This window comes from Maylandia zebra, linkage group LG5 (assembly GCF_041146795.1).
Source record: "Maylandia zebra isolate NMK-2024a linkage group LG5, Mzebra_GT3a, whole genome shotgun sequence".
In the NCBI taxonomy this organism is placed as follows: Eukaryota; Metazoa; Chordata; class Actinopteri; order Cichliformes; family Cichlidae; genus Maylandia; species Maylandia zebra.
In genome coordinates, this window is record NC_135171.1 from 21,726,387 (window position 1) to 22,012,804 (window position 286,418).

Consider the following 286,418-nt stretch of genomic DNA (forward strand, 5'->3'; position numbering starts at 1 on the left):
TTTGCATAAAATTTCTAAGCATGGCATGAAAGGTCATCACAAACATTTGGTTTGCACTTATTTGTCTTGGAAGCTTGAGCAAGATCCTGAATGCATCATTATATGCCACCTGAAGCTTTTTACTGTAAGTGCATGTGCTGTATGTAGTGGAGCACATCGGGCTCTAAAAGGAGCTATTGTGGATGCCAGCTTCACATGTTTGTGCATGCAGTGTCGCTGCACGTCGTCATCATCTACAGAAAGAGATCGTTACTGATGATGCGACACGGATATCTAAGAGAGGAACCGTGGTACTGCGTGAGGTGTGTGGTAGGTGTGACAGATGAGTTCGAGGTGGGGTTGGACATACATCAGGGATCTATTCTGAGCCCCTTCTTGTTTGCAGCGGTGATGGACAGGTTGGCAGATGAGGTCAGGCAGGAGTCTCCGTGGACTATGATTTTTACTGATGACATTGTGATATGTAGTGAGAGTAGAGAGCAGGTGGATGAGAGCCTGGGGAGGTGGAGGTATGAATTTGCAAGATAAGAGAAATGAAGGTCAGCAGAAGCAAGACAGAATACGAGTGTGAATGAGAGAGAGACAGGTAGAAAAGGTGAAGATGTAAGGAGCAGAGGTAGTGAAGGTGGCAATGGCAAGAACCCAGGAGATGGAGCTGGAGGTAGCAGAGAAGAAGCACATAAATATAGTTTAGTTTTTGTCTGTTATATTTTTTAAACAACCCCCTTCAGATTGTATATGCACAAATCGCTGTCGTGTTTATTTTTAGAACCCAGCTGACTGTCTGTGGTTGATTTATATTCTTGAAGCCCATCTGAACAAATTTGGGCTAAAATCTTTGACAGTACTGAATCCAGAGAAATTGGCATATGCTTTTCTATTTTACCAGTTTTGTATTTGACTATAGGCACATGTAGAATAGTTAACATGGAGTAAGGTAGGAGGATGTGCACTAAAAATCCACCAAAGGAAGTAAAACTGAGATTGTTCTGCTGGCAAACTTGAGATATTCCTTCAGGTGCACATGCTTTGCTAGTTGCCAGTTTCTCAACAGCACAGCACACTTTATCTGGCCTTATACTACCCTCATTGTAAAAACATCATCATCATCATCATCATCATCATCAAACACATCACTTGCATATGAACTGATATCACAATTTGGAAAGGCATCCATACATGCATAGATACAGATCTATAGATACATATTATCATAGAGCTGTAATCAGTTCAAAACCAGCTGTAAATGTTACATAATGGCCCAGGAAGCTAAAATAATCAAAGAATTTCAGAAGCATTTATCAAGAGGAGACATCTGTCATACCAGAGGACCGCTGTTTGTTGTTCTCTCAAGACTTCAATCATCTGAGAAAGTTTTTACAAAACAAGTTTGTAGAGTGTCCCCTCTTCTACACATGCAAACACATACTTGGGCCACCTGCCCATCCTTCAAAGACCCTGCATTGCAGACAGTGCTCTGCACGACAGAGAAATGTCCATTGCATTATTCCTCTCTGCAGGAGGAATTCCCTGAAGGACAGTCTGTTTTTTTTCCAGGAGGGAGCTGAAACACTGAGGCCCAAACAGGGAACAGGGTCCGTGTGCAAGACTGACGGCAGCAAACATTAGCAGAGGGGGGGATCAAAAATGTGCCTTTCAAATTACCAATACATGATACCAATAAAATTTAACAAATATTTTTTGCTCTTTCCAAATATTTTTTCTTTTAATATTATGATTTAAAAAGAGATGCAGTTAGAAATTCTGATGTCACACAGACTTTGCTCCAAACCGTTCATATGGTCAAGTAATTTCTTAACTTATTACACACAATCCAGCTGCATGTTTGAGAGAATCATTTTAATGACCAAAAGCCTGTGGCACAGCCAGTGAAAATGATAGGCTCAGAAGGATGTTTGTTGGGGTGAGTCCCAGAAAATCTTCTGCTGGGATGATCTTTGTGTGATTGAATACCTCATTTCATTAACTTGTTAAACTCCTCAATCGATTGTATCTGCACAACATATTCATCCATTAGCAATCATCAACACAATGCAGTCATAATATTTGTACAAAATGAATATAACAGATAAAAGCTAAAAGAAGAAGAAGTTACTTTTTCTTAGTTAATAACACTCAGACTCAATATAATATTGTGACGACCCACTGCACCCTGCCTTCCTTTTGGCTCGTGTGTGTCTTGTTTGCAGGCATTGGAGAGGCGGGGTTCCCGTCTACAATCAGTGACACTGGCAGCACCTGGGCCAGCGTGTCAGGACTCTATATAAAAAGCCTTTAGGGCATAGTTTAGGTTGGCTCTGAGACACCAGGTTGGACTCTGGCTGCGTTAGGTTTGGTTTTTTGCTTTTGACACTATTACACGCATCATCTTCCACTCATCCATTCCTTCACACACCACTGTTTGATTTTGACAGTAGGGTTTCTTTTCTGTTTTATTTGTTTTAAAATAATAAAGCAGCTTGGAACACATTCCTAACCATGTCTGGGGTTTTCTTTGTCATGACCGTATGGCCCGGTTCGTGACAATATCTAAAGAGAGGTTATCAAATCCATTTTGGGGGAAAAATCCAAAACATTCCCAAGGAAACAAATAATATGAAATAACACATTTTATGAATGCTGCCAAATAAATGTATTAGCTTATTCTAAGCTATTGTGTGGATTAGTGGATTCCTCAGATATTGAATTCAGTTGTGCTTTGTTTGGACAGCTGGACTGGACACTTGAACAACTTGCCTGCATGAGACGAGCGTGTTAGCAGTGTGGGTTCTTCTGTTTGAAAGTCATTTGTTCTGAGTGTAGTCTTAGATGTCTTTCCTTTTAGATCCCTGAGGAAAGGAACAAAAACACTTCTGCCGTAGACAAACATGACAATGTACAGCATGTCCTGGGGACCTGTGTGGCTTTCCCAACAACCCACCTGACAACATGGCACACAAAGCTTTCCTGTTTAAACTGACAACTCTGTTTTTTCACAGCATTGTTTATTACACACACACGCACACATATAAACAGCAAAGTCTAATGCACCGAATTAAATGGTCAAAATGAGTGCCATGCTTTGTTCTCTCGCCAAATCCCACTGACTGACCAGTTCACTATAGCTCTGTTTGCAGTTCTCAATAGTTTTTTGCAACTCAGTCAACAAATGGTAAACATATTTATTATTAATATTTAATATTATAAATGATTTTTGCTACTTCCAAAAGCAGGTCATAAGCATTCAGTTCTTCCACACTGCAACAAACAGAGACCTAGGCTTGAATTATGGACTGTCATTTTTGTAAACTAAATAAAAACATCCATTTTCTAGCCAGGGGGTGAAGCCTGACCCATCTGTCAATGTGCAGAAAGTGGAGTACACCCTGGACCAATCTGCTGAAGGGCAAAAACAAGGAGGCAACTATTCATCCCCATGATCAATTCGGAGTCTCAAACTAATCTAACCCCGTGCATTTCTTTAGACATTGGGAGGAAGCCGAAGAACCCAGAGAAACCCCACAGAGACACAGGGAGAACAAACCCCACACAGAAAGGCCCAAGACTGGACCCCACCCAGCCCAGGGCCTTCTTCCTGTGAGGTGACAGTCCTAACCAGTATGCCACCCTTGGATTAATAACATATCAGACAAACTTCAAAGAACTGGGCATATTCATAATAAAGCTTACTAATACAAAGATTTGACCTTACTGATGCAGAAAACTCTAAGAAATGTTTAATTTCCACTTACAGACTAAATCCCACAGGTACATAAAGTGAATAACTATTAATAATTTGGAGGATGACTTCTAGGTGGCTTGAAACTGGCAGAAATGGGAGAAAATGGCAGAAACACAGAGGTTGGAGAAATGTTTTCCTAATGCTGAAAAACTGTGAGTTAATCAAGTTATAGATTATATCAGGGGTGTCAAACATAGAGAAGAGGCGCCTCTTCTCTATGTTTGACACCTATCCAATGTGCATGGTTTGGAAACTTCAGAGAAAGCTGCAGTTGTGATCTTCATTTATTTTATTTATTTACTTTTTATTCCTTGAAGGCTTGCAAAGTTCATTCATGGACATTCATGCTGGTTTAATTAGTGAAATTAGATTTATTTCCCCTCATAAATATGAACGAATAGCTGAATTATATAAGAATAAATATGTATAGCTGATTGAAGGATGGTTTCCAATTTATTCAACAGAGAAGCTCATTAATACAAATAGTTTTCCTAATAAGGCGATATTTGTCTTAATAGAGATTAAATTCAATGATTAACTCTATTAATTTTACTTTTCTGGCATTTTTTTTATCCACCAGTAAAGCTTTACACAACATCAGGTCACTCCTAGAGAAGGTCTTTGCTCAGGCTGCACTCGTAAGCTTAGACTGGTTGCCAGAAATGTTTAGCCTGCATTAATACGTCTCTTGGGGTGTTTGTGAATGGACAAGTTGTTGATTCAGTGTAGTATTTTTTGCAAGCTGAGGTTTCACTGTGATAAGATCTCAATCACTTCTCAATGCAAGCCCCTGTGCTCCAGACACTACAGCCTCAGGGGACGACTGCTACACTCAGCAATTGAACAAATATTGACACCCTTACTACACATGCACATAACTTTTGCTCGTGGTGCAACATGCAGTCAACACTGGAGCATCTGTCAGCTAGAGCAAACACTGTAAACCACTAAAACGACGATAGCATCTGTGGGGACTTGGAACACAATCGGTTCAATTCTTGTTTGCTGACAACAAACAAACTGCCTCAAAGCATTCTGAAAGCATTCCCCGCTTACAACAAATTATAATATGACAATTTAGGCAAAATAAACAAGCTTCGTTCTGCAAAATAATTTAAAAAAATATCTCACGCGAGCGCTCCAAAGTTTAGGCTATATCTGTTTGTTTGCAGTCTAACAGCCACAGTTTTTAAGATATCATGTTCAAATTTTGTGTGATGGTAGATAACAATAAGAGCTTGAGCTGATTTCACTGTGGTGAACATCGGGTCACAGTCAAGGTCACACAGAATGTCAAAGTCAGTAAAAACTTCTGTTACTCACAATTTTTTATGGGCCGCCTTCAAACTTCATAACAATATACTAGGCCGTAGGGGGGCATGAGTACCTAGGCTGGCTAACCATTGTTCGTGTGTGTGTGTGTGTGTATTAACACATAACTTGTGTTCGTGGTCCAGTTAAACCCAAATCAGATTATAGAGTCACATTATGAGGACGTGACTTCTTCATCATGGGACCTAAAACCTCAAATGTAAATCTTTATATTTTACTATTAAATGTTAAATCTAGGTTTAAAGGAAGGCTCTGGGGCTTCGGTTACAGCTAAGGTTAGAACTATTTTTTATTTTACTATAAAGAATATTGCAGCACAGTTTAGGTTTACAAGATTACCAGAAGATTTCTAGAACAAAGTCCTCTGGACAGATCTGGACATAATTAATGCACAGTTCCATATCTGATCAAAATCAAGCACAAACACCTCATAGCAACTGTCAGCACGGTGATGGAGGCGGGGGGTGATTTGGGCTTTTTTTGTAGCCACTGGACATGGGCATGTCTCTGTCCCTAAGTCAATACAAACCTCTCTGTATTTTAGGGTCAGATGTGAGGCAATCTGTCTGACAGCTAAAGCTTGGCTGAAAGTGGGTCATTCAACAGAACAATGAGCCCAAGTACAGACGAAACTCTACAGCAGATTGACTGAAAAAGGAAAGAATCAAGGTGTTGTAATGGAATAGTCAAAAAATAGTCAAAGTTCAAACCTCAAGCCGACTGAAATGTTGGTACAGGGTCTTAAGAGAGCTGTGCATGAGCAAATGCCCACAAATCTTACATTTCAAGGAAAGAGGGCCGAACCCCAGATTCTTCCACAACGATGTAAGCCTGAGATAGGGCCTGATACAGTCATAGTAATAATTAATAAACATAATTTTAATAAACACGAGCACAAAAGAGAAGAAGACATCCCTCAATGAGTTGAAACATTAACTTGTAATTTATTCCTGCATACACAATTTTTGTCATCCGTATTGTGTCACTTTGAAAAATATTCAGGAGGCGCCCCTGCACGAGCTTAAAATTATTTATGTCGCTTGGGAGATGAGATATGCCAGCCTTATCCTCACAATTTTATTGAGCACAAATGTGGCGACTGACTGTGTTATGCAAAACAGCTTAGTCAACTGACACAGATTCTGGTAAGCTGAGCCAAAGACATGCTCAAAACTGAGTAGGCATTCACAAGTGTCCCTGTGAGACGGTGAGCACGGTTTGCTCTGCGCTGCAGTATTAATCAGCAGGGAGATCAGTGCTGTCATTCTGCTACTACAGGGTCACTTAATCTGCACTTTTTGGCTGTCAGTCAAGAGGAAACCTGGGAAGATTTGGCATCTTTCCTTTTTGTGCCACATGGTATGACACATGGAATCATCATTGTAGGGATCGTGGAAGAGGATTTAAATTTTGCCTCTAGCTGCACCATTGTGACCGCTGCATTACGAACCAACACCATCTTAATCCTCCTCTCCCATCCCACCCCGTGAACAGCAGTATGCTGAGGACAACCTCCATGTTACTGCTGAGGCAGACGTTGCTATAAACAGATATATAACTACAATTACTGCATTTTACACCAATTTCAAGTTTTCTTTTTCTGGTTGTTTAATTTATGAATGAATGAAGGAGTTGGCTCTAAAACTGATGCTGACCCCTAGTGATGGGAATGAAAGGGAAGCTTTGTGCAACAGAGCCATCTGCACAGCACATGTAAAACAGCAGTATGGTCTTCCTGTGGATTTTGATGTGGTGAATCCAAATGGTAAATGGCCTGTATTTGTATAGCGCTTTTACTAGTCCCGCCTAGGGACCCCAAAGTGCTTTACACACCCAGTCATCCACCCATTCACACACACATTCACACACTGGTGGAGGCAGCTACAGTTGTAGCCACAGCTGCCCTGGGGCACACTGACAGAAGCGAGGCTGCCATATCGCGCCATCGGCCCTTCTGGCCAACACCAGTAGGCGGTAGGTGAAGTGTCTTGCCCAAGGACACAACGACAGAGACTGTCCGAGCCGGGGCTCGAACCGGCAACCTTCCGATCACAAGGCGAACTCCCAACTCCAAATACACATAGATGATTAGTTACTGTTTCCATGATTTTTGATATCACATCTAGGTATATTATTTTAGTAGTAGAGTTTTAATCAATTAATAATAATATGGAAGCTCGTTTTTTTCCCAACGTTTTATGGTCATGTTTGTGCCCTAAAGAGCATGCTTTACTTTACGTTACAGCTTTCCTGCTGCTATAAAGGTCAAATCAAGAATTAAAGATGGACAGACGTTAAGTCAGTCTGGAAATGACATTTACAAATTGAGGAACAGTTTCTGAATGAACACTTCCACTTTTGACTCATTGACTTTTGATCTTAGAACAGATTTGCCGGTATCATGAAAACGAGACACAACCCTTTTAAATTTTAGCATCTCATAAAGTCTCTACTACTTAATCTAATTCTGAAGCACTTTGGCTGTGGACAAAAGCTGATAAGCCACTGCTTGATGATACCCAGAGAAAATCCCAGCGTAGGAATTCAAGACATGAAACACTTTTTATCATTACAGAAGAAACACAAAGTAGCACACATCCGTTGTGGTGGAAGAGCAGCCTGTCTTTAGGAAAAAAAAATTTCTTCCTGTAAATATTAGACATTTACTGAGCCAAACGCACGTAGCAAAGCATCCTGTGAAGTATTTTAAAAAGACTGGCAAGAAGAGCAAGAGCAGGTGAAACCTGCCAGCCATAAGCCCCTCCAGGAAAGAGGATATTAAGGAAGCCAAAGAGAGTCTGGCAGAAATAATTGGCAAACTGTCCAGTGGTGGTTCAGAGAAATTCACCAGAGCCAGGGATCTGTTTAATACATGTATGCTCATTTCTTTCTCCAAGCTGACACGTTTATGGTCTCTTCTCATATGTTTATAGGAACGCAGATTGATGGTTCTTTATAGAAATGTTGAGGGGTTTTTTTAGGACGGTGTTACCCTGTGAATCACAGAGAGGATTGTAGAAATAAAAGATGAACTTTGCACAACAGGAAGATCACCATTTGTCTTGTATATACTTTGACAGCTCAATAAAGCCCCAATGCATCCAACTCCTACATAAATTCTTGAGCATGCAGGGATTTACAACACACAGTTAAAAATAAAAGTGCAGTAGCTGATGTTAAAGTGGTAAAATTAACTCCAAATCGACTAAGAGTCTGTGTCTAGCATTTAGACCTGAGCATAGTAATTGTCAAATCAATGTGGGACTAATAGGTGAGAGGAGCTGACTACACCACTGCAGATGCAAACATGACAAGAATAACCCTCATTGATCAGGAGAAAAAAGAAAAATCACACAAGAGCTTGTGCAGGTTTATTTAATCACACTGACTCTTAGAGGTTCTCACAAAACAAAGCTTCAGAGGTTCTACATCATTTTTATGTACAAACAATATACAAAATGTACATGTAAAGTGCACTGAAAACAAACAAATCTAGCTTTAAAAAGCTAAATTTTTCCTAAATGAACAAGACAAACTCCAGTTAAAAGTTTGTACAGGTGGAAAAATCTCCTGTATGTTATGTGTTCAAATCCTTTGTCCACATGATAAAGATTTCAGAGCACAGCACAATCACCTTCCTCCACAGTTCACTCCATCTCTGTGAAGCGTGCAAACATGGCTTTACGCACAGCATCCTTGTAGGTGTCAGATGGTGAGAGTTCATATGAGCTTCCTTTAATGCCCAGACCGGTGCCTTTGGTCCTCAATGAAGCCTGTTAGGAAAAGCAAAGACGATTATAAGAGATGACATATTAGACACAGGTGCCCCTCAGGCAGCAGTGCTAATTGCTATGTGGGCAGAAATTAGCACGTTGGCGCGCAGATTCCATCTGTTAAGAGGATCTGGCCAGCAGACAAGGGGTAGTTTGGAAGACAAAAAAAAGTCTGCTCACCGAGATGGGAACGGTGATGCCTTGTTGGTGACGTCCCAGACCTTTGCCTTCCTGCCAGCCCATCGCTTGCAACATCTTGCTCCCGATATTATCACTTGTTAAACCGTCTTTAGTGGGCTGCTCAAAGTTTCTGATGATGGTGAATTACAGGTGTTAAAAAGGTCCAATTCACATAAAAATAATGAGAAAAAGGAGAAGATATTACTAAAAGTTTTCATAGACTGTTTGCTGTGAGATTAAACTCCTCCCACTTACACTGTTGGGCTTGGTGCTTTGTAAAATTTCTTTTTAGGTGCAGGAGGTTCAGGAATACCATACTTCTCCCTTCTTTCTGCAGCTCTATCTCTGTATTTCAGCTGTTAAAAATCACAAGAAAACTTATGTTCTCATTCAAATTTCTTTCTTTTTATTTTTAAATAACAGAGACAGAAAGATGACATTGTAATGCAAAATACCTCAGCCTCCTTCCTCTCCAGCTCTTCCAGCTCCATTTCTGAAAGCTTAGCTCTTCTTTCAATTTCCAAGTTTTTCTAAAAGAATTAAAAGTAATTTCATGGGCGAAACGCGAGAACAAAATAATCACTGGCACGAATAAATGCAACCTCCATTTCCTGTGAGGTACAGCATGTGAGCTCCATTTTGCTTTGAACAGATGGCGCAGCCCAGAATATTCATAGCTGCTTGCACATTAAACACCCGCTGTTTGCCATCCTCACCTTGTGTAGGTCAGAGAGCTGCTGGTGACGCAGCAGAGCGTCTTTGGTGGGGAACTGCCGCCGACACAGCAGACACACCATCCTCTTCCAGTCGGTCATTTTCCCCTCCTCATCGGCTGCTCGGTCTGAGCCGTTGTCATCTGGGTCGCTATCCCCATTGTAGGCAGCGACCAAATCACTCTAACATGAAAACAGACAAAAGGAAAAGTGTTAAAGGATTTATTTTTACTAATAAACAGGAGAAATAGCTGCAAAGTTACAACAAACCTTAGACGAAATCTCATCCTCAAGCTTGATTTGTTCAGTCATGAGGGACGGCATCTCAAAGCTTCCGATCTGCTGAAAGGAACCAAATGAAGCCCACGAGTAAAGACCCACAACATATATAATCTCATGATTAAAAGATATTCAGTGACTCGTGACGATAGAAGGAAAATGTACTTTCTAAATATAATATTCCAAATCAGTGTGCTTCTCCAGTTAGAACCTACCCGTACACCACTGCACTGATCCAAAGCACATCATATTTATTCTTAATAGTTACTGTTACACTACCTTCTTCTCGAAGAGGAAGAAACCTGCATCTGCAGCAGCAGACTCTTTTCTGTCTTCATCCTTAAAAGATCCTAACCCTTGGGCAGTACTCTTAATGCTTTCTTTTTGCTTATTTAAGCTTTTTGCCCAACGCTCCATGTCCTTTGCAATCTGCAATTTAATAATGCCAAAAACATTATTTCAAAGACGACCTAACAGCTATTAACAGGATCAACATCTTGAGAGCAGCACTTACCTGTTGTGCGGACTTGTTTTTGGGCTTTTCTTTCTTCTCTTTGGCCTCTTTACCGCCTGTGCTTAAAGAGGTGGCTGCAGAGCTCGCTGTGGACGCTTGTTCTGTGTTTGTGCCGGATTCACTCAGTGCAGGGATGTACGCCTGCTTCTCGTTGTCCCAGTAAAGGTACTGCTGAGTCTCTGAGTTGTAGTAGTACTATTGATGACAAGCAGAAGACAAAAAAATGTGAACAGTGTATTTAAAATAAATACATATGCTGCATGGCATGGGTTCTGCACATGCAATAAGATCAAGTGCACATACTTGGCTGCCAGGATCATAGTACAGGCCAGTCTGTGGATCGTAATAGTAACCTGAAGACTCATCGTATTGGTACATGGAGGTGTCAGGAACAGCTACAAAAACAAAACAAAAACATTGAAATAGAGGCAGATATGAAGCAAAACCTTTTTTCTATCTTCAGTTTTATCATCATCATCTCTATCACTCACACACAGAGGAGTATTTCTGCAGCCAACTCCTCTCACCTGTTGTGTTAGCAGTCGATCCGGCACAGATCGTTGCTGCAACAGTGGAAGATGCTGGTGTTGTGAGTGATGTGGTGCAAACACTAGCAGCCTGTTGGGCTGCAACAGCTAGTGGATGTGTCTGAGAGGTAGGAGAGGGGGGAAAAAAACCCTGATGAACATTTGGATTCAACACAGACAGAAATCACATTTGAGTAGCATTTTTTCACCCCAAAGACGCCACATTAATACACTTCCTACCTGAACAGCAGGCTGACTGATTATGATGGGGTGGTAGACCTGAGCTGCCTGGGATAGGACCACAGCTGTAGATGCAGGGATCACAGACGCCATTCCTGGAGCCGCTGGGGAGAGTGATGATGAAGTCAAGAATCTCAACCTCGGAATAAAACCACCCCAAATTTTTGCGAGTGATTCCTTGTTTACCTCCAAGCAATCCATCTCCAACGACAGGAACCAGTCCTTCAGGCTGCTGTGGCCACATGTTTGCATAACTCTCTGGAAAAGCGATCTGATCTGAAGTTGCACCTGAGCTTTGCTGCAACTGAAAAGACAAAACAGATATGTGACGTCAGACACAAAATAAAGCAACCCAAAGTAGAGCAACTGTATCAGCATAATGCAAATAAATTAGTTAAGTCAATAAATCCTTTCCTGGATTTTGATGTTAGGCTCCACTAATCAAGTATTGTTTTAATTGACAATAAGATATAAGAGTCCATGTAATTTTAATCAGTTCTTAATATCGACAATATCACTGTAGCTTTTTGGTCCATTTCTTTAAATCCCTCAAGCCATAGAAGCTCACATTTTCTACTTAGACATGGTACAGTCTATGGTACCTGACTGGATGACCACTGAGCAGCAGCAATGGCTGTGCTGGCAACAGAGAGAGCGCTGGCTCTGATCCCCTCAGGCGGCACTGAGTCTCTGGGAAAAGAATTATGTGTAAATTAAATATAAGCTAATGCAGAATGAAAATAAGACCCCGATTTGTATTTTATTATATTCTAGGATCTCAAAAGGTATGTACAGTATATGATGAATATATGACGAATATAAAACAGGCTGTCTAAATATATGTTATGTATGTGCGGAATTACACACTTTCTAGCACTTTTGGCAAAATCCACGCCGACAGTTTTCCCATCCAGTTTCAGAGGTGGCTGAAGGCTCTGGAGAATGGTGAGCAGCTGAGAAGCCTCCTGTAGAAAGACATAGAGCCACACTGTCTCGACACCTCCGCTAGAAACACACCAACGTACACTATAAAGTCATACTGACTGCTGAAAAATAAAGCTACGCACCAGCGGGGATGAGAGCTGGACAAAGGCGAAGCCTCGGTTCTGTCCCGTTTGCTTGTCTTTGATGAGGCGGACGTTGTTGGTGGACAGGTTGGCGTGTGGTGCCAGTAAGTTCAAAATTCCATCAACAGTAGAGAGAGAGGCAATGTTCCTCAAAATGATCGCTGTGAACAAAAAGAAAAGTCATCAATGTCTCTATGGGAACGTGCAATTTTTCAGTAGACCAAAAGGAAAATCAAGAATATATATATTAAAAATGCTCTTAAAAGGCATCAAAATTCACATAAAAACTACACGCAGACATTATTTCATTTATGAAATGTGACATAACTTTGTTTACTGCCTTATTGCTTCTGTATTTATTTGCCACAGTATTAATTTAGTTATTTTAATGTCTTCCCCATTCTTTAATATCTAATTATATTTCTACATATTTATTACTTGATAGTATTACTTTCAGAAAGGTCAGCTAAGCGCTTCAGTTTTTCAGTAATCTCCCAACTAAAAGCAGGCGTTTGCTCCTGACACTGATCAGCAAAAAGCTGACCTCATGACATCACACTCATTCACATGAAAAAGCAGAAGTTGCCCCAAAAAAGTGGAACTTAATTACTATTAATTTAAAAAGAAATACAGAGAATACATAAAACATGATTATTAAATAAAATCTAATAACATAAAGATGATTACATTTATACCAAATACATTTTTTGTTTTGCACTCTTTCTGTCATCGATGAAAAACAAACACTTACTGTCTCCACTGTATTCTCCTGGCTGTTGGCACTCGACATTTAAACCATTTACACCAGTAGAGTCACCTACAAAGAGCAATGCCAAAAAACATCAGGCAGGATATATAATGAACTGCTCGTTCTCACAGAGAGACAAAAAACTCATCTTAAGGGGGAAAACTCACCAACTTTTGACGCGCCACACCTGAAACACTTCAGCCTCTTCCGAAAATTGTACAGACCACACTGCAACAACCGTCGATTGTGTATTTTTGTTACAATAAGCAAAAAGAAAAAAAGAGTAATATTGTGGGATAAGTTCAAAGATAACACTCACAGCATTGCAAAGCCAGTTTTCAAACTTCTGTTTCCTGTTGCTGTAATGCACTGCGATGGTTTTCCCCTGGATCACCAACTTGTTCTGTGAAATAAAATAAAGACAAACAAACAACAGTTACACCAAAATACGACACGTCTGAGCCAAAGAGGCAAGTGCTGAGATCCCAGTGCTACCCCACCCAATGAGTGAGAGCAGAGGGAACAGGAAAGAGTGGCTAGGTTTTAACTTGTTGCTTAGATGGGGGTGTCTCAAGGACAAAAAAAAGGAGCAGAGACGGGAAGAGAAGTTCAGAGAATGAGGGATTGAGTGTTTGGGACCGGAGTGCTGCCAGCCCGTCCACATCTCACTCCAGTCTTCGGATAATAAATGGAGATGAGAAACTATCAAAGTGACAGAGCTGGAGCAGAATGTGCAAAAAACCCCGGGGCAGTCGGTACTAAACAAGTCCACTTGCTAACAGGAAGCAAACTCTCCCTCTTTTGTAAGCTTTAAGAGAATAAACTTAAAATTTGTAAGAGAATAAACCAAACAAATGTGCATTTTTACAGTGGTGTTCACAGAAAACAAAAATTCAATAATGCTGCTATGAAGCATCACCAGATGTGTGATATCTGAAATACTACATCTCAGATATCACAGATCTATGATCAAGATTTTTTGGCTAAATACAAACAAATTGGGCTTTTTGTAAAGTGCCATCATTACTGTACTGGTTAATTTGGGTTCTAATCTCCAAGAATATTTCTAGACTTGGTGATTGTTGAAGCAACCTGATTGGTCTCCATCCATCGGGTAGAATCTTGCAAGTGATAAAACTCCACGAAGGCGAAACCTCGGCTTATACCTAGAGACAGCATTCAAATATAGACGGGAGGCGTGTTAGTCAAAATGCTTTGGTGCAAAATTCAAAGTTACAATGGGCTTGCACGGCGGCGGGGATGTTTACAACATCATGATGGTAGAATTTACATACCCTTAACTTCTTACCTGTCCATGTCATTAAATCAGAATTTCTATGACACAAAGAACCCTACGACAATATTTAATTTTCTTTTTCCAGGGGTTGTAATAAAATAGGAAAGATGGGTTTAAAGATCAAGCGCGGAAAGGAACGAGGAACGTTCCTCTGAAGAGTATCGCTCACCTGTCCTTTTCTTCATCAAACGTATGTCCACAGGCTGTGGTCCCTGTAGCTGCTCCAGAGCTGTACGCATCTGCAAAACAGAAGCAGACGTGAGACTCATCAGAACACAGATCTTCTTCCTACTTACTGTTTCCTTACTTAAAACCATCTTTCTGGAAACTGGTTGTGAACCATGAGGTACATGTTCCCAATTTAGAATAACCAGTTAACCTAAGCCCAATAACTGTATGTCTTTGGACTGTGGGAGTAAAAAGTACCTGAAGTACCCATAAAGAACCCACGCAGACTCATCATGAAAATGAATATCATGGTAATTTTGGGCTTTTAAATATTTTTTGGACTCTCCTTTTTCCAGGGTCCCAACCAATATAATTTAAATAAATTTTAGCAATTCTGCCAAGAAAATCGGTCAAAAATTCAGTTGGAATTATAACAGAAGCTTGTTGATGGCTTTCAGAAGTGTCTGGTGGAAGTGACATCTAGTGAAAATCTAAAAGAAATTCAAACTTGTGCACCAAAGTCGTGTATAAAGTTATTCAAAATGTGTGCTTTACAATCATTCCACCCTGAATGTTATCGGCTCAGCCCAGCATATCCTATCACAATCCAACATCATACAGACTTTTTACTAATGAGCAGGTAGTTTACAGACTTACTAATGTCTGCGTTGGGAATGTGTGTTCTCACTTTCGCCTGTGTCAAGTGATGCCTGGTAAAGTTTAGGGCAGTTTTTAATCTATTATTTGACACATTGTTGACATATTTGACACATTGTTGTACTTACCAACAAGACACTATTTTTTTTTCCTTTTCCCAGTGTATATTAATTATGACAGATGTCAATCCCCCTCTCCAAAATGCTCAGATTAACACCTGGATAATTCCATATAGGGAAGGGAAAGATGGCAAGGTGCACAGTTGTACACACACACACACACACAAAGGTCGTGAAGTGTTGCTGATTTCTGTGCCAAAGTTTTACACCCATCCTGTGACAGTTTACAGCTTTGAACTTCTTGCAAGAGATTCCTTACAACTCGTGAAAAAGTTATATGATATACAGTTTGGTGTGTTTTTTCCTTTAAAAAGCATGAATGCCACTGAATGGTGAACTGTGAGCTTACATCATCTTCTGTGACGTGGACAGGGAGCCCCCTCAGCATAATCGTTTTGCTCTCCTCCTCCTGCTCCATTTTGTAGTCCTGCTCTGGATATTCACCATCATATTCATCATCAGATCTGCTGCTGCTGCGTCGTTTTCGGCTCCTCTGTAAGAGAAAAAAATATATATTAATGTGATGTTTAACTTCAAAGACAACAAATTCAGTATCACTCTGATCAAGACGTACTTCAAGCCGCAAAGGAATTCTTCTCCACTTACCTCTGGGCTGTCTTGGTCCCTGCGTTCATCACAGTAGTCTTTGTACCTATCGTGGACCCAGCGTCGATCATAATCCTTTTCCACATCTCTGCTTCGTTTTCCATAGCACTCTGGATCGTGTTTGCGCATATCAGAACCATATCTTCCAGTACGTTCACTACGACTAATCCTGCAAAAGCACCAGAGACTTAAATATATGAGCACATGTTCAACGTGTTCCTGACCATCACAAGGATTATGTGGACTTCACCTTCTATCAGTTCCCATGGTTTAGTACAGCACAAGCGTTTGTGGACAATTCTGTGGAAAGATTTGGGGGGGAAAAAAATTATTAGTACTAACTGTTACTAACCATTTCAATCAATGTTTCGTGCAATGGTGTTCTTTACCTCTAACAGATCATGGTTCAGTGAGGATATATTACTAGTTTTTCCATTTAAAAAAGGAATATTAAAACTTTTTGTAATGTACATATAACCTACATAAAAATAATATCGTTTTTCATGACTATGATTTTCTTTTCCAATTAATTATACATTTTGATTTTTATCCCATAGAGTGTAATAACAGTTGTCAGCTTGTCTCTCTCATTTATCAAATCACATTCTGGTGAAAATATGAAGTCTCCAGAGACACTGTGGACCAAATATATGTCACTGCGTTACACAGACTGTGGATGGAGTTTGCTCACGGGAACAGAAACGTTTGCCGTCAAAAGATATAACACAACCCTCATTCTCGCACTTTACATATGCGGTCAATAGGCTAGATAGTTTGTGTGTGTCTGTTTGACATAAAATATGTCTCACAATTGCAAAGAAACACATAGTATTTGATACGTCTAACCACTTTAACGTTCACTTGTAACATAATAAAACAAACGTGTAATATGTTCATTACACGTATTACAGCTAAGCAGAAGTAGTTTCATACTTAAAAAATATATTAGTAATTATTCCACTGTAAAATGGGTCAACTGACCAGCAACATAAGAGGATTAAGTAACTGGCGTTACGTAACATGAGTTGAGCTACGCTAAAGATGAAAGGCAGCCAGAGATGTCACAGGCCTGATCTTACTCATAACTGCAGAAACACAAAGCACATAATATGGAGATTAACTGAGGACATTAATTGTGTAATTATATAAAACAGGCTGATTTTGTACTTTGCTTACAGGCGCTAACACAGCAAGGTCACTTTAGGGCTCGCTGTATGCTTGATTGATACGTCTCATGGATGCTGTAGCAAAACGTAAGCTTTATATAAATAAATAACCGGAAGCAGATATAAAATGCAGTTTTTGTCAGTTTTACATACCGTTTTAATAAATCACCCCCCTACACACGATGACAGCTTGATACTCAAAACCTTTCTAGAAGCTTTTCCACTTGTTCCGGTCTGTAGCGACAAGAGTCTTCTTCGTTTTGACTTCACCTTTTAAGAGCATTAAAAAGCATTTAAGTGAGCATTACCGCCACCTACTGGTTATGATCCTTTACAACAAGGTGTCCCCTAATGCGGTGCATTAAAACAGTAAAATCGGTTTCTTTTTTTGTTTGTTTGGGTTTTTTGTTTTTTGCATATTTTGCATACTTACATGTTTCAGATCAGCAAAAAACAAACAAACAAAAAAAGAATCTGACAAACCAGAGTAAATACAAAATACAGTTTTTAATTGATGATTTCATTTAATGACAATGCAGAAAAAAACAGACATTCTCCTTCCGGATTTTCTGGTAGAATTCATGGCTTCATAAATTACACCAAGTTGGCCTGAAGCAGCAAAGCAGCCCCTGACCAACAAACTACCACCACAAAGTTTGACTGCTGGTACGATGTCCGATGTCCTTTTTATAAAATGCTCTATGATAGGATGTAACATGACTTAAACCTTCTTTTGTCTCATCAGTCTACAAAATATTTCCCTAGAAGTCTGGGGAATCATCAAAATGGATTTGGAAAATGTGAGGTGAGCCTTTGTGTTCTTTTTGGTCAGCAGTGGTTTTCTTCTTGGAACTCTCCTGTGGATGTCGTTTTTATGCAGTCCCTCTATTATTGTTTAATTATGAACACTAACTTTACACTGAACTTACTATTTATCATTAGGCCAGGTAGACTTGGGTAACCCCTTTGCTTAAATTAACAAAACCCTAGTTTAAAGACTGAATTTTGTAATTACTCTGGTTTTATTTTTGTCTACTATTAACATTTCTTTGATGATCTGACACATTTCAATGTGACAAATATGAAAAAAGGAAAGAAAAAGATGAATTGAGGGATTGTACAGTGCTGTGAAACAGTATTTGCACTATTGCAAGTTGTCATTGAAGACACGAAAAACATGAAACAGGAAAATCCGAAAGACATATGTTAAGCCTTAAATAATGTAATAATGTAATATAGTAAATAAAAAGGTTAACCATAACCTTTCGGATGTGGTGAAGGATGACATGCAGAGGGTTGGTGTGACAAAGAAGAAAAAGCAAAATGCAATGCGTACATCCCCGCGAGGTGGCGCTGCAGTCCCAGTGATTGCGACGCGGATGAGCTGCAGAAGCAGAAAATCTTCCTCATTCCCAGAGCCAACGCAGAGCAGTGGTCACAGTAGTGGATGCGAACCGTTAGAAATTATATAAGTTATTTAACTACCTCACACGGTGCATGGGGTGTGTCTGTCGCCGCTGGGGAACACACTAGGAGCGGCGGTTGCTGTGCTGAGACCACTGGCCAGCTCTCATCTACAGTGACCCATACATCCAGAAGCAGGTAGCCACCCGGCTAATGTTAACATTAGCACTCCGCTAGCGTCAGCTTTCTTAATCCACATAGCAGTTTTATTAAATAAAGATGTTGACGCTTTCAACATATAGTTACCACACAGCGAAGATGAACTCAAATGGTGTCGTTTAACTGGATTTTCTTAGCTCAGTGTCAGTCGCTAATGTCACGGGCGCTGGCTAGCTAACCGGAGGACCTGACAGCCCATCCCTCTAGCGTCAGTCTCAGCCCGACTTCAGCTTCTCTTTTATTTATTACAAACAAAAGCATGCTGGTGTCTTCGGTTAAGCAGCTAGACTTGTTTTCTGTTTGCCGTTCTTATTTTTGCTTTGTTGTTGTTGTTATTATTTATTTAATTATTTATTTTTCCTGTCAGGTAACCAGACAGAATGGCTGAGCCGGAGCTTCTGCTGGACTCCAATATTAGACTTTGGGTGGTGTTGCCCATTGTCTTCATCACTTTTCTGGTTGGGGTTATACGGCATTATGTATCTATTCTCCTTCAAAGTGACAAAAAGCTGACATTAGAACAAGTTTCTGACAGGTGCGTCATACATCATATCTAATTATAAACCGAATCACAAGGAGGAAAATCAATGCTGAGCTCATATGTGTGACTTTTTCTTCAAATCCAGCCAGGTACTTATTCGGAGCAGAATTCTCAGAGAAAATGGAAAATACATTCCCAAACAGGTAGGCTGCCTAAAGTGAGTTGCAAAGTTGAGTGAGAACTCCAATGTATTTGTTTACTTGTATGTGCTTTGACTATATCAGTGATTATTTCTGTGTGTTTTAGTCCTTTTTGATGAGGAAGTTCTACTTCAATAACCAAGAAGACGGATTCTTCAAGAAGACCAAGAGAAAGGTTGTCCCACCCTCTCCAATGACAGGTGAGACTTTTTTCTTTTCTTTCTTTCTTTTCTTTTTTTTTTTTTTTTTTAAATAAAGAGCAAGCTGTGAAATTGTAACAACTTCTAATTTCTAAAAGAAAAAGTGGTTGTTTAGTATGTGGCTGAAAGACATGGGACACGAGCAGTGTTTTCACAAATCTTTTTAATAACAGATTCTCAGAATTTCCACTTAAAGCTACGGCTGAGTCCTGGTAAAATAATTCATAAAGAGTCTTGGCTGATTACACAACTCCTTAGGTGGAAAGTGAGTTAGGAAGAAGGTTAAGAGTTTCTGAGGCAGAGGAGGAGAAAGTGCTGGAGCAAACCAGAACAGCACAATACAAATTTTTCTCTTGCCTATTATTATTATTATTATTATTATCATTACTATTATTATTATTATTATTATTACTACAGTCCCAATCAAAAGTTTAAGACCACTTGATAGCAGCCTGTTTCAGTTAAGCATTGTTTTCAGTTTTGCATGCTCAAAAAAATGTTTAGTCTCACTCCCATTTCTTGCATGTTGAAGCTCTACTTGGAACCTTGCTAAGATCCAACCATACAAAATGTTTTTTTTGTTTTTGTTTTTTTTGCCTTACACGTGGTCTTAACCCTTGTGTGGTGTTCATATTTTTGTTACTCAGCCAATGTTCATGGGTCTGGTGGACCCGCTAGAGTTTTGGCTTTCCAAATTAACACTATCAAACAATTTTATGTTAAATTACTCAACAGATGTTTACTTCATCCCAATTACAAGCCATATGAACAGCAAACATGGTTAATTTTTTTCCCTTTACCTTTGTTAGATCACATTTATGAATTAATGTGCTTCTCGTTTTTTGGTTTTTTTTTATAAAATGTTATAAAAAAATAAATCAGTTATAATCAAGTGGAGTGAGTGGAAAGACACAACACATTTACACGTGAAGCAATATGTTTCACAACTAAATGGGATCAGCTGCTCATCAATGGTGACATTAGGCCCAGGGTAAAAAACAGGGGGAGGTGGTGCACACACTTATCCCACACTGTCCTGATGGCAGCTAGCTTGTCTCTCTGCCGTCGAGCTGGTCTGTCGTCTCGGTTATCAAAACGGATAATCCTGGAAATTTTGTGGAAGTTTTTTAGAGACATTGATGCACGGAAAGGTTCTTGCCAGTTTCTGCATCCCACAGGGATTCTGTGGATTCCCCTTTGGACCTGAAAACTCCTGCAAGGATGAGAACCCCAAAGTAGGCCTTTGGGGTTCTTAGATGAATTTGGTCTATCTCCTTCCACCTCTCTCCAAAAACACACCATCCTTCTAGATTACTGCAATCCAGAATAATTTTCTGGATGGAATCTGGGATGAAAAGCTCAAATGAAGACTTGATGTCCTGCACATGAGTAACTGTCAGCCGTGTTGGCCCTGGCTTATCACAGTAACAGCTCTGCAGGGTGGCTCATTTCTTGGGCAAGAAGACCATTCAATTTCACCAGTTATTGACATCCATATTTCTTCACTTGCTGTCTGGTGGGCTTGTTCTGGTCCTGGAGCTGGCTGCAGATGGGGTACTCGTCTTCGTTTTGTTACTAAATGGTGCTCAACCTCATCCTCTTCTTCAAAGTCACTGTCAGACTCTGAATTTTCAGAAATGTGTAATATTCTGAAACCTCTTTGTCAACATCATCATCCGAAGCCCCTCTCTCTTCCAAAATCAGTTGGATGGCCCTCGCAGCAGATAATCTTTTGCCATCTTGATCAGTTGTGATAAAGAACCACACTGGCAAAGTCTTATTTATAGTATTATGCCCCTAATTTGCAGGAGGGACAGGGGATGAGAAAATAAAATTTGGATCCCTCAAGAAAGAGGGTAAAATGTGCGGGAATGTAAGAGCAAACGGTGTTGATAGTTGAATTTTCAACAATGTTGCAACTTTGTGCGTGAGCAGGAGGGGAAGAAAACACTATCAGCAGCACCAGAAAGGAGGAAGACAGAGTATGGGAACATAGGACCTACACTTTCAACACTTTTATTAGACCTGGGTCCAGTGGACCCGATCACCTTGTATGTAATGTAAATGTGTGGCGGGAGGTACAGTATGAGGTCATTGAAAATTAGTTCGGATTTATGTTCTTCACAGAAAATAAGCCAAAGCCAATGAATTTCAGGTTGAAAAAAATAATTCATTGTTTAATTTTTCTTTTGAAAAAAACTGAAAACGGGTCTCACAGACCCGAACACCATACAAGGGTTAAATTTTTTGATCGGGACTGTATTGTTGTTGTTATTATTATTTATTTATTTATTTTTATTATTTTTATTATTAGTATTAGCATCAGAGATGGGCAGTTTAGCTTAATTGTCCATCCCTGCTTTCAAGGTTCAAACATGACATCGGGGGGGGGGGGGCAGTAAAAGCATACTGAATGTACAAAGCTGTCATACCAATATTTAAAGTGTGTTGATTGATTCATAACATCAGATGATGTGGCTGCAAAGAGCATTACTACTTGTCTTGTAATGTAATGCAGTTATGGTAACATATTATCAGTGATTACATAACCGCAGAGCTCATTGGTGTGTTTTTGTGTGTCATCCAGTACTGAAAGAACACAACAAAGAGGAAGGAGAAGTATGAATGAAAATGTTGACCTAATGAAACGCTGCGGGTTAGATCCTGCACATTTGTGGTTGATCTCTTTAGAAGTAGCTCAAATCTCTAATCTAGTTCAATAATGCCATCGTTTTTAGGTGTGATCAATACAAAGATATGGAAAATGCAACAATGCAGTGGTGATGACTCAATTCTATGCAGCCTTCATCAGCGGGATGATCACACAAATAGCAAGAGGGTCAACTGAATGTCCTCACTGAAATAACATTTTTTAGACCCTTTTTAATCAGGCCCTGTGAGAGTTTTACTAAGTCATAGAGCTGGGCGATAGAACGATAACGATATGTATCGCGATATAACTTTTACTCGATAGAGAAATTAAGCTATCGCGATAGACCTCGCCGCTCTTGTTCTCTTAAAAAAAAAAAAAAAAAAAAAAGGTCAGCCGATCCAAATTCAGTAGCGCAGAGCCGAACCAATCACAGCCGCAGCGTCACGTCGCGTGACTTGTTACGTACAGCACAAGTGCCAAGCCGCACGTGTGTTTGTTTGGGAAGCAGCCAGCGGGTAATGGAGCCAGCGCGTAATGGAGGAAATGAGTGTGCCGACTAGAAAAATCAACCGAGCGTGACCGAAGAGAAAACAGATAATGGTTCCAATGCCGGAGAGATTGTCGAACGGAAGAGCCATAGAAGTTCCGTAGTGTGAAGGTATTTCGGCTATTTCAAGTCTGACAAAAAACAGAGTAGCGTGCACTGTAAATTGTGCCGAAAGCAAGTCTGGAAATACAATAAACTGGTGCATGCGTCACACTGTGCGCCACGTTATTGTTTCGGTGAAATGAATTTCTACAATACTGTTAATTCTACTCTCTGCAGTGTTTAAATGCTTACATATACACACAGTTACTGTCCCTCCACACTTACGACTCGGTTCTGCTTCTATGCCCCAGCTTTGTTTACTTTTTCCCACCGAGGCTTCTAGACTTCTGATTGGCCAACATTTCTGCACGGTTAGGAATCTAGCGCCACCTGCTGCTTTGGCATGTTCATAGCAGCGTTTTCCTTCATTTCTGCCTTTATGTGTGGACGGGATTATTTTTCAAAACGAAAACGGAAAATCTCAGTTTTCAAAAATACCCGTGTACGTGTGGACGTAGCCTCAGTCTCTGACTGGAAGCGCTAATTCGTCATTCGGCTTTTGTCAGACTAAAGTAACTGTTAAAACTGTTTGAAAAGCTCAGCTATACAACAAGGAGAGATTGAGAATTTCCTTTTAGTTCTCAGTTTATTTGATATTGACAAAGGTTAGTCAGTTTTGTCTGTTCTTCTGTAAAACAAACTAAGATTTATTTTTAGAATTAATATTTTGTTTCTAAGTGGAATTGACAATTTAGTCTGTTTCATTTGTTCTATTTTGAAACTTAAACGCTTTAGCGGCTGCCTTTTGTGTAGTTTGCAATATTTGCCTTTATTTATCTGAAAAAGTCTCATGTTCCTTAAGTACATCTACCCTGTTGAACTTATTATGGGAAATAAATATTTAAAAACAAGCTGCTGATTATTTCACATTTTACTTGTGAGCAACGGCACATTTAAATCTTACAAATATAGTTATTTGGCTTATATCGTGATAGATATCGCCTGAAATGAAAAAAACATATCATGATATGAAAAAATCTCATATCGCCCAGCTCTACTAAGTCACTATTAAACTGGGAGACAGTACTAACATTTTTTCTCGGCCAAGTGGAGAGGTCTCAGAAGATTCTCGGCTCAGGTGCATAGTTAAAAAGTCAAATAAAATTTTATTGTTATTGAGATAAATGTAAAATGTAAACCCCCAAAAAGTCTTTTTTCAGATGGCTGAAATGTGACCATGCAAAGTGTTGTCTCATAGTGTTAAACCAATCTGCATGAAAAACAAAGCACAGCCTAGAGCAGGACTCTTCAGCAGACTGACTGGGGATTCATGCAAACCCCTCTGAAACCCTACAGCACAACTTAAAATGCACTTCCCTGGAACTGTAACTACACAACACATCCACACAGCCCACAACTATTATGCTTGGCTCGTTCTGCACCGTCGATTCCTCCTGTACATTAACTTTTTCCACTGCATATTTTTTGAATTTAACAGTGAGGCAATAACAATCATCATCTAATTATAAAGAGAAGTTACCAGTATAATAGCATCAGTATAAGGACTCCCACATGTCAGCAAATTCCTGGAGGGGGAGAGTGCTGAAACTATCAGGATTGATATGGGGGAAATGTACAAAGAAGTGGAAAGACTAGAGGGACAAATAGGTTTGGCTCAGGGAAAAACTAAAACCTGGTTACCAGAAAGCATTTTCTTTTTTTCTGTTGACTTGGGACTAGGGATGGGTATCGTTTAGGTTTTATCCGATACCGGTGCCAAACCGGTACTTTTGAAACGGTGCCGGTGCTTAAACCGGTGCTTAAAGAATGGAGAACACAAAACTGGTCCAAAAACCTCTTATGTTTAGCTGTTTTTTTTTTGTAAAAAGATAACAATGTTAGCCTTTTCTGCAGCTATAGGGCATATATGGCATCACTCTTGGCTGGAAGCAGTGCTTAATCAATGGAAAAAACACAAACTTTGTCCAAAAACCTCTCATGTTTAACTGTTTTCCACTTTTTCTTTGGTCATTTTAGCCTTTTTGGCAGGGTGAAGGGAGTATCTGCCATCAAACAAGAAGACAGCCGCATGTAGCTATGATGATGTTTGCTAGTTCACCTTACGTGCATTAATGTAATAACGTGGTTAGCCTACTCAACATAAATTACACATGAACAACATTAAGCTACTCACGCAGAGAAGAACGGCTGCTGCTGCATCATCATCCTCATCATTTCTGCTACACTGGCAGGGCTAGGGGCCAGGACTCTCCTCTTCGGGTTTTTGGGGGATGTTGCTAACTCCGGGTCCGATAACAGGCAACCCACCCGCAGTAGATGTGCCCGGTGTGAGGTCTCGCAGCAAGCTATCAAATACAGCGCATTTCTTGGCTTTTAAAAAAACCCGCTATGCGTCGCCAGGTGTTTCATCGGATTTGAGGTGTTACCTCCTTTGACAGTCTCACAGTATCAGCTTAAAGCACTTGTTGCAGGCTGCTGAGTTTTCATATTTCGCTGTGAAGTACAGCCAGACTTTTGACCGCTTTGCCTTGGTCATTTTTAATCTGTAGCTCTGCTCTAAAAGAATGTACGTACCTGGCCCCGCCTACTATCCTCGGAAACGTAAAATGATTGGCTAGAATCTAAAATGTATCACAGCTCAGGAAAAAAAAAGCACCGAAATGTGCGCTGCTTTTCGGTCTGGTTACTACCGTTTATGTCAGAACCGGTGCCATCAAGGCGCCAGATACCGGTACCCATCCCTACTTGGGACTGCATGTAAAACACCAGGACACGACCACACTGTAGTTAACACATAACCACACACAAGGATAAATGTCTGCAACTTACGTAGGTGACGTCATAGACTCTACAAAGGTTCCCCACAGAAGTCTACATCAGCCTTAGTTCTAGAGTACATGGTACCAGCATACATACTGCAGGTTGGCCAACCAGCAACTTAACACCTTGACACCTGTCTCTACATCAAGAGTGAAGCTGGATCTCCTACCAATGTGCAAAAAGTATTTATTAATATCTTTTCAGTTTTCTGGCGTTTAAAGTTTTTTCTTTACCCATAAAATGTTCACAGATCCGAGCATGCTGACAGATATGATGAAGGGCAACGTAACCAACGTGCTTCCCATGATCCTCATCGGTGGCTGGATCAACTGGACTTTTTCAGGATTTGTAACAAGTAATTTATCTCCCTGACCCACACAAAAGCAAGTTTGCCTTTGTCAAGATATCATTTAAATAGAAATTACATGCCGATGTTCTGCTTGTGCTTCCTTCGCACAGCTAAGGTTCCCTTCCCTCTCACGCTGCGCTTTAAGCCCATGCTGCAACAAGGAATAGAGTTGCTCTCATTGGATGCTTCTTGGTAATAAAGCAAGATACTTGGACTCATACTGCACCACTGATTATTTATTGATATGAAAATGCTTAAGCTAGTGTGTGATGACATTGTGATTTGTTTGCGCGTGTGTATTATGCAGGGTGAGCTCAGCATCCTGGTATTTCCTGAATGTGTTTGGACTTCGAAGCATGTACTCTTTAATCCTAGGCCAAGATAACGGTAAGTGGAGTCTTTCACAAAGTTGAAATTGGTTTAAATGTTAAAACGGATAATTAGATTACATCATGTGACTTTAGTGAAAATGCCCACATACTGATTGTGTTTGCTTTGTGACTGAATGCCCACAGGCGCAGACCAGTCGAGGATCATGCAGGAGCAGATGAGCGGTGCTGCCATGGCCATGCCTGCAGATACAAATAAAGCTTTCAAAGTATTTATGTCTATAATTAGTTGAATTAACTACAGAGGGGTTGGGGTTGGTGGCATGGGGCTTTGGGAATTTCATGTGCTGTTTGTTTTTGATTTTTAGGCTGAGTGGGAGGCACTGGAACTGACTGACCATCAGTGGGCGCTTGAGAATGTAGAGGATGATCTGATGAGCCGGGAGTTGGACTTTGATGGCATGTTCAGCAAGGAGCTGCCAAGCGGAATCTTCTGAAGGCCTAATCACTTCCTTGTTGGAGAATCCAATTTGAAATTTGATTATTTCAGGGATTTGTTTTGGGGTTTTGTTTTTTGTTTTTTTTATCTGAAACCACAAAACTGGGACAAATCCCTTCATATGCAAAGTTTACATCGTGTAATTTGTTGTAGTGGTCTTTTCACTTGTATCTACCTTCCATTCCTGTCCTTAAATGAACTGAAATGAACACAAATACACTGGTTCTACTGCTGCCTCATGCATAATAGGGAGCCCTGCTTTGTTATTTCAAAGAAAGGGCTGTTCTAGAGAAATTACATGATGGGGTTTTTTTTGTTTTTTTTTTAATGCGTTCTTGTTGGCTTGAAACTGAATGCAATCATAATGCCATTAAGTAATAGAATCTGAACTGCCTAGTGCTTCTTTTTCCTAATGTCGTGCACAGCTAGATTAGCTGTCTTCATTTTGTATGTGTCATTTAAAAACAAAATAGTACATAAAACAGTTTTACAGGTCAAAATGATCTATATTTAATAATGCTTTAACCATCCATCATTGCTCATATTTTAGATTGCAGATAGAAGCAGGTCCAGAACAGGTTAGGTTTGTTTGTTTTGTGGCAGGGGAAATGTTGAGTTTTGTCATCGAGATATTGTTTTTGAAGTATGTAGACTGTTTATTTTGTAATTAACTCCCTTGTGTTTTGTACAGTATAAAGTCTGTTTTGATTCAAAATAGTTGTATTTGTTTTCCATGTACACTAACACTTTTCAAATATGAAGAAATAGATGTTTTTGTTTTGTGCTGGGTTTTTTTCTTTTTTGTTTCTTTGAATAATAGCGTTCAGTGTAAGGGAAGAAAAAGCACTACAGCTGAATATTCAAATAATACACATGGCACATTCATCCTCAGTAAAGGATTTGAATAGATACCGTGGACATTAACGTTACTCTTTTGTTGTCAGTTTTCCACAATACAGTGTCTGCTTCATTTACCTGGGTTAGGATGATTAGTAGTAAGTTGAATTTTTTTTAAATGGACAAAATGTCACTCAAAAGTAAGTTGTTGTCTTTTAATTATACTGCAATCTTGTTTTAACAGCCTGTCAGTCATGTTTACATTGCATAAAGAAATGCAGGCAAGTGAACAAATGAATTGAGGAACATGAAGGATGATCATGCTTGAACACAGGTGTAAAATGTAACGTAAGCATCCAATTATGCTCTGTGGAAAACAAAGGGGTCCGAAGTGTGCCAAGGAAATATTCCCTACACCATCAACACCAGCCTGAACTGTTGATATAAGGCAGGATGGATGTAGTCAAAATGGCACAAAAGAAGAAAAAGTGACTTGAAAGAGGCTTCAGTCACAAAGCCTGCTCAACTGGGCAGTGTCGCAGTAAGAACTGTGACCAAAGTGAAATCTGGATTTCGATCTATAGAAAAGACAAGCGATTAGAGCTGTGAAAAGGCTACATTCATGACCATGTCCCTTAGGGAAAAAAGTGCAGTGTCTATGAATGGAGTCATTTGATCTCATCACCATGAGCCTTCTGCTTGACCATTTTTGATTGCATGGTACAAAGACTGGGTATATAATGGTGGCTATGAAATATTAACTTCATATATAAAATACATTTCAAGATGTACTTTTCTCAAAAAAGAAAATCATCCATTGACCCTCTTCCAATGTTTTTTTCCACAATTTGAAATCTAAAGCAATGTTTGAACATGAATATCTCAAATACTACACAATAAATGGACTAGTTCTTATATAGCGCTTTTCTCCCCTATGTGAGGACCTAAAATGCTTTGTTCTTCACAAGCAGAGACTTATAATTGTGTCATTGTCTTCACAAATCCTTCTTTTTTCACAATTCCTTACACCTTGAGAAGATTCCACATTTCAGATGAACTGATCCCCACAGCACAATACTCCTACCACTGTGTTACATGGTGGAGATGGTGTTCTTTGGGTTGTACGCCTCTTACTTCTTCAAACACAAGCAGCATTTCTATGAGCCATGAGCACAGAGCTCTAGCTTTGTCTCATCTGACTAAAGGATACACTTCCAGTATACAGAGTCTTTCTCCAAGTTTTCTTTAGCATACTTCAGTCTAGCCTAAAGGTGTCATTCCTGCATAAGTGGAGTTTTTCTTGGTCTGCAACCTCGCAGTCCATTCCTGTGCAGGGTTCTAGTGATTGTCTTCTTTGAGACTATCATTTCTGACTTGGCTCAGTCATTGAGTAATGTCTTGGCAGTTGTTCTTTAGACACATCTCTCACTTGATTTCTTTCCACAGTGTCTGAAATCTTTTGCTTCCTATCTCTGCCAGTACAAGCTCTCACATTTCGCAAGATACATACCTTCATATGCCAGGCTTGTTCTGTACTGTGTGGCACTCTTTGAATTTCTTGACAGAAATCTAAATTGATTAATTTTGCTTTTGGTATAATGCTTTCTCTGGTGACAGCTCAAATCTTTGCTAAGGGTTTTAATACTATGTGTAAACTGAAAGACAGTCCTCAGTTTTGACCTGATTTTGCAAGCTTTGAGCATTACAAAGTTAAAACCCGTCATTGCACAACAACGGTTTGTGCTGTGGGTCAATGAAAAGACCAGTTTTTCGGGGGGGGGGGTAATAATACTGACCCTGGTAATCATCCTTTTTTCTGAAATTATTTATGCTTTCTAAAGAGCAATATTATGTTTGCAAATGCTATGTTGTAAACCCCTTGCTATATTAAAAAAAAACACTTGGACAAATGTTGACAAAAACTTTTAAATCATAGCGAGGATAATAATTTTGTCCTCGTCAGTAATAATAGCTCATTGTTACACAAAACATTTGCATTCGGTCCCCGTTAAAATTTACAGTCTTCGCTTTATCTAACTGCCTGGAGGATAACGAGCTCTAAAAACCTATCATGTAAGTGAAAGTTATCATCAGGTTAGCGAACACAGAGTTGAAGCACAGAATTGTAAGATCATTTTTATGGGAAACTCGCTGTCAGTCAGTTGGCATTTGAATGTCCCGTAACTTACCGGTTTAGTAGTGTTAGTGACTGAACGCTGGAGTGCAATAGCAGCTCTCCGCGGCTATGCACCACCCGTAGAGGAAGAATGAGGCAAATGAAGCCCGTCCCAGTGCGTGTGTTTCAGCGCGTTCACGTTACCGGCACACAGGCTGCATGATGGCCGAGGGAGGCGGACCCGAGTCGGGTAACGCAGCGGACTCCGACTCGGAGCCGGTAGCTGCACAAATACCGACTCCTTCAACCGAAAGTCAAAAACAGACTATTGGGTCTCTTTTGAAAACGTCTCTGAGAAAGGGTGACGAATGGTAAGCTAGCGGCCACCAATACTTGGGTCTTTAGCTATCATTAGCCGATAAACAGGAAGTGTTAGCATGCTAAGCTAGCAAGCTAATGACAGCAATGCTTGTAAGCTTGAACTCGATAGCTGCTGTGCTAATGATAGTTTGGCAGGCTAGCACGCTTGCTGCTAGTCAGCCCGACATTTGAATTTCTCTATTAGTACTAATGCCTGTATTAACAGATATTATCCTTGACGCACACAAGCAACCCAGCTGCCAAGTGACTCATTTGCACGTTAATTAGTGCCTGTTTTGTGATGAGTTGAGCGGCGTTAGCAGTCGTGGTAGCTAGTGGACTGTCAGAATAGCTAAGGCCCTGGATTCAGATTGTAGTTTCTTTTTCCAGTGAAACAGTCTCGTTGTCAGTTGCGGGATGATGATGAGGAAATGGGCCCGCTGACAGAATTAATGTGAGAAGTAGTTACCTGCTTGTCATGACATACCGGTTAAACCGTGTGACGTTCCCCTTACCGGCAAGCCAACTGTGTTAGCTAACATAGTTTCAGACTATTAACACTGCTCAGGCCTGGGCATACTGCAGCCGGTGTACTAAAGAGGCTTCACCTCAGCCAGTAAACACAACACCACAGACATGTGAGATGGGCAAGCGTGCCCGTTAATCTCATTTGTTAATAGAAGTGGGTGCCAAACGACCAGGTCACGTTCATTCTTGCAGCCACTAGCTGCAAAGCTAACCTGTTTTTCTGGAGTTATTTAAATGACTCGGCCCTTCCATTTATGGTATTGTTAAAATTGAACTACTGTCCTTTGGTATTCATTTCCAGGAGCCTTAAACACTGTCAGGCATAGCTTGGCAAAACTAATCTCGGGATAAGATCATGCAACTGTTTGTTTGACACTTTGAAGCCCGTTAATTTTACAGTGTTGACACGAAAGAGCCATAGTCCAGCTTTTTGAATTAGCATTTGAATGCGTGTTGCAGTGTGGATACAAGTTTATTAACCAAAGGAGATTCTTTAGATGAGATTAAGTCAAACTAGCTTGCAGTTACTATAAATGCCAAGGCAGTTTGGTATTGCATAATCTTCTGGGAAAGTGTAGGGCTGTGTGCCCTTTTATACCATACCTTTTAGAATCTCTTGACCCTTTTTTATGCTGGGGGAAGAAATCCATTACGAGATATAAATGTTAAAGCTTTTAAGGGGAAAAGAGGATCTTCCAACGAGTGATATGTTTTTCTTTAACTGTGACTGATCAATTTGTTTTAGGTATCTAATAGACAGTCGGTGGTTCAAACAGTGGAAGAAGTATGTGGGGTTTGACAGCTGGGATATGTACAATGTTGGAGAACGAAGCCTCTATCCAGGACCAATTGATAACTCTGGCCTGTTCTCAGGTAAAATTGTCATTTTAAAAAGAATCCCCTAATGGACTGCTGTTGATTTTGCTTGAACAATATAAGTTCCACACAGAAATAAAAAAACAAAACATTTAGTTCTTTAGCTTATACTTATGTGTGTTGTTTTTTTTGTTTTTTTTTTCCCTTTTTCTCCTTAAAGACCATGAGACTCAAGCCCTGAAAGAGCACCTTATAGATGAGCTTGATTATGTCCTAGTACCTACTGAGGCATGGAATAAGCTAGTGAGCTGGTACGGCTGCCTTGAGGGCCAGAGACCTATCGTCAGGAAGGTAAGGCTGTTAAAGATATTCTTAATTTTAGCCCTGTACCAGAGTGCGTGGACTGGGCTTCCAAATGTCTCTTTTCTTCTCTAGGTCGTTGAACATGGCATGTTTGTCAAGCACTGTAAAGTGGAGGTCTATTTGCTGGAGCTGAACTTGTGTGAGAATGACAATATGGACAATGTTGTTACACGTCATTTCAGTAAAGCTGATACTATAGGTGAGCATCCACATGTGTAATTTATACGTTGGTGTTTGCTGAATAAAACTATTTGACTCTTCATTCTTATTTATCAAACTTTTCTCATTTTTAGACACTATAGAGAAGGAGATGAGAACACTGTTCAATATCCCATCAGAGGAAGAGACCAGGCTCTGGAACAAATACATGAGCAATACGTACGAGCAGCTGAACAAGCCAGACAGCACCGTACAGGATGCTGGTCTTTTCCAGGGACAGGTAGTGCTATTCAAATAAGACTGAGATTATTGTTTGACTACAGCTCAATAATAAACTTGTGTGTTATATTCACAATTAAGGTTAGAGAAGATGAAGGCATTAATTCAATTCTTTTTTTTTTATAACAGCGGCCACTGAATTCCAGATCAGTCATAGCAGCTTTCAAGTTAGAAGAAAAATACAATGTATTAGAATAAAGAAACATTAGTTAGTCACAAAAGTGCAGGTCATAAACCTAACTATGGCTAATGTAGTTTTGGTGGCATATGGCATATGTGTAGCATTAAACTCAAGCCTGAGATGTGTAAAGTCATGCATGAAATTCAGGTGTGCCAACCTAGCTTTCATGTCGAATATTTTCCCAGGTGCTTGTGATTGAGCGCAAAAATGAGGATGGTACGTGGCCCAGACAAGCTTCACATCCCAAGTAAGCTTTTTTTTTTTTTTTTTTTTTTTTTTTTTTTTTTTTTTTTTTTTTTTACTTCTTCTTCTCCTCTCCAGTCACGCAGGCATGTTTGTTTACATATTTAAGAATGTGCTTTTCTGAAACACGATTTCATTCTTTCTTACTAGATCAAGTACAACCCCATCCAGGAATTTCACTACCTCTCCAAAACTCTCCTCAAACGCATCCCCAACAGTAACCAATGGAGACAGCAACTGCAGCCCTGGATACACGCTGAACAACAGCACCTCATCCAGCAACAGGCAAGGCACCTTTTCTGATCTACTTTTTCTCCCCTCTCTTTTGTTGTTTATTGAAACTTTACCTCTCATGGATAAATACTGGCAAAGCTTGTAAGGCATAGGAGTGATATTTCTTTTCACTGTTTACACACAGCTTGTCACTTAATTTTAAAAAGAGGGGAAAAACAACTTTCCAATATCCAATCTAAGTTTTCAACAAGTGGAGTTTTCAAAGATATTTCAAGGAAATGTGACGACATCTTCCAACTTGTTAAAATTCTTACAAATCATTATATCACATTGTGTTCCCACAGACCACTCTGTAGTTTGTAAGACAAACAAAAATTCTTGACAGGCTGCAAAACTAGGAGTGTGATGTTTTACTTTGTCTGTAATGCCATTAGTCTTTATCTTATCCTTTTAACATCTCAGTTTTTTAATTAAATTTGTATTTATTTGTTTTAGCTCCTTGATGTCACCCAGAATAAAGCACAAAATATATTCACACCAAATTTCAGTAGTTTGCAACTGCATATGTTGTGTCGGTATAATCAGCTGCATGCATTTGCTCTTTATGTAGTCTGCTGCTTTAATGAAATTTGCAGAAATATGTAGACAGTAAATGAGAAAATATTAGTTTTTGTTACATTGAGAGAGTGATTAAAGATCTAAAGATGCCCGTTGTCTATTGTCTGACCATATTTAAGTTAAAAAAAAAATGTAGATTGCATGCATGCTTTAGTGTACTAGTATGCTGAATAATAAAGAGCACGTAGTTTATAGGCTTATTTGTAGGACAACTGGGATTTTATATGCACCTAGCTTACTTGATTACCATGTGTTAACAGCTGTATCCTGAATACAATACTACAGACAAACTATCACATCCTTTCTGCCAACAGATATGGGGGCTACAATTCATACAGCTCCTACAATTACAGGGAGTCACAATCGCAGCCTGGCTTATGTGGGCTCAGTAATTTGGGAAATACGTGCTTCATGAACTCTGCCCTTCAGGTAAAAAAAACAACAAGCATTTGCAGCTTCCGCTTAGTGGAAGTGAGCTTTAATATTTCTGTGCACATAATCCTTTTTCGTGTCTTTTCTTTTTTTGGTTCCTGTTCCCTCAGTGCCTGAGCAATGCATCTCCACTCACAGAGTACTTCCTCACTGACCAGTATGAGGCAGAGATAAACAGAGAGAATCCTCTGGGAATGAGGGGGGAGATAGCTGAGGCCTATGCAGATCTAGTAAAACAAATGTGGCTCAGCCGCAGCAGTTATGTGGCCCCACGTACCTTCAAAGTAAGTTGTGTCAAATAGCTTGAACTGAAGTCGGTGTATACCGACTGAATACATTCAGGCAAACTCATCGAGGCCTATGAAGGTAATAATAATCATCCTTTGATTGTCAGACCCAGGTCGGACGCTTTGCCCCCCAGTTTTCAGGCTATCAGCAGCAGGACTCTCAGGAGCTGTTGGCCTTCCTTCTTGACGGGCTCCATGAAGATCTGAATAGGGTCAAGAAGAAGCCTTACTTGGCCCTAAGGGATGCAGAGGGCCGTCCAGATGAGGTATAGTACAGATGTAGATATCGTGTTGTTTTGTCTCTAAAGAGTAAAAGTCTGTCTGATTCTCTCATGGTGGTGCCGAAATATCAACCTTTACAGAACCTTTAAATTTGAAACAGAATGACTGCCAGTCTGCTTTATACTGACAGCTAGACATGAAATAGTTTTTCTGTATAGTAACAAGAAAGCAATATCATCGTTGAATTGATGGTTTTAAAATGCCATCTAATGGAGGTCTTCTTCCTTTTCTCCACTGCTTGGTGAACTACAGATTGTTGCCAAGGAAGCCTGGACAAACCACCGTTTGCGCAATGACTCTATTATAGTTGATATTTTCCATGGCCTCTTCAAATCCACCTTGGTATGCCCAGAGTGCTCCAAGGTATCTGTTACCTTTGACCCATTTTGCTACCTCACATTGCCTCTGCCCTTGAAGAAGGACCGTACCATGGAAGTTTTCCTGGTGCGATCAGACCCTCAGTCAAGACCCACACAGGTGAGTTGGCATTAACCTTCACTCGCTGCTCCAGACCTAAATCCACAGTCAAACTGATAAGTATCTACGATTTGGAGATTTAAAAAAAAATTTGATAGTTGATATGTCTAAGATATATTTCTATATCTCTTTAAAATAGCAGCATAGTCACTGAGAACATCATATGTTGTTTTCTTTGTCTTGCAGTATCGGGTGGTGGTCCCCAAACTGGGTACTATAACAGACCTGTGCAGCGCCTTGTCCAAACTCTGTGGAATCTCTCCAGAAAATGTTAGAATCTTATTCTTTTACATCACGAGTTTTGTCTAATTTATGATGCTCACATGTTTGTTTTTCTTACTCTTGGGAAACAGTTTATAGTTTGTTCTAAATTTGCCTCCTTTATCTTTGTAGATGGTGGTGGCAGATGTTTACAATCACAGATTCCATAAACTTTATAGACGGGATGATGGTCTCAACCAAATCATGGAAAAGGATGACATCTTTGTGTAAGTTTGTGTTATTGACCTGGTGATGATCTGAGAACTCACTCACTGTGGTTGTACAATGTGAGTGTAAGACGTGTTTCCTTTTTTGTGTCAACGCTCTCTGCAGGTATGAGGTACAGGAGGAGAACAGTGAAAGGATGAGCCTGCCTGTTTATTTCAGGGAGCGCCACTCAAAGCATGCTGGAAGCTCCACAAGCACCATGCTGTTTGGCCAGCCTTTACTTATCACCGTGCCCAGACATAACCTCATAGCAGACGTTCTTTATGATAAGATCCTAGAGAGGATTGGGTAAGAACCTACTATATTGGTAAAAAGAAATTCAGCTATATTATGGTGTAGTAGCAGTGTGCATACAGTACATCTGGCATGAAGAAGTTTAATGGAAAGGGAGCAGAACATGCACACCCTGAATTCTTTCCAGAATTGGTTAACCATGTTAACTCGTATTCCTTGTTGTGTGTTGCAGACGCTATGTAAAACGCTCCCAGAGCCCTTCTACTGAAAGCAGGGCGTCAGCCTCAGCCACCATATCCAGCTGCAGTCAGGCCCCTGAATGTTCTACATCTTCTAGTCTCAATGCCAGCCTGGGTGGCTGTGGCAGTCCCTTATCAGATGGGGCCTCCTGCAGCGCCAGCTCCAGCAATGGCAGCAACCACTCAGGGACCTGCAATGAAACGAATGGGTTGTATGATGGTACGAAGCCGACATCAACTACTCATATCCAGCTGAGGAGTCGTCATCAAGGAGCACTCAAAAAGCATTGCAACAAGAATAATTAGATGTGGTTTATGTCACTGTTTAGGTGAAGAGGAGGCCATGGACCACCAAGTGAGTCCAGAGCCAGAAAATGGCCAATCTGAAGAGGAGGAGGAGGCCTCTGACTTACAAAATGGGTCCAAAGGAGACACGACCAAGCTCTTTACATTCAGCATAGTCAACTCTTACGGAACGGCCAACATTAGCCCGCTGCCTTGTGATGGAAATGTCCTCAAACTTAATCGTCAGTGTACATCTTTAAACTTCAATTGCATGGAAAGTTTCCTTTTTTCAGGCCACTTTACGATAACACAGCTTCTTCCACGTTCTCTCCTCTGCAGCACATTCCACAGTGGCCATCGACTGGGACACAGAGTCGAAGAAACTCTACTATGATGAACCAGAAGCAGAGGTCAGTTGATATTCGTCACACAGTTCTGTGACACAGCGCTCATACACTTTGTTTATATTTGTGTAAATATTGTGCTTAGGCTTATGAGAAGCATGAGAGCATGCTGCAGCCCCAAAAAAAGAAAACCACTGTGGCTCTAAGGGAATGCATCGAGCTCTTTACAACAATGGAAACACTGGGAGAGCATGACCCATGGTGAGGACCCTTCAGCATAACTTACTCTTAAATGTTTACACACATTATATTTTATCTAAACTGAATATGTTCTTGTAGGTATTGTCCAACATGCAAGAAACACCAACAGGCCACAAAGAAGTTTGACTTATGGTCACTTCCTCGGATTCTGGTGGTTCATCTAAAGCGTTTCTCATACAACCGATGCTGGAGGGACAAGCTGGACACAGTGGTGGACTTTCCCATCAGGTATGTACTGTCGTGGCAGAATCCTCAGTTGGTCTTTTCACCATTTGGGACTTTGATATTTTACTCAGTTTTCCCTCTTTCCTTTTATTGGCTGTGTCCAGTAGCATTAGCAAATACAGATGCAAAAAAATCCTCCTGCCTTTTATATACTCAGTCACATGCTTTTTACAAATTAACTTTTTAATATTGTACCTTTTGGTAGGAGAAATAAAAAAAACTAAAATTCTCTTTGTCAGCATACTGTTGTCAAGATCAGTATCACACATTTTTGACTTCAGTACTTACAAATAGAACTTCTTGAAAAACTAAATAAGGACATGATTCTCAGTTTATTTTTAGTGTGATTTGTTTATAGATAAGAGAGCAATGGGCTAAACAATGATTTAGTTTTCCACATAGCAGCTACCCATGTAGTGAAGGTAGAAAATAATACTTCTTTACAGAACCTTCTTTGTAAAGATGGTTCCTTCCTTAGTCATGTCAGCTAAATTTCAATTTGCATTGTCAATCAAGATGACAACTCTTAACATCATTAAACCATGACTGATGTTACAGCGTTGATTGAGAGGCCTCTTGTAATATAAATGGAAAAACTGTGTGTTTTAAAAAGATTTGTCTTAAGTTAAAGTTAAAGGAAGTGTATGAAAAATGATTACAACCATTAATGCAGTTTCATGTAAAATAGTGAAAATTTAAAAATAAGGAACTGGAAAACACTGTAGTATTGGTATAGCTTTGACTCTAGAGGGAGCTGTAGTTTGAAATTCACAGAATAACCAACCAGAGCTCTGAATGAGGAAACACTTATTCAACTTACAAGAAGTGGATTATTATCTTATAAACTGGCATGACCCCAAATAGAACATTTAGACCTACTTTCTGCTCTTATCTTTTACGGTTGTGTGGATTTTTGTAATTTGTTTGCCCAGGTTGTTCATTAATCGAGGGCTTTGCAGTTTTGTTTTTTCCTCCACATGGCAACTTTGGGCTAGACACCCAAGGTTGCTCCAGAAACCTGCTGCTGTGGGTGTGTGACTGAGGAACAATGGAGTTTGTTACATGACTAAGATGTTAGGTGACAAATGCATAAGATTTCCCAACGCTGGTTAATTTGTTAACTTTTTCCCCACTCCCTCATTAGAGAGACACAAATGTTCTATTGTGTTATAAAAGGGAAGTTGCCTCACAGTTAAGCTAACGGCTACATTTCAATCTTAGAACACCGTTGAGGAACTTGATCCAACGGAAACCACAGAGCAGATTGTGTTGCTGAAATCCTTATTTTAAAACAAAAGTCTGACTCACACTTAGTAAGGATGGCTTAAACAGTGCAGTACATGTAGGGTTTCACCATCTGATGGTATTTTCTCTGCCAGGGATCTCAACATGTCTGAGTTTGTGTGTGACCCTAAGGCCGGCCCCTACGTCTACGACCTTATTGCTGTGTCAAACCACTATGGAGGAATGGGAGGGGGTCACTGTAAGTCAGCATTTAATTTATACAATGAAATTTCCCCTATGTAGTCTTTGATGCCAACTGCTGGTCGCAGTTTTTTTTAGCCTTTAAACATGAACACAGTATATGACAGTATGTGTCAGCAGATGGGGTGCTCAGAAAGTCACTCTGTCTCCAAGGACGCTGCATTTGGTTAAAATGTAATAAGGCGTAGAGCCTCGTACATCATTGTTTTCATTGTGCACTCACACTCAGTTTATTTTTCTTTGATATGCCATCTTTTGTCATAGTGAAGCAGTGTAATCAGACTTTTATGTCTTCCTGAACAAAATTCCTGAAAAGTCATGCGTTAACCTTACACCGTCTCTGTGTAACAGACACGGCTTATGGCAAGAATAAAGTGGATGGAAAGTGGTATTACTTTGATGACAGCAGCGTCTCATCTGCCACAGAGGATCAGATAGTGGTGAGTTTTCAGTGTTGTGTACTGGTGATCACTGGGTGTTTGTTTTCTTTAGTCTTTCAAGTGAAAGAATGAGTACTGACACTTGCTGGTGTGTTGACTTTGGTGTCAAGTATTCCTCTTCTAGTAATGTAATCTTACCCGTGTTGTGCCATTACAGACTAAAGCCGCCTACGTGCTGTTCTATCAGCGCATAGACGAAGAAAGCCCCTCTAAACCTCAACCTTCGGCGTCATTGGGAGGAGCCCCGGAGCCAGCCGATGACCACATGGACACAAATTAGGAAGCCCAGATGAAAAGGGACACACACTGAAGTGCATATGGCAAATAGAGACACTCGGACGCACACACAAAGCTACTTTAGTGGCAGAGGATTCCACAGACATAAAATTATTAATCCTACCTTCCCTGTATTTTGATTTGTCTCATATGTTGTCAGCTACAGCCATCAGCCTTGACATAAGAGTGAACTGTGAGACTTTCCTCCCTGCAGCGGGTGGTCTGCTGATTTCTTAAAGTAGTTTGCTAGTCTGGATTGAAGAGGAATATAAGTGAATATAGAAACTTAAGGTTAGAAGTGCCCTCAAATATATAGATAAACAAATGTTTCTGTTGCCCACAAGACCAGGCAGAAATATTTAAAACAAAAAGCCAAATGCATTTGTTTCAACCAAAGCGATCCAAGGTATTTATGATAAAATGAACAAACTGATGTGTTTCCAGGATGCTGGCTTTGTGCCTAGATTTATCTCACATATTCTTGCTGTGCTAAGGTAAATTTTAGCAGTGTGATGTGCACACATGACAGTACATGGCACCTTCTTTGTTGAAAGAATCCTGTTACCTTATGCCACCTGTTTAAAGTGAAACTATTTCTGAGGGGATCCTTCGGCTTCAGACTACCGGTAGCAGTGGATCTGTGCCGCATCTAGACCACAGAGAGGGTGTCTCATTTCAAGGTCCCTAACATCTAGATCTTGACATGAGTTGTGGCAGAAGCTGTTTTGGGGGGTTTGTTTTTTTTTGTTTTGGCCTTGCTCTAGTTCAGCCATGAGTTGTTTTTTTTGTTTTGTTTTTTTTTCTCCCCCGAATATGTTTTGATGCACAGCACGGGCTCTGCTCTCGGGGCCCTAAACTCATGAGAGGAGTCTTACCCTGCTCACAATTTGTATTTTCTTTTTTTTCTTTTTTGTAATCATAATGAAAAAAGCGGCCTTTCAATTCCTGCAACCTGTTTAAAAAGGAGGCACTTTGAATTCTCCGTGAAAATCTACCTGCTTCTGGTGTATCTAGAAATCATGGAAGTGTATGGTTAGGCCTTTAGCATTAAAGGGTTTGGTCTGTCATATGCGTCCACATAATTTTAATGTGTCTTTTAAGCTGCCTGACCGGACCCTTAGTTCACTTGCGATAGCTTGTCCTAATTAGTCTTGTACAATAATGCAGCTCTGTATTGAAATGGCTATGATATTTGATATCTTCTAAGCACACTGAGTGAAGCGAAATAAACTAGAATAAAAGTGGTGCTTTATTCATGAAACTTGAACTTTGCTCCTTATCACAAGGAAAAATGTGTTAGATGTCAGATGGGGGTGGAGGAAAGCAGTCATTTAACAGCATTCTCACTGAATGCAGGCACTTTGAGCCGGTTTTCCTTCCAGTGATACTAATACAGCAGTTGGCTCTTAAGTAAAGTTGAAAGTGATTCTTTTATTTTATATTATTGAAGGCCAGACATACACAACAATCCCCTGGAGCACATTTGTAAGTGGTGACTGGATGTTTTGAATGTGATCAAGTAAAAACTAGAATACATTTACTTGTGACAGTTAACACTTAATATAATGTAATCCCACAAGGCTTGTTCTGGGGCATAAATCTGCACCTGGTTTTATAATGGCACGCTAACATACAGGGCCTTTGGGTGTCCTCCCTGCTGGTTGGTCCTGGCATCATCATGTTGTTCAAACTACCTAAACAATCATTCATGCCTAAAACTAGAAAAGCTTTATATCTGTAATCTAGATATGTAACTGAAAACACAGTTCAGCAGCAGAAAATCTTGTCTTCTTATCCACCCAAAATTATGTCAGCAGTTCAAACTCGATCTGTACATAATCAACACTATTTTAAATAGGTGTAAAAATGATTGTTCTCATATTTATCTTGTTGCCGATATCTGCAGTTTTGTTTTTAACTGAAAAATATTTGAATTCAAATTACAATAAAGACTGGAAGCCTCAACAAGCTCACTTGTTTGGACATGCACTGCAATATAACACAGATTGCCTCTGGTTTCAGGTGATGCGATACTTAAATGTACTTTGATACAAAGCGTAATAAAGCTCAAGTCCTCAATGAGGTGCTTTGTTTAGAATAATTGCATGCAATATAACCCTCACGCTGAAGCTGTAAGTACTGCTGTCTGTGTTAAGATAATTACCTCTGGTTGCAGGTGATGCAACCTAAATTGCCTGCCAGTAATGCTGACTGTTTGCAAAAGGAACTCTGATGTACAATTACATGTAAGCACAGGAAACACACCTGTAATCAGGTGTACTGTAGCTATATACAAAGCCAACACTTGCCTGTGGATGAATAATCTACCACTCATAACCTTTCCCCAGCCCTCCTTTACAGAAAATGTCTGAGTATTTTTAGATATGCTAATAAGATTAAGCTGACAAAATAGTCCCTCAAATATGACCTTTAAACAAGAAAATATATATAAATATATATAATTAGGAGTCAGAGAAATGTTTGCAAAAAATATATTTATTGATCCCCTTTAAACTTGACACCACAGCTGTGCTTTACATGCACCCAGCGCAGCTTTGAAGAGATAAAACAGTCCTGCCTTTTACATTTCATCAGATATCCTCCTCACAGTTTGGTTTCAGAGGATTTCTTCATTTAGTAAAAAAAAAAGAAAGCAGGAGACAGCTACTGCGTACAGGAGAGCACAGGTGGTGAGTTTAGGTGGCATCTATTGAAGCTGTAAGCGCAGTGGTGTTTCTCTCGTTATGAAGGCTACACACACACATAGTGCTAAGCTGCAGGCTGCTTCAGCATTTAGGACGAGGTTTTAATTCGTCTGGCTGAGGAGCTTCTTGATGTCTCCCTCGATGTCGATGGTGAGGAACCTCCGGCTGTAACGCTTGAACGGCACACCGTCCGGCCCGATGAGGAACTTCTCGAAGTTCCAGGACACGTCGTTCCTGCACACCGGGCTCCAGATGATCAGCTTGGGGTCGGTCATCAGAGACGTTGCGTCGTCGCTGGGTGTTGGAAGCTTGTCCTTCAGGAACGCAAACAGGAGGTGGGCGTCCTTCCCGTTCACGTCCATCTTCTCAAAGAGCTGAAACTTGGGCTCGAAGCCATTTCCAGGACGGACATACTTCAGCGACAGGAGGATCTCTTCATTCTTGCAGTTCTCCTGCACACAGTTACACTCTTGGCTCATTCTTATCGGGAAGAACCAGAAAATACAAACTTCCCTGTTCCCTACAGCAAGTATTCAATATTATTTGAATCCCACCAATAACTATGTATCAATAAGTAACTAGTAACAATAACCTGTGTAGTCCTTCAGCGCCTTATAAAATATTAACCATTTTAAAGTATATTTCATATTGCGTAAAAACTCTTTGTTGTAAGACGAAAATCTCACACACAGCCACAACTTCCTCCTTGCTAAAAGTCACCAATGCTTTGCGCATTCAGCTAATATAATAACAGCACTAATAACCTATGGATTTAGACGTGTCTCTTGTACTTACAAGCTGACTAATATTATACTAAAGCCCGATCTAAAACTTGCCAGTAAACTTGGGAACTATACAAGATTAAACCTTTAAATAAGGGGTGGAAATAACTTCCTCTAATTTGATTAAATACAAATAAGTCAGCCATTTCCGGGAAAATAGGATAAATTAACGGTGAAAGCAGGAAATTTAGAGTAACGATACTTACAGAATGATTATTTCTAGACTGACGGGATAGAAAGGCCTTAGCCATGTGCTTCAAAGCGCAGATAGACGGGATAAATTTCTCACCTGATGGCCGAACTGGTTGCAGGGTACTCCCAAGATCACAAGCCCCTTGCTGGCGTACCGCTCGTGGAGCTCGTTCATCTGGGTGTAATCCCTGACGGTCGTACCTCAGAGAGAAGCGACATTCTCAATGAGGACGACTTTGCCCTTTAGGGACGAGAAATTAAACGTCTCCCCGGTCAACAGTTTGGCCGTGAGGTCGTAAAAACTTGTAGCCATTGTTTTCTTTTCTTTTCTTCCTCCTTTCTTCAGGTAGAGCAGATGCCTTCTTCACTACCAACACAGTGCGCTCTTCTGTTTCTTTGGACCAGCTTTATATGGTCAAAGAGCTTGTATTGCCTGCCAAGATAGTTCACTCCCTGAAATTAGTGGGCTGGTATACCACGCAGGGCGATAACCTGCTCCAAACACCCCTGAGAACCTGTGAATTGATATGTGTACATGTGAATTGATATGCACATGTACACTGTCTGTATTGATTGCACATTTGTGTCCTGCCTCTTTTCCACTGCCCCAATTTGGCTGCAGGTGCAAAGCCAGGCCTACCTTGGTGCTTCTTCAGAACTAGCCCACATTTTCTAAATTTTCTGTGGAAACAAAATCAGCTATTTGAGCTGCATCTGCATGTCATCAGTTGAGAGCAAAAAAGTAAAAAATAAAGAAAGTATACAATAAGTACAGTTAAAGCTGAATATACATGCAAATACTTTGTAGGCGGACTGTCAAAATACACACTAATGTATTGTCATGAAAATATTGTGGGGTTCCATACAGGCTCATGTATAAATATGATTATTTATTTTTAATAAAAATTTACTTATAAAAACGATATTTATTAATATATTTTTTATGTAAATAAGTAATGTATTAACTTAATAAATTTAAATATTAGCGGGACAATGTTGTCGGCAAACTAAGAGAGACGAAGAAGAAAGCAAGGGGCACTGCAATAGCTTGATCCAGTGTACTCTTTGATGGAGTTGCTCGTCCCGTAAAGCCGGTTCAGTTATTATGTATCCAGTCCCAAACGCTTAAGTATGATCACCTCATACACACCGGCTGAGTGTTTGAAAATGAAAATATTGCACATTACTGACGGACTGCAGTAAAATACAGCACACAGATCAGTAAACAGAGTGACCTATAACGGTGCAGTTATGGCTGAGCTTTTCTAGCAGCCAATAGGATGCGCGAGTGTGACGACACTGATGACGCGGAGCTGTTTGGCGCGGAAGTTTGTTTTGTAACTTCGGTGTCTGGTCGTCCGTGGCTTCGTCTGCTCAGTAAAAGTATGTCTACCATTTTTCATAAAAACATTTCTGTCAACCTTACCAGAACATTTCATATCGACATGATGTTAAAGCACGTTTGTGTTAAAGTTATTGAAATGTGTCGTTTATTATAGCGACAGTGGTTACCGTCCCCTCTTTTTTTTAACTCCCCTGTGTGTGTCTGGTAGCCTAATATAGCTATTAACAGCCTTCTGTCCTTCATATTTCATCAGATGATGCGCAAAAAGCGACGCTCCTCCGTGGATAAAGGAGAGGGAGCTCCTGCAGCACCTAGTAAGTTTAAAACGTGTATGTGTATAAGGCATGTTTCTCCATGTATTCCCAAAAAATTCATCAGTCTTGGGAGCTAAGTAGCACCTATGTTGACACAGTTTCCCGCGAGAGAAGCTGTATAGCTGTTTTCTGTGATATTGTTTTTTAAGGTTTATATCTGCTTTCAGAAGTGAAGAAGAGTCGCAGCGCTGGTCGCCAGTCTAAGGAAGCTGCCCCAGAGGAGACCAGTCAGTGTGTGTTTGTTGACTTTGTCAGAGTGGCCGGTGTCACATTGAGACAGGGCGGCATGCCTAACGAGATAGGTAAACGCACTCAATTCAGTTTTGAAACAAAGCAGGGCTGTAAATGAAATGAGATGCTCACCTACATCTGGTCTTATCCCTCTCCAGGTGTTGACCAAGTAGTGTTTCAGAGACAAATACAGCAGCAAATTCAGAAGAGCCCCAGGTATCCTGGTGTGAGTATAAACCGTACAACAACCCTACAGTAAACACAAAAATACAACAAAAAACACATTTTGCCCTAAGTTCCTACTTTTCATCTCTTAGATCATTCAAGAATTCATCACAGCACTGGAGTCATATATGGAGAACACTGACAGGTTTAGGAACTGCCTTCTTCCATGCATCCCACAGTCGTCTAATCGAGACTCCAGGTAAACATCCCATAAACAACCAATGAATTATAAGGCTACTTTTGACAGCTCCATAAATTATGGAGGACACAGCTAGAAGTTGGACTAAGCTAATAAAACTGATATGTTTTCATGTGTGCTGCAGTTCTGTCAGTTCATTCCAGGAAAGCCTGCTGCGGATGTTGTTGGGGATTGAAATGTTACAGGTGAGATTTTCTGTGATCACCTCTAAATGAAAACTGCATTTTCACAAGCACAGTCAAAATGAAAAGCAGTATGTATTAGTACAAATACACTACCACAAATCCCCAATCACCTGTCCTTTTTTTTAATAGACTTCCATCATTAACACCTTGCTTGAGAAGCTCCCTGAGCATATGTTAGATAGGTCAGTATTTCCTGACATTTTGATGTACTACACAATTTTTTGGTTTAAAATTTGGAATACTTTTAATATGTCTTTAAAAAAAATCTAACTGTCTTCTCTACTCCATAGTACCAGCAATGGAGGAGTTAGTATCCCACGCATTATTATTAACCAACTCAAATGGCTAGACAGAGTTGTGGACACTAAGGTAATCATTTGTTTGATGACAGGTTTTGTTGCTTTTGTAATTGAAGGTGTGTCTGGCCTGTTGAGTTTGTCCTATAATCACATGTTTCTTCTTTTGTGCTTATTTATCTTCCTGCAGGATTTGGCGTCGAAGCTCATGGAGTTGGTGTCAGTAGCTCCGGCGGAGGTTCAGTGTGACATCATCACCAGTTTGCCAGAGATACTGGAAGACTCCCAGCACAATGATATAGCCAGGGAGCTCAAGTATGTACACTAAATCTCTAACACACATGTGCTGTGGTCAATCTGTGTTTTAAGGTTGCTGCTAATACCCCTCCTCTCTGCAGCTCTTTACTCCAGGAGAAGACTCAGTTGACCGTTCCCATCCTGGATGCCCTTTCTAGTCTTAACCTCGCATCTTCATTGCTGACAGAGGTAGTGTGGACATGCACATATAAACACACATGTGCACTGGTAGAAATGCGTTCTTACTTGTCGCTTCTCTGGCTTTTCAGGTCCGTGGAGCTGTTATGGCCACGCTGGCTGCTGTGCAGCTAGAGGACCTCCCCGTAGTGGTCAAGTTCATCCTGCACTCTGTGTCGGCCTCTGATGCATACGAGGTCAGAGTGGTCAAGCAATACAAAAAAATCCCCATACACACCATAATTTTACTAAATGAATGGATATGAGAAGTGGTTCCTTGTTTTTAGGTTGTCTGTAATCTTCGAAAAAAGCTGGAGCTTGAGCAATGCGTCCTTCCGCCTGTGCTGCAAGTCTCTCAGAGTCGTATGAATAGCAAAGCACCAGGCGGGTAAGATAACAATTAATTTATAGCCCAGTATCAAAACATGTGACACACCTGAAGTTTTGAAGTAATAAATGTGGTTTGTTGGTGATGTGATCCAGTTTTTGATGTTTTTGATGCAGGTCTGCCTCCGCGGCAGCAGCTGGCAGCAGCCAGGACAGCATCTCGTTGATACTGGACTGCATCAAGTCTGCAGTGCGATTCCAGAAAACCATTTCTGAGGCTTGGATCAAGGTATGAAATGAACTAATGTTCTTATGGCCCCTCACTTAACTGACTGAGTCAATTGCTTGTGTCAGTGACTTAAATGTACTTTCCCCCCTCTCTCTCTCTTTCTCTCTGTTTTTTTTTAATAGGCCATAGAGTCTGTGGATGAGGTGGAGGGGCATAAGGTAAGTTCAGCATATTCCCAAAGAATGCTAACTGACGGCTTGGTCCCATTCTTAGGTCTATACACTGGTTCTCAAACAGAAGGGGGCCATGGGTCACCAGGTGAAAAATTCATGGCTGTATACATAAGAAGAAGTTGAATTAATGTAATTTATGCAGTTAAGCTGCTGATTTTGTATTTAGTGACAGATTTAAAACATTCTGGGGTGACGAGTGTGATTTTAGCTTCTGTATCATCAGAGTTTGAGAACCACGGGCATCCAAAAGTCTCCACTATTAGAAAGCTATTGGATAGTTACTTTTAACATTTCAAGCACATTTCTTCATAACATCTGGATAATTTTACAGAAATTAATTTCTCTTGCTTATCATAGTGACTTGTTTGAGTCCACCACCATGTGTACATGCACCTACTAGACCATGTTGTTACTCATCTTTACTGATGTCAACTGTCACAGTTGGATTATGGGAAACATTTTGAAGGAGGACATTTAGGAAGCCTGTTTATACACCACATTAAGGTTTTTAGGCATCTCTTTGTAATATTTCTGCTTTGCCATGTTAGGTCATGGATCTCCTGGTGCTGCTCATTCTTCACTCCACCAATGCCAACCAGAGCCGACGGGGGGCAGAAAGAGTGCTGAAGGTCAAAGTGAGAAACGGACTGATCCAAGAGGCTCTGTTACAGAGAACCTTCAGGGACTACGCTCAGGTGGGTCAGCCTGTAGAAATAGAAGCTTAAATATAAGAACAGTGCAGCTTTTTTTAAATTTTTAATACTTCATTGTATTTATTATTGTTCTTCTTTTAGGTCATGCGAGGGTACTTCCCCTCCACCCTTGCTTTAGCTCAGAGTTTGGTACGCTCACCCGACCCCTGCGTGGTGCCTTTCGGAGGAAACATGTACCTACATGCCTTCACTGCGTTTGACTCTTACTGCCATCAGGTGAGTTTGAGAATAATTTGAATCATGCGTAAATGTTTCTAAATACAGATTCTTCTGAGTAATTCAACCCCGTGGTATTTTAATAGGAGGTGGTGGGCTCTCTCGTGACCCACGTGTGCAGTGGTGTGGGTGGAGAGGTGGACGTGGCTCTGGAGCTGCTCTGTGGTCTGGTTAACGAGAAACCCTCGGAAATGGCCATGTATGCTGTTTTTGTCAAGGTGACGAGGCGATCGAAACATTGTCGCTGCAAATCAAATATACAAAGCAAGCAGCGTGCGGATGATGGCTTTTCTTACCCAGCAGCGGTGTTTTTAAAATGTTTTTGGTTCTGATTGTAACCAGTCATGATATTTGACATAGGGAATCTTGGACTACATGGACAACCTCACTCCGCAGCAGATTCGAAGACTTTTCCACCTTCTGAGCAAACTGGCCTTTGGACAGAAGCAAGGATCTCACATTCAGGTGCAAAATCACGCATTCGGGGGATCCAGATATTGGACAGCCCAGCCTTGGACACTTTTTCTGCTTTTTTTTATTTTTTACTGTCCCTCATCTACTGACCTGTGTTCTTCTGTTTTATTCCAAACAGGATGATATGCACATAGTGATCCGCAAACAGCTCTCCAGCACTGTGCCCAAGTACAAGCGCATTGGCATCATTGGTGCTGTGATGATTGTAGGCAGCATGGGGGCTTTCAGGTAAAAACTTGTTTGGCAAACATTAGATAAGCATCTTGTTTACTCTGTGATTTAATTTTTCGGTGTCATCAGCAGACTCTGTCCCTAACCTCTTTTGTCTGTTCCAGGTCCAAAGCGAAGGAATCGCAGAGCAGGTCGCTGTCCCAGGAGACAATCAGACAGGTACGTATTAGCCATTAAAACAAGTGGTGCTAATGATTTTTTTTATTGATTACTCTTTAAAATCTCATTATTCTTTTATCTTTGCCACATCTTTGCCTGTTTTATTTAAGATAACAGTGTTTGATCAGCTAGTATTTAAATATATGGTGTATCTACATTGTAAAAACTTCAGAACCTTTCAAACTTTGGACCCTTTCATTTTGGTTGAACCAGTATTTTTTTTTCCTTTGAAGTCTGTCACAGATCTCCAGTTATGTTTGTTTTTCCCGCTGCAGGTGACGGCTCTGTTGGAGCTGGTGAAGTCGAGCAGTGAAAGCTCACCTGAGGCTGCAGCTCTTTATTATGATGAACTGGCCAACCTGATTTTGAGCTCTACTCTGGACCCACAGGTCCAGGTATGTTTTAGAAACTCACAAAAACGTCTCTCTTATTCTGCAATATGTAGAATATCTCGCTCTTGCTGCTTAAGAGGCTTTCTCAAATGCAGTTTGTCATGTTGTACTGAAGGCAAACTGGAGGCTACATTTACTGTCTCATCATGAGGTCCAAAGTAGCATTATGTGAAGCTATAGGTGTTAGCTGGTCAACATTCTAGCGTTAGTGCAGCGGTCCCCAACCTTTTTTGCGCCACGGACCGGTTTATGCCCGACAATATTTTCATGGACCGGCCTTTAAGGTGTCGCGGATAAATACAACAAAATAAAACTAGTACCGGTACCGAAAAAAAGAAAATTTATTCATAACACACGTGAAAAGACCAAGGAAAACCGAGTAAACGATAAAAACGATAACAAAATAACGCTGAAAACCGATTAAAAACCCTGAAAACTATACATTTCACACCTGAGCCTCAACTCTCGTGGCCCGGTACCAAACGACTCACGGACCGGTACCGGTCCGAGGCCCGGGGGTTGGGGACCGCTGCGTTAGTGGATATGATTACAAAGATGTCTTTGCTCAGACATAACTTTTAATTATTTTCTTTCTTTGTGGTAGTTTCTATTTCTTTTTAAAACTGTTTTTATACATTAATAACTGTACGCATTAAACTTTAAAGTAAAAACTGATTGTACTGTACTTTGTAAGATGAAACCTTCCTGTTATTTTCTTTTTTCTTCTAGGACATGATTGGAAAAAGTGTCCTTCAAGACTTTGAGGATGACTTTGTAGTGGACCTGGGCCCGGAAATATCAGGGTCAGTGATGATGACGTAGTAACTGTTTTCAGCATACTGAGTTATATTTTTATATAATTGGTATCACTGAGCCGCCCTGTTTTTTGTCTTTTTGTTTTTTTTCAGGTCCTTTCCCTTTCCGGCCCGTGCAATGTACAAATTGTATGAAGATGAGGAGCAGGGAGGCATTGCTATCAACCTGATGCCTCTACTGGCCAAAGACATCCAAAACAAAGGAGATTTGCAAAATCAAGTCAATAAGGCACATAAGTGAGTCGTCCCCATGATAAGAGAATGCTAAATCAATAATCTGTTTTGCTCATTGTATTTACTGTATTTGATATTTCCTGTTTGTTGTATTTGTGGGAGCAGGCGAGTGTCTTCTCTGTGTTTGTCCCCATTTTTCCGTCTCCTGAGGTTGTGTGTGGAGAAGCGGCATCAGGGAGACTTGGAGGAAATTGACGGCCTTCTGGGTGAGGAAGAAGGAGTGACGAATACTTTTTGGAAACCGGTGTGGTACTGTGGCTATAAAGCAGTTTATGCTTATGTGTTTATGTGCTTCATTACAGGGTGCCCTCTGATCCTAACAGACATGGACGTAGTAGAGAAAGTTGAGAGCTTGTCAAAAGCTGAGAGGGAGTTCCTCTGTACTTTGCTCTTTCACACCATCAATTGGTTCAGAGAGGTAACTGCATGTTAATGTCAGTTTACTTATTTGGAAAAGACAAGATGTGTGACTGAAGCCCCAGCCACACAGCAACACTTTTCCCCTAGTGGCTGGTCTCTAGGCCTGCGTGACTGTCGCCTAAAGCTGTGTGTGTTTTTCCACAGGTGGTAAATGCATTCTGTACACAAAAAGACACAGATATGAAGATGAGAGTACTGACTCGCCTGCAGAACATCACTTATTTTCAGACACTGTTGGAGAGAGCTCTGGCAGGTGTGTTTTTGATCCAACAATAAAAGGACTTAGAACCCCTCTTTTCTGCCCTGCAGTGTCAGTTTTACTAACAATTTACTTTATTTTGACTTTCAGGAACACCTGGCTATGTGCCACCTATTGCTAATTTTGATGGAGACAGTACAGATGGGATTGTACCTAATTCCACTGTTCCTGTGAATAAGATAAAGAAAGGTGAGTCCACCTGTAACAGGATATTTTAGCCTACGTTGTTTATATGCTTCTGTTATGTGTATGTTAGTTATACATAATAACATTGACCTCGTTATGCTATTTAGATGGCACAGGAAAGAAAAGGAAGGCCTCTGGTAAGAATTCTTCAGAAAGCAGCTCACAGGCTGAAGAGGCGACAGAAGCAGATGAAACTCAGCAGGTAAACATCTCACAAAGTCGACCCTCTCATGTGTTTGTTTAAAGCAAAACAAACTAAAACATGAACTTGCTTGTGATCAAGGAGCAGCCAGAAAAGGAGAAGGTAAAGGAGATCCGGCCAGGTGTCAGCCTGGCGTCCTACAGACCGTTTTTTAGGGAGCTCGACATGGAGGTGCTTAGCGTTCTGCAGTGTGGGCTGCTGTCACGCTCGCTGCTGGACTCTGAGCTCCACACAAAGGTAAATAAGCGTTTTTGGAAACGTGTGCTGCTTAAATGTATTTTACAACTATACCGTATGCACCATTTGAATCAAGCTAATGTTTTTGCATTGCTAAGGTGCGAGAGGAGGTTCTGCTGGGCCCTGCTGAGCTCGTCTTCCTCCTGGAGGATATGCTTCGCAAATTAGAGTTTAGTCTAACAGCTGCCCCGGCCAAAAGAGCTCCATTCCTCAAGGTGTGGAAAAAAGCATAGCAACAGTAGTAACGAGCATTATGGAGCAATGTTAGAGAAAACAAATACTCTGTCACAATAAACACTGCTCATTTTAGGTTAACATTTCATATATTGTAGCAGGAATTCTAGTCACAGATGGAGCAATTTATTTAGACCAAATTAATTTAAGCCTGTTTGTCCTCGAAACTCAATAGTTTCATACAGTATAAATTTAATAATTTAACTGTAATTATTGAACTATGTTCCTGTGTAGGGAAGAACTGATAAGAGTGTGGGCTTCTCCCACCTCCAGCAAAGGAGCTCTAAGGATATTGCCTCTTGTTGTGTCCAACTTATGCCTGCTCTCTGCTCACACCTGGAGAACTGCCACAACCACTTCCAGGTATCGAATCATTAAATGTCTTGACTTCAGATGGGAAATCACGTTTTTAAGAAATTCTCACACATGCTTTCGCTCTTTCACAGATTATGCTATCTGAAAACAACGGCGTTGTTGATGGACCTGCAACAGATGTGGAGGAATACCAGTTAATGTCTTCAGCCTATCAGCTGCTCCTGCAGGTCCTGAACACTACCTTCAGCTGGTAAGGAGAAACAGCAGCACTGATGTTTACCTCAGAAGACATCTAGAGCAGTGTGCCTTGAGAAGTGTTTGCCTCAGTCTGACTGGTGTTGGGTTTTATGTGATATATATGTGCATCTCTCAGGTCTGGGTTTAGTCAACCAGCACAGAAGAGCTTACTGAAGAAGGCTCTGGGATTTTTTGCTGGACGACTCAAAGAGGGAGGTGCTGAGCTGACTCTGGAGCAGCTTGTGAAGTGAGTGGTTAAGTTTTAAGACTCTGCTAGAGGACACTTCTCTAAATAGTTTGATTTGTTTTTTTCATCTCTCACTAAGAAGTCTTATTTCTGCGGTAGATTGTTACATGCACATGCTTACATGTTACACGCTTACATGTAAAAAAGAAAAAAAGATTTGATGTCCAGGGACCAAGCTATTGTTGACAGAATGCTCCCCACGAAACTCTTTCTCTCTCTTCTTCTTCCTCTGTTTTTATTTTAGACATTTCTGATATTTGTGTTTCATAACATAATAAATGCATTTGTTTTCTCTGTTTTGTTTTTTAGACACAGTTTTGAATATCTGCTCAACTTCCGCAGCACAGTGCCAAATCTCAGCATAGCTCTGTGTCTCTCTCAGCTTCTCTCCACTGTGTCAGAGAAAGGAGGAAATCCTGCCGCTTACAGAGAGCAGACTGGTTGGGCTAATACGATGCCTCATTTTAATTCACTTGAATTATTTTCAAAGAGTGTGTGAGGACCTGATTTATTTATTTTTCTTGGTTTAGCGTCCCTTGCACGGCGTTTCTTGAACCAGGACTGGGTGACGGCCAGTGGCGAGAAGGAGCGAGGCACCAAATTCAATGAAGCACTTCACACTCTCCTGTGGTACGTCTGCATTTTTTGTGGCCCTCTAGTGCAAATGTAAACTCAAATGAAAGCAGCTAAAAGTCTTGAGTATACACTGACTGGTCACTTTATTAGGTACACCGTGCTAGTACTGGGTTAGACGTCATTCAAGCACAGATTCACCAAGGTTGCTGGAAACATTCCTCAGAGATTTTGGTCTATATTGACACAATATATCACACAGCTCCTGCAGATTTGTTGGCTACAATCTCCTGTTCCATCACATCCCAGAGATACACTTTTGGATGGGATCTGGTGATTGTGGAAGCCAGGTCATGTTAAAGAAACCACTTTGACTGGTCATTTACTTCATGTCTTCCCCCTGATCTTTCTTCCAGCTTTCTTGTTTTCTCTCCACTGTAAAACCCCAAAAATATATTTTAAGAAAAGAAACCACATTCATGTTGTTCCAGCTTTGATTGCTTACAGTATGGGAAGGGCTCGGATAGACTGTGGTGTTTAAAGATGCTCATTTGGTACTAAGGGACCCCCCAAAAATGTCTCCCACTCCATAACAACACAACCATAACCCTGAAACATTGACGCAAAACAGGATGGATCCATGCGTTCATGTTGTTTACACCAGATTCTGACTCTGCTATCCAAATGTTGCAGTAAAAATCTTGAAACATCAGATGAGGGAACATTCTTCCAATCTTCTGTTTCCTAATTTTGCTGATCCTGTGCAAATTGCTGATCTGCCTCATACCTTGATTGTAACAAGTGGTTATTTGATTTATTGTTGACTTCCTTCAAACTCATAGAGAGCTTGCTGTTCTCTGTTGACTGGTGACATCTAGAAAGTTGTTTCGACCATGTCTGCAAGCCTAAACGCGTTTAGTTGCCATGCTTTGGGCTGATTGGATATTTGCACTAACCAGCAGTTGAGCCGGTGTACCTAACAAAGCAGCCGGTGAGTGCATATAAATATATCACCAGTAGGCGATAAAAAATTAAGTACATCACACATCAGTGTCAAATTTAGTCTAAGGTAATTCAGAAATCAGAATCACGATCTTTTTATCTTGCAATATCTTTTTCTTCGGCTGCCTCTGTAGCATCTATCTGGAACATGTTGATGATATTCTAAAGGCAGTGGAGGAAATAGCTGCTCAAGGAATCCCAGAGCTCATCAATGCATCAAAAGATGAGAGCTCTGCTTCCTGGCCCACTCTCAGCAGGTAGGTCTCTACCATGAGCTCTTGATTCTCAGTCATACTGGAGTCAACTCTGGTGATTGTACTGTTGGTTAAGCTGTTAGATTAAGATCTGAGTCTTTGGTTTTCTCTCTTTCATCAGGCAGACATTCCTGGTGTTCTACAAAGTCTTGATGGCAGAGCTTGAGAAAGCTGTTCGCAAGATTCCTGCTAGCAAAATGAGTGACAACACTGAGGTCAGCCACTAGGTGTCACACTGTCCAGCATGTTCTCCTTTATGTAAATCACAGTAGTCAGACCCATAAACTCAGAAAGTCATGTATGCCTTTCTTCTAGGCTCAGAGTGAGAAACTGCTGACATGGAATCTGGCTGTCAGGGACTTTCACATCCTGGTCAACCTGGTTAAGGTATAACATATAAACTGACTGACTGCTGACCTTTAGCTAAGTATATGGTCACGGTTAGGGGTGGGTTTTTATAATCGATTCATCGATTAAAATCGATTCTGGCTTGGATAACGTAAAATCGATTCATTAAAATCCTGAATCGATTTTTTAATATAAATTTATTTTGTCCGAAATGCCAGAATCTCTGGTGACATCTCACAAAATTTCAAGAACCACCAAACAGTAAATGAGAGCAGGTACAGGGATTCTGCACATAGACTTAAACACACAGCGCGACCCGCGGATCAGAATCAGTTAGATGTCGCCTTTCTCACAGTCGGGGCTGAAAGCCGACAGCTCGCTGATCCGGGTCCGCGCTTTGTTTTCACGCCCTTTATGCGCTGATTCTAAAGCTGTTAGTTTGATCTCTCTCCAAACAATATTGACCGAACCAGCAGCTAAAGAAGATCCAAACGCTTCACATAAACATCGTCATGAATTCACTCTTTTACTGTTTTGCTTCCATTGCGATGCGCAGCTCTCTCTCTCTCTCTCCCTCTCTCCCTCCCCCTCTCTCCCTCCCACCCTCTCTCTCTCTCTCGAACAGTTTCGCTTTCTTCATTATTCGCTTGCTTGTTATGCACAAGTCTACTGTTGTTTACAGCGCTGTCGGCCGCTGTTTTTTTCCCTTTTACATTCTTCCAAAAAGAAAACCTCATTTCTGCTGTTCAATACTGAACAAATTTAAACTTTTTAATATTATTCAAAATGCAAAATGCTTAGCCGTGTGTCTAATAAAACCGCTGTAACGTCAGAGGTAATGTTCATTAATTAATGGTTTTCTTTCGTTTTTGATGTACTGCAGAATATTTTTATAAAATCCCAGGCCAGGAAAATCACCTTCATGTTTTTCTGTGTTTTATCTTCAGCTACTTTGACACAAAGGCATCTGCTGTGATGCTCACACCTTGGATAAAGTCTTGCGAGTGTCAGCTTCCTTTTTATAGATACAAAAATATGTAAATGTTCTGATCTGAATTATACTTCTGACTGTCAAAATTTCCCAGATTTAAATCGAATCGAATTAAATCGAATCGTGGATCGAATCGATTTGGGACCTTGTGAATCGGAATTGAATCGATTCTAGAAATCAGTGACGATACCCAGCCCTAGTCACGGTACTGTTGGAAAAGTGATTAGAATGAATGATATTTAAAAAGGGAGTTAATATCCATTCCATGTCACGTGTGTGTTTTTGTCCTTGCAGGTTTTTGATTCTCGGCCCGTTCTCAACGTGTGCTTAAAGGTGAGTGGGTTCTGCATGCTGACTATGATCTCACCTTCACTAACTGTTCAACGTTTTCCTTAACTGGTTTGAATCTTGTATTTGATAGTATGGCCGCCTTTTCCTGGAGTCTTTCCTGAAGTTGGGAATGCCGCTATTGGACTACAGTTTCAAAAGGCACAAGGTAGTTATGAAGCCACTTCACAGCTGTCGGTGTACTTTTATGTCAGATCTCCCACCCCCGTCACATGCACACTACACAGTGTCATGTTTACTAAAACTCTCAATGGTTCTGTAGGAGAGTATACCCTAACCATGATTTTATATACTGGCAAAATAATAAAAACACCATCAGCGTAGTAATCTAATTAACTTTACCCCACCGTCAGCTTGAGGATTGCATACAATGAACCTGAGCGGCTCTGCTGGCTAGCTATATGATAAGACCATTTTAAGCCAAGGATCTTTCCCTATGTTATTTTCTGCAAAGAAAAGTTTATATATCAGCACATATTGGAAAATATTTGTCCATGAACCTGTAATAGACATGGCGATGCTTGTATCTTTCAAGGAGGACGTCCAGAGTTTGCTGAAGACCTTCCAGCTCAGCACTCGGCAGCTTCATCACATGTGTGGACATTCTAAGGTAATTTGATTATTTCTGTTAAATTCAAGAAAGAACCGAGTCTGTGTAGTGTTCACCTTTATCCTCGGGATTTCTTTAACTGATTATAATACATTGGTGCTCAGATGCATCAGGATACCAGCTTGACCAACCACGTGCCAGCCTTGAAGAAGAGCCTCGAGCTGTTTTTATACAGAGTGAAGGCCATGCTGACGCTCAACAACTGTCAGGAGGCCTTTTGGATGGGTAATCTGAAGAATCGCAACCTGAAGGTAAAATATTATTTAACATTATTGTTTTAATTCCTAATACATTTTAAATCATTAACTTAAAAGAATATGATTTACCCTGCAGGGGGAAGAGATTCTTTCTCAGAGGTCACAAGAAGAAGATGATGATGATGATGATGATGATGATGATGATGATGATGAGGAGGAGGAGCAGCAGCCAGAGCGTTCACCACCTCCACAGGAGCAGTCAGAAGATGAGGTAATTGTAATTTCTTGTAAAAGATAAAACATGAATTGGGCCGACACTCCAAAGGCTTTTTGCAGTTTAGACGTTTGTTGCCTATACACTCACACCCTTTGTTAGGTACACCAGTTTCACGGGCTCAGTTAAATTGAACAATGGAAGATTGGAAAAACATTGCTGATGAGTCTTGATTTCAAATGCAACATTTAGATGGTAGGGTCTCTCTTTGGTGTCGACAAAATGAAAAGTATGGATCCATTTTGCCTTATATTAGCAGTTCAGGCTGCTCGTGGTGTTTTAAGCATCTTAGTACCAACTGAACGTTGTTTAAAAATCACAGCCTGCTTGACTATTACTGCTGACCATCATCATAAAGAGATGGACATGGTCAACAGCAATACTCGAGCAGGATAATGTGCCAAATCACAAAACTGATTTCCTGAACCATAATAATGAAGTCACTGCACCCAAATAGTCTCCACAGACACCAAATCTCAGTTCAATAGAGCACCTTTAAAAGAGAAATAGATTTTTGTATCATGGATGTGCAGCCAACAAATCTGCAGCAGCTGTGTGATGCTGTCATGCCAATATGGACCACAATCTCTGAGAAATGTGCAGCACCTTGAGTTCAATGTATTAGTAAGGTGTACCTAATAAAGTGGGCAGTGGTGTATATATATTACAATTTGTTGTTTGTTTTTGAATAGTTATTAAACAAAAAAAAAAGTTTTTGGCATCTGAAAACTGGTTAAAATAAAATACAAAATAAGCCCCTCCCCCCTCCAATGCACTATACTTACTTTTAGAAGTATTAACTGGTCGGTTCAACAGCTTCAACAGACAGTTGAAGCTGTAGAGCAGTGGGGCCGATAAGATAACTGTCATTCTCTAGCAGGCTAAAAATTAGTGGCTGAGACAGTCAAAGGAGCTTGCAAAGAAAAGCGTCTGGACTTCTTTAAGTTGCTTGAAGACGTTTCACCTCTCATCCGAGAAGCTTCTTCAGTTCTAAGGTCAAATGGTGGTCAAATGGTTAGAACTGAAGAAGCTTCTCGGATGAGAGGTGAAACGTCTTCAAGCAACTTAAAGAAGTCCAGACGCTTTTCTTTGCAAGCTCCTTTGACTACGATGACCTGGATGACTGAGAACCTTCACAGACAGTGGCTGAGACAGTTAACAGGGAAGCGGTGTACTGTATAACTATGTAACTCTTTCTTACATATAGTCACTGTATTTATTCTCTACCATTAATGCTGTTTCATGCATGCGTGTTCACAAATAGTCATGTTTACCATGTGTGTGCTGTTATTGTGTGCAGGACCAGGAGAGTGACTCTGAGGGAATTAAAAAGGTTAACAGGGTGGAGAATGTGGACCAGGAGGATACTTCAGATGACTCTGAGTAATACGTCTTTACTGACATAATAATAAATGTTTGAATCTTCCTATTTTCATTTTGTTTCTATTTACAGGTGAACACATCTCATTACTGTTAATCCTATTAAATAAGTTATCACACTAGGGCACAGTGTTAAAAAAGTGTTACATTTGAAAGTGGTGGATGAATATGTCATTCATATGTTATATTTTAAAATGCTTACCAATTTAACGATTCCGATAAAATACCTTGTTTATCAGCTTTGAAACTGTAAAAAAAATAAAAAATAAAAATGATTTTGATTGTTTCATTTAATTTTCAAGACCTCTCTTTTCCAGATCTTGTATAAAATGGTATGTCCTGTCATTAGTTTAATATCACCATAATAATGTAGTGTTTTGACACGCTCTGTCATTTGAGGCAATGTTAGAGAACTTGCGTTTTTTTCTTTGTATTGTAAGCCTGGGAAAATCACATCACAGTGCTCAGGCTCAACAAATCCTGTAATGAGGGACAGCACTGATTAGTGTAAGCTCTAAAGGAAAGGAAACAATATATATTTGATACTTTAAGGTCCTGGAGACTCATTTATGAGCATTTAATAACAGCGCTTGATGGTTAAAATTCTACATTAGAGTAAAAAACAACAACTCTTAAATAGTGCCATTCCTTATGTACTATGGATCTCTAGCTATGAACAGTGAATCATAGTTTTTGCTTTTGCTGATATAAAAGCACAGGATTTCACATTAAAGTTGTATTACATGATAATTAAAGAAATATGACGTGACAGCTTTGGGGAAAGTTTCACCTCACAAAGAACAGATGCTGCTTTGAATGAATGTATAAGAGTTTTCTGCTCCTGAAACTTAAAGTATTGGATTTTCTTTTTTGCAGGGTTATTATAGAGTTTTTATTGATAATACATTATGGCTTGAATGCTGTTAAAATACCTGAGGAGGAGAGAAATCCTCTACAGGTCCAATGCACAATTTATTATTTAACACATCACCAAGGAAATTGAAATAGTGCCTTTGTGCTAGTTTTATTGTGTCTATTCCGTGTAGTTTAAAACTAACATTTTTATTTCAGTAGATAGTAGCACACATTTCTATGTAGCAGCCTTTATTTCAGCAATGTTGATCATATATCGTAATGCACTATATCACAAAATTTCCATCAGCAGCACTTGAAAACAGCATGAGACAGGTACACAAAATATGTTTGCTGAAATATAATCAGCATTTCTCTGCTTATAATCATGAATCTAGTAAATTAATAAAATTAGGAACAAAAAGAGTTAGCAAACAGGATGTGATGTGAACAGTACGTGATAAATTAGATGCTTTCCAAAATGCAGCTGACTGAAATGGAACAATACACCAAAACTGGCTGCAGCACATTGATCTGCCAAACAATGATAACTTGTCACACTTCATACTCATGATCTAAGTGGTTTAGAGCTGATAGCACTGAGGAGATTAAACATGGTTTGTGTCTCTGGTCCCAGGAACTAAATAAGCATTGAGGACCTCTAATCTGATGGTGAGTGTACACATCATCTTGTGTTGTTTCTGGTAGTTTTCTGTGAAAAGCAGGAAAATAGTGCATCTGTTTTTTTTTTGTTTTTGTTTTCTGCCACGCCGCTCCTGTCCCAAATAGTACTCCAGACTTGTTCTGGTATGCCTGCGCATACTGTAATGATAATATCCACCAAATTCTGCTTACATGTATTTTTTATATGAGTATTTTTGAATTTACACCGTTACCTGAACGTTGTCACACTATAAAGCAGTAATGTTTGATTTCAGTTTTTTATTTATCAATTTATTTATTTATTTTTAGACTTGTTCATATTAATGGAAAGGGGGTGCTATTGAAAATAATGAGTATTTCTTTGCGTCCAAGCCGGATTTTCGAAGCTCAGTAGGAGTAATATTCATTTAGTATTACGTGTTATACGGTTATTTGCTATTTTACCGACGTAATTTACAAAAAACCAACAAGTCCTTTAAATAAAACATAAACGCCTCCCCCCGAGGTGAATAAGCTTGGTCTGACCGGGAAGCGTGTACCTTTGTTTGGGGAAATAACTAGCTTTCCGCTGTGCTTGGACTTTGTGTAGCTATTTCGGCTTAAAAAACAACAACAATTCAGCACTGACTTTTGAATAGTCCCGATTCTTGTGCCGTGTTATTTGAGCCATTAGGACGACAGCGTCGGTGCGAGAGTGACCCGAAGGAGGACGTTTAGCACCAGATTTTGCAGTGTCTGCAGCTATTGTACCGCCTTGAGAGACCATGTCCGATTTGTTTCTGCTGCTGCTGATAATTGTCCTTCTGCTGTGTTTGGTTGTGACGGTGGGGAGCTTACTGCTGTACGCGGGGGTCCTGTCAGACATTGTCATTAAGACTGGACCGCCGCCAATTAGAAATGTCACCATTGCTTATAAGTTTAAAGAGGGACCATACAAGGACTGCGGTGCAGCCTACACTGAGAGCTGCAGCATTGGGCCAAAGCTGAACGCCATCGGTGTCTTCTACGATGACCCCAAGCAGGTGAGACCGTGAGACGTAGCACCTGTTACCGTAATGTTTAACTACACAGCACTGAAGGTGTATTTACATTTGACCCCGTGACATAACATCGAAATCCAATGTACTCTGTTAGCAGATAAGATATTGCAGCCAGTAAGATATACTGACCTGCAGAGTGTCCTAAAGGTCACTCAAAGGCTCACAATGTATATTGAAAACTTAGACTGTTGCATCATTTAACATTGAGCTGTGATTGTCTGTGTAGTGGACTTAACAATACCCCTGAAAAAAAAAAAGTAAAATATGACCATGGCTTCAATAAGTGCTGGTTATTTTCTTGATAAATTGTCTTTTTATAATGTGTTAGTAAGTAAAACATTTCGCACGCAAAACAAAGCAGCACAGATCAGATATATAGCATCCATGCAGTATAAGAGACTCCTCTAAGGCTGACTAAAACCTGTGTTACAAAACTTTCCAGTAAGAAAGTCTTCTAAGTTTAATTTTATCACACAAAAAACTCCTTCCTTTAATGAACAAATATACATGTTAGCATTTGATAAAGATTGCCTTTATATTTAAAAGTATTGTCAGTATGTGTAGCATTATTGTATTGTCTCTAAAATCACCTCACAATTTCCCAGCAGCTACAGTTACATCTTTAATTGAATTCTTTTCTCCATGCAGTATCCTGTCATTGGAAAGTGCTTATGTTGGCATTTTTTGCTTTAAATGTAAATGCATTTGTATTTAAATATAAATACATGTATTTTACTAAAGCTACGAAACATCGGCTAAGTTGTTAAGTGGCCACTGATCCCTTTTGGATAATAAAAAAATCTTTTTGCTCTAAATACTGTTTATTCATATTTTTTCATGGCACTGAACTGCGTGAGCAGATTTATTTCAGTGTCATTTACTGTGTGTAGCTCAGTGGCTTTTATATACAAGCTGTCTTTTAAAGTAACTGAGCTTGAATGATGAAACCAGTCGGCTATTCATTGCCACGTTGCACTGTTGATATTGTTTCCCCACTCATCTGTGGCTCCAAGGCACTTTGGCATTTGCCTGTTTCTGACTCAGAAATGGTAACCAGACTCCTGACTATAAGGGCAAACACAGCCTCTTCACATGTGTCTAGGAAAAGCTGACAGATGTCTGAAAATGTAGCGGGTTCTGCTGTAGCCTAAATGAATTATATTACAGTCACAATCCAGATAAAAGAAGCAATGAATATCCTTTTGTCAGATGGATCCAGATCCAAATTTTGCATAACCGGGTCATTCCTCAGCTGAGAACTGCGGTTATTTCCTGCTTTCATTCTACATACTGCTGGGCATCACGAGTTGTGTTTTTAGTCAACAAAAAGAGTCTGTTCAATAGCTGATGGGAGTGTTCATTGAGTTCCCAGCTGGTATGGGAGCAGCACAAACACTGTGCAGTTTGATGAAATTTCACAGTTGCAAGTTATTTTCTATATATAGCTTAGTCGTTGACTTAAAAAAAAACCTAACACTTAGGCTCTGTTTGCTTATATTGCATCAGTCCTTCTGACACAGGGTAAGGAAGGTGAGTGTACATTGTTGGACGAGCTGACCTAGCTGACAAACAGTGTGGCAAAATAGAGGCATTTGACACAACTTCAGTCTATGTGGTGGTCAAGGAGCAGTGTCATGTGTGTAAGAGTTTCAGAATTTCTATATGGCCAGATCACAATTCGGTTCCCTTTATAGAATAAAGAATGTGACACAACAGCATAACTGTCTGTATTTCTGCTTACACCCACTGTTTTCTCTGTCTTTTTTTAACTGAAGTCTTTTAGTAGAAGCTCTGACTGTGAGTCATGCCAGTGGAAAGTTCTGGGTAAAGACTAATTGAAGAGCTTTTAAAACTTTTTTGCTGGTGCTGGAGTTTGTGGAGAGTCTGGCTCATAGGGTGTCTACAGAACACACAGATTACTATATAGATCGCATGACTCTTGCAACTGGAAAAAAGCAGTGTGATGAGGAATTAGGCTTTACTGGGGTAAAGTAAGTAGGCAAGTATTTGAACTTAACTGACAGGTTTGAGGTTCTTAGTGCAAATTTTCAATCCCTTTTTGACCTGACTCTTTGTCAACCCACGGCTCTTCACTGTTTTCAAAGTGACATGACATTCTGATTACTCCCCACCATCCGCAGGAGTAAACATAAATTGCAAAAGTGCCACATGGCTTAACTTTTGCTGAAAATTTTACTTAACACTAATGTTAAAAAAAAGTTTTTCAAACAGGACTCTAAATTGTAATGCAGTAAATCTGCGTGAAGAGATACAGTTTTTATGTGATCAGATTTGTTTTACTGCTTTTTTATTGCATGAGTTTTATTAGCTGTTACAGCTAGCTGTTTAGACTTTACTTAAGGAAACTATTTACGCCTGCAGTCATGTGAAAAGAAAATGTTCACAGGACTCTGCAGTCACCCTTAATTCTTCCTAAGGAATTAAGATGGTAAATTAGCAGCCAGGTGATGCTCATTAAAAGCAATGGATTAACTGATCATCAGGAAGTGCGAGCACCTCCAAAAAAAGCAGGACTTTTGACAGTTTGCCGCTGTGGAGTCTTCAGGTGTGTGTTAGCACCGTGCCAAAGAGGAAAAACATGAGCAATGACCTTAGAGAAGCAGTTGTTGCTGTCCATCAACCTGGAAACAATTAAAAGGCTATTTCCAAATAATTTGAAGTCCATCATTTTACATTGAGAAATATTATTCACTAGTGGAGAACATTCAACTCTTCACAGGAGTTGACACCAGTGTCAGACCATGCAATGCTCACAGAAATTCTAAAAACAAATCCAAGAGCTACAGGCTTCAGTGAGCATGTTAAATATTAAAGATCATGACAACACAATTAGAAAAAGACTGAACAAGTATGGCCTGTTCGGGAGGGGGAAAAGACTCTTCTCTTTAAAAAGAGCATGTCAGCGCAGTTTAAGTTCAGAACAAATCACACGACTTCTTAATGTCCTTTGGAAAGACCAGAGTGGAGATGTTTGGCCATGTTTGGGGAAAACCAAAAATAGCATATAAGCTCAAATAAACTTTTAAGAATGCTTTACCAAAGTATTCTTAAAAGTGTCAAATGTGAGAACACTGGTCCAGCAGCTTGGCCAAAACTGAGTTGTGTAGCAGGACAATGATCCTGAGCACAGCAGAATACTGAAAATAAAAGAATCAAGGTCCTGCAATGACCAGATCAAAGTTCAGATGCTCCAGATTTAAGACTCACAAACCTCAATTAACTAAAGAAGAATTAACTTGATTAGCTTTAACGAATATTGAGCTAAAATTCCTCCACAACAATGTGAGTGACTGGTAAAGTCATACAGAAAACGATTACTTTAAATTATTGCTGCTAAAAGTGGTTCTACAAGCTACAGGACTTATTTTTTGACAGGGCTGCACTTCCTGTGCAAACTTTCTCTTTCACTTGACTACAACTCTTATTTTCCTTTTGATAGCATGGCCTTACATTATAAGTTATAATAAGTTGGCTTTAAAACAAATGTGCTTGAACACATTCTCATTATGAGTATGCTATACCTAAATTACTAGTAATATAAAGTCAAAAAACATACTGTGCAAAAGGAACAGTATGTTAAGTTTACTTATTTTTATATTTAATACAGATTATTATTTGTTTAACTAGCTTGAAATTTTTTTTTGTTGTAATTTGTGTGTGTCGTGTACTGCATAGCTGCCATAACAGTGCTTTAATGAATATTTCAATAGTAATGTTGAGCGTGAAAACAGGCTGGAAGTCATCAGTGGCTAATGTCTTGGGTTTAGCTTTTGCTAACAGCAAGCCACCACGAGCTTAAGACACACAGACCTTAAAAGCCACCGCACGCATTCGCAAGAATGAAACTATGTACTTATCTGTGTGAAACTGTCAAGGCTCTAAGGGGTTTTCCTGACTCAGAATGGATCTTTGGGCGTTAAGCATAACTGGCCCGCATTCAGAGAAGGCAGTGAATCTGTTACCTTATTCAAAATATGCTGTTTCATAGTTTCGTGTTATATCAGGCCATTAGATTAAAAAATGTCTATCATGCTTGAGTTAATTAAAATCACATTTAATATAACTTGTTAAATGATTAAAGTGCTGGTAAGTAAACTTCACTTCCCCCATCCGCCACCATCAAAAAGAACAATACATAAAGCTCAATGCACTAATTAATATTAAGTCATTTTGGGGTTTTACAGTAGAGGTAGTCCAAAGTGTTGGACTACCTTTGACAATGGCATAAGTCAAAATTGCATACTGCAGAACAAGTAAAAGGCAAGTCATTATTTTAAGGAAAAATGAATACCTGAATTTCTTTATTCAGCAAAGCTGTTTAATATACATTTAAATTGTGCAATAAATGTATGTTTACATGTAAAAAACAGGAGAAGACCACATCTGGAATATGATAATAAAGAGGATAGTCTGGAGCACAGCTGAGATGCAGAATCTTATAATGTTATGCAGTTACCTGACACTCCTTAGTTAAATCAGTAAGAAGGTATTTTAAACTATGCAGTATTTACTTTGATTGTTATCTCCTATCTACTATGTACTGAACGTGCTAAGCTGCACACTGACGGACTCTAGATGGCACTATTAGCGTTGAAATTGAGTTTGTGTGGGAGGAAGGTGCTTCCTCAAAACCACAATTGATCTTTATACTCAATTTATTATAATGGCATAAGTAGTGTGACTCAGCCCAGCCTCTTAGTATTCATTCAGTCAAAATGAGTTTCATCAAATTAAAATAAAATTGGATTTCATACCTGCTTGAGTGGCTGGTCACCATGACACATTACTCCAGTGGTTTTCACTCCTGGCTCTCTATTCCAGGGCATGGCTGGTTTTTCGATGATTCTTCTGCATTCACCTTGCATTCAGATTGAAATACGGTGGCTGTTTAATGACGATGATGAAAGCTAGAAGGGGTCTGTGCCCTGAAAATGTGGATTCAAAACTGACTACGTAAAATAGAGGGCTTCTGTTATAGCAGTGGAATATATTCAGTTGTATATGTGGCAAGTCAGAAGGCTCTTTGACTGTATATTAAAGACATCTCTGTTGCTTATTTATGTCTATACAGTTGTTTGCTTGGTCTTATAATTACCTTAACTTATTATTGCAACAAACCTGAAGGATTGAACCTCAAATTTCAAAATAATCGTTTGGCTCTCAGGTGTCAGTCAGCTGCACAGTGACCCTACACGGCTTGACAATCGAAGGCAGAGAGCTCCCTCGGGATCTCCTGTAATAGAGCTTTGACATAAGCTCCATGACGCGATCCCAGATTGGATAAGTACAGACTAAATCACTGGATTTTGTAGTTGTAGCCCTTTCTTGTGTTGTAGCATGAAAGCGAGTAAAGAATCTACAAGCAGGCTGCCTGTCTGCAAGAAATCTCCAGAGCAGAATTCATTAACAAGAGTGGGCAGCAGTGAGTGCTCCGAGGCCAACGTGTCATGAAGGATAAAGCAGTAAACTACCGGAGGTACTTACAGTTACCAGAAGTAGTTTACTGAGGGACAACTGCGTGCAATTTCACTCCTTCAGTCAAATTAGTGTACAGTACAAATTTACGTCTCACTTTAAATATAATGGCATCTGACTATATGTAAAGGAGCTACATAGCAAATGCAACTGTCTGTGACACTCATAGCATGTTGTGTAAGCATTGAATCTCAAGTAGAGCTGCTATTTGGTTCATCCTCTGATCTGTTGAATTCCCACTTTGTTTTAGCTCTCCGAAGCAAACCAACTCATGGCTCCCCATGACAAGGAGGAGAAAATGAAATGTCATGTGTAGACATATATGGGAGTGGCAGTGAGAGGTGTGGAAGTGCCTTGGAAGAGGGGTATAAATTGGTAGTCTGACTCACCTTGAGAGCATTGCATTGCTCCAATTCATCAATCGGAATTTCAGATCAGAGCGCCGAGCATCGCTTCACTCCCAGTCAGATTTATTAGCATTTTAGTGCTGCTTGTCTGTCTGTCAACAGCAACAACATGAAAGAGGGGCTTCTGGCAAGGGGTTGCCGCTTTTAAAGGTGGATATGAAACGAGAAATAAATACACTCATACCCTGGAGTCTGGTCCCACAGGTCTTCAAGCCAATATTATGCAAGGATATGGACATGCCAACTCTCCCTGTAGTAAAACACCCCATTAATTTTTATGGACTGAGAAAGACACTGAAAATCGAGAACGGGAGCAATCCAGATGGAATCGGTTTAATGGAGAACCGCTTGTGCCCCCCCCCAAATTCGGCTGTCTTCACAAACTGCTTTACTCTTTTTTTTACTCTATAAACTGACATGTTCAGATTAGTCAGTGAAACAAGAGGGTGAAAAATGTCTTTGAATCTTCTGCACCATCCATCTCGTCGTTTCACGCATCTGCTTTTTTTAGGCCGGGATACACAGGATATTGGATTACAGAGCTGAATATTTATTAGACAAGACATGGAGAATGTCTGGAGATGGTGGAGGAATACAGTTGAACATTTTTTAGAGAAAGAGCTAAGCATGTTTGGGGATGAGGGGGTGGATTCATTCATATTTCCTATTAGGGAAGATTAATTCTGTTACATCTCGCTTGATGAGTGCCACGCAGTGTCCAGCTGGCCTTGGAGTGGTAAACCAGCTCCACAACTGTGTGAGGGAAAACTGTGTCCTGCCTCCAGCAGGGTGCTTATCCTCACCAGTAATTATACATGCCAGTGCTCCCAGGATGCCATGTGTAATTACAAACCAAGTCTGAGCACAGCCTAAAGGGACAGAGCTGCACTCGGTGAAAGCAAGAGAGACAAAAAAATGGATTTCCTTTGGCTCCTGACTTAAAGGGCCACTGGGGCCCACACAACATCACATCACTGGATGTATAATCTGATTTGGATGCTTTAGGGCTCACTTAAATTTGAGGACATTTTTATATTTTGAGCTTTCAGTTCAAAAAGTGATTTTGATCCAATATTAAAGTCTAATGCTAAATCACTCAGTTTTCTCAATGATGGTTGATTTTTGCTTTGTGCCTAAATTGTAAAATGAATGGCACAGTTCTTTGTTTTTTTTTTTAGTTGGATACATGTGCTTCCTTTACTTTTGCGATAATTAAGCTGCAAACAGCCCATCACAGCATACCTGTGGTCCCGGTGCTGTGCAGCCTTGCAAGTTTCAATTTCCTTCCTGGTGACTTTGTCTTTGCCGTCTCATCTGCCTGTGGGGGGCGAATGGCTTCCACTCAGCTGAGACAGGTTATTGCTCTGCCACACTGAGGTGAAAGACAGCTCTTGTTGAGAAATTGCTTATCCTGTAGTCTCCTGTTCTTGTTTCTCCCCATGTGTCAAGTTCTTTGCTTGGTCTTTGAAGTGCCCTAAACAACCATCTGGCTCAGTGTTCCAGATATATGGGAAGAAAATGATCCCGTGAACCACTGAGCGGAAAGAGAGAGCTCCCCAGCAAAACCCGCCATACATTTATCCGATCCAGTTGAACCGTAGATGAAATATGATTGTGGTTGTTATCCGCTTTACACAGACTTGGGGTTTTCTTTATGAATGCTGCATTTCCTCCTTGTCATACTTCACTGGGGACACTGATCTGAAGATGGCATAGTGCTTTAAAGAGGGTCTAAATTTGCAGATTTGTTGGCTGCAGTGCAATGAAAGGACCTTGTACTATCACAGCCTCTTTAACTCCAGTCTGTCACGATGGCAAAGCCCAGTTTGCCAACAAGAGCATGAAGGGCAAACATGTCGCATTTGGCTCTAAGTCTTATCATTTTTCAGCACTAATTTCAGTGACACTACTTAGTTTTGTGCTGTAGCAAACTTGACATGAAATAAGAATGATGTATTTATTTATTTAAATCATTGTTTCACAGCTCATAGCTGTGCTGCTATGTTGCCTTTACAGGGTTTACATGGTTTATTTAAAAACCGAGCAATATTAGTCACTCCTTCCCTCCTAGTTTACATTTTAGATTTACTTTTTGGTGAGTGGAAGTTTTCCAGTTTTGTCTTGACTGTGGTGATAATCCTGGATTAAGCAGAGCATGGCATGCTTATTGTGATCCTTTGTTTTATGCTGCGGCAAGGTAGAGAGTTGTCTCCTTGGTGTGTTTGTCCCCAGTCCTCCCTAACCTGCTGACACTTCAGAAATGACCAGTTACAAAGCGCCCCACACTGGAAACAGTGCATACAAAGCACTGAAGGCCAGGAGGCTAGAGATACGGGGCTAAGAGCAAGCAAGATGAAGAAAGTAAATCCTCATTACGTGTCTGCTAATAAAAAATTACCTCTCTCAGCTGCGCTTTTGTATTGTTGGAGAGCACTCATCCATCAAAAAAGAACCCTTGTAGCCTCAAGCAAAGAATTGCTTTTGAAATTACTTTGTCTCTCAACTGGTCCTTAGAGAGCTGGCTTATATGTACAAAACAACTGGCAAATTAAAGGAAAAACCTGAAACTTGACCTCTACCTCGAAGTGATCCAATAGCTCTTTTACCCCTTAGAGGACATTTTCTCATTGGGAGAGTTTAGCCACACTCATCCCCTTAGCAAGAAAATCAGTGAAAATCAATAAAAAGTAGTTATGGCTGATAATGCTAATGTTATGCTGAAAGATCTATATCTATCTATAAGCCTGTATCTATAGCTGCACACACATAAAACACACACATTTACAAGCCACTTTTAAGGAAATTGGGTTTCTACAGCTCGGTACCGAAATATAATATATCTGTGTTCAGTTTCCAAGGTAAAAGCACCACAGTCTTGCCATTATCTATCGCTTTGCTTTTTACTCCCGCCAATCAAAAAGCCACAGTCGGCGTTTCCTCTGCTACCTGTGAGAAATGGTCTTTCAAAATCACAGCTTTGGCAGTGTGGACAGAGGTGAAGAATTTCTGCCTTTCGGACATTTGAACAACTGTGGCGGAGAAGCCAGTACAAGTCAAGTACATGGAGTGTTGTTACTCTCCCTCTCCTAATTGCCTGTAGTTTCTGGGGTGTGTTATCTGAAGGGAAGCAGAGATGAGATGCAGTCAGAGCTGCTGTTTGTTCCTGTTGCTGTGTGGGATGTGAATGATAGCTAGAGCCCTGAATGATATCATTAGTGAACTACTGGTTTGGCTACCACTCTAGTCTATCAGTGCAGAGAGCATGAGAGATGGCGAGATATAAGACGCTGAAGAAAGGCCGTACGTGGGAGGGGTGTTGTTATCCCTTCTGTGTTTGAATGGCTATTGTTTTGTCTTATCATAAACCACCAGTGTTGACAGGGAGTAGCTTTGTACAGAAGCCATGCTGACAGTCCATACATTTGATGCATCCATGTAGGACAGAGGGCGATGCAGGCCAATCCCTGCACATAAATCCATTTGGATAGAGGGGAGAGGCTAAAGAAGAAATCATGTTACTAATGCTGTTTTATTCATCTAAATTTAAATTTAATATATTTTTTAAGCTATAATTAATGTTTTACTTATCTGAAGAGTTTAATTTACTGCACCACATAAAATTGGAAAAAAAAGGTTGTTTGCACTTTTCATTATCTCACCTTGTTGGTGTTATTTTTGTAGTTTATGTGCATGTCTGTTTCTTTTTTGCTTACATTTGGCATCTTCATAAATCGTTTGTGGCGGTGGACAAGAGTACTTCTGCACACGGACAATCTTATGTGCACTTCCATGTGCCTATGAAAAGCAGTTTTTTTGTATCGTGTTTATGGTGCAAAGATTTACTGAATGATTTTAAAAACTAAGTGAAGATAAGGTTCTTGGAAAATCACCCAACGGTTAGAATCACCTTATATTTCAAGACAAACTGACAACAGTTAAAAGGATTTTTACTAAAAGCCACGAAGAGAAATTCACATGGTCACACTTGATAGATACGCTAAGAATTCCACCTGCTGTCTGCAGTTACTAAAGGGAGAGCATGGTTCCTAGCGTCAGTGTTTTTGCTTTAGTACCAGTAATAGTTAGTAACTAGTAATTACATTCCTTTATATGTTACTAGGCTTTTAAATAGAGATGTGTACATGGTTACATTGTTGCGACAATTCACTGTGACACTGCTAACGCAGCCATTGTGACTCCCTGTGTTTGCAGTGACTCATTGCTTCGTTGTAAATAGATCTAGTGTATCTCACGCTGCCATGTATGAATAATTCCCTGTCAAAAGCAGGTGATCTATGTTCTCTGAATCACCACTGAACATGGTGTCATGTGACAGTTAAGATTATCTGCTCATCCCAAACAGACACTGTCAGTCATTATTATTACCCACATGGTACATGCATGCGAGCGGCACCCATGGTTGAGGGGTCTGTGTGTTGAAATATATTTATCTCACCCAACCACAAATAATAATGGATACTTTATTGATCCCCATGGGGAAATTACTTGTTTTTCTCTGCATTTGACCCATTCACTCAGTGAAGCAGTGGGCAGCCCACTAAGCAGGCGCCCGGGGAGCAGTGTGTAGGGACGGTACCTTGCTCAGGGGTACCTCAGGGTAGCCGTTAAGTGGATTCGAACCGCCGACCTTCTGATCATGGGGCGACCATTTTACCTACTGAGCTATCCCTGCCCAACAAATGCTGAAATACAACACAAAAGCTGCTGCATGAACAAAGTAAGACAGCAGCGATGGCACAGTGTAGTAGCAGTGTGGTCAAAAAATAGCTCCGAATGTGAGAAGTGAAATGGAAAAGAAGAGGACGTTGTGGTGTTGAGTCGTGATAATTATGCAAGGATGCCAGGGACATGAAGATGAGCGTCTTCCATCTGTGCCCCCTCGGTGCCAGCCCTCCACAGACATCCACTGTCACAGAGCAGAAACCAGCAGCAGGTCTTAAACACTACACTGTTTTTTGCATGTTTTAACCCATTTGACAGGAGTCACTTAAACTTACTTGTGAAACTTGAACTTACTTGCAAATCCTGCTTTTCTCATCAGCTTTCTGGATTTCACTGTGTTATGAAAATCTCATGGCAGCAATTTAAAATGCCCTTGAATCGGGTAATTTCCCACAGTGAATATTCTATTTTGTATCCAGTTGTTTTGACATAACATTATTTATGTGTCTCTGCAAGTTCTTTTTATACTGTACAGGAATTAATGGGAACCATTAGAATTGCACTCATTCTAAAGAGCCTGTTTGTTGTTCTGCATAAAATTTCCTGCAGTAAGGCAGCATCATCATTATTGGCAGTTTCCTCATGTCTAGGAATTTTAATCTAAGCTACAACTTATTTTACACACGGCTGAAAACTTAGACTCGGGCATCTAAAATACAGTGACAACGCTCATCAAGAAAGGGCAGTTAATATAAAATGTACTGGGGACAAAAACCCAAACTGGTATGGCCCTTTAACCACAGCTCCCACTCTCCTTCTGCAGCAGACAGACTGCAAACAAGCGGATGTGAGTGGGAGATCCGTTGTCAGATCCTTTTCTGACTGACAGCTCACTCAGTGTTTGTTCCTGTGCTTATCTCACATCTGCATGCAGACATGTGGGCACATTAAGAGACATAATGTTGGCAGAAAGGCCTTTAAGTGAGGGAGATCATACCATCCTGTCAGTTTGTGTCTGCTCTCCTCAAATGTCATAAGACAAGACAGACAGTCTCTGCCAGTTCTAGGGGTGATGTTCTGTAGCTGAACCTAGAAATATTACAATATTACTCATCAAATTGATTGTATAATACCTCCAGAATTCAGAGGAAGTAAATTAACTGTGTGGAGAGCCCTGTTATTAATAAATGCTTTTCATGTAAGACAAAACATCCTATTTAGTTATCACTTGAAATGTTTCAAATCATTTTTGCATAAAAATAAGATATTTTGCCCACGGTACGGGCATCGTTTTTAGCACATATACAATTTGGACTACCGTGTATGTGATCTGGCTTTTGGATATCTGGGGTAAGATGTTCACCAGAGCTGGCAGCCCTCTGTCCAGAGACACTTCGGGCTATATGAAGGTGCAACGTCTCAACATGTTTCAGTCAAATGGCTTCTATTTTTACTTGCACACGTGTGTAGTTTTGTGTTGATGCAGCATTAATCCCAACATACAGATTGCATCCTCCAACTCGCTCCCTTTCACTGTACTGAGCCTCTTCATATGCTTTAAAGCACTGCTTGTAATAATCGTAATATATCATAAAATATTGACCTTTTGTTTTTTACTCTGCAAAGAAAAAGTTGTCTATGTGAGCGTGGCTGATTAATAACAACCCTGTGATCAGTTATTTTTTGTCTTTCGTCCAGCTGAAACCTCACGACTTCTTACTCCTTCTACATTAAAGGGCTTGAAATGGGGTTGAACATGCATCATATGCTGTATATTCACTTTTTCTCTCTCTCTGCGCGCTCAGAGGCCACCAGAGAAGTGCCGCTACGTGGTGGGCAGCATCCTGTGTGAGGGTGAAGAGAAGCCAGATGAAGATCTGCAGAAGCTGTATGAGAAGTTTGGCTTCAAGGTGTTTTCTATGCCAGATGTGAGCCATGCTGTGACCACCAGCTTTCCTTGCACCACCCCTCTGTCCCACGTGCTCGGGCCTTACAGAGTGTACCCCAGAATTGCTTCCTACATTGAGGTACATACTCTTTTAAACTTTTTAAACAGTAGTATTGGGTCGAGCTCGCTACTATATTTAGCTACTATATTTAGCTAGCATTCTTAGTGAGCCTTGTTTTCTCATTGGATCTAAACAGTGTGAATATGTTTACAGGTCGTTTATATTCATTCATGCACTCTTCCACATATAGTGTATATCATCATATGAACAAGAGAAGCAGGAGTTTTCTTCCATTTTTCTCTTGTGGTTTTGTCTCTCATTCTTTTCTGCTTGCTGCTTGTAAAAAGTTCCCAGCCTATGTGTCGTTTAATTCATCACATGAGCAGATGAGGTCTTCAAATCATATTTAGACTAGATGAAATAGTAGAAAATGAAGGTGCATATGAGTCCTCCAAGCCCGTATGCTTGGCTCCATTTCCTCAGGACAGGCCTCAAAAAGCTATTGACATTTGCTTATGACATTTACACACATGGTTTCATTTAGGTGCGTCCCGTTGCATGAATAATGCTCCTCGTGTAATTTTGTGTGTAGGGGGACTCGCATGCATGTGCCTGCTTCCGTGTCTGATCATCTGTTTATTTAATATCTGTCTTTTCACAGGAGTTGAAAACACCCCATTATTTTTTAGACAGAAAATGCATTATTATATTTGAAAAAAAAAAAAAGCTCGATCTTTGTGACATTTAGTGTTTCAGAGTGGAACAAACCACCTTTCTCAAATTCGTGACAATGTGTGACAGAAAACTAGTTCACAAAAAAGCTGATTTAGTGTAAGAGGCCTCACATTTGAGTGCAGAAATTCAGTGGTTTGGCTCTAATTCTGTGAACCTTTTATGCTTTATCTGTAAACTGCAGTTTTTCAATTGACAACACAAAGCCATTAAATGATCAGCATGTAGAAGTAAATGGTACCATTATGCCATCACAGTAGTGCCTTACTGCATTTAGTCCTTCATCTGTTATTGTGTTCAGGAAAATGGGTGCAAGGACTGTCCACTGGCTATATCAGCTCAGCCACCACATCAAAGCTGTCGTGTAGGCACAGCTATTTCTCACTTTTTATATTGTTCTCTGTCATCCTGGCCTTCTCTTTAATGCTTCAATTATTGGTACTGAAATAATTGGATTTCTTTTTTCTTAGCTGTCCACTATATCAGGTGGAATGTGAAAATTTGCCTGTATACAATGTCTACATCAATTTGTAGTTTTGTCTTGCCATTTAACTCCTCTGATGCATGCAGTATAGTCTCCTGCTCTTTCTTTTTACCTGCTCTGTCACAGCACAGCTGAACTAAGTGTTAGGGGTTGCAAGAGTAATGACAGAAAAATGAGGGGGGGAGTTAAAAATGACACAAAATATATATTTTAATATGTCATATTTTCCAAGTATGTAGTTTGAAGCTGCCTCTGGTTGGGATAACTAGGACCAACTTTAGCCATTATACTAATACACAGTCTAACCTTATGATCTTTGAAGTATGTGGCGCTCTATGAGCTGTAACACCCGATTTTTAGAGGCAGGACAAACTGTAATATGTGCACTGACACAGAATAAATGGTCTAAAGTCAAAGCCACTGCATCCCTAAATGTTAAGATCTAGTAGTAGTTATATAATCATAGCTAGTGTCAGTGTGCGTTTCTTGTGAGCTTGCAGCTGTGTCTTTTATGCTGGGATCCGTTTTCACTCACACACTTGTGTGTGTGTGTGTGTGTGCGAGACAGAAATGCTTAGTCCGTCAGTTGACCTGAGTGCTGCGACAGGTTGTTGCACTCAGGGTTTAGGAGCTTCCTCTGTGGGCTAATAACACCCACTGACAAGAGCACTATGCATACTAGCTGCAGCACGGCTCATGAATAATGGAATATGGTTTAGTGTGGCTTGGTCTAAGGGGAAGGTATGTGAATGTATTAGAAATGTATACATACATGTATGATTAATGGAGTAGATGTGTAGTTTGAGGGAGTTTGAAAGGAGCGTAAGACTTGTGTGACAGTTTTGCACAAACCGTACATATTCTTTCTACTAAATTTTTGTGCTAGTCTGTGTATAAATGATTAAAAGAACTTTTCTCCAACTGCATCTAAACACAAGCCTGGAGAGAATGGCTAAACAGAAAGTGGGCCATGAAATCCTCACATGTGTATAATAATAATTATATACTCTTTTTCTTAAATTACTCAAAGCAGCGACACTGTTGGGATTGTGGAGCAGAGACGGGTGACGTACAATCAGTTTCTGAGAGTGTTTGGAGAGCGTGAGAGTGTTTTCTCAGGGATTTTAGTAAACCTACTGGCTTCTTGTAATGCTTCTGCTATCTGTGAGCAGGTTAAGTGCCTAACTGCCCTTTTGGACCTCAGCACTTTCTTTGTGTGTCCAGCCATGGGGCAGACTGAAACAATAACTCAGGCTGGGAATTTGGCTCCATTCCACTTAGGCTGTGTGTTATTTAGGGCTGTCACCACAACAGATTGGCTCTATCTGGTTAAAAGAATTCACTTTAATCGTGTTAGTGGATGTGTAGTGTAGATTATTAAAAAGAACAGTGCTGTTGATGTGCTTTGTCTCACTCTCAAAATAAGGCGTGTAACCATAATAATACAAAAGCTGTACAAGAACTGGGCAATGAGACAATTGGGAGGATTATTCATTCTCCTTCTCTTTCTCTCACCTCCACTCTTAACTTGACCATCTATTGTGCTATTGCTGCAGAAGAAAAGAGCGAGAACATACAGCCTATAGGAAAACACGAGAGAGCTACAGCTGATGTGTGGACTCTGAGAGGTCAGGCAGATCATTCCTGCTTTTGTAATATTGCTGCTCACATTCACGGCAGGATAAAACAACCCTTAGGCCACCGTGAAATTTCCCTGGTGCTCCTGACTGCGAGTCAGCCACTTGTCTTTTATCCACAAAGCATAACAGTATTTAAACTATAATATCTTCAGCATGTGTTGGTTTGACTATTAAAAGCAAATTAAAATGTCAGTGAATTTGTCATATTAGATTAATGCCTGAGGTCTTGGCCATTTATGTTTAATATCACTTCAAATGAAAGCAATGATTGAACAGGTAAGACAGCAGGACTGGTATCTTCTCTGAGTTGTAAAAATGCCAGTGTTGAAAGAAAAGGAAAAATTAGAGGACAAAGGAGTAGCTGTCACGCTACATTAAAGGACTGAGCAAGCCCAGGACCTACAGAATCAAAGCAAACAATCAGTGTGCTGTTATTTTGGTGTTCGCCCCAGAAAAAAAAACGGCAATAGTCCCCGTGAGCAGAAGCAAGATGAGATGCTGATAGCCCCCGTCCATTTACCAATCCATTTATCTGAATCAAGCTTAAACATCATAAAAGCATCTTTCCCCTCATTTCCCTCTATACTGTGTCATAGGATGATGTTGTATGCCCTGCAGGTGCCTCAACAATTAAAAGAATTATATTTATAAACCTCCTGAAATATCCTGCATTTGTATCATCCGAGGTTTGTGACTGTATACGAATGCAGTCTATCGTAACCCATAAGAACCCACGTTTTTATGGGTGTCGCCGTCCTTTTACAGATTGAAGAAAGTTTCTGTTTCAGCAATTATATAGTTTTCTTGACAGTGAAAGTGTGTCTGGGCTTTTATGGGTTAATTTTGCTTCATAGGTTACTTAGATCATATTTAAAGATAAGATATGTTTTATATAGAGAAGAGGGGAAATCGTAAACAGTGCAGACTAACAAATCATTGCCCACAAAAATACTGTAAGCGGAACTGGGAAAGCTTAAATCTTTATCAGCATTAAAGCTCAATTTCCTTGGTTTTCACAGTAGTGCCTGGAAGGAAAGTCTAAGCAATTTAGCACTGTCACAAAGATAAATAACTGGAATATTGTTTTGAGCTCAGCCTGAATTAGAATTGTGCATCAAAGCCCACAGCCCACAGTTTGAGGAGTATGGGTCTGTTGCGATGACAGGTCGGCAACAGTTGAAGCTAATAACTTGAGTGGCCAGCTTTGTGTGTCACGGGGGCACGAGCTGTCCAGAAGCAGCTGTGAAGACGTGCTAAGTGCGATCTAATATGAAGCCTGCTCCCATTTCTTCATTTTCTGTATGACTTCAGATACTCACTCTGCAGTGGACGGTGGAAGTCCACACAATGCAGAACTGACCAGGAATGTTTAAAAGAAGAAGCCGATTGCAAGTTCAGACAATCTAATATGATCTTAAAAAAAGATAAACGCTTTGTAGCTTGATGGATCAGAAAACTGCAGTCTGCAAACTTCTAACTGGACAGTGGTCAGTAGCGGATATTTGATTCAGGACTTCCTGTTCCACATCCCAGTTATTGTTTATGAATGCAAACACATTTTAAAACCTTTTAAAATGTCTGTGAAGGTTCTCAGTCATCCAGGTCATCGTAGTCAAAGGAGCTTGCAAAGAAAAGCGTCTGGACTTCTTTAAGTTGCTTGAAGACGTTTCACCTCTCATCCGAGAAGCTTCTTCAGTTCTGAGGTCAAATGGTGGAGAGTCCCAGATATAAACCTAGTGGGAGTGACCCCCCACAGAGGGACAAAAGGACCCCCTGATGATCCTCTAATCGCCTGAGCCAAGGTGTGAAACTGGGTGTGGGTCTCAATCAGCCAGGGTTTCGGGTGAGTTCATTGTGAAACCTGGCCCCACCTTATCATGCGAATTCCTGAGATCAGATGGCCCAGGATGTGAGTGGGCGTTAAGGCGTCTGGGGAGGGAACTCAAAACTGGATTATAGATGGCAGAGAGTTGGTGTCATAAACCACCGCCTCTGTTCAAAGATGGTCGCTCACAGTGGACATATATGGCTTCTTTCACTCCTCTTTCCTAGTGGGGGGTCACTCCCACTAGGTTTAAATCTGGGACTCACCACCATTTGACCTTAGAACTGAAGAAGCTTCTCGGATGCGAGGTGAAACGTCTTCAAGCAACTTAAAGAAGTCCAGACGCTTTTCTTTGCAAGCTCCTTTGAAAACCTAAATGAACTAATTAACCTAAATTTAAGAAACCTAAATTAAACGTATATTAGGAGAAATCCTCATCCTTCATTATTTGTCATGAAAGTAAAAAAAAAAAATACTGAATATTCCCGCCCTGATCAATTTTAAAGTACACCAAGTCCATCACTGATGTCATTAGTTTAAAATTGTAAAAGTAAAATAAAAATATTTGCAATGTAAAGTATTTATCCCTTTTTTAAAAAATCTTTTCTTCCTTAAAAATAACATGTAAACTACAGGCAATATGTAAATCTTCTCAAAGGAGATGAGCTGCTTCTCTATATCATGATACTCAGATTGTTGTTCACAAAACATCTGATAATGTCACCCAAGGTTCTGCAGTGTTGTCTTCTTAAGTATGAATACTTGATCTATGAATAATGAAATGAGTTGCAGCCCAGACTGTCTTCCACTGCACTGATGCCGAAGTGTTGCTGTTAATCGCTGGTAAAATCCTCACTGTTTTCACCTTTTTAAGTTAGTGACACCCTTCATGCTCCGCCACCGCACAGTGTTGATTCCTCACCTTCATTCTGCTCATGGTTTATTCACCAGCCACTCTTCCTCATCCTCTTTGATCTTATTATTTGCTGAATTAAATATAGAAATTTTGTTTTGGTTGTCCACAACATCTATATTTCATGCAATGGCTTGATTAGAGGTTATCCAGAGGAACTGTGCTGATTTCAGGTGTATCCACAGAGTAAACAACTGAAGTGCCCTTCGCTCTGGTTAGATGGTTCTGTGGTTGAATATAAATGTGTCTGTTCAGTCACAGCCAGCCATTGTTTTTGCAACCACTTTATGCTTTAGAAGTATGCTTTTGCTTTGAGGTTTTTCTGTCATCAAAGTCAGAATTGTTTTGGCTTCTAGAAAACTCAGAGATATCTGTTCTTAACATATCTTTCTTGTCTGTTTGTCTGTAGTCAGTGTTTGTGCCTTGTACCAGCCATGTACCCCTCGCGTGCAGCTGAAAAACTACATGCTGTCTGTCAGGCAGCATGATGGTGAATGGGAATTGAACACAGAGAATGAGTGGCTGTTGCTTCTACATTACTGTTTTGCCTCATGTTGTTGTTGTTGTGTGTGAGTTATTTTCTACAAAGTCAGGTAGAGGAATCCTCCCACTTACTGCCCCCATCCCAGCTTGTCTGAATATCAAGCTTTGTAGTAGAGCCTTTTTTTCTCCCGGTACTTGGATGAGAAAGCTGTGTTCAGGTACATGTTTAAGGGCTGAATTGTTATGCAGATACCTACTCGTTTTTGCTTTGTTCTACAGTATATTGTATACAGCCCAGACCCCCTGGGAATGTAGGCACTATAGCTTTTCAAAGGTGCTTTGGTTGTTTGCATATAAGGATATCTGATTAGTGCTGTTTTGTTTTTTTTTGCTTTGCCCAACACTCCCCATTTGTGTCACTGTGTAAAGTATGTGATATGCAGTGAGTGCAATATACTAATATGCTTTCCTTGGTTTGTGTGTGATCGATCTGTCTGTCTGTCTGTCTGTCTGTATCTATATACAGAGTATTTGCCATAAGAAAAGAAAGGAACTGCGCATACTGCATGAAAATTAAGCGAGCAGAGAAATACTATATTAGGAGTTTGGCAATTTGAAATTACTTTTCCTACATACCCAAGTGAGGTAAATGTACAGATGTCTTATGAAAGTAAGTACCTTTACCCACTTTATGAATTTATCTGGGATCAAAAAACAGCTCTTCAGCATATGGCGATTTAAAACTGCAGGCCAGGAAATAAAAACAAAACAAAACAACCAAAAACATACCAGAGTTTGATCCACTGAGAGAAACCCTTATTAGAAAGACTATAGTTTTTTTTCCCTCTTATATTACAGTGTACAAGGGTGTAAGGTGTAAGTGGGACCTACAACCACAGTTTGACATTAAACCTTTCACTGGAATTTGTCCTTTAAATATCCCACATTGTATTTTTTTTCTTTGGGCTTATTCCTACAGTGATTATTAACTCAGGAGTCTGTATTGTTTACAAATCAGGTTGATTAGTTTAATTATTTTAAATAGCGCTAATATGTGTCTCTGTGTAAAGATGATTTACCTAATTAAAGATATATGTGTTAGTTTGAGTTAGGAAAATGGGTGTGGCAGTATTGGTGGGGCATGACCATCTAGAGTCACTCCCTATGACAGATTTATACTTTTATTTATAATTATCCATCCATCCATTCGCTGGGAAAGGCGCTGGAGCCTTTCCCAGCTTTCTTAGGGCGAGAGGCAGGGTAGACCCTGGACAGGTCCCAGTCTGTCGCAGAGCTAATACATACACAGAAACAACCATTCACACTCACACCTATGGGCAATTTAGTGTTTCCAGTTAACCTAACCCCACTAACTGCATGTCTTTGGACGGTGGGAGGAAGCTGGAGTACCCGGAGTGAACCCACACAAACATGGGGAGAACATGCAAACTCCACACTGAAAGCCCATGGTGCATGGTGGCATAGTGGCTTTATATTTTTTAAAAACACACAAATGCAGTTGTTGCAATCGATTAGCAATATTTTGTTTCTGCACTATCACCAGACATCACAAGCCTTAACACAGTTTTAAAGTGAACCTCTCTTTGCTCTTTTTGTTTGGCACTGAGAACTTTGCACCAGCCCAAAGGGAAATAGAGGCGGGGAGAAGGCGTGGCAGCATCGCCCCTACTTTGATCCTCTTCAGCCCCTTTACATCTTTAATGCCTCGGAGGCTCAAGGCGTAGACTCCCTTAACTGCTCTCTGTCCAACGATTTCTGCGTGGGATGGTGCAGAAAAACAGGGGTTGTGGCAGCGATGCCATCAAAGTGCAGAAAGCAAGAGTGAGAGTCAATAAGTAATGTGTGAGTTTGCGAGCACGCATTTGTCTCAGTGACTGATTGCTGGGGAGCTTGGTGAAAATCTTGTTGGCGGAGGAATATGCCTGTCTGCTTTTCCTGTGAATGTGTCTGTGTGCTTTAAGATGCAGGTCGTGGTGAGAGCAAGATAAAGCTCCTTCATTATTAAGGCTTTCATTCCTCAGCAGTTCTCTGCATTACATTTTATTGGCTAACACCAGGTTCTCGATTCTTGAGGGCTCTCAGAAATAATAACCTTGGAAGAACAGAAAGCATCGAGCCAAGAGGTGGAGGCCTGACCTGCAAGGCTACATATTATATGTTTACAATTAATATGGCTGTTATTCCTTCAGTCCGCCATTTGACAGTCTGCAGAGGGAACACTTGGCTGTAGATGCACAAAGCTATATTTAGACTCCAATGACGCCGATGGCAGTTTCATCAGCCCCCCCCCCCCCCCCCCCCCCCCCCCCCCCCCTTCTTTCCTACAAAGTCTGGGCATGATGCTCTGAAGCCCAGTGTACACACTGGGCTCTGCCTAAAATTTCATATAATGCCTGCTTTCTTGTTTGCTCTGCCGAGCTTTCAGAGAATAACAGCACTTCTGTAATTCACTTATTTTCTGTTTTTCACACAGAGCCGTGCACTTGTTTACATCTACGGTAAATCACAGCTAATGCTTAACCTATTTACGCCTAAGCAAAATTGTTGCATTTTTCTAAGGTTTGTGCAATTAAGCCTCACTAGGCTGAATGTCAACTTCTAGGCATCTGATTATCAAAGTGTGATTGGGAATGGGAATGTACTTTTTTGTACTAATTTGCCGTGTAGGTCATATTTGCTCATTTGTATCAGAAGGCTTTAAAAATGTAACTCATCCTTGTTACCGCTCACTTGGAAGGGGAGAAAAAATTACACACACACACACACACACACACACACACACACACACACACACACACACACACACACACACACACAAAATTGAGGAACGACAGAAAAGGTCTTCATGTTTCAGGACACAGACATGTATAAATAACATAACATACAATACCATACTATACTTTATTTATAAAGCACTTCATAGCTGACACAAAATGGTATTTATTGTAACTAAATAATAAAAATACATAAGACATAAATAAAACCAATTTAAAAAGTCAAATAACTAAAAGAAAAACTAAAAGGAAAATTAAGTCTCTTTGGTTGAAAGCCAAAGAATAAATGGGTTTTAAGACGTGTTTTAAAAGTGGACAGTGAAGGGGCCTCTCTAATGTGCAAGGGCACAAAGTTATTCCATTATTTAAGAGCAACAATAGAGAAGGCTTGGCCCCTCTGAGCTTCCTCCTGGATCTCGGTGCTTCCAGAAGAGACTGACAAGGTGAGGAGGGGCGAAGAAGCTCAGAACTACACAAAATTACAGGTATTGCAATTAAAAGACAATATGACATTGGTATGCTGGCTATAACCTCATGCTTTAAAACGCTATGTCTCCATCTACTCGATCTCAGTAAAATCATTTCCTTTACGTCTGTTATCTGTCTGCACATTTTGAGAAAACGTTGTAAACATTTAAGCATTTCCAGGGTTTAATCATCCTGGTACGTGAGGAACCTATTCTTAGCGACAGCCCAGTGATGCAGTAAGTAAAGGTGATAAGAGGCAGAAGTGTTTGTGGTGCACTTATCGATTCCTTCTTCCCCTCGGCTCTTGGATACTCTTCGTTCTGCAGCATCTGCAGGACATCACGCACCATGCTGCCAATTAGGCTTTTTCCTTGTAAGTGTACTCGGGTAGTTTGTACATTTATCTGTCTTCTCCACTAATCACAGGTTTGCTGTTTGGGTGAGAGGTAAGTTGGCCACACATTTTTTTTTTTTTTTAACCTACTACATTTCACCTGAGTCGATATATGCATTATTGTTGTCACTAAGTAATGACAGGGTTTTTTTTCCTTTATACAAAAACTTCAGATTTAGTCATTTTCAGTCTGGGACGACGGCTTGTTCTCTCATTAGCCTTTTAATAAAGGTCTCTTTGAATGTGTGAGCCTGCCCTCTTTCATCTGCTTTGAGAATGGCAGCCTGGATGTGAGACTGAGGCAGCGGGAGAGTTTACTTTAGATAGAAGGTTTGTGCAGCCACACAGTGTCCGGTCATTTCCCACAATGAGCCACGATCCCTGTTTGGAAGCACTGTTTCCTTCCTCACATTCACATTCGCACACAAAATCTTATTAGTGTGTGTCAAGTAACTTGTTCGTCAGATAGCCCAGTGAGGTTTATTGACTCGGTTTCAGCTTATTACATCTCGCCAAGTCGGCGAGGACACCTTGGCCTTTAAACAGAAGTTCATGGCCTTTAGGAAACAATTCTCTGCTGGAACTTTTGGCTCACTCAGAATCTGTCATTTTGTAAAGAACATTTAAACACTGACACACATTTTCATACCAGGATGTTTGAAAAATACACAGACACATGATTTCTGTGTATTTTTTGTGTTTGCACTGTTAATTTGATTTCAGTCAGAAATACTTGTTAATAATAACTTGAAGAGTTTTACTTGGTTTGCTTGGTTTGGGCTGCTAAACAGTTTATATAGCTTTCATTCACAAAGCAGCTAGTATGTTTGCAGTTTTCTTATACTTCAGCAGTGACCCGCTAATTTCTTCAGTTTAGCAGTAAGACTTTATTTTTGCTCGGTTGAATGTGGGCCGAAGAGGTGCACTTTACACCTCTGCATCTGAGCCTGAGTTGGACCACTTTTCTTGTCTTGTACTCATATTTACACCAATATTCATGCAAGTTTGTTCACTTAATTAAGTCCAGTGCACTTTGTACAATTAAGAGCATGCCATTTCTTTTAGCCAAATTTTGAATAGAGCATGCAAATCTAGTCAGTGTCAACAATGTGGGCGGTCAGTTGGTTGATATATTTTAAGAAGACATCTTGTTCCTGCAAATTCAGGCTGTAACATAATACAGTAATCTCTGTTTGCTGTTAAAGTGAGCAGATACTCATTTGTTTTCATAAGAAGCCACTTTATTCAAAAAACAAAACAAAACACAAACACTTGTTTGAGTGATGACAGTATCTGTGTTTGTGTGTGTGTGTGTGTGTGTGTTGTTTTATCCCTGCTTTATCACTTGTGCCTGGTTAACAGAGCAGCGTTTTGTAAATACTCCAATGCCATCTCTGAATAATGTACTCAGCCTATGTAGTTTTGTTATTAAGTAGAGAATGAAATATGCCTCACTGTATTTTAATTAGGCCTCACTCACTGAAACCAAAGCAAAGGTCTCTATTTTTGCCAAGAACTGATTTTCAAATCTTAATCTTCATGTCATATGTAGCTCTGACCTTCAGTGGACCACATGAATGCAATCTGCTATATTAGTGGTGACTGTCCCTCAGTGAAAAGGCCACACTGCCTTACCACTGGGGGTGAGCAAATATTAAACAGATCCCAGATAACTTAGAAAGACCCCTATGGTTGGCACATACGGCTGTTAATCCACAACCCTCTGGCTGTTGTGACACAGGAGAGGAGCAGGAGCAGAAGTGTCAAAAGAGATCAGCTGTTGACATTTCCTAAAATATATTTTGAGTTCTTTTTTTCCCCCTGTCACTTGATTTTTGTAGCTGCTGCTATGCTGCAGAATTATTTCTTTCTGTGTTTGTGCGTTTGTTTTCTACTGGATGCGCAATAAGATACTAGAATTATGTAAAGAAGCTGCACAGACATGCGATGGCCTTTGGGCATTTCCGTACCAACAGCAGGGGAAAGAAATAATATTATGAGGGGAGACGGGACATGCTCTGTTTATGCTGAAAAAGTGGTAATATTCTGGTTACGCTATGCTAGACGCTGTGTAAATGCAACACTGATAGTGTGGTTCTGTCTCCTTTGTTTTGTCTCCATGTTTTCTTTTTGTAAAGCACAGTACTCGCAAAAGAAGACAAATGCTTTGCTATAATTACTGTCGGAGAATAACTTACATTGTCCCCCCCTCCCCTTTTCCCTTTTTTTCTTCCTTTTTCTAAATTTCCACAGCTGAGATCATAACATAAAACCTTTATTTTAGGAGTACCTTGGTTTCAGCTTGTGGTGCAAACAGCACTTTCATGTGCAAATAATGAAGTGTCAGTGGAGTGTCTACATGCATTTATGACTAAAGACAGGATTGTAAATGAGGTCTTTGCAGATGCCTAAAATGTAGGCGATGATTCAAATCTATAAGAGGACCCTGCATTACCACAGCTAGAAATGAGATGCACATTTCCCTCACTGTGCATAGACACTCAGTGTTTTGAATCAGACCCCTAGTTTGACAACGCTGCTTCCAGTTAACCTTGGTTAATTTCATTAGCCTTAGAGTAATGTCCTTGTTACATAGCATATTATGCTAAATATCAGCATAATGTTAACATATAAGCTTTTTATCTTTAGAACTCCTGGGCACACTTGCACATACTTTACAAAAAACATAGCTATTGCCTGGGGATACAAACATGTCTTGCTGTAGGCACATTTAGGACTGCTTTATCTGAGGCTACAGCAAAAATATATCAGAGGTGGATATGTATATTAAATAACTCTCACTTTATATGTAAAATATTGGCTCCATTGCTCTCTGAAGCTAAATCTCCAACACTAATAAACAGAGCTGGAACATATACAGTGGTGCAAGTCAGACAGAGACCACACTATGCACAGTGAGACTGCAAAAGTTTAAAATTCCCCCAAGTTGGCCTTTTTTTTTTACATTTAGTGTTTTAATCTAGTATTATAATTATGCATATTTAAAGAGGTGCTCTTAGAAAGTTATATTTGAATTCAGGAAAGTGTGAAATCAAAATCGAGCAAGCGGAGGATAAATATTCTGTCCTCTATCAGGAGGAAGCCGTGAGATGGAGAGATGCTGTGTTATCTCATGCGAGAGTAATTGTCAGACACCTTTTCTGCTGCTGCGTCCTTCTTCTCTTGGTCCCAGGTGGCCTTACAGTCCATTTTACTTTTGAACCTTTGATCAATTATGTAGCCTTTATGAAAAACGAAATGTCACTGTTTTTATAAAAAATGTGATTCGCAGAAGTCCTCGAGGAAATAAAAAACAGCAAAGGATAGTGATAAGGAAAGAAAATCAATTACAAAAACAGAAGTCACTTCAAAGCTAATCTATAAAGATTAAGCACTGGATTAATCTTACACACAGACAGTTAGTTGATGTTGTGGTAGAAGGACACATATTTTTGTTCGGTTTCTGTTTTGCCTCCTTATGGTGTGTGTTGATCTTTGTGAACACAGTGTGTGTCTTTGAACTGTTGTTTCATCTCACACAAATTATTTTCCAAAGCAGCTGCCCTGCTGCAACAACACCTGACTTTAAAAAAAGCACTGGCCTAAGTACTTTTGATTCTTCTATGATGACTTGAGGATAGGCATCCCAATGTGTATTTGTAATTTCAGCCCTTAATGAATTCACCGGGAGCCTTCTTTAGAAGCCATCTGTTACCAGTTTGTCCAATACAGCATCTTTTAATTAGGCAAGGATTTACTTAGGACTCTCATTCTGTCTTGTACTCTGTGTATAAACTGTGTGTTTTTGTCTGTGTTTCTGTGAACTTGCACACACCACTTCCTGTTTGTGGCTTATTCCCATAGGGAAGAAGTGGCGATATGTAAAAGTGACAAGATAAGCACAGGGGATTGCTGTTGTGAAAAATGAAGCTGAAGCTCCGGCTTAGGTGAGAGGCTCGATGCATCCTGTCCAGGTCACTAGTCAGTGTCGCAGTTACCACAGATGTAAACAAACACATTTACACTTGCATTCACGCCTACAGACAAGTTTCCAGTTCACCCAACTTTAATGTGTTTGTGCAAGTTTCAGAGGAAACTCGAGCACTCAGGGGAAACCTGTGAGGACTCAAGGCGAACCTACAAATTTCACACTGAGAGGCCCCAGCCAGAGCGGTCACGGTTATCCCGTTATTACTGGTTTTAATCTTTAAGAGATTTGTACAGATGCTGAAACTTATTTCGTCTTATGCAGCAATGCAAACACGGGCTGATGCTGACCACATTTGCCCAATTTCTATGTTTGCTAGCATGCAAAGCTTGTTTGCGGTTAAAAGTTGCAGGAAAAATTGCCCATCAGCAGCCTGGATATGTAAAAGCGTAACCATATGTCATTTTACCACCATTGGATGTGCAGCTAAAACTCTGCTTTCAATAAATGTTTTATTATCTTATCTTTATATCCCGATGCTGATGAAATTAAATGATGCAAACCAAGAGACAATGAATCTGTAGTTGCCATTTTTTAATATCCAGGATAAAAATACTAGCTGATACTGGATGTGTGATCACACAACAGTCTGTAAAGTGTTGACGAAATTTTGTCTCCCTGCATTAATTTTCCTGGGCGCAAATTTAGCTTTTTATAGATAGAAAAATCTTGACCATATAGTCTGAAGGTAGTGCATAAAAAAATAAAAGAACAGAAGAGCTAGGCTAGACCTGTGAGACTAAAGTGCAAATGTAACAGGGGACCAGTGCCTTTACACTTTACTATTTCTACTCTCAGGTCAAAACTCTATTTGCTTATGTGTTTTTTTTAAAGCATGCCTTGGGCTAAAATACATATTTCATTTGTAGCTTGCCAAAAGAGTAACTGAAACCAAACATTCTTCCAATTGAAAGAGATTACTTTCAAATATACACCTTTGAAAATAATCTAGTTCAAATCCAGACTCTTTCTTGCTTCTTTAGTACATGTGTACTAACTCCATGTGTATAAACAGTCTTGGTTTCTGCTGCAAAATTCAGATGGTAGGATCATAATTTGGCAAAAATATCATGAGAGCATGGATCCATCCTGCCTTGTGTCATCAGTTCAGGCTGCTGGTGGTGTAATGGTGTGGGGGATATTTTCTTGGCACACTTTGGGCTCCTTAGGACCAACTCAGCATTTTTTTAAACACTGCAGCCTACCTGAATATTGTTGCTTACCACGTCCATCCCTTTGTGACCACAGTGCACCCATCTTCTGATGGCTGCTTCCAAATAACAAAATTATAGATCAACATCTATGATGTGCAGCTTATTAATCTGTGGCAACTGTGTCATGATGCTGCCATGTCAGCAAGGATGAAAATCACCTTGTTGAATCTGTGCTGTGAAGAATTAAGGCATAAGGGGGTGATGCTAGCAAATTGTACCTAATAAAGTGGCTGGTAGCACCAACCCCTTCTTGCATAGCTTCATGGTGGGCACACTTAGAGCATTGTACGTCACATTCTAACTAGCAGCAGCCTGAAGCTGCAGTGGGAACAGTCAGTGTGTTAAAGAGGCCTGGTGAGCAATCCCTCATTAAAAGAGATGAGACATCAGTGGTTTATAGTGTGGAGCCTGGAGAAATGCTTCACGGGTGCAAATATTGATTTTATTTATTCTCTCCCCGTGGGAAGAATGTTGTAGATCCGTGGGGTTGAATTCTTTCTTTATTTAATGATCAAAGTCTGAAGTCATTAAGATTTTGCACTGACATGTCACTAGCAGTCACGGAGCTTATTGTCTTTCACAGACTTATCTGTGTTAATCTTAAACATTAGAACGTAATTAGAAAGCACTGAATATCTGGGTGAATGTATGGACCAAACTGTTGAGATACAAAGTGTTTCACAAACTTTTAATATCAAGAAATTAAGCAGGAAATCTCATTTATGCTTTAAATGCCTGTTAGTTTACTACAGTGGGCTTTGTCTTTTTAATTGCACTAGAAAGGAAACTTTTTGATGTGTGAAAACAAAAGCTTGTCTTAATCTGATCTTGGAATTTTATTAAGGATATTTTATGTTTTTAGGATATTTTCTGTGAAACTGGTAAAAAACAAAACAGCAACATAAAGCATGCGGATTAATTGCTAAATAATAATATATACACTAACATACATTCATATGCATTTTAAAGCCTTTGCATTCACCAGATACCTTTTATGCTTTCCAACTGAAATAACGCTGCTGTGTCTAAAATGTGAAGCGGAGCTTATTTAAATAAAGTCAGCAGTACTGTTTTCACTTTCTTGTGACAGTGACGTGTCTGACTGTGGCGCTCCTCTTGTCACCTACCTGTGAGGCTGCTTAAAGCATGCTTTGGAGATTATTTGCGATGATTAAGAGAAAGTGTGAACACCAACTCACAGCGCTACATCTCCACCGACCTCTAACAAGGAGGCAGCAAGCTCCTGGGAAGGGCTTGCATCAAATTTGTTTGTAGATGCAGTGAAGCATCCACGAGGATATCTGGATTCGAATGTTGGGAAACGGGTTATACATATGCTCGCATGAATTTATGTCAGTGTATGTGGGCGAATGCGTGCCTGTGGATGCTTGCGTGTGTCATTGTCCAGCTGTAGAAATCATGTTTTCCGTGTCACCAATTGTGCAAGAAATGAAGCAGGCCGAGCTAATCTAATCGAGCTGCTCGATTAGATTAGGGCAGCAAATTGAATGTAAGCGTGTAGTTGTCTCCATCGGAAAGTGCCAATGATAGAGGAGGCGGTCGAGTGCGCTGGCGCCTAATTTGATCGCTCAGTAGCTAATGCAATCGGCATTACGGCAGCTATTGCAGATTAGGATTAATGTGCCAATAGGCTAAGCAGGAATTGGGTGTTGGAGGAAAGTTAGAAGGCTGGGGATCACACACTGGCTTGTGATCAATAGAAGTTAGAGAATGACACAGGTTCAGACATTCTCCATTTAGCCTTCCCAGTCTATACACTCTCAGGAAACATTAGAGAGCTTAATTCCAGTAGAGCAGTGGGAGCAGTTTTCATTAATTTGAACTCAGTTGACTGAACAGCAATGAAAGCAACATCCTCTAGTTATAAGCTCAACATTTGACCATTATTAAACCAGAATATTAGTATAATGGTTTGCAAAAGTACATTTTTGATAGATAATTATCTTCTCTAAACGGCATGTCTTGTGTCCCATTAAAAAAAAGTAGTTTGGATCTCAATGTATCGTTGAATGCCCATCTGTGTAGCTTGAGAACTTATTTGCATATTGTAACTCAACATGTTGGAACAGCATTTGCATAAAGCATCGCGTGTCAGTGTCTTAATATCAGAGTGATTGAAGCCAGACAAACAGGCACAGACATTTCTAGCATGCCACTAACATTTTACTCATGACCATAAACTGTATGTTAGTGTTCGTGGGGCGTAGTTTTTGGTGTATTACTACGTCTGTATAGCACATTATTACATTAGTATGCAGCACATTTCTCAGTAAGTCTCATATCACACCTGTGCTTTTGTTTTTTTTGTTTTTTGCACTTGAAGAAATTGAAATGTTCTTTAAAAACAAAACAGGATGCCTTAAAAATTCGCATACTTTGAATCTTCTGCTTCCATGTATCCATTCTACATCAGTGACTACTTACACTAAATAAGTTAGGCATGAGCGGACTAATAGTCTGCATTCGGATTGACCTCCTATGAAATTAAGAGAAAGGAAGAGCTGCTTATCATAGTGATAATAGGGGTTCTGCCTGTCCTCTGCCCACTCCCATCATCTCCTGTCACATTCACTCATGAACCCAAATGCCACATTAGCATGCCTGAGACCCAGGCCCACAGGCATCACACAGACAGCTCTCAAAACGGCTTTGCCTATAGATCCCCTATTCAGACAAAGCAGCAGCTTCCATCATGGTTTATGTATTTCCTTAGCCTTCGTGGATCTTTAAGAGCATCCACACAGGCAGCAAATGGGATATAGTAAAAAAAAATGTGTGGGGTGTAAAATTGATCGAAAAGTGATATACTTGGTTCTGTTTAGCTCTTTCAGCTCAAACAAACACGATGAATAACTGCAGAACAAATGTAAAATCAAACATTAAGACAGAGCTTATTATCAGCAGTATTTGAAAGTATTAATATAGGATGGGGAGGACTATATATTGTTTTTGCTTATTATCAACAAGAAATGAGAGATAGTTATGCTATTTAGTGCTATATAAAGTGTCCATATTGATGCACAGTGCCTTTTAAAAATATGTTAGAACTGGCAAAGAAGGCCTTTGTTCCTGAGTGGACAATGAAAGCTGTGGTTCATCTGTCACCTTTCACTGCAACAGCTCCACTATCAAAGCCCAGGCATGTTGTGGTCAGCAGTATTGTCCAGCTGGAGAACAGGTCTCGGGCACAAGGGCTTCAGAGGGTGTATCAAACAATGTGGTATTTTTTGTGATACATTTTTATTCATACAGCTTTAGCAATACAGCTTTAATAGTGACACATCCCTCTGTAAGTTAATATATAGTCTCAGGTGGTCATTTTAAATCAGCAGTTGACCTTTCCTACCAGAAAAAAAAGCTGACCACCCTTGATAAATGAATCAGATTTGGAAGATGTCTAATTCCCCCATGTACAGAATCAAATTCAGTTTTGTTTTATTAACAAATAATATTACAAGTGTAATTAATCCAGTCTCTCATTAGTGCGTGCAGTGCCTGCCGTGGTTTCTTTCAGCAAATGGGAGAGAATTCTATTAAATGTGCTCAGCAGGAATATTTAACAACACTTAAGGATAAATGGCTTTTATGCTGTTGTTTTACACATATTTTGACAGCACTCGCTTGATGAAATAGTTTTTATTTTGAACAGCTAAAGAATTATAGACTGACATTGACTCTGAGTGACAGTCAAATAAATCAGGGCTAAATAAACCAACATTAGCATCCTCTTCCAGAGCACAGCAGCACAAAAGTAAATACCAATTTAAGCAATTCAGGGTTATTATTTCTGTTTTTTGCTGACACATTCAAGTGCTCGTAGCTTGTTAACCTTTTTTTTTACAAAACCAATTTTCCCGCATTTGCTAAATATTCTATTTTGAGCCATTTTTACCTTGTCATGCATTAAATGGTTAGTGATTCAGGCAGTTACCTATGCACCACTTTTCTTTTGTCTTAAAAACATATTAAAGGTAATTTTCAGATGTCTGTTAAATGTGACACATAGTGAGTGGTACAGTAACTAGTATTAAGTGTTACATAAACTACTTCTGTATTCTGTTACACAAACATGTAAACAAGTATTTTTTTTCTTTCTTATTGCGCCCCTCATTTATTCATGATTTACTTACAAGAACCTGGGTTTCCCTGTAATTGGCTGACATTGACTGTGTTTTCATTAATTTTCCACTTTTTTTCCTAGCCTAGACACACATAAATGGCCTGCATTTGTTTAGCGCTTTACTCAGTCCCTAAGGACCCCAAAGCGCTTTACACTACATTCAGTCATTCACCCATTCACACACACATTCACACACTGGCAATGGTAAGCTACGTTGTAGCCACAGCTGCCCTGGGGCGCACTGACAGAGGCGAGGCTGCCGGACACTGGCGCCACCGGGCCCTCTGACCACCACCAGTAGGCAAACATGGGGTTAGTATCTTGCCCCATGTTGTTAACAGACAACTTAACAAAAAGCCAATTTTAAATTGTATCTTTAGGCACTTTTTTACTAGTAGCTTGTCAGGAAAACACATAATAAAGGTTTTTTTTAGTTTGATCTAAATAAATGCCAACGATAACACAGATTGACATGCCTAAAATTGTACTTTTGCAGCAACAAGGTGACTCCCAGAGAGCCAAAACTGTGAAGTGTGTGCTTTGAAATTTTCAAGGAAACTGGACAATTTAGGGAAAAAAGAAGAAGCTGAAAAAACTATCTACAGCAAATGAGCAGTATCTAAAAGTTGTGTCCTTAACAAATAGGAAAAAATCCAACAAAGGCTTGACCTGAGAAATGCATCCATCTCGTCAGTAGTTCCAACAATGGCCTGGAAATGTGGCTGTTAAGAAGCAATTCTTAAGAGGGGAAAGAGGGAGAAAAGGCTGAGGTATAGCAAATTACACAAGAACTGGGGCGGAAATCACTGGCAACAGGTCTGATGGAGTGATGAATACAAATTCATCGTCAGTATGTACAAAGGAGATCAGGTACGACAGTGAGTGCCTACAGCCATCTGTGACACACGGTGGAGACTGTCATGGTTTGGCGCTGCATTTCAGTCAGTGGCGTTGGAGATCTCGTCAAAGTCTTTGGAATTTTTAATGCAGATTTTGATCCACAATGCAGTGTCATAGAAAACATCTGATTGGCAATGGCTCAGCATGACAATGCTCCCAAACACACTGCCAATGCAATACTTGGATAAAAATACACTCAGTGGAACAATATCAGTCATGGATTGGCCTCCCAGAGCCCGGACCTCAGCATTAGTGAAGCTGTGTGAACTCATATTGAGAGAGAACATCCAAAGAAGAGCTTTGAATATCTTTCAAGACACCTGGAGAAATATTCTTAAAGACTACTAAAAGAAAATTATAAGAAAGCTTGCATTTTTCCCCATCTTGTTATATTTTTTGTTCATTTTGATTTTCTCATTCAAAATCACCATCAGGTATTGTTTCTGAAGTGTGTGCAAAATGAGCTAAATTACACTTACTTAAGTGGTTTGTGTATTTTTTGCCCTTTCCCTGTTTATTGACTGTTCACAGAGGTACGATTCGTTTGGATAAATAACTAATATGACTAAAGTGATGACTCAAAATAAATCAAGTGAGCCATGCAACAGAAATTAGCCCAGGGATAACATCCAATTAATATATTAATATTATGTGCCAAATTGAAGATAAACACTTATCTATATTGCTTAAAGTAGCACCCTTCCCTGGCGCAGATGTTAAATCATTTTGCTGTGGGAAGGGAAGGAAGGGATTTTTATCTCAGGGGCAGATTCAACAAGCTGCAGGCTATGGATCAGTATTCTAAGGCACATCCCTTTGCACAACTCACCTCTAAAACCACCGTGTCTGTCTCTGTATCAGCCAGTCTTACCACTCTAATTTTGCTGTTTTCCCACAGAGGCTGCAAACAGTAGCAGCACAAGGAAAGGTTAATATTACACAGAAATCATGTCAAAGTGTGAGGTTGAGTCAAACAGGCCTGTGAGTCCACTGAGAAACAAATGATTAAAAATTATATTTCACAGACAGGCGTACCTATGATAGTAACAAAGGTGGGTTTAAAGATGTTTACCTGTAGTTAGATTTTAGGGACATGGACGATCAAAAAGTATCAAAGTATGTGTGAGTGAATACATTTATTGAACATTGCTGTACACAAACAGGTGATTATATCCTGGCGGTATCTTAAAAGCACAGTTCTGTGAACTGTTACTACAGTAGGGTAATGAGAAATTAATGTAGTGTACAAGTTTGTGCCACACAGTGGACATTTTACTTTTTTTATTTGATAAAATGGTACAGACAAACCTAGCCTTTTGACCTGGATCTCTTATAACTGCCAAATGAGTGCTTGTTCCCCTGTGAACCGAAGTGGAGACGCCTAACAGTGCAGCTCAATTTATTAATACCATTCAGGAAGCTGTCGCTCAGAGGAATGAGGCGGCGCAGGGCAGGGTGTGAAATACCATAAACATCTTCATGGCACTGAGCGGTTTACTGAGCAGGATGGCAGAAGGTGATGGGATGCGCCCGAGTGCTGTGATGAGTACTGCACGAGCAAAGGAGTGAAGATTACATATTACTCTGAAGACCACTAGGCTGCTTGAAACCTCCTCCCCTCTGGTCTCCTATGTGTAAATCTATGGCTTCTTATATGTATGGCTCATGGCATGCACCTCGCCTACTGACTTCAAGCTTGGAGGAGTAGACACGCTTAACAGCAGGACACCAGTCAGCTGTGCTGCAGATCACAGAGGATGACAGCAAGGCAGATCTGAAATGAAGTGGATGACATACAGACGAGCTTCAAAATATGTCAGAGGTCAGGCTGGTGAATGATATTCTGCTGACTGAGAGGCAGGTTTGTGTTTTCTCAGGTGAAAACAATATACACATGACTATGTGCTCTTTAATTGATTGCTGCATTTGTTTTCCTGCTCATAAGGCTGATAAGATTTCTCTTCTAAACTAAATTCCTTCATTCCAGGCCATATTTATACCTGATTATTAATTATTAATTAATGACATCTGATCCACAGGCAGTCACATTTACACATGATTTCAATTGTTCCAACCAGTCGATCTTAACTCCATTCTGACATGGGGATTATAGACTACTATAGTAGGTTTAATGTCACAGGTCAAGGACGTGTTGCCTGTGATAGCTGTGACATCATTTTAAATCACTATGACACTTGGCAGCTACTTCTTCTATCTCAGCTGACAGTTAATGTTTATTTTCTGGTGAATGTTGTTATATTTATATCTGCTTGAAGTCCAGTGTCAATGTATTTGGCTTTACTTTTAATTTAAAATAAAGTGTTTTTACCTGTGTGGAGGTAATTATTTCTATTAAAAAGTTACATTTTTAACATGTGATATCAGTAACATTATATTAGTTTCCATTAAAGTCCAGAATATCTTTCCAGTTCATATACTTTAGTCATACTAGAACTCAGTCACAGAGGCCTAGAGACTGTCAGCAACCACCGGTCGTTAGGAAGAAACCAGTGGTGGAGTGGTTGTTGGAGGTTGCTGGCTGTCCTTGTGAAGTTGGTTGCTAAAGACCCAGTCATGCAGGCTGCTCACACCGGTCAGTGACCCTTTAGTTTTCAAGTATCAACAGCAAGTTAGCCTCCAGTAACCGCTTGCCAACTGGTTGGGGAATTTCTACCACAATGACATTTCTCCTTAGTGAATGGCGGTTGCCAAGGGGTTGCCAATGAGTCAAAAGGCCCATAGGAAGGTAGAATATTGCTTTGTGTAAACAGTGGACAAAGGACTCCAGTGGCCAGTAACTATTTTAACATATGTGCCATAAAGACAGTATATAAGAACTGAATACACTCATAAAAACTTCCTTAAACCTTTATTCATTAGTTTAGACCTAAATGTTAATTAATGTAGCCACTGTAGGCTTGATGTACAAAAAGTTGGAATACCATACAAAATATAAATACAAAATGTAACAATTAGCACTATTTAAACCCTGTATTTAACTAAACAAGTACACACTTACATCAAGTGTTCACGCTAAGAAATGTCAGTATTTTTTGAAAACCATTTGCCATTTTTAAAATTTATGCCAGCAGAAGCTTCTAAAACGGTTCAAGTCTGGAAATAAAGTTCAGCAGACATATATTTAATTATGGACACTGTATTATGTAATGTCTTTGTTTTTTCAGTTTTATCGAGTTTTACCAGAAACTTATGAACTGATAGTATCAGCAGCAGAAAGATCTTGAATTTATGCTGGGTGTGGGCGTACTGCTTTGCTTTTGCACAAGTCTGCTAATTGGAGTGGATGCACCATAAATAGAATTTTCCTGGAACACTTTACACGTTGAGTGGGAAGTCAGATTTGTTGCAGACGTGTTTCTCGCACTGCAAGTGTGTCTGTGTGTGCAGGTATGCACGTGTATGTTTTTATTCCTTGTAACTGCTTGTGGGTTTCAATCAGCTGCTGATCAGCAATCCACGATGATGTCTGTTTTCTGTACAATAATAATGTGACATAATGGCATCACTCTGCCACCGTTGAAAATTTGCGGTGCCTTCATTCGTCTTAATGCTGTCACTAGCACAGTATGAGAAATGCTTTCGTATGGATCTGCTGTCCCTTGAGACTTGAAGGCAGCTTATTGTTTTTCATATCGTTATGTCTGGGGATTTTTTATATATTTCTCTGAAAATGAAGATAAATTGTTTCTCAGTTTTGTATGGAGAGGACAAACCAGATTTACATTTTCCTTTTCCCCTCGCTCATTTGCATATATGCTCATTTTCTGTGTGTCTCTGCCCATGGGCAACAGGAACATATGTTTCATCGTTTGCTCTTCTAGTGGTGCAGTGTAATGGTGTAATGATTCAAATGAGAACTTTTGCTTATACCTTGCACTGGAGTATGCAATGTCACCTGATGATTTAGCATTTGCTCTTATATCTCATACTTAGCGATTTCACCAGAATTTCTGTCTACTGTAACGGTACTGTCAGTATAAAATGTGCTGCACATTGATTGAAATTTTTTGAAACAAGGAAAATCACTAGAAATTCATTTTTCATGGGGTTTTCTGTGTTTTTGATCCTTATTTGATTTTGATTTTGGCAGCAGTATACAAGGCTTGTGAATCATCTCTAAAATGTTTCATCATTTCACCAGCATATTTAACATAATTTTCATCACTATCACAAATCCAATTAACATGATGAAGCTGTCTTGGGGGCAAACCTTTTTTGAGAGATTGAGGATGAAAATGACTAGCTAGAAGAATAGTGTTCTTGTAAGTTATTTTAATAGATGGCCTGAAACTAAACTGTTTCTCTTTTGAAAGAAACACCAGTGTAGAGATCTGCTCTTTGGTAAAGGAACAATGAGACTGGAAAATTCAGAAAGAAGGTCCTCTGAGCCTCTGAAAGCCATTGTACTAAAGATGGTGTTATAATGACTACAAAGCTTAAGGTATTTAAAAGTTGATCTTGATATGGGCTACAGACAGCTTCTCACAGTCCCTCTTGACAGTGTGGTAGACATAGCTATGTTGTTCAACTCTTGCTTATTTTATTAAATGTATATAAATGTTCAAATATTATAACAGAGTTAAAAAGAAATTGTTGAAGTTTGTGTGGTTAATACGCAGAATCTCTCAGCTTCTGTGTATTAGTGTTTCCAGGTAACACGGCAGAGCATTAAATATATAAATTTAGTTACACTGACTCAAAAAGGAGTGCACTTTAAGCACAATTATGCTGTTACCAATTTTTACTTCACAGAAATACACTTACCTGCTACATGTTACATATACACCTATTCAAATTGCAAATCTAATCAGTGAATGACATGGTAGCATCTTAATGAATTTCGGCATACAGCATCAGCATCAGAATGGGGAAGAAAGGTGATTTAAGTGACTTTGATCATGGAGTGGTTGTTGCCAGACAGGGACATCCAAGTGTTCTAGGAACTGCTGATTTCCTGGGATTTTCTCAGACAATAACCTCGAGGGTGTACAGTGAATGGTCTGTAAAAGAGAAAATATCCAATAAGCAGCAGTTCTCTTGTCGAAAATGTTTAGTGATGCCTGAGGCCAGAGGAGAATGGTCAAACTGCTTTGTGCCAATGATAAATCAACAGTAACTTAAATAACCACTTATTACAACCAAAGTCGGCAGAGGAACATCTCTGAATACACAACATGTCAAGCCTTGAAGCTGATAGGCTACAGCAGCAAAAGACCACAAGGGGCTTTCACTCCAGTCAGCTAAGAACAGGAAACTGAGGCTACAGTTCGCATGGGATCACTAAAAATTGCCGTAGTTCAGAATTTAGTGTAAACAGCATGAAAGCATGGATCCATCCTGCCTTGTATCAACAGTTCAGGCTGGTGGTGGTGTAATGCAGTCTTTAAGTCTGACGTCATTAGCCGTGCCTGGGCCCAAACTCCACTGCAGGTCCCTAAGTCACACGATCACTGTGGCATCACTGAGAGTTAAAAACTGTCTAAATCCTTTCATCTGTAATAAAATTATCAGTGTTGCTGCTCTACCGGGTGTAACAATTAAGTTTAATATCCAGGCATCCATGAAAAACAAATATATGAAACTTAACGGAGTTAAAAGTTAGCAGGGAGTTAGCTCGCTAGTTTCCATCTAAATATAATATACCATGTTTTGACTGAGAGATTTCCAAAAGAAATTAAGATGTACAGCTCTGCTATCACTTCCAACATAAGTGAAGACAGGAAACTAAACAGCAGTGACATTTGTAGGGTTACTGAAGTTTGGCTAGCTGGTATATAATGATGTGCTATGTGATTGCTAGCGACTCAGCTATGTTAGCATAATATAAATAGTGAAGCTGGAGGATGAACCCTTACCTTTTTCCACTCGATAAAAGTTAACGTGAGGGTTCCTGAAGGTTAGGGACAAATGCAATCGCATGGCAGGATGCTGTAAACAGACCAAACTTAAGTCAGGAGAACAACTGAGATAATCCATCCACAATACGAGGTTAGTCATTAATGCACTGCTGCATGGGCTGGGCTGTAGTTACATCGTAAGGTTTTAAAAACTGAGCTTTAAAATGAACAGTGGTAATAAAAACCGAGAGATCATCTTATCATGCGAATTCCTGAGGTCAGATGGCCTTCACAATGAGCTCACCCGAAACCCTGGCTGATTGGGACCCACACCCAGTTTCACACCTTGGCTCAGACGATTAGAGGATCATCAGGGGGTCCTTTTGTCCCTCTGTGGGGGGATACTCCCACTAGGTTTAAATCTGGGACTCCCCACCATTTGACCTTAGAACTGAAGAAGCTTCTCGGATGAGAGGTGAAACGTCTTCAAGCAACTTAAAGAAGTCCAGACACATTTCTTTGCAAGCTCCTTTGACCATGTTAAATACACAACAGCCTTATTAAGCGCAGAGTAGTTTGGGCCCGGAAGCAGGATTCATCACATCATCACTTAAAGACCGGATCATTTGGACGATACTCACCATAATACCTTTTTATTGTTAGCTTGTTACTATATTACTACAAAAATATAACTGACTAATATTACTGATATCTTTAAATATGTTTCCTCTTCATGAATTAATTGTTCCAAGCCATTTATGACCATGCTGAATGCATTTCATCCTAAATTAAATTCAAATTCAAATTCAAATTCAAATTTTATTTGTCACGTACACAGTCATACACAGTACGATATGTAGTGAAATGCTTGGACAACTGCTCGTGACCTAAAGAAAACAAAAAAGGAAAAGGCTATGAATAAGATAGGAAATAAATATGAAAAATTAAAAAGGGTAAATTTAACTAGGAAGGAATAAAATATAAATTAAGGTTAAAAATGAAATAACTGTACAACACAAATTAGAATGAAGGGTAAATTTAACTGGGAGAATAAGATAAAATATATAAATTAAAGTTGAAAATAAAATAACTGTACAACAAAATACACAATATAGAACTATATAAGAATGTATGAAGAAATATAAATAAATATATACACAATAACAGCAGCATATACACAATAACAGCAGCGTGATTTAAGTAATGAAGTGAAACAATGTCCAGAATGTCCAGTGTGTGTAAGAACTGTATGTGTGGGTCAGTACTGTGTGGTGGTGTGATTGAGAGACCGTATCGCCTGCGGGAAGAAGCTCCTCCTCAGTCTCTCTGTGTTGGTCTTCAGGGAGCGGAATCGCTTTCCTGACCTCAACAGAGAGAACAGTCTGTTGTTGGGATGGCTGAGGTCCTTCACGATCTTCCTGGCCTTGGTCCAGCACCGCCTGCTGTAGATTGAGTGCAGGTCAGGGAGCTCGGAGCGAATGGTGCGCTCAGCTGACCGCACAACCCTCTGTAGAGCTCGTCTGTCCTGCATGGTGCTGTTCCCGAACCAGGTTAAGATGTTTCCCGTCAGGATGCTCTCTATGGTGCAGGAGTAAAAGTTCCTGAGCACCTTGGAGGGCAGTTGGAAGTCTCTCAAGCGTCTGAGGTGGTAGAGACGCTGACGGGCCTTTTTCACCACGGTGTTGATGTGACAGGACCATGACAGGTCCTGCGTGATGTGAACTCCGAGGTATTTGAAGCTGTCCACTCTCTCCACTGGGCACTCGTTGATGACAGGGGTCTGGTAGTTCCTCTCCTGCTTAGTGCTGAAGTCCACTATCAGCTCCTTTGTCTTACTGACCTTTAGAAGGAGGTTGTTCCTCTGGCACCAGTTCTCCAGATTCCTAATCTCCTTCAGGTAGGCCGTCTCGTTGTTATCAGAGATCAGGCCCACCACGACGGTGTCGTCAGCAAACTTGATGATGGTGGTGGAGCTGGTAGTGGCCACACAGTCATATGTGTACAAAGAGTACAGCAGGGGGCTCAGAACACACCCCTGGGGGGCTCCAGTGCTGAGAGTGGTGGAGGCTGAGACATGTCCGCCCATCCTTACTGCCTGTGGTCTGCCAGTTAGGAAGTTGGAGATCCACAGACACATAGATGAGCTGAGTCCCAGATGCTCCAGCTTGGTGGTGAGTGTGGAGGGAATTATGGTGTTAAATGCAGAGCTGTAGTCTATGAAGAGCATTTTAACATAATTCCCCCTTCTAGTGTCCAAGTGAGTGAAATTACCACATAAACTTAATTAAATGTTATGACTTATTAACTCAATTCAATTTTATGTATATAGCACCAAATCACAACAATAGTAATTGCCTTTATAGTTTTATATTTGTGAGTTAAAAACTCTAAAATAATACAGAGCAAATCCCAACAATCAGATGACCCCTTTGAGCAAGCACTTGGTGACAGTGGGAGAGAAAAACGTCCTTTTAACAGGAAAAAGCCTCTGAAAAAACAGGCTCAGGTAGGGCCAGCTATCTGCAATGACTAGTTGGGGGTGATGGAAGGTAAACGGGAAAAACGTCTTTGTTACCCAATGGCTACTATTATACAGTAATAAAGGTGTAATGTAAAGTGCTACTGAAATTATAAGGCAAAAACTGTTCATGGCTTACAAAGATTGAGTGATAGAAGCGAACATCTCAAGAACACAGTATTTCTGTTGGCATTTCTACTTCTTTTCTCATTTTGCTCTTTTGAGAAAACTCACATTCTTCACAAGACGTTTGCCAGCCACTCTGCACTTCCCCCACGTCTTTTGTAATCCCTCACATTATCAAAGTATCCAGTCTCCATGGAAAACACAAAGGGAAACCTTTGGGAGAGGTGGTTGCCCCTAGCAACAAACTCAGTCAAGTCAGCTGCCCAGAGCGGCGGTAAAACACAAATGACTAAACCACATACCTGAAAGTGGGCAGCTGACAACCTGTCCCGTCTGAGTAAGACAATGGGGGTGAAGACAGTGTGGGGAAAAACAGTTTGTTTAGAGGACAAAATAGCACTGCTAGATGTTTGCACTGCCTTATGAGATGTCTCAGAGCTGCTTCTTAAACAATTATAAAATTATATATTTATTCTTAAAGAATTATTCAGCTTTCCAAAAGTTTCTCACTGGAAAAAAATGTGCGTACTGTAGCGCTATGATAATGACTTGCTCACTGGAAGAATTAAGAGTGCTGATAAATTCACCCGCACTTTTGACACTAGCAGTCAAGCAGACTTCAGTAGTGGGTTGCCTTGTCTTGCACGTGTACTTGGTTGGATTTTTAGAACATGCACTTCCCTGCTGCTGTCATTCAAATCATATTGTGTCGGTGATTGTTAGGCAGAGCTGCTGCTGCTGAGCGTTTCCATTTCCTCCACATTCCTGTGCAAAAGTGTCTTTTAAGAAAGACTGCCAGACTGAAGTGAGTGTCATGTTTCATTTTGAGAAGCAGTCAGTGTTGACATTTTCCATCTTCTATGTTGCTGGCAGCTCCAGTAGAAAATCAGAAAATCTCTACCTGACAAACTCCAGCTATTGCTTTGAAACTACAGGTTATTTGAAGCCTCTTCTGAAAGAGTTTAGATGTGCTACAGTAAAATGAACAAATGTTCCAATATATTAAGTTTGAAGGGCTTTGCTTTCAGAGTCCGACACCATTGTGGAATACAGCTGAATGTACTATGTCAGACAGAGAAAATGTATTGATTTACTTTTGTTTAGAGCAGCATCCAAAATCAGGAATACTAAATAATGTATATCTTATTGATGTGGCCTGACAGTTACCTGTGGTTTTGACATGAACAGACATACCGAAGCCTCAGGGCTGTTGAAGTTTGAGTTTGACTGTAAGCAGCTCTTCTGCCGTCATAGTCTAGTTTCCAGAGGGACCGTACAATCCAATTAGTAATTTGTTGACAAGTTGGGAATGCAAACCTAAGGTAGGAAAGAAAAAAAGTCAAAGTCCAAAATGAAATGTCAGCGATATTAAATGTAGCAGCACACCAATTAATGGACAAACATCCACAATGCCGATGTGTCTGGAGTATACTCTCCTGGGTGCTTTGAGTTTTAGGAAACTGGAAATTTTATGCAGCATCAACAATGTAGGACAAAGAAAATACAATACTGCAAATAAACTTTGCCCTTTTCAAATATATTTCCTCAAGAAAGAATGTATATATATATATGTGTGTGTGTGTGTGTGTGTGTGTGTGTGTGTGTGTGTGTGTGTGTGTGTGTGTGAGACACTTTACACACACAAAGGAGTAAAGTGTCTTTGAAGAGTAGTTTTACTCTCACAAAGCCAGCAGGTATTTAAAAGTATAAGGCTCAGTGAATTTCAAGAGAGACAGACAGTGGAACAATATTGGAAGTTCACGTTTTACCTTCGGGGACGGCACATAATAAAAACCTATCAGAGGTGGAGTGACACAAGTTAGACTGATGGACAGAAATAGTGATGGAAAGCATTGAAACAGACATGCTAATGGAAGGTTTTTGCTCTAACACAAGGCTTTTCTGATGAGGATTTTCTTAGCTTTTTATATAGTAATTTAGATTCAGTGAGGTGTGGCCAAATTGAATGAGCTTAAGGGGGGAGGATGGGTCAGAGTTAAGTGCCCTCTAAAGCAAAGTGGTATTTTTTTAGGGAAAAGTGAGAGAAAGTCTGAGTAAAGTAATGTGATAAGGCAAGAACGTTTTCAAGTCTTTCTGGATTATAATTTGGATGAATTATAACAAGAAAGATACAGTGTACAAGTAGCTTGAAAATGAACTTTTGGGTCGGCAACATTTTCATTGGCTTTATTGTTTTTGTTATTAATGTTAAAAAGATCCAACACAGATTAATAATGATACTAAATGTAACAAATTTATTTTGAAGCCCTTTTTGCCAGTTAATTATTCAGAATTCTTAAGGAAAGAAGGTATTATAGTATCTGGAGGCATAGCTGTAAAGAAGCAGCTAGCCAGACATACCTGTAGTAAGCAGCAAAAGTGGAGGGGGGAGGTTTGCTGTCCTTATCTGTTGCAAGAAGCCCAGATGGTGTCAGGCTGTTGTAGTTAGGGATGACATGCTTTTTGGACCAGTTTGTCTGTGATGTGCATCCCAAGGATTCCAATATGGTGCCAAAGTTAGCAGTGATCTCTTTCATTTTGTTGTCATTCGAGGATAGATTGCTAGTCTTTCTCCGGCTCACAAGTTGTTTGACCTCCTCCCTATAAGCTGGTTCTTTGACGCCAAAAAGTGGGCCGACTACTGTTGTCTTGTCCGCAATTCAGTCCTTGACACTACAATTGATGGTTATCAGTGTAAACTGTTGTGGGCTAAGGACACAGCTCTGAGAGGAACGCTGAGATTGTTTTTGAAGTGTGTCCAAGTCCATCAATTATATAGATGGGTGCTTAAACTCATTGGGTACAGTTTGCTTACCAAGCCCCAGTGATTGTTTTGAAATTGTATTAGTGTAGGGAGGTTGTGCAGTTGGAAATCGCAGCTTCTCTCACTTTGCAAATATATTGGAACAGGACAAATTGAACACTGTAATTGTTTTCTGTATGGGTGAAGATTTTCCAGGCTAACAAATATCCATGTTGTTAAGGAAAAAACACAAATTGGCTTGTGTTTTAAACATGTATTAATTTAAACTATACTCATGCGTGTAATTGAGTTTATATTAGTGATGTAACATGTTACATATTTAACTTAAAATGACTTCTGCAGAGATTTTGTAATTGGTCCTGGGAAATATGTAAAGCATATGGCATGGTGTAGCAGTAATGCTGTGAAAAGAAAGAATGAAAGGATTCAGTAGCTTGTAGCAATGAAAAGTGAAATAACTGTTAGACATGAAGTGGGCATGTATCATATTAAACAATATGAATGGATTAGTGATTGAAGTTAACAGTGCTAAAAACTACAGATATAACAAGGTTACCTATGCAACCAGAGCCTGAATTGTCGGCAAGTGATTAACTAAGGCGTCAGTTTGGAGACCTAGAGGCCAGTAGGCGACTCCCTGGTCACAAGGGAAATATGTATGTTCATCGACCGTTTGGTGAATGGTTGCCGCAGGTTAATACAAAATTTTGCTTTGCAAGTGATTGTTGCCAGGTGGTCACACGCCAGGCTCTAGGCCAGGGGTGCCAAACTCAAATACACAGTGAGCCAAAATTCAAAACTGGAACAAAGTCGCGGGCTAACATTAATATATATTGAAATATATTTATTCCTCCAGATATAAGAATGAATCTTTTCTTATGGACTCAAACACGTTTTGCTGAAAAACTGAATATGGAACAAGCAAAGCTTAATACTAAACAATATATATATTAGCTGTATAATACCAGTAGGCCAGCTCTAATAGTAATTTGGTATGGCTTCGCAGGGCCAGAGTTTGACACCTATGCTCTAGGCTTGTGTAACTGAGGTCGTAGATACCGTCCAAACAGGAAGGAACTAGCAGTGACACATTGACCAGAGAAAATCACTTATATTCACTGAGCGATCAGTGGTGAAACTGGTGGTTCCTTAGTTAACCAGTTAGTAATTTTTAGGCAAGTGATTGAAGTGACTACAAGTGAGAATGAAGGATACCAAACTCATGGACACTCTCATTCAATCACATGGTGGTACATACATTAGAGCATCACCTAGGCAACAGAGCCTAAAATGTTTGCTGGCAGCCACTTGTCATCAAGCGTACAACAAGCGTATCACCCTGAACAGGTACATCAGAATGGTTGTTCAGCAAAACCCTTTATATTTGGTGCGTTAGCACTCTCTGCTACCATAATCAAACCAAATGAGAGGATGTCTTTTGAAAGAATCATGTACAGAGTTCCAGAAACCCAATGGATTGAAGCTCTTCTGGCTCATGAACATTTTTTACTTCAATTTCAACATAATAACTTGAATATAAATTAAGGACACTGCAACTCCATAGTAAACTTGGCAGGAGGGGAAAAAACTGTCAAATGCTAATTTAAACACTGCCAGACTAACATCTGTATGGAGTCAATTGGTCAGGAGGATCAAACAACATGAGAATTTTCCAATCTCATTTCATATTTGGTGTTGTTAGACTCATGACCAGCTCACCGCTCCACGAGGAAAACTCTCACACTTCCAGATGGCCTGTTTTCTTGTGACTGCCAATAACCATCTGAACTTTATTCTGAATAACTAAATAACTAAAGAAGTGGTATTTTAAAATGAGCAGTTTGCTCTTTATTTAGATGGCAACATTAAAACAGCTAAAAACGAACTGACATTAATAAAGCAATAAATTTGCTTTCAAAACGTGATGGAAAAAAACGGCTTTGTTCATCCACAGAATATGCTACGATTGAAGGAAATAGAATTGGGATAAAACAGATGGTTAGACAAATGAAACCACCACGTTGAAGCTTTTATTTATAGGACTTCTCAGCTCTTCCCCAATCTCAGGGTTGACTCCAGCAAACAACAGCCAACATAATTTTACAGATCAGTGTAAAACTATCTTTGTCCTCTCCCTGCCCTGTATGTTGTTTCAATGTAATAGACATGGAAAATGTAGCAATAGAACACATATGTGCTTCTTAAAATTGTAACTGAAAATTGTGTCTCCAGTATGAAGATGGTTTATATTGGCGTTTGTGTTTATCATTGCAGCAACCCAATAAAACCAAACCTATAAGAAAAAATGTTTTTCTTTCATTTTTTTATTATACTGTTATATGATAGTGCTTTTCTCCAACCAATAACTACAGTATATCTCAGCACTGCATACTATTCCTTGTCTAAACCCAAGAGCCACATTCTGTGTTATTTTCTCAAAGCTCCATTCATGATTAGATTTATCTGAAACTTCTGTCCCATTTTAGCGCTGTTCTTTATTTCTAAACCTCCTCTTTCTCTATTCTTCATCTTCTGGCTCCATCTTTTAGCTCAGGTTTCTTTTTCACTGCACCCATAAAACACAATCATTAGAACAGGATCAGGCTGCAAGTATCACACAGGGGGCATTCTGATAGGGGCTCTGTCAGCAGTAGGGATTGTTAATTGTAACCATTAGGCTGCCGTTGTGCCATGCTGACAGAGCCTTAATAAAGGGTGGCCTGTGGCTTAAACATGGTTCTTGCCCTGTGGACAGCGGTAGGGCAATGGCGACTTTAACCCAGACCCAACAGTTCCTGTCTTGTGTCTGACATAAGACCATCCCTCCCTGTGATTTTTGTTATCTTTAAGGATGGAGGCGTGATGCGAAAACAAATTGTTATCCTTGGTACCACTTAAAACATGTCTTTAGTCAAAAGATTAGTTTGAGTTTCCTGTTTTGTTCTCTCTCCTCCACTCACACTGATTGTGGCTGTGAAACTGAAGTTTGTTTTCCTTCTTTATTATAATTTTGTTGGCTCTATGTGTAGTTTATTGGAGTTAATTAAAGTCCTATTAGCCACTACGTGCTGCAACAGATTTTGTATGTACTGGCATAATAATGCTGAGGGTGTTAGTATGTCGCCTTTGTGTTGGCTCATTTAAACTTGATAGCACTGTGTACAACTGGAAAATGTAAAAAACAATGTGGGAAGGCTCCAGTTGGTAGTCGTAGAATAAGAAAGGCTGGAGTGTGGCAGGCGGTTGGGGAGGCAACGGAGAAGAACTTTGGCTTGGCCTCAACTCAGGAAAGGAAATCAGGGCTTGGTTCCAGGGAGCTTTGGTCGGGGCAGAGAAATGCTGATCCTAGCTGGGTTTATTCTCGTGCAGCCGAAGGAGCGCTTAAATGACAGACGTCTACATGTGCTTTCGGGAAGCAACTGGGTTCCCCAGGGTTTAGCTGAGAAGGGGTACTGTGGAAGTACAGGGTCTAGGGCCATAGTTACATGCCTGGTACAAAGTCAAGCAGTGTTTCTTGGCATAAGTTGCCCCTCATCTCTGTTCATGGACAGGACCTTAAAGCATAGCTGGGGATAGGAGAACTTCTGTTTTGGAAATCCCTGCTTTTTCAGACAATGTGGTTGTGGTAACTTGATTATAATATGGCCTCAAGCATGATGTGCAGCTGATTGTACAGTGGCTGGGATGAGAGTCAGGGAGAGACTGCCGGTATCTTCGGAAATAGAGCTTCAGGTTCGTCAGGGGACATCTGCAGTTACGTGGGCATTGTGCCTGCCTGTAGTGGTGACGTGAGAGCTGAGCTGGAAGGCAAAACTGTCAATTTACCAATCAGTCTGTGCTAAAGCCAAACCTATGGTAATTAGTTCTGGGTAGTAATCGAAAGAAAGAGCTTGCAGATACATATACCTTTTTCTCTACAGAGTGCTGAGCCCATCCTTAAAGAAAGGATTCATATATGGATTTAGATTCTAGATTATTTGAGTGCCACGTTTCTCTCATAATCTTGCTTAGACTGTTTCTTTTATAATGTCTTCAGTTCCATCAGCTGTAATTGTTTGTTTGCTGTGAACTTTGAATGCCAGGGGATGAGGGGTGTAGTCAACGAAACTTAAGAAATTTTGTTTGTGAAAGGAAAGCAGCATCTCTAGCCACAGAACTGTAGAGAATATACAGTAAGTGTGGGTGTTTTTAACTTCAAGGCAAACATGAGAATTGTAAAAATGTTGTAAGTCCTGTTTGTGATTTGTGATTTATTAAGATTGATGTGTGCACTCTCTTCATTTGTTAATGCCAAGGATGGGTAGCCACGGTTTATTCAAAGAGACGATGTTGAATGCCTTATGGCTGATTTCTAAAGCTACAAGGCCAGGTTGTTGTGGACTTAATAGGAGACACTGCACTAAGTAAATCCTGGCCAACAGAATTCTGTGTCTCTCTGCTGATTATGAAATTTTAGGTGTGGAAGGAATAATTTTCATCACCCCTTACTTCCTTTTTATCCTGTGCAGGTCTTTAACTCACAGCTCTTTGTTATAATGTGCCCTGTCTGTCATTTCATTCTTTGGCCAAATCTCACAAAATACTTGGCAGAACTCATTACCGCCACATTAAACACATCGCTGCTACATTAATCACACCTTTTTCTATCTTTGGACAATACTTTTCTTCTGCTGCTGCCTTTCAGAACTTTTAAATTATGTCTGGGCAGGATTTGTGTATATAAGTTGATTGGCTGTGTGTGGCTCTCTATAAGAATGCCACTGAGACGTAGACACAATTCAAGTTTTTTGCCCTAGGTTTTGTAGAGCTTCATTATACTGCTGAAACTTAGCAAAATGCCATTTCCGTAGAATTGAGCCCTCTTCACTTGACAGGTCAAAAATTATTTGCTAATAATTTCTTGGGCCCTCTAAATGCCTCCGGGTTTGCTTGTGCAAAGAAGCTGCAGCACTTTGTAGAGACTTTCATTGTGGCAAATATTTAAGGTGCTCTGCAGATGAGATCCTGGCAGAAGCAAAAAATGGATAGATTCTTTCTCCGTGTCACAGTCACTGTCCTCATCCCCTTATCCTAATTGTATCTCATTAGAACAGATATGTGGATATCTCAAACATTAGATTCTCAGATTAATATCCCAAATAAAGGAGGGAATCTTTCTGCCTATTTAAAACGAGTCACGATTTATATTCATGCATTTCTGTTTCCTGCTTTCCATGTAGTGCTTCACTGATTCCTGAAGCTTTAATGTTCAGGACTAATTGACTGCAAACCTCTCCGATGGTTTTCTTAATGGCCTCGTGCTTACTCTTAAATCTGTTTTCAGAGGGAAATCTCGCTGCCACAATAAAAGCTACTGTTTACTTTAGGTCTTAAAGGCATATTAAGTATCCTTCTTAGAGGATGTGTTTAGAGCTGAACTCTGCAGTTCACTTAGCTTGTTTACAGGCTTGGTAAGAGTTTAGGAGAGACCCTTTTAACACTGCCCCCTTTTTTAAAACATATAAATACTTTGCTGGTAACCAGGCTGATCTTTAAATGTGAATAATTCAGTGCAAAACCTTCAGGCATATAAATCATGATAGTGTAAGTGAATGCTTATGCTGGATTAAAAAAAAAACTGCAATAGCTAATTTAAAATAAGATATTTTCACATAAATGGCAGCACGGTGGCACGGTGGTTAGCACTGTTGCCGCACAGCAAGAAGGTCCTGAGTTCAATTCCACCATCAGGCCGGGGTCTTTCTGTGTGGAGTTTGCATGTTCTCCCCGTGTTTGTGTGGGTTCTCTCCGGGTACTCTGGCTTCCTCCCACCGTCCAAAGACATGCAGCTTGTGGGGATAGGTTAATTGGATAATCCAAATTGTCACTAGGTGTGAATAATGTGAGTGTGAATGGTTGTCTGTCCCTATGTGTTAGCCCTGCGACAGACTGGCGACCTGTCCAGGGTGTACCCCGCCTTTCGCCCTATGACAGCTGGGATAGGCTCCAGCGCCCCCCGCGACCCTGAAAAGGATAAGTGGAAGCGAATGGATGGATGGATGTTTTAGCATGCTGTAGGCTTTCTGACTTTATGTATATGGGATGGGGCCTTAAGCCCAATATAAACCTCAGCATGTAGCTGTACTAACTGTTGATATCATAGAAATCCTTACTTGTGTTTTTATTGTTTCGCACTTCCCCTCCTGCTTCCCTGTCAGTGGTTTCAGTCTCTGTGTGCATATTTTCTTTTTTCATTTACTTCCAGTCACATTTTGAAGTTACCTAGTTTGTCTCTAGTTTGTTCTTTTTGAACGATTTTCCTACCCTCATTGGGTTCACCTGTGTCTTAATACCCAAGACACTCATCTGCTTCCTGTTGTCAATGCATCTTCCTCTGATTGTCCATTCCTGTGTGCTCCTGTGTTTTCCTTTGAGCCGTTGCCGTCTTGTTTTCGGTTACTCTTTTAGATCGTCTTTTGTTGGATCCTGTTTGTACTCAGCCTTCCTGCGCTCTGTTGATGCTTTCTGTTAAATTTTGTTTTCTGTCTGCATTTGTTTACCTGTAGTAAACGTTGTCAGAAGAACCTTTTGTTCATTCAGCCTGTCTGTGTCATTGCGTATTGTGTGAGGCATTCTCTGCCTTGAAGTGAAACCTCAAGGCCCGGACTATTTCAACATCCTGATGTTTAGCTGATATATTTTATTTGGAAATCCAAACATTTTATCTGGAAAGCCATCTTATGGTTGTGGAGACATTTCACTTAAAACCACAACTGTCAGTCTTATAGTGGAATTAGGGGAAAGGTTACAAGTTCACACATGGATCTCAGAAGATAAGATAAGATAAGATAAGATAACCTTTATTAGTCCCACACGTGGGAAATTTGTTTTGTGACAGCAGGAAGTGGACAGTGCAAAAGTTATGAGGCAAAAATTAGAATACAATAAGAATAAATACAGTACACAGCTGTACAGAATAGAATAAAATAAAATACTATATACAGTAGAATAAAATAAAATAAATATACAATAAGATAAAAATAGAATACAAATACAAATACTATATACTAGATGTCTGCAGGATCAGGAACAGACATGTATGTGGGGCAGAGAAAAGATAGATAAGTTTTCCTTAATGGAGGTACCGTGGTTTGTGTGAGCAAGCAGCCTAAATAGAGTGAACATGAGGCAGGACACACATGACACAGTACTGCCTCTGGTATTCTCACATGTGTACTTCTGGACACTACAATTATTTTGTGGTGTCAGGCTAAAGCCTGTTTAATGTCAGATTCAATTTCATCAGATATTTGCATTCTCATATGCCCCCCCTTGGTGGAAACATCTAGAAATGTTCAGGGCTGCATTGCATATGTGCAGAACTGTTTAGCATGGTAGTTATTTGTGGTGGTTATTATATTTGTTGCAATTTATCCAGGGCTTTGCTGCATATTGTATGTGAAACTCGAACTTGCTTGTGGCATTAACAAAGTGAACTGACTTTATTTATTTATTTTTGGTTTGTGGATGTCTGTACCAGGTTGCACTGCACTCCATTTGATATTTTCAAGACATACCCTCAGAAATCAAAAATGTCAGTTAAACCTGTTGGAAGTAAGAATTCCTGCAAATATTGCTTAAATATTTCAGCGTGGACCATAGTAGTGCTTCAACTGCTCAGATAGCACTAAAGAAAGAAATGGGAATAAATCTAAAAGACATAAAAAGTCTAAGCTAATGTTGAATGTTTCATTCGTCAGCAGTGATCTAGACACTGCATACATTATAATATGGTGGAACAGATCATCAGTGGTACCTTTTCCTAGTTTCATATTAACTAGCCTGTTCTTTTACTTTGATTTCATGTTGTATGTCCTACAGCAAGCAAGTAAGATGTGGTTTATAATAGGGCTGGGCCATATTATACCGTTCACGGTAATACCGGTATAATGTTTTGTTTTTTTTTTGGTTTTTTTTTTTTTGGTTTTTTTTGGAAGTGACATCAGAAACAGCAGCATGTGACATCACGTGATGGCGGAGCTTCAGTTCATCCTTTGTCATCCTTTTTTTTTTTTTTTTTTTTTTTTTTTTAATAGGACAGGGGGAAAGAATGAAAGAAAGAGGGGGAGAGGAAGAAAGAAAACCAAAGGGGAGAAGAGACGGTGAGAAGGGGGGGAAGAGAGAAAAAAAAAAAAAAAAAACAAAAAAAAACTCCTGGGTCACCTGTATGGAGAGAAAGAAAAACAAAAAAAACAGGGGAGACAGCAAACAACAAAGAGCAACATAATAATAATAAAAAAAAAACACCATCACAATAAACTAGCTAGTCATAGATATCAATAGTTACTAAATAATAAACGATATTGTGCAGCACGCAAGATAGACAGCGCACAGTGTGCTTTGAGGCAGCAGCCAAGAAAGGTGTAGTCCGCATCTGTGAATACCCATGTGTACACCTGTGTGCATACCTGTGTGGATCAGCATGCTTGCATTCCAAAGGTTTCTCCATGTAATGATCTGCTAGAGAGTGTGGGGAGCCACAGCCCCGTCCTCTATGGTATCAAGCAGGTATGGAGGAGATCAAAACTCCAGACATCCAGAGGCCCCCAGAACACAAGAGACCAAGGAAGACCCACAGAGGGGCAGCTGCGCCACTGTCCCAGTAAGAGCTAAGGAGAGTCCCAGATGAGAGCTCATTCAGCAGCCGCGGAGCAGAAGCCAGGGGGAGTTGCAGTGACGCGCCCGTGAGCTCCGCTGGCAGCCAGCTGTGCCTGAGTGACCGAGCACCCCACCTCCAAAGTGGCCCGAGCGAGCCCCAATAAGCGGCCGCCAAGGAGTGAGCCGGTGTGTACCCGGACGCCCACCCCCAGATACAAAGATACCGGTATAATGTTAGGCAACGATAGGAAAATGAAATATCGCGATAGAATGGGAGTAAAACACGCATGTGCAGTGCCTTTGTTTTCATACGCACATGGCCGATTGTTGAGTGAAACAGATGAACCAGAATTGGTTTGTAAAAATGGTGCAACTTCAGTGATGTGGAACTGGTTTGGTGTTTGTCCGTCAGATACACGACAAAGCACATTTTTTTTGCAGAACATGCAAGCGGCCGTTGTTATTGTCATATTTGTCGGACTAAGATGCTCTTAAATCTGGGAGTAATCTGGGTCCTAAACTCAGTACACTTCAGGTCAAACAACACTGCAGCGTCACTTAGAGTTAAAAACTGTCTAAATTCTTTCATCTTTAATAAAACGATCAGCATTGCTGCTTTACCAGGTGTAACTATAAAGTTTAACTTCCAGGCATCCATGAAAACAAAAGTTATTACATTTAACGGAGTTAGAAGTTAGCAGGAAGCTAGCGGAAGTTAGCTCGCTAGTTTCGCTAGTTACCTAAGCATGATATAGCATGTTCTGACTGAGAGATTTCTGAAAAAAATCAAACGTACAGCTCTGCTATCACTTCCAACATAAATGAAGACAGGAAACTAAACAGCAGTGACGTTTGCAGGGTTACTGAAGTTGGGCTAGCTAGTATATAATGATGTGCTACGTGATCGCTAGCGACACAGCTATGTTAGCATAACATAAACAGTGAAGCTGGAGGACGAACACTAACACTTTTCCACTTATAAAAGTTAACGTGAAGGTTCTTCATGGTTAGAGACAAATGCAATCGCATGGCAGGATGCTGTAAACGGACCAAACTTCAGTCAGGAGAACAACTGAGATAATCCATCCACAATACGAGGTTAGTCATTAATATACTGCAACAACATGGGAATAGAGCAGCTGCCAGAGAATTCAACATTAATGAATCAATGGTACAGAAGTGGAGGAAGCAAGAAGAATGAGTTTAATAAAGTTTGATTTATCTGACTGCTTTGTTTCGCTTAATGTGCCTTATAATCCCGTGCACCTTACGGTCCGAAAAATGCATACTGCACACTGCAGTTTAATGTTGCAAAGCACCTATTTTTAACTTCAGTGGATATTATACATGGTTATGCTCAGTATATGTCAGCCCATTTCTACTGGAAATACCTTTTGGTTAAACTTTCAGCAAGGAATTTGCATTTGCACTGTTACATTTTTATAAAGCTTTAATGTACATAAAAACCAGCTTCTTGTTTAAGTGAAAATAAATGGAAGGTTGTCTTTTTGCGCTAGTAATGTTGTGGAGTTGTATTTTGTCTCGCATCAATTATATCGTCGGTTATATCGTTATCGCAAATTTTCAAATATATATCGTGATAAATATTTTTGGCCATATCGCCCTGCTCTAGTTTATAATGAACATTTTGGGAATTAGCCACTCTCACTGTTTTTTACCTCTTGCCAGCTCATCAGATCAATTGGGAGACCTCTGGAGGCCACAGCAGCTGCTGACTGAGTCGCTATACTTGTAGCTCATGAAGGCTGTGTACTTATTGATTGCACAGGTGCACAGAGAGGTTGCTACAAACCCATCGCCCTGCCTTCTGCAGCAATGCAATTTTCAGTCGTCAGATCTCTGCCACCTCCAGCCAGCCATGTCTGCACACTTCCACTGGGGCATGGAAGCATGGAGGTGATAGAGGTGATGGAGAAGGCCTGGGCTTGCTGAGAGGGATGCAGAAAATAGCCTTATTGGAGGCAGAATGAAAATGCTCTGTTCCGGAGAAGTGTGTGACCATAAGGGACAATCTGAATTGGACACCTCTGCAGAGGTGTGAAGTAGAGTTTTTGTCTCTTTCAACAGATAGGAAGGGGTGAGGAGGTTATGAAGGGTGTGAGGAGGGTGGATTGTGGCTGTAATAGTGCAGTGGGAGTAAATAGACCAGGGGATAGAGGGAACTCGGGAGACTGTCACCAATTATCACCAGAAGTCACCTACCTTTTGTATTAATTTTCATTTTTGTGTGCCTCTGGGCCGGGGTGAGAAATCATCCATCTATAAATAAATGTGCCCAAGTGTGTCCATATGTTCATGTGTGTATGAATGGGTTTGTTTTCTTTACATACCCTATTATGATGAAGTGACCTACACCCATAGCTAGAGGCAAGCTTCTTTTACCAGCTTGCACTGGGCTAGCAGTTTACTACATGGCTGAATGAACATTGTCTTCCTTTCATTATTCACTGCTGCTACACAGCTCACATGTTTCCTGCGACACGGAGGTAGGCTGTCAGTGTGTCTTACTCCTGACAACACTATAGCTTCAGCCTTTTAGGATCGCTAGTTTATTTAACGATAGTTAGCTGTGTTTAAAGAAGAGATCTACTATTAGCTGGGCAGATTAGGTGATTTACTCTGCTAAGTTAACACCAGAAATTAAACTGAAATATTGCAGTATGGGTTATTCAGACATGTCCTATATTAGAAATTACTTTAAACAGTTTAGAGAGACCATTGTTTATAGGATGAGCAATTATACTTACCAAAGTACCATAATTGAGGTACAGTGAATCTTAACATGTTAATATTTCAGAAGTCTGGGAATTATTGAGGTCAGTGTGCTAAATCCTTCAGGGACAGTACACAGTTGTAACACTTGTAGAAACTTTTTGAGTGTGGACCAAGGTAGTGGAAAAAAAAACTTTAAAGCCACACAGCTAGCATGTTTTCAACAAATATACAATTAAAAAAGTCCAAAAATAACCCACAAGGTAACATAACTATATCAGGTGTGATGGTGTTCTTTAACAGTGAGTAAGTGTGAGGGTGGATTTTTACCTACTGCACTGTAATCTGCCTTCATGGGCTACCTGTCACAAATTGCGTTCAGTCATGTGGGACAGTCAATTATAGGCTTCCCTGGTGGCTACTCACGTATGGAATATACACTTAACTCACCGATAGGATCGGCACATTTTAAAGTCCTAAATAACATCTTAGTGATTTACACGGAGTAAAAGGAGCTGTAATGAAGGGCGATAATTTGCTTTTTATTTGTTTGGCCATATTAGTCTGCCTTGTCTACCTATATTTAAAGCGGCAAGTTTCTAACATCTGCAACTCTGCACGACAACGAACGTCAAGCTGAGACATGGTGTTTGAGCTGGGAGTAATGATTCTAGCAGGAGTTTGAAAAGTGAGAATTGCCATTTCTTTAAGAGTTAATCAAATCTGAGCACAGGTTTTTTGACAAATTGATCTATTTCTTTATGTGATTGTTGACAATTGTGTAAACTATGTAGTGTGTTTAAAAAAAAGAATAGAAAACAAGCTAAAACAACAAAATACAGCTTGAGGTGAACAGCTCTCGTTATTAGGGATTATTAAGCTAGATCACAGGAATAGTCCCCAAATAAATCAAACTGTAGTTGCGGTAAGGCGTAAAGTCACACATCTTATTGCTCCTAAAACAAAATTCACCATGTAGTATTGGTCTCGGAAAAGGATGCTGGGTAAATTATCCACTGCTCACAGTTTAAATTTTATCCATGGGACCTGACAAACAACACACTGCATCCCTGAAAATATAAAGAACACAGTGAGGTGAGGATGACCCCCGTGTCTCGGTCAATCTAGAGTCAGACCTCCTGATATTTGCTGTGGGTTGTTCCTCGACTTTGTGAGTCTTCTGCATTTTCAAAGTGAGATTCTCCTGTGTCTTCTGTCTCTTCTTTTTCTGGCCAACAGCCAGAACAGCTCCTGAGCTGAACACAAACCCGGAGATGAGAGCTGAGACATGAAAGGAAGAACCAACCTAATGCTCAGATCTTTGAAAATCTCCTTTTTTTGATATCACATCTTTCAAGACACGTCTGCAAGTCTGCAAGTGAATGATTGTTTGTGTTAGCGTTATTCATCAGACCTAAGAGGATAGAATACATTTAATATGTGAAAGGCTAAAATACTTCTGCTGTATTTATGGCCTCGTTACTCTGGGGGGGGGTTAGTTCAGAGTTAGTTAAGCAAGGCAGTAAATGAAGCTCTAGGGGTGTTATTATCCATGTTCACCTTCCTGTTATTGCTGTTTCTGTTGAAGGAGGGGATACTGTGTGTTCACTGAGCTGCTGCCAGAGAGGTCAAAGACTATAAAACCCCAGGAGACTCTCCCCTATATCTTTATCTTTGTCTTGTAGTTCTCCCTACACACACACACACACACACACACACACACACACACACACACTCTAATTACACTGAAACACAGTGTGAAAACACAAACCTTTTTGTCCCAGTCAGTCCTGAGTAACCCACATGTGTAGTTAAATCACCATAAACTACTAACTTGGCACTGTAATGCCACTTGTTCCATATTCGATGCATGGGTTTTTGTGAGTTTTTGAAACCTCCTCATCCTCAGTACGATTTCTTTTTCCTGAAAAACATGAATAAATTGCACAACAATGCATATGTGCAAAATAATATTTAATTTATTATTTAATTTTAATATGCCATTTCTTTTTCAATCTGTCAGAAGGTTCAATTAAATCTCCAGTTTCAAAACATTGTAACTTTTTGGAAATTATTAGGGTTCAAGTCATTCGCTTTTGTGGTCTAGAAATCCTGTCAGACTTGGGTAATAATAGAAAATTGACTGTTGTCTCCGTTCAATCATTTGAGCAGCTGCTATCATTTCTCATATTTTCTTATAAGTGACAGAAAACCAGTTGCTTTTAAATTAATGTGAAAAAGTATGTATTTCAATCTCACCTGAGAAGACTTTTTATGAGACCCATCTGACTGATATACCGATCTTGATTGTTGCAGTAGCAATTATATTCCTCCTGGAAGGCTGCTTTATGAGCAGTAATTAAAAGTGGGGGCATTTCTATTGATTCAGTGGGGGAATTACTGCCTATATCTTGAAGTGAGTATTAATAAAAGGTCAGTCAGAGTACTATCCTGGGGATAAGACTGTGTTCAAGGGCACATCCACAGAACTGATGCTTCAACCTGTGTCCTTTGTTCTGTTTAATCATCTCGTTCTCCTTCAAACTGACTTGTTCTATGTTTGTTCACTTCACACCTCTTCTTCCACGGACATTTTGTGAGATCCTGTAAATATCACAGTACTTGTCTTGTTCTAAGGATAGAGCCTGATTAATTACTCATTACCTAATGAGGTATGTGATACAAGAAGCATTCCTAAGCCAAGATGATACTATTCTTTTCTGGTTAAAAATCCTGTACACTACATCGGCCAAGCAGCTGATATTAATTAATACTTTTCTTTACAGAGGAAATCCCGACATGGTTACACACAAGATAAAATATCCTGTGTAGGCATGAAATGCTGTATTGTAGTAACAATACATGCAGCAAATAACATATTTTTCTAACATTTTATGTTTTCTTTGCTTTTGAACTTCTGCCATGTGCCAGAGATTGTGATGTGTATTTTGAAGGTAGAGTACTACAGTACCCATGATTTCTTTATATTTTGCAGGGAATGTGGGAAATAGGTGCAGCAATGTATTGAACTATATGCAAACATTACATGGAAATACAGCTTATAAGGCAAAATCTCTTGAAAGTCTATGTTTGGTCGGACTGTCTTTACTTTTCAACACAGCCTGAACTCTCTTTGGCACTTTTCTTGTCATTTCTTGTAAGTAGTTTTCAGGAATAGTTCTCCAGGCTTCTTGTGGAACATTCAAAGCTCTTCTTTGGATTTTGGTCGACTGTTGTTTTGTTCTAAGTCAAGATGATCCCACCTGTGTGGTGGATCAAAATCGGATAGTACTTTTCTGCGCTCACAATTCTGTCAATTTTGACAAGATCCCCAACATCACTGGCTGAAATTCAGCCCCAAACCATGGCAGAGCCTCCACTGTGTTTTACAGGCGCAGGCTCTGGCTGTAGATACCCGTTGTACCTCTCTCCTGGCTTCCTGCATACATATTTGACGATTTGAACCACACCTGTTGCCGCACATTTTTCGTCCAGTTCTTGTTTAATCTGACATACCTCAACCTTCCCTTCCTTAAGAATGGCTTCTTGACAGCCAACTTCTACTGGGACCATTTCCAGTGAGGCGTCCGTGAACAGTAGATGGATCAACTGAAGGGCCAGATGCATGTTTTAGACCCTGTGTCAGGCTTTTGGTGGATTTCTTAAGGATGACTTTCAGATACTGTTCATCTGTTGTTGATAGTTTATAAGTTTGTCACTTGTTCGTTTGTCGTCCACTTGTCCAGTTTCCTAAATTTTTAGGACTCACTCCTCATACTAAGATATGCCTAAAACTGCGATATTTGCCAGTTTTCATAGATTCAACTGAAAACATGGTAACTAATACAGTAATGCATTATATTTGGCTCCTCTGAAGCAAAACATTAAAAAATGAGGGGTGGCTGGTGGATATATGATGGATATCACCCACTTCTGTGTCTTACACTTTGCCGCAACGCCTACATATATGTTTTTTCTACTGTTGTCAGCAAACAGCAGGCCCCAGAGTTTTGAGCTATCAGGCAAATCAAACTCCAGATTGTCTGATTTCTCTAATTAAAATGTGTTTTTTTCATAGACAAAATGTAACCAAATACAGTAGTGACTTTAGCAGGTGTATTTTTATTGAAATTCAAACTTCTGTGCCTTTAGCACTTGACTGCACATAATTATAAATGGATTTCACACCTCCACTATATTCTGATTTGTTTACATCACCAACTTGGGGATTATCTTCTGTTTATTTGCAAGCACAAGAGCTTTTCCTTCAGATGTATTATTAATGAAAAATTAAGAAAAGGCTATTTTGTATAGTAAATATTAATCATTAAATTGTATCCGCTGTCAATTTAAATGTAGTCAATTTAGTCTTTAGTCATCAGTAATCATTAAGAGGTGAGATTTCCTAATGTGATGAGGAATTTTGGAAAGTGTGGCCATGACGATGATAACCATTGAGTCTGCTAGGAGGCGACGGGCAAGGAAGCAGTGACCTGTTTTTCGATGGTTCAGCCATCTGCCTCTGTATCCTGCAGCAGAGCACATTTCATTCCCAGCAGCTTCAAGACACAGGTTAAGTGGAAGCTTGTTGACTCCATGATAAGCTTTCGGGAAATAGATGGCACCCAATCAGAGAGCAGACAGGCAGAAACCACAAAAGGCCACTGGGTGGAAAGAGAACATCTTGCTTGTCGTATAATTAAGACGTTCAAGCCGGGAGCGAGTTTTGATTATGACAGTTAATCTGTCTGCTATTTCTTTATTTATTTCCTCCGTGACAGTAAGTATAGATTACTGGTCAGTGAAACATACCCCCCACAGATCAGACCCCTTTGCTGTACATATCGTTGTTTAATAATAGATGTTAGTTGTTGCTGTTTTTTTCCTTTTGCTGGCTGTCAGATGAAATGGCTGTAATCATTTAAACAGGTAAGACAAATGAAACACACTGTGTATAACATGTAATATGGAACAAGCCTATTTCAGTGAAACTTATGTAACATCCATCCATCCATCTTCATCCGCTTTATCCGGGGCCGGGTCGCGGGGGCAGCAGCCTAAGCAAAGAGGCCCAGACCTCCCTCTCCCCAGCCACCTCCTCCAGCTTATCCGGGGGAATACCAAGGCGTTCCCAGGCCAGCCGAGAGATATAATCTCTCCAGCGTGTCCTGGGTCTGCCCCGGGGCCTCCTCCCGGTGGGACATGCCTGGAACACCTCACCCAGGAGGCGCCCAGGGGGCATCCTTGTCAGATGCCCGAACCACCTCAGCTGGCTCCTTTCGATGTGGAGCAGCAGCTGCTCTACTCTGAGCCCCTCCCGGATGGCCGAACTTCTCACCCTATCTCTAAGGGAGAGGCCAGCCACCCTTCGGAGGAAGCTCATTTCTGCCGCTTGTATCCGCGATCTCGTAACATATGATAGTGAATTATGCTCCAATCAGTACCAGTAATAATGCCTTGTGAAATAAACTAATGTATGTTAGACCTCCTGCTTTTTATATTAGCTGAGGAGGATTTACCACAAGAAAAAATACTTTGATTAAAAAAAGGTGGTGGTGGTGTGTGTGTGTGTGGGGGGGGGGACCCAACAATGTTGGAGTAAACAAAAGCAGGTTAGTAAGAAGTTATGATGAGAGATTTTCTTCATGCAGAAATAATCAAGGGACCCAGAAGAATAGTATAAAATATGAATATATTTATTATGAAAATGACTGAATATCAAGGAGAGGAGAAATGAAAACACATTACAGCAGGTATCATCATCCCTGTTCTGATGTTCTAATCTCACACAGAGTTTCATATACCCCCTTCTATGTCTGCTCTCCAGATAAGGAAACAAATTGTGCCTCTGCACTATCAAAAAGCAACTAGTCTGTCCTTGAGGCCTATCCTAGAGCCAAAACAAACAGCACCAAACACAACGTGGGTCATTGTTCTCCAAAAGGTTCCATCAGGCCTCCTGAAAAAGAAGTGCAATCCCCCTAAAATACAGGTGTTAACTTCATAAAAATCTATCACAGAAGTCACTGTCAGGTGTAAAGATTAATGCTGCCAGAAGACTTGAGCAGCTATAACATAGGCCTACCAGCTATAACAGGTAGGCTTATGTTTGAAAACTCTGCTTCCGTATATATTTTAGTATTTTTTGTCTCTGTTTAGTTTTCATTAAATATCATCAAAGACAGAAAAAAGCTAATTATGTTAATGTTACTTTGGGTACTTCAGTTTAGAGATTGCCTTTTGATTGTGCACTGTTCATAAAGGCAAGTACAGTTAAAGTGAAGAATCAATTACTGTGTAATTAGAAGTAGTTGTTTGTGTCGACAGCAAAAGGAGTAATTAAAAAAACTGTCACTGAGGTCTTTGAAATACCTTAAAGAGCAACAGAAGATACAATAGAAATGAATCTTATAACCACAGATTAAGTGTAGTGAAATGCCTGCAGCAGGGAAGATGATTGAATAAACAAACCTATGTGAAGATTTTATAATCGGAAAATTAGAATAAAAACTTTCAAAAAATCAACTTCGTATTGCAAAATATGTTAATGGAAGTGAAAAACACACCACTCGTAATTTTTAGGATGATTTTCAAAATAAATATATTCAACAACGTAACACTGTTAATGCGTTAGCAGGAGTGCAGTAATGATATTCACTGTTTCTGTTAAAGCAAATTACATTTATTTTGAAGAACAGCTCTAGAGTGGTGTGTTTGTGAATTAAGTAAGTGCCCAATGATTTGCCACAACAACTGAATGCCCTGCTGGAAAACTGTGTACATTTATATTGATGTCACTTTGGCATCTACGTACTTTAACACTGCTGCATTTTAAGCAACCACACCGCCAGCCCAAAGAACACAGAAGCTCCACCCACATGACCCAGCGGACCGTGCCCTAATGTTTTGGATGAGATAAGATGTTATAGAAACATTCCTCCTCAGGACTGAGATGGGCTAATATATGTGTCAGTAAATCACTATATAGTATTAATTGGTAATTAATTGGTAATATGCATGACATGATTTACAAAATTAAAAGGTCCAGAATCCCGTGCTGTCTAATAAGCTGTCTTTATAACACACTGGCATCCTGCAAAGTGGATTATTGAAAATGTGCATCATCTTGTGCCTCTTGTAGCTTCACATGCTGTTGTGTTGCTTTATTTGTTCATTTATTTTTTTATTCAGGTATGAGACTTTTGCAAAAGAAAGTACTTTGCATTTCCTGTGTTAAAGGCAAATTTTTTTATTTGTACCAAAGATAATAGAAGTTCTATCCTGTCTCCCTGATGTTGTGGTAACCATTAATTCATCAGATTCAGCCAAGTGTTTAAATAACATCTTGCAGTCACTGCTGGAAGAATCTTTTATGGAAAGAAATGGAAAATTATTAACAAATGACTGTTTTAAAGTAACTCTTACTGTCTGTAATGCAGATATATTGGTTTACACCTTTCTTATATGTGCTTTTCTTTCTTTTATCTGTTACCGTATCCCTTGGAGATACATGTATGCCTACAGTATAGTGAACTGTCTTTGTCTCAAATTCCCTGCTCATTATCGGAGTAGGTTCAAGGAGATGGGCACTCATTTGCATAAGGAGCCCCAAGGCTGGAGCCTCTGTGTGTAGCAGCCAGGTGATTCATACCAGCTCCTACAGTCTTATTTTGCAAGGATTAGATTAAAACCCATCAGTCAACCTAGATCACCCTGACCCATAGGAAATGGAGCCAGGTTACCGCAGTTAGGCCATCCAACTTGTTTCTTTCATTATTTCCCCCTCAGAGCTCAGAATAGCTTGTTTTGTAACATAACCATGACAACACAGCAAGTCTATACATTCACTTAAATTTATAGACGAGACCTTTATGAACATTTGCGTGGTGAGATGAAGAGCAGCGCGAGCATAAAAATTCAAACAGTGGAGTTATACTGTGTAATATAAAGAGAGCGAGTGCGCGAAGGTTTCCACGTGGGAACGAATATGTGCGCTAAGGAGAAATCAGCAGTGCGGTTTAACATAACAACACATTTATCCAGCAGCAGATTTAAAGAAATAAACCACGCAACATTTTCAAAGAGCAAAAAGAAGTTTTGAAAAGTGCACCAGGTTTAAGGGCTTTTTTGTTTTTTGGGGAGAAACTGCTTTTTTTTTTAAAAGTCGAAGTGGTCACTTCAGTTCTGAGAGGTTTAACTAACGAGCTGAACCAAAAGCACTTCTTATAAATGTCATTCTCGCTTATTTGCTAGTCGAAGAAAAAAAAGTGAATAGAATAAGAATATTTAAATCTATATAATGGTGCAAAGTCACATTTTTAGAGTTATACTTCCCTGGAGCTTTCCCTGCATGTTTCCTTCTATTCGAAGTCTCCTGTTTTTAATAGAAAAATATCAAGTATCTTCAAAGCTATTTCACAACTTCTACTTTACAGTTACTTTCTACTTTGTGTGGCAATAATTTAAAAAGATATATATAAACTTGGTGATAAAAGCTATGTTTACAAGGTTCAGTAGCTCAAATTAGCACCGGCTTGCTCAGTTTCAGCAGGAGATACCGAGGCATCAGTTATAACATAACAATCATGAGGCAATTTTTCTGTTTTGTGTGCTTTTAATACTTCAAGGGCATTTTGTTCTAATGCTTTTATAGTTTTACTTGCAGTTAGCATTGCATATTTTTTTACTTTTTCATTCTATTGATTTTTTGTAATTTTAGCTAAAAATAAGTTATCACTTAAATATGTTGTTATTAAGTTTAAAGACATGTACATAAAAAATAAATTACATTAATGAAATTGTTTGTGAATGCCATTAATGATGATAATGGAATGTTGTCTTATACAGACGCTCATAGCAAAGCGCACTCCTGTGTGTCAATGGCACGTTTTGCTCTCTAATGCAAGCGAAATCCTAACTGATCATTAAAAACTCCTTTTCCTGTCATCACGGCTGAAATCTGAAACACTTCTTTATTCAGTTAATGTTGAATTCTTTGCAGGTTTTATTCAAGTCTTAAAAGGGGCCCCCCATAAAGCTGTAAACATTCCTATTCTTGCTCTTGTTCTAAGAAATGAAAGCTGTGGGAAACTGACAAACACTGAAGATCGCATGCAGTGCTGGCAAGTTCTCCCTCCACAGAACAGTGCGGTCTTGCTCTAACAAGAATAGAAAGAGATGTGTGAGGCCCTGGAGCGCAACTGAGCAAGAAGACAAGTAGTTTGATGTATTTGTCGCCTCACAGGTCTTCAACTGGCAGCTTCATTAAATGGCACCCACCAAACACCATTATCAACACACAGTCAAGAGGCGACTCTTGGAAGCTGGCCTTCTAGGCATAGTTGCAACAAAAAAAAGCCAAATATGAGGCTGGCCAGTAAAAAGGAGATGATTAAGAGTGGTTAAAAAAAACCCCTCAAAGACACTGGACAGAGACAGTTTTGGGGGAAAGAAGTGTCGTGTATAGACACATGTGTGTTTGAGCTCTTAGATGTGGAGCAAATGGAAAGATGCTGAAGGAGTGCTTGAAGCCATCTTTCAAGCATGGTGGAGAAATGTTATGGTTAAAGGTTGCTTTGGTGTTGGTAAAGGGCATATTTGTAGCGATTTAATGCCCCAAAGCACAGCTCAAAACTATGAAATCTTTTGAGTGTTTTGGAGCCATTTGCTGATATCAGTTGTCCACATAATGCTTATGTCCTAAAATGTCAGGAATGTGGCTCCCAAAAATATACAAAAACAACAATATAGTTAGACCCAAAAAGGTCGGGTTTTCCTGGACTCCTTGCAAAACTTTTGCACCACCTTTTAATCATTTTCACCAATGGAGAAAATCTCATAGGTATGCATTAATCTGTGCAATGTAAAGGCAGGCCGGTGCAGCCTCAGTGTGGCTGCGCAGTGAAAGAAAACTGGAAGAGGGGGGTCAGTTCTCAGTGACCACTGCCAAAGCTGATTGAGGCAGAGGCTGTAATTGCTGTGATTGTGAGGGCAGCCTTGGTATGACAAAGCGGTCACTGTACCCATGGCTGTAGTTGGGCTGTTGCAGTTCTGACTGTGACACATCTGTTAATGAGAAGAACACTGACTGCACATGTGTGTGTGAAGTGATGAATGTGCTGTAATGGGGTTGGCGGTTTAACACATTTGTCACAGAAGCAAATAGTACAGCCGTACATATTCACAGCACCACAGAGTCAACCTTCGAATGCAGCTGTCTGAAGGCTGAGTGATAACTGTATCCAGCCACAGCTTCACCTATAAGAGCCAGACAGAGCAGCTGCAGCTGTGCTCACAGCCAGCAGCTGTATACAGTCATAAATTTGCCTTTAATATGAGGAACGAGAAAGAATTATGTAAAACAACCCATCATACTGAGCTCTCTTCTCTTTAGTAGCTACAGAGTGTTACCCTTAGCCGGATCTCTATTATAAGTGAACAACTAGGCAACTTTTTTTATGAATCATAAGGAATAAAAAAATAAAATCAAGGGCAAAAACACTGCGTGGGATTTTTATTGACTTGTGTTCATGTCTGTGCATTCCAGCATTCATATGTCACTTTGCAGCCGATCACAGCTGAGACCAGCCTGTGCAGCTCACCTCTGCTTCTGCCGCGCTCTGATGGCTCATCACACAGCTCATTCCTCTGCAGTCCCTTGAGAACTATATGAAAGCATAAAGAAAAATTATGAAAGGCTAATGTCCACTTTAGAGGAAAATATAGTATAATATTTATAAACTCTCCACTCACTGCATATACTTCTTGCGGAGAGTGTAGACGCACTGATGTAGATGGTAATGCAACTTTAATGAACTCACATGGAAGGGGATACAGTATATACATATTAATGTGTGAAAGACATAGTGTTATATCAGCAAAGGCACTTTTGAACTGCATATTTGAAATGTTTTCTGCTTGTTTGAGGTGTTCATCACACTCCTTCAGCACGGGTCCTCGGTCCCTACGCTCTTTGTCGTGTTTTATGTGAGAAGCATTGAAAGAAAGGATTTAACCAGCAGTTTTATGAGGCCTTTGGGTGTTTTAAATTTGTGTTTAGCTTTTGTAGTGCAAAATAATAACTTGGAAAAACATGATGGGTACAGTGAGAACTGAAGATGTCCTTTACTCTCAGTGTTGAAGTTAATTGAGTCTGCTCAGACCTTTTTCATGCAAATGAAACACGAGGGCCTTTGCATCACTGCTTCCTAAACACTTTTTCAGGCATGTCTGACAACATAAGGCAGAAAAGTTCATATCCTACCACCAAAGATAAAAAACAGAATCACAGTTCTGTTTTTTTAGTTAGTTAGCTCGACTCCATCAGAAATCTGTAGTTTTCCCCTGGTCGTGTACGCCACAGCTGCAGTGGCTCTATTCCCCACCAGTGGGGATCACATTTTGAGAACCAGTGACCCCGGTGCCACTGGCACTGTGAAGAAAAGGGCATGTTATTTGTTTAAAGAGATTGTGCATCACTTGAACTTGATCATTGTGAAGATGATTATGTAGAATTCTGTTATCTTGTGTGAGTCGTTTAAGCAGATAGTCTGCTCTCTGTTGATCTGATCTTTCTCATAACTCAAAGCTAGTCAGACTTCATGCTGTCTGTGTGCTTGTTTTCCTTCTTTTTCCTCTTCCAGCTCAGTGTAATTATGAAAGGTTATCACTTTCTCAATTAGAGACACAAGCACAAGTTTACACAAATATTAAGGTGACATTCGACAGTGTCTTTGTGGTTTTTACAGAACGAACGCGCCTATCTTTGCAAGGGTAATAGGATATTATAAGGTAAATCTCACTTCCTGTTTTGTGTCTTTTTTCTTTTTCCATTTTAATAGGAGAGGAAGCTTTGTGCATTCCCAACTATTGAGATCTACAGTTCGGATGTCATCAACTATATGGTTCCGCTGTCTCGTCAGACGGACTTCTTTGTACCAGAAATGAAAGAGGAGGTCAGAACAGATGTGAAGGAAGAGGACTCGGACGACGATAGAGGAACCGACATTACAGGTAAAGATTTTACACATCCTCGGATACTGTCAGCTCCCCCGGAGGCAATTAGTGACAGCATCAAAAAGATTTCTCAAACAAGAAGAAAGAGCTGTCAATTTGTCTGATTCAAAATTAAGGGACAGTTTTCAGAGCGGAACAACTTTAGTTTAGATTTTTTGTGTGATTTATTTATTTATCTTTTTTAAAATCTAGCCGTCAAAGAATTAATGCTTTCGGTTTTCACCTGCTGTTCTCAATTACAAAATGTATATCAGTAAAGATTTTCAACTTTTAATGTGTCATTCATTGAGATCTGATATGTGATTCAGGTGTTTTCTTAATTCGTTTGATGCGTACATTTTATAAGGAGTTTGTAGGAGAGCGTAAGAGAGTAGTAAGGTAACTAAACATAACTTAACCGATTCCTGTGGTTTAAAGTATCACCGGACTGCGCTGATGTGCAGCTATATTCTGCTATTCTCGGATTATGTGACAATAGAGCAAACCTCACCATGTGGCCAGTGGTTTTAGCCACAATGAGGTGGTTAGCCTGATGAGTCAATGATGTGTGAAAGCAGCTTTAAAAAAAATCAGGGACAACCAAATGCCACGTGAAAAAGGAGCCATCATGTGGTTATACTGCTGTCGTCCAATTTCAGTCTTACCAAGCATTCATTTTTACTCTGTTGATCCTACAGCTTGTGTCAGTTAAAAACAAACAAAGAGAAAATGTGTAACAACTTTTATTTTGTCTGCCACTGCGCTGACTCCTCTCTCGCCCTGGATCACAGAGGATGGGTGATATCTGAGACTCTGTAATTGCTCTGTCATTACAAGTATGTGCCTTCAAGCGCGATGTCTTCCATGCTGCCATTACTCTTTGAATCACAGCTGACCTGTGGGCTGGTCTCAGAGCCGTATTGACTTAATCAGCGTACAAATCTCCGGAGAACAAAAATGGTGTTGCTCTGTGGGGACAGAGTGAGTGGGGATGGGTTGATTTAAATCAGGTGCCTTAAGAATAGATCATGTGACATCCCTTGTAAGCACAGCTTAAATTTCAGAGACGTATATGGAAGAAGGCCTAACATGTTCTGACCATGGTTAGTTGGCAGCCACCTTTAAAATAAAGCGTCATTACATGACAGAGGTGAAGACCACTCTCCATACACAGCAGCTTTATCCGCTGTGGAGACTCTCACATTCTGAGAGGCAAGAGCAAACTGAGTCAGAGCTATTCACAACTTTAAATGAGTTTGTCAGCATCATCAGACCGAGACAAAGTTTTGATTATTGCTTCCCTAACAAATGAGAAAGTAAATAAGAAAGAACTAAAGTGCCAGAAAGCATTTAAATACGTTAATTCAGATCAAATTAATTCGATCTGCCACGTGTCTTAATCACATGAGGAGAAAGTGATTTTGCAACGTTGCACACTCTTACTTTTTATGCATTCACTCACTGGTCTCCAAATCTTTTGTTAATTCGTCGTGCCGCCGTGTCTGCGTTAATCCAGCAGACCATTGTGGCTGTGTGCTCGGTCTGGAGCCGTAGCCAAGAGTTAATTAGTTTGGCTTACCATGAAGACTAGAAGTAGGGAATAGACAGCTAGCCTTGCTCTTTCCAAAGATGTCCCCATCATAACTAATATTACTAATGAACATGTCTCCAAATAGAAATGTAAAAGTTTCCTTTTTTTAAGTAGAGATGACACAGCTATAATACAATGTCAATGAAAGGACACATCTACATGTGAATTTACTTAAAGATGTGTCTGTATAAAAATATTTTAGCTTAAGCTTAAAAAAATCAAAGAGAGAGGCTGGAGCAAAATAAAAGATATTATGAGTCTCTGTTAGGCTCTAAGATCAGAAGACAAACAGACTCACTCCACACAGACGAGTGGTGTGTCCATTGTGCAAAGCTCAAAGCTAGCCAACAGCAAGGTGGTCAGTGCAATGGCTGTTTTTGGGTGAATAAACACAAAAGGGTAGATTTTAGGGAGAATTATTGCCTCTAACCGTTTCCTTATACAGTGACTTACTGGATTCTCCTCTGGCTGCCTGCAAACATTACATTATTGAAAACAAAAGCGTTTGTCGAAGTTTCAAATAGAGCAGGGCGATATGGCCAAAAATATTTATCACGATATACATTTGAAAATTTGCGATAACGATATAACTGACGATATAATTGATGCGAGACAAAATACTCCACAACATTACTAGCGCAAAAAGACAACCTTCCATTAATTTTCACTTAAACAAGAAGCTGGTTTTTATGTACATTAAAGCTTTATAAAAATGTAACAGTGCAAATGCAAATTCCTTGCTGAAAGTTTAACCAAAAGGCATTTCCAGTAGAAATGGGCTGACATATCCTGAGCATAACCATGTATAATATCCACTGAAGTTAAAAAGAGGTGCTTTGCAACATTAAACTGTAGTGTGCAGTACGTATTTTTTGGACCATAAGGCACATTGAGCTAAACAAAGCAGTTAGATAAATCAAACTTTATTAAACTCATTCTTCTTGCTTCCTCCACTTCTGTACCATTGATTCATTGATGTTGAATTCTCTGGCAGCTGCTCTATTCCCATGTTGTTGCAGTATATTAATGACTAGCCTTGTATTTAGGGTTGCCAACCGTCCCTTAAAATACGGAATCGTCCCGTATTTCGAAACAAAAGTACACGTCCCGTATTGAGCTAATAAGGGACGCACTTTGTCCCGTAATACAGTGAGAATCAAAAGTAGTCTATAACTTTTAATGGAATTAACGCTTTGTTTGAAAACATAATTCCCAGCCCCTCTCCTGCTTTGTGACCAATGAGCTGACAGCACACTTATGACAATTCGAGTATGACAATTCAGATTACCGCTCATCTCATTGGTCGAGGAAAGGTCGCTTACGGAGAAAATACCGGAAGACAACAGATGACCACAACAAGAAGCATGGCCAACAGGGAAACAAACGCCGACACTGCGGTGCAAGTCTCGGACGACAGTAGACCTAAAGCTGGGCAGACACTGTGCGATTTTTTCAGTCACGTTATTCAGCTCCTGCTCAAACTGCACGATTGACTCGCAGGGGTTAGAAGTTCGTAGGTCATGATGCAGGTCTCACACTATACCGCCCGATGCTCTGATGCCTGACCTGAGTGCTCACACTGTGCCTCCATAACATGAAGGTTATAACAGAAAATCTGTCGCGCTCTCTCTCTCCGTCTTACACTCACACAGACACACACACCACCACCATCAACTTTGCTAAATTGCTAATGAAAAACACTCATCAGGCAGCTGTGATTGAGCAGCAGTGTAAATCCAACTATTTTCACGGTTGTTGTGGTCGTGATAATTTTGTGATGCCACATCGAAAAGGCTCGGATGAGCTTTCCAAAGTTCTACAAGTTGTGCCTCCATCGCTTGTGTCCAGATCACACGCTGCACTGCCGTGCTGCTCCATCTTTTACACCAACGTTTACGTGTTTGTGCGTGCGCAGTGTGAGCGGCTGTGGTGAGACCCTCACGAGCGACTGATGATCGGGAGCTGGTCGTGAGGTGTTAATCACTTCTCGTTACCCCACGTATACTACACGATGCACGATGAAGGCCAAAATCGGTCCGATCACTCAAAAATCGGCTCAAAATGGGCCTAAAACCGCACAGTGTGAGCCCAGCATTAGAGCAGCAATGTTTGTTCCCCTCAGAGAAAGGGAAGAATGGGAAAAGGAAAACACCTGGCTGGAAAAAGTTAATATGGGCATGTGCAGTGAATATCAGCGCTATGTGGCCAGAAGTGTGATAATATAATTTATTTTGTGTAATAAACAACTGCAAGGATACATGAGTACAACAAATAGATGACTAATACATAAAAGTAATACACAGATGAATAATGATGATGAGTTAAGATGCGTAATCATGGGAACAAGCGGGTTTACAAACAGGAGCAGCTGATTAGCATTAGAAAAGCTGAAATAATACCTCAGCTGAAGCCAATTGTACTAAATGCACTAAATGTGCACTGTTACAAGAATGTTTTTCTTTCTATTGTTTTCTATTATTTTAAGTTAAGCAGGACAGAGTTCTTTTAAAGAAAGATTTACTTATATTCTCAAAAGTTAAGCATGACAGGCTTCTGTTTAAGAAGGAGACCTGTTTTACTGTGTTAATGTTGTCATTTTGAGCTAAAAATAAATGGCTAAATGATCATTTGTTTCACATGTGTTCATATCACAAAGAATAGAATATGCATCTACTTAAATCAAATTCAAGTCAAAGGGTTAAAAAAATAATTTCACACACAAAAAAAGAGCTAGAAAATTCACCACACTGGGAAGGGTGAAGACAACTGGGTCGCCCGGCCCTGGCCACGAGGTGTCCCTTATTTATTTTTCAGGGAGTTGGCAACCCTACTTGTATTGTGGATGGATTATCTCAGTTGTTCTCCTGACTGACGTTTGGTCCGTTTACAGCATCCTGCCATGCGATTGCATTTGTCTCTAACCATGAGGAACCTTAGTGTTCATCCTCCAGCTTCACTGTTTATGTTATGCTAACATAGCTGTGTCGCTAGCGATCACGTAGCACATCATTATATACCAGCTAGCCCAACTTCAGTAACCCTACAAACGTCACTGCTGTTTAGTTTCCTGCCTTCATTTATGTTGGAAGTGATAGCAGAGCTGTACGTTTGAATTTTTTCAGAAATCTCTCAGTCAGAACATGCTATATCATGCTTAGGTAACTAGCGAAACTAGCGAGCTAACTTCCGCTAGCTTCCTGCTAACTTCTAACTCCGTTAAATGTAATAAATTTTGTTTTCATGGATGCCTGGAAGTTAAACTGAATTGTTACACCTGGTAAAGCAGCAATGCTGATCGTTTTATTAAAGATGAAAGAATTTAGACAGTTAACTCTCAGTGATGCTGCAGTGTTTGTTTGACCTGAAGTGTACTGAGTTTAGGACCCAGATTACTCCCAGATTTAAGAGCATCTTAGTCCGACAAATACGACAATAACGACGGCCGCTTGCATGTTCTGCAAAAAAATGTGCTTTGTTGTGTATCTGACGGACAAACACCAAACCAGTTCCACATCACTGAAGTTGCACCATTTTTACAAACCAATTCTGGTTCATCTGTTTCACTCAACAATCGGCCATGTGCGTATGAAAACAAAGGCACTGCGCATGCGCGTTTTACTCATATTCTATCGCGATATTTCATTTTCCTATCGTTGCCTAACATTATACCGGTATTACCGTGAACGGTATAATATGGCCCAGCCCTAGTTTCAAACTATTCTTTTGTTGTAGTATTTCAACTGCTGTGGTACCAGTCTAACGATGATTTATCACATCAGTTTATACTGTTCACAAACTATTCAAAGACAGTTCGATAAACATTGGTCTTACTAAGTGGTACAACAGAAGATTGTGTTTAAACATTTGTCACATTCACTTTAAACACTTTTTTTTGGAAAGATGTGATATTTCTTTTTATGCTCCACATTTAACACGCAGAGCCTTTTTAATCATTCAGAACAATGCTGACACTGCTAACAATGCTTAGCTACTGTGTGTAGTAGAAACGAAACGATAAGTGGAGTTTGCAGAGAGGTGGATTTTTTATTTATTTATTTTATTTTGAAGAGTTTCTTTTATCAGAGAGTTGTGTGTTCTGCTTTTTCATACTTGTGAAAATTGGCTTGGAAATCAGTTTCTGTGGAAATATTTGTTGAATGCCTTTGAATACCGTTTCTTCCGTCAGAGAAATGTTTTTTTACCCACTTCTTGGCAGTTTTCCTTCTTGGCTGTGATCTGTGGTTTTGAATTAACGTCCATAAATCGTCACTGTGAAAAACAGAATCTATCTTTATTAAATGTCCATTACTCAGAATGCCAAGACGTGCCCAGTGCTTAAAACATTTTAGAGCATCATTTGGATATCACAAAAGGCTATTTATAGGTAGATCATGAGGAATCTCCAACACTGAGGTCAAATCAGTTTTCTTTAGATAACAGATAAATGAAAAGTCCCCCAAATATTCTGAATGAGTGAGTATTTGCCTTTGATTAAAGAAGTCCTTTTTCTATTGGCAGGGTTGTAGTTAAGGTGGCAGGGTCAGAATTTTGTATCTGTAGTTCAGCATGCTCCTGGTGATGCAGTGCTATGGGGAGTATTTTCTTTTCACACTTTGAACCCTGCAGTACCAACTGAGAATCATTTAAACACCACAGCCTACCTGAGTATTGTTGCAGAGCATGTCCATTGCTTTATGACCACAGTGTACCCACCTTCTGATGGTTGCTTCCAGCAGGATAACACGCCAAAGCTCATCTAACTGTAGTTAGATGACCTCAACAGTCACCACATCTCAGTCTAGTAGAGCACCTTTGGGATGTGGTTAAACAGGGGATTTGTCACATGCCAAAAAAGGGTTCAAACCAGTGCAACTCATGAAGTGGCTGGGGAGTGTGTCTTGAGTGGCAATTAGAGCAGACACACTATATGTAAGCCGATACCAATTTAATGGCGATTGACCATCTGTAATATATATTATATATGCGGCCCAGCTCTGCTCATTAATATATTTGACAACATTAACTGTACATCAGGGCTGTACACTGTTTACTTTAAGAATGAAAAGACATTTTACTATGATATTACTGCACACTGAAGCAAACAACAAATACAACCAAACAATCCAAATTAAGAAGTTTCATTAAACACAGTGTAAGTGTGTTTTTTATGATGAGCTTCCTTAAAACGCTTGTTCTCTTTGGCTCTCATCTGTAAATATGATGATCCATTAAGTGTATCACTTCTTAATGTATGTTTATGCATTCCTTTTCGCACTCTTCTCGCAATCCACTCTGCTTATCCAAGCACTAAGGAAGCCCTGTCTGTGTCTAATTACCTCCTTAAAAATCCTCTTCTCTTTTTCAAACAGTTTGAAGAACAAGACCTTGATTCTCTGCTAATAATCCCAATGGGCCCAATTTAACAACTAATTTAGGCAAATGTTACCTAAAAGACTTTCACAGGCTTCAACCACACTAGCAATTTCAGGACTTGCTTGCAGTTGTAGTGAAGGGTGAAAGTTGTCCAGTATGTTGAGGTTTTTCCTTGGGGGGCTGTCCACCCAATTACCCTAAATAGACCCATTATTTCCTGTAAAACCTTATATTGTAAAATGAATCTTTGGAACAATCTTTTCACTGCAACACACAAATGAAATAGACTATGGATCACTACATTAACCCGTTTATATGCATTTTGAAGCAGCACCACCGTGTCAAATAACCACTTTCTGTGCCACCCAAGACTGTTCCCATCGGGTGTGTTTGGACATGCTAGCTAATCAACAGGCTCATAAATAGTTATTATAATGACCTAAATGGACTTCCATATGTAATATTTTACACTCCAGACAAGATCAGATCTGCTGGATGTGATAATTAGATTGTTGGGATTCAAATAAAAAGAAATGGTGAACCTCACAGAGCAGCTTGGAGACTCCCTGTTTATTGTGTTTGGGTCCCTGATGATAGATTTAGTGCAGACACACTTAGATGTGTGGATGAGATTCATTTGGAGTGTGAAGGCAGAAAGACAATGATGTGGATAAAAGTGTTTTAGTGTCTAATGGGATAGTCAAGTCAGATTCGGTTTTATTTGTCAAACACATTTCATTTTAAGGCTGTCCTTCTACTTTGCAGAAACAATTTAAGTCTGTGAAGGCAGTCATCCAGGTCATTGTAGTCTAAGGAGCTTGGAAAGAAAAGCATTTGGACATCTTTAAGTTGCTTGAAGACGTTTCATCTCTCATCTGAGAAGCTTCTTCAGTTCAGAACTGAGAAGCTTCTCAGATGAGACGTCTTCAAGCAACTTAAAGAAGTCCAGACGCAAAAATAGACAAGCTTGAGAGTCAAACTTGGTGTGACCACCTATATTCTTTAAGACAGTCTGAACACCTTTAGGCAAGATTTCTTATCATTTCTTTAAGTAGTCTTCAGGAATAGCTCACCAGGCTCCAGGAGGACATTCAAAGCTTTTCTTTGGATGTTGCCTGCATTTTATTCCGTTCTCTGTCAAGATGATCCCACACTGCTTCAATAATGTTGCGGTCTGAGCTCTGGGGAGGCCAATCCATGACTGCTAGTGTACCACTCTTTGCTTTTCTACCCAGGTCTGATTTTACTGTACTGATAGTGTGTTTGGAATCAATTAAATGCTGAAAAATGAAACCTTTTAAGATAGTATCACAATATGTTTGTAAGTCCACCAGTTTTAACTAGATCCCCAACACCACTGACTGAAATGCAGCTTAAGCCATGACAGAGTCTCCACTGTGTTCTACAGATGGCTGTAGAAACACACTGTTTTACCTCTCCACTTATCTGAACCAAAACAATTAGATTTGGATACATCACTCCATAAAACCTCGTGCCACTGATTTTCAGTCGAATTCTTGTATAATTTGTCATACCTCAACTTTTTCTCCCCGTATCCCTTCCTTAAGAATCCTCATCAGAATTTGAGAGGAGCTTCAGCGAGTAGCAGATGGATCAGCTGAATCTCTTCTGTCAGGTCTTTGCAGGATTTCTTCCTGTTTCGTAAGGACATTACTTTCAGGTGTTATTCATCTGCTGTAGGTTTTAAACCTGCTCTTTTTTCTTTTGCCCTCCAACTGTTTACTTTTCTCAATGTTTTAAAAGACACACTGCACACCGTGCTGAAATATGCCAAGTTTTTTAGTTAAAAATTATTTGTGAATTACCTTGTTGGTGCAAAAGTCTAATTTTATACCTATCAAACGGATTTATCTTTGGAAATTTTGTTGATTCAACCAAAGAAATGAAATGAAATGAACTGTTTTTGTGACAAGCTGTTAGTTGCCTAACAATGTATTTTTTTTCTTTTCTTTGCCAAGATGTCTGTTATGTGTAGACACAACAGTGGTTCATCCCTTTAGTTTGGCACTTTTATGGTTAATGATTCATAGATCAAGTGGGTTAACAAACAAAAAAGCATCCTCTTTGATACTGGTCAGGTACAAGGACTGAACTGAAAACAAGCGAACAAGCATCCAACGTCCAAAGAAAAACTTTCAAAGACCTTCAGAAAGCCTGGAGAACCTTTTCTCAACACCACTTTAAAATAATTAAAATGAAGTCTGGCTCCTTAGAAGGAAAATATAAAGAAATGAGGAGTGGCTCAAGACTTTTGCGCAGTAATGCATATATGTATAAAATCAAACTTCAACACATTAATTCAGCATGTGATCACAGCTTTATACAGGGAGCCTTTTTAAAAGTTATCGTCACATGGGCTTTTCCTCCACTTCTTTGAAGTATCTTCGAGAAGACCAACTGCGGAAAGATCACTGAGTAATATTTCTTCTGTAGGTGGGAGGTGTGATGTTCTTCTCACATTTCTTGCCCTAATGCCAGTTTTCATTTGTAATTTTAGGGAGGCTAAGCAGAAAAAGCTTTATATCTTTCATGTGTCTCTGCTTACATCTTTGGCCCATGCAGAGTATTTTTCTTTCCGTGAACCTTGAACATGTTGTATTTAAACCTTCCTGTAAGTTTTAGTTTTTAAATTTCTCCTAAATAATGCAGATTTTTTTTGGTCCACCTACACAGTACAGCAATAACCTTCCAAATCGCTCGCACAAAAACTCCTATGAATAACATTCATCAGGGACAATAAGTGGTTATTGGGTCACAGTGAATCATAGATCAAAGGGCAATTAGAATCAGGTTTAGACAGAGAGCATTAGTAAGCTGATCATGTGGGTGAGAAAATCTCCATCAATCAGGTTAATGGACATTCTTTGTGATTACAGATATGCAATATGCACAGCAAGAATATCCCTCTCTGCAAATTATAGTCCATTACACAATTTCATGCAAGTAATGCCAACATGTAAATGACTGGTCTGTGACTTTTGTATAAATAATGTCTCTCAATAATATTTTGGTCCCTCTGAGCTCATCTGATTAGTTAAAGTTGACTGAGCTACATCTGCTGAATTTTAAGCGGTGAGCACTTTTAGGTTTCATGAAGCCAACGTTACATTTCTAATCTGTGATCAAAGGATGGAGGAGTATGTAAGTGCATATACCCATATCTTCACATCCTTGCATCATTTTTGATGAGCTTCAATACTAAGCATATTGTTAATGTTAATTACCCAACCAACATTGAGAAGATGATGCTTTTTAACCATATTCGCAGTGTTGCCATGGATCATAAAGTCACGAGATATGACAACCGATTGTGAAGTTGGCTACAGATATATACATGCAGTAACTACTATTTTCCGTAGCTGTTCCCATTGTTTCTTTCTTGCGTGCTTTGTGTAAGTAATAGTCTCTGCCTTGCCACCATTATTTGAATATCTGCAGCAATGTCCCGGAGGATGAATCCTAATGACTTTGTTCAGCCACTGAAGTTTTCACATCGCTACAGAGTATCAGAACACCACCTTGCTGAATTAACAAAATATTTAGTACAGACTTCCTCTGTTCACCTGTAAAATCAATCTTTCAGTTTTAGTCTACGTGAGCTTTCCTGCCTTTCCTCCAATGATTTTATTTTGTTAATTAGTTGTGCATGACCCATTTTCTCACAGCCAATTTGATCAATTTCTTCTGGTTTTTTTTGTTTTGTTTTGTTTTTTTGCATTGATGCAGGTGCAGATTCCCACAGTGATGTGAGCTCAGTAAGCGGTGGCGTGCCCTGGGACAGCAGAGAGACGTCCCTGGCTGTTTCCACAGCCGCTTCCATGGCTTCCTCACTGCCCCTGAGAGACGTTTTAGATGCCAGCGAAGACCTTAAATACAGGGACCATAGCGACAGAGGCTCTAATGACTCAGTGGGCAGTGGCTCCTCCTTTGAAGAGCTTGACATGGATCAGGAGGAGCTGGGGGAAGGTGAAGAGAGGGTGAAGAAGGAATATGGGGAAGAGGAGGACACTCCTGAAGGTGAAGGCGGAGCTAGAGAAGGAGCTGAACTTGCGGCTGAGAAGAAGGAGCGCTTAGGGGAAGGAGAGGAGTAGGGAGGATGCTGAGGAGATAAGGGATGTAGCCACGTAACACTGGCATGCTGGAGAGCTTCTCAGCTGTGCTGTTGCTGGTTATCTGTCATGTAAACTTGTTGATGGATCTAAAGCCGTTAATGTAATGACCAACATGCCGTATTTCCGCGCCTTCTAAATCTCTTTTTGAAGCCTGTACTTTCTGTTATGCTCTAATCTCAGTTCAAAAGAAAAAAGAAAAAAAAATCCCGATCCTGTATCTCTGCCTATACAAACATACACACAACAAATGGGAGATTCAATTAGATATTTCATTTTAATTGTAATCCTGTTTGGATCACTTTAATTCCCTTTCAGATTAGAAGTAACCTTTCAGTTTAAGATTAAGGATTAAAAGCAAGGGGGAAACAGAGTTACCAACTATCATGGATCATCAGAAAGTATATGTTGTTTTGCCCATATGTGACAGGTGATATTGCAACCCCACTCTCAAGGTCAAGTCCTGAGGAAATTTGTGTCACGCGTTTGTGCGCATTACCCGACTTTGGTGTTGTGATGTAACGACTGGGTGAAAAAGTGCAGGCGTTGCCGCTGCTGTAGAGATGTTCATGGTGCTGTTTCATTGTGTTATTTTATACGAGGGGAAATTCTAAAAGCTGAGGTGGAGAAAAAGATTATTAAAGTAACATCATCAATGCCTCCGGGTCACCAGGACTAAGATTTAGATTAAAGTTCAAACATATTTGTAAGCTTTCCCCCTGAAAGGTGTACAGAATATTTTATTGTCACTCTGCAAAAAGAGGTTAATTGAATTATTTTAACGTATTGTTCATTTTCTGTGGGCAGTTTGTTCTGCCACATTTCATTTACATTTATGTTGTTGTAGACAAAATTCACCTATTATCTGAAACTAGATGTAACATGTTTGTAGGTTGACGTCGGATATGATGTACGATGCATTGTATGTCTTCCTGTGTGTAATAAAATTTTCAAAGAAATGTTAGTTTGAGAAGAACAGCAAAAATGGTCTCCGCTCTGCTGCTTTTATCTATATTTTTTTGTGCATTTCCCAACAGGGATGCAGGAAGGTAACAAAGTGTGTGTGGCAGTCAAAGCTTTCTCTGAAGTTTCACGACTTTACGATGTAACGATTGCTTTGTGGGGATTACATGTGAATTCATAAGAAGCATAAAAGAGAAATGGTACAAAATAGCCCATAACATCAGTTTTTCAGTGCTGGGTGAGTTAAACAATGCACTGCTTTAAGGGTTGTTTTTTTTAAGTGAGCAATTTCCCCAGCACCCTTAGGACTGGGAAACTGGGAAACTGTTTAATCAGAATGCATAAAATAATACAAATGTAGATACATTTGGAAAGCATAAACACTTAAGATTAGTCTCACAAAATGTTGTTTATCCAAATGCCGGCGCTGCATCGATCGGGTCAACATTTGACTGAGTGGTTTGGCATTTGTTCTACAATTTATTTAATCAGCTGTGTGCACAAAACAACAGGAAGAATAGGCTCCAGCTGACTACTGAAGTTTGATGGACATACTTGTTCTTTAGCCTGCGGTTCTTAATGAGCATCATGACCTATAAGTGTTAATGTTTTGTTTCCAATCCAGCGCCATTGTAACCATGGTAATTTTACTGAGTAATACGCCATTAACCAGAGAGAGAGAGAGAAAAGCCTTTCATGTGCCTGGTCGTGCTGTTAGTGTTGAGGATATTGACTTAATTGAATAAAGAAAAATGTATTTAGGGCTTGTTAGGAATGCAAGCCAAATTAGATGTGTAGACACCAAAGTCCACTGAAGAAGGATTTCACAGCTACACTCTTCTTTGCATTTGACTTGCAGTTGGAGTATTTGGACAGTGATACGTATTTTGGGAGCAGGTGGAAGAGGCTATGGAAAGGTGGAGGTATGCTCTGGAGAGAAGAATAAAAGCCAGTAGAAGCAAGGTGAGATGGTTTGCCAGCAGGAGGAAGAGAAGTGAAGGAGGACGTGCATGGGGTTGGTGCCACAGAGGAGGATGCAGATGATCTGCCATGTCGACCCCTAAAGGGAACGGCCAAAGAAGAAGAAGCCCCCATACACCACCACCGACAGTGGGTTGGATATAAAACAATCCAGACTGACTGCAATACAGTCCTTCAGCTTCACTTCAAAGAGTTTTACAAAGTATTATTTAGGAATTACAGCCATTTTTGTACATAACCTCTATATTCGCATGTTCAAAAGTAACTGTACAGTTGTCTGACAAGCATTTTCATGGCCAGGCGAGGTCTGTTTCCACAGTATTTCACAACAAATTAAGCAGATAAAAGATCTAGAGTTGCTTCCATGTGTTGATCTTAAACTGTTAACCCTTCTGGTACACTAACCGGGCAATGAAACTGTCATTCAATCTTTAAATGACTTCTGAGCCTCTGAAAATAGAGGATTATTTATAAAAATGGCTGCAAATCCTAAATAATACTTTTGTTAAACCCAATGAATTACAACTCAGTCTGCACGTCAGTCACATGATTACCACAGTAACACAGCAGAGTATGTGCTAGCAGCAATACTTCAATAGCATATTTGCAGTTTCAAAAATATTCCACATGCTTTGACGTCACCATAGCAGACAGAAAGAGACTTGAGAAATTTCAAATGGGTACACATGGGTACCCTGATGTACCAAAATAGCCAGTTCTTCTAAAAACTCTGCTTCACATTTGGCATATCTAATGTTCAGATGCGCTTTGGCTTTTTAGAGATATGGAGCTCCACAATGGTGTTAGGCAGAAATGAAATCTTTTATTTAAGCTGCCTTCCATGTTTATTGGACCCTTAACATCTATACTGATACTCTGCAAAAATCTCATAAGTGTTAACTTTATTATGACATCAGTGTTATTTCTAAACCCTGTTGTTGCAGAAATGTACTGTGTTCATTTTTAACAGATCTTTAAATAATAAAAAGTGACTCTAAGAATGCGCAACAGCTAATCTATTAAAGTTATTCTATTACAAATGTTATCCCCAAAATGTAATATTGGTCTGGCTCCTTAAACTCTCAGGAAATCCTAATAAATGAACAGTAGATGATGGCAGAAGATGAAGATGTGACACCTGAGTGTTACTGAACAACCACCATCAACACAGCGCTGATCTTTTGGTCTGATACAGTGATTCCCACAAATCAAGCACGCAATCTAACCAAGGGCCACTTTTGTTGGAGGGTTCATTATAACCGTGTTTTTTCCTTCACTTTGTCCTCGATTGCCTTGCAAGTCTCAAGCAGAAATATAACCTTATCTATTGACCAGAAAACGCACAAACCACGCCAGCCTTTAGTAATATTATCTTTTTCTGACGAGAAAAAAAAAATGAGATCGGTGTCTTGTGCGTGACCAGTCTGCGGGGACAGATGCCCTCACCACATGTGTGTTGCACTTTCAGGATCAACTCTGGCACCCCAGCCGTGGTCCAAAGGCAAAAATAAAAATCGGTGAGGAAAAGAGTGCGATGACACACAGGGTCAACAACTGATTTAATTAATTGTGAAACCCACATGGGTGTCACACAGCGTTCGAGGGCGCGGAGATTATTGCCTGTCCATGAAGTTAATTATTAATCTCATTACACTGAAAGAGAGAAAGAGAGAGACGATGTGAAGTCTCAACATACAAATTTAGAAGCCCACGACTGCGTGTGCGAAGCTGCTTTTGACAGGAAGGAGGGGGGGGTCCCAGCACATCCCCTCTCCAAGCGCACGTCCCTTGAAACGCATCGGCCTGCCATCTGGGACTGACCTCACACTCATCTCGCGCCGTGTCACAACTTGTTTGCCGATCCCAAATTAAAATGATCACATCTGGAGATAATCAACCCCCCCCCCCCCCCCCCCCGCACATTTGAACTAAACAGCGGGCGATTCTTTAAAGCTTCTCTCCACTGACATCCACAGTCCGTCAGTTCGCGTCTGCAGGAAGCCACGCAGTCGGTTCATTGGGCTCTAAATGACATAATTTGGAGTTGCGACGAGGCAGACTGCTATATCCAAGACTGCTCCTGCGTGGAGCAACTGCGTCTTTGTTCAAGTGCGAAAAACCTTCTGAGAGTTCTCCCAGGTTGCTGTGGTCATATCCGCAGCGAGCGCGTTCATCAGCTGATGTAAAAAACAACGAAAACAACAACATATATATATATATATATATATATATATATATATATATATATATACACATATGTGTCTCGTTGCCAGCTATGGGGGATTTTGCCAGTCGAGTAACAGGTAGAATTTAAACTTTGTGTCGGTTCTTAGGGCGCCAAGTCGATAAACTGGCATCCCACCAGGATAAACAACACCTTTAATGCACGCCGTCTTATTAATCTCTCTCACACTTGACGCTCAAACAGAGAGAGAACCCTCTCTCGCTCAACGCAGTGATGTGGGCTTCACTTGCATTTATTTCAAGCGCGTTTAGGAGCTGTGACTTTTGAACCGCTGTTTGCAGGAATCGCTCCTCCAGGAATCCGGCGACTATTTGTGCTGTGTGTGTGGCGTTATTATTATTATTTTCAGCACCACGGACAGCTGCCTGGCACGCGGCTCAAACTTCAGGCAGCTACGCTCACCTCCTTCATCCACCCTGCTCCCCAGCTCCTCTGTAGTTCGCAAACACACTTGCTTTAGGCTTTAAAAAGAAAAACTCCAACAGTGGCGCGAAGGATATGCGTTTAGTCTGCACCGAGGATCCACTGCACGGTAGCGCTGGAAACTGAGGAACCGTTGGCAGGTAAGAAAATGTGTTTCTTTTTCCCCCCTTTCTTATTTTCTGGGATTTTTTTGTGCGTTGAAAGCCTCCAAAGTGCATTTTTCTGAAGTTAAACGAGTTGTTTTGTAAGGAAGGCGCTTAAGTCGCGTTTTGACTTTGTATGGTTGACAAAATTATTCTTATGATGCTGACAAGACTGTGGTTTTACACCCTTTAATGCAGCAGGCTACACATGTGGATAGGCATTCATTTCTGGAGATATTATCTCGATGCTTATCATCATTTTGACCTGATTTTTGTTTGCGGGCATAACCATAAGCAGTAAAAGAATGATAAATGAGCGAGGCTGCTGAAAAAACTACTAAACAGGCGATGCAGTAACTACTACACGGCAACATCCACCATCTCCCTCACTGGGTTGATCTCCCGTGTGACTTCAAAGTGAGACAAAAACTTGATTGACATTAGTTACATGTAAGAAGAATATGATCTGCACAAAGGAGCTGTTTCTTTTGTTTCCAGGCAAAGGCTTTTACTTGACTCTGGCTCTCTTCCACGGGAAAATGGATTGCTATCTCAAATGTTTCACTTTGGAACTAAATTGGGCATTTTCATATTAATTCTTCAGCAGCCGAGACTTGTGATGCCCTGTGTGTGTCTAGAAATGGGGTGTCTGTGTAATTATTTGTTCCACAAGCGTCTAAAAAGCATTTTCAAAACTCATGGGGAATATGAAGAAATGCAAAAGCCGTGCAAACAGTTTGAGGCTGCATCCTTAATACTGGAGAAAGGTATTAAAGCAGGCAAAATGCACTGTGGATTATTCCCAGGGGGCATCTGTGTGGCTGCACGTTCAGCAGATAAAACACAAGAAAGAAAGAAAAAAAATGGCTCATTTTTAATGCCTCAGTTTAGTCAAACCCCAGATTTAGATTAAACCAAAAGGTATACTTATTAGGCTGCTTGATCAACTGTTAATATATCAGATGCATGTATCTGAATTTCTTACATAACAGAATTACAGCAGGCACGCTCCTCTAAGACTAAAAAACTGGAATAATATGTGAGCTCATGCTCTCATGGCTGAAGATGTTGATTACTGTAAATTATTCAGGTCATGGCTGACTGGAGAGGAACACGCTCTGCTGCCATCATCTGAATCCAGAAACAAAAAGTGGCAGAAAGGGGCAAGGCTGTCTAACCTAGTGATCCCTCCACACAGCTCACTCCTGTGTGCGGCCAGGTTCACCTGTTACTCTTCACTTGATGACAACGGGGACTCACTGCCAGTGCGGCACAGGGATAGGGATCCCTAATTACCTTCATTTCTCAGAGCAGTGCAGATAGCAGCGTGAACAAAGACGATACAAAAAAGACTCAAATGCACAGAGAACCCAAAACTCTGTGCACGAACCAGCTTACTCTTATGTAAACATTAGCACCAATGTGTGGTTGACTACCAAGTTATTAATAATGGTGCGTGACTAAACTTTACCCCTCCTGCTTTCTAGATTTCAGTTTCATGTTAAGAGACATCGGTCTTGTTACTTCATCATCATTCAAACCTTTTACAATACACACGAGTTGCATTTGCTACCAGCCACAAGTGATTAAATTCAAGCATGACGACACGCCTGTGCTATTGAAAGGACAGCTTAATAGCTCACCCTTCCATCTGATCACGCAAATACGCACATACATGCAGGTGGGATCCACAGACTGATCATGTTATGTCTCTACAATACATCTGTTTAGTTAAATATTTAATTTCTCACTGCACCAGTGTTAACATAGGAGTTCATCTGCTGATTTAGATTTGGTAATCAGATGGTACGTCTGCACCAGTTTTAATAAGGTGCAGTTGCGTTGCACACAGTGAAGACAGAGTAAGCGTGAAAGATAGGAAATGACGGAAATGCGGTCTTGGCTCCAATTTTTACAATAAATGGGGAAACCTACAGTTTCATTTCTGTGTGACATAAATTAAAATGAAGCTCAAGTCACTATATGATAATGCAAAATACACGAAACCCTGAACTCTCACTTATGACAAGGACAAAGAGCATTAAGTAAAAAACAAAAAAACAAAGCATTGTTCCATCAGCTGATTTCTGATGAAGTAGAAATATTTAAACATGGATTCCAGTGAAAGCATACAGGAGCTTCCAGGTAATTAATGATGCGCGTGACTCAGATTAAAAGTGACTGCTGGAGTGATGCTGGGCATATGTGAGAGGTTCCTAGGTGAGTCCTAGGTCAGCTGCACCAATAATTTCCATTGTGAGTCATAATGAACAGCTGTTCAGTCCTTTTACTTCCAACTCGTGCTAAAATAAATTCTGACTTCTGCTTGAACAGGATTATACTTTGTATTTGAGGATTAAGCAATAGGAGTCTGGTTTCTTCTGTGGTCTAAGAGAGACCTCTGTATGTGTCTGTGGGAAAAACGTCAGTGTGGAAAGGGGTCAGCCCAATGACCTTGCTCTGCTTCTAATACTGCACATTTACTATAAAAAGAAAGTGTCTTAAAGCGTCAAGTGGTGACACCTGGTTTCTGCTGATGAAAGCATGTCCTAACATTATGGCTGATTAGTGTTTGCAGACCCAGTGTTAATGTTAATTAAAACAGCCAACCTTCATTTGCTTTTAGTAACTTAATGTAAAGCAGCAGCTCCGCGGGACCAGTTGTTCTCAGACTGATTGTAAAATGTTGGTAATCTATGTTAATAAATTAGATGACAGCTATTTGTAGATTTTGGCAACCAGTCTGACAGTCGGTCCAAGTTGCACTGTGATTGTCTGGCGACAGTCTCCCACCAGATCAACCAACCAACCAACCAACCAACCAACCAACCAACCAACCAACCAACCAATCAATCAATCAATCAATCAATCAATCAATCAATCAATCAATCACCTTTATTTATAAAGCACTTTAAAACAACCACAGCGGACACAAAGTGCTGTACATTGGAACCATAAAATAAAATTACATAAGATATAAATAAAAGCCAAATAAAAGAAAGAAAAAATAAAATAATTAATTAAATAACTAATTTCATGTCAACGGAAAACTAAGTCTCACTGAGGTTAAAAGCCAAAGAATAAAAGTAGGTTTTAAGACGTGATTTAAAAGTGGACAGTGAAGGGGCCTCTCTAACGTGCAAGGGCAAATTATTCCATAATTTTGGAGCCATGATAGAGAAGGCCCTGTCCCCACCTGGATCTCGGTACCTCCAGGAGCAGCTGGTCAGCTGACCTGAGAGACCGACAGGGTGTGTGGAGATGAAGAAACTCAGAGAGGGCAAGACTGTGAAAGCATTTAAAAACAAACACAAGAATTTTAAAATGAACTCTAAAAGACACAGGCAGCCAGTGCAGTGAGGCCAGGACAGGGGTTATATGCTCTCTTTTACGAGTTCCTGTTAGGAGTCGTGCAGCAGCATTTTGAATCAGCTGCAGACGTGAGAGCAATGACTGACTGACCCCCACATAAAGTGCATTACAGTAGTCCAGGCGGGAAGAAATAAAAGCATGGATCACTACTTCAAGGTGCTGCCTCGAAAGAAAAGATTTTACTCTTGCCAGTCGCCTTAAATGATAAAAACTGGACTTCACCACTGCTCTGATTTGGTTGTCCAATCTAAAATCACTGTCCAACTTAAAACCAAGATCAGTAACAACAGGTTTAAAATAAACTTTCATGGGTCCCAAATCTACAGAGGAGGACTCACAGGGACCACTGGGTCCAAACACCAACAACTCTGTTTTCTTTTCATTAAAATTTAAAAAGTTCAGAGCCAACCAAGCTTTAATGTCATCTAGGCAGGAGAGGTTTTATGGAGATGCCATCCTTCTGCTTCAGTGGCAACTAAATTTGAAATGCGACCCCATGCCTTCTAAGGATAGAACCCAGAAGCAGTAAATACAGTAAAAACAGTAGTGGCCCTAAAATTGAGACCTGTGGGACGCCGCATGACAGAGGAGCAGAAGATGATTCGGAACCGAGAAGGCTGACAGAGAAAGTTCGATCTGACAAATAAGACTTCAACCAATTAAGTGCAGTGCCACCAATATCTACTACATTACTTAATCGAGAAATTAGAATATTGTGGTCTACGGTGTCAAAAGCAGCAGTTAGGTCAAGCAGGACAAGGACAACATGGTTACCAGAATCAAATGCCAGAAGGATGTCATTAAAAACCCTTAATAATGCAGATCTGTGCTATGAAGGGTTTTAAAACCTGACTGAGAAACCTCAGAGATGCCATTATCATCTAGAAAATCTTTCAGTTGACTAAAAACAATTTTCTCTAAAACCTTGGAAAGTAAAGGCAGCTTGGAAACAGGCCTATAGTTCGCTAAAATTGTGTGATCAAGGCCAGGTTTATTAAACAGTAGCTGCACTACTGCATGTTTGAAATTTGCAGGAACCACACCAGAAGACAGACTGCTGTTAATAATTGATGACCTGCACAATCACCTTTTCATGACAATAGATTCCCAGAAGTTGAGGATGTTGAACAGTTGATCTCTTAGTGACGAGCTGGTCAATGCAACTACTTGCAATCAGCCGCTGAATGCAAAAGAATTCAGTGTGATCACCCGGTAACTAAAAGTTTTTATGAGTTGCAAAAAAGTTGCCATCCTACTTTTAGTCTAGTGCGCCTGAGTCCTTGGGCCTGTGTTGGTTGTTTCACATAAAGGATTTCATCATTCCTGTCACAGAGTGTACATAAAATATGGATTAAGCTTCGGAGTCTAAAGTCAAGGCAGAAGTACCTTAGATGTGCATGTAATGTCCAAAATGACTGATTGTATAAAAGTGTATGCGAAAACAGCTGTTCACTAGTTTGCCACTTGATTTATGACCTCTGAAAAAAGTCTCACAATAAGTTCATGGTTTCAATCACTAGTTTGATGCCTTTTTAATACTAAACTTTGTGTTCATTATGTAAAGTGTGGACAGCTAATAGAGCAGTTTTGTTCAGTATCCTTGATTTCAAATACACTCCTTCCTTTTCAAAAACCAAGATAGTGATGACCAAAATGCTCAAGTCAAGGCTTTTAAAAATGGGACTTGATGAACAAACCCCCAAATCATTGTACCAAAATGATTTAGGGGTTGAATTGGGTGGTGCTTAGTTGACTAAAATAAGATGACATGTACGAAGCACCAATCACGAAGCTGTATTTGAATCAAAGTGTGATGAAAGTTGTTAATTTTCTGTTTTGTTACCAGGCTACTGACAATTTCATTGCATGATACTACACTGAGAAACAGGAAACTCTGAATGCTGAATAATTGAGTAATTATTTAGTCCTAATCATTAAAAAAAAAAAAAAAACTTGGATTACCATTTCAGTTTAAGCTTGAAAGAGTTGCTAAATCAAGCCAAATAAAATGTTGAGGTTCACGTTCAGGATTTATTAGTAAAACAAGGAACCAAGAAGGAAACATAATAACCCTCTGAAATAAACCACTGCTTAATCTTGCAACCTAGCCTGAATACAATAACACTTTCATATAGTTGAAGAAAAAGCTAACTGAGAAAAATTGGAGCAGGTTTTTAAAAGCAATCCTGCTGTGGGATCTGGATTTGTAGTTACATAAGATCCCAAAATTGCTAAATGTGACTTCTCATTTTGTCATATTTCATGTAAAATAATGATTAAAACTTAAAATTCCCCCAGTAGCACCAGTCTCCAGTCCAGTTGCTGGAAAACAGACATCGATCTGTTGTGTTTGTAAAAAACGCAAATCTCTGAAACAACACCAAGCGCCGCACATCTATCACCGTGCTCGGACCAGCCATAAACCTGGCAGTAATGATCTCTGAGAGACAAGGGAGTGGATGAATGTTTGATGATGGAAGCAGAACGAGGCTGCTGGGAGTCAAAGAACCATTCAACACATGCGAGGGATTCCCCCTTTGCAGGTAGAAAGAGGATGAAGAGGAGGCGAAGTCAAGTGCGAAAGACAAAGCAAGCTGCTGAAAACAAAACAGGAAGCATACACAGAGGTTTTCCATTTGCAGACTGAGAAAAACTGAAGGAATCAATCTGCAGGTAAAAGTGGAGGCCCACAGTATCCAAGCGGTTAGCTTTTTTCCCTTTTGTTTCTGTTGCCTGATTTATTTCAGCCCACCAGTTCCATCCCTGTTTTGGAATGGATGTGCCTGCATTTTTCCAGCTTTTATACTTAAAATAATTCATCAAAAAATTGTTTGGTGAAGAATGATTGCCTTAGAAAAGCTTCTGGTTGCAAAAGCAACACATTGTACTGGGAAATAAGATACGACATTTAGTGTTACACTACAGGACGCGTCAGTGATGCCTAAAGGCAACCTGGGCACTGTGTGGTGTCAGTGGTGCAATTTCAGAGGGAAATTTGAAATGACAGAATAATATTCATCCATTCATCTGGCAGCAAAATGATGCACTCGAGATTAACGCCCCTCCAGACATCCTGGAACACCGTGAAGCTAAAGAGTTAAGTAATGTCAGATTGGGTTTGGGCCATAAGAGTTTCCTTGACAATAAGCAATAGAATATTAAGAAGCTGATATAGAATTTCAGGTTCTTCCAGCCTGATCTTCCATCTATGATTGGCAATATGTGCATGTATATGTTTTGCACTCTTGAGCCCTCTTTCCCATTTACAGACCACCTCCAGCTCGGCCCGTCCCACCCCCAGCCCAGGACCACTCTCTTTGTCAGCAGGAAATGTGATTTTAGGGAAGCCTGACTTCCATTTCCTGTGCTTCCTCTTAGCAAGACTCCAAGTCATTCCACTGGGGATCTCCAACCTGCTCATCCAGACTCATGGCAGCATGTACAGAAAATGACCTCCAGTCTTCAACACTTTCTGTTGCCTGCGGGGGATATTACCATATTAATGCTGCACTCCTGGGGCAAATGAGTGTCATAAAAAAAAAATCACTCTGGATACCGTCTTCCTCAAACCTAGCCCCCCCTCTTTATTTCCCTCCGCTTTTTTTCCCTGCCTCTCACATCTGCTATCTTTTGTTGTATTTTCTGCAGCCCCCATTGGCTACCCCCCCCCCCCCCCCCCCCCCCCCCCCCACACACACACACACACACCCCCCTAACCAATTCCTTCGCACAGTCTGGTTTGAAGTGTGTAAGAGGCTGGCAGGCTTTACACTTCAGAATTAAAAAGGCCATCTGGTGGAGACAGAAACGTAGATGGCTGGATAGGAGGGGAGAGGAAAAAATGAGAGGAACAGTTTGTCTTTGAAGTTAACATGTAGACAGAATCCTGGGTGGGGTATTACATCTAAAGTGTAAATATCGCTCTTAGCGTCTGTCATTTAAGTATACACACAGCAGTTTGGAATGGCACCACACTGATCTACAATACAACAAACTGCAAAGCTTAACTGTGAAAATCTTATTAATTTGAGGAAACTAAAAGTATATGAACAGATAACGAACTTCATATTTGCTGTATAATGTCAAACCTTTCCTTTGACTGTCAATTTCACATAGAATTTGCCTAATTTATTTCGCCCTAAAATAACAGCATTTTGATGGGATCGGGAATCCCAACTTGTATTCCACATGGACATACTGGAATTTTTAAAAGATTGGTTTTCCAACAGGAGTCTGTCTGTCTGCTACCATGATAGGTTGCACACCGGAGTGTTCTGAACAGAGAATTGGAGTCCACTGGTAACACGCAAGCTCCCAGTGGGAATGCAGGCTCAGAAAAGAGACTGACAATGTGTCTGTCAGAAATCCTTTTGTCACCCTTCTCCCTTGAGACTATGCACTTAAGTGCTTTGCCAGAGCCATGGCAGACAATTTTTCCCCCCTGCAGAATCTCCAGTAAATACATTTAGTCAGCTTACATCTCAGACATTCGATGAAAACTTGTGCATCGGTGTTTTAATGTGGCAGAGAGCTACACTTAATCCGGAATACACTCTTCAAACATTAGAATGTTCTTATTGTACAGAGTCATATTCCTTCGCTTGTTGTGGTTGCCTTTGTACGTGCGGCAAGTAGCGCAGGCGATTGCACTGGAGTTTCACTTGTTGACAAGCTGCTGAGGGAGCAAATGGAAAGTCTGACACCTACACAATTATTTTGTGCGGAAGAAAAAGGACCTTTTAGGTTTCACTGATGGTTCCTGAAGTGTAACGCTACATGTCACATCTTGTTTCCCAGTAAAGTATGTCGCGCATACACCAGAAGCATCTCCTAGGCGATAATTCTTCATCAAACCATTTTTAAACAACTAAGAATCTGTCAAAGATAACATATTAAAACAATAGCGGTGTTAGCTGCGTCTTTCTGCTGTTTTATTTCAGTCGCGGTTGAGGGTGGGCTGCTGTTTAGAAGGCAAAACATGAAACGCTCTGGCAGGAATTTGATAAGTTTGGTCAGTGAACAGTGCAGGCTTCCCAGTTCTCCCATAAGACCAGGCACCACGCATGATCAGACTGGCCCACTTGTCCTGGTCTGTCTTCCACTTTCCCTTCACCCTCTCCATCTACTGGCAAGTTTCCATGGAAACAACAGAGAAAAAGACAGAAAAAAAGAGAGAGTGTAGACAGAGAAACAGAGAAAAACCCCAAAGAACGTGGTCTGCAGCCTGATCCCATTGAGAGCTTTATGTTGTTTTAATAGGTAAGTCAGTATTTTTAAATGGATTTGAAGACATATGCGCATTAATATCCCCCTGCTCTGTTTTCATAATCTCTCATCAATACAGATAATTACTGCTTGTCAGCCTACTTGACTTGGTGAGACAATGGATTTGAGGCAGATCATTCTAGCTCAATAATTTACTCCGATAAACTTGTCCCACACTCAACACGCTGCTTAATTAAGCCTCTGGGATTTGTGGGAACTGACACCAGGGAACAGGCACATAAAACTCTACGTAGATTAACAACTAAAAGGCTGTGTATGCACAGAGAGCAGAAATATGCATGCACAATCTTTTCAGCAGATTTATATAGCCACAAGTACGCTGGCTCTGTTTTGCTGTCACTGTGGAGCTGGGCGCACATTTATAAGCCCCATTTGCTCTCCTGCAGTTCACCACACATCGAACACTGATACATGCACAGTCACTGGACATTAGTTGCGCTGGTAAGGTTTTCCATCAGCGGCAGAACAGATGTCATTATGCATAATTGTTATTGCTGTGGACCTTTATTGGATCCATCCATAGTGTGTCATTAATGAATTTATAGCTTTCAAAGAGAAACAGACAAAGTTCTACAGAGCTGAGGATAACATTTAGAGATAACTAATCGCTCAAATGTCAAGAAAAAGAAAAGAATTCGCTTAGTCAGTGACACTATGCTCACCAGACACTTTATTTGGTACACCTGTTCAACTCCAATTTAATGCAAATATCTAATCAGCTAATCACATGGCAGCAACTCATTGTACTTAGGCATGTAGACATTGTCAAGATGCCCTGCTGAAGTTCAAACCGAGCATCAGAATGGGGAAGGAAGGTGATTTTAATGTGGTGTGGTTATTGGTGCCAAATATGCTAGGAATGATCTGCTAGGATTTTCCCACACAATCATCTCTGCTTACAACCAAGGTACGCAGAAGATAGGAAGTAGATAGGCTACAGCAGCAGAAGAGCTGGGTGTCGCTCTTCTCAGCTATGAACAGGAAACTGAAGCTCACCAAAACTGGATAATAGAACAGTGGTTTGATAAATCTTGATTTCTGGTGCGACAATCAGACGGTAGGCTCAGATATTTGGTGTAAACAACATGCAAGCATAGCTCCATCGTGCCTTGCATCAACGGTTATTTCTTGGTACACTTCAGGCCCCATATTACCAAGTGAGCATCATTTAAACACCAGAGTGTTGTTGCTGATGATGTCTGAATCTGTATGAAGAATTTAGCCAGTTCAGAAGGCAAAACATGGTCCAATCTAGTACTAGAAAGATGTACCTAATAAAATGTCTGGTGAGTGTATACTTTGATAATTTCAAAAGTCACAAAGGAACCAGAACCAGCAACTATGCCACGCTCACATTGACTAATGCTCACGTTTGTAAAAACCACCATCAGGAGAACACTAAACAATCATATTATTATGTAAGAATAAGTTTCTGAACTTATACTCAATCTTATATTTAATGTCCATGATATCACATCATTTAGCCGTGTGACAGACTGGCAAACTGTCCAGGGTATACTCCGCCTCTTGCCTTACGGCAGGTGGGATAGGCTCCAGCCCCCTCGCGACCCTGAATTGGATAAGCAGAAGAGAATGGATGGATAGATGGATATCACATCATATCACACAAGACTGACTGCAGAAGACTCAGTGTGCTTTGTGAGTGAGGAGTGACCTTTAGCACACCTTCCTCAGTAAGGCTGTCCAATTATACCAGTTAACGAATGTTAAATTTATAGTTAAAAACAGGTTTTTAGAAGGCATATATGTATTAACAATGGAATTATACTTGGTTTTAATACACATAATAATGATTAGTTATGACTATATATAGTAATGTGCATGAAGCTGAGAACTGTTATTTTCCAATGACAACAGCATCATACCATAACATTTTATATACTGTGTTATATGTTTGTAATGATTACACAAATGAGAATTCTTTTTATTTTTTATATTTAAAATTTAAACATAACACACTGTGTGCCCTAAAAACAAAAGGGTGTCTGACCCATCGTTAGAGAACAAGTGCTTTAAATAAACACAGTGTAACTGGCTGTGATTTAACACCCAAATGGCAGCTTTGGTGCACTTTTGCTGAACATCTGCACCCAGTGCACTGTTTGTCTTGTTCACATTGGCCTTACAAAAATGTCTTTTCATTTTCTAAGAATTTCCCACATTAATTTTGCGTTTCATCAAACCCATGAAAATAAATCATGTTCCAAAACAGTGAGTGAAGACTGAAGTATATTCATGTATCTCTAGATAAAATCCCACTAATTCAATTTGTTGGCAACAAAATCAATTTGCTTGCTCAAAACAGAGTCCTCAAATCCATCTCGTTTTATTTTTGCGCGTATTTTTCTTTTGTTGTGCATAAATATTGTCTTTGTAAGACTCTGTGAGCATTTAATGTGATTTGACAAAATGTTCCTTCGGGACACGATTTGTTATCTCTCTCGACTTTCGGTGTACAGGAGCATGTGCACATGTGATTATAAAAGAGTTGTACAATCATCTGCCTTGGAAGAAAAGCAATGTGAGGTCACAAAGATAGAGGGGATGAAATGGAGGGAGAATAGAAAAGCAGAATCAAAAGTGTAGCGTACACGCTCACTAAATGAGGCCCTTGACAATGAGAGATTAACTGTATGCTGCCCGAAAACATGCGAAAGCCATTACGGGGATGTTTTTGTTATTCTCAGTGAACTCTGATCTAATGGTGAACCCTGTCCTTAAGCTGCTTTATAAGCTGGCTATTTCAAAGCTAGACATGTCATATAACTCTGGATAAGAGAAACATTGGTCTTCATGAAAACTGTAAAACAAACTGGAAAAAAATTTGTCTAAGGTAGCGAACTCACTCCAGCTGTGTGGCAGCGCGTGTGGTGACAGTTAACAAATGGAGAGTTTTTGTTTTCACTGTCTTGCCTGTCACAGCTATCATCAATAAGAATCAAAGGACACAAATATTTACTAATGTGTAGATGTCAAATATTTCCAAGGGCTGAGTCTGTCCCTGGCAGACGCACAGTCTGTGAGACAAAGGGATCATTGTACTTCAGCTCAAAAGCTGTGACTGAATTTCTCTGTTTGATCTGTAGGCTGTAATCTACAAACACTCTGAAGAAGAGGACGCGGAGGATGGCAATGATGCTGTAAATGGCCTCCGTCAGAATAAAAACAGTGGAGCTTTGAGATCTGGCGGGGCTGCTGCTGCACCTTCTTTTCCTCAGTGCTGCCGTATTCAAAAGCCGACCGGACGCTGACCAGAAATCGCAGGCGGGACGGTGACTTTGTTTTGCCCAGGGATATGTCATTGGGGAAAGCCCCTGTGTTGGGGGTGCGCCCTCAACCCCGACCCCTCTGGCTGTCCAACCTCAGCCTGCTGTGCTTATGTGTGTCTCTCTTTGCCCAGGCTCCCCAGGGTTTGCCTGTGGTGGGTTACAACACTGACACCAAGAAAGAGATCACACTGGAGGGAGATTTGATGATCGGTGGCCTGTTCCCTGTGCACCAGAAGGGCGAGGGTGCAGAGGACTGTGGAAAGATCAATGCACAGAGAGGGATCCAGAGACTGGAAGCCATGCTCCTGGCATTAGACGAAATCAACAAGGATGAACACATCCTTCATGGGCTAAGACTGGGAGCTCACATACTGGACACATGCTCTAAGGACACCTATGCTCTGGAGCAATCCCTAGAGTTTGTCAGGGCCTCCCTCACCAAAGTGGATGACAGTGAGTACACGTGCCCTGATGGCTCCTACGCCATCCATGATGATGTCCCTCTGGCTATCTCTGGGGTCATAGGAGGGTCCTACAGCGATGTCTCCATTCAGGTAAGGACTAGTGAAAACAGAAATGTTTATTTTTTTTCATTTATTTTAAAAATGCTTTATGCCAATAAATAAACTGATCAAAATTCTGCATTAAATTTGTCAAAGAGACCATTTTCAAAAGATGAACTTCACTTTTAGCTCCCAGAGAGGGGAGGGATTACAAACCCAAGAGTGATTGTGATGGATTGTCATATAACTGTCCATTTAGACTTAAGTACCACGTGCAATTACCCCTTGCGAGATGTTAACACAGGGACTTAATGAGTATCAGTTCCGCAAGAAGGATCTGTTTACCTGTACGCCCATGTGCTTGGCTGATCTAATTTGGAAGCTCTCTTTCTCTTTCCCAGTAATTCACACTTCAGCTGTGGTCCTGTCAGAGGCAGACATGCTACAGATGTTGCACTCAGGACGGGCTGACAGGATGACTAGTGATGGCATGATTACTCTCAGCAGCAGTGCTCCTTTCGGCTCACTCAAGCTGATGCGATGAAAGCTCTGCTAATTGGGCCTCCCAATCTTCTGCTGTAATATGGCTGCCACATAAATGCAATTTCAAGTCATTGTGAAAAGAGATACTGTGCGTCCTGCAGAACTGAGATTTGTAAACATCCACAAATATACATGCCTTAAAGCATTAATCCAAACTCATCATCCCGGCTCAGCCAGCCAGACGACCCAGTACGCCGTCTCATCTGAAGAGCACGGTTCACCCCACTTGAGATATGCAGCTTCATGTTCCAGATATCTGCTTCTTGGAAGAAAAGAAACACACTTCTGCTCATCCAAAAACAATGATTGGAATCAGGTCGCAGATAAACAACAGACTCTGCAGGAACCCCTGTCAGTGGCAGTGCGCTGTTTGCAGCCTTTCCCCACTGCGTATGGCAGGACAATAGGCTGGGGGAAGCGTCTATACACACTTTGTCTACAATATAGACATGCCCACAATGCTAAGCCAAAAATAATTAATTCCCTGTGAACAGCTGCTTCACTAGCTATAGCGGGCACATGAAAAATCTGTCTCTATTCTGCAAAAAATTGATACGATAACTCCAAAAGTTTTTAAATGAGTAAATGATGGTTAGTAAGTTTGGGAAGGTGCTATGTAAATGCAAACATCTTCATTTACTGTAGTCTTGACAAAAAAATAATACCAAATATGTAAAGAAATGATACACTTTGCAGGTGGAGAGCTCCTGGAGAGCTATAGGGAAAAGGCTTAAGGGAAGTCGTGCCTATAGCACCTATAGAGGGATTCCTGTTCAAAAGGAAAGTTTGAAAATAAAGGAGTTGATAAACGAGCTGTAATTTTAGCAAAACTCTGCATCTGGGGCTCCTCAGAGAGTGCCCTTGTCTTGTGGTAATTTATGGGTATGCTATTACAAGCCTGAGGTCTCAGGTCTGCCCTAGCTTCTCGCTGAATATTTCTCATAGTAGAAGTACACCATAGGATACAGATGTCTTTTTTTTCAATACCACAAATAACTTGTAATGAAGTTCAGTCATGAGGTGTGCTCGCCGTCTCTTTCTCACGCCTGGTTGGTGAGTGTGTGATTATGCAAATAAATCTGCCCTCCTCTTACACACTTGCTAGCATTTTAAAATGAACTTTAACCACATAGTTATATTTAATCTTCCTAATGTTCTAAAGATTTACTGCTATTTTCTGGGACAGTGTTCATCCACAAACATATGCATTTGGGCCATGAGAAATATGTGATATTTTTGTGCTGCTGCTGGAAATCATCTCCACATAATGTGTCCGTTCTTTGTAACTGCCTCATTTGTATATAATCTATAGCCTGTCAGACCTTTCGGTGAACCAGCCTGAGTGAGTGAAACTTTATAATGTCTGCCCATCTGTGCGAATGGCACAGAGTTAATACACATGTGTGTATTTCACCCCAAAGGCAAGGCAGTTACAGGACAAGCAGCATTTATTAGTTTAAAGGCGCTTTTCGGTCCGGCGACGTGGCGGAACATGTCGAACTGACAGGTGGTGAGAACGCTGAGTGCTGTCTAAATCTGTCACAATGAAGAAGCGTGTTGTGCTGTGCTGCTGGTGTTGTGGTGTGACAATCGCAGATATGGGGGCGGATCTGGCTGCCAGCCTAGCCATGCTGCAGCTACACGGGCCCAGATTGAGTTAAGTGTGGAGGCGAAGTTTGATGACGCTCTTGCAGGGTAGGTCCTGTCTTCCCCATCTGTGGTTGCAGCCGGGCTTTCTGGTAGATTGGCAGAGGTGTGCATGCACACAGAGGACGGAAAAAAACGGGGGGATGGAATGAAAGCTCATGTTTCTCAGAAACGCGGAGACGCCAACGTGCAAATCTGATCACAGAGTGAAGGCGATGGAGTGAGTCACATGGCGTCATGTGGCGTCAAAGCACTTCACAACCCCAAGTCTGTATCTTAAACAGTCTGGGGGAAGTCTGTGATGCCATCTGGATGCTTTGACTAAATGTACATGTAGAAATCGTTGGGTGATTCAAATTTTTAGCCTCGACCATTTTCCCTGTGGAGTATCCAAACAGTGGGTCATCAGTGCAAGGTGAGTAATGACCTTGTGATGACATGCTCGCTTACATTCAGCATCTTTATTCATGTGTGAAGCACCAACAAGTTACACGTTTACCCTCTGGACATATCATTCTATACTTGAAGCAAAGACACTGAAGCGCTTTGCCAGTCCACATCCGGTGTCACGTTATATTAATTTTTGTTGGGATACCTTTTATATAACCGGGGACATTAGCTTTATTACTCTGCAGTGTCCTAAATGGGTGGGTTAAAGAAAGGGTGCATTAAATTCTACAATTGCAGTCCAGGAACATCTAGCCTCGGGGTCGGATTCTGATTAATACACGGACGGGACACCACTTTTTGTTACCCCGACAGCAGTCTTCGGTGCTGAATATGACTCACCGGTATGAGAGCATCCTCAGGCAAAACATAATCACCGGGGCGCATTAGAAGAACAACACCTCTGGAATGTCAAATACTCAAGTGCTCACAAAAGAACAATGCTCAGGCATAAAACACGGATAGATTTAAAAAGAAAAAAATCAAAAAACTCTGGAACCAATCTGCAAACAATGGAAAATAACACACTGTGATGTTTCAGAGCAGCATACAAAAATCGCTGTCTGGAGGCAGAAACGTGGCTTGTTCCAGGGTATTTGGATAAAAGCGCTTTCTGAATAACGGCAACTTTGTGGATAATTGGAATTTCTTCTGGATTCACAAGGAAGCATGCTGGAATTAAAAAAAATGTTGATCTTGATTTGAGCAGTCTGGTTGACATTTGAAGACTAAACTGTGTGAGCAAAAAAATAGGATATATTTATATATATATGAGCTTTCAGCCAGCTCGAGAATTTCATTTTTATCACCCGCAAAGAAGACTATTTTTAGCATTGTCTTCATCTGCAGGTAGACTGTGCCAATCTCCAGAGCATACATGAGTCATATGAAGGATTTAAACATGGATACACACATGACAGAACGCAAGCCCCGGAGAATAATAATGATGAAACGTATCGGTAAAGCTATGCTGTGCAAAATACATTATTCATGGGTAAAAGTGAAGAATGTGCCCTGAAATTGTAAATAATTCACATATGATTGGATTATTCAGCCACCTGACCAAATCCACTATTTGTGCAGTTGAAATAAATATCATGTTCACCGCACACATACACACACACAAACACACAAACATCTATATCTATCTTATATGATAGATATGAATGATAACTTGACTTAAAGTCAGCTGAACCCCAGTTTTGTTGTTCTGTGTCTGAGGCTTTTTAACACCAGTGTCCGGCTGGATTGTACTGACCATGTCTGGCAGATATGATTTAAGTCTAAAAAGATGAAATTGAAATAATGACTAAAAAGAATGAAAATGAGTAAAAGCAGTACATGTCCAAGCTGAGTGACTGAAATTAAAATGAATGGAAGTGCAGCCGTAGCCTCTCATTTAGTGTAATCTGAATGGCCGCATGGCTCTGGGGGCTTTGAAAGACTATTGCAGCATAAAGGAGACTCGTATTATCCAGCAGCATTAGAGGGCAGGACCTGATCAAAAACAACCTTGCTCCAAGTATGTGACAGCTCATATTTCTATTCTGTTAAAGCTGTTGCCAAGCAACTAAATGATAAGAAATAAACTGATAACGATCCACTGCTAATGATAACACCGTGCGTGTGCTGTGCGTGCATGCATGTCCACTCCCCGTGTGCGTGTTTGCCTGAGTGTTCCACAGTGCTGCGGTGGGCCGTGTGTGTGTGTGATACTGAGTGAAGCTAAGGACTGCTGCTTTGGGAATACAGTGTTATAGCTGTAGAAGCACACAGAAACAGTCTTCTGGGAAGAGCAGATGGGCTTTTCATGTAAAAAAAAAATCAAAAAAAATCATGACATCTCTACAAAGGAGGCCTGATATTTTCTGGACGAGGACACTGTTTCAGTTTCTTATTTCTGTGTTCTTGTATATCTCTCGCTTTTAAATGTTTTCTTTTGAGCACATCTCACCCACTCACTAGTATATTAAATTCTTTCAGTTCATTACTGCCGTATATACATTGGTGGATGCTTATAATGAACATGGCCAAAATATTATATCAAGGTCAACGGATGTACAAAAATCAGAATGCTATTAACACTTTCTTATAAACATTTTTTTAAAACTATGAGCTCTGTATGGCAATTAGCTCAATAATATCATTAATATAGTTATATATATATATATATATAATTATAGTCCCACCAACCTGCTGTTGAAACCTTTTGTTTATGTGGGTCAACCAATCAGAGAAAACTTGATTCGGTGTAGAGGGAGATGATATAAAATTGGAGAATTAATAATAATAAAAAATCAGTGCAACATATGTTCCATATCTCCAAAAGATCAAAGCATATTTTTACATTTGAAATTTGCACATATATATTTTTACTTTTCTGTCATGCAATCTGAAATCTTTTCATTGTTCTCCTGCCAACTAGCAGTATATGACAGCTGAGAGATCGGCCCAAGTGCTGCTACCAGATCAGGCATGCCCTCACTGCTTGGTAGGAAACCACTTTCACAGTAATCTGCTCAGAACCAGACCCTGAGCTGTAAATCCACACTAGGCCAGTTCTTAATTGTATTAATTAAATAAGGTGCTGTCTGAGGCAGCATGATCCCTTATAGCTGAATGTAAGAGACTGGAAGCCACACACTACAGCTAAAACCAAAGGCAGTTATGTATAGTTTAGTATTTTGATCCATTCAAGTAAATTAATTTAATGAGTGTTCAGTTTCGCCTTTGCGCTTTATAGAGCGCTTTGAGTACTCCGGGAGAGTAGAAAAGCGCTATATAAGAATCAGTCCATTTACCATTTACCTTTGCATGAATTTTTAAGATTTCGTATTTGTACACCACCTGCTGTCTTTTTTGTCAAAACAAAAACAATAGACAAAATGCCAATCGTTGCCTGCAAAAAGTAAGTAGTAGTAGCAGTGTTAGTGGTGATCCGACACCAAACCGTAAGTTATGTAATTAAGGTTTCAGCTTTTATTTCGATAAGTGCTATATCAATAAATTTTAGTCATAAGACATGCAATATCGACCACTAAATTAACCAAATTTACTAAAGATTAAGATTCCCTCTTTAATTTCCAGTACAAAAGTATTAATATTGACATTAAATTAATGTACAACACCAGAAGAAGCACATGCAGGTCTGTCTATATATAGCCATTTATAGAGCCGTTCTCAGGACCTTCTTAAAACCTGCAGGTGCAGGCAGAAAGAAACCCTCTGAGTGCAAATTGTTAAACAGAAAAGACTGCAGGATGAAAACTTTTCTCCGGTAGACACTGACTTAATGTGTTTCACATCGTTCCCTCTTTTGCCACAGATTTTCCAGTGACAGGATTCATTCCTCAACTTCTTGCCCTCTACTGTCATATTTTGTATTCCTTTGAACCTGTCGGGAGTTCATTCTCGACTGAGAATCCTTGTGCCGCAGAAGCCAGCTGGCAAAAACCTCCCAGGTTAAAGTAACGTAATGATGTTAAAAAATAATCAAGATGACAAGAGTAATAAATGGATAAGCAGAAAAAAGAAAAATGGTGATTGTTGAAGTTGTGCGCACACTATCCTATTTTACCAGTGGCCTCGACCCTAAATCGTCATTTTTTAATACATGCCATATAAACATCTATATAATGATTTCCATTAAGCCTGTTGTATCAGTGTCATGCCTGCTGCTGTGTGATACAAGATTCCATAAGCTACGTGTAAGTGGATTACAGCTCCATTCAACACCCCACAGAGAACTATCACTGTGAGCATTGAAGAATTTCTGCAGCACAGATAAATGTTTTTATTTTTCTAACCGTGCACAGAAAATCATGGCAACAAAACTATGCCGTGAAATGTACTGATACTACAGGTGGAATATTAGGTACCCTAGACAGATATTTATATAAATGTCATCATTATATCATACTATCATACTGTATTGTAGTGACGACAGAAATCAGGCAAAGATTAGGAAAGTTTGTTACAACCGATAGTGACAACCTCCTTATAAGCAGCGTGCTAAGTTATAAATATAATTACCGAGTAATAGAGTTCAGATCAAAGGGGCCAAAATGCAGACACAAAGGAGGCAAGCTGTAACAACCACCTGCATCAAGCTGCAGGTGGTGTAAACCTAAGGGAACCAGAGAACAAAAGGCAGCTGGTGAACTCACGTATGAACATTAACACAACGAAATACACTCACCGGTCATTTTGTTAGGTACACCTGTTCAACTCCTCATTAACACAAATATCTAACCAGCCAATCACATGGAAGCAACTCATTACATTTAGGCATATAGACATGATGTGCTGAAGTTGAAATTGAGCATCGGAATGGGGAAGAAAAGTGATTTAAGTGACTTTCAGTGGTATCAGACAGGCTGGTTTACCTGTACAACCATCTCGAGGGTTTACAGAGGATGGTCTGGAAAAGAGAAAATATCCAATGAGCAGTAGCTCTCTGGCTGAAAATGCCTCATTGATGTCAGAAGTCTGAGGAGAATGGGCAGTATACTTGGAGCTGACGTGACTCGATCATTCATTACTACCAAGGTGTGCAGAAGAAAGCTGAATGCACAACACGCTGAACCTTGAAGCAGATGGACTGAGGCTACAGTTCATTCAGGATCATCAAAACTGGACAATAGAAGATGTTGTCAGGTCCTAATGAGTCTCGGTTTCTGTTTCTTTGACACAAACAACATGAAAGCATGGCTCCATCCTGCCTTGTATCGATGGTTCAGGTGGGTGGTAGGTATAATGGCGTGGGAGATATTTTCTTGGCACACTTTGAGCCCCTTAGTACCAACTGAACATTGTGCAGACACCATGACCTGGCTGAATATTGTCGCTAACCATGTCCATATTTTTATAACCACAGTGTACCCATCTTCTTATGGGAGCTTGCAGCAGGATAATGCACCACGTCACAAAGGTCAAATCATCTCAAACTGGTTTCTTGAACATGACAATGAGTTCCCTGCATTCAAACGGCATCCACAGTCACCAGATCTCAATCCAAGAGAGCATCTTTGGGGGATTAGCATCGTGGATTTGCAGCAGACAAATCTGCAGCAACTGTGTAATCCTATCAAGTCAATATAGACAAAGATCTCTGAGGAATGTTTCCAGAACTTTGTTAAATGTATGCCATGAAAAATTAACCCTTGTATGGTGTTCGGGTCTGTGAGACCCGTGTTCAGTTTTTTTCAAAAGAAAAATTAAACAATTAATTATTTTTTCACGTGTAAATGTGTTGTGTCTTTCCACTCACTCCACTTGATTATAACTGATTTATTTATAACATTTTATATAAAAGAAAAACGAGAAGCACATTAATTCATAAATGTGATCTAACAAAGGTAAAGGGAAAAAATTAACCATGTTTGCTGTTCATATGTCTTGTAATTGGGATGAAGTAAACATCTGTTGAGTAATTTAACATAAAATTGTTTGATAGTGTTAATTTGGAAAGCCAAAACTCTAGCGGGTCCACCAGACCCATGAACACTGGCTGAGTAACAAAAATACGAACACCACACAAGGGTTAAGTCAAAACAGGGTCCAACCCAGTACCAGCAAGGTATACTTAATGAATTTTCCAGTGAGTATTCTCAGATGACCAATTTGGTCTTCCTAGCATCGATAGCACACGTCTGTTTCTTTGTCTAGAACAGCTCAGAGATGGTTAATACCCTCAGCTTAACAGTCACGGGACTCACAGGCCTCGATGACAGTCTGTTTCTTGCCTACAGGAGCCCTCTTAGACTTTCTGGCTGCTTTTCTGTTAATGCTAAAGTCAGGATGTGAATACAAACTTTAAACTGAAAGAAAAACGTCTTTCACAGCAATTTCTACTTCGAATTTTCTACTTTTCAAGTTCATTTTATATCTCACCAGTTAATCATCCTTGAGCATGTAACACACGGTTTAAACCATCAGTACAACCAAAAGAATTTTTAGCCTTTGTTCCTTATATAACAGCGAACACTATGAAGATGTTAAACACATCCAGTTTTTTGTTTTTTGCTTTTTTACTGGTGGGGTTGGGGGGAGGTGGTGATGGTGGTTATCAGCTTTCTCTGTTAAACTTGGTTTTCAGCTTCAGATTTTGTGCATGCTCACATGCATTTCATGTCTCGTATGACTCATAGGGAAGTGATGCATATTCCAATCAGTGATTCTATTAGATGATGATGATAAAATGATGATGATAAAAAGTAAAAATAAAAGTCTGTATAGAACATTTAAGTCTAAAAAAAGACATGAATATAATGCTGCAGAAAAGCATCAATCTTGGGATTTTGAACATGACGGCAGTACTTTAGAGGTCTCAAACTGGAAACATTACAGCCTAATAAAAGATAAATAAAGACGTGGAAATCATTTCAGTTTCTAGATAACTTAGAGTAAAATTACATTTATTGACTGGACAGGTGTTCTTGGTGTGTGCTCTGTGTTCTAGTAGCTGCAGTTCAAACAGTGTATGAAACACTAGAATCAAGTATAAAAACAAGCAAAGATTTTCTGCATCACCAAATTAATTATGCAACACACTGTTTGTGCTGCTGTAACTTTACAGCTGGGCTTCAATCTTAAAAACTTGCACAAAAAATGTATTCCACCAGCTGAAAATTCATATTACAATTAAAACATGTAGTAAATAAAACTATCAGTGAAAATGTGGCACTTCAAGCCAATTTTTAAATCAAAAATTCAGGAAAAAAACTTTTCCTGATCAGGTTAGCATTAGTTACCATGGTGATTTAGCCAGGTTAAAGGAGAGCCATTTTCATGACACTAACACATTAAGAGATGAAGTCACAGAGAGGGGGATAGACTGAAAGACTGGGAGAAGCAGGAAGCATAGAGGGTGAGATGTCACACCTGTGATGTCTAAATTGAAAAAATCAAGATGGTGATAATCAAGGTGCTTAAGTCAGGAGTTGCAGTCCATGACAGAAATACATTGCACAGCACAGCTAGTAATGTATTAATGATATCAGCAAACCTTGATTTTTTGGAAACATTACTGTCCCTTTTTGTAGTCATATCACCAACATGCTGATATCATTATGTAAATATTAAACTGGGAAAAAAAATACAGGAGAAACTCAATTTAACACAAAAAATTGTGAATGTCCCCAATGAATTGTTAGGAAACATTTCCCACTGAAAATATGAAAGAATTATGGAGTACACTGATTAGCTATCATAGGATGAACTGGTAAATGTAAAAATGATTAATCTGTGTTAACATGTCACTTGCACTTTAAGTTATGCGCTGATTTCTTCCTAAAGCAAGCAAGCACAGTACTGACAGCTGTTTTACCACATGTTGAGAATGGCTGTCATGACGGTTTATGGACAGAGATGATTTTATGTAGAAATGTGATTACGTATAGGCCTTTCTGCATAATCAGAGTTCCTCCAGATGACCTCAAACTCTCACTGAATACGAACCTTTGAAAAAAAAATCAGTAAAGTGTTTCAACAACCTGGATTTTCATAGTGTTTCATTTGCTACACTACAGAAGAAGCAAAATAAAAGCTCTAAATCATCCGCTAGTAAAAGTGTTTGATATTGTGCCTGTTTGAGTGGTGGTAAAAAAAACAAGACCAGTGGCACTTGATTGTGCATATCATTTTTTGTGTGAAACATCCTGTCATTCATTTCAATAAAATTAGCAGCCTGGAAATCACTGTGATTGGCTCATTTAACATTCATCTCACTACGATCCAACAGAATTATAAAGCTCTGATGATTTAAATCCAAGCACATCACAGCAGATCTAAGGGGACATTTCAGTGCATTGCTCTGTGTTTCTATAAAGATAAATTCTCATCTAAGAAGTGTCTGCCTATGTTATTTGATGTGACTTGCTTTTTCCTTGCTACTCACTGTTTTCCATCCAAATCAAGCGATTTGTTACCAATAACTTGCAATTTGCATATTGGCTACTACCTATAGGAATACTATTCTAGCCTCACATATAGCCATGCTTTTACTTTGTCTCCATTTCATGATTTTGATACATCAAAGCACTTAAATTAGTGCCATTATTTTCAAATAGATGTCAAAATAATACTACTATATAATATATATATATAACTATAATACTACCACTATTATAAACTGCTTGCAGCGTAAACCAGGTTGCTCTCACTACAGCTACATGCAGATAATATATAGTAATGATAAATGAAATCACACTGGATGAGCTGGAATGTGAATTTCCTTTCTGACTTTTATAAGAATGACTCATTGACATTCAGGATGCAGCACCATGAGTGTGCTGGTGTGAGAGTCGGCATTAAAGTCAGCCATAATTAGGTTGGCATTCTTTTGACTGATCAGACTGACTCCCCTTAGGCTCCCACAGAAGTGCCTGAAGCAAAAGTTAGTCAGTAGCGGCTTCTGCACACACAGCATGCAGTGTCACAACACTGACAAAACTTATTACACAGAAAATACAAAGTTTTGAGATTCTTTGACACTTTGACGTCATTTCACTCTCATCCCTACCCTCGGTTTCACTCTACTCCTGTCTCGTCATGCTTCTTTCTTCTCTCATCAGAAACTTTTCTGAAAATGTGTTCCTTCTTATTCTGTTTACTTTGTGTACCACCTGTAGCCACTCAGCCATTTGTGCTCCGCATGTTTATTGTTTATTTTTTGTTGAAAGCATTACAGATCAAAAATATTGAGGTAGACAGGCAGTCGCTGCAATTATTAAAGACATAAAAGGATCTCACCACTGATTCAACAGGAGTGTTAAGTTTTAAAGAGACTAGCAGGGGTCCGTTTAAGAAATAGGAGCCTGGATGAAGGGAGACTAATTGCATCTGCAGGGGGAAAAGACGTAGTCTAGTTAATTTCGTTAATATATTTAATAATAGGCAATTATAACAAATCCCACAGATGTATGTTTTCTGTGTAGCTTTAACAACTTAATCGCTTCAGTCTGAAAGAAAAAAAATGTAGTTGTGACAAAAATATTGTGAATCCTTAGAGATTTTCTGCATAAATGCGGCTGCATATCATTGCATTCATAAATACAATCCAATTGTGTTACACATTGTGATTTATTTACTGAAGACAGTGATCTAATATTATGTATCTCTCAGAGGCAAAAGCATGGGAATGTTTGTTTCAGGTGACTGCGGATCAGACCTGCTCATTAGTTTTGAGGGATTTTAGTTCCTCAATGCTAATCCCAGGTTTCAGTGCTGAGCAGGTTCAAACCGGGATGTTGGTGGGTTTTCTTACGTGAACTCTTTGCTCCGTCAGATTTGTTTTCTTTGTTTGCTTCTTTGACCATTATTTGATAGAATAATTCATGTGCTGGGGGTCGTTGCGTTGTTGCTTGACATTTTAAACTCACTTCATATACAGGTGTTTGCCTCATGTTTGCCTCTAGTATTTAGCGGTTTAATTCACAATTCATTATTTCATCCATGATGGAGAAAGCTCACCTGGCCCAGATGCAGGAAAATAAGCCCAAACCTTGATACTACCACTACCTTGCCTAACCCTAACCAGAAACTTCTATTTTGATCTCTTTCTTTCATAAATCATCTGTCAAACAGCTTTCTGGCTCGATCACTTGACCTTTAGCAGCCCTGGATTGAAGACTATTGTTTTTGTTGTAGCCAGTGACAGAGGGTTGTCGTTGCAGAGGAGGTGCCCTGGGTTTGTGATGACCTCCCGGGCTATTATAAGCTTCATTTGTATTTCTTATTTGTACACAGTCTGTTTAACAGTAAATTGGCGCGGTCTAAACCTTTTAGGCTCTATAACCCTTTCCATCCTGATACATGTGTTGTGAAAATCTAACTGCCTTATATCCCTGTTCATTAAATAGAAGTGGATTCTGATCCCAGAGCTTTCCTACTTTTCACACTCACAGATTTATAGTGAAACATCTATTCCTCAATTAATACACAAATAAATAAATAGTATTTGCTTTATTTGTTTAACCTTATCTACTTTTATTGCATGAACATCTTTTCTGGTTATATTTATGTAGAAATATAGAAAATTGGAACTGCATGTTCATATTATCAATACTTCATAAAGGCTTATTTGTTGTCTTTCCCTTCCTCCAGGTTGCCAACCTGCTGCGACTTTTCCAGATCCCTCAGATCAGCTATGCTTCAACCAGTGCCAAGCTAAGCGACAAGTCCCGCTATGACTACTTTGCCCGCACCGTGCCCCCCGATTTCTACCAGGCTAAGGCCATGGCAGAGATCCTACGTTACTTTAACTGGACATATGTATCGACAGTGGCATCAGAAGGTGACTACGGTGAGACTGGCATTGATGCCTTCCAACAGGAAGCTCGTGCCCGCCAAATCTGCATTGCCACCTCGGCCAAGGTGAGCCGCTCCATGAGCCGGTGGAGTTATGAAAACGTGATCCGCTCCCTGCAGCAGAAGTCCACCGCCAAGGTGGTCATTCTGTTTACCCGCAGCGAAGATGCCCGTGAGCTGCTGGTAGCAGCCAACCGCATGAATGTGACCTTTACCTGGGTGGCAAGTGATGGCTGGGGAGCCCAGGAGAGCGTGGTGAGGGGAAGTGAAGCTGTGGCAGATGGGGCGTTCACCATTGAACTTTCCTCCTATCAAATTCCCAAGTTTAATGATTACTTCACCTCCTTACATCCATACAACAATACCAGAAATCCCTGGTTCAGAGAGTTTTGGGAAAACCAGTTCCAGTGCAGCCTCCATGATCTAGGCTGTGGGAAACACTCGCTCCGGGAGGTTCCATTTCAACCAGAATCCAAGATCATGTTTGTAGTGAATGCTGTCTATGCAATGGCTACTGCCTTACATAACATGAGACAAGCCTTGTGCCCAAACTCCACCAAGGTGTGCGATGCTCTTAAGCCTGGCAATGGACGAAAATTTTACAGAGACTATATTCTCAAGGTCAAAATTGATGGTGAGTGAATCTTAATGAACTAACATTACTTAAGCAAAGCTTTAAAGAAATATGTTTGTCATTATTTGAACATCTGTATATAAAACTAAATATAACTCCAGGTACCAATGCATGTACTAGATGGTGCCAGATTGAGTTAAATCAATTTAGAGTTCCATAAAATGTTGAATTTAAGACTAAGTCTGCATGTTTATTCACTGCACCTAGAGAACATTTCTATAATGATTCAATTAGCAGAGATGAAACAATTTCCTCACCCTCGTGCTCGGAGGCTGCTTTTGTCATGCATGCAAGTGTGAAAAGAACAATGGATTATTTAGTTTAAAACAAATCAGACACAGCTTAAAAAATATAACTTGTTTCCTGCTTGTCTACACAAAGCTGCAGCACAAAACAAGTGCCAACTACTGTAACAGCATCAGTTCACACACATCGTAAGTGATTGGCTTTCCAATATAAATGCTCCTACTTGTGCAAATTAGCTTTGATTTATGGAAATACTGACATTTTCATTGATATGAGATGAATGCGGACAGCCGTGTTTGTATCCAGCTGTGCTGCATTTCATGATTTCTAAATTAAAAAAAACATAAATAAATAAATAATAAAATACCCAAAGGATTTTTACTATCCAGAGAATTAAAATTGGATGAAAGGCCTTAAATTAGTCTATCCCATGAGACACTGCAACACTCTAAGGAGAAAACATACAAAAACAGGTGGACCACTAGACTCATACATATTTTGAAATCATTACGTGTGATAGATACGTAGGCTGTAAATGAAAATACTGAATGAGGAACCCTACAGTGTATGTAAAAGAATGGCTGTTTAGCACAGTAATCAGACTGAAGCAGTTACTTGATTGCAATTTTATTAACTGTAATTTTAAGAAATAATAAGTTGAGTAATATATTAGTATTATAACTTTTAATAATAAGATTAAAAGAGTAACGGTGATTAAAAATTGACCTCATACTCTGGTTAACAATAAAAGGCATCATTTACAGCCTTTTAACATTTTATTTAAATAAATGAGAAAATAGCAGGTAGATTAACCAGTACTGAAAATTATCACTAACAGCTGGCCCAAGCACTAATTTTCATATGCAGGTAACCTTTCAATTTTTTAGATGATAGCTCATTTCTGCTTTGATTTCCATGAATTTACATTTTGCCATGTAAGGTCCTGTGTGTTCTGAATCTTCATCCTATTGTTCCATCCAGGAACAGACTCAGACTGTGACTTCCATCATGTAAATTGCCAGTTTGCACCTGTGTCCTTTCACAGTCATGGAGTCTATATTGAGGGGCACATATTAAAAGATAAGACTCTCCTTTCAGAACAAACAGAATGAGTTGCATAACATATGAGTTCACAGTCCACACTGTTGTTGCTCCAAAACAATTGAATAGTTAAAATGTTACAAAGTTGACCAATTTAGATATTTATACCTTACATTTTATACCGTAGTCCCAAACTCTTTATGATGAGTCTCTTACATCTGTTACTAATACACAATATTTTTCTCTATTCCTTTCAGCCCCCTTTCGTCCTCCAGACAGAGACAATATAGTCCGCTTTGATACTTTTGGAGACAGCCTGGGTCGTTACAACATTTTTCACTATCACAAAGACGGGGAACGCTATGTCTACCGTAAAGTCGGCTACTGGGCTCAAAGCCTGAGCCTGAACCATAGCCTGATTCCCTGGCCTGGTGATGTTGTGCCCACCTCCCAGTGTAGTGACCCCTGCAGGAAGAATGAGGTGAAGAGTATGCAGCCGGGAGATGTGTGCTGCTGGATCTGTATCCCTTGTCAGCCCTACCAGTACTTGCATGATGAGTTTACCTGTGCTGACTGCAGTTTTGGACAGTGGCCCCTGGCCAACCTGACAGGCTGTTATGATCTGCCTGAGGAGTACATCCGCTGGGAAGATGCTTGGGCCATTGGCCCTGTCACCATTGCATGTCTTGGGATCATGTGTACACTCTTTGTTATTGGCCTCTTCCTTAAACACAATGAGACACCAGTAGTGAAGGCTAGTGGACGTGAGCTCTCCTATATTCTTCTGCTTGGAGTGCTGATGTGCTATTGCATGACATTCATCTACATCGCCAAACCTTCCACAGCTGTGTGCACGCTACGCCGGCTAGGCTTAGGCACCTCTTTTGCCGTTTGCTACTCAGCCCTCTTAACCAAGACCAATCGCATTGCTCGGATCTTCAGTGGAGTGAAGGATGGAGCCCAGAGGCCTCGTTTTATCAGCCCAGCTTCCCAGGTTGCCATCTGTGGTGCTCTGATCTCTTGCCAGCTGGTAGTGGTGGTGGTCTGGCTGCTGGTGGAGACCCCAGGGGTGAGGAAGGAAGTGAACCCAGAGAGGAGAGATGTGGTCACCCTGAAGTGTAACAGCAAGGACTCCAGCATGCTCATGTCTCTCACTTATAACTGCATCCTCATTATCCTCTGCACAGTCTACGCCTTCAAAACCCGCAAATGCCCCGAGAACTTCAATGAGGCCAAGTTCATCGGCTTTACCATGTACACCACCTGCATCATCTGGCTGGCTTTCCAGCCCATTTTCTATGTTACTGCCAGTGACTACAGGGTGAGTTAACTGAGCTTATACCTGCTCCTCAAGCAGGCACACACAGCTCTTTTAATGGAAGTTGGGGAATGCACAGACTTCTTACTATCACTGACTGTTAATTAATTCTTCTCTAAATCACACACACACGGGATGATAATCATTTGCAATAAATTATTTATTCAGATGGCTTTAGATTTCTATAGTCTGACCAGAATACATCCTTGTAGATAATGATAATTTTTTCTGGGCTTGAATTTGAATTTTATATGCAATGCCAGTTAATATTGATTCAGTTGTCAGCAATATCTGCATCGCCTGTGGCTCCCAACAATATGTATTCTTTATTACAGTTGCTTCAATTTTTTATGATTATCAGCACACTTTCACTACCTTATTTTACCTCTAATGTTTAAATAATAATGTGGGGAGTGAGAGCAACCCATTAATGAGACTATGCACCTCATGTAAAACTTTAACAGAACTTCAAAGATAGAAGTCTTTTCCCTCTCTGGGGAAAATGTGCTGTGCGCTATGGTTTTGGTTACATTGTTTTCACTCTCTTTTTATACACTACTTATGATTAAATGAAATAACTGGCAGGCAGACAGCCAGCCAGACATCTGCTGAATAGGATCATACACTGAACTGATAGAATTTCAGAGAAAAGGTGGTCTGAGTTGTGTGGGTTCATCCCACTGGGATCTGAACAACGTGCAATGAGACAGAGGCAGAAGGGAGAAAGACAGCGGAACCTCCTGACACAGCTGCCTCTACAGAAACATGGTGAAGACAGGCTAGACCATGAGGGCTGCTAGGGAACTGAAAGTCCCTGTGAGTCCCTGTGTGTAGCTGTGTGGAACGGAGTGTGAAAGACTGGGCTGCTGAGTCCCAGCTGTGCTTTCTGTCTTGGGACTGTAGTGAGGCTCAGAGGAACCCTTCCTCCAGGCCCTGTAGGCAACGCAATTCGCAGCCTGAACAGACTCATCAGATAGACGCAAATCTCCCCTTTGACCGATGAATAATTACTGAAGCAACTGAGTTGGCACAGTGTCTCTAGTTTTTCACAGGCAGGGACACATTACCAACGTTTTCCTTGCTTTACACTTCTTCTCAAATTGTTGTCACAGCCTGATGCAAACCTCCAGCTGAATAACAAATACAGATCTGTACTAGGCAGTCATGAAATGTTAAACTAAGCTAAATACAATCTACTGAGCCGTGAATAACACGTTTGATTACCAAATGAAATATTTAAGACGCTCTCCACACCGCTGGGGGAAGAGGGCTCCTCTCTTATGCCAGTGCTGGTCATCTCAGCAGCAAATGCAAGCTAATTAAATAGCTACGACTGTTAAAATTCAAAGTGCTTCTATGAAATCACCGAAGGCTACAGAAACTACTACTGCTTGTGAAGTCTATCAAGAAGTGTTTTTAGACAGATATTTCCTAAATTTGATTTCCTTCAGCTTCAAACTCCATCAGTTCGCTTCCACTTATCCCTTTCAGGGTCACAGGGGGCGCTGCAGCCTATCCCAGCTGTCTTAGGGCGAGAGGCAGGGTACACCTGCCTTCAGCTAAAATTAGTGTAGCACCACTAAATATATAGTAACCATATAGATATATAGGTAGACACAATCAGACTAAGCAAGAGGTGAACCACAAATTCCTTGAAAACCAAATGCATAGCAAGTAACTGTTCACTGTCCAAAGTTTAAAGTTCAGCAGTTTGAAAAACAAACAAAAAAACCCTCTCTCGACATCTAAATATCGAATAAATCTTAAACTGATCGTTAAATTACTTGTGATTTTAGCAAATTCGGCATCCATGCCAGACTTGGAAGACTCCAGTAAAGCTTTTCAATAAACGCACAGTAAAACCTGCAATAAAAAGGAAGAATTTCATCTCTCATCTCAGAGGGTCTCTGTAGGGATTAAGTTAGCTGAACACAGACACAGAGACAATGCTGTATTTGTGCAACAAAAACAGCACCATCAAAGGTCAATACAGCGAAAAACAAGGTTGAAGAGAGACTGTAGCACCCATGCTCTATATCCACACTCCAGAATATAACACATCTGGGGAAATATAAGGGGAAAAGCAGATTCCTTGTCCTCTTCTTCCTTGTGCTCTTTCACTCCAACATATTGTGAATTATTAAAACCACTTAACAGGTTATTTCTATGCAGTATTGTCCATGTTGTTATTCAAAACCAAAAGTATTTAGCCTTTGTCCGCGTTGGGATTGGTGAGATTATTATTTTTAAACAGCCGCCATGCATCCGTACATTACACTCCATGCTTTCAAAACTACAGCTTAGAAATATAGTGAAAAAATGGGAATCTGAGGCTTTGTGAATTTACATTACAACACAGCACCTGAGCCTGTCAGTGTGCACTGTATTTCAAAGATGGTGTGAGGAGAATCTTAATGTTGAATTCACTGCAGATGGCAACTTAGAAAACTCGATGCAACTAAAGGTCAGTTTAGTGATATAGCTGTATTACACTACATGGTACATGACCACACATAGTGATAACCACTATGTTTCCAAAGTGTGAAATACAGTATACATATCAATAATGTCCTGTAGATATTTTTCTTGATTAGTCATAAAATCTATATTCAAGTCATGAATTTACAGAGAGAGTAAGAAACCGATGCAGTAATTAAACAATATTCAAAATAAACCAGGTAAACTGACGCTGTGCCAGTTACATCTCTGTCTCAACTTGCATAGCTTTTTCTGTGGAGCTGTCAGTGCACAGAATCACACTTGGTACCCACAATATTTTAATACCGACATTAGCATTCAGGTTGATGACAGACACCTGCTGCGTCTTGCGAAAAAGAAATGCACCTGCCATGTTGCTGTGTTATATCTTCTCACTGAAAAAAACTAAAAAGACGACTGTGAAAGCGTTGGAAAGCAAGAAGCAGACTGAGGATGCATAGCAAGATGTGGGCAGGGTGAGCCGAAAAGGAGCGAGGGTTACGCAGTTGATTGACAAGCAAATAAACAGATCGCTTAACACCTCTAGTTAGAAATCCCAACTGATAAACAATCCCCTTCCTCCTCTGTAGCACCTGGCTTTGATTCTGAATTATGAAAGACGTACTTATCATTTCTTTTCTGACTTCAGGGGTTTTTTTTGTTCAGAATGAATACTCTTGAGCTGCAAAAACGGTCCTCCATATACAGAGTTAGCAACTTTCAGGCATTTTCAACCACAGGTGTGAAATTAAGAGTAGCACTTATGAGGTATACGGGAATTCCCTCAATGCTTGGCAATCTAGAAATGTGACTTTACGTTTCTCTTACTGTACATATTTTTGTACCTCTGAAACACAACAGTTTGGAGTTTTACCTTTTGTTTCCTCCTCCAGGTACAGACCACTACCATGTGTATCTCGGTCAGTCTCAGTGGGTCGGTGGTACTGGGTTGCCTCTTTGCTCCCAAGATCCACATCATCCTGTTCCAGCCACAGAAGAATGTCAGTACACTCAGGGTGAACACCACCCGCTTCAGTGTAAACACTGGCCCCGGCTCCAGTTTTTCTCAAGGTACCACCCAAGATACAGCAAAACTCGTGAAACTGAAACAAATATTAAATAATAATAATACAATTGATATTATTATGAAAATATTGCTACATGCTTTATCACTGTGTCACACTTGTCTGTCTGACACTGGGAGTTATACATAACCTTTTTCTTTTGTCTTTTTTAAGTCATACATAATAAAAAAAAACCCAAACAAAACCTTTTAAAATACCAAAAATGGCCCCATACAATCCCTGATGGTGCAGACCTGGTGTAGCCAAAAATAAATTAATAAGTTTAATAAGTAAATAAAAAATCCAAGTCTGTTTATTTAGAACATTTCTATAAGATTTGAACAGAATTGTTGTGTGTTGTGTGTTATTATGATAATTAAGTGAAAATACAGTGCTTCAATATACATATCATAAGTAGAAAAAAACCAAGCTGCATTGCATTCCACATCATCCATGAGTTAATTATCATGCTTCACAGGGGCATCTGGGACCCAGGTGCCCCTTTGGGTTACAGTAATTTTGGCTTATATCACAAACTGTAACTAGTAGTTACAGTAGTTACACTACACTGCTGACATTACACAAAATATCCTATTTTTTATGTTTTGCAGCAACGGCCTCCAATGTTGTTCCAACAGTGTGTAATGGACGAGAGGTGGTGGACTCCACAACATCCTCTTTGTGAAGATCAGCTGAGTTATATTTTATTTTATTTTTCGCCAAGCATTGTAAACAAAGTTATATAATCACTAGTCCTGAGTCAGGTGTCTCAGATATCGAAGAGGTCACACAGATGATCGTCCTGGCTTTGTTGTCCTCAAAGTGCTGTGAGTACAATGTCCCGATTATTTTCTTTTGTTCTTTTACTCGTAGCATATTTTAAATGAGATGCCAATAAAGTCGCATATAGCCCTTGTTTTTGAGGATTTTACTTGCAACAATGGAGTAAATTATAGTAAATCTGTTAAATGTAATATATACAAGACGTTTTTAATGTAGATTCTGGTGAACCAGTTTGTGCTTTCTTGTAATTTATGTAAATAAAATGTGTTTTTTATTAAAACTGAAATGATTCAAAGTCTGTTCCTTTACACATCATATTGAGATTCATATTGTAGAGGGTAACATATGCAAAAATACATTGCCAATAATCTAAAAATGTGAAATAAACCTTCAATTTTCAGTAGCCAAATCAGTAAAATATACTGTAAATCTGCTGTCATGTTATGTTATAACATGAAATTTTCACCCTTGGCAAGTGCAGGATTTATCTAAATGCAAAACAGAGTACACATATGCAGTGTTTTTGCACTGTGCCTCTCATTTCCCCTAACTCCAGTAATTTATTCACAGGCCTATGCAAAGCACTGATGTGTCCAGAAGAACATTTTGGGACTCAGTGTCTTATTTATCTTCACACTTGGACAGAAGAAGCAACCCAGTAATGAATACAAAAGTCAACTTTCACGACTCTTTAAAATAACAGTGTGCAAATCAAACCTCCATCAGCTGGGATCTGAAATCTATGCTGCCCAAATTTTAACAGCTTAAATCTACACCATCTGCCTAGACCAAACAGCCACTGAAATGAGAATTACCTGCACAAATATCATCTGTTGACATGGGATAAAATTCACCAAAGCTGTCTTGGACCCGGCCCATACAGTATCAACGATTTAACACTGCCATCTTGTGTCCACATTTTTTTTTCATTTGTCTTAATTTGACCAACATGCACGCAGCTTTGGGGTTTATCCAAATATAGAACATTTCCATATGAAGGAAGTCAATGAATAATTGCAGTTCTGCTTCAGTAGATCTGCTCACTGGACATCATCAAATTGCTGTTTTTACGTGGGACAGGCCAAACATGCTGTTCCTTACTGTGACAGACAGGCTCGCAATATATCAAGCATATTATCAAGACACAGACACAATTTTGTGGGGGTAATTAATTTTCGGCATTGCCTGATTGTGCAATACAGTTGATTGCAGCAATCCTGTTAAACTCTTGAACTGATAGTCTCACCCTCATGAGGAAAACCACCACTGTAAATGTAGCTCATTCATTTTAGTTCATCATGTTAGGCAGCTTTTAAACAGTCTTTCTGGATTTTTATTAAGTTAAGTTACAACTAAACTGCTTAAGAGACAAAGATTGTCCAATATGTTTGTCTAACCCTTGGACAAACACAAAGGTCACATGGTACCCTGCTGTCTGAACAATCCCTTTATTAGGTTGCTAGAAATAAACATGTATACGTAGCATCTCATAGTATCTTATATTATGCATGCGATTAACTTATTAGAGCAGTTGAAAAGTGGCTGATGAGTTTAAACTGTACATTAATAAATTGTCACACACCACCACCACCAATTTTTTTTCTCTGCAACCTATTCACTCCACAATTTTAGCATAAAATATGCATATAAGTTTAAAAAAAATGACTGCAATAATTTTTTTTTATCAAGTTGCAGTAAGTCTAACATGTTCAATCTCACACATTTAATGTCAAAATATACTGAACTGGAAACATCAGGTAATTAATATTTTTGCTTAGCAAGACTGTTTGCTAGAGTTTTTTTTTAAGTTAAGGGAGCTGTGAAAATGATATTATATAGCAATTTGCTACTACATAAAATTCTATGAATATAAAAATATTTAAGCTGATATATAAAATATATTTTCCATGAAAATCCGAAAAAGAAACGCACAGTTGTGAAGCTCCTACTGTTGTTAATCGTGGACCGGATGAAGGGAAAGCAAGGTGATTAATCCTTTGAGAAAGTACCTCTGTTATATTAAATAGCTATAGGTAGGGCACAGATAGTCACAGAACTTAAAAGTCCAGTTCATTTTGGCCTTGGTCCTCGCTTAATCCACCTGTGAAAGGCACAAACGAGCCTCACACCGGACTCAGCTAGCTAGGTGGCGGTATAGCCGTTTGTCCGCTCCGTTGACTCCAGCAGCAGAAGAGGAGGGCACAACTCAGCTCCAGCACTTCCGTGTTTTGTGAAGTGATTGTAAACTTACAGAAAATTATAGACACTCACTTACAGCCGGTGTTCTGCATTGGTGACGAGGAACATCTTTGAGTCTGCTGTTAGCATCATTTATCGTTACAAGGTGAGTCCCGTACACAGGGAAATTCTTGTTGTTTTTATGATAAATAACAAGGGGCGGAACTGGTCCAGTGTCTGCGCTGCTTCAAAACATATCAAAACTACTGTTGCAGTGTCGGGTGTTGTTTTTACTAATGGCAGATAGTCTGTAATTATCGGTAACGGATGTGTGGGGACTACTTCGGCTTGTTCTGATGAACAGTCAGAGATGGTTGTATGAGCAGTGCAGGCATGCCGGTGAACTTGTCCAGTCATGATGTCCAGAGACCAAAGTGATAAGTTTGTGTACAGGCCTTTCAGTTAGGACCATGGCACCAAAGAGACGAGCTGCTTCTGCTGCCAAGGCTGGTGGAAAGAAGGTCAAACAAGAGCCTGAAACACCAAAAGCCAAAGATGCCTTTACCTCTGCAAAGGAAGCCCTGCTGGCTGCAGGGCCACAAGTAAAAAGCAACAAGAAGGTAGATGAACACTGTTCATTGTCATCCTGTGGAGAGGTAGGACACGTGAAGTAGGGCTTGTTAGTGCAGGAGCAGAAAGCTGATTTTGATAAATGTTCTCTAATGTCTTCACCAGGTGTATGAGGATTACGACTGCATGCTCAATCAGACAAATATCGGACATAACAACAATAAGTTTTATGTCATCCAAGTTGTTAAAGCAAACAAGAAGTACTATTCATGGAACAGATGGGGCAGAGTGGTGAGTTTGTTCCACTGTTTTTTTAAATGCATTTTGTTCTGTTAATTCATGTACCCACCCACACTATGTGTATATATATTTATACATATATATTTATGTATATATGTGTATAGAGAGAGCGTGAGATAGATAGATAGATAGATAGATAGATTCTTTTTCTAAAGGGCTTAGGGGGGAAAAGCAGACATTATTGATTTTTAACCCCTTATTGCTGTGTGTTGACATATTAGCATCACTGTTAGTGCTTCATTTCTAACCTGGTTTCAGGGGGAAGTCGGACAGAGTAAACTTAGTTCGCCCTTTGATAAGGCTGAAAATGCTGTCAAGGACTTTGAGAAGAAGTTTAAGGACAAGACAAAGAACAACTGGAGCGACCGAATGAATTTTGTCTCTCACCCTGGGAAGTACACCTTGATAGAGGTGGATGGAGAGCAAGATGCTGAAATCAAGGTAATTTAAATACCTGATGATTAGGTCAAGGAGCATTGAGTGTGGTTATGAAACCTCAAATTGTTAAAATCACAGTATGAAAAGCAAAGTCTCTAAAAAATAATAATAATAATAATACAAATTCTTCAACTGCGTCTCTAATATTTTAGACTTTTGACACTCTGTATGAGCTTTAGCAGAATCTCCCTGTGCCTTCTCTTGGACATTGCAGGTAGACTGTGTTGATGGCAAGCCAGCCCAGGTTGCAAAGAACGCCCTACCTTGTACCCTCGATGAAGCTACACAGAGCCTCATTAAGCTCATTTTCAGCAATGACATGTTCAAGGAGGCGATGGAATGTATGAACCTAGGTGGGTGTGTCTCACTTGTAAATGTTTTCACACGACAGATCCAGTCTGCAAACACTCTTTGTATTTAAAATACCAGTTGTGTAATGTACCTGTGAAGCTGAAATGGGTGCAGACTTTAAAAATACTCCTGTATATTAAGCCCAACTTGTATTTCTAAGAACTGTAGGAAACAATAAAGAATGCGATGTAAATGATTAAACATTGTTACAAACAAAGGGTAAAGTCTACATCTGCATATCTTCCCTCATCTCAGCATTTTGGACATATATGATTAATGTTCTGGGCTTTGCTAGCTGCAGTAGGCAGAAAGCTAGAAAAGGCAAAAATGAAGAGATAAAACAGTAAAAGCAATCCCAGGCTTAAAACTCGATAGGCTTCTCTCTGCACCTTTGTCCCCTTTGTGCATCCGTACATGTTTCATAGCTCTAAAAGTAAGTGAGTGCTGGCTTCACACATTATTATGCTTAACCCACTGCACCTCCATAACTTGTTTCCTGTGAAGACTTAATAGTAACTATCTGATTTGGTCTGAAAGGTTGCGTGGTTTACGAGAGTGTCCTGTTTTGACTATGCTTTTCTAAACCCTGAAATCAAAAGAAGTCAAAAGAAGGATCAATTGTGTAGCTTCCTCTATGAGCACACTAATCATCTGAAAACAACCTAACCTTACATTTTTGTTTCTAATTTGGAAACCTTTTAAATTGCACTAAAAACACTTTTTGACAAGTGTTTTTAGTGCAATCCTGGGCACAAAAATTATGAAAACATGCAATGATCTGCTTGAGAATTGTGTTTTTTGTATGTGGTTATTACGCAGACATCAAAAAGATGCCTTTGGGCAAGCTCAGCAAGGTCCAGATTGCAAAAGGCTTTGAGGTTTTGGAGGAGATTGAAGCTGCTATGAATCAAAAAAGTGGAAAAGGACGTCTAGAAGAGCTTTCCTCAAAATTCTACACCACAATCCCACATAACTTTGGCAGGAACAGACCGCCTACTATTAATGACAAAGAGATTGTGGAGAAGAAAAAAGAGATGCTCTTGGTAAGATTTTCTGGTTCATAAATTAGGAGAAGCTTTGTCTCGCTGTGCTGTGTTCTCATTCCTAAAGTCTGTTCCCTGTTGTGTGTTTTTTACAGGTGTTGGCTGACATTGAGCTTGCCCAGACTCTGAAGTCAGAGACTGAGAAGGCTCAAGAAGAGATGATACAGATGGTTCCTCACCCTATAGACCAAGACTACAATTCTCTCAAATGCAAGCTGACTCTGATGGAAAAGAACACAGAAATGTTCAAGGTACTGTCTCTTACGTGACTAAGTCTTATAAATACAAAGGTTTTGGACTGCTGCTTATCTCAGATCTGCTATTCATGTTGTTTTATACAATAGTAGCAGTTGTGTTATTTCCCTCTTTGTGTTTTCACATTTGAAGATCATAGAAAATTACCTGAAAGCGACTTCAGGTGACTATTACAAACCAAAAATTCTCAATGTTTGGGAAGTCGATCGAGAGACAGAGGTAGGCACTACAGCCAGTTTTATTAAGTCAAACACAGAAAACGGGCGTCCTCTGACCGAAAGCACATGTTCCGCATTGCAGGGGCAGCGCTTTAATGAGAACGATAATCTGGAGAATCGGCGTCTGCTGTGGCATGGTACAAACATAGCAGTGGTTGCAGCTATCCTGAAGAGTGGTCTGAGGATAATGCCCCATTCGGGAGGCCGTGTCGGTTGTGGTATCTATTTTGCCTCTGAAAACAGCAAGTCTGCATGTTACGGTAAGGCTAGAAGCAAGAAACAAGACAATTTTGGGTCTTTATTGGAGTCATAACATTGTACTTTTCACTTTCTGTCCATTTTCAGTGCGCCCTTCCAAAAATACAGGAGTGATGTTTCTCAGCGAGGTCGCCCTTGGCAAAGAGCATACCATTACCAGAGACAATTGTTCCTTGAGGACGCCTCCGGCCGGGTATGATAGTGTGGTGGCACGAGGCATGGTCGAACCAGGTGCAGTACTTTTTACGTTTTGTACGGTAAAATAATACCTTTTTATAAAGAAATATACAATGTCACAAAGTAAACTATCAGCATATTGAGAGATCTGCGTGCCTTTTGTCCTTGAAATTATTTGGCAGTTTGGATGAAGTTTAATTTCCACTGGTAATTCATGACAAATTCATTAAAAGAAACTTGCTATTCATGTTATCAGATTGTGTCAGTTTCCCCCAAATGAATAAAAATATAAACATTTGAAAATCAGAGTGGCAGTAGCTTTTCTGTGTGCAGCTTACATGATCTCTCTGTGCTCGCTGCCTTACCTCCGGCCCAAAGACATGCATGTTAGGTGAAATGGTGACCCTAAATAGGCTGCAGGTGTTCATGTAAGCACCTTGTGGCCCGTAGTGCACTTTGAATGATAAATTAGTCCGGAAAAGTGCAATATGAATGCCACCTCCTGTCAATTTTGTTATATCACTTTGTGATTCTTTGATTTCAGATCCGTCCAAGGATATCTTCATCACCCAGGAGGGTAAGAAGGTTGCTGTGCCTCAGGGTAAGCCAATAAAGCAACCCCAGTTTTCTGATAGTCACTTCAGCAACAGTGAATATCTCATCTACAAAGAGAGTCAGTGCCGCCTTCGCTACCTGCTGGAGCTAAATATGTATGGCTAATTCTAACCAAAGAAAAATGAAGGTCCTTTTGTTTGTTTCTTGGTGATGGACTTCCTACAGTCCTTCTGATAAGGCTATGGTCTAATGCAGTGAATGTGGATCTGTTCATTTTAGATGCACTTTTCTGTGCCTTACGCTTATGTTTGTGTAGTTTGCAAGTTTTTATACATACTTTAAAAAATGTAAAGCTAATATACAATGCATGGTGGTCTTTGCACATTTTTGTTTTTGAATTGAATTAGTGGTTTTCAAACTGGAGGGCTGGACTACGATGTGAAAAATGTAAAGTGAAAACTGATTTCAATTCATGTGATTTTCTTTTTTCTTTTTTAAGAAAAAACAGTAATGTTCAAGTTTTTAGTTGTTGAGAAGCAGTGGATGACTTCTTACAGCTAATGAGGTGGAGCCTGCCATTTTGAGAACCATTGAATTACATATTGAACCTCACCTTCTGTTTGGCGTCTCAGTTCTGTTTCTATAGGGTTTACATATTTGCATATGCATCATTTTGTCTAAGTGACAACGAAGGACACAGTTCTGTGCATCAGAAAGAAAGGGTCTTGAATGTGCACTTATATATGCATTTTGAGTAGTGATAAATTAAGTTAAACTGGTGTGGGAAAGAGGCATAAATGGTACCTATACAAAGACATATTTATGAAAATGTAAAATGCAAATTCTTAGGTAACATTGAAGAACTGTTACAAATGTAAGAAGGCTTCAAGGAGTTTTCTGCTTTGGAAGCCAGTCCCACTATGCCTTATTGGTTTATTCCAAATACAACCACATGGTGTCATTAATGAGAAACTCCATTTTAGATTAAAAAAATGTTTGTAGTAATGCACTATGACATTACGTGAATATAGAATATACTGAAGTGCCCCTGCAACATCTCTTATTATGAAGGCAATTAGTTAAAATGATGCCATAATGGTAATGCACTGACTGTGATTGTAAACAAGTAATCCATAAATAAAGAATAAATCATCTAAAATGTTTACTGGTTGTTTGGATATCTTCTCTTTCGAATTCATAATGTTTCTCATATAATGCTGTGTTTATGTGTTATGTAGAGTGCTTAACACATTTATTAGTCCACCACCCAATGTAATGATTAATCCACCAGCATGTGCAGACTCTTTAATCGGAGTAATATTTTTAATGCTAAAGTAAAGTTATTGTTATTATCTGTGAATTTATCCAAAAATGTATCATCTTACAGAAAAGTGGAAAATGTAGTATAGAATATTGGTGAAGATTAAGATGTTTTCTCTTGTGTGTATTTGTGGTTTCTTTTTTTAATAACAGGTGGTTTAATGATTTTTTTTAAGCACTGTATTGCAAAGGGTTTAAAGGACTCATTTTGCAAGATACTAGCTCACATTGTGCTTGCTGCAAACACTGCTTATCATTTATTTATTAATGTTTAGGAAAGTTCGTATTATGTGAGTGGTGTTCTCTACAGGTATACTATAATCCAGCTCAATGAAACATATAATTTAAGATGTAGATGACCTAAGATCCAGTAAATTGAAAATATTTAAAGTCAAATAGATGTAAAAAGAAAACCGTTGCAGTGCCAACGTAAGCTACATTAAAAACAGAAATAAATCTTTGAACTGGTGGCTGTTAGGACCCAGGAGAGACTGGGCTCTGGAGGAAGACAGAGGAGTGTGTGTCCGCTTGAAAAAACAAAAAACACATCACTCACACAATCACACAATACAATGTGTGACAGTCACCGCCATACACAGCATCAAACAGCAATTGGGGTGTTACTAGAGGAAGGGAGAAGGAAGAGAAGAAGCATCATTTAAAAATGGAAAGCCATCATGGAATTGGGAATATACCTGTCTAGCAGCTCTGAAACTCTTAAACTTTTCATGTGGTATTAACAAGAACAACAAAAAAGCTGGGACTGCATAAACAATATGTGGGATTTAAGCTATAGTGGTGTCAGCACTGACACTTGGTTAACCTATTCAGATTTAACTATGGTGTAGAAACAGAGTGGTTCATGGGTAAGTTATTTCAGTTTGATCTCATTTTTCAGTGCTCTATTTGTTTCTTTATTAAGCAAACAAAAATACAAAAGGGAGTCAATAAATATATTTTCCCCACAATAATGTATGAAGGCACAGAAATTTTTGAAAGTGTACCATTGCAATCTATTTCAGTATCTAGTAGTGGTACTAGTGTGTTCCTACAGCAGGTCTAAAGTAATAACTTGTACTTGTCTACATTTTACCATAACAATGGGTTTATAATTTCAGTTACTTTTATTAGTGTGTCTACCAAAATCTACCAAAATTTGTTCAGTCACAGTTGTGATTATAATAACTTCTACATCACATCATCTCCTTGTAATTGATCCTGACATTGCAAATACAACAAAAGGAGTCAATAATTCCTTCCTGATGAAAACAAAATGCCGTGTGAACAAAGGTTTATCAGATTGCAGTTAGATCTAAATCAGTCTGTAAAACCACTTAGAGTACTGGCTGTTAATGGATTAGACTTTTTAAAGAGAAACAACTCTCCTCACAACTCTTTAATTTAACAGCAGTTTAGTAAGCTGACTGAACGTTGTATAACCATTGTTTTTACTCTAAACGTTTCAAAGTTTACCCATCAATATGTTTACACCAGCTGCTATTATTCTTATGACCTTTTAACAAGTCACAGTGAGGAATTAAATGACTGTGGTAATTTAATTGCAATATATTTCTCAATTAATTCATATTAAATAAAATTGCAAGACATTCTATGGACAGAGGCGATCACATACACAGAGATAAAAAGCATACCTTTTTAATAGATACATAAATACGCTTGTAAAGTCTGCTTTTAAACTACTTTAAAATGTTTATAGATGTTTTATGAGAGTTTTTCCATTTCCTTTCAACACAGATCCACATATCAAGAAATCTGAGATAAAAATGGAGGAAGCTGCGATTTAATAATGGCTGACAAGACCAGGTCCATGTTAGCCTCTGTGGCAAATCATTCTGTTCTGAATCTTACAACTGCCCTGTGGGAACCCAATCCTACCGTTCCTGCTGATGTGGGTGTTGTCACAAGCTCTCAGTCACAGATCAAAGATCTTTTCGGTTTGTTCTGCATGGTTACCCTCAACCTCATTGCTTTGTTGGCCAACACTGGTGTGATGGTGGCGATTGCTCGTGCGCCTCACCTTAAGAGGTTTGCCTTTGTGTGCCACCTGTGTGCAGTTGACTTGTTGTGTGCCATCCTCCTGATGCCTCTGGGGATCATATCCAGCTCGCCGTTCTTTGGAACTGTTGTGTTCACTGTTCTGGAGTGTCAGGTTTACATCTTTCTTAATGTTTTCCTCATTTGTCTGTCCATTCTCACCATCACAGCCATCAGTGTAGAACGTTACTTCTATATTGTACACCCAATGCGTTATGAAGTCAAGATGACCATCAATCTTGCTATTGGTGTCATGTTACTGATCTGGGTTAAGTCAGTCCTCTTGGCTATTGTCACACTGTTTGGATGGCCAGCTTACGGACCTCAGAGCTCGATTGCAGCGGCTCACTGCTCTCTTCACGCGAGCCACAGTCGCCTAAGAGGAGTATTTGCAGTGCTATTTAGTGTGGTTTGTTTCATGGCTCCAGCAGTGGTTATCTTTGCTGTTTACTGTGCTGTGTACAAGGTGGCTCGTTCTGCAGCCCTGCAGCAAGCCCCTGCAGTAACAACATGGGCAAATGCAAGCCCTGCCAAGGATCGCTCTGACTCCATCAACAGCCAGACTACCATGATCACTACCACCCGTACTCTGCCACAAAGACTTTCTCCAGAGAGGGCATTCAGTGGAGGCAAAGCTGCACTGACTTTGGTATTCATCGTAGGCCAGTTCCTGGTTTGTTGGTTGCCCTACTTCATCTTCCACCTGCAGATGTCTCTGACTGGTTCCATGCAGAGCCCTGGGGACTTGGAGGAAGCTGTCACCTGGCTGGCCTACTCCTCATTTGCTGTCAACCCATTCTTCTACGGCCTGTTGAACAGACAGATCAGAGAGGAGCTGGTAAAGTTTAGACGTTGCTGCCTTACACAGCCTTTGGAGTTTGGGGCATCAAGCCAAGAGGGTTCGTTTCAGGAAAACTTCCTGCAGTTCATTCAAAGAACCACTAGTACAACTGAAACTCGATCCAACTGTGCCAACTCCAGTCCCCAACCATCCACTACCCATACTGTGGATCAAGTAAATAAGATACCTGGACAAATACCAGAGGAGCATGCTTAAACAATGATGAGCAGAAGTTGTGTACTGCAGAGCTAATATGTAGTCACTGTAGCTGTTCTTTGTTTTTGCAAGACATTTGATCTTAATCAATATGTTTCTGTCCGTGCTGGGGAAAAGCAGGCCACTTTTGAAGGAATAAGTGATGGTGGACAAAATCCAGTGGCCTCTATAAACAGAAGGAACAGTTACAATAATGCTTTTAACATACATATGGACATTGACAGTATTGTTTTAAGATAGTATTGGAAAAAATCTGTTCAAGTACAAATATAATGTTTAGGATATTTTATCTTTTAATTATGATAAGTTTTCCTATTTAGGTCAAGGGACTGTGGTTGTACTGTAACCGGAAATATTGAAATGATGATCTATTCTCCAACGTAATTTAACCTTTCTCTGATTTCTCAGATTTTAACAGTGTTTGTGGTAATTTTCTATATGTTTATAAATGTAAATCTGGAATGAATGTAAATCTGGAATACTGCAATAATAAGGTCTTGAGAGTTGGTTCCCGGTTTCCTCTCAATAACAAGTATATTATATATCTCAATAATAATGTATATTTAAATGCTATTTTTGTGTTGATATTTTTAAAGTGCTACATGTTTCCAAGCTGTGGGCCTTTCTATTTAATATTCAGGAGCTTGTGGTTATCATATATGACCAAATAATCCCGTAGAAGTGCCAATGCTCTCTGTGTTCAGAGGTCAAATGAACCTGAGGGCTAATACCTTTGAGTTCTTCTGTGCAACAGATATGCTGATGGATCATGGGCATCAGCTGGCTCTGTCGTCGTGGAAATTGAGTGACTGGAGGTGACTCGCACAGCACCAGCGACCTTTCAGCTGGATGTATACTTAAGAATCAGATCCTGATTGGAGTTTGCTAATTCACATTTAAAAGGTCTGGAAGTTCAGATACGGATCATTAACATGCAAAGAAAGACTGAAGGTAGGTCACAGAAGTCCCTGCAAATAAGGGCTACTATAATAGTGACATAGGTATGGTGAGGAAATGATAGTGAATTTACAATGGAAATCATTACTGGGCAATGATTATGCTCTGAGAGTGGTGACAAAGTGCTATTTTATGACCCCTGCTGTTTGTGTTAGTCTTTCACAAACAGGGAAAAAGACAGAATAGTGTGGTTACAGTAAATAACGGCTAACACCATTTCACTTGCTGTACTATACACGATGCACCACTCTTACCTTACTGTAGCTGTATATTTAATCCCTGGGTAAATGCCGTGGTAGCTTTTTTTATTTTATTTTTAATGATGCAGAAGCACACAAGGGAGCATAAAGGACTCTATTATTCAAATGTACAGTTTTGAGATTATAATAATAATACGCACAATTTAGGACTCACACACATCAATCAAGAGATTAATAGTAGGACACACAGTAAAACATTGATGCAAAAATAAATTGTGTAAATGCTGATGTCTTTGGGGATAATGTAAACCACCGATTACTGTACATTTTTACTGTGACCTCAGTATTTTCTCATGACAAGCACAAAATCTTTATGCTCGAATCATTAATTAATAAGTTGTTGTTATTCTGCTTTTTTTTTTCCAGTTAGGCTGTTTTCAGCCTTTGTTGTTGTAATGTTTCCAGTGTTTGTGTGTGTTTGCCTTGAGGACAGCTGGTAAAATTTTGATTACACCAGTTTTTCATAATCAAAGCATTGGATTTTTTTTTCATAAATAAAGAAAAAAGAATAGAAGGTGCATTTATAGTTTACATAGCTTAATAAACTCTTTTGAGAATACAGTAGCACCAATTTAAAAAGGCAAAGCTTCATCACATCACAGCATCACAGCACTGTGTTATAAATTTTACAGTAACAAATTTTACTTGTAAATTACAGTAAACATACCATAAATTAATGAGAATGCTGCTGGAAGTAAACGTGGATGTACACTCTGAAGATCTTAATACTAGCAATCCTATAATACAGTCTTATACTTTAATGGGGAATTTTCTTACCGTGCACAGTCTGGATCACCATCATATCATTTCTCACGACCACACACACACATACACACACAGCTGGTGTGGAAACAGCTTTGAAATGTACGAGTATTTCTTTTACAGTAACAGGAAAAAAGGTCAGACAGAAGTCTGACCTCTCTCTTCAAATCTGACAGAGCTGTGGGGAGTATAAAACAGCAGCGGGTTATTGGTGTTGGGTGCTTTTGTGCCTGTTTGCTGATGTTCATATTATGTGTGGATCTACCACCCTTTGAATCTGAAAATGTAATTCTAGAGGTTCAAGACCTGTCAATAGTTTATATCTGCGCAGATAGAGGAAATTGAAGGATGGGGTGGGGGAAGAAAAGCTCGTTTTAAGATATTTGTTGAGTGTTATCTCATCCGGCTGAATAGTGGCAAAGGAAAGAACACTCACTTTGACACACACATTTCAAAGGCCTGATCTGGAACAAACTGATCACAGACAACACAGACGTATGCACTCTTTGATGTTTTTATTTTGCAGCTGGCGTGAAAATAAAAAATCCAGTCATGAAGATTTGAGGTATTTCAAATCACAGTGTGCCTGCCTCCTTAACAGATCTTCAGGCAATTCATCTGGGCCTGTGAGCTACAGACAGAGGACATAGTGAAATACAGCTATGATGAATGCTGTGAAGAATTCTAGCTCAACACAAATCATGACCTAGACTGTTGTTTTCAGGTTTTATTTTGTACAGTTTTAATACATTTTCAGAAAATAATAATAGAAACACACAATACTATAAGTCATACCACTATGGCCTGGGCTTTGCTATTAGTTTTATTTAATATTATGTTTTCATTTATTGTTTTCCATATGCACACAGAACCTAATCTGGGTAAAGTACACTTGATATTTTAATTCTGGTTGGGTGTTTTAGCAGTATACCCAACCAAGTACTTGTGCAGTGCTTATGCTATCTTTTCAAACTGTAAGTATACACTGCTTTACTGTGATTTTCCTCTTAATTTTTACTGATGATATGACTTTGATTAAAATGATAATTTTATAAGCTAGATTAAACTATGTAAGCAACTTTTAATAATAAGTGAATCTACTGACTGTGAACACAATCATATAACACAGTCTTCCAGGGGCTTTTCATCACAGTGGTTGCCAAACACTATTAATCATCAGCTAATCAGATCCTGCCAACACTACCACAGTACTGCATCCCAAGCATGTGGGGAAAAAGAGCAATTTAAGCATGTGTGAGTGGAATAGCTGCTTTATGTAACAGGGATGTATTAAAAAAAAATGCAATGAAGAACCATGACCAACAGAGTGTGCTACATACCAGTCAATCCTCCTCACATCCTTTTATTTTGACATCTCTAACAAGACCAAGACTTGAAATAATTTTCAACACATAACCGGATAGACGTTGTCTGCAGTGTCTGGCTGTCTTCTTTTTCACAGAATATTAAGTCTTACAGATGCGACAGAGCTGTCTATGATCAAATCTGACACTCTTTACAGCACAGTTGTGCCCAGAATATTGAATTGAAAGATCCATTTGATTAATTCAGAGGGCAGTACCAAAGAACATGTTAAAAACATGCCTACGCCACACACTTAAGTGAAAGAAACCTTCAGCAATACATTTTTAAAGGTCAGGGGAGAAAAAGTCACAATAAAATATAGAAATACACTTAATATGATATGAAATCAATACATAAAGCTCACACTGTAATTTGATGCTTTGAAATGAATGAGGATTCATTTTGTGAGGACAATTTAAAGACTCTAAGGTTTGAGGGTTTTTTTTCTTGATACAAGGAGCCATGCTGAAGTTAAAAAAAAGTGACTACACAGGCACGGTTTTACAATAGACAAACGAATACAAAAAAAATCAATGGGACAGCTTACTTTATGCTGTGAGGGATAGGGACTGCTAGCAAGGAGCTGGTGATTTGGTGAGGAGTCTATATTTAATTGACCAACACTGCCAAACACTGTCGCTGTGATGAAGTAACTCTGTAATGTGAGTGCCAGAGTACTCCCCCTGATCATCACCCTGGCAATATTTAAGCAGGAAGTCAGGACTGATTTGATTCCACAAGTGATGGATATTTCTCATGCAGGCACAAATGAGACTTATAATGTAGTGTGTCACAAAATGTCAAAGCACGGCTGTAAAAGCCAATAAAGGCATTCCTCAACAGCAGTCAGTTCAGTCAGCAGAATACTATGTTCCACCTGGGTGCTAGCAACAAGCCAGCCGTCCTCCTGCTCATCCTCCCTGTTTTCGATGATACCATTCAGACACACAGCGCAGCTTATTGAACATGGAGGACGAAAGATTGAAAGACAAGAGACCATTGGGGGAACTGCTGGAAGTAAAGGTGGATGTTCACTCTGAAGCTCTGGACTTCATCCACAGTGACACGAGGCCTGTGATTTATGACAGGGATCCCAAAAAAGTCAACAGCAGTCTTAAGGTAACCAATGTGCAACCAGCAGAAACATGAGCAGAGAATACACAGTACAGGACACGAGACAGGGAGCACTAAATCTTAGTAACTAAATCTGTGTTTCAGATTTAGTTATTAAGCTGTTGTTGTACACGTGACTCATCCAATTAAAAAGTTTGTAAGAGTAAATTGTTATCCAGTTTGGATAAATTCAGTCCTTGTTGAAAACTTTCCTTATGCTTAATTTCCACTCAATGAAAGAGGAATTACCAGTTTAATAATAATAATGTGTTTCCCAATACTGACCTCAAGTGGACATATGCACACACTCTAATAGTGCTATTAGTGACATGTAAATGATTTTTTATTGTTAGTCATTAATAAAAATTGTGGAGTGAGTGTATTGAAATTTTACTGGAATCTGAGGGAGAGCATGGCAGAAATAGTTTTGGACCACTGTTATAAAGTATTGTTTTGTTTCTCTGATACAGTAACACATTCATTTACCTCATCTCTCATGATCATTTTCTGATATTTGTAACATGCAAACGGCATTCATGCCAGCATAGGAATCACTTACAGTCTCCCTGTTTGTGTCTGGAGGTCATGTTTGAGGATGTGATTGCAGAACCCCCCTCTGTGCGGAGCTTTGATAAAGTGTGGCTATGGAGTCACGCCCTGTTTGAGGTATCCAGACTATGGTGCTACCGATTCATCTCTCTCCTGCTGGCTGTGCCAGTCTCACTGGCAGCAGGGCTCCTCTTTGCTGTGCTCAGCTGCCTGCATATCTGGTAGGACGCTTACACTGTGACAAGCAGACTTACAGACAAGACTGAATAGCTGCACTAGTTTTCTGCTAAGTAAGAATCTTTAGGCAGAAATGGTTGTCACGTTTTCTCTGATACATTCAGGGGACTCTATCCAGGAGTCCAAAATGATTTTCACTTCCTTTTTATTAAATGAGCTCATATTTTGTCCTCTTCTTTGTGTCCTTCAGGTTGATCGTGCCATGTGTGCAGCTCCTTCTCATCAATATGCGCTGGGTTCAGACTGTGTGGGCCAGCATACTGAACATTTTTATCAGTCCATTCTTTACCAGTATTGGAAAGTGCTGTGGTCAAGTCACCATCCTTCTGGCAAAAGATGAAAACTGATGGAAGCACACTGTGTGGAAACGATTGGTTAAAACAGCAATTATGGCACATGAACAGCGGCGACAGACTGCATACTAATTCTGCTGGGAGGGAAATGATCATCTGTATTTTAACCATCTGTGATTATTCTGTTTTTATTCACTTATCGTGTAATTTGTCATGCTGAAATATATAATTAGTCTTCTGTTTTCTAAATATTATAGTGCATTATGCATAAAACCTTTTGGCTGTCTAGATAAGGGCAACACAAAAAGCATACACTGAGGGGAATTAATAAATAATAATTCAATAATAAATTATATTTAAACCTCCTTAATACACATGTAAAAGAATAATCCACTGAAAGCAAAGTGAATGACAAATATTGCAATTAATTTCCAATTTAATCCACCCATAAAATTTGAACTGATTATAAAAACAGATTAGGAGGTTAAGAGCTCTAGCAGAGCACTGGACAGTCCTCTGGATGGACTGATGTGTATGTGAGGTTAATGAAGACAATATGAATGCAATATGTAAAAAAAAAAAAAGTTTCAACACCTGCTAACAACTTTTGGTTTAAGGTTTTGAATCCAGCTATATGCAGTAGTTTCTACTAAACAAGATGATAGCTGAAGGTGGAGACCAACAACTAATTTCACTCTGATTTATTTTTCTATGGAAAAAGGTTCCTCTGAATCTTCTTTTAGCTTGATTGGAAGTAACACGTTTATAACAGAAAGCCTCCTGTGTTAAATGTAGTGTAAATCGAAAGGAGTGGAAGTTTAAGAGCCAGAAGGTGTGCAACCTTGGAACCTGTCTGCCATTATCTGTGGATGATAGTCAAATACAGACCATCATCTGCATATTCAAATAGAGACCTCTGATTGCCTAGTCACCCAATCACATCTGCATATTCCAATTTAGATACACCAATTAACCTGACAAGCAAATTTTTGGACTGTAGAAGAAAGCCCAATTACCCATGCAGACATGCAGAACATGCAAAACTAACTATTGAACCAGCGTGCTTCCCCTTGTGTTTGAGAAATTAAAACAAATCTGTAAATGTTGTGATTCACCTCATTTGTACAGCTTGTAGGATCAAACCTAATATTTGATTAAACAAGTGTAAGAATTTATTGTTATTGGAAATTCATTTCATTATAAATCATATTTTGTATTTGTCTCAAGTTACACACCCAGCAGTGCTCATTGCAAAGGGAGCACCACCTGTGTGCGTAATATAACCTGAGCTAGTGATACCTACTCTACCCACTACATTCTATATGAGTCTAAATATAGGCATGAGACCCGCTTGTGTCTGTGTACATTAAGTGGAAGACAAGAGCCAGTGCAGTCTCAGCTAACTGCGCCGACACCCATGGAGGCAGAGGTATGCCCACCGTGACTCTCTGCAGAGCTATTTCTGTCCGTCTGCCTCAGTGCCAAGAATACACCCCTAATTGGCTTGGCACCCAATCACATGCACTCTGATCTCATTCCACCTCTCCCTCTTCATCTCCGTCTCTACCAACAGGAAACTGGGACAAGGAATGCCAGTCCTTCATCCACAGTCGAGCTTCCTGTACTTCTCTTACACGCAACTGTTTGAGATACATAGCAACACAGAGCTGCCGGTGCTGCTGGTGGTGCTAAGAGCCTTTGAAACAATTTTCATCACAGCAATCTCTGCGCTGCCTCCTATTCCCCACCTCCTTTTTTTGTTGCAGCAATAGTGTATGAGTTTGTTTAGGGAATATACTGATATAGAAAGCTATGACTGATAGCAACAACTGCAGAGCTTAGGAAAGACTGAAGCCTGTTTTATTTTGGGGACTATTGAATTTTATGTATTCGCTGTGACTAAATCAGAAGTATACGAGAAGGCTAAGGACATGCATTTGTGTGGGCTCGTCATGCTCTGTACCACAGCGTATGGAAAGTAATGACTGAGTCACATTGTTGTTATGATTACCATCATGAAAGTAAACATATTGATTAGAATATAAAAGCTAAATTGTTTTTGTTATCTATTTTCCTTAGTATTTGAGCACTCTGTTGTGTGTCAAAACCTTCCCGACAAGCCCTCTAAAAGAATATACAGTGCCTCAAATAATTTATAATACAAATTCTAAGCTGAGAAAAATAGGACATGGAGGATGAGTCTGAGTGTTAAGGTGAACATTAATTAATTACATTACCATTACATTAATGGAACAGAGTGCTGTTATCATTGATTGTTGACGTGCAAACATGTTAAAGTCAATCCTCTAAACGTAACTCCAGTCTTAAGACTGTGTGTAGTAACTAAAGCCACAGGATGAGACTTTCTGCCTCACTTTCGAGTGGAAGTTGGGGCCTCTGTGCAAACCCGGCCCAGTCAGCCCAACAACCCTGTGTGAAATGTGACACAACCCTGGGTTCTCCTTTAAGACATTCCTTTTATGTCTGTGTGCATTACATTGTGTGCAAGTGTGTGAGTGTAAACCTTCTCTGTGCGTGCGGGGTGGGGGGGGGTCAGGCCTCCATTTTTACCAGGGCGTCTGCAGCAGCTGTCCCCTGGCATGTCAGCGGGAGCGGCACAGTAGTGATACCAGGTCAGAAGCGAACTGAGGCTGCTGCGCGCAGGTTGATTAAAGGTTTATCTTCACTTTCTTCATCCAGGACCTGCAGCCCGACCATGGCGGATCAGTACCAGTACAACACTAATGAGGAGAAGTTTGTGAAGGACAGCCACACCAAAGAGATAGATCTAATTAACAGAGATCCCAAGCAGATCAACGAGGACGTGGTGAAGGTTTGTGCAGCATGGACACGACACCCTGCCATTAACAGCTTTAAGAATCTGTCACCTGCTTTTGCATGTATGGAAATGTGGATTTTTTTTAAGTGGTTGCTGGAAAAAAAAGAAGTGATAACATATGAGTGTAACGGCAAAAAAAAAAAAATAGACCAAGAGCTATTCCTGTTGCTTGTGCAGAACGCAAAGTTTATTTTAGGAAAGGGGCAGGACAGCCTGAAACTGATACACTGTGCCACGATGTGTTATTTAAGTTACTGTTTATACTGTGATTGTTGCCATGTGTTCACCACAAAATCCTTTATGTAAGGACAGAACCCACCATACTTTAGATTATATATTGTTTGACTTAAGGTAAACATTTAAACAATGAGGATTGTGATTGTGTGTAGTGTGTAAGCTCATGACTGATTTACAGGCTTGCTTTTGTCAGTTTTCAGAAAATTATACAACAGTAACTCATAATAACTGAAATATTTATCAAACTGTAAGGGCTATCTCTGATCCATTTACTCCTGCATAGATAGTACTTTTATTGATGAATTAGCACTTATAATGTAATCCAATTCTTTGCTAACACTTCATATTCTTTGCTTTTTCATTAAACCAAAATGATTTATGATCCATGAAAACGCTATCCTTCAATTAGTCACAGAATCCTTCAGAGGATTTGACAGCTTATGTATGAACCACGTGCGTGTTAGGTTTTTCTAAAATTACACTGCTTTTTGCTTTACATATGCCTCTAATAGTACTCTAATGCCTGAAATGGCCCAGACCATGCAGAAAAATATAGAACAGCAGTGCATTCATTCATTCATTTGTTCATTCAAAGTATAATCTCACCCCGCTATCTCTGCGGGAAACAGCCTTTTTACTCCCAAATTGATCATAACCAATGTTCTGGAAGCAAAGAAAATGCTTTAGATGTGGACATGATCACTTTCTAGCTTGAATAACATTTCATCACTGAGCCTGAGCTGAAAAAGCAGCCTACCAAGACTGCACTTTAGAAAACTAAAAACCAAATCAGACCAATGTAAAATAGCTCTCATGAATTTTACACGAGTTTATCTTCGGTTTGTGCTGCAATAAAGCTTTTAGAATTATTACGATGCTGCATTAAACACACTCCTCAGTTTTTCTCTGTTTGAAAGGCACAACGTGCTACAAACAGTTATTTTCTCTGCATGCGCCAACACTGCAGCTTTCTGAGGCATATGATTACTAATTATTAAGCATGTCATTGCCATGTGCGTGACGCTTGCTCTGAAAGCGTTGTTCTCTTGTGTATCGGTATTAATGAATGGCTTTTTAAAATGTCTTATTAGGTGGAGTTTGAGGATGTCATTGCAGAGCCTGATGGTACACACAGCCTGGATGGGGTGTGGAAGCTCAGCTACACCACTTTCACTGTTTCCAAATACTGGTGCTACCGCGTTTTGTCTGCTGTCTTTGGTATCCCCGTGGCCCTGCTCTGGGGCTTCCTGTTTGCCTGCATCTCCTTCTGCCACATCTGGGCTGTGGTGCCCTGCATCAAGAGCTGCCTGATTGAGTCGCAGTGCGTGAGCCGCATCTACTCCCTTTGCATCCAGACCTTCTGCGATCCCTTCTTTGAAGCCTTGGGCAAGATCTTCAGCAGTGTTCGCGTGGCACTGCGCAAAGAAGTCTAAGAACTCCTGCAGTAGTGTTTGTAGCGTGATCGGATGAAGCGTAGTATCTTTTTATACACCAGAAGACCAGACTTGGCATCTTGCTTGCTGCCTAATACTCTTCCTCCACCTTGACATGACATGTTGTTCCCCACCCTCCCAGTGTCTGACTCATCGATCTGAATCCTGACATGCCCACTGTGGGTTGTGCCAGCAGAAGTTCTGTGACAGCTGAAGCAGGCAGTGTGGTTCTCCGACAGCTCTGGCACTTCTGGAGAAAGGCCCTATCTAGATTCGATCGCCATCATGTATTATTTGTTACACAAAATGCTCGGACAATGTCTACTGGTTCACTGCACATGAAACGAACTTCACGACACTGCTGTAACCTGAGGATGCTGCTGCTTTATTGAATCGCATTTGGCCATCTTAAAATTGATGCTGTATGATCCTGCATCTGGAATTGTTTCACTTGAATTAAATGAATGTATCTTATTGTTAATACTTTAACGTGAGTGAAAGAATTTATCTTTGTCTGATCCGGTTTCTTTGTGTATTCTGATGTAATTTCCCCCTAATTTCTGATTAGTGTACAAAACATAGTAGTCGTTTTGAAGACTTACAAATGCATACATGTGTTGAACAGACACTTCCTCTATTCAAAGTGTGATGAGGTGAATAATAAAAATGCTTATTTGCGTATTTTAGTCAATTCTAAACATATATGTTGGAGTGAAGTAAAATTTCTTTGTGAGATCTGTGTTAATTTTTCACAGTGTTTTTCTTTTCTGGTTTTTTCTTTTCTTTTTTTTTAGACCTGCAGTCTGAGAAGCAAAAACATTACAAAAATACCTTAAACTGGACAGAAAATCGTTTTGCTGACTATGTTGCACCAGAGTTTGAGTGTATTGTGTGCATTTTTCAAAACCTTCTGAGAGGCGTCAGAAAATATCTGAGCCTAACATCTGTTTCACTGATACTGTCCTTCTGGAAGAGGTGACCTGTGACCTGTGACCCACCAGAGGTTGCTGTTGTGTATCTTTCATGTGCTTTTCTTTTGTGTCTGAGATCCACGATCAATAATTCATTGTCACCACACTCATTTCTTCTTAGCTATAAACCACTTTTGTATAGTCCACATACTATAATACTGAGAAATAGCAGACTCTTCAAGACATTATCACACTGTTTAATGCCTTATGTAGTTATGCAACCACATTTTATTAAAACAAAAAGGCTTTAATCACTTTCATTTTACTAGAATGATGCTCTTAATTTGTAAGACTTAATTAGGTTAAGCTCTCATCACACATTTTAATAACCAAGACACACATTTTAAACTCACAGACTTTAGTAAACATATGTTTACTGCAAGATTAAACCTTTTCACAGATTTTTACAATTCTCACACTGAATTGTCAGGTTGAATCCACTGGAAAGCAGATTAAAAGGAAATGCAGGGCTTTATTTTCAAAAACAAATTTTCAGTTTCATGAGCACAAAATTAATGCTGCTGAATCACTGGAAAAAAGGGCAGTTAGCAAGTAAAGTATAAAATATAAATACTCATTTTCTAAGTTTTTCATTTACATATTTTTTCTGCCTTTTGCGAAACATAAATTAAAAAAGCAGAATCACACACACACACAGTACTTGTGAATGAGCAGTTATTGATGTGGTCAATAACCGCTCATTTATGAGTCATTTAATAATAATGGTTCCATTAGTGGCTTTAAACATTAGCACAGTAACAAGGCTACGAATGACTGAATCCACACATATGTATACCTGTTTAATAGAAAGATTGGCCTTTGCATTAGGTACACCTTGCTAGTACATGTTAGATTGCTTTTTGCCTTCAGAACTGCAGTAATGGTTTGTGGCACAGTTTCAGCAAGGTGCTGAATCATTCCTTGGAGATTTTGCTCCACATTGACATGATAGCATCACACAGCTGCTGCAGATTTGCTGGCTGCGCATTCATGATGAAAATCTCTCATTCCATCATATCGCTAAGGTGCTCTACTGCACTGCGATTTGGTGACTGTGGAGGCCATTTGAGTACAGTGAACTCATTGTCATGGTCAAGAAACCAGTTTGAGATGAGTTGAACTTGTGCCATGGTGCATTATCCTGCTGGAAGCAGTCATCAGCAGATGGATAACTGTGGTTATAAAGTGATACGGTTGGCAGCAATACTCGGGTAACTTTTGGGGGGGAGAGAGTGTCAACAAAATGACCACCAGCCACTTATTCTGTTTCACTATATGCCACTCGTGACACTCTTAATTTCCCAATAAGTTGGGGATAAATAAAATGATTGGAATCTGAATCCGTCACAATCATCAGAGCAAACAATGTTTTTTCCAATCTTCCATTGTGCAATTTTGGTGGGTCGGTGTAAACTGTAGCCTCGATTTCCTGTTCTTGGATGACAGGAGTGGCATCTACAGTAGTATGATCTTCTTCTTCATCCTGATGCTCGGTTCCAACTCCAGCAGGTTGTCTTGATCAAATCCACATGCCTAAATACATTGAATTGCTGCCATGTGATTAATTGATTCAATATTTGCATTAATGAGCATTTGAACAGTTGTACCTGAAAAAGTGGCCAATTAGTGTTCAAGGTAAATATTAGCCTACTCAAATCCATCATTTTGACTCTTCAAGATTAAATCTAAAGCTTGGCTCGATCAGTATAAGGCAGCTGAATAATAATGAAGCTCGCCTTTTACACATCTGAGGGATGTTGCTGTACTTTCAGTATTATTTATTCATATTTAATTATAATATTCATTGTATCATACAGTTTTGGCTTTTCATTCAAGTCCCTTCTGACTACCAGTATTGATAACCATTGTGCTGCAATTAACAAATCCAGACTGTCAACACGTCAGAGTTATTTAGTCACAGCTTGTTTTATTTTCATGTCATGCAGCAACTGTTGCCTTCAGGTATCTGACAGAAACATGAGTCACTCATTAGTGTATAAAGTCTCAACCAGGTCAGGTCTCAACCCTATACTGAATTTTGGGGCTGAAACAGGATGTTCCCAACTTGAATGTTATGCCAAGAATCTTTTTAGACTCCTTTCAGGAGGCGAAAGGAAAACTAACCAGCTGTGTTTAAATAATTTTATCATAAGTGTATTTTTGGTTGCTTTCATTCTTTATTTTTTTAATATGTTTTTTGAAAATATTTACCAGTGACAGGCATCTCACATCTAACAAGAACTCAAGTAACATTTTACATGTTTTACAGGTATGCAGTCCACTGAAAATGTGACAAAATGAACAATGTGGTGCGCAGTATTTACAACAGAAGAACAATTTCATCATAACACAACATGACAAGTAGGATCCAGAAGCTCTGCTGGTGACACTAACTGAACCCATGCTGTGGCTGACGGCGCTTAGAAGCTTTGTAAAGACTGTACTTTTTCTGCATTGCAAACATATACTGTACATCTAAAATGAAAAGTGTAAGAAGAAAATACAACAAAAAATCAGCTGAAGATACAGCTTAGTCTGTGATTATCTCTCTGTGAGTTTTAAAGAGCAACGCTTTACCCCCTAGGAATACTCAGCTGAAGATTTCCTTTTATCACAATTCTTTTCCCACTTCACTCTGATATAAAACAGAAAAAAAATTAAGACTTTTGTTGTCTTCCCACTTCTAAACATCAAGCATCAGTGAGGAGGCATTAAAGAAATCAAACTGCTGGATATTTTATGGTCGACAGCACGTAGTGAAAGGCTGAGGGCACAGCGCAAGGAGGGGAATGGAGGGCCCGGGGCTTATGTGGTAGAAGTCTGTGTGATGCTCCTCTGACTGCTAGTGCTCTTAATGGCAAAGGTTGAAGAGTTGCTCTTGTGACTGGAGTTAAAGTCACGCTCACAGTGGCACTGGGATGACTTGAGGTAGCGGGTGGAACAGCAAAGAAGATTCTGCCTAAGATCCTGGAACAGATGCCCGGCAAAGCACATATAGATCCAGGGGTTGCAGCAGCTGTTGAGGCTGGCCAGCAGCATGGAGATAATGAAGGGCATGGCTGCGTGTGGGGAGAGAGAAAAGTTACAAAGATGAAAGATTTATGCCAAGTCTGGACTGAAAGGCAGCTTGTTTACTCTGTGAAATTTTGTATTCTAGCAAATAAGATGCTGTTGACTGGCTGACAGTGCGGTACAGCTGTCTTTATCCCAGTAGAGTTTTTTCACAGTGGATATTTTCATGTCTCACAAAAGCCTATGAGGTACCGTGTTACACTGATATTGACCATAACTGTGTGATATTTAAAATAAATATTGATATCATGTTCAATTCTATTCTATTCTTTTTATAGTGTGACAAATCACAAAAACAATCACTTCAAGGCACTTTATATCGTAAGGTAAAGCCCCTGCAATAATAGAGAAAAAAGCACAACAATCAGACACTATGAGCAAGTACGTGGCGACAGTGGGAAGGAAAAACTCCCTTTCAACAAGAAGAAATCAACAGAACAAGACTCAGGGGGGACAGTCAGCTGGAGGTGAGGATGTGTTGATAATATTGAAATATCTGCAGTTTTTCTTCTTGAAATCTTTTGTGCATTTTCCTTCATATCATCATATTATGAGTTTAATTCATTTGCTAAAACAAACAAACAAACTTACAAACTGAAAGATACTTTTTTTTTATAATAAAGTTAATGATGGGGTAAAAAATTTGATATGATGACAGCCACAGACTAAACCAACCTGCAGTCATCTGTAATTTTTGCTTGGCTTCCTTTAAAAAATAAAAATAAAATTGCTTGTGCCGACACATTTAACATATTCCTGGAGATGCATTCCTGCTGAAAACAGCTCCTGTTTCAGGATGCTGGCAGAGTGAGAAGGGGGAATATACAACACAAAGAATTGAAATGGTGAATTATTTAAAGAAGAAAAGTGATGACTTTCTGAAACAAAGGGAATTCCTGCAAAGAGGAACAGTTAGAATAAGAGAAGTGAAAATGGCTCCCCTGCAGTGTCATTATGATACCTTACACTAAGTAATCTGCAGAAGCGTGCAAAATGAAGTTTACACCTTTCACATGACATTTAACAAATGTATGGAATATATATAATTACTTTACACCCTGTATTTAACCTCATCTCACTGATTGCTGATCTTTTCTTCAGTGTGTTTATGCTCCTCCCATTTTCATGTTGTCTTTAATGACAATTTCTAAGCTTGAAAGAAAGAAAAAAATCAATGTAAATGCTCTTTGGAAGGGTGTGAAAGTCACATGCATGATTAAAGGTAGCCATTAAGGGTTGGATTTATGACTCAAAGAACTCCTTTTAGAGGGTCATGGATGTTACGATTTGAGCAATAGTGTGTGAAACAGCCAGAGCATAATATCAGCTGGAGCAGTTTTCAGACATTTATTATCAGAGCAGTGAGAGCACGGCCTGCACTGATGCTGAATAATATCAGGAACTACTCCCAAAAAGGCTTTAATAAATTAGCTCCTGGTGTCTTTCACAAGGAAATAATAAATCACTCAGCAAATGAAAAGAATAAGAAGCATCATCTCCTGGGTGGTACATCTGTCTGGCTGCCACAACTGATAATAGCCTTCTCAGCAATTCATTACTGAGATGACCTAATGCTGAGTCTTTTTTCCTGTGGGCAAACAAACATCAGCAGTAATCTCATTTTGATTATTACAATATGTGATATTTATGAGTAAATTGCATTTTTCTCTTCACATCTTGTCCTTTAAAAAGTGTAACACTTGGAGATTGAACAATGGGGCTTTGTGTTCCTCAAGCTCTTAATCAATAGTATATAGAGTGTGAGCCGGTGTCTGAGGGCAGCAGGCTCAGTGGGGAGATGTTTGTGTTAAATTTTCTTTCTGGTTTTTTTTGGGGGGGTGGGGTGATTCTGTGAGTGTCTGACTCAGGCTTTAACCTTCTTCTGTTTTTGTCCTCTACATAATGAAATCTGTCTGGTTGTTAAATGTGAAATCACAGATGCTGCTGATGTCCTTCTAGCAAACCTGAGAGGAATGGGACATTTTAGTATCCTATGACATTTCCAGAAATAGCCTTGATAAGCCTAACCAGGTGCTAAAAATGGTCAAATTCTCATCTGTGAAAGGTCCTGTCTCCTTAACATGAATAATAACGCTGACATCTCAGTAGTTTGGGAGGAATTTGGAAAAAGACTGACTAGCTTTGAGGACATATTCATACACTAAATGTGTGTATGCTGCACAACCATATACAGCATACAAATGCTTTGTTCAAATGACAGCAAGGGAATACTTTGGTTTCTTTGCAAGCTAAGCGAGAGAAGATGGATATCACTGTGCTGTCTGCACTGGAGCTGCTTTGCTGAACGTAGTCTAAGGAGCTTGGAAAGAAAAGCGACTGGATTTCGTCAAGTTTCTTGAACACGTTTCACCTCTCATCTGAGAAGCTTCTTCAGTTACAAGACCAAATAGTGGAGAGTCCCAAATTTTAAGCCCTAGTCGGAGTTGTTCCTTAATAAGACATCCCCTCTGTTCAAAGATAGTCGTTCACAGTGGACATAAATGGCTTCTTTTACTCCTCTTTCAAACCATCTCTGTCCAAAATGTGAAAAATAGCATCCTTGAAAGAGTGACCTTTGTCCTTTAGATACAGATGTACAGCTGAGTCTTGTCCTGTTGAGGTGGCTCTTCTATGTCGTGCCATGCATTTATGGAGAGGCTGTTTGGTTTCTCTAATGTAGAGGTCTGAGCACTCCACGCTGCACTGCACAGAATCCACTACATTGTTTAGCTTGTTTGGGAGTTTTGTCCTTGGGATGAGCCAGTTTTGTCTGAGTGTGTGGCTGGATCGGAAGTGCACTGGGATGTTGTGTTTGGAGAAGATTCTCCTGAGTTTCTCTTGATAAACCTGCTTCATAAGGCATGACAATGTTGTTGGCTCATGTGATGAGGCAAATGATTCAACGACCCTCTTAAGGGACACTCCCACTAGGGCTTAAATACCTGGGACTCTCCATAATTTGGTCTTAGAACTGAAGAAGCTTCTCAAATGAGACGTGAAACATCTACAAGAAACTTAGGGAAGTCTAATCCATTGTATGATCCTTACTAATCGTCCAGTGTAATACAAAGCACAATCTGTCATCTCCTTGTATCCCAACCAAATATTAGATTAAAGAAATTAATGATTAAACCATTTGAAAACTGACAACCATTTGCTGATTCTTTTTAAAACATATATTAAATGAACTGACTCTTCCTGTTGTTTCTTAAGCAGTCTGGTCTGGGTTAACATAAAATTTTTTTATTATGACTTAAAGGAAAAGTGTATCTGCACACGCACACATGGATGGCATTCCTGTCTGCCTTTTGTGCATGAACACTGGCGTGTGTCACTGCCAGTTCTGCCCTTTCTGAGTGCTGTTCACTTTCAATCATCAACCTGTACTGATGGAGCCTTCTGCAAAAGAAAATAAATGAATCACTTCATTTTCCATTCACAGGATCAAGCACTCTTTTCTCGCTTCTCTGACGCTGACTACGGTGCCCTTACACCAATTAGCCTTTTCAGCAAACTATCGAGCAATAAGCCTCTTATTTTAAAACTTAAGTGTAAGTATAAACATCTGGTGTGAACAATGAAGCTTAAGGAAGTTCCGGTCAGCCGAACCCTTTAATGCAAACCCACAGAAGCAGAAGAACAGAAAGAACCGTAACACCAGAGAATGTGTCCCATTTACTAAGGGGGGCATCATGACAGTTTCTTTTATCTTATTGTGCTGTGTGGAAAAGGACACATTTTTCATGGTCACTAAAGAACACATGATTTAGTGACAAAAAACAAACAAACAGATTTTGCAATGCCCTTTGGCTTTTTATTTTTACTCACAATGAGATGCAAGCACATTATTTTGCAACTCTCTCGGGTTAATGGCTGAAATTTAATTTCCTTAATCACCAAGGTGATAGATATGTGCTTTTAATCTTTTCTGCTTAAAGAATGTCGCTCAGATGTGCAAATGTATTGTGACTCGTTAAAGCTTATGATGTTGAGTGGGTGTGGACACAGTCCCGCAGATCCATACACACTGAGACCAAATACAGTAGATGGCTGTTTAGTGGCCATTGTGGCTAAATGTCAGTGTACCCCACCGGCGCAAATGAAAGCTGCTGAGCGCGTGGTGGTGCACACTAATTTGGTTAATGATTAGCAATCACTCAGTCTCTGCAGTGCAGGGAGGCTCAAAAGAAACGTGAAAAACTCTGCTTTGCCCTGATGTTTCTAACCGCAAAAACGTGTATTATGAGATGAGAAAACATTACTGAAAACAGTAGAATGAATTCACTGGTTTCCTGCCTAGAATGTGCCAGTCACAGGATGGCAATACACATTTAAACCTTTTAATTACGTACTCCCAGGTGCATCAGTGGTAATGATATTAATGGTAATTTTGTTAAAATCACGTGAATATCTCACATTGGCTTTGCGCTTCCAAACGTTTATGTGAAACTCTTTCCTCGTTTTTGACTACGATGACCTGGATGACTGAGAACCTTCACAGACATCTTTCCTCGTTTTGTTTTCTTTGCGTTTGTTTCACCGTAAGACCTCTACCCAGTCTTTACCCCACCCTGTACAGTTTGCCGTTCTAGTAAAAACAGAACCAGGTTTTCTTTGAGTCATTATAAAACGTAAGGCACGAAGCACCCGAGCACGCACGGCTTAAATTGTGTTTTCTTTCTCAGTCTGTTTCAACTAACTCGAGCTCTGGTGCACAAATTAACGAGGAACAGATTAAAAATAAATAAATAAATAAATATATTTTATTGTCATTTGTAAATACTGTGTGGATGGTGCGTAAAGGAGTGATGGGAATAGCATGTTTTAAATTAATGTAAGTGCGTAAGGACGCGTGGAGCACGATATCCTTTGCGCACTGCCGCGCACTTGGCATATTATTAAACTTAAACATTGATCCTACCCTCACGGGGGGCTGCTGGATCCCACGCAGACCACATCTGAACTGAGAAAAAGGGGGTCCAGCAGACGATGTAAGCCACCACGATCACAAAAGTCATCTTCACTGTCGTGATCTTCGCCTTGGAGATGAGCTTTACGCTGCTTACACGGGCCAGTGTGTTGCTTTTGGTGGTTTTAGGCGTCAGGTTTATGCACTGCTCCCGTCTGGTTTTCAGTTTAAAGTTTTGCCATATTTTAAAGCTTATTAACCCATAACAAATGCTCAGTATGGCCACTGGAATTATGTATATGGTAAGGCTGATCCATGTGATGTAAGCTTTGGCTCCCCAAGGTTTCACGAAGTCGCCCCAGCAGTCATACACCCCTGACCCGGCCGAGCCAACCTCCCTCAGGGAAAAGATGAACATCTGGGGGATACTGAAGAGCAGACTCAGGATCCAGGAAAATATGACATATAAACGGTCTTTTCTCCTGTGCAAAGAACGGAGGGGCTGACAAATTGCCAAACACCTGTCTATAGACATCAAAACTAACATATAAGTGGAGGCGAACATCCCAACGACCTGCAGGTATTTCACCAACCGGCACAAGATGTCTGGTCCATAGAACCGAAATGTAATGTCCCAGATAAGTTGAGGGAGAACTTGAAATATCGCCACAACCAGATCGGCGATGCTCAGGTGTTTCATAAAATAATACATACGAGACTGGCTGTGTTTGGTTGTGTGGATAGCCAACAGGACGCACAGGTTACCCGCGAGCGCCAGAAAGAGGACCAAGGCGAGCACAGTCACCTCCACCCTCGCCACTTCTTCATTCCGCTTCAAGGGGTTTGTCTGATTCAAACCACCGGTTCCGTTAATGAGACTCGAGTTCCTCCAAGATTCATTGAATTGCCAAATGTCACTTTCATTTGAAATACTTTCCATTGCTGCAGTCTCGTCCTCCGCAGATGCGTCAGGGTTGTGCAGTCATGCAATAGCTGAAAGAGTCACCTGGAGGGTCTTTAAGTCTTCCGTGAGTCCTCACCAGTGGCAAGACATAACCCTGCTCAAAAATGTTTCCTTAATAATAAAGAAAGGAACTCGTTCTTTGAATCTCAATCACCCATACATTTCCCCCTCTGAAAGCAGGATATGAGTGTGAGAGGGAAGCAAATGTTTCCACTTATCTAAATCATATAGAACAGTTCACAAAAAGTCCATTGAAAAAGAAACGTCAGCTGAAGAAGGGAATAGTAGCGACCAACAACAGGATCTAAAATATAAGGATCTCACTGGTCAAAGTAACATCCCAAAACAAAAATCATTCTTTCTCAATTAAGAGGCTGTGGTCTTGAAAATATACATTCATCTGTTTTCAAAATTAAGATTAAGGCTTGCAAATTAAAATGTTACAGAGAGGGGCGAAAAGCTATAGAAATGGAAAGCTCCACCATGATCTGTGGTAAGAATCCGAATGACCGGCACTACAGCATAAGCCCCTATTATAAGATCCCCAGTTCAGTAAAAACAGACAACAGCCTTACTCATCACCAACACTACCACTAGGTGGCTATATGCACTATTCAGTAGTAACGTCGATGGTGTTTGCAGCTCGGAGGACCAACTCTCCTCCAGATCTGCAATAAATCACGGAGCTCATTTTATAACCAACCAGCCTCATTCATCATCATCATCATCATCAACTTTATTTATAAAGCACTTTAAAACAACCACAGCTGACACAAAGTGCTGTACATTGGAACTGTAAAATAAAATTACATGAGATATAAATAAAAACAAATAAAAGAAGAGTGAAATCATTAATTAAATAACTACTGCATTAAAAAAGAAACTAAGTCTCACTGAGGTTAAAAGCCAAGGAATAAAAGTGGGTTTTAAGATGTGATTTTCTCATTGATGAAGATTGTTTGTTGTCAGATTTAATATCAAGAAAGCTATGAAGAAAACACTAGCTCCAAACTGAAGTCTGATATAGAAGATATATTAAGCTGTTTTCATATTTTGAAACCGCCTGGGAAGTCAGAGTGAAATATGTTTTTATTCTGCTGGAGACCTGAAGGGATCCTGACGTCAAGACACCCAGAGTCAAATTTTGGAACAGCTAGAAAAGTAAACATGTGTTTAATAAACACAAGCTCATTCACAGGCTAAATGTGAGTGCAGGCACATACGGGTGAATAACTTTAAAAAAAATTGTACCATAAAACACATTTGTATAACTTAAAATCAGAAACGTGTTGATTGTACGTATGAAATGACATTTAAAAAAGAAAAAGAAAGCAATTCATTTTTATAAGGCACGCCATAAATGGTAATAGTTTCAGTCTTGTGACATCATCTTCGCCCTTTGAAGCTGATCTGGCTATGAATGGGAGGAAATGCTGGCTGGCATATGAAATGTCTGAAGCACAAGCTGTTTAGGAGAGGCACTGAGACCTGACAAAGAGCTATTCTTAAAGGCACCTTGGTGCTCTCAGCATATGCTTTTTATTGGCCTGAATCAAAAGGCATCTTAGACCAGATGCATGACTCGGCTGCTTTAAGTTTTGGAAATGTCTTCCTGATTTTCTAAGGGTCACTTTAAACTGTCCAGTAGGACAAGAATAACACTGGTTTTGCTTATGTGACCAGCATTCTTCTTCTTTTATTCTTCTTTCTATAATCATACATGTATATATATATGTATGTGTGTATATATAATAAAGGAAGACAGAATGATGACCCCGCACACATGGGGATAAGTGTGAGGGACCAAGCAGCCAAAGCAAAGAGGACAGAGGCAAAAAAAGTATCTTCAAAAAGGGTTTTCTTTATTTTAACCATCAAAAAGTCCAGAATTAACAACATTCAAAAACATACTTAGCAGGCCCATAAAAGAGGTCAACTAAATATAACTCCACGAAAAGTAATTTCCAGAAACTTAAACAAAACAAAGTGAGACACAACTTAACTCACAAACTGACCTAATTACAAAGACACGTGAGAGTAGCTTTTATAATGATTTGGCCAAACCATTTACACACAATAGGGGGGAAAGCAAAAACACACACTAATATTAACTAAGCACAGAATAACCTAACTAAACCTAAAACACCCCTGCTCCTGGTAAGCCCATGGTTGGTCCTGCTGAGCAGGCATTTTGTTCCCAGAGTCCTCAGCCACACCTTTTACCCAGACAGGAAACAGCCACCGCCCAAACCCAGGTAACTCAAAGAAAGAGAAACATAATTAATATAACAAAACATTTTAGAAAAACCACACAATGCTACTATGTGCGCGCCTCATAATATCAGTGTTAGGTTTAACCAAATGATTAATGAATTATATTAATGAAGAAAACTGCAAAGCAAACTAATAAGGTGAAAAAATGGACTGATTTACCCCTGTGTGGCTGATGCCATCACAAGAAGACATTTGCCTTTAAAATGTTCATATCCATGTGTTACATTGGCCTGATTCCTCTGTACATATACTTCTTTTTTTCTTCCTACATGTGCTGCCAAGAGCAGCACTGCACTGGGATTTAGGGATTCAAATGACAATGGTGATTAATACTACTTAAGCGTGAAGGGTGTTGCGCAAGTCCTACATCAACATGAAAACTGTTATAGATTAATTTGGAGAGTTAGTGCAGAAATGAAAGGACAAAAAAAGAAAAAACACAGAAGGATTTGTGCTAAACATCATGTGAAATACTAAATAATGTGTGCCACTCTCTGTGATAGAGAAATAATATACACCATTAACCATGTGAAACCGACAGAGTGTAGATGATTACACTTAATGAGTCCTGAGGTTTGCTTTTTTCATGACCACATTAAAAAAAAAAAAACATATGAAAATGCTCTTATGTGATTTATTTGATAGAGTTTATTGAAAAATAGGATTTGTCTGCTACTGCACGCTGTTTACATTTCCAACAACACAGCCTTGAAAGCCTTGTGGGAAAATATATCTATGCCACAGGGTCCTTCCCACTTTTGTGGTTTTTGGTTTGGAAAAAGGCAGAGGCACCCCGGAGTTTGAAAGCAGTTATGTAAAAAAAAAAGAAGATGGCTTAGCAGCGACTGTAAATTAAGAAGATAAAGAAGAAAAGAAGGGTAACGATGAATTGAATCTACTGTGCAATCTGCAGTGAAAATATTTAATGTGGTTGTTAACTAGATCTCTGGTGAGACGCATAGAGTGAGTCAGCAAGTAATGAAAGAGGGGAGGTCTGAAAATAACAGAATAGCAAGAGAAATTGTCCCAATATAGCAGAAGTGAAAATGGAAAAGTTTAGTACATCCAGTACGTCACGATCTGCAGCTCTGCAGAAAGTTTGATGAGTGCTAAAACGTTTCATGGAAGAAGATGTGGAATAAAGTGAGAAATGTTTGCAAAATGGTTCTGAAAATGAAAAGCACATCCCTAGTCCATCAGGGCTGCGAAGCTTTAAGGGGATGGTTTGTCAGAGGTTGTGTCTCGATGCTATCTGACAACAGAGAAAGGCTGAAGCCACACTGCCAAGTCTGGGCCTTATAAGCGAGTTACGGAAAAGGCAGACGATGTAAAAGATATTTGTGCAAACAGACGTATGTAGAGGAGTAATCTTAGCTTCAGGGATGTGTTAAATAAATCCAGTACACCCAAAAAGTTATTCCATTTAAAAGCCATTGCCATAGTAACAATGACAAATGCAGATTTTAACCCCTTAACAACTAGTGTATCATATTTCATACATGAGTATTTGAGTCTTCTACATGACCAGTGTGGACCTTTAAAACCTAAATAATTAGCAAAATATATCATTTGAAACCAATAAATTGGAAAAAAGGCACAAAAAAGGAAATATATGCAAATTAAAACTCATATATACAAAATGATATTTAATTTATAAAAAAAAAAACACCAGAAGATTCAATAAACACTCAATTTTCAACAAACTGGGGCAAAATAAATAAGATAAAATACATTTCTGTTATGTTTCTGTCTGCAGGTAGAGGTGCTCATTCTGAGAACAGATTGGTCCTCATCGGGACATATTAACAAAAACATGTTCTGGCTAGTGTCTATTGAAGCAACTGTGGTGTAGCATGAAATAATAAAACCCTGCAAATCGTAAAGCGAGCCAACCTTACTGTACACCTTTGTGTTTGCAGAATAACTGTTATAACAAATTATTTTCTTATTATGCGTCAATGTCTGTAGCTCCGTAATGCTTGTAACTTAAACTTAAAATACAAAAAAAAAAATGTTTCAATGGTATTTTCTCTTTGTTTTCAATTCGGGTAAACCCCCTGGTGCTAAACTTGGAAACAGTTGGCTTCACGAGGGCAGCCTAATATGCTGTTAATTCTGTTATATGCTCAGGTGACATGAAGCCTTTTGATGTGAGGAAGAAGCACAGATTCAGTCTGAGCTGCAGGCTGCCTGAAGAACACAGCTTCATGTTGTGCATCTATTAAAGGCGAGGCCACTGAAATGTGACACTGGTATTGTGTGCGGTTTATTCGTTGATTGTGTTTTAGCGTTTAATTTGTGTAGTTTTGGTCAAAAATAGAAAAAAATTCAAGCAACAAATCATCAAAGTGGTGCTTATGGGTTGAACTAGGTGTGGATAATTGTGAATGCATTTCGAGTGCTAAGCAGCAGGAAATCTGGTTCGAAGTTGGTGCTTGATTGATTGTTTGAAAAGGAAAGAAGGCTGCAACAGTTAGAGGCTTGTGTGACAGAGCAGAGTGTTAGACGGATCTTTCCTCCCATGAAGAGAGAAAAATTGACAAGGCTCAGAGTCCAGGTTCCTTGTGGTGAGGACAGACCGTCATGGAAACATTAGGAAAGTAAGAAAGATTACAGATGGAAAATATGATGGTCTAGAATTTCCTGATATTAGCAACGTTAAAGGAGAAAATTCATTGGAAACTATTGGAGGGGATTTGCATAAGGACTTACCCGTGTCTGGGTGATGAAGGAGAACAGGATGGCAAATTAAGTCTGCATATGTACAATGTTATAATTCAAAAAGACTCAGCTCAGAGGCAAATTACAGCTGACTGGTCTACAGAGAATACCGTATAATAAAAGGTCTTCACATAGTCTAACTGCAGTGATTTCATTTGCAGACATTTATTGCATCACAAGCAGGAGTAAAATAAAATAATGTTCCCCAGTACAGCACCGCATTTATGACCTCACTAATACACACTATTGTTTAAAAATCTGAACATTATAAACCGTGTTAAGACAACATTTGTGAATGTGCTATTGTATTGAATATATTGCTCAGGTTTTCCTAATAATGTACAGCGCTTTACAAAAGTCTCAATATTTGCTATGACCACTTTTTTTTTCTTTAACACCTTTGAACCTGAACTCTCTTGTTATTTCTTTAAGTAGTCTTCAGGAATAGTTCAGCAGGCTTCTTGAACGGCATCCAACGCTCTTTTTTTTGGATGCTGGCTGCCTTTTGTTCTGTTCTCTTTCAAGATGATCCCACACTACTTCAATAATGTTGAAATTAGGACTCTGTGGAGGCCAATTCATGACTGATAGTACTCCACTGTGTGTTTTTCTACCCAGGTATGCTTGTACTGCACTGGCAGTTTGTTTGAGATCATTGTCATGGTAAAAAATTAAGCCACTGCCAATCAGATGTTTCCTAATTCCATCAGTTTTGGCAAGCTCTCCAACACCACTGGCTGAAACGCAGTTCTCAACCATGACCACGAGTCTCCACCATGTTTACAGATGGCTGTAGACCAGGGATGTCAAACTCATTTTACATCGTGGGCCACATACAGCTCACTTTGTTTTCAAATGGGCCAGAATGGAGAAAAGCAACAGAAGAAAAAAGAAGTGCGCTTTTAGCGGCATGTCTCAGTTTTTATACAAGACAAAGAAATGCTACTTAGTTAATGACAGAGATCTGTTGGCACAACTCTTTGGACTTTAAAAAATCGCAAATTGTAAATTACAGAAAAAGTTCTGGCAGCTCATTACCCAGACTGTCCTGTTATTATAAAGCAGAACGTTTGTATGTTTGTACATATTGTAAAAAAAGTCAGATTTTTATAGTAGATCGTAAAATCAAAACAAACAAACAGAAAAGGAACTTTTCTCTCATTTAATTGATTATCTGTTACTTGATTACTCTTGTGTAGTATGAAAGGTTGTATGTGTGACTCTAAAGACATCCAGTGGGCCAATTCTGGCTCCTGGACCTCTCTTTTGACCTCCTCTTGTACATATTTATGACAATTTCAATTTAAAAAAAATTGCATTAATCATTTGATCAGAGCTGTTGTCAACACCCTACCACTGAGAACAGTAGATGTTTCAGCTTCAGGTCCAGATGCATGTCTCAGGTCCTAGCTCAGGTCTTTGCTGGATATTTCCCTCTTACATGATTTAGATTAGATTAGATTACTTAGATTTTTTTTTAGGTTTGCCACTTATTCTTTTCTCCTCCACTTGTCCAACTTCCTCATTGTTTTTTTTTTTTAAGTAGACACTGCACACAATGCTGAGATATACCAAGATTTTGGCTAATAATTCTGTGCAAGTCATCTTATTGGTGCAAAAATTCTATTTTCATGTCAAATTGTGTAATTTTTAAAACCGGTTCATTCCTTGAGTCAGATGCCTTTTTTTATGCTTAGATAATTTATATGCCAATTTTTAGTGTCTTAATAAACAAAAAAAACATTCCTCTGAAAATGGTCAGGTGTAAAGACTGCACCCGCTGCCTAAAGAGAAAACTACTGCTCATGGCCACTCTTTGGAAGCAAAATATAAAGACATGAGGGTTAGCTCTAGACTGCACGGTACTGTATATTGTATTATACTATACATAACTAGAACTATACATTTACAGGATCTTAAGTTTACACACAAATCATGGCTTTAAAACTTAAAGTACTGATCTCTTTTTGCAGAAATGTTTGCACAAAATCACTCATATAGTGCTAAGTGTTTAATATAATTAATATATCCAACTTTTACAAAGGTGGATACATGTTTAAAATTTTTTGTGTGTGCCTTAAACATTATATTACTTTTTTGATTGATTTTATTCGGATAGTACTGCATTTGTTTTCTTACCTTTCAGCCTGTCTTCGTTCCACTGTGGTGTGAATTTCCCATGTCACAGTAGAAAGATGTGGCAGAGTGAGCTGACAGATGTTTTCTGTTTGTACAGACATACAGCTGATCTGGCACTGAGACAACTGTTGTAAAAACAGTATAAGTTTACAGATAGTTGTGGACATTCGAGCTATAGTAAACGCAGGCAACGCTTTTTTTCCGAAGCGCTGATAAATTTGCTGTGATCACATCGAGCCTCATTAAAACAAGTAAGTTTGTTCTCCACGTTTTCTGCCCACTAAAACCTTTTCAGCATATGTATCCCATCCTCATGACTGATTCCACTTGCTCAGCACTTCTCTGTGCTGTTCCCACACATCTTGGGCTTTCAGTTGACAGATCTAATTAGAGACAAGGTTCAGGCTCAAACTTCTATTGAAGTAGGATGCAAGGAATCTGCTCGCTAATACTTTTGGCTCCTGCTGCTTTTGTAATAACTCAGATCATGATGTTCTCAGTCATTTTCCTCTGGGTGATCTTGTGTCATTCGATGCATGTAAAAGCATAACAATGCACTCTAAAGTGTTGCGGGATTCTGCCACTCCTGGCTCAGTGGGAGTAAGATATATTCTGCATGCTAATGTCACTTAAACCATGAGAAACGTTACCTTCACAGAGGAGAGGACGTTAGTGATTTCTGAGATTACAGCCATGGGTGTTGGTGGCTTGATAGATTGTCTAAACAAGCAAACTAAGTCATGCATCACACGAGCTCGAGGCATCTCTCACTCAAACATGGAGCTGCGATAGCTGGAACTTGTTGGATAACAGACTTGTTGTACGATATTGCATGCAGAGTTCTTGATGTGGGCCTCAGCTTTGCGGAAATGCCCTACTTCATTACAGGAGCTTCCTGAGTTCAGGCTATTTTAAAAGACATCTTCTTATAGAACAATAAAACAATAAGACCTCATGTAGTGTGTCTGGAAAACTTACTTACATGTGGGTTTGCCCGCTCTGAAGGGAATTTACAGGATCTTGAATTTAAAAAAAAAAAGCAAACAACTAAACAATAACTCTTCCCAATTCCAGCTTCGCGTTTGTTGGACGAAACACACATTGTTCGATTCAGGCTACCGACAAAATCCACAAATAACATCTGGCCTGTTTGCCAAGAAAACTGTGATTATGGAATCTCTACAGATGGCTCTTGTCACGAAAGGGTGAAGAATGAATGGATGATGTCAGATAAACTTAATTGTTTTTTCCACATGCGCAGTGCCTTAGTATATAAAAGCAGAGGCGTTCGCCTTATTATCTTTATGACCAGTCAACTGTATTTTCTTTCCTCTTGCTTTTATTGGTGAGATGAATCAAAGGCATGGCCACGATGAACGATGATGTGTCAACCATTACAACCCACCTTTGTAGTGTATGAATCCAGCACTGCTAATTACTGCACCTCTAATAAAAAAGTACATTGTAACGTTTACATCTAAAACTAGTCAAATTAACACCTTTTATGGGGTCAAGATTTTAATTTGTCAGACATTTTGATTAATGACCAACAGCATGGTGTTACATACAAGTTTATCAGTTCGCCATCTTAACTAGCTTAATTTTTTCGACGCCACTTTTTTATGACACCACCCTCTAGTGGTGCAATATGGTATATAACATTACAGGACAGAAATCTACAACTACTGTTTTTGTTCAGTTATTTTGCCTGGTTTGCTGAAGTATGGCACATATTCTGATAACCTCAGATATTCTAACAAACTTTTATATTAACTTCATGCAGCTGTTCCTCAGACATGCAAATATTTGACTCACAAGCATTGAAACAAGGAAAAATTGTGAAAGGCACGACAGATAACATTATTCCATTTACACCGTGACCTCAAAGCAAAGGAAAAACAAGGCTGTGACGGGAGCAGCAATACTGAGACACAGCCAAGGGCGTCACTGTTTGAGTGTTAGACACACTGACAATACATCAGAGCTTCAGTGTGACAGTGTTTAGAGTCTGTTATTAGTGAATGGAGCGAACGGCAGAGTCGGGTTTATGGCAATCACAGACTAACCACCACACATGCACCTGCCGCGCCATCAGAATAAATGATCAGTAATTCTTTCTTTGCCCATATTTAGGTAGTGCTCTTCTAATAATGTGCAGCCAAAAACAAATCCTTCCCACTGATATTTGCAACGTGACTGAAAATGGGACTGAAAAAATATTTACTTCTTTTCTTTTTCCTCTCTTTGTTTGATACAACTGGGTTGATATTTTATGTTCGTTGCCTCAAACAGCCTCAGAAATGAAACACCAGGATTTGGTGGCATTGGGTAAAGCCGGTGTTTCTTTTAAATTATTCAAAATACCTCGGACACAGACTTGTGCAAGAAAACTGTGCTGAGACTACTGGCACTGAGACGTACGTGAGGGAGGATAATTACAGCTCTTTGAACAACTGGTAAGTCCCCTTTCTCGGACCATTACCTCCAAATACACCAGTTGGCCGGTGGCCTTTGGACTGTTTGTTATCCTCTGTGTGTTTGTGTATTGGTGTATCTTGGAGGTTTTGGAGTCTATAATATGGCTTCATGGGACAAAAAAAATACCCTAAAAATAGAAAACAAAAACTACATCATTGGATTTAATACCTAATAGCTTCTCATTTCTAATGTAAATGTAGTATAAATGAAAGATTACTCCTTCTACCAGCCAGCAATCATCAGTAGAGCTGACGTGCTCGTGTCTCGTGAACGTGTCTGTGCATTTTTAAACTTTTAGGTGTTTGTGCTGCTTCCGCTTTTAAGTGCAAAGCGGAAGGTTCAAGTTCATTGGTTTCTTAAACGACAAATTACACCAACCTGTCGGGAAAAACAAGTTTATTATAGTTCAAACAACAAAATCTATTCACTGAGCCGTTTTCTTAACTGCTTATCTGATTTAGGGTCATGGGGAACAGCAATATCAATACAGAAATGCAATACTAAGCGAACACGAAATGTACACAGCAACAATGTAAACAAATCCATAATCTAATGCAATCAAAATAAACACTGAGGTGGATATAATAAACCGCAAAGCTTCGAGGGATACTATCAACGTTCTAAGAACTTCACAGAATCTTCTGATCGGGTTGAGAAACTTTTAAAAATTATTGCGTCGTCTCTTTTGACTTTATATGCTTGCAACTAAAAAATAGGAAGCTTCTGAGAATTTAAAGGAGATATAAATCATACAGGCTTGCTTTTATTATCTTTTGAAGGTTACATATGTTGTCTAAAAATTCTTTTTCCATAGTCATTAAGTGAGCATCCAGTTTTGCTTATTTAAAGTGTGTTGTGGTTTTACATTTGCAGCAGCCCAATCAGGACTGCTTTTGTTTTTTATATATATTTTTGAATCTTGGCCTTTATGTATAGAGGCCAAATGTTTAAATATTGTATTATTGCTATTTTTAATTTACCTCAGACTACATTTCCACTCATGCTTATTTCTCTCCTTTTGCTATGGTCACCCAGCTCTCACCTTCTCACCCTCTGTATCGTCCTTGTATAGTCACCAAAAGGTAAATGCAACGGTGAAACAGAATCTACAGCATAGAAACTGGGGAAAAAACCATTAGAAGACAATGTTATTTTTAGGAGGGGTTCAGATGAAATTTAGGTGTGCTTGAGCACCCCCCCAAAAAGGGTCTGAGCTCACCAATGGCTAATGTTAATGTGTGCACAAGGGAGTTAATGTAGTTACAGAAGTTTTACTGACCTCTTGAAATTGTATAGAGCAGGGACAAAGCTTCCTGGTTTGAAAAACTTAGTCAATGCACAAGTTTCTTAAACCTGCATTCTTTGAAAGCCACCAAAGTGTGTGTCAGTCACTCAGTTTGGCTCATACTGAATAAGAAAATTAAGTCTGTTTTGGAAATCTTGCTCATACTATATTCCAAAATGGAGCTTTATTGGTTTTATGAAACCACAAGCGGTTGACTAATGAGCAGTCATTAGCGAATGAGCAGTTTGACAGAAAGCGCCACCGAAACAAGAGGGCAATGGTGTCAATGCTCATCCCGAGACTTCAAAATAAATATCTGACAGCAAAGTGTTTAAATATTCCCAAGAAGAGACAGCTAAGTTAATTTTACTGATATTACATTTACACTGAGAGTTATATAACTTTCTCAAAGAGCCACAAGTTTCTTAGTGCACCCTCTACCCAGCCAAGCTTCATGGTTCAGCAGTCATATGAGCGTAACAAAGTTATTGTTAGACAGTGGGAAGCAATCATGAAAGTGAACTTTTTCTCATCATCCTGCCCAACACCAAAGAGAATAGAATCAGAGGTTAATAATCCCATTTAATTGAAACAAAGCATAATCCTCTTACCAAATGAAAGCTATTATTAGCTTATCAGTAAGTACTCTATCACCCCATTAAGAGCAAGACTGAGGATCATGCTTAGCCTGCATTAGTGTCAGATTTTGTCTTCAGTTTGAGCAGCCGAGGGTCTATTATGCCCATAATTTTCAGATCATTTTCCCTTCATTATCTTCTATTCGAAAAGAGAAAATCCAGAGCAGAATGGAGTCGAGCAAAAGCCAACTCAAACATCAACAGCACTGCTGGAATTAACTCATAAGGCTTTAAAACACTGATATGTCTGCATTGTTTAATGTGTACCCTCAGATGCAATTAGACTCCCTAACTTTAAAGAACCAAGAGTGAGTATCCTTGTAACAAAAACCTGCAATTGGTGTTTTTCTCTAAAATGTAAAGAATTACAATTCATAGCTTTTCTCAGTCTTAACAAAGTGGTTTGGAAATTGTTTTTGGTGGCGAGAAAGCAAGGACAACTTGGATCTTTGATTGCTTTATAAATAGATGCATGTCAGGGTCCCATACTTTACATGATACCTGGTTCATCTGCCTCAGTAGGACACCTGCCTCTTAGCAAGTTGATGTCCTTATTGTCCCTTTACATAGCAATTCATCATGTTTTCAATTAACTGTCAGTATTTTTCACACAGCGGCTATTGACCTTTAGCCAAAAACAAACCCCTATCCCATTAAATTACTAGATTAATGTTGTTTATCAAGCTTCCTGCTCTTGCACAGGGCTTAAGCAGCTAATAGATGAGGCAGGTTTAATGTTTTCATTCTGGATGCTTTTCTTTAATGTGTAGCCCCACAAAATATCATTAGCATGTGGTACCTAGCCCCAGAAGGACATTTTTAGTCACTGTTGAAGGTGATAAGCTAATTAGCCAGATGACAAATGCCAGATGCTAAATTAAAGAAAAGGACATCATGGTACAGTTTGTGGTTACAACCCCATGGCATGACCCGACAATCATTGCTTTTTATTCTCATTCTAGCAAACTATGCTTAGCATGATGGAGCTTCAACTGAAATAATTGCCAATAAGACACATACAACTAATTTAGAAACAAGACAAGCTCAAATAAGGAAATTATAGATGGCAATGAGGAAGAGACAGAGCTTTAAATCAATTTCATTTATAATAGCATAGCTTACTGCATTCATCTCAGTGTTTGGGACAGTGTTTCATTAGATCAGTGTTTTCCCATTTTAACCTGGATGCACTTGGGGCCCAGTTTCATGCATAGGTGTCACTTCTATTATGATAACTTTCCTCATATTTTCAACTAATTATATCATGGAGGATGTCCTGTGGGAAAGTAGAAAATAGATTTCTTCCTAATGATTTCATAAAACATCTTTATCTTGAATCTGATTTAGGGGCTAATAAGCTAAAATTAGTCACAGTAAAGCAGCATACTATGCCTTGAATAAGATTACACATTAATATTATTATTATTGTGTGACAATGAATGTCTCTGATATACAGATCTGGACCAGGGCATCAATGAGCTCCTGGATCTGCTAAGCTCTGAAATGCAACCTGGCAGCATTGGAATCATTAACTCATCAATTCCTTCATCCTCTGGGAACTGCCTGCATACTCTCACCCAGGGGACCAGGCATTGCCATGCACCAAGAGAAACCCAGGACCCTGTAGAGGTCTGTGTGTCCCTCCATGGATATGCCTCCTCAGAACCAACCCTCCACCAAACCAGTCAAGCTGAACCATATTACAGGCAGCACAATGTTCTCCACAGCTTCTGCAGACCATTTCACATCTGTCACTCAGGCTTATCAGACTCCTGGGCAGTGACCCTGAGGGCCCTGTAGAGGACACTGGGCCCTCAGGTTCAGAGTTCATATTGTAGCTTTGGCAGTGGCCATCCTTTTCCTCTGTGCACAAAGGAACAAATACTTGTCATGCTGCTGGGTTAAGGACCTTCTACGGCAGCTCTCCTAGAGGAACAGTCTGTCTCTGGGAATCTCGTCCATGCACTTGAGACTGTGCTGAGAGACAGAGCAAACCTTTAGACAATGGGATGTATTGATGTGCCACCTTGGAGCAGTTTGACATCCCGTGTCACCTCTGTAGGGTCACCGCATCGCCTCTCGTTAACAGCAGTGACACTGACCCTAGCCAAATGCAAAACCAGTGGAAAAAAAAAAGACCCAGAAAACACGAGGACAGAAAAATGACCTCCAGCTGTAAAACCGTTCCTGTTTTTTCCCGTTTTCTGACTTAACGCTTTACTCTGATTAAAAAGTGTTTCTTTAATTTTTTTGAGCTGCATGCATGATATGGATTATCAGGCTAAGCAGGGTCAAAAAGACACAGAAAAACAGCAGCATAATTGGGGAATTAGACCACTGAGAGATTTAGAGTTATTAGTCAAAGTGGGACACTGAATCATGTTGCTAAACTGTTTAATTTAATTTAAATTAACATAGTTATTACACAATTAGCCCACATTTTTAATTTAATGTTGCACAACTCATCAAAACATCACAATCAGTCTGAAATACCAACACTGTGTAAAAGAACTTAGACACATCATTGTTATTCACCTCAACATTAAACCGAATGTGAGAAATTCTGATGTGCTTTGTGAGTTCCTTATCAACTCATCGTTAACCAAATAAATATTGAAAAGATAGAAGCTGAGTGACTGCTATATTTAGGGCATGACCAGAATTAAATAAACACACACGCACACAGATTGCTTCCTCATATGTATGACAAGGGCCATAACTGGTCATTCATTTTGTGAGGATAGCAGGGCTGAGACATTCCACTCGATCTTGCTAAGATGGATGTGGAGGGCTCAGCTATTCCATTACACTCAGTAGTGCTGAGCCTGTTGGACTGTGCTTAGGTGGAAGTCCGCATACTAATAACTCCAGCATATACATCTCTGTACACAATCCTGGATGGAAAAGCACATCTTCTTACCTTAAAATATAATTACTTCGACATGTATTGGAAGATTGAAGTGTTTTCATGATAGTTTCGAAGATAGGAAATCAAGCCAACTGCAGCACTAAAATGTGCCCCGTATGTCAGCAGCAATTAACTCTCGGTGTCACTTTTACAGAGTCTCATTGTGGTCAGTGGTGCAATCAGACTGACTGACTGTATTGGCTGTTTTGTTTATAAATCTGGCTTGCAGAATTGGGTTCCCACCTGGGAATGGAAATACTTTCAGGCAAGTGTAATGTGAGGTCCTAATTAGTTCCACAGGGGTTAAGATGCAACACAGTTTGGAGAGCTGATGGCATGATTTCATAAGTGTGTCCAGCTCTGAATGCAAACGCCTATTTTTAGCATTAATAATTTGCCTTTTTACATTCTTAATTCATATTTATTCCCCAGAACTACTTAAAACATATATTCAATATTCAGGAACAACTGCTGTCTACAGTATAACACTAACCAGACGAGATAAAGGCAACTGACAACATCTGTCACATACTCCTCGAGGACTCTGCTCTGTTCTTTCGGAAAATTTTAACTCACATTAAATAGATAAATTGAACTTTAATGGATGTGAATAAAAAGTGACCCTTCTCGGCTTGTAGATGGTCGATGGAGAAGTATGTGCAGAGTTTACAGAGTGAAATGCACTGAGAATAGAAAAAATATCTCTACCTGCAGGCGTCTCTCCTTAGGTCTCAGCTTAGGGGCAAAGGTATATTACAGAACAGAAGTCAGACATTAAATAGCCTTTATTGTCATTCCAGAAAACACACAGTAAGCTCATTCACTACTCTACAATTAAAATGTTACTATCATCTTATACTCAGAGGCAGCTGCGTTAGCTCTTTGTGGGAATTACAGAGAAACTCTATTGAAGACAAATGAAGTTAATTTGAAAAAAAAAGGATTTAATGCTAAGAGACACCAAATGAGAGAGTAAATTACTTTACTTTGCTTTAAGCACTTTCTCATTTCTAGACAGGACAGCACAAAATGAGCTAAACCACATTTAACAGTCAGAGTCCTGTATAAACGAAAACTAAATGAGGCTCTAAATAAATATGAAAAGTGAAGGGATAAGAATATCTCCACAGTCCCAGAAATTCCTCAGATTAATAATGATATCTTTCAAAAAGACTCAATGATGTCTGCTGGGCAGTGGAAGGCGATGCGACTGTAAATTTTATATTGCGTTAGCTGCACTATGGATGACCTGCAACAGTCAAGCTGGGATGCATATAGCAGACAAGAGGAAGGGCAACAGGACTTAAATGAATACCTTGTTAGCTGTAATAAATCTGTGACTAAATCTACACAGACCATCACATGAAGAATAGCACATTCACTTTAATGCATCAGCTTCAAGAGTGTCATATGTGGGAACCTATGGGTTTAAATGGCATCAGTGCCTGCAAAGCATCTGTCTGTCCAGGCAGCACTGAATGCATCATGTTTGTGTGGATCTCCCTTGGTCTTACTGCATGATGAAGCAGGTCGACAGAACAGAGAGTACAGTCAATAACACGCGGGGTAACTGTGGACAGCTGTAATCTCATAGCACACAGGATTATGTAGTTGCCCCCCTGTGACAACCCTCTTGCTGATAATAGATTTGACAACATGAACACTGTGTGCTGTCTCCAAGGAACCATTTAATTTACAAGCCATTGAAATGATTACACGCACAATTTTCTGCACATATTAAAGCAGAGCTGATGTTTTTCCTTGCCTTCAATTGCATTATCCTGTTTACAATCCCCTTGACAACTGAAAGTGTGATGCGGCTCTAATAAACACATTTCATTCTCTATCCATTTCATGCTCCAACATAGATCATTCAGTGACACATCGGGTGGGGGTGGGTGGCTGACAACTGGAGGTTTTTGGAACGAGTTAATAAAATCAACTTAGTCAAAATGTCAGCTGCCCAGAAAAGCAAGAAGCTGTGATTTAGTTTGACTCTTTTCCCTTCAGTCTTTTCTTTGTCTGCCTTCTCTACACCTGTTGGACAACTTCTTACATTATTAACATCAGATTTGCTCATTCAAAGCACAAAACTGACCTGAGTAAAGAAAACTCCACGTTATTGTTGAACTCCTTCGAAATCAGGTAACGTTAACATTCTGTGCGAGTTTGCTGTTTTCTAAGTCTTGCGGCATCCTCATACTGCAGCTTGGAAATGGATCACTCTCGCACCCCCGTCGACTGGCAGCAGTAACAAATAAGATTGTTTGTGGCATATTGGCAGATGAGAAGAAGGCAAATGAAATGCTGCCCCTCGGAAGGACAGATGTGCTTCCTACCACTGCAAAGCTGCTTTGTTCTGTGCTGGCATTGCGGGGATACATCAGTAGTCAGCACATGTCTTACCTCGGGTCTTTATCCCTGAAATAATGTGATAGACAGGGATAACGCAGCTGGAGTATGTATGAAAGGCAAACAATAGCACAGGGTGCACAACTCCTGAGAAAGAATGTCTAAAACAAGTGTTTTTGTCCTGACTTCTACCAACCAAGACCATAAACAGAGTGACATTTTAGTTTTTCGAATCTGAAGCTCATGCACCACATCAATGACATAATTGCACAATTAAACATTAAAGATGAATCACCACAGCTGCTCAGATGCTCTCACTGAATTACCTGTAAATCTCTTCTCTGTCAAAGCGGTGGAAATTTAGCCAGGGCATGTCTCATCATCTCTATTTATCTTGTTGATTTAGAGCTCTTGGAAAAGAGACACAAGGTAGCTTTGCACCTTAAATCACATAACTTGTAGAAATGGAGGCACGAGCCAACACATTCTTACACTGTAATATTTTATTGGCTCCAGTAAGAAACTTTGGAAATTTTGCGTTTACTGTGTAATGTCATAGACAGGAAATACAGTATAAGACGGCCAGCTATGCGCAGGTACAATAACAGCTAGTTAAGAATAAGGAGAAAGCGTTTTACTGTGAGCTCCAGAACCTTCTGTGCTGTGAAAAACACAAGGCTGGTACCCGGAAAAAGCAATCAAGAGGAAACCTAAGAACAAAGTACACGTGAAGTGATCCGTGAAAAGTGGAAGCTGGCTTTTTGTTTGTGATGACAGATTGTGCTCCCAGTGGTTTCACCTATGTTATCTGTGAATTAATGGGATTTGAAACCGTCACTCTTTTACTGCCTGCATTGTTTACTTTGTTTCATATTATTCATTTACACTGCATATGCTCTACAATGCATGTTGTTTGCCTTTAGGCTCTTCGGCTGCTGCAGGTTTTCACTTGTTTTCTCCTGCACTCATTTTTCTCTTTTTTACATAAAAAGTCACCAGGATACTACCTTTTCCTAAATGGTGATGACACCAATAATTCCATTTTAATAATTAATGACAAAGTGAAATGTAATCACTTGAGCTTGTTGTAACAGTGTAGCAGATATCAGCTTTTAGTGAGAGTCACAGGGATGCTTTTGTGTTTATGTGATCGCCTTCCTGATTTTGTAAAGCCACTCATCAAAGTAATATTTTCACAAGTGTGAAAAACACCACCATGATAGGAAAAATGGGACAGCGTTAGCCATTAAAAGGAACGGTAAAACTAAAACAATCTTGTGACCTTCATGCACAGGGCTTTAACCCCAAAAAGCATACATTGTTCGTTTGGTGTTTGCAATTTCCTGCTCGGTTTCTCTGTGTTTGCTTTTTTTGACCTCTAGTTCAACACAGCCTTTGCATAATATCAGACAATCCTTTAAGAACAAGTTCTAACAACCAGGAAAAAGGCAAAACAGAAGTGAAAAAGGACAGAGAAAACCCCAGTGTAGAAGCCCTGACATTGTTTTTTCTTGCTGAGAAACAGTTGTCTGCGTGCCAGGAAAAAAAGGGAGACCTGGAAGGCTTGGATAGAAATGAAATTGTCCAATTCTGGTCTCTATTGAAACTTCTTCCAGTGCCTGCAAACAGCAAACTGAAACTGGGAGTTGTTAAGAGACATTCTCAGGCAAATGTTACAGCAGGCTAATGTGATTTGGAAAGTTGTGGCATGATGGTTCAGGGAATGAGCGGATTGTGATAAACTTGATAAACATGAAGCAACAACACCCTTAGAGGAAAACATAGATGGAAAATAGTTATTTGCCTTGACCCACAAATTCACGCTTTAGTTATGTATTAGCAATTCAATCAAGGAGCATTTCAACAAGCATTACAGCAGATTATCCAGAGACCTATACTGATTTCTCCATGGCAGCTAGCTGTACTTGACAAATTGATTTTTATTTCTCAGAGTGTCTTGGGTTAAATTACCTATAATTGATGAGAATTTACAGTTTGTGATTGTGTTTTGTCATGTTTTAATTTACTCATTTACTATGTGAAAAGTGCAGTATTTTCTAGAATTGCACCCAGTATCATCTCAAACTTACTGAATCAAATACCAGTATCCAAAGTACGATCTCTTACAGTTTATTAGACTAAATGCTAAAGTTAATGTTTAAGTAAATATTCAGTAACATAGGAGACAAGTAAGGAGATAAAGGAAGACATTTTCAGGCATCTCAAGGTGAAGTTTGACTGCATTCAAGTCAGGGCTTTGGTCACACAAGATAAGATGTGGTCTAGTTATTATAAAAGTTGGGAAACTATTGTGTTATAGCAGCCAAAACATAACAAAACAACAATCCAAACAAAAATAGATTCAAAACATTAAACAGCTCAATAAAATAAACATAGAAAAAAGCAAAGAGCTCAATAAATCAAAATCTGAACAAAATAGGAAAAGAAGCCCGATAAACTCATACTAAATGTGGCTGTTGTGGTTTGAAGCAGACAAAAAGACAAAATGTTGTGCTGCCTATCCAGCAAGTGGTGCATAGGGTGGTTTGCATCCATTCATTATGCATTCAGCCACAGTCATTTGGATGACTTCTGCAGCAGCTGATGGAGGAATGATGGAGGAACTGGATTCAACCAGCAATAGCAATGATGGGACAACAATTCCCTTGGCAGGTAAGATGGACAAATTCCCAGAGCTAGCAGTTCAAAATTCAGGCCACAGACACATTCTTTTAAAATAACATTACTGAGATTAGACCACTTACTTAAAAACTGTAAGCTCAGTGTTAATTCTTACCACTCAGATTAATTTCCCTGTCTGCCAGGAAAAGTCACACTGTGGTTTGGGAAGTGTGAGTGTGGCTCCGTGAAATCAAACTACACTCATTATTCTCTCTGGTTCTTAAACTGCTCACCAGGCTCATCCATCTCACTGTCCAAGGACTTCACATTTCCCATGATGATTGTTGGAACAGATGGTTTATATTTCCTCCTGTTAGCCATTCCCGTGGTCTCCTTGCAGGTTCTCCAGGATTAAAAGCCTCGCTCCGGGGACTAGAACTGCTGGTGTGATCAGCTGGTGAGAATCTCTGTTTTCAGAGTATCAGAAAAAGCAGAGGGTAGACTTGCAACACTTGACAAAATAAAAAGCAGCCATTTCTCCACCACACCAAGAAAAGTCAACTTCATGTGATGATGAAGTCATTAATCTGTGTGATCAGGAGGTAGAGCAATTTTTTTCATGTTGGAAGCTGAAACATCTACCTTTAGCACTCTTAAACATATTTTCATCTTGGTGTACTGTACTGCCATTCAGCATAACCCTGACCAGACCACCACACAAACACACAAAATGATGCTGCCGCCATCACACCTGAATATTGAGAATATTGTTAATTGACACCAATTTTTGTCCAGACACAAGGTTCAGAATTGATGCCAAAAAGTTCAATCACAGATTCATCAAACCAGAAAACGTCTCAGTTGACCAGATTAGAGATCAGGGCATTGATGGTAAGCCTTAAAGAGATTTCTCACATCTCAACCAAGGATTTCTTCAGGTCTCCCAAAGTTATCGTTTGTTACTTGGTCTGTTCTCTTACCAAGGCCCTTCTCCCCCAAATACTTAGTTTGGCAAGAATACAAGCAGTAGCATAAACCCTGTCTATTCCAGATTTCTCCCATTAGAAATGATTTTGGACACATATGCACTGTCAGTTGTTGGATAGGTGAGTAGTGTATCAATGACAAATCTAATGAGCAACAAACAACGGCATAGAAGTAACTCAAAGAGAATATAAATATATGAATATTTATGTCAATGTGATATTTGCTTTTTTTTAATGCAAAAGTAGGAATCCCAGTTATAAGTTTATAATCTAATGAACAAGTTTAAAAATTATCCAGATTTTGTTAGATGAGAGACGTTGATTACTTAAGCTCAGATCTCACTGATATTGCATGGCTGTCATTGGAACCTCAGTTCTCTCTCCAGTTACCCTCCCTTGTTGGTTTTATCTCCCGCTTGGTGAGATAACACAACAGGAATGTGACACAGGAGGTACTGCAGAGCTGCTTTACTTCCATGTATGGCTTCATGTCTACAGTTTTCCAACTTATCTTCACTCTAAACCTGCTCAAATAACTAAAATATGCTTTGACCTGGGACAACAAAAAAAGGAATATCAAAACAAAATCATTGAATAGTTCATAAGTTGAGTTCACCACAAGACTGAACACAGCTGCGGCACGTCCACACTTTCTACGATGACTGTCAGTACTGGAGGAACATACATGCGCATGTCAGTCTGAACTGCTCATTCAGCTTACAGTTGTCATGGTGTGAGAGTCAGTGCTCATGCTCGACAGATCATCTTTTCCAAAATGCCTGTGATTGATTCAAAATGATGGGGGTAGGCAATTAATTTTTCCCAAGGGGCCACATCAGAACCAATAATTAATATAAATTTTATTTCTTTATAAAGTGCTACAGGTGGAGCTAAATGTTACAATTAGGCAATGAAAAAGTGAAAATACATGCCAACAGTTTACCACTATTTAATCAACAATCCCCTTTCAGCCCCAGCTTATCTACGTTATCTAAGTTACCTCCCTAGAATTCTCTGCCTGAGTCCCTTTCATTCAGTGCACACTGCCAGGTCTTAATAATCTTCTTTACCCCAGATACAACAAACGATTGTCTGGGCTGTCAAAATTGCCCGCTTTGTTTTTCAACTCCCCATCATGGCTTACTAGTTTTTCTGAGTTTATGGCTAGTCTTATGGTTGATCTTGACTAATCCGTCCCTGAATGTGTGAAGCTTGTTGCTTTTACAGCTTTAATAGCAAAGGTTCAGGTGTCTGTTGCCACTCTGCATCAGTCAAATTCTTGTACTTCTCTGCAACTTTAGTCTCCTAATGGTGATTCAAACTACTGTATGGTGGATATTTATGTTTGAATCCTACTTTACCATTGACCTCACCACTCAGGGACAACCAAAGGGCCGGATGTTGCCTAGAGGCCATACAATGTCCAGATCTGGTCCAGACACTGAGAGATTTAATTTTAGTCCCTTGAAGCACAATCATGTTGTACAAATGGAATTACAGAGCTGTAACCTCTCACATTATAAATAAATATGAAATAGAGTGCTAATCAAGACCTAATAACATCAGGAAGATAATGGAGAATGCCAGCAGTGTGACAAATTTTAGTCATGTTGTGCTGGAGGCAATGGAGATGTGATTGTAAATGCTTTGGCCGCCTGTTTCATTTAATCTCCAATGCTAATTTGATAAAGTGTTTAAAAGATCTTGTGCATCTTTTATCTAAAATGCATGTTGTAACATAGTTAGAAAAGTTATTGCATAAATTAAGTTCATTATCATTTGTTTTCTTTGTTAATGGATTGTGCTACTTCAAATGCACTCTACTATATAATGGCGATCACCTGGATAATGGTAATATTTGATTTTCCACTAGGAATATTCAGTTATTAACCAGTTTGTACTGGTCACAAGAGCACCAGTAACTAAGTGCCAAGTTAATTAAGCACTTTAAAGCCTTTGCATGTCTTTTCTGAAAAATGCTGTATAAATGAAGTTCCCTTATTTTATTTTATTTTACTTTATTAGAATTTAACCATCCCCTTAAAATGTAATGATTTTTAGTTGTTTTTGACTGAGGAAAGAATATGTGTTTTCTTATTTTATCCTCCTCGAAGTGGCCACCAAATCATGGGTACACTGTGGTCAGGGTTGAACATGGTCAACAACAATACCCAGGCTGTGCTCAGCTGGTACTAAGGGGCCCAAACAAAACTATTACACCACCACCATCCACCTAGACTGTTAATACAGTAGATGGATCAGTGCTGTTATTTAAGTCAAATTCTGACCCTATCATCTGAATGTTGCAGCAGAAATCAAGCCTCAACAACATTTCCCAATCTTCTAATGTCCATCTTTAGTGAGCATGAATGAATTGTAGCCTATGTTTCCTGTTCTTAGTTGACAGGCGTGCCACCCAGTGTGGTCCTCTGCTGCTGTAGCCTGTCTGCTTCAAGGTTCGAGATATTCTGCATTCGGAGATGCTCTTCTGCATACCTTTGTTGTAACAAGTGGTCATTTGAAGTACTGTTGCCTTCCTTGCAGTGTGGACATTTTCCTCTGACATCTGGCATCAACAAGGCATTTTCATTTCTCACTGGATATTTTCTCTTTTTTGGACAATTCTGTATAAACCTCACTGTGGAAAAATCCCAGTAAATTAGCAGTTTCTGAAATACTCCAGCCAGGCCAGTCCATCTGGCACCAAGAACCAACCATACACATTCATAGTCACTTAAAAAATCTTTCTCCCCCTTTTTGATGATCAGACTTTAACAGGTTGTTTTTACCACGTCTGCATGCTGAAATGCACTGAGTTGCTTCCATGTGATTGGCTTTAGTGACAAGTTCACACCGTACACATCAGTATTATGTCTACAGATGCTTTCTGCCCACATGTCCAATCCCCGCATCAGTGAATATCACCAATCTAAACGCTAAAGGATTTCAGGGGGGAGTTTGTTTCAAAATAATAATTATTATAATGAGACTTAAAAAAGTTTTTTTTTTAAATTGTCCAAAAAATATATTTCACCTAATTAACCTCTCATCTGCCTCACTGGCCTCAATTATTATTATAATTATTGCCACAGCAGAAGATTTTTTTTTTTTATTATGAAATTTTAATTTTAAAACTTTAAAACCACAAAAACAGCAGACTATAAATGTGGCTTAAATACACCAGAGGAAATTAATGTATATTGTCTATTGGTGAGGGAAATTTTTCTTTTCGCTTGCTTTTCTCCACTGAGGTCAAACAAAGTCAGCCTGAGCACCACAGAACTGGTACAGATGGTTATTACATTTACCCAATGACACTTGAGCTCTGTGTAATGTTTGTTTTCAATTTCAAGTCATTACACAGCCTGCTGTTGAGGGACCCATTCACATCTCTCAAAGTTAAGAAAGCTATTAACAGCAATAACAAAAAAAAGAAAGTTGTCCACTTTCTCCTTTTCATTCACATTCTGGGCACTAACTGGAGAGAGTCTTATATCACAAAGCTTGGCTGCAGATACTGCCTGCTGCCTCCGAACATGCAACAGCATGTCTAGAAGAAAGATAAGATTGCTTTAATTGCCAAGAAAAAGCGTTAATCATGTCACTTAATTCTGTTATGGTTTGTTCTATAAATGGTCTTTTGTCCCCACTAAACAAGCAGTAAATGTGTGGTAATCAAATCTTCATGTGCCAATCTGAGATAGGTGGGGAGTTCCACAGCTGAGGGAATCAGACAGCAAATGCCCGGTCACCTTTGGGCACAAGCAGAGAAACAGGAATCATCAATAAAGCGCTCATGGGGCACATGGAAGCAGGAGCGTAATAATCACTTAAGGCCTAAAATCTGACATGATTTCAATCTCATTGAGAATCTCAACTTGCCCACCTCTTCTATCCAAGTGCTAAACTAAAGCGAGTTTTGTCGGGAGAAGCCTCATTGAAATTGCAAACATGTCTAGTGGCAAATGAATGCTACTTATACAATCCCTGTTTAGAGTAAACGCATGTGGCAAAAGTAATTTAAGTTGATTCAAAGGGATCTGATTATGGAGCACAACTGCGTGATTGTAATTCGATATGAAATATCCTCTGATGTATTTATGCAAATCTCTTATTATTCTCTATTATTCTCAGTACAGAATTTTTTGTGCAAACCTCGACACATCTCTAAACATGATGCAGGCTGTTGATGGAGCAAATTAATTTGATCATCTGCGAAAACCCACATAAGCCTGAATGTTAAGCAGGGCTGCTAAATATTTGCATATACAGTAGTGTTTACATACTCTGCATCCTACTGTCATCTGCTAGTGTGTGTCTCTGTGCTGGAAGCACAGTTTGTGCCTTCCTCTTGAACTCGCAATAACAGATTGCATTTTCTGTATAATGGACTTATTGTGTGTTTGTTTGGATCCAGCATCTGTCAGCCTGCGTTAAATCCTTTGAACATACCTTTGCTGGGATGGGACCAGATGCCATTCTCCTATTACCTAAACGAACTGTCATGTTTCCATCTGGTATAGGAAACAAAGGATGCATTTAGCATTTTATACCATATATAACTGTGACACTAAAGGTTTACCATTTGAATTTATGTTAAAAGCTGAGATAGCTGTTTTACACTCAAATTAAAAGAATAAAAAAAGTGAAAGAATTAGCAACAGTGTTTTCAAAATATGCACAAAAATACTGTTGCCCATGTGCAATCATGGGAAATGTGCTTATTTAAATAAAAATAGTCCTCCTAAGACAAACAATCATATGTCATTACTTCTCTAAAAGCTATAGCTTTCCAATGTTTTATCTTTTTTAGCTTCTGTGCCACCTCCAGTTTATTATACTAAGGAATATGTTCCTCTCATCAAGTCTCAAAGAAGCTATTCAATACTGTAAATAACTGTAATTTAATCTGTCAGTACTTTTTGTGTTAAATGATAAGCCTGAGTCTGCCATTGTTATTCCACACAAGTAAATGAAAGACTGAACAGGATTTTCGGCTTCCTCTCAAACAGCTCACAGTTTACAAGATAACAAAAACAAATTAGGCCTCAATGTTTTGCATTTGTTTTAATGAATTAGGAATTACATTTTAGTGGTAAAATTAATTTTCATCTTATTCGAGAACACCCCAATGATGCTGGAAACATCAGCAATAACCAAACCAAAACACAGTTAAAGACCAAACGAAAACAACAACAACAACAAAAAGCGTTGAACAATCTGCTGATTATACTAGATGCTGTCAAGACACAAAATTACTTCCTGGATAAAACCTTGTCTTTGTGCCTCTGAGTCTGTTGTCATTGCTGGTGTTTCATCTTACTAGGTAATTGATTGCATTTAGGTCTTAATTTCCCATTTGACAACAAGGTAGAAAACAATCAGGGGCCTGTTGCTGGTTGCTTTAAGTAAAGCGTGATTATGTGACCAGAATTGAACACAAATCCACAGCAACGCATAGCCTCATCTTGGCCAGGCTCACTCTACACAGTTGAAAGCTCGGGTGGGTCATACTACTACACTAATACTGTGCTCTTGACATATACCTAGGCCAAAAAGTACTCTTTTGAAGGAAACTCAATTTTACAGTCTTTGGTCTTGTATTATTCATTCATTAATGGTTCGACTACATCATAATTATCACTGAGCCTTGCTTTTCACACTTTGCTATAGTAACAAGTAGACATGCATTCAACATGAGTGGTTCATAGTTAGGTCCATAAATTTTGGTCAGCGACACAATTGTTTAAATTTGTACGGAAGTGGGTTAGGACCAGTGGAGAAAAAATGTGGGCGTCGTTTTTTTTGCCCCAGAATTCTGACAAAAAGTCAGAATTCTGACTTTTTTTTGTAATTTTGTCTCCGTACACCACCACAAAATCAAGATGTGATTGAAGTGCTTTTAGTGGTAATTCAAGGGGGTTAAAAAAAAAGCATTGCATAAACTGTTTCAGAATTACGGCTATTTTTTGGATGAACTGACAATTTTAATGGTAAATGGGTTTACTAGTCCCTAAGGACTCCAAAGTGCTTTACACATCCAGTCATCACACATTCACACACTGGTGATGGCAAGCTACATTGTAGCCACAGCCACCCTGAGGCGCACTGACAGAGGCGAGGCTGCCGGACACTGGCGCCACCGGGCCCTCTGACCACCACCAGTAGGCAACGGGTGAAGTGTCTTGCCCAAGGACACAACGACCGAGACTGTCCAAGCCGGGGCTCGAACTGGCAACTTTCCGATTACAAGGCGAACTCCCAACTCTTGAGCCACGATCGAATTAGAAGGATTGTTTTTAAGACTTGGATGAAAATCATTTTAATTCAATTCAGTTCCTTAGATTCAATTTTATTTATATTGCGCCAAATAACAGCAACAGTTGCCTCAAGTAGCTGTAGTCAGTCAGTGAACCCATGGACAGCACCAAATGCTGTTTCCAATCTTGAGATGAACTGCCAGGTCTTGACTGCAGCTACCTTCGGTTGCTGCTTGATTCAGTATTCAGTTTTATCTTCAGTTTTTAAAAACCTCACTGTTTGGTGAGATCTGGTGACTGACATGGGCATTTAAGAATATCTCATTTCTTTGCCTTGAAAAGCTCTTTGGTTACTTTTGCAGTATGTTTTGGGCCATTCTCCAATTAGTTTTGCAGGATTTCGCTGAACCTGGGCAGAGATAGTATAACTCTGTACAAGTCATAATTCATCCTGCTACTTCTGATGGCAGTCATATCATCACTAAACACTATGACAAGGTCCCACTACCAGCTGTACATGTCAATACCAATTCATAACCAGTGATTTCCATCTTCTGTCTCTCTGTATTTACATTCATGAAGGCATCTGTGGATTGTTTTAGATTGTTTTATATACGGTATCTATCTAGATGCTGTAAAGTTGTTTTTCTTAACCATAAAAAGAATTTTGTGCCTTTAGCTATCTTCTGTAGTCTTTCAGGCGTTTTGATGTCTCTACACTTGCCAGAGCATTCTTCTTTTTTTAAAACTATGTACCAGATTGTTAATTTGGCCACTCCTTAAGTTTTTCCGATCTTTCTGGTAGTTTTATTTTTTATTTTTCAGCCTAGTGCTGGACTCCTACCAAAATCAGGTTCAACACTTCAAACGAACGTCAGACTTTTTATCTGCTTAATTTTCACGAAATACTGAGAGGACACGCCTCATCTGGCCATGAATGCTTGTCAGGCAAATACCCAATTACTTTTGCACCTCTGAAATTGGAGGACTAAGTAAGTAAGTAAGTAAAAATGGCTGTAATTTCTAATTAGACATTTTTGATTATCCCCTTTTTCTACACTTCAAGCACATATTGTTGGATTTAAAAGTTGTGTTCCCCAGTTGGGCTGTTGATTGGCTCTCTGGGGGTAGAGGCAACTTCCCATTATCCATAGATGGCTATTTAGTGTTTAGGAAAGACTAAATCATTTTAACCAGAAACATATTTAACATTAATTTCTATTACATAATATCATGACAGATACTTTGTTAAATGCACAATGACTGTATCATTGACCAACACTGTTTGTTGTCTCCACTTAAAAACAAGCAGTGTGTAGTAATCAACTCTGAGTGTGCCTGCCTGAGATCTCCAAGTAGAGAATTCCACAGATGAGGGACTCAGTTAACAAATTCCTAAGTTTAGGGCCAAGTAGAGAATCGTGAATCATAAAAAAAGTTAAAAGATTGCTGATGTGGACAGAAGCCCCATCATTTAAGGCTTTAAAAATCAAGCAGTAATATCGTAAAACCATTTCTAGCATTCCCAGATTTCGACTGAAGGACAGCGACAATTCATATATCGGGGCTGATTCTTTCAGTACATGTTACAAGGCTGACAGCAGTGTTTCAGACCAACTGCAGTCTTTGGATATTTCACCTACTGATCTAAAAGTAAAGTGCTCTGAACTGGTCGATACTGCAAGAGATAGAAAAGCATCATCCATGCTATTAAGTCATTAGTGAATATGTAAGACATGATCTGTCTCTGGTAAAGCAAAGTAGAGGGTCCACCACTTTGGCCACCTGAGCATCAACCGACAGTACCGAGTAAAAAATTATTACTAGATTCCCTCTTTCATAAGTAAACCAGACTGGATCAGTAATGCTGGTATTTATTACCTCAAACTTTGAGTAATTTGGCTGCAGGAAACATTTGGACATTCATCTGATTTTGAATAGGAAATTAGTGCTGTGCCCAAATTGGACTAGAGGTTTCACATTTTTACTCTGTGTACTTCTTATACCATCAAATATCACTTTCAGGTTTCATAAAGTAATTTAAGTGATTCATTTGCCATCACAAGTCCTCTTTGGAAACTTCCAAGTAAATGTCAAGAATCCTCTTGAAGTAATACAAAACTGAGTTGTCATGGAGATGGTTAACTTCATCCCGTAAAGACAGCCATGAGAGGTCGTTGAAAGTTTTGGAAATATAATACAAGTGGGAATCATGTACATGACTTTACAGTCAAGCTGTTGCTTTAAGGTCAACGAGGAAGGTTCTTCCTTGTCGTTCTTGGAAATGGCTCCATGTTCCCTCTTGTTATGAATCCTTTACGTCTGCTTACAGTTCTGCTTCATTCAAAGCATTTTGTATTTTGAAAGGTTTTCACTATCTCGTAATGTGTGGACCACTGAGATCTACTGAGACTTAAACTGTAGGATTGAAACTTTAAAAAAATGTTTTACCTAGCTTCAACTGTTGGTTGCATTTCAATAAATTCCAGTTCTCCACGTTCAAATTTCTATGTAGACTGTAACTGACAAGTCAAACATATACAATAATCCTGCCAAAGTTATTGTTTACCTTTGTGTTCTTTATTAGAACAAATGGGAAAAAGTGACTTCATCACAATATTCTTTTAATGTTTGAAATAGAAAAAAAAAACAATCACATACAGTGGGGCAAAAAAGTATTTAGTCAGCCACCGATTGTGCAAGTTCCCCCACTTAAAATGATGACAGAGGTCAGTAATTTGCACCAGATGTACACTTCAACTGTGAGAGACAGAATGTGAAAAAAAAATCCATGAATCCACATGGTAGGATTTGTAAAGAATTTATTCGTAAATTAGGGTGGAAAATAAGTATTTGGTCACCTCAAACAAGGAAAATCTCTGGCTCTCACAGACCTGTAACGTCTTCTGTAAGAAGCTTTTCTGTCCCCCACTCGTTACCTGTATGAATGGCACCTGTTTGAACTCATCATCTGTATAAAAGACACCTGTCCACAGCCTCAAACAGTCAGACTCCAAACTCCGCCATGGCCAAGACCAAAGAGCTCTCGAAGGACACCAGGAAAAGTATTGTAGACCTGCACCAGACTGGGAAGAGTGAATCTACAATAGGCAAGCAGCTTGGTGTGAAAAACCAACTGTGGGAGCAATCATCAGAAAATGGAAGACATACAAGACCACTGATAATCTCCCTCGATCTGGGGCTCCACGCAAGATCTCATCCCGTGGGGTCAAAATGATCATGAGAACGGTGAGCAAAGATCCCAGAACCACACGGGGGGACCTGGTGAATGACCTGCAGAGAGCTGGGACCAAAGTAACAAAGGTCACCATCAGTAACACACTACAACGGCAGGGAATCAAATCCCGCAGTGCCAGACGTGTTCCGCTGCTGAAGCCAGTGCATGTCCAGGCCCGTCTGAAGTTTGCCAGAGAGCACATGGATGATACAGCAGAGGATTGGGAGAATGTCATGTGGTCAGATGAAACCAAAGTAGAACTTTTTGGTATAAACTCAACTCGTCCTGTTTGGAGGAAGAAGAATACTGAGTTGCATCCCAAGAACACCATACCTACTGTGAAGCATGGGGGTGGAAACATCATGCTATGGGGCTGTTTTTCTGCCAAGGGGACAGGACGACTGATCCGTGTTAAGGACAGAATGAATGGGGCCATGTATGGTGAGATTTTGAGCCAAAACCTCCTTCCATCAGTGAGAACTTTGAAGATGAAACGAGGCTGGGTCTTCCAACATGACAATGATCCAAAACACACCACCCGGGCAACAAAGGAGTGGCTCCGTAAGAAGCATTTGAAAGTCCTGGAGTGGCCTAGCCAGTCTCCAGACCTCAACCCCATAGAAAATCTGTGGCGGGAGTTGAAAGTCCGTGTTGCTCGGCGACAGCCCCAAAACATCACTGCTCTCGAGAAGATCTGCATGGAGGAATGGGCCAAAATACCAGCTACTGTGTGTGCAAACCTGGTAAAGACCTATAGTAAACGTTTGACCTCTGTTATTGCCAACAAAGGTTATGTTACAAAGTATTGAGTTGTATTTTTGTTATTGACCAAATACTTATTTTCCACCCTGATTTACGAATAAATTCTTTACAAATCCTACCATGTGGATTCATGGATTTTTTTTTCACATTCTGTCTCTCACAGTTGAAGTGTACCTCTGGTGCAAATTACTGACCTCTGTCATCATTTTAGGTGGGGGAACTTGCACAATCGGTGGCTGACTAAATACTTTTTTGCCCCACTGTAGCAGTGGAACAATGGAAGATAGTCTCTAATGTTTTGCAGTACCTGTAACAGGAGTTAAAGATTTTAAAAGGTCAAAACTCTTGCAGTATAAAAAAACTGTCAAATCTGAACATTTAATCAGTACCAAACTCTTCCCACACCACACTGCCTAACCAAGACTAACTAAGCTCAATAAGACTCCTTCTTCAGCTTGACAGCTTCCTTCACCTCTGGTGTCCAACATCTGGTTTTGGGAACTACTTTGTGGCTGCAGCTCCTTGCAGCAACTTCACCAATGCAGGTGTTGAGCATTATCCACTTCGACTCAATGTCCTTAGCTTCCCTCAGAATGCAATCAAAGCTCTGCAAGAGGCGGGAATTGATTATTGTGGAGAGTGGGGCCTCTACCAGATGCTCCCAGCTCACCCTGACAATATGTTGGAACCAGGTCCGTCCCCTGGTGGTGACCTAACTCAACCTCAGTTGGTGATCAGTTGACAGCTCAGCCCTTTTCTTTACCCCAGTGTCCAAGACATGGACAAAAATCATTGCCTGTAACCTAGGGTGTTCTTGTGGCATGTGCACAACACCCTTATTGTCAAATATGGTGTTCTCTATTGCACAATAACAGAACACCACTAAGGGTCAACAGAAGGACAGAGCCACATAGCTTCTTCGAGTAACCTGCAACAATTCTGCAAAGAAGAGCGGAGCAAACTTCCTTCGCACCATTGTGAAAGACTCATTGCTAGTTATCACAAAAGCTTTTTTGCAGTTCTTGCTGCCAAGAGTGATGCAACCAGCTATTAGGTTCAAAGAGCAATTACTGTTACACAAAGGGCCAGGTAAATTTGGATTGCGTTTTTTTCACCTTAATAAATGAAATCATCTTTTAAAAAAAAAAAAAAACTGCATTCTCTATTTACCCTGGTTATCGCTGTCTAATTTTAAAATCTGTTTGATGATGCACGATGATGTATGTAACATGAAACATGTAAGTGTGACAAATCTGCAAAAATCTAAGAAATTAGGCAGGGGAAAATGCTTCTTCATCTACCTGAATCCCAAACCAAACAGGAATCATTTTAACTTGTTTCCAGCTGAATTAAAGGCTCCATCTAAAACCCTGTAATTCTACCAGCTTCATTTTGCTTTGGATCAAGAAACTCCATCACAAAAAGTAAGAAGTACAAAAAAGGATGAAGCACTTATGCCAAAGAAACTGTATTTACTGCAGTGAGTCTTATGTAATATACAGTGCAATGCTAATACAAATTGCAGAGTAAGAAAATAATGTTCATACCCATTTCAACAAATGTTGAATTTTCACCAGAAATGCACTGAATATGGATAATTTGTTGTTATCAATGATGAGTTTAAAGTGAGCTACAGCCAGAGGTGGAGAGGTTCATGCAGAGCACTGAGGATTAATGTGCCCCTGTACGCGAGCTGCCTTAGATTCAGACTGATCTGTAACTATGACATTAAGATTGGTTATCCTTAAGTGATTTGATGGGACCTCGACAGTTACAAAAACCACTCAAAGGTCATTTTGACTGAATAATGTGAATTGGGACCAGAGAGGAACATCATAATATTTACTGCATATTTATGAGCCTTTAAATCTCTTTCACCTTGTGTTAGACAGATGATAAATATCCTGTTCGACATTGCTGTCAAGGCACAGGCAAGTAAGGTGACTCATTCAGGTGAGGTGTCTGGATCTTTGCCAGACACAATGGGTATGTGTGATCAATGAGATCACTACCTGCTTCACTGCTTCTTAAATCCAGGCTGAGATCAAAAGCCTCTCAGTGCTCTCCTGTTATTTGAAAGAGCAGTTGCTCTCATGCTAATTAACCCAATGACAAAATGCATCATTGTAAAGGAAAGAATAAGGATGCAGTGAGATAAGGCATGTGTGGCTTAGTGCTCATTTCCCTCCATTCAGCCGGAGCCTAATGATGTCTGGCCATGTCTCTGCTTTGTCTGAGGGGTGAGACGGTTGACTCGGAAGAACCATGTGTCTGACTCCGGGCTAGCTCTGTTTTCAATCAAGGTCAGCTCCCAAATGTTTCCCTGCTAAGTCTCCCATGCATGTGCACATAAACACCACCTTTTCTTCTTAAGTGTTTACACTCTCTCTTGCCTTGACCCTGGTTACTTTTCCTTCAACGAAAACAAATCAATTAAAAAAGCTACAGATGTGTTGTAAACTTTGAAAATTGAGAATGACAGAGGAATCACACAGGACAGTGCCCCTAACAGGATTTGGAAACTCATGAGGGAAATTTTGAAGATGGAAACGATAGATTCGTAAACAAGACTGAAACCTAGCTATCCGATGGGGGATACAAAAATTGGGAATCATTTAGAACATTGCTAAAATGCCTTGATGCCAGACCCTTCCTTTCAGAATTCTTTGAGCTGTTAAGAAATCAACGGTAACTCAAGCAACAACACATTCAACCTTGAAGCAGCTGCACCAGCAGAAGAACACACCCAGTTACTACTCCTGTCAGCTAAGCACAGGAAAAAAACAACAATTCACATCATGACAGCTGATCTGAAAATTCTCAATTTTTGCTGCAAAATACAGACGGAAGAGTCAGAATTTGGTGTAAACATGAAAACATTGATCCATCCTGCCTTTTATTAACAGTTCAACCTGGTGAAGGTCATAACGTAATGATGTGGGGGATATTTTCTTGGCACACCTTGGCTGTACAAAAGTTATGGCGGCCACTTCTATCAGGATAGCGCACCATGTTACAAAGCTCAATTTATCTCAAATTGTTTTCTTGAACATGACAATAAGATCACTGTAGCCTTGAACAGACCACCTTTGGGATGCGATGGAATGGGAAATCAACAAAATGGACAAATCTGCAACAACTGTGTGATGCCACGATGTCAACATGGACCAAAATCTCTGAGGAATGTTTTCAGCACATTGAATTTATGCCACAAAGCATTAAGGCAGTATATGATGTAAAATACAAAGTATTCCTGTGTCAAAATATTGAATGTTTCTATTAGTTTATTGCTCTTAAAATCTGCAGCAAAACATGCAATAATACAAACTATGGATTCGAGTCAAAACACAAACAGGTAGCAACAACAGAAATGGGACATTGACCAGAATATTGCAAAAGACAAAACTGTAAAAAAGACCAAAGATTTATTTGTAAACATGAAATTACCAGTGCAACGTAATCAGGGTACAAAGAAATGTTCAAAGGAATGTGAATGTCCTTCAAAGTTAGCTGATACAGAAGCCGTGGGATTTTCTTTAGATTTTTTCCCTCCTTTCCTTCGTCTCTTCTTACGTTTTTCGCCGTCGCTTTCCCAAAACAGGCGATAAAGTGGCATTGTCTTCTGTCGAGTGGGATGTTCGCTTTTGGCCTGGGGTCCTCTCGACATCTCTGTGAATGAGTATTTAGAGACAGCTAGTTAATGTCTTGTGAACAGAAGAGATTAGAACAAGCAGCTTGGAAGGTTGGAGCGTCAGCAGATGTTCTTATCGGTAATGTTTTGACAACGTAAAACTGAAACCAAAAGATTTGGTTATTTATTAATTGAGGAAAAGAATGTGCAAAAGTATTGAGTGTGACCCCCTTGTGAAACTATTCCACCATGTATGACGTCTACCCCCTGGTTAAGGTGACAATGGTCTTGATTTTCCACTTTTTGTACTTAATTGCTTGACTTATTGGCAAAAACCATTTCCTGCCCGATGAGTCTGAAGAGCATCAGGCCCTCAGAAATATTCTTTGTCCGTGCCATGATACACTTTGACAGATCCCCATTCGGTAAATAAAAACGAGACATCCACTCACATCTGTTTGTCATCCCACAAAACACCTCATTTTATTTTAATTTCACCTACAAATTAAGTGCTACTCCGACAAGTTAACAAACCTTTGCCTCTGTCTAACACATAATATTGGGGCCATGGGCTCTTAAATCCCTTCATTTTAATCAAGATTAAATTCTGTGATTTCCCAGTCAGACATGATTACTCGAGCCAAAAAAAAAAAAAAAAAAAAACTTCCACAGGAGTTATGATGCACATTGCAAATTAAAAATGGAAGATGAATGCCTATTTGCACTTGCATCTGACTAACCCAAAGTTCATACAGTCAATTAACATCAAAAGCCCCTTTAATATCACCAACTAATGTGGAGAAGACTCTATACGTTCTGACGAGAGCGAGGACGCAAAGCCTCGTACTGCATTCGTACTGATTGTCACGCTGCTGAAAGAAATAAAAAACCCGACTATCTTCGGCAACAGACGGCTTGACAGCCCTCCAGCAAATTTATTACAGTGGCTTAAAAGGTTGCTCGCACACAAGTTCAAAATAACTTTGAAAGGAAGAATGTTGAAAGGAAGAAGGCACGCCTCTGCTAACAAAAAGCTCTCACACTACTGCCCGACGACGATCGGGCAAAATTAAAGTCAAAATGTTCATTTGAGAACGTGGCAGAAAATTATTAATCAAAATATTATATTTATCATGCTTTGCAAAAGCACAAACTGCAACATACAGAAATTAGGTCAGCTGAACATGTGCAACTGAAAACAACTGCACATCATTTAAGTCAACCTCGGTGAAACTGCACAATCGTTAACAAAATCAGTAGCGCTAATCTCGCTGCTGTGCTTTTCCTGCTATTCATATCAAAATATGTTATGTGAAAGAGGTCAATTAAATCTGTCAGAGGAGGAAACTTTGTATAATTTTATCCTCCATATGATTACATTTAGGGAAGTGGAGGGATAAGATTAGGAGTCAAATTCTCTCCTCCTTTCCTAAACAATAACAAGAACATGAGTTTTTGAGAGCCCTGGCATTTAATTTATAGTTTGAGCTTTACAGGGTTAAATAAGATGGGTAAATGAAATGCACCCTTCTTACTCTTAAAATATAATCATCTTGGAAGCAAACATTTAAAGGTTTACAGGAAAGCTATAGTGAGAAAAGAATAGAGGTGAATCTATACACTCACTCACACTCCCATCTTTTATTCTGGGGGAAGTGACGCTGTTGTCTGCAGAAGACGTCAAGAGTAAATACTCAATACTTCTAAATAGGCAGTTTCCCTTTATGGATTACCTTTCGCCACGCCAATGTTTTGCTACCATGTGTCCCCATGTGGGCTCAACAGCTCAGCACGTAGCTTAAAGTTACATCCCCGTTAACGAATCATGCTTAACATTAACAGACAACGATGTGTAATCTCCTACACAACAAGTGTGCAGATAACATGGCTTAGAAACCAAAAGGGAGCCCTGATGCCACCAGTGTCTCATGTGGAGAATCACTTAAAGTTTCACCTATAGATATAATTCAACATTCATAGACAAGACAAGGCTTTTAATCATAACTGCATAAAAAGGAAAAAACAATATTCCCGCATTGGAATTAGGGTCACAAGGCCACATGGACATTGTAAAAGAGTAAGGAGGCGTCTTCTAGGTGTTGTGGATTATCGGTAAGCACAGTAGGAAGCCGATCACTTTTCTACTGGTCCACACTTTGCTCAGTATTTTTCCAGAGTCTGACAAAAACTAGAGGATGGATATAAATCGATGCTCGATGGAAGAACATTTCCTGTCACTCTTGTTTCAAAAACACTCGACTTCAGTATAGAATAGTGCCTTATGATTACATTCAGTCAAGTGTTATGTGGAACGAAAAGATTAGGAGTGAAAACTGGGAGGTTTGAGCCCAACTTCAGGGTCAAAAACACAGATAAAGAGGGGAGCCTAGACAAGGAACAAAAACAAAGCTGAGAATAAGCTTAGAAAATGTTTGTGCTATCACCTTTGTGACAGTAGAGCTGTGAATGCATTAAATACATTAAAACTGCATTTTCTAATTGTATTTTATTTATTTATTTATTTTACTTAAGCAGCACAAAACACATGCATGGAGAGGAAGGAAAGATGCAAAACTCTGTGGTCGAAACACCACCACCACCCTGGAATGATTCAGTGTCCTAGTGCATGGTTTGCAAGTGAATGAGCTCCGACTCAAGTGTTGTTATTTATGTGAGTCTTTTGGGGGTTAAATGCTGCATGTGGTGTTCTTTTCAGGCTGAATCTCACTTGACAGAGATGACAGAAACAAGCCCGAAAAAGTAAGAATGAGGGAAAAAAAGAAAAGAAAAATCTGGAAATTGTAATGTGGAAATCTGTATAATAAAGTACGATAAAAAATAGATTCATTTAATACAAAGGGGTCAGCACAAAAAGCAGACTTCAGGTATCCCAAAATAAATAAATAAATAGATTTAAGTGGAAAATAGAAAAAATATCTGCCCTTTAGACTGATAATACTGAGATGAACTGACTAGAATCCAATAGTTTATTTCGAACATGTAAATATATTTGGATAACAAGAGAAAAGAAAACCTTAAAACATCACGTTTTCATGAATATCTCTATGTCTACACATTGAACTTCATCCTTTTCGACCATAAACAAAATGTTTCTGTTCCTACCCAGTTTTTTTAAATGCCATTATTTACAAACCAAAATTCAGAATGCGAGCAGAAGGAGAGTATGAAGAAGGATTGGAAGGGCTCACAATTAAAGCATACCACAACATCTGTCAAACATGGTGGAGGCAGTGTTACGGCGTGGGCATATATGGATGCCAATGGATTCAGGTCACCAGTGTTTACTGATTATGTGCAAGTTGGTAGAAATACCAGGACTGATTTGCATGGAGCTATTATTTCTGATAAATACTGATTCACAGTATAGATGATGACCGAAAGCTACCCTAGAGATTCTTTAGACAGAAATGTAATTTTTTGTAATGTAATATTTTTTATGGCCCCATTAGCCTCAACCCAAGCGAGCATGCTTTCTGCATGACACCCACAATCAAGCATCAACTAACGGTTCACTGCAGGAAAAGTCTGACAAAGCATCTCAAGGAAGGAAACTTCAGGCAGTCACTGACAGCAAAGAATTTATATTCATGTAATAAAATTATTTGTCAGTTACTCATGAGCCAGTGAAAGCGGAGCGGCCATGTAAAAATGCCTATAAATCCTTTATGCGCAAGTTTGCCAAAACCTCTGGATTAGAGCTAAGTCTTCACTTCAGTTGCATCTTGATTGCATCATTTCTAATCCGTTGTGGTAGGGCAGAGCGGCCAAACTGAGTCAGATCAAAATATTTGGACCTGACTGTATGGTCTTGATTTACTTCAGGATATAACAGCTGACAGCACCATATTTTTTAAAATAAATTACAGTAAGTTCTACCTTTCTGTCTCCTGCTATACTAGAACTGGCTAAAAAACAAACAAACAAAAAAAACCCAGCTAGTAGGGGCCTTCAGAGGTATCAAGTGGAACAAAAGTTGTGCCACTGAGTGTTACATGGAACTGGAACGTTATACTGCAATAACGTGCTTTTGTGGAACACCATCTTGAAGTTGCCCTATGGCACGGGCCCCATCCTGAGGGTGGCATGCTTGGAGCAGACACCAGGTGTAAATCAGTCACCTGACTGTCAGCACCAGAAGCTCAAAACAAGCGTCAATAGCGGAATAAGCCGTTTTCCATTGGCACAACCCATAAACTCTACTGTATATATATGCATGGGTGCGTTTGTTTGTGTGTGTGCGCGCTTCTGCATGTACAACACGAACACAAAAACATCAACAGTATGCTAACATACAACATTACTTGTAATATAAAGCAAAACAAAAAAAGAAACAGATGGATGAACAATATCAAATTTAGGCAACAGCAACAACAAAGTAATCACTTACTTTCTGGCAGGTTCTGGACCAAAGATGTCAGAAATAGAACTGTAGGGGAGGAAACAAAGAAAGGGCAATAAATTAACTGTGGCTACATGCACACTAACACAAGAAGCCATAGCAACAGTAACAAGTGTCCACACAACTAGTATTAAAATTACAAAACGTAACGTAGGTGAAGCTGATTTTCACGTTTTACTTTTCACGTCTGATAAGATTCAATCTTGATGAGATTGAGAAACACTGACACAAACATCCAAAGAGTCTGTCCCGACAAACAAAATCCTGCAGCTTTTAAACTAAAACTAAATGAGAAACACTTAAACTGTTTACATTTGGGAAATCTCTAATGGAGTACTGTAAATGTTGAACATAAACATAGTAAAAACATACAAGTGTGATATACCGTGATTCGGGATACTTGCTGTTTCAATAATAAACACATTTAATGACTTGCCTTGTATCTGTGTTAACTTGCCTGCAGGAGAAATGTGAGATTACAATAAAACCTCATATTTCAGATTCACTGTGTGTTTTACTGTACCTGCAAGATCCATCACAGGCAAAGATCAATAAAATGTGAAAAAGACCCAGGATGTTACTTCATAACAAAAATCGACCCTCAGTTTCCGGCTTGATTTGAAACTAGACGGTATTGCACAAAGCTGAGGCAAACACTTCATAAATCTGAATATAGATACAAAAAGAAATTCACTCTTTTTTTGGGCTGTTGTCAGAATATAAAATCTAAAAGTCTGCAATTATGTGCTGCTGTTCCTCTCGCACACACAACAGGCTGCTGTGCTGTATCGGTGGGGTGCATAAACTATAAACTGATCTAATTTCTGCCACATTCATGCTCTGTGGGCACTGAAAATAAAGAATAATTCCATACCCCTGATAACAATATCACTATTATATTGTTAATTGAATGCATTGTGGATGTTTCGCTGCCTTTTTCTCTCTCTGCCGTATTAACCGATTTGGACGTTCAACACCTCCGGCACAAAAAGATTTTTGTTCACGCCGTGATTTATTCTTCTACTGTTCTCGCTGTAAACCAACAATAAGCTATCGATGTGCATCAGACTTCGCCGTGTATTTTAGTTTCTGTGTGACATTTTGAGTTTTGTGAGGCGCTGGACTTTGATTTCATTTGCATTTGCAAGTCACATCTTGTTGTGATTTTAAGAAGTAGAAACAGGGAGGAAGATCTGTGAAAAGCATTATTCCACTCATGTGTTTGATGGCTTAGAAAAAGAAAATAAATTGTCCAAAGTGATTAGTTGCACCTTTTCAGTCTAGAAAGCCAAGTGTGAATATTAAGAACAGAATGTGACTGGAAAAAACATTATCTTCCCCCTTTTAAAATAAAATAAAAAATCAAGACGGTCTAAAAACAAAATGTGTCAGCTCATGTTAGCTCAGCAGTCACTAACGGTGACATGATTGATTACCCTTAAAAAAAATGATAAATTACTTGTGATGCGGACTAAAATACAAAAATTTAAATGGATAAAAAACACAACTCTAGTAGAGACTACATTACATTTTACCATGAAATTTACACATTACACCCCTTAGAAATGTGGCACACCAACTCCCTGATAAGCAATTTTAACTTGAATAAAATGTGAAATGGTGTCAGAGCTGAGAACGCATGAGTCAAAAAGGAGGAAATTAAAGTTTTATCAAAAGAAACTGCAAAAAATATGCATTGAAAAGCACAATCTAACCTAAGACTGGGCTTTTCTCTCCCTGAGGGCGAACAGGTCTTAAAGCAACTTTCTCTCTCCACTTATATTAAATATTCTTGGAGAGCTCCTTTGGTTTCCCCAAGCTGTTGATCCTTAAAGGCACGGATCATTCCTAACACCATTAAATACCTCACAACTCTTTTGGATAGTTATTGCTACTGTTCAAATCTCCTGTAAGCATGGGCCGGCCAATTAAAGTCAGGGTGGACTTAAAAGGAGAGGAACTAAAAGTGCTTGTTTCAGATGGTGGATGAACTCCAGCATAAGCTAAAAAACAAAACAAAAACAAAAACATGCAAAGCCACTCTGAGAAACCAACAATACAAATACTGAGCTGACAAAAGGTATTATTTAAGTGTGTAAACCCACAAAAAACCAAACCAAAAAAGTGCTTCTCAAGATGTGCTAGTGGCAGGCACTGCCATTTACCAGCAGGTCCCTGTTGGCAAGCTGGTGCGTGCGAAGCATTGAGCATATCTCAACATTACTGACCAACTTCCAGATGAGGTTTGGAGCTCGAAACAGTGGGGTGCTTTACAAAAGAAAATGAAGTGGAAATTGGTCCAGAGCTGGTCCCATACTATCATTTACTGGCTACTTGGCCTGTGTTTATTGCACGTAACTTTTCATGGCTGGGCACAGAAACTAAAGTCAGCCTTGTGTGAAAGCCACACTTCACAAGCGGAGCCTTAAAAGGTACGTCCCGCTTATATAAAAATATGACAACCATTTCATCTTTAACTCACAGCACCTCAGCTGTCTGCGGTGTGCTAGGAATAGCCATTTTTCTAGTTAGCAGGTGATCTCTGAGGATAGAGACACGAGTGCTGCACTGGCTTCTTTCCCATTATCAATGTACACCTAACTGTTGTAGCCCTTCAATATACATATTTAACCAAAGGCTGTACTTATTCATCTGTAGGTAATGTTATTTTACAGAAACTACACGTTATTTGTTGTTTAGTTAAAGTGGAAATCTTGCATTTTTATCCTTTATTTTATTTCTCAAAGCTTCAGTCTACCTCTCATCATTAGCGACGTGTCCCACATAGTAGCACATGAATCTGGATTTGTATTGTTGGAAATCTCTCTCTCACTTTATGTGTCAAATGAACAAAAAAAGGCTGAAAGGGATTATGAATTTAAAGTAACGGCCCAACTTTAAAAAGGCACTTTTGTCTGATTTAGGCGGCACTCTGCTGACAGCACACACAAGAGGCTATCAACATCATTTATAACTGTGCGGCAAAGGACCTTGTCTCTTTCCCGAGTCTCACAGCACGGGGCTTTATTTAGCGACAGCCAGTTATCTTTCCTCTTTGCAATTATATTCAAAGCTATAATTGAATCCAGACTGAACACCTGCGTGACTCCACACCGATGCTTTTTGCCTACTTGATTGGAGAGAGGGGGAATCTAATTACCTGAAAAACAGCTAATTATCAGTTTTATAGAGAAGTTAGGAACTTGTCAGTTAATCTGGACTATCTGAATGCAAAAGTCACAAAAAGAAAATTGACTGTTAATGTTAACCAGTGCGTTTTATGTTCTAATTAAACATTACAATCAGCTTAGAAGCCCCCAAAAGAATGTGTTATTTGACATATACAAAACAAATGCCTTTAGGATTTTTAAGAAAATAATCCAACAACAGATTTAATGTGAACGCAGTAAGAGCAACATGAAAAGAAATGCTGCAATGTTTCTGGAAATATGGTACTAATGACTTCTTTAAAAAATAAAGAAAAAATCATGGCTTGTAGAACTTATTGGAGGAAGCGCGCTAGTTTTTCAAAAAGAAATTTGAAATGTAAAGAGAATGAAGTGAAACTCCATGGATGGGGTGTGTATACTGTCATTTTTAGATCTGATTCTTTACTGATTTATTTATGCATTCCTGGAGCCGGTCTGATTCCCATCGCTGCTTCCTCTGTGTGTGTTGAAATCCAGGCTTCTCAGGCCTGTGGTTTGATAGCAGATCCACAGACATGTAAGCAGATACGAGCCTCTCTTCATAACAGATGAATATTTCCACTAAGAGGGTGAACATGATAGCAAAGCGAGATGACAGGATCCAGTCTGGAGTGCTCAGGCAGTGCTTTAAAAGAGAGAATCAGTATTATATTTGCATTTGTTTCATTGCGGCTCAGTGCTCGGATCTACTTGTTTTGCTGCTCTCGGTTTCATCTTAGTTGTGTCTCCTCTGCCCAGCGGAGCAGACCCAAGAGCAGAGGAGACACACACGGAAACATAAAGCAGAGAAGAGAGGAAAAACATCTTTATAGAGTCTTGTCACAAGCGGGGGCTCAACATTAGCTGTCATGTGTGCTTGGGGCGATTGTGGCTCAAGAGTTGGGAGTTCGCTTTGTAATTGGAAGGTTGCCGGTTCGAGCCCCGGCTTGGACAGTCTCGGTCGTTGTGTCCTTGGGCAAGACACTTCACCCGTTGCCTACTGGTGGTGGTCAGAGGGCCCGGTGGCGCCAGTGTTCGGCAGCCTCGCCTCTGTCAGTGCACCCCAGGGTGGCTGTGGCTACAATGTAGCTGCCATCACCAGTGTGTGAATGTGTGCGTGAATGGGTGGATGACTGGATATGTAAAGCGCTTTGGGGTCCTTAGGGACTAGTAAAGCGCTATATAAATACAGGCCATTACCATTTACCAACTGATGCTTCTGGATTATTTGCTGGCACTTGTGTGCACGCGCTGTCTGGTTATAAATGAAACCCTAAGAGACTGAGGTGTGTCTGATGCACCTGTTTATTTTGGGTTGAGATGCTGGTGTCCAGTGCAGCACTCAGTGGTTCTAAATATTGTTTGTATTTTTTGTTTTGTTTTACCTGCTGACGGACACGTCGCTATAGGTGGGGCTGGACGGCACCTCGATTACTCCTCCTGATTCCTCGTCTTCAGCTTCATGTTCAACCTTCACTTCTGTGCAGCTTTTTATTTGTGCACCTTGATCTGAAAGAGGCAAACCGTAAATGCTGTACGACGTCATGCTACAGATCCAGGAGGAAATGACGGGTCAAAGGTTTCTACGTAAAATGAATCTCTTTCCCTCCTCACTGATGTGATAAGTAATGTGAAAACAGAGTGGCATGACATATGCTAAATGTTGAATTAACATTTCTGGATTGCAACACCAATTTTTAGAGAGCATTTGAATGAACAAACACCAGGCATCATCTCTTTGTTGATAAAAAACTGAGCATTCAGTGGTGGAAAAGTGCTTATGATTTTCTACTCACTTGGAAAAACTACTTTCTTACAAAAAGATGGGACTTTTTTTTTTTCTTTAAAGGCAGTTGTGTAGAAAAAAAACAAACCTTTTTCACAGGGCTGCAGGGTCTGTGAAAAACTAAGTGCACAGCCACATTTTGCAGGAATAACTTGAAGTAATTATTTTTTGCATCAGACAAACACTGATGCACAGACTCTTTACAACATTGCTTCAATTCACTGAAATGTGCAGGTATTTGTTCAACAATCTGATTATTTCCTTTTTCATCCATTGGATTGTAGATTTGCTGCTGTGCTTGAGATCATTGTCCTGCTGCTTGTCCCAATTTCAGCTACGTTTTAACCGTCAGACAGCTGGCCTTAAATTTGAGTTCATGGTCGTCGCAGTGACTGCGAGGTGTTCATGTGGCTGCAAAAGAAGCCCAAATCATCATCCCTCCACCACCATGCTTGACAGTTTATATGAGTTGCTTGTGTTGATATGTTGTATTTGCTTTTTTCCAAACGTGACACTGTTCTAGAAATCTCGAGGTTTGTTCAGACGTTTGCAAAGCTAAGCCAGGCTGCCATGATCATTTTAAAAAGAAGAGGCTTCCACCTGACAGCCATGCTTATTCAGTCTTTTTCTAATTTAAACATGCTAACTGAAGCCTCTGAACTCTAACATGTAGGGCTTTGATTTTTTGCATTTTCTCTCAACATCATGTCTTCACACCGACGAATGCTCCAGACTAACAAACTACCAAAACGTCTGCTATTATAAAAGGTGCTCGCACTTGCAGACGATCAGTTTATCAAGTGAATTTGATTAGCAGCACCTGGCTGCTACTTATTCTCTTAACTCCTGTGAAAGCAGCAAAGGTGTTCTTAGTCTTCACAGGGCTGCAAAGGAAAATATTTCCTTTTCACGCAAGTGTACAAGATAGCAGGTAACCACAGACATCAAGTGACTTTTTTTTTTAAAGGGCGTCAGAGAAGTGCACAGAAGTGTCCTTTGGCTAGAAAATATTATGTCTGAATGTCAAAGTACCTGCAGAGTGCGTTTTTTGTACGTCCTTGTTCACCTCGCTGACTTCCTGTTTAACACGAGGTTGTCTGGTGGTCTCCATGCGGCCGCGGACCTGCGCTATTAGCCGGGAAAAGTCACTGCTGTGCTGCTTCCCTGTGGGCAAAATAGCATATCGCTATAGGGTCAAACACATCAAGAGGATAGAATGATTATGACGTTATGTGATAGTCACTGATTTCTAATAGCGGTTCAAGAGTCTAACCTTGAATTCAATGTTTAGATTAAATGCAGTCATAAATTAAAGTTATTCGAATTAAATGGTTGCTAATTAAAATGACTGTAATGCACAGTTGACCACTTGGAGCTGCAGTTTAAACTCACGTCTCAGAAAGTGTTACTGCAGAACATTTTTTCAACCTGCTGTTATTTTACCAAATGGGAATGTTTTCTGAATAACTAGCTACCAACTGTATTAACACTAAAAGAAATTGGTGTCACAGAAAGAAAAGGCTGCGAGCTCCCGGCGGATACGGTGTGTGCATGTGTATACGCCGCTTTCACCTTCTTGCCTGCTCAGGCACCACTGCCCATGCCAGCAGAGTGAGTCATCCACATCCTCCTCTGATAAATCGGGAGGTTATCACAGCAGCGCAGCTATTTATAGAGCACACCTCTTGTGAGTCACATCCATTTTTCAAACACTTTTAAAGTTAGCTCTTAAGAGTTATTTCCAACAAGCTTTTCATCTAGTTCAACTATGTCAACATGACTTGAGAACAATGTCCTGCGATTTTGGTGAACTGGCCTCTGCCCCGAGGATAAAAACACAGAGCTCATCTAGATTTTCTTGCTTCTGTGTATCCGAGTGATTACCTCCGAGGTCACATGGGGGAAAAAAAAAGTCTCAGACATACAAATCAACAGACAAGTGGCCCTATGAATTATAATAAAATACTGGAGATTATTTACACAGACAAAAACCTATGTCACCACGTGCTGCTAAAAATCAGACAACTGTTGTCCATGTTTCTGCTTCTTTTTTAACTTGTTGATGAAGGTATGTGAGGCTAGCTTATAGACTAAAGTAACACTTGCGTTATGGCTGGGCGACACTTCATATGCAAAACTGCAATCCTCTTTCTGAGAAACAAAAGCATGTTATATTAGAGATACTGAATATCAGTAACCTATGCCGGTTTTCACAGGGACAGTCGACCTATCCACAGTATTACCAAGCAACAATTACTCAACCAGACAAAAATGTCATGCAGTCTTTATGATGGACTGCCTCTCAGTAAGTCCTCTTACAGTGGATTTCCCAAGTGAACTAGTGACCTATAAGAATTGATCACCGAGAAGCCTGATGGAGGCTTTGAAAACTGTCATAACAGGCTGTCAATAACATCTATCCAGCTAATTTTAAACTTTTATTTCTTTTGTAGCCAAAAAATATATAATATGCACTCTAATTCTGAACACCCAATACCCAATTTCCTTCGGGGTCAACCTTCAGGATCAATAAAGTTTTATTAAATTGAATACGTCTCTATTCCTTCATTTAAAAAAAACTCTGTATAGAGTTAATAGAGAAGCTCTCCTAAATTATTTCAAGCGTTCTCATTGTACCTGACATAAATCAGTTGGGTGATGAGCCCAAATTTGAGATTTTTGGTTCAAACTGACATTAATATACAACAACGACTGTCTACAGCCATCTACCCACCCATTTACAATTTTCCTGGAAAAATATAAAGAAATGAGAGGTGGCTTAAGACTTTCACAATACTGTATGTGTGTTGTATTTCATGTGAGCCATACATTTCAGTCTTTCTTTCCAAAGACAGCAGTGACCAAAAATGAACACCATTCAGTTACTGGCCAAAATAAACATAGTCAACAGGACTCTGGCTTTTTTTCTCCATCACCAAAGTTTATTGTCACTACATGTGTCGTTCTTCACAAGTGTTGATTTCAACGAAACATTTCCTAGGACTGCGTTGCTGTATGCGTGTAAAACATGCAACGTTTCAGCACATAAAAGTGTCAGGATGAAAAAAGAAAAACTTACTGTAATTTGAATGCATGTCTTCGATCTCTTTCTCAGACTGATTCTTTGAGAAAACCATGACCTGGAAAAAGATTAATTGGAGAGACATTTGTTCATATTGACAATGAATCAAGAAAAACAAATATTGAAATTTTGCAATATTTGTAAAGAAACTGAGCTAACCTGTCTTTTTTTAAGCCAGCACCCGTGCAACAAAAGTACTGTTTTTTTATTACAAATAACTCATTTTCATAAGACTGTGAAATTTTAAATTGTAAGAACTTGTCAGAATTATTGTTTCTCAAAAAAAAAAGATTAGAAATACAGTAAAATAAACCTTGCTGATAATATATAAACGCTACTGAAAATGCTGCAACGTACATTTGAGAAAAAACAAAAACAAAATTTAAGCTCTCACTAAGCAGTTAATACATACTGGCTTGGCCTTCCCCTGCAACTGGTTTCTCATCTTCTCATTGGCCTCGACCTCTTTGGCAATTTCCTCAGCTGTTGACAGACGAAAGATGAATCTTTATTTGGCTTGAGGTGACAAATATTGTCCCTTATATGAAATGTACCATTTGACCCATGAGGTGGCAAAACAAAACTGAGGTTTTCAAGAAAAGTAAAAAAAAAAAATCAAGACAAAAACCAAACTAGTGAAGTCAAATATCACCAACTTCATTCTATGTTTAAGTCTCATGGGGAAAAAATGTTAAAGCTTTGTACCACAGCAAAGGCATTTCACGATAGAGTTACAAAAAAAAAACCAAACAAACAACAAAAAAAAAACTGCCTGTTCCCAAACAAGCAGAGTGTTTGTTAAAGCGAATGCAAAACGGTTCAGTCTGATTTTGTTGAATTAACATTCAGTCTGGGAACCATCTGCTGGACTTTGAAAACGAATGCTGTCCCGTTCTCGTCTTATACACGACTCCAGCTGCTCAACAGTCCCGGGTCTTTGTCGTATTTCTTGTTTCACGATTTGTTAAATGTTTCAACTGGTGAAAGTTCAGGACTGTGAAATATGCAAAAGCTTCACTGAAATAAATGTCGTCTGGATGGGAGAATGCTTGTTTAAAAGTCCGGATGCACTGGATGGTCCCTCTTCTCTTTAGTCCAGAGGACCCTGTGTGGAATTTCAAATTCCCAATAGTACGAGGATAGAACAGTTTTCCACTTTTGCTCCGTCTATTTTAAATGGCAGAGAAACGAAAGCTGTATGTTCTTTTTGATACCCAATCATGTTACCATCTGTTTCCATTTAACCTCATTAGTTATAAAATGTTGATTGAGTTCTTTTTTTTCTTTAATGTTGGGGTATACTTTTCCAGCCTTTTGGTGCCTCCATACCAACTTTTGAGACATGTTACTGACATAACATTCAAAATGAACTAATATTTTTTTATGAAATGTTAACGATTTTGCAGTTTAAGCATTTAATGTTTCCTAGATTGCGAATAAGATATGGGTTTATGAGATTTTGCAAAACAGTGCATTCGTTTTCATTCACATTTTACAAAAAAAAAAATCTCAATTTTGGGGGGATTCTACTGTGTTTCTAAATATTTGAGTGTCATTTTCTGGTTAGAGCATTTAAGTCCATGCAAGCCTCTGTCTGGTATAATGAAGAGTGCAGGCACAGGTTCAGGGGCTGCCACACTCCCTCCTGTCATTTGTTCTATAACTAATAAGGGCAACAAGTACACAACTGAGAGCTATTACATGACTGTTCCTCTGTTTTGTAAACAACACTGCATCTGGCCCCCTTTATGATGTGTGATTTTTCATTCCACATTCAAGTGTGGCTATTTGAATAGACTACAAACACTTCTGGTTTTCAAGTTGAGGTTGGACAATATCCTATACAGTCCACTTCTTTTGTTGTGTAACAAAACACTGTGATATCACAGTAGTTTAGAGTTCTTGTTTTGTTTTTTCATTTTAATAAAAAAAAAACAGAGCAAATCCTCTCACCTGATTTCGGGTTTAGAGAGTCACACTGGGCATTGTATAAGTAGACAAAATCTTGGTGTCTTTTGATCAGCTGGTCTCGAGATCCCTGCAATGGCAGATGGCATTCCTTCAGCCTCCTCTTGAGCTCCTGCACTGAAAGCAGGTTGTATACCAACTTCGGCATTGGACGCCTCTTCTGGCTAAGAGAGCGGAAACAAACAGATTCACTGTATATTTTCAGTAACCAACAGATATGACATTTTAATGCTTGAGGTGCATCTCTGTGCTAAGCTACAACAAAAATCTACAACTATAGAAAGAAATGCTCTTGAACACAAGCAGAATTTTTATTGTCATAACGGAAAAGGTTCCAAATTAGGTATAAAATTAATATCTTTACACACTAAAAGAAAAGCAAGTGCTTGCAGACCTGTTCCCCACTTTGAAGCAACCATTTCAGAGCCGATGAGCTCAAAGGGTCGCATTAATTTTGGTCGTCCCAAGTCTCCAACCACTGGTTCCCCTAATGTGATTGTAGCTTTAGTTATTCACAAGTTAAGCCCTGTGACATCAAACTACAACAAGACAGATTTTCAAAAGAGTTCAAGAAACTCATGACTGTTGCTACTCTCCCTAAGAATGGGAGCGAGCCCAGGGGTTACAATGAAACACTATATCTGTATTTGTGAAAATCTTTGTTCGTGTTTCTGTTACAACAAAAAATGAATAACAATGGGGTTCAAGAAGAATACCACAAAGGAAACTCTCTCTCTCAAAAAACAAAAAACAAAAATCAAAACAAGCACTTCTCATGTTAAAAAGAAAGCCTGGATGTTCCACAACACATCACTGAAAAATCTTTTAAACCTCTCTAAAGGCACAAAAGTTCCCCAGCATGCTTGGAGGTAAACAAGAAACTGCACAATAGCCACAAACTCTCATATCAGCCTTAAAGCACTGGAACAAGTATTACAGTTTAAGGCTACTTGCAACCTTTGAACAAACAATAGATGCAAAATTGTATCAAATTTTAGAGGAAAAGAGCAGGGCAGGAGTCCAGGACCTAAAGCTCAGCAGATGTTCAGTAATGGAACAAGACAACAAGCAAAAGCACATAAATCAGCAACGGACTGGCTGAATAATAATAATGATAAGAGATCATTCGTGTATGGAAATCCTGACCGTAACTTAGTCGAGATGCTGTTCATCAATATAAAAACTGATAAGCTGAAACTGTTTTCCAGGAGAAGAGATAAGATACCACAAGAAACATTTGACAGAAGTTGTTGCGTATAAAGGAAACATTATTTTGGAGTTATGAAATTCAAGAGTGCATAGACTCTTTTTGTTGCCTGAACTGTGAGTAATTGTGAATTGTGAAATCAATACAGACATGACCTGTTCATGAGAGTTATTCATTTAAGTCATATTGTGTCTGGCTATAATCGGCTCATCCAGACCAAACCTACAATATTTTTCCCAACATTTCTGTTTTTGGTAATTGTACGGCATTTTGTATCACAAACTGTATTAAATGTTATTAATAAAGCAGGAAAAACTGCTGGGAGGACATAAGGTCATCGGTTGACTGAAACCCAACTGTTGTGTTTAGTTTTCTTTGTCTTCTACTTTTATTTATTCTTTTTTTTTTTTTTTTTTTTTACTGCATCCATGTACAAGAAAACTTTAATCTCATTATAGAAAAGACATTTAGCCACAAGCTAATTTCCATCTGCTGTCCCTAGGCAGGTATACACAAGATTAAATAAAAATGCCACGTAAACATAACTCCACGTGGTACCTGTTAATTTGAAGCATAAGGGGTATTTTTAGTTTAAAACAAAATCACAAGTAATTAAAAAACAAAACATCTCAACATGTTAGGCTAACATACACATGTTAATGACAGTTGAAATAATGTTTAATAGTTTAAAAATAATTTTACAGCTAATCTGATTCATATCTGTCTTTTAGTCTGTCTGATCCACTGATAAGTTTGGAGATAACGGCAGTTTCTAATGGCTGTTTGTTGTCTTTGCTATCTTGGATGTCCGAGACCTCCAACATCTTAGGTTGTCACACTGGTGTTCGTTCACCTTCGGAAATTACTGATCTTGAGTGACCTCTCTTTGCTACAATTTCCTTAACTTGAGGAGACTTCTGACTCTTCCTATGTACGACCCTTTTATTTGTATCCTACCTCCCAAAAGAGCATTAAAGCTTGACAAGACATCAGCACAGTCTTCATTTAAGTGATCAGTAAAGTGGATACTTTACCTCCTCAAGCTTTCCTTCTTGTCGCCACTGGTAAGACACGTGTCCAGATGTTTGTTGATAAAATGCTGGGAAACACTTACAGAACACACAGGGCACTCCACTGCAAAAAAGACACACAAAATAATGTTGATAGTTTTCGTGCTATGACTCTATAATATATTTCCATGTAATTTAGTGCATGCATCCAACCAGCTGCAGTTATGCAATTCATTCATAATTCAAATTAAGCACATGAAGACCTGAACCGAAATGACACATCTGTATGTTTTGTTATCAATATGTTATATTCACTGGAGGTGAATTTTAATTGTGACCCAGTTAAACTAATAGTGACAATTAAAGCAACAGGTCATGGAAAACACTGACAGTAAACTGTACTCTATGCTGTCTTTTTTGTAGATGGTACAAAGTTGGTATGAAGATGGAATTCAGTCAATGTATCTCACTGTGCACCAGTCACACACTGTTCTGTACTTTAGATCCATCACAGTGCAGCAAACTAACCTGTTTATCCTGCACTAACCTGCAGAGGATTTCCATGCAGCCTTTAAATAAGGTAGTTAGTCTGCCTCAGTTTGAGTTGCAGCACGTTTCACAATATCAAAAAACATAACGTCACATGTACAGACCTAATATCTGGTTTAAAAACATGTAGGGCCACTTAGATGCTGAAGTACCGCAACCACAACTTATGGACACCTGCAGTCGTTCAGGTGTCAAAAATAAAAAAAATAAAAAAGCCCCCCCAAAATCCACCCAATCCCCCAAACAAACATAATAAACCCACCATCCCGCTTTTAACCCCTGACTTTGGCACATGTCGTCTCTTCTTATGTTTGAAGGCTCGCAGTGACATGAAATATTAACTCCCCTCAAATGTGTTACAGCAAAAGTAACAAGCCTGTTTTGAAAATAAGGAGTAGAGAGTATGGATATTTGTTTACAAATGTAGGGAGTAAAAGTTAAAAAAAGGAGTCAGGGGGAAAAAAAACTACTCAAGCTACTCAAGTACTTAAGTACAGTAAGGAAGTATTTGTACTTAGTTACTTCCCACCTCTGAAATAGGATGACAAAAATGAAAAAAGAATGGGGAAAAAAAATCAGTGTTTGCCTACTGACTTCAGTTTTTTTCCCACATTTGGTTATAAATTACAAGTAGTTGCAGTGACCAGTTGCCCAGTTTGAATCTGCAACACCAACAACTTCTTGCAATCTTTCTGGGTGCAAGGTGATTGTTCTCATTTATAAACACAGAGTGCAGTCAAACACTCTGCAATCAGTCTGAGTCAGACAGTGCTGAAGAGCACAGCTTCTTCCAAGACAGGAAGCTGACTCAACTGGTTGCTTCATGTTAGTATTCCTATATAAAAATAAGGCTGCCAAGTGGCTATACTGGGTTTGTTTTTCCAGTTAATCCACCTCCTGCAGCAACTACAAATCTATTTGTGGAGGAATTTCAGTATTAAATCTATGAGGCTGTTCCAACTAACAGATTTGTGATTTTTCCCAGTTTATCGCAATTAATCCCATTTATCATAAACAGTTAGCATGCAATTCCCAATTTGAGTCAATCACAAGCTAATAGCAGATTGATGCCATCTTATTGCCCTTTCATTGCCATCTAAATGCTTTAAAAGCCACTTTTACCCATTTTTAAAGCAATAATTTCAAGGGCAACAGCCACAGTATGTTTACAGTTAAACTGGATTTACCTTTGATTATGGGCTTAATGTCTTTTGAAGGTGTTAAAGAATGTGCCATCCCATTTTCAGCGCTAATACTTGGAAAGGCCGTGAGTGACGTCGAACCCTGAGTAGAAGCATCGTCCATATCTATGGGTTCTTCTTTCACAACCACTGAAAGCTCAGCTTTTCCTGAATGTAGGTCAGTATCATTGTGGATTCCTGCAGTCCATCTTTTCCCCTCCTGAACGCACTCAGAGATGGAACCATTGCACTGGGTTTCTTTGCTGGAAGGTGTTTTAGGCTTCTTTTGGAAAAATTGGCTCAGCACAGAGTTGTTACACCTCTGGCCCCTCTCCTTCGGAGTTTTGCATTTAACGGCTGAAGCGGGAGTCTTCGGAGATATTGGAGGAGAGTCAAATTGTGCTTTTAACAACTGTTGCCTGGAAAAAGAGAAAAGAAACAGGGCACATATGAATGAAAAAGAAAATACAACACAGTTACATGCTCTTTTATTACATTCAGTTTGAAAAAAGAAAAAAAACGACAACATAGGAAGTGTGAATAAATGTTGTTGGCATTGAAGTGAGCCCTGTGATGTTCTCTTCACCTGCTTAATCATCTCGCTCCTTTTCTACTGAGCCAGAAAAAGGAGACACTTTGGCTGCAGCCTCAGAAATGTGGAAAGCAAACAAATTGAAGCTGGGCTGTTACTTGACAATAAAATGGAACCAATGAGGTGTGCGATGTTCCACTTTCCATATTTAAGAACTTATTTGTGCTTTCTGTCTACATTAGGAGGAGGTTCATGCACGTGCACGCACAGATGCAAGCACACGCCAAGTTAGCTTTGCACACATGTGATGTGGAAACACGTTCTACTCCTCCCAACCTTAAACAAATATGCTCTCCCGATAACATTCATCAGTAACGCTGCATACACATAGACAAAAATGAATAGAAAATGTCCAATGAACAAACCCACCATCTTTGTGCTAATGGCATTTTTCCCCATGTGTGATGCACTTAAACCACCTGGCTATCGAGTTATGTCCAAAGCTCTTTTCATGAATTTTAATACAGAGCCTCACAATTAACACACCTAAGCTTACCAACGCAGAGATGTGGTCAGGGCAGTTACCCCCTGCACTCATGGTCTCGCAGTGTCCCAGAGACTTATGGCATTACAATAAAACCACCTCTCTCCATTCTTATTAGTTAATATTATTAATAAAATTTGATCTAGTTGGAGAAACTAAAAGTTTCCTAAAATGTTAGGACAGACATGGAGCAATTTAAACAGAGTTATAGATTTCATTTACTGACCAATATATTAAATAAATGTAAAAGATTTATATGTGTTGTATTTACAACCATCCAAAATAATTATTCCAGTGCACTAACATCATTCAGTTGATTAGCCCAGTACCATACTGTTGTATACGAATTCGTCTTTGTTTGGTTTTTTTTAATCAATGAGTAGATAGGAATTTATAGTAAATAAATAATTTTTAAAAAAATTACTATGAGGTAAATGAAATGAATGAACTGGTCCTATTATATGAACCATATTCTCTAGCTTCTCTTCAAAAGCTGTGCTTCAGCTTTGATCTCTGATTAGGTGGAAAAGGATGAATTTAGTTATCATGAGGGAATGAAGCTAAAGTTTGGGCATTTTATTTACAATCCCACTGATCTGTAAGATCAATACAACCTACTTAAATTCCCAACACTTACTGAATTTAAATAGCTGCACCATTGATTTTCTTTACAATGTGAGAGCTAAAGTTTTATAATTAGAACTGGGTTTTAAAGGGCAGGTATAGCTTCTACAGCACTTTTTAAAGCTGGGTGTTAGAGACCTTAAACCATAGATACAGAGCAGGAGATCAGAGGAATTCCACACAAAGCCTTTGGACCAGATTTTATAAAGTCGCCGTCGCTGTTACTCAGGGACAATACACACGGTAATTGTGCCAAGACTTTAAAAAAGCAGCCCTGCAGCAGTCAGAATCATTTCATTAATAGGATTTTGTGTGTGGATATCAGTAGACCTCAGGGAACGTAAAGAAAAACTAATGAATGGTGTAAGAAAAAAAATGCATTTTTACAATAGGAGGGCTCTATAGCAGAAAAGTCTGGGTGCTAAAACACCATCGACACATTGTGAAATGAAACCTAAAGCAAATGAGACCCTGAACATCAGAACAGCTCATATCTTATACCCAGAAAGTTTCAAAACTGCAAAAACTGTTATTAGTGTCAGTATTTTAGAGTATTTTTATTTTGTAAGAAGCTGTGATACAACAAAATACACAACCCGCATCTAAATGATGTGGGTTGTGTATGAAACACAATTTCATAATGCGATGGTTCAGCCTCACAAATGGTCTCTCAACACTAAATCCAAACCATGTTGCATTTATAATAGAAAAGGGCATGTTATGATTGTGATCAAACATATTTTGTTAGCAATTTATCTCTTATCCTAATGTGCAAATACACAAATGAGACAAGAGGCTGCAAGGTAACTGGTTACTGTACCAGTGTAAATATGCAGCACTGAGATTACAGCTAATGGTGTGCTAGAGGGGGAAAAGGCCTCTAATAGAAGTAAATTAGAGCCATCAGATAACAGCAACCCAAAGCACTGATTTCACAGTGATAAATCCGAATGAAGGAAGTTACCCCCAAACACATGCTGGACCAGAGAATCTACCAACCGCATAAGCAGATGTTTAAATAATTATTCCCTAAATGCTTTGCAATGCTGTCATTTCAAAGCAAATAATCCAGTTGAAACAAGTCTATCTTTACACAAAACAACATTTTGACAGAGTCAAAACCAACGAATCCAATTTCTCAGATGCTCAGTGTTAGACAACAGGAAATTAAAAAGAGAAGGAAAAGGCTGCTGCCTAATCCACTCATTCGTAACTGTGATGACAATCAGAAGGGCTACAGTTTGAAGGGAGACCTTTCAGACTGTTGATAACAGAGATGTGATTGATGGAAGGGACAAACATTGTGGTAGACTGACTGATAACAGCATTCAGCATTGGCATCAGCCCAGATATTGGAGAAACAATTCTAATGACTTTAGGCAGAGGGAGCGGGGGGGGAGAGCTCTATTTAGGCTCGCAGGCTTATTTTCAACTAATCTTTAGGAGTTGCTACAAGATTCCCCAAAATATGGATCATCAAAATGATCTGTTAATAGATGACTATCTATAATACAAAGGAACATATATATCCTTTGAGAGATGTTTTCTGTTCTACATTTGGATTATTATTTCTTTAGAAAAGAATGACAGGATGGCGTCACTCTCAGTGAACAAGAGTTTATGAACTCCGGCCAGAAGCGTTTTCTCAAAATGTTCCCTACTTTCACGCAAACTAGAAATGCTGCTGTCTGGAGCCCCACTCTTACACTATTCCCGGGATGGAGATTGTAATGCGTTACTACCTCAGTGACACATATGGACTATAGATATGAAATGTTCCAGAAGGAGTCAACCTCAGCCACCATCCATAAAAAAAGTGGTTTAGGAGGATTAGTATTAATCGGTAAACCTGGACCAGATCTTTTTTTTAAGGTTTGTGAATACAGAGTTGCTGGCGGGGAGGTTCTGACGTGTGCATTTTAACAGAAGAAATGGAAACGAAAGCAAAAGAGAAAAGCATTTCACAGATGTAGTTTTTGCTGGTATGAATGTGACGAGTTTGGCAGATGACAAACTTGAATCTTTTTCAAGTACAGAGAAGGGGTGAGGGGGCTTTGTTCTATGCTTTTTGGGACAATTTACTCTCTGTCCATTTGTCCCCTAGAGGGAAGTTTCACTGCAAATCAATACAAAGTCAGTCTGAGGGGCTTTGCTTTTATCCTTGTCATTACAGGATAACAATATCCCATCCACAGGCTTAAATGGTTGAAACATAATCATATGCTATGGTTCTTCCAGTCAGCAGATCATCAAAACACAGAAGAATGGTGTTCAGCTAACATACAACACACGGTGGCACAAAACATGACTAAATTACATTTTGCAAATATCTAACCAGCCAATGACCCGGGAGCAAATCAATGCAATTAGGCATGTATTCATGGGCAAGATGACCTGCTGAAGTTCAAACTGAGCATAAGAATGGGGAAGAAATGTTACTGCAGTGATGTTAGGCGTGACAAGATGGTTGGTGCCCAATGGGATGGCCTCAGTATTTTAGAAACTGCTGATTTACTGGGATTTTCCCACACAGTCATCTCTGGTTTATGGAGAACGTACCAAAAAAGAAAAAGGAGAAAATATCCAGTGAGCAGCAGCTCTCTGGGCAAAAGTGCCTTGTTGACGTCAGAGGTCAGATAAGGGGTTGATAGAAAGGCAACAGTAACTCAAATAACCTCTCATTACTAATAGAAAACTGGAAAATTGTTGCCTGTTACTAGCCTGGTCTGATGAGTCTTAATTTCTGCTGTGAGATGTGGATGGCAGGGTCAGAATTTAGATTGAACAACATGAAAGCACGGATCAATCCTGCACTGTGTCAACGGTTCATGTTACTGGTTTTGTGATGCCATGGCAGATATTTTCTTGACACACTTGGTACTAATTAAGCCTCAAGGCAATTAAGCCTGTCGTATAAACTTCAAAATCCTACGTCACCACATTCTCGAGTTATGTCGACACTGACGACAATAACCATTAGCCTTTTATTACTGAGGAGTGAAAATGTAAGCTTCTCCAGAGCTATGTACAATAATAATAATAATAATAATAATACAGTTAAACCCTTTTTACATAAGTTTAGCATCACCAGGGGAGCTTGTGTGATTTATAACCCCTGTGCCAACCTGAAGGAATAAATAATTAGAGTTTGGAGTGACCTGTTGTACCATGACATTGTAAATAATTTACAATAATTACACCTCCCTATAAACAACTGTTCCACAACAGAAACACAGACCAACAGCCTGTGACTGCAAGCATGTGGCCAGTGTTATTAACTACAGAACAATCTGTTTTTACAATCTATTTTAAGGGAAAGGTTTTCACTTGTGTGAACTGTGTCACTAGAGCAGAAGATTGAGGATAACATGCAACCTAAATTGTACCTTGAAATTTCCAATAGCCCAGCTCTGGACTCTGCACCTCATCTCTGCGTCCTGTTGTAATGAAAACGTATCAGCCCCAGAGCTACACAGCACACAGGTAAGTGCAATGCAGTGAGAACTCTGAGTGACCTCAGCTGATGAAAACAAAATCCCCATTTGATTTACAGAAAATCTGTGAATAAGAAGCAGATTACTAGGAGGCAATCAGGCTGTTTTTTCAATACTGTACAGAAGAAAAAGTGAAATAGTTTTCTTAGTGGGCATAATGTAATCTTGCCAATAACAATGGGATCCCCTGAAATCCCTGCAGTGATCTTTTTTTTACCCCTTCGGGTCTTACAATCATGAAATACAAATTGAAGAGATGCTCAGAGCACCTGTGCTCATGGTAAAGAGGTTTACGTGGATTGCAGAGGAAATCTGATTTGCCATTTTTATTACTCATTTAGCCTGCCTCTGCAGGATGAAGAATTTTTTAAAAACCACTTTGGCTAGCTGCAGCAAAATGGATTATATTAAATCATTGTGTCCCAACAAGTCTGATGTGCAAAATGCCAGAAAGAAATATTTCATTAATGATGCTTAGATGAGAAGCTTACTCACAGTCCACTTTATTAGGCACAACTATTCGCTAACAGATATGTGATCAGCCAATCACCAGGCAGCAACTCAATGTCTGACCAGATATACATCAAGAGCAACCGCTAAGTGACACTGAACATGGCACGGTTGTTTGCGTCAGGTCTGAAAAATTCCAGAAACTGCTGATCTTCTGGGAGTTTCCCACAAAAACATCTCTAGGGTTTCCAGAGAATGTTTGAGAAAGAGAAAATATCCAGCGAGAGACTGTTTTCTTTTTGAACTGTGTACATCTGTGATGTATTAACTGAATGACAATAAAGGAAATTAGAATGCTGTTGGTTGTTGATGCTAGAGGTCAGAGGAGAATAGGTCAGCCAAGAACAGGAACCTGAGGATTCACACAAGCTCACTAAAATTGAACCACAGAAGACTGGAAAAACATCACCTAGTCTCATGAGTCTCGCTTTTTGCTGCAACATTCAGATGGTAGGGTCAGAATTTGGTATAAACAACATGAAAGCATCGATCCACTTTGTCTTGTGTCAACAGTTCAGGCTGCTGCTGCTGGTGGTGGTGGTGTAATGATGTGGGGAAATATTTTCTTGGAACACTTCTGGCCCCCTGACCATCATTTAATCTCCACAGGATACCCGAGTATTGTCGTTTATTGTGCCCCTTGACGACCACAGTATGCTAGTTTATTTATAAAGCACCTTTCATAGATAGGCAGTCATAAAGCACTGCACAATAAAATAAAAGTGCAGTTAATGGCAATAGATGCAGAACAAAGTAAAACATGTAGTTTGAAAACATCTCAACAGAAAGTCAAGTTAAACAAAAAGGTATTTAGCTGCTTCTTAAAATAGTCCACAGTCAGAAGTTGGAGTGGGAGGCTGATCCAAAGCCTTGGTGCCACAGACTGAAGGCTCTGTCCCCCCTAGTCTTTCATCCTGTACGAGGAACCGCTAACAAATTCTGAGATCCTGTGATCGAAGACCACAAGCAGCAGTGTGTTTAGTAACAAGCTGGGATAAATAGTCTGGAGTCTGGCTGTTAAGTGCTCAGTCTGTGAGTACAAAACTTTTAAATCGAGTCCTGCAATTTACTGGGAGCCAACCTAAAAAGTAATGTGAGCCTCCTTACAAGAATGTGTAAGGAGTCTGGCTGTGACATTCTATATAGCTTGGAGGAGTCAAAAAGATGATTTATCTAAGACCACGGCGTACTTATCTTCTGGTGGCTGCTTCCAGCATGATAATGCACCAACTCACAAAGCTCAGATCATCTCAAACTGGTTTCTTGAATATGACAATGAATTCACTGTACTCAAATGACCTCCACAGTCACCACATCTCAATCCAAGAGAGCACCTTTTGGATGTGCAGCTGACAAATCAGCAGCAAGTGTGTGATTCATATCAGTACGGACAAAAATGTTCGTAGCACCTCGCTGAATCAGTGCCATGAAGACTTAAGGCAGTTCTGAAGGTAAACTGGGGTTAAACCCGATAATGTATAACTACTGAAGTGGCCGGTAAGTATATAGTTTGCATACACACTTATTCTATATGTGTACCAAATCATGCAATACAGCTGCAAGTATTTTTTTTTCTGTCCTTTAACTTAATATTGTAATATTGTTGTGGACCCCACTAGTGGTGATTCAGTGTGCACTAAGATCTAAATGCATAAAAAGCTCTTCTTCATTTCAGATACAAGACAGTTCACTTGCTACTTGTCATGAGCTGTACATTACCTTGCAGATTGAAAGTTTGTGACCAAGTCATCCAACAGACGGTTGTTCCTCAGGTCTGCTTCTGTCATTTGCTAAAAGAAAAAGGAGCAAGATATGAAGAAATTCTGCCTGTAGGGTCCAAAATCCAGTGATATTTACAATTAAAGTTGAGCAAGACAATGTTTAAGTGATGTTCTTCAGTGAATTACTTAAATAATTTAACCAATATTTACTGATATCGATTAAGTCTCTTTAGGTGATGTCCTTAATTATTATGTAATTCCATTACAAGTCATGGTCATACTTACTGTATTGCAAACTGGACACTGGAGCTTGTAAGAAAGAAATTTCCGGATGCACAAAGAACAAACTGCAAAATAAAATGCAAACACAAAGCTGTGTCAGCCTGTTGACATTTTATCACATCGCTATTTGACGTGTGTGACAGTTTTTAATTTAGCAAATTGTGAAATTTGAAGAGTGACAGAGAGAGGGTGAAGTTTTAGGAGAAGATGAGAAAAATAATATTATGTCTGCAGCTCTACAGTAAACCATTTTAAATCGTTAAAAACAAAACAATAGAAATTTAATGTGTGCCTGTTAATGTTGCGTTATGGTAGACGATCAAAAATAATTTATGTAAATATATTTCGTGATCTGCCTCTGCAATGTGTGGGATATAGTTCATAAACCAGACAAAGGACAGCTGATTGCTCGTTTCAAACAACCACTCAGTGTTCTTCCTTTTATTTGCATAAACTTCTTTTATGACTGCATCTGCACTGCTATTACTTTTTTTTTTATCATCAACAATTTTTTTTTGCACTGCTATTACTTACAATTGTGTGAGCATTTTGTCATCATTGAAATATTGAGAAAGTCGAAGCAAATAGGACACCGAAGCAGCGCATCGACATTCTGTAGATGGGAGAGAGGAAAAAAAAAAAGAGCTGAAAATCAACAAGTACCTGCAATAATAACAACAACAACAATATATTTTACCTACTAAAAGTATGGCTGGCTCAAAGCATCTGTGCATGAACCTTTGCACTTTTAATCATACATTATTTTAGGATGAAAATATCCAAAAGTTGATTGTGTTCATCTGGACGTAGCATTTTGTGGAAGAAATGTTTCATCACTCATCCAAGTGACTTCTTCAGTCTGAGCTGATTGCAGGTTTCCCCAATCTTATAAACAGTACATTTGCATAATGACTGAAACCAGCCCACTGAAGGAACAATGGGCTTTGATCAGTGAAACCCACTGTGCTGTTGATCAATGGTCATGAGAATTTGCATAATTAAGACTAAGGAACTGACCTCCCAGCCCATTGTTCTTTTAGTGAACAGAATCGACTTCTGGAGATTTACTTACCTGGATGATTGAGAATGCGTCAAGACATAGGATGAAAATACAAAAGTTGACAGATGAAGATGTTACTCACTGAATGATAAATAAATGGTAAATGGCCTGCATTTGTATAGCGCTTTTCTAGTCCCTAAGGACCCCAAAGCGCTTCACACTACATTCAGTCATTCACCCATTCACACACACATTCACACACTGGCGATGGCAAGCTACATTGTAGCCACAGTTGCCCTGGGGCGCACTGACAGAGGCGAGGCTGCCGGACACTGGCGCCACCGGGCCCTCTGACCACCACCAGTAAATGTAGTACGCTAGAGTTGGTGAATGTCCTCGTTTATCAAAGGATTGCCCATACATTTCCATACAAAGGATATCATTTCCTAAAACCAGTCTATCCAACTAAATAACAGGAAACTATCTAACCCTCCTGTCTCAAGCTGAATGTTCTCTTGTAAGAATGTTCAAGGTTCCACAATTTTTTTTTAATGTGATGTTTGCATAGCATTCAAGAATACAAGTTGTCCTTTCTTTTCTGACCGCAGACAATACTGTGCACACATTCTGAGTCATCCCTCATGTCTTTATTTTTTGCTTCCATGGAGCCAAGCTTTCGTGTAATTAAAAAAAAAAAAAAAAGGGCTTTCAAATTTTTCTCTGGTCACTGACAGCTTTTTCTCTCATTTTCAGCACCCTCCTTGTACCTGACCATTTTCAGAGGAATGTTTTACTTTTCTTCTTGATTTTTAAGCCACTTAATACTGACCTATAAATAAACCAAGCATAAAAACCCCACATAATTCAAGGGATAAAACAGTGTTGTTTCTGCAAATTGACAGATAAATTACCACAGAACCAAATTTAAATTGCATATTTAGCCACAATGTTAGCAGCTGGCTGAATAAGGTCAAAATTTGCTCCCATTTCTTAAGCTGAATCTATGAAAAATTATAATTATAATTTTATACAGCACTGTTCTACTGTAAATGCCTTCTATCCAACATTCACACACCAATGGTTACATCGGCGATCAACTTGGGGTTAGTATCTTGCCCATGCAGACTATAAGAGACAGGGATCAAACTACCAACCTTCTGATTATTAGACGACGTCCTAAACTACAACCCACAACAAAACAGTATGTTTGCACCAACTACTCACTTTCCAAAGCACTATTAGAACAAGTAGAGGTCAAAATTAGAAAGTCTCAGCGGTAGTCAAATTAGATCGACTTATGTCATTGTTGCACTGTATTTACAAGGTTAGCAAACGTTTCATCACTAACTGTAAGCACGTCAGATACTCAAGTGAGTTATAAAGATTGAACGAATGTGATGTAAGTGTTACTGCTGGGGTTTTCAGTTAGCTGGGTGCTAACAGCCAGCATGTCAACAAAACATTTGAAATCAAACATAGCTACAACCTACTTTCAGACATGCGAGACTAGGTGGTAGATCCGCTTCCGTCTCGAAGGCCATTTTCTCCGAAATAACGCGCAGATTCTTGACAAAGTTAGCCTCAGCACTTTTTTTTATTCGGCGCTCAGCTGTGAGAGTCCCGCTCACAGAACGGGATACGTCTGACGTCATTTGACAACTTCCGCTGAGCCACAAATATGTAAAGATTGTAGCTGTGCTCGTCACTCGGTCAGAGTCCGGGTTACATTGTTTCAGTTTTATTTAAGAGGCTGTCTTTATTGTTTGGACTTAAAGGCATAGCAGTACTTGTGCTGCCTCGTATCTTTCTACGGGTGCAGATTCAAGAATATCAGATTTGATATACCTGCATTTTATACACAATGTTTTACTGCTTGACGAATCATAGAAAATAGCAACAAAATAACAAAACAAGGCTTTTTTTCAGTTAAAGTTTGACAGTGGTAACAACTTTTTCCAGAATAATTACAATATATGATGGACAGCAGCTTTTGTCTGTCTCTTTTCCTGATGTACTTTGTTATATGATTTTATATATAACTTCCCGTTTCTACTGAGTTTAATACGTTAATATCAAGCTACAGTATAATTTAGCATACTAATAATATACAATACACATGTACTAACAATTTTAACCAGCTTTAGTTATTCGGTTTATCAGGACTTTGCAGGACTAAGATGCAAAAATCCAGCCCTTTCAGTTGTACTCATCGAAGCAGCAGAGCCAGGGCCAGATGCAAATCCAGCATATCCCCATTCTAGCAACCTCTTAGCAATTCCAGCCCCTGCAGACACCAACCCCCGAGCCCTCGTCTCGTTTCCACCTCCCAACCCCAGAGCCAGGATCTGGTCTTCACCAGCAGGAACAGCTTTATTCTGGGCAATCAATTGCTGTCTTCTTTCTCTCCTTGGCCATCTCTCTTCAACCGACAGAAGTGGTGGGGGAGGATGGTGTGTTCTGGGAGCAGGCCGTGCATAGGGGGGTCTTAGCTGATGGCACTGAGAGACACGTGCAGCAGGCCCCCCTTATAAAACAAAAATGATGCTCACCGGTATATTATGTAAAATACTGGATGTTTCACCTCACATTGAATGAGAGGTGAATCACCTCCTCAAACCTTAAAGAAGTCCAGTCACTTTCATTCTAAGCTCCTTAAACTACCATGACCTGGATCACAGAGAACCTACACACACATTGTGTAATGCTCACTCACTTTCACATTCAGTAGATTGTTAGACTCTCCGTATCAGGAAATGGTATGTGTGTTGCTGTTGTACTTAACAGTCCTGTGATAGCCACTTTGACTATAATGACTATATGTATATATCAATGAGGCTGTGCTGCACATCTGTTGCTATTATGCAATAACATAAAATACCTCTTAGTAATATACAGCACATTTGATGTGTAATTTGTGACATGAACAAAGTTACCACTGGAATAAATCAGTTTAATTTATATTATGGATTAAACATGAAATACATGAGAAATTTTATACAAAAAAAAAATCCGTGGACACTGAAAGATCCAAAAGTCATAAAGATTGTGTTTTTCTGGCTCCAGTGGAGGGAGCTAATAGGGAAGACAGCCACTGCTAACTCCAACCAGGGAATCTGAGAGTGGAAAATGACTATTACAAAATAAATGACCTTCTTGTGGTGGATGTAAAAGGACAGGCTCTTCTTTTGTGGTGTCCACACCATGACAGCCTCGTGTTTTTAGATGACACTAACACAAGTGATTCTGGATGACAAGTGTAGCATGAAAAAAATGGTACAGCCAGTTCTTAGCTTGACTCATGCTTTATTATAATAGTTATTCATGCCTTTGGCAGTTGTTTTCAGGACATTGATGGGAAAGAAATAAGTTAATCAATCTTGTTCTTACAGTGGAGAATGCTCAGCAGATTTTTCAGAGGCCTTAAATGCAGACAATGAAAACCATCTCCCTTATTGAACTTTAGACTAGTAAGTGCTTACCAGAGATCCACAATAACCCATGTAATGTACAGTGTAAACCCAAAGAAGTTAGCAGAACTTCAATAAATTAAGGCAATCGATTGCCCTAAGGTTATTAAGTTTATGAACTTAAAAGTTGAAGCTTATAAGAACTCCAACATTTGAATTACGTTTGACTAAAAGTAAAATGTTTAATAATTATATTCACAAATATTTATTAAATACAACTTAAAGTCTTGATTTATGTCTCTAATGTCATGTTCCTGGGTCTGTTGACCCGCGTTTTAAGTTTTAGTTTATTTGGATGTTGTTTATGTTTAAGTTCATTAGATTAGTTCATTTGGTTATTAGACTCCTTGTGTTTTCTTCCCCTGTATTTAAGTTTCCCTCACCCTTTGTGTTTCATGCTGCGTGTCTTATGTTATCAAGCTTGTATTGTCATGTCTGCGTCTCATGTTTCCTGTTTTATTTTGAAGGAGTGATGTGTTCTTTGCTCATTGTATTTAGTTTGACTTCCCCTGTCCTGTCATTAGCCTCATGTCAGTCAGCTGTTCCCCCATGTGTTCCCACTTCCCCTAATCACCTCCTGTGTATTTAAGTCCTCTGTTTTCAGTGTGTTATTGTCAGATCGTCTGCGTTGTTTCTAGGCCAAGTGGTCATGTCAAGTTTTCTTATATCAGGTCCATGTTCCTGTTGTAGGTTTTTATTTAATTTAGCTCACCCAGTTTAGTTTATTGTTAGCCTTGCCTTTTGCCTGCAGTTAATTTGCCAGCCTTAATCAACGGCTCGTGTTTGGTTATTCAAGTCATGTTTTGTTTCGTCTGCATTTGGGTCCACCTTTCACTCTACACACAGTCGACCCCGCTGATTGTGACATCTAATGTGAATAATGTGGCATAACTTAAAAGAAATGAGTACAAGTCATTTTTTGAGTTATGAAAACTGCGTATTTATTGTTCACTTTCATTATCTTTTTTTAATTAAACAATAGTCAAACATCAACATTGAAAACTCAAAAACAAATCACACAAAACTATTTCTATAGTAAACTATATTTAAGAAATATTAAAATAAATCATTTTAAAAAGACTTTTAAGTGCTAAAGACATGGCGTGTACTTTTGAATATCTGAGTAACAGATTTGATTCATTACACTGTAAACTGTTGAAACTCTAAAATGTACATATACCACTGTCCTGGTTCTGTGATTTGTTAATACCTGCTTGGTTAACCTTCATATTCAAAACAGTGACTATTAGAATTCTATTGTAGTCCAGTGATTGCAACAAAACAATGAAAATAACTCCACCAAAAAACAAAACAAGACACTATGCTTGGATACAGTGATCTGCACACTTAAGTCTCTAAGTTGGGGAACAGTTTACCAGCTTCCAGACTACTGTACTCTGATTGAATACAGTGTTATTCAGTCCCTTGGTAATAATTGTAGTGGTAGATATAGTGTAAAGATCACTCCAATCATTATGAAGAAGTTCATCAGCAGTTCTTGGGAGACCTCCATAAAGTTGTAACAGACTAGGTCGTTGTCATGGATTACTATAACAAAAAAGAGGTGGCTCAACAGGCTCGTCCTGAATGAATGTAAGCTTGTGATCGAAAATTAATCAACTATTTCACAAGATGATTTTGTGACAAATCATCTCTCCAATTCATGATCACTAGCAGTGACCCAGATGATTCTGCAAATCGTCATAATATTTTTATGTCTTTAAGCGTCACCCAGAAACTTTTGGTGTGTAGGAGTTATGTTTGAAAGTTATGTAATATTTTAGCTACAACTCTATATTTTTGTGGTCGTTTTGAGAACAAATTACATGTGGATCGGTAAAAACAGATGATCTATGTTCTTCATAGTAATCAGTTCTGAGGCCACCAAACCCAAGTGACAAATAGAGAGGGAAAGCTGAGATGGTTTGGATATGTGCAGAGGTGGGATAGCAGATATAGTGGACAAGGGATGTTGAAGCTTGAGCTGTAAACAGTAGAAAAGGCAGGAGAAGAAAAAGAGGAAAACAAAAACTGAAAACAAAGTGGGCAAATGCTAGAATTCAAAATCTCAGTTTGAGGTTTGGGTTAAATCTCTTTCCATTGTGAAAGTTTTAAATTTCAGCCGAAACCTTTGCTGTATTAACTGTATTGGAAATCTTCTATTTGAAAATAGGTATTGGCTGAATAAGACGGCTGTGAAGCTTGGCGTAGAACGTGTTGGGCATGCTCGAAATGCTTGCCCAACACCAGGCTCTGCTGTGAGAACAGGAACCTGTGTTGTTTATTAAAGTGAGTGAAGTGGGTAGCACATTTGGTTTCTTGTAACATTAGCTGTTGTTGCAAAAGACTGAAACAAGAACTTTTAAAAGGCAGACGTGCAGCAACATATTCCTGATGAAAAAGGTTTTCATCAGAGGGTAAATCTTCATTAAGACACACATCCACACATGTGCAATAACACTAAGTGCAATTCTCTTTTTCTGACAATGTTGTATTTTATTCTGTTGTATATAGTATTTTATTCTATTGTGTACAGTATCTTATTCGTATTCTTATTATCTTATCCTATTTTGCTACTGTAACTTTGCACTGTTCACTTTCTGCTGTAACAAAACAAATTTCCTAACAAAGGTTATCTTATCTTATTAACTCCATCCCCTTAAATTTGAAAGAATTTTACATAATACTTGTATACAATAGAGAACATTTATCAAAAAAGGGGGGGAACTTAGCAGGCTGTCTCAGCTACTGTGATGAACTCAGCTAACTTATTAGCTGTTAGCCAGCTGAATGAGAATTGCTTTGCTGACATTTCACTAAAAGAGCTTAGGAAAAAATAGAAAGCTAAAGAAAATTTGAATGCTTATTGCAATACAAACGATGCTGGTAACGAGTGATAAATACAGAACCACCTAATGGACCTGTCACAACACCGGTGTTTGTAGGTTTTCAATGAATCCCACCCTCTCACTTTTCAAAATCAAACAACTGCAGACAAGTGGGCAGACCTCCATATTTAAGAGGAAATGACCTCACTAGTGAAGCCTTACAAAATTAATTAAAAAAAAGATCACTTGACTGTTTCTAAAGCTTGCAGTTGATGTAGTTTTTTATGGGAAAAAAATAAAAATAAATAAAAGTCATTAATAAATGAATTGCAGTAAATTCATTATTTTTAAGTCAAACTCTTTTTTTAAATATTTAAAAATTTTATGTAGTGTTTTAAAAAGAAAGAAAAGCAACCAAAAAATAAAGCAAGAAACAAAAACCAATTAGTTAAACTATTTGTACTTAATGTTAGTGCAAGAACCTGTGAGCACCTGATAAAAGACATTTTACTTTTACTCCATTGTCTTTTCTCAGAATCTCAAACAATCCAGCTCTTGTATCATTTAACAGCTGCTGTAAATCTTTGCATCTTTGCTGTGTTTTATACACTTGACTGAATGCACTTAGACTGAATCGTGAAGGTTTGGTTAACGTTTTTCTTTAAGTCATGATGTTTAAAGAATCCACAGAGCAAGAGACAAGGTATACCCTGGACAGGTCGCCTCTCTCTCGCAGGGCCACCACACAGAAACAGACAATAGTTCACACATAAAGTCAAATCAAAATCACCATTTAACCTGAACCCATGCAAGTCTTTGCACTGTGGGAGGAATCCCTGAGGAGTACCCATGCAGACACAGTGAGAATATATAAACTCCACACAGAAAGGTCCAAAATTCAAATACAGGACCTTCTCGCTGTGAGGTGACAGTGCCATTAACTCCACCATGGTTAACAAAAAGTTAAGCAGAAAACATCTTCCAACTCTGACATTTCACTCTGACTGTATTTTACTTTGCCTCTTATGGGTGTACTGTACCAGCAGACAAAATGAAATTAGCCGTGTCAGGCAGCTTTAGCTTCAAAATAATACAAACTGGTATCTGCAGAACAGACAAACACAAAGTAAATGCTTTTCACTAATAAGTCATGAGATAAGATGCTGACCTTGGAAGTAAAGCCACTGCCTCGATAAAGAGATATTTCCAATTTGATCAATACAACACAGGGCTGGATTTGAAATGCCAGCTGGCAGTTTGTAGCTTGTGGCCATTCCAAGCCCCAATGTCATTGATCATGTATCCTTAACAAGGCACTAAGACCTTTGTAATGCTGCACTTTGGGCTTAATTGTTCCCAGAACATGCATACATGTTGCTCTTAAATCTGAAGCTCAAGTCTGAAAGGACAGTTTCAACTATCCTTGTGTAAAATAGCTGCCATTATAAACCGGTGTCTGTTTTGTAATCATTGCAGTTTGATTAAATTCTCTTGTAATGGTTCCCTGCTGTTATTTATCAGATGGCTCCAGCTTATATAGATAAAGTCAGTGGAAGTGGAAAGAATACTACAGAGTCTACATCAAAATTCTGATCATGGGGCAACTTTTTTGGATTTGAAGTGGATTATTTTGGGATTTCAGCCTTAAATGCAAGGATATCAAACAAATAGCAATGAACACAGTTTAACCTGAAATCCTTGTGATGATTGAAAAAACTCACTAATTATTCAGCACTCTTACAGCTTACTGGACTCTTACAGCCGCTGTATCGCAGATATTCAATGATTTAATGACCACCTTTATATACACAGATGTTGAGCATTAATCACAGTAAGTGTCATGGAAAAGGTCATGCCTCTGTAATACGTTGCTATCTTATTTTTTCTTCTATTATAAATAATATATATAAATAACGAACAATTTTTCACCATCCATTATTTCCTGTGTGACCGATGTTTCACCTATTAGACTGCAAGGCAGCCAAAAATGTCATCTGTGTCACTGACATTGTAAATGTCAAGGCAACACAAGCTTCTACATTTCAGTTTGTTATGTTAGGTCTGATTCACTGAATTAATTTGGTTATAGATAATATTATGCAGCTTTATTTTGCTTTTTCCCAGCCAAAAGTCTTCACGCTAAAACAATGTTTTCAGTTCTCTCTCTCTCCCTGTGTGTTTGTGTGTGTGTGTGTGTGTGTGTTTGCCAAAATTCATTTATCTCTTTGAATATTACATCTCAAAAGGCTGAACCATGCTTTAAGTTTGCAAATCTATACCAAATGAAGAAATCACTGTCATGGCCCTGTACACCGACCAATTTCAAAATATGTAAATCTAAACTGCTGTGTGATAAATGCTCAAAAAAGAAGCAGAAAAGGACAAATAACACAAACAGATATGGAACCATGTAGAAGAGACTAAAAGTCTGATTAGTGCAGTTTAGCCATATGGCCATCCAGTCAATTTTCAGCACTCTATAGAGACATTCTTATGGGCTTGGAAACTGAGGATGTTTAATCACTGGATGCTCCGCCAAGTGGAAAATATATCCCTATATTAGTAAGATGACATGATGTACTGAGTGCCTGTAAGAGTCTCCAATTCAGATTTTCAGGAACTGTGTTACAGATTAAACCCATTACCAGCTATTTTACTCTGTTTCTAGTTCAGTCTGTAATTTTGAGATGTTCTTTTCAGAGAACTGAATTACTGCTTATGTGTGTTTAAGGATTATCTTTGGTGCAATGTTTTCTGATATTATGAAGCTGTAATCTGTAATATTATGTTTGTTTTTTTTTTATCTGCCCTGTGGTCAGAGCATTTTTCTAACGTTCTCCTCACATGGAGAAAACATTATTATGATATACTGTAGATGGAATCACAAATAGTTGGCAGCAGGTCAAAATGAGCTGTTCAACTTTTACTTTTTATACTTTTGGAATATTTGCTGTTATCCTGACAACAAAAAGAAAGAAAAAAGGTCTCAGTATTTAGCACCATATAGATTATTCACAAAGCTATTTGTCTTTAACTGTTAAACTTTAACTGTTGTGATTCATGCTATCACTGCTTAATTATAAGTTACTGCACAGAGCGCCAGCTGGCAGGGAAAGCAGGTTCTCTCTTCTTAAATTGAGGTTGAATAAAGGCAGCAAGCCAAAACTATTTAGTTAAATCTTAAAAGTCAGCTACAGAGATTTTTACAGAACTTTAAGACCAACACTGTTTTGCACAAAGTCTCAATTTTAATCTATGTTTTACCCCCAAAAGACCCTGTCAAGGACCCTAAATATTTTAAAAATTCTCATGTTAAAAGTTAAATGCACTGTCTGTCTTCATATATGGACTATATTCAAATTTGCAAAAGAAGAAGCATCTAAACGTGCACAAACATCATTCTGTCCAATGCAAAACAGTGAAATATCAGAATGAAAAAAAAACACACACAAACACATTTCTGGAGCCAGATTTTTAAAAGATTATCTTATTCACACGTTTATAAAATTAATCACAGTTTTAGCCTTTTCCGCATAATTTGTAGCCATTATTTGTAATTCAGAGTCTACAGTAGAAACTGAGCCTTGTGTTTATGATTTTTACATTGAGAAATGTCCGACAGGCTGCTGCTCCTTAGACATTATGCAGAACCTTTGAACTGGGGAGTCTGTGGGGAAATCATGATCAGCGTTTCTTCAGCGAAGTGTAGCATTTTAATGTGGATTCAAACAAGCGCCACTCATAAGAAATTTGTTAAGGATGCTAGCTGGGCTTCCACATTCACGATTATATGTAGCTTTGTGGTGGCCTGTCCGTATACTTTCACTGAAATCCATTTCACTAGATGAGATTGTGCCGCTCCAGAGACTGAAAATATATATTCTGTTTTTTAAACAGCTACCCATTAAGCAAGCTCCAACAAACACATCATGAATCACTGCTGCATGCTGTTTTATTTTCTTATGTGCAGAGAAAAGAATCTCATATAAAACTAAATCCAGTCATTGTGTTTTACCTGAAAAGTACCTGTTAAATTAAAATAGTTATGTTACAAACTCTAAGATAAACTACAGCTCTTTTTTGTGGTTATTTCTCAATTTCATATTTTTATTTTTATTTTTTTTATTTTTATTTTTTACCTCACATCATTTTAAAAATTGGTTATTAGATAATAGTAACAGTACCTCTTTCGCCTTATAATATTGTTTGGCAACAAGTGGATTTTCAAGCAGGATACCAGGAAGCAGTTTTAGGGTTTTATTGGAAACAAGTGTTTGAAAGAAAGGTGGCTGGGATGGAGTCCAGGGCTGGCTGGAGACAGGGCTTTGGAGAGACGAGGCACTGAGTTTGCCAGGGGAGAGTGGGTTGGCAGGAGAGCACCAGGTAATAGATGAGCAGGGTTGCTAGCAGGCACACACAAGTGATCCAAGCACACAGAAGGAACTGTTTAGCGTGAAGGAAAGTATAAGGCAACAAACTACCAGCACAGCAGACAGAATTATTGGGTGAAGAGTGGCTGGAGAAGTTAGAGATGAGATGATGAGGTGCAGGCAGGTGAGAAAGCCAGACAAAGGAGGGGAAGGGAGGAAGCGACACCCAGAGATGCAGACAGGCAACATTAAATGTGCGGGCAGACACACACACGGATACACACATGGACACACAGACACACGCAGCTTTTTGAGCTGGCAGACACCCTTGTCAGTCTACACTTGTGAAACATCCATGCCATTTAGTTCAGTTGAAATTTTATATTGCTGCAATGGAAAATTGCTTTAGCTCATTTGAAACTGTTTATTTCACTTTACCCAAAATTAAGAATCCCATGTGGAAAAATCAACAAATACTTTGTCCTTAAGTTAATATGTACTTCAAGTGTATTTCAGTGACCTGACGGCGAGCACTGGCAGGGTCATGTTTTTTTTTTTACTTTTCCAGTGCATTCAAAACCATCAGGCCGACCCTTTTGGGTGATAAGCTAACAGCAATGCAGGTGGATGCTTCTCTTGTGTCCTGGATAGCTGACTAACTGACAGGAAGACCACAATATGTGCGTTGTCAACATCTGACAAGGTGATCAGCAACACAGGGGCACCACAAGCGACCGTCCTCTCCCCTTTCCTCTTCACCCTCCACACCACAGACTTCAGCCACAGCACAAAGACCTGCCATCCTCAGGTTTATCTGATTACTCTGCGGTGGTTGGATGCATCAGTGAGGGTGATGAGATGGAGTACGGGGCTGTGTTCGACTCCTTTGTCACGTGGTGTGCACAGAATCATCTGCAGCTCAACGTAACAAAGACCAAAGATTTGATTGTGGACTTTAGGAGGACCAGGAAACCAGTGATCCCCGTTTTAATCCAAGGAGTTGGTTTGGACATTGCGGAGGACATTGCAGGGAACTGTACACATAGATAATTAACTGGACTGTGCTAAAAACACCACTGCACTCTACAGGATGGGCAAGAGTCGTCTCTATTTCCTAAGGCAGCTGAGGTCTTTTAACATCTGTTGGAAAATGCTCAAGAATGTCTATGAGTCTGTTGTAGCAAGTGCCATCCTCTATGCTGTTGTATGCTGTCGCAGATGCTAACAGACTCAATAAACTGATCCACAATCACAGTAATGTTGTGGGGATGGATGTGGAAACCCTTAAGGTGGTTTAGGAGTGGCGGATGTTGTCCAAGATAAGGACATTTCTGGACAATACCTTCTACCTACTCCATGATGTGCTGGCCACTCACAGGAGCACGTTCAGGCAGGGGCTGAGATTACCCAAATGCAACACCGAATGACACATGAAATCATTCCTGCCTGTGACTATCCCCTCCTGCATATAAAGCACAGTGCAATAGTGACATCCTTTTGCACACCCTCTACAGTGAAAATAACAAATAAAAAGTTTTATAGTTTACGGTTTAGAGTAAAATGTCAAACATACATATTTAATCTCTGTAATATTCTGGATATTTATAATTGAGCCATTTGTATATATTAGAGCTATTTCTTTTATTTTTTTAACTTATACATAATATACTGTATTATTTAATTTAGTTCAGTCTGTTACTGCTCTTATTGTTTTGGAGCAACTGTAACCACATAATTTCCTCAGGGATTAATAAATGATTCTGATTCTGAAGTCAAAGGTGATTGTGTCACATGACCATGTGACGTCACTCACATGGCTCTGTGCTATTATTTCACTTAAGCAGTGAACATATTTGGTTCTGGACTGATCTACACTGTCAGCTCGAGCTATCCCAGAGAGCTCAAACACAACAAATTGTTCATGGAGATTTCATGGAGAAAGAGACATGTGGACACTGCATTGTTTTGTTTGTCTTTTAGAGCTAATTTGTATTCAGATACACTTCAGGGAAAGTCTAAGGAATTTCTGTGAGTTTATATTAGGAAGGAACAGACTCAAATTTAGGAGAAATTAGAACTACAGTGTGTTTTCACAGTGATAGAAATGTTAATGAATACATTAGCAATATCACTTTTTAGGGGAATCGTTTTGCTTAATTTTGTCTGATGTTCTTTTTTTTCTCTTTAGCAACTGTTGTGTAAATAGCACTGATAACTTCAGTACTTTATTTTTTAATTTCTATTGATTTTTTTGTACATAAAACGCAGCCTTTGTTTAAAAAACACTCTATAATAAATTTGGTCCTTGAAAGGAGAATGTATCTTTGTTTCTAGCAAGCTGATTGCGACAAAATTTTGGTTTTACCTTTAAAAAAATCTGCTTTTTTAAGCAGATTTTTTAAAGGTAAAATTTGAGCAATTTTTTAAAGTTGGTTTAGAGAAACATTTTTTTCAGTGTATATCGATAGCCCAGATACCTGAGTTTCTATAGTATTTTTTTGTAGTCTGACATGTGGTTTACAACCAGTGATTTAACACATCTTTTTCTAAATGTAACTGCAGTTTGAGTTGCATTAGTTCATGCAGTCAACATTCAAAGAATATACAATTTCATAGACATTCAACTATTGAATGAGAGGCTGAGAGTACATTTAATACCCTTATATTAATGGTCTATTTTCCGGGAAGGTTTGCTTTAGCTCAATAAAGGAATTGATGATAAATATTAAGTACTAACAACAAATAAGATTTGAGCCCAAATATCTGCAGTGAAACATTTGGTTTGGTTTATTTTATATGAAATCTCACCATTCAAAGAGAGTCATCACAACTTTACAACAATGCAATAAAATAAATAAATACACAAATAAACAACTGTAAAATCCCAGAGCTTTCATGTCCACCTATTTGCTGTCAGGGTGTAATCAGTAATATTTATTGACCTGGTTTCATGCAAGGCATGTCATGTTTTTTTTGTTTTGCTTGACTTGTAGGAGGATGCACATAAACAATACCATTTGCAGGGCCAACATGTCTGTAGATCTTTGTCTTGAAGCTACGTTTATTATGCATGCTGTATATGCACTACCCTGCTCCACTCCTGCATTTCAAAGATACAGGCATAGCTAGAAATGTCACTGAATTTGGAGGTGTTGAAATCTACTATAGCCATGCAAGTCTGCTGACTGAGTTGTTGTTGGAAATAAAATGTTTCCATTTCTAATTGAGGTCAGAACTTGTTTTTTTTTTTTAATAAAGAGGAATCACTAAAATAAATTTAACAATTGGCATACAGTGTAAAATATTATGTATTTGAGGCATCTCCTCTGCACTCTCATTTTTATCCAACAGACTGAAAAGCTATGAAAAATAATAAAGCCTGATGTTCTCATCTTTCCACAGAAGTGTCTTTCTTGCCAAATCTAATTTCAATCTGTTCTAGGCTCTCTCTCAACTAAAACATCTCTGATTCAGTCCCTTTCATATTCATGTACAGTGCCAAAGTACTATGGAGAAGAACTACTTACTCACTCACTCTGTGTGATTTTAGTTTACTGTAATGTGCTGTAGTGCATTGTAATTCTGTAATGACATTTGTGGGGGAAAAGAAAGACTTCATAGCACTCTGTGCAGTCATGTGAAAACAACACACATTGTGATTCGATACCTTCTATATCAAATTTCAGCAGCAATATTTGAAGTAATCATTTTCTGTATGACTCTGTGAGTCTCTCAGATCACTGAAGGAATTTTGACACACTCTTTTTTACAGCAGTGCTTCAGTTAATTGAGGACAGTAGGGATTTGTTTTGTGCACAGGTATCTTAAGATCCTGGCACAGTATTTCAATCAGGGCGAGGTCTGGACTTGGTCATTGTAAATTTGCTGCTCTGCTTGGGATCATTGTCCTGTCACATGACCCAAAGTGGGACAAGCTTTAGCAGTAACCTTTGTTGGACAGATGGCCAGATACAGAGGTTTACAAGGTAGACTGAATGACTGCAAGTTGCCCAGGTCCTATGGCTGCAAAACAAGCCCTAACTATCATCCGTCCACCACCGTGTGCCACAGTTGATATGCTATGTTTGGTTTTTGCCAAGCATAGTGCTGTGAATTATGGCTAAAGATCTCCACTTTGGTCTGGTATGTCCAAAGGAAGTTGTTCCTGGAGTCTTGTGGTTTTTTTCTTCAGGTGCAACTTTCCAACGCTAAGTTTTGATACCATGTTCTTTTCTAGGGAGAAGAGGCTTCCTCTTGACAACCCTTCCAAACAAGCCATGCTTGTTCAGTCTTTTTTCTTATCGTATTGCTAAAGGAGGAGACCTGCAGTCTGAGACAGTTTCTCCAAGCATGGCCTGACCTTTGGCTGAATTTTCCGAGATTCCCACTCCTGAGAAGATGACATTGCATTAATACACACCTGAATGTGTCAAACCTGCAAACTGCCAAAACCTCTGCTTTTACTGAGGCGCTCACAAATTTGATCAGCATCACCTGACTGCTATTTACCATCTTAACTTCTCTGAAAACAGTAAAGATGTACTTAATATTTCACAGGACTGCTTAGAGTCCTGTGAAACCTTCTTTCCTTCACATGACTGTAGGCTGAAATAAAAAATAAAAAAATCAAACCAGGTGGTGCGTTCCAGTTTTTCAGGTCTCTGCTTTGGTTAATGTAAATTAATTTTCTGACATCATCTCTTTGCGCATGACGAAAAGTACATATTGCTTATTTTACAGCTATAAAAGAATCCACATGGAAATGTTGAATGAAATTAAAACTGGCTTTATTATTAGCATGAATGTTCTATGGCTCTTTACTGGTCCTCGGATGCTTTTAACTAAAGAGCGTGACTACTTCACCATTAATCATTATGATCTAGCTAAAATGAAAACAGTGAAGGTGAAAGAAGTTATGATAATTTTGTTCTGGTGTGACTTTCACAATGAGATTATTTGTTGCTGGAGCATTTTCTGTAATTTGTGCATTAATTATAATGGAAGACGAGCCAAGCTGTGCCACGGGAGAGGCTTACGCAACTTATTTTTCAAACGTGCTGCAGCATCTGTTCTTGTTGATACCTAGCGCATTGTAGAGATAAAAGCGTTCCTATAACAGAGGAAGCAAGTGTAGATTTTTATTGCCAGTTAATTTTTCGTAGTCTTTCATTTCTAAGTAACGTGAATAATTTATGAGATCATTAGCATAATTAATTCTAGCAAACAAATGCACATTTTTTACTTTTACGGCCCTCTTTTTTTACTGGGCCTAGCTGGGATGTGTGCTGTGGTGCTCACTACATCATCAAACAAAGGAATTAAAGATTGAGTTCAACTAAATTAATATGATTTTCATTATTCTGTTACTGAATTTGGAGTCAAAAAAAGCTTTTGTTATCTATGAATATTTGACGGGGCTTTAACGCAGGAAGATCTCCAGCTGATCTTATCCCTCATACATAACCACAATTTAAATATATCCTCAAGAAATCGTTGATTTGTTAGTAAGAAGTAATTCTAATGAAAAATGTGAACACAGTTGCTTGTTTGACATGTTCTTGTTGAACAGGGTTTTCTCAGGTGGAACAAATTAAATTTTGGTTATGCTCTGTCAGTGGAAGCTGCCCGTGAAACACTCTCTGACCAAAGGACTAGAAAGTCAATTTCAACGGGAGATGCAATCATATAATTCATGCAAAAATGTGTTCCTCTCACTTAGTTAAAGAATAATCGACAAATTGCTGACTGCTTACTTAACATGTAAAGCTTATGACACTTTCTGTGCGGCAGAGTCTCCATCGCGTGGCCATTGAATGAACTACGAAATCTGGTTAACGGGCGGCATCATTTTTTAATTTTACATAAACCCCCTGCATTGCTGTTGAACTGTGAAAACAAAGATCATCCATCTGCAGTATTTGTCATCTGTCCCTCATTCATGGAGAACAGATGTGATTAGAGTTCAGGGAGCTTTTATATATAAATGGGTGACAGGAGGGTTGTGTTCTAATGTTTCTGGCATGGCAGAGGTTCACTTGTCTCTAGAAAGAACGATCACCGTCTGGTGATTCAAATCAAAGTGATGATTTGAATCATCACTTTGATTATTTAATTACGCATTTCAATCCTGATGGGTGTGGTCTCATCCACAATCACAATGCCCCAAACCCTGGAGTATTACAGATCTTCTAACAGTCTGAGTAAATCACAAAAATTAGATAATTACATGCAATGACTTTCACAGTCACGAGAGATTTTGGACCGACATGTTTTTAAGAGTTCTCCAATGCACTCATCAAAACACCAAATGCTGGAATATGTTTTGGGAGAATGGTGTTCATACCTCCAGCAGAGTTTCAGAAACAAGCTGGCCTAACATGTTGCTAAAATACTTTTTTGTTTACTTTAATTTATCATGCTTTTGTGATGTGATGTTTGTGTAAAGTTGGTCA

At 39.5% G+C, this 286,418-nt stretch overlaps 13 protein-coding genes and 1 long non-coding RNA gene across 19 annotated transcripts; 9 read left to right on the forward strand and 5 right to left on the reverse strand.

Annotated features, from left to right (window-relative positions):
- Positions 1–8,435: 8,435 nt before the first annotated feature.
- LOC101486475 (RNA-binding protein 5) lies at positions 8,436–29,939 on the reverse strand. Of its 4 annotated transcripts, none has more exons than XM_012917476.3 (24): positions 29,919–29,939; positions 16,213–16,262; positions 15,963–16,131; positions 15,706–15,849; positions 14,582–14,651; positions 14,208–14,281; positions 13,435–13,518; positions 13,283–13,343; positions 13,119–13,184; positions 12,368–12,528; positions 12,168–12,265; positions 11,903–11,990; positions 11,487–11,604; positions 11,301–11,404; positions 11,061–11,181; positions 10,837–10,928; positions 10,534–10,728; positions 10,299–10,448; positions 10,011–10,082; positions 9,744–9,923; positions 9,483–9,557; positions 9,283–9,383; positions 9,028–9,157; positions 8,436–8,847 (listed from the first exon to the last, which is right to left on the reverse strand). In XM_012917476.3, exons 2-24 carry the CDS (start codon positions 16,227–16,229, stop codon positions 8,722–8,724), a joined length of 2,496 nt encoding a protein of 831 aa, XP_012772930.3. In that variant the 5' UTR covers positions 16,230–16,262; positions 29,919–29,939; the 3' UTR covers positions 8,436–8,721. The 4 variants fall into 4 exon arrangements, with proteins under 4 accessions (XP_012772930.3, XP_023008742.3, XP_004544896.3 ...); XM_023152974.3 differs by lacking the exon at positions 29,919–29,939 and adding an exon at positions 17,282–17,424 and having other exon boundaries at positions 10,011–10,079; XM_004544839.4 differs by lacking the exon at positions 29,919–29,939 and adding an exon at positions 17,282–17,424.
- Positions 18,493–27,676, forward strand: emc3 (ER membrane protein complex subunit 3). Its single transcript, XM_004544840.3, has 9 exons — positions 18,493–18,730; positions 19,119–19,286; positions 19,378–19,435; positions 19,539–19,632; positions 25,966–26,070; positions 26,175–26,256; positions 26,372–26,451; positions 26,580–26,662; positions 26,762–27,676. Exons 2-9 carry the CDS (start codon positions 19,132–19,134, stop codon positions 26,888–26,890), a joined length of 786 nt encoding a protein of 261 aa, XP_004544897.1. The 5' UTR covers positions 18,493–18,730; positions 19,119–19,131; the 3' UTR covers positions 26,891–27,676.
- usp4 (ubiquitin specific peptidase 4 (proto-oncogene)) lies at positions 29,932–41,352 on the forward strand. The gene is made up of 22 exons (XM_004544841.5): positions 29,932–30,216; positions 31,479–31,606; positions 31,770–31,900; positions 31,985–32,111; positions 32,206–32,351; positions 32,717–32,778; positions 32,925–33,059; positions 33,941–34,055; positions 34,169–34,342; positions 34,453–34,611; positions 34,880–35,104; positions 35,291–35,374; positions 35,498–35,592; positions 35,699–35,881; positions 36,060–36,286; positions 36,396–36,593; positions 36,691–36,761; positions 36,841–36,956; positions 37,035–37,184; positions 38,561–38,664; positions 39,018–39,106; positions 39,264–41,352. The coding sequence occupies exons 1-22, from the start codon at positions 30,065–30,067 to the stop codon at positions 39,384–39,386; spliced, it is 2,994 nt and encodes a 997-aa protein (XP_004544898.3). The 5' UTR covers positions 29,932–30,064; the 3' UTR covers positions 39,387–41,352.
- A 508-nt stretch (positions 41,353–41,860) lies between these two features.
- Positions 41,861–43,453, reverse strand: gpx1b (glutathione peroxidase 1b). Its single transcript, XM_004544838.6, has 2 exons — positions 43,159–43,453; positions 41,861–42,539 (listed from the first exon to the last, which is right to left on the reverse strand). The coding sequence occupies exons 1-2, from the start codon at positions 43,372–43,374 to the stop codon at positions 42,189–42,191; spliced, it is 567 nt and encodes a 188-aa protein (XP_004544895.2). The 5' UTR covers positions 43,375–43,453; the 3' UTR covers positions 41,861–42,188.
- Positions 43,454–44,285: 832 nt separating this feature from the next.
- fancd2 (FA complementation group D2) lies at positions 44,286–58,942 on the forward strand. Its single transcript, XM_004544837.4, has 44 exons — positions 44,286–44,444; positions 44,660–44,720; positions 44,888–45,022; positions 45,110–45,177; positions 45,269–45,375; positions 45,500–45,560; positions 45,690–45,742; positions 45,851–45,929; positions 46,047–46,171; positions 46,255–46,342; positions 46,423–46,527; positions 46,618–46,718; positions 46,835–46,946; positions 47,069–47,104; positions 47,668–47,814; positions 47,914–48,048; positions 48,135–48,266; positions 48,409–48,513; positions 48,641–48,750; positions 48,858–48,912; positions 49,188–49,307; positions 50,034–50,107; positions 50,213–50,356; positions 50,459–50,559; positions 50,656–50,771; positions 50,918–51,026; positions 51,123–51,221; positions 51,326–51,420; positions 51,502–51,657; positions 51,756–51,872; positions 52,126–52,254; positions 52,338–52,456; positions 52,580–52,690; positions 53,000–53,130; positions 53,221–53,320; positions 54,400–54,522; positions 54,641–54,734; positions 54,835–54,906; positions 56,153–56,191; positions 56,280–56,354; positions 56,742–56,816; positions 56,921–57,067; positions 57,150–57,284; positions 58,588–58,942. The coding sequence occupies exons 2-44, from the start codon at positions 44,660–44,662 to the stop codon at positions 58,672–58,674; spliced, it is 4,383 nt and encodes a 1,460-aa protein (XP_004544894.3). The 5' UTR covers positions 44,286–44,444; the 3' UTR covers positions 58,675–58,942.
- Positions 58,943–60,710: 1,768 nt separating this feature from the next.
- tex264a (testis expressed 264, ER-phagy receptor a) lies at positions 60,711–140,443 on the forward strand. The gene is made up of 4 exons (XM_004544836.3): positions 60,711–61,204; positions 73,614–73,835; positions 128,211–128,382; positions 139,076–140,443. Exons 1-4 carry the CDS (start codon positions 60,947–60,949, stop codon positions 139,438–139,440), a joined length of 1,017 nt encoding a protein of 338 aa, XP_004544893.1. The 5' UTR covers positions 60,711–60,946; the 3' UTR covers positions 139,441–140,443.
- On the reverse strand, positions 126,876–179,335 carry LOC143418619 (uncharacterized). 2 transcript variants are annotated; one of them, XR_013098638.1, is made up of 3 exons: positions 179,106–179,335; positions 176,201–176,429; positions 126,876–127,034 (listed from the first exon to the last, which is right to left on the reverse strand). It is a non-coding gene; the product is annotated as an uncharacterized LOC143418619 (long non-coding RNA). The 2 variants fall into 2 exon arrangements; XR_013098639.1 differs by lacking the exon at positions 126,876–127,034 and adding an exon at positions 153,404–154,441.
- grm2a (glutamate receptor, metabotropic 2a) lies at positions 143,658–177,452 on the forward strand. The gene is made up of 6 exons (XM_004544835.4): positions 143,658–144,210; positions 155,979–156,715; positions 169,406–170,243; positions 171,788–172,851; positions 176,220–176,397; positions 177,002–177,452. Exons 2-6 carry the CDS (start codon positions 156,188–156,190, stop codon positions 177,073–177,075), a joined length of 2,682 nt encoding a protein of 893 aa, XP_004544892.1. The 5' UTR covers positions 143,658–144,210; positions 155,979–156,187; the 3' UTR covers positions 177,076–177,452.
- On the forward strand, positions 179,321–184,679 carry parp3 (poly (ADP-ribose) polymerase family, member 3). 2 transcript variants are annotated; one of them, XM_004544834.5, is made up of 11 exons: positions 179,321–179,517; positions 179,805–180,007; positions 180,087–180,212; positions 180,480–180,662; positions 180,874–181,012; positions 181,830–182,053; positions 182,149–182,304; positions 182,441–182,527; positions 182,609–182,786; positions 182,872–183,015; positions 183,506–184,679. In XM_004544834.5, exons 2-11 carry the CDS (start codon positions 179,822–179,824, stop codon positions 183,679–183,681), a joined length of 1,599 nt encoding a protein of 532 aa, XP_004544891.1. In that variant the 5' UTR covers positions 179,321–179,517; positions 179,805–179,821; the 3' UTR covers positions 183,682–184,679. The 2 variants fall into 2 exon arrangements, with proteins under 2 accessions (XP_004544891.1, XP_012772976.1); XM_012917522.4 differs by having other exon boundaries at positions 179,805–179,971.
- Positions 184,680–185,437: 758 nt separating this feature from the next.
- Positions 185,438–189,622, forward strand: gpr61l (G protein-coupled receptor 61-like). Its single transcript, XM_004544831.3, has 2 exons — positions 185,438–185,702; positions 186,592–189,622. Exon 2 carries the CDS (start codon positions 186,644–186,646, stop codon positions 187,946–187,948), a length of 1,305 nt encoding a protein of 434 aa, XP_004544888.3. The 5' UTR covers positions 185,438–185,702; positions 186,592–186,643; the 3' UTR covers positions 187,949–189,622.
- A 2,621-nt stretch (positions 189,623–192,243) lies between these two features.
- Positions 192,244–194,549, forward strand: LOC101469442 (caveolin-2-like). Its single transcript, XM_004545347.2, has 3 exons — positions 192,244–192,411; positions 192,988–193,175; positions 193,382–194,549. The coding sequence occupies exons 1-3, from the start codon at positions 192,259–192,261 to the stop codon at positions 193,536–193,538; spliced, it is 498 nt and encodes a 165-aa protein (XP_004545404.2). The 5' UTR covers positions 192,244–192,258; the 3' UTR covers positions 193,539–194,549.
- Positions 194,550–196,027: 1,478 nt separating this feature from the next.
- cav3 (caveolin 3) lies at positions 196,028–198,733 on the forward strand. Its single transcript, XM_004544830.3, has 2 exons — positions 196,028–196,317; positions 197,652–198,733. The coding sequence occupies exons 1-2, from the start codon at positions 196,201–196,203 to the stop codon at positions 197,991–197,993; spliced, it is 459 nt and encodes a 152-aa protein (XP_004544887.1). The 5' UTR covers positions 196,028–196,200; the 3' UTR covers positions 197,994–198,733.
- A 433-nt stretch (positions 198,734–199,166) lies between these two features.
- oxtra (oxytocin receptor a) lies at positions 199,167–208,397 on the reverse strand. The gene is made up of 2 exons (XM_004544829.4): positions 206,958–208,397; positions 199,167–202,023 (listed from the first exon to the last, which is right to left on the reverse strand). The coding sequence occupies exons 1-2, from the start codon at positions 207,883–207,885 to the stop codon at positions 201,770–201,772; spliced, it is 1,182 nt and encodes a 393-aa protein (XP_004544886.3). The 5' UTR covers positions 207,886–208,397; the 3' UTR covers positions 199,167–201,769.
- Positions 208,398–241,836: 33,439 nt separating this feature from the next.
- On the reverse strand, positions 241,837–270,987 carry rad18 (RAD18 E3 ubiquitin protein ligase). The gene is made up of 13 exons (XM_004544828.6): positions 270,792–270,987; positions 268,836–268,914; positions 268,305–268,366; positions 268,018–268,088; positions 260,601–261,013; positions 258,889–258,988; positions 256,633–256,811; positions 255,092–255,162; positions 254,677–254,737; positions 252,630–252,761; positions 251,197–251,320; positions 246,612–246,650; positions 241,837–242,241 (listed from the first exon to the last, which is right to left on the reverse strand). Exons 1-13 carry the CDS (start codon positions 270,951–270,953, stop codon positions 242,142–242,144), a joined length of 1,593 nt encoding a protein of 530 aa, XP_004544885.3. The 5' UTR covers positions 270,954–270,987; the 3' UTR covers positions 241,837–242,141.
- Between the last annotated feature and the right edge of the window lie 15,431 nt (positions 270,988–286,418).

Coding starts and splice junctions, on each gene's coding strand:
- LOC101486475 (XM_012917476.3), bottom strand. Junction 10,929..11,060: donor ATCGACTGCTAACACAACAG/GTGAGAGGAGTT, acceptor TTGTTTTTGTAG/CTGTTCCTGACACCTCCATG. Junction 10,729..10,836: donor ACTATGATCCTGGCAGCCAA/GTATGTGCACTT, acceptor TGTCATCAATAG/TACTACTACAACTCAGAGAC.
- emc3 (XM_004544840.3), top strand. CDS start 19,132: ATGGCTGAGCCGGAGCTTCTGCTGGACTCCAATATTAGACTTTGGGTG. Junction 19,436..19,538: donor GAAAATACATTCCCAAACAG/GTAGGCTGCCTA, acceptor TGTGTGTTTTAG/TCCTTTTTGATGAGGAAGTT. Junction 26,071..26,174: donor TTTTTCAGGATTTGTAACAA/GTAATTTATCTC, acceptor TCCTTCGCACAG/CTAAGGTTCCCTTCCCTCTC.
- usp4 (XM_004544841.5), top strand. CDS start 30,065: ATGATGGCCGAGGGAGGCGGACCCGAGTCGGGTAACGCAGCGGACTCC. Junction 30,217..31,478: donor CTGAGAAAGGGTGACGAATG/GTAAGCTAGCGG, acceptor AATTTGTTTTAG/GTATCTAATAGACAGTCGGT. Junction 33,060..33,940: donor AGCACCTCATCCAGCAACAG/GCAAGGCACCTT, acceptor TTCTGCCAACAG/ATATGGGGGCTACAATTCAT.
- fancd2 (XM_004544837.4), top strand. CDS start 44,660: ATGATGCGCAAAAAGCGACGCTCCTCCGTGGATAAAGGAGAGGGAGCT. Junction 51,873..52,125: donor AAAGAGCTCCATTCCTCAAG/GTGTGGAAAAAA, acceptor GTTCCTGTGTAG/GGAAGAACTGATAAGAGTGT. Junction 52,255..52,337: donor ACTGCCACAACCACTTCCAG/GTATCGAATCAT, acceptor GCTCTTTCACAG/ATTATGCTATCTGAAAACAA.
- tex264a (XM_004544836.3), top strand. CDS start 60,947: ATGTCCGATTTGTTTCTGCTGCTGCTGATAATTGTCCTTCTGCTGTGT. Junction 73,836..128,210: donor GAATTGCTTCCTACATTGAG/GTACATACTCTT, acceptor CCATTTTAATAG/GAGAGGAAGCTTTGTGCATT. Junction 128,383..139,075: donor TAGAGGAACCGACATTACAG/GTAAAGATTTTA, acceptor GCATTGATGCAG/GTGCAGATTCCCACAGTGAT.
- grm2a (XM_004544835.4), top strand. CDS start 156,188: ATGTCATTGGGGAAAGCCCCTGTGTTGGGGGTGCGCCCTCAACCCCGA. Junction 156,716..169,405: donor ACAGCGATGTCTCCATTCAG/GTAAGGACTAGT, acceptor CCCTTCCTCCAG/GTTGCCAACCTGCTGCGACT. Junction 176,398..177,001: donor CGGCTCCAGTTTTTCTCAAG/GTACCACCCAAG, acceptor TATGTTTTGCAG/CAACGGCCTCCAATGTTGTT.
- parp3 (XM_004544834.5), top strand. CDS start 179,822: ATGGCACCAAAGAGACGAGCTGCTTCTGCTGCCAAGGCTGGTGGAAAG. Junction 180,008..180,086: donor CATTGTCATCCTGTGGAGAG/GTAGGACACGTG, acceptor TGTCTTCACCAG/GTGTATGAGGATTACGACTG. Junction 182,054..182,148: donor AGAAAAAAGAGATGCTCTTG/GTAAGATTTTCT, acceptor TGTTTTTTACAG/GTGTTGGCTGACATTGAGCT.
- gpr61l (XM_004544831.3), top strand. CDS start 186,644: ATGGCTGACAAGACCAGGTCCATGTTAGCCTCTGTGGCAAATCATTCT.
- LOC101469442 (XM_004545347.2), top strand. CDS start 192,259: ATGGAGGACGAAAGATTGAAAGACAAGAGACCATTGGGGGAACTGCTG. Junction 192,412..192,987: donor AAGTCAACAGCAGTCTTAAG/GTAACCAATGTG, acceptor TTGTGTCTGGAG/GTCATGTTTGAGGATGTGAT. Junction 193,176..193,381: donor CTCAGCTGCCTGCATATCTG/GTAGGACGCTTA, acceptor TGTGTCCTTCAG/GTTGATCGTGCCATGTGTGC.
- cav3 (XM_004544830.3), top strand. CDS start 196,201: ATGGCGGATCAGTACCAGTACAACACTAATGAGGAGAAGTTTGTGAAG. Junction 196,318..197,651: donor TCAACGAGGACGTGGTGAAG/GTTTGTGCAGCA, acceptor ATGTCTTATTAG/GTGGAGTTTGAGGATGTCAT.
- oxtra (XM_004544829.4), bottom strand. CDS start 207,885: ATGGAAAGTATTTCAAATGAAAGTGACATTTGGCAATTCAATGAATCT. Junction 202,024..206,957: donor TCCAGCAGCCCCCCGTGAGG/GTAGGATCAATG, acceptor CCCCACACGCAG/CCATGCCCTTCATTATCTCC.
- rad18 (XM_004544828.6), bottom strand. CDS start 270,953: ATGACGTCAGACGTATCCCGTTCTGTGAGCGGGACTCTCACAGCTGAG. Junction 256,812..258,888: donor AAGAAGGAAAGCTTGAGGAG/GTAAAGTATCCA, acceptor CCGCTCTCTTAG/CCAGAAGAGGCGTCCAATGC. Junction 255,163..256,632: donor CTCTCTAAACCCGAAATCAG/GTGAGAGGATTT, acceptor GTCTGTCAACAG/CTGAGGAAATTGCCAAAGAG.